The sequence below is a fragment of the Lathamus discolor genome, chromosome 6, assembly GCF_037157495.1.
Source record: "Lathamus discolor isolate bLatDis1 chromosome 6, bLatDis1.hap1, whole genome shotgun sequence".
NCBI classification, from domain to species: domain Eukaryota; kingdom Metazoa; phylum Chordata; class Aves; order Psittaciformes; family Psittacidae; genus Lathamus; species Lathamus discolor.
In genome coordinates, this window is record NC_088889.1 from 18,582,387 (window position 1) to 18,813,142 (window position 230,756).

Sequence of the window (230,756 nt, forward strand, 5' to 3'; positions counted from 1 at the left end):
AATTGGGAGCTAAACCCTCCTCTAAAAGTGATCTTGCAGAGATCTAATTTGACTTCTTAGTAGTATTTTATTTTACTAAGGTTGATTGGAGATATGATTCTAATATGCTAGTTTACCCCTTTGTTTTCTTACCTCATTCCATTTTTAAAGTAACCTTTTGGGGATAGGTAAATTAAGTGTCTTTTATTGACAGCGTCAGCTCTTCTGGAGGGTTCTGCTTGGCCTGTAGCAGTCACTGCTGGGTATTTTTAAATCACCAAGAAATCACAATTAAAGGTATGTTTAAGGCCAGATTCTGGTCTGTAAATGTCGAATTTGTGAACTCTGTAGAGAAAGGAACTTCAATGACAGGAGCTAACAGAACTGGGGTTTGGATAAGGAAACAATCAACCATGTCCTGAGTTTTGAAACTAGAATTTGGTTTTCTTCTCTTTAAAGAAGGATTTGCTGGAGGAAGGTGATTTCAACTTGGCATCAAGAGATACATATGGATAGTACTAATGTAATTGGATTAGATTTGCTTATTCTTTTGAAATATGCTTTTAATCTAAACTTAATGGAGTAATGAATAGACTTCTGTGTTCATACTAATTTTCTGATTTCAGTAGTGTTAGATAAGGGTTACCCACTTTGATCTGTGTTGTACTGCTGTCAGAATTAAGCATTGTACTTCTTACTGGTTTTGTTTTACAAGTCAGCATGAACGTACTTGAGAAATGCCTTAGAGCACATCTGGATGTTCATCAAATGTCATAGCTGCATATTTGATTGAATCAGTAGCTTGTTTAGCCATGCTCAACAATAAAATATTAATCACTGGTACAATAGCATATGCAAATGAAGGATGTCCTGCTACCATCTAGTTATTGACAGACTTATGCCCTGGGCACAAGCTTACCTGATACTGTTTGGTAATGAGCTGTGTGACAAATTCGCCAGTTTTTACCTATGATGAAGGAATTAATTCAGATGTAGATGCAACAGAATGCCTGCAGGTGTGAAGGGGGAGATTCGTAAGACCAAAACTGGCTGGTGTTTGGCAGTGTGGAACAGCTAGAGGACTGGATTTAGTCTCCAGAGAGCTCCATTTCAGTAAGAGGGTTGATTACTCTCTGGGGGCAAGGAACAAGCCCTGCCTTGGAGCAGGAGTGAGAACAGTGCCTTTCCTGGTGTCTGCAGTCAGCTCCTAGCAGTAATCACTTCTAAAGCTGTAATCACAGCCACATGGCAGCACTGTGCCTTTTTACAGCTTTCTATTCTTAGCGCTCGTAACAAGGGATTAAAGAGCATGATAAAAATATACGCTTGAAAAAAGAGACTGTTATAAAATATGATTTCCTTTTGAAGGACTGTATTTAGTACATGATGATTCCTGCAGGGGAGGCATGTATGCGTTTCCAGTCACTGCCAAGGTTTCAAAACTATTTTAAGAACAGCAGAATCTAGCTGTTGTCATAGTAGCAATAAACCTTTTAATCCCACTTCCTCTGGAGATGAAGCTGTTCTGTTCCTAATCTTCTTAAAGATCATGAAGGCTGTTTATGGGACAAGGAACTACGTATACAGCACAGAGAAAATGTTACTTGTTACCCCCAGAAAGTTTAGCACTTTATTTTGATTGTGTTTGACTGGGATTTGCTAAGAGACTGATCTTCTGACCAGCTAATAGGAGGGCAGTCACCTGGGAAGCTATCCTTTATTTATACCAGTGTTTTGGCATTGACAGCTTCTTGTTATGGTTAAATGAAACTGTTTATAGGTAGTTCTGGGCAGGAGCTTGCCACTATCATGGATATCCCAGAGTTTAAAATAATCCTTTTGGGGAAGTCTTTTCATCTTCAGTGCTTCCATTTGTTAGAGTCTTGAGGCTTCCCAAACAGCATTGGCTCATGTTTAAATATTGCTGTAAAGTCTGTAGTCCCTGAAAAGTTAATGCAATTGAAAATTCCTTGGAATATTTGGATAATGCAGGGATCACTTATTCTTAAATGTACAATAGGTAGTCAAGAAAAATCCACAGAAAACTGACAGCTTCTTCATCTGGCTTTTGGAGATCAGTTTAGCTAGGTAATGAGAATTTTAAAATGCCATGTCCAAATAATCCTTACAATAGGATTTGGCATCCTGAACCAAAAATGATGCGAGCATTTGTTTATGTGTATCTAGGACTAAAAGAGACCTTTCTCACCAGATGAAATTTCTCAGTAATTACTGACGTCTGTGCCATTGTCAGTTTATTTGGTGTAGTCTGGTTACAGGACTGGATCATGTAACCTCACATCCCACATAAAAGCAATACAAAACTTTTCTTTGAACCTGTATTTCAGTTTGTATGTACTGAATAACAGCAATAGTTTGGGGATTTTCATTTGTTTGTTTTCCTAAAGTCTGCATGTTCTGGCTAGGTGGGCGCTCAGTCTTTAGGACAAATCACGCAACAGAGTAAATGAGGGCTGGCAGCACCTCTCCTATGGAGACAAGCTGAGAGGGTTGGGGATTTTCAGCCTGGAGAAGAGAATGTTCAGGGGAGGTGTTAGAACAGTCTTCAAGTACCTAAGAGAGGTCTACAGGAGATCTGGAGAGGGACTTTTCACAAGAGCATGTAGTGATAGGACAAAGGGTTTAAGGTGACAGAGGGGAGATTTAGATTAGACATTAAAAAGAAATTCTTCACTATGAGGGTGCTGAGGACCTGGCAGAGGTTGCCCAGAGAAGCTGTGGCTGCCCCATCTCTGGCAGTGTTCAAGGCCAGGTTGGATGGGGCTTGGAGCAACCTGGTCCAGTGGAAGGTGTCCCTGCCCATGGCAGGGAGGTTGGAGCTGAATGATCTTTAAGGTTTCTTCCAACTCAAACGATTCTATGATTCTATGAATGCTTCCAAGATTAGTTACTTATTTGCATTTTTTTTTTTAATATACTCAATCGCCCCTCTATTGAAAGTTTTGATCACAGGTAATTGTTTTTTGCTTCTTCCTCTCCTTTCCAGCAGCCGTTAGTTCAACATGACGTGCAAAGATGTGTTAGATAAACCACTGACTATTTATTCCTGTCCCTCTGTCTGTGGAGAAGTTCCTGGTATTAGAGAGAAGCTAGTCAATTACTGCACAAATTCTGCGACACTCTTGATTGAAATGCCGTAGCAGTTTTAGCAGTTCTGAGTAACTAACCACCCCTTTGGTGACTTTTGTTTGACGCCTGGTACTACCACTATACCTTTTAATCAGATCTGATTACCCATCAGGGTGCCTTGCTCACTGGGTTACCTAGACCATCGTTTGAGTCCTGTGCACTTTATCTGCCTTGCAGGCTTTGGAGATGCTGGCTGGCCCACATATGCACTGGGAGATGGGGAAGGTGTTTCCTTCCTCTTTCCCCTTCCTTTTCAGTGTTGGCTTCAGGTACTCCCCCGGGGGGGGGTGGGGGGTGGGGGGTGGGGAAGAGGGGTAGGAAAGGCAGTAGACACCCTCCAGATAGGGCAAAGTCTAAGGATCCTGGTGTGGCATTTGTACTACCCAGATAATTCTTAAGTAGAAATCAATCTGATTCGGGGATAACTCTGTTAAAGTTACCATGTTTTCTTTGCTGAGCTGTATTATACTAAATTAATTCTGAAGTATTTTGATCTGGCTGGTGAGTAGATGGAAACAGAATGGAAAAAGGCTCCTCGATTCCTTAATACCTCTCTGGACACTAAGAATTGTAGAATCATAGACTAGTTAGGGTTGGAAAGGACCTTAAGATCATCAAGTTCAAGCCTTCCTGCCATGGGACATCTCACACTAAACCATCCCACCCAAGGCTTCGTCCAACCTGGCCTTGAACACTGCCAGGGATGGAGCACTCACAACCTCCCTGGGCAACCCATTCCAGTGCCTCACCACCCTAACAGGAAAGAATTTCCTCCTTAGATCCAATCTAAACTTCCCCTGTTTAAGTTTTAACCCGAAACCCCTTGTCCTGTCACTACAGTCCCTCATGAAGAGTCCCTCCCCAGCATTTCTATAACCCCCCTTCAGATACTGGAAGGCTGCTATTAGGTCCCCACTCAGCCTTCTCTTCTCCAGGCTGAACAGCCCCAACTTCCTCAGCCTGTCTTCATACGGGAGGTGCTCCAGTCCCCTGATCATCCTCGTGGCCCTCCTCTGGACTTGTTCCAACAGTTCCATGTCCTTTTTATGTTGAGGACACCAGAACTGCACACAATGCTCCAGGTGAGGTCTCACAAGAGCAGAGTAGAGGGGCAGGATCACCTCCTTCGACCTGCTGGTCACGCTCCTTTTGATGCAGCCCAGGATACGGTTGGCTTTCTGGCCTGCGAGCGCACCCTGAAGCCGGCTCATGTTCATTTTCTCATTGACCAGCGCCCCCAAGTCCTTCTCTGCAGGGCTGCTCTCAATCTCTTCTCTGCCCAACCTGTAGCTGTGCTTGGGATTGCTCCAACCCAGGTGTAGGACCTTGCACTTGGCATGGTTAAACTTCAATATTGAATATTGAAGCATATTATTCTATTTTGTGCAAGGATCATAATTTTAGGTGGGTATCCTTTTGATGCAGTTTTTTACATCGGAGCCTGTAAATCATGTAGCTTTATGCCCAGCTAAGTTCAAGTTCTGCCAAATTGCATGAGATATGATTAATACTTACAACAGTAGCTAAAATTAAGTCTCATGTTTTAGTAAGAAAGCGGATTTTATCAATACTCTCTAAGCTCTGCAGGATGAGATCATCATTATGTCAGTGTCTTAGTGTTGAGTATTTTGACACACATAGCAATGGTGTTTGTCTTTTATTGGAAACAAATTGAACAGCTGGGTACAAATGTCTCCCACTTTCTGTTACAGGAGTGTTCAGTGTCTCCACTGCTGCTTGCTCTTTAGTGGTTTGGGGTTTTTTTTCCTAATGGTTTTACTATAATTATAGAGATGAGTGCTCTTTATGCTTAAGCTTGTAATGACTTTGTTTGCATAATGCATTTACCCAAATGGACTTCCTAGATGGTGGAGCACAGAGCTTGTGCATGCTGCGCTGGCTGCTGGACATGCCACTGGGGATAAGCTAGGGATCTGTGAAAAGGCTGCATGAGGAAACAGTGTGGAGAGCTCCAACACTATCACTAGAGTTAGTGACACACTATGTATCTCAGTTGTTAAAATAGTGACCATTGCTAGCTGGGAATGATAAACTAGCTACTATGAGACTGTCAAGTGCTGTTTCTTACTACAGTTCTGCGTTGGACATTCATGTCTGTGGCTCATAAAACTAGAAATAGATACAGCAATGTAAGTGTGTGCCTGAGAAGACGAGGTATGTGGTTTGTAGCTTTTCTTTTTATTCCACAGGGTTTATACCAAGTGGTTTGCTTTGTCAGCCTGAGCAGTTATTTAAAGCCATTCTTGTTGGGGTTTGCAGTTTTTTTCTTCCCATTTAAAAATCTAGTTTAGTGAATTTTCCCCCTTGTGTTGCTGAGAAAACCCAGGAGAGTGATGTAGCTTACTGATGTATTCCACAAATGTTCCTAGGACCTCTTCGAAATAACCTAGAAACTGGAATGCCTGTGGTCTGCTTTCAGATTCATACTTAAAAGGTATGATTTTTGTGTCTCCTCCTCAGAGTCTGAGGTATGCACATAACATGAAACCTGCATTTCTGCCTTGTGTGTGCCTGTGGGTGAGAAGAATGGTTGATTCTCTTTGGCTCAGAGATCTGTGAAGAAGACACAAATATGTCTCACATGAACCATCCTCAGCTTGGCAACCCCATCCTGTCATTTGCTTCTAGTGCTAAAGCTAACATAGCTGAATGGTATTGCAGTCAGATGTGGTAGCTTCCAGCCATTATGGCAAGTTTCACTTCCACCTCTTCCACCTCTGCCACTTCCTACAATTTTCCTGCCATCCACAAAAGCAGGAGTGGGTGTTCCCAGTGGTTGCTTCCATTTTGTTCTTAGTTTGCTCTGCCTTCCCTGCTTTCATACATCTCAAATACGTGTGCATGAGGGAAAGGTAGAATAGAGGCTATGAAATCACCAGACAGGCACCATTTGGCTGAGTGCATAGCACTCACGAGTGTTTTCAAAATGACAGTTGCACAGTCAGGCCCTTAATAATTGTAGAAGCATTCTCACAGCTGAGCTGTCTTCCCTTGAATGTGAAGAGGAATGGGGATGACTTCAAAACAGCCCTAGAAATACCTTGCCATGCGGTGTTCAATCCTTCTTCCTAAACCTGGTTCCTAGAGTCTGCATGTTTTGAAATCAGCATCTTCTCTGGATGCTTGTCTAAGTTTCAAACATTTAATAACAAGATGTTCAGAATGAAACATTACATTTCTTCCCCAGTGGGGTGAAGGGAGGGAGAAGCTGAAGGTACTTCATCCCCCTATGGTGCAACGCCTCAGTGTAATGGAGCCTAACAGTGTTTTATTATTTTCCCCTGCTATGTTGTGCCACAGATGTCCTTCTAACATGCTACTTCGCCAACACTGCTGTTCCCTGTGTGTCCTTGTGCACTGAATTCTTGTGGTTTGAATTGTTTTTTTCAGGTATGCTGTTTTGCTTTTTCCCCAGATGAATTCACTGTTGTCAGTGTTTATCTCTGCCTCCAGTTCTTCTGTAAGAGTAGAGTCCAGTACTGACAAAAGGTAAGAAACTACAGCTCGTGCTAGACCCCTTGCTGTATTTCTCTAGCTCTAGTGATTTTTGCATCATTCTCTCACTGCAATTTTCATAAGCTTGTCTTCAATTCCTAATTCTTACTTCATCGAAGAATATTTTGAATTAAACCAAGCCTAGTAATGATTCCCATCTTTCTCATCTTTTATGAGATAAACTCCTCTCATGCTACTCCTTGTTTTCATTCTACATTATTTCAGTAGTCTCTTACCTAGTTTCTGTTACCAAGATTCTGTCTGTATCCAAGGCAACTTCAATAATTTTGAGAGTAAGTTAGTGAGATGTGATGTATCAATTACTAATATTCAAGTAAATGACCTCTGTGGCACTCCCTTTACACATCATTGTAATTCTGCTTGATTTAAAATGTTTGAGTGCGGTGTGTACAGTTGTGGAAACAGGGAAGATTCCTCACTAATGAAGACCTGCTGTTTTGTAATGCTGCAGTGTGTTCCAGCCTATTCCAGTGCCATGTGCATCACATGGGATCTGGGCTGACAGCCAGTGCAAATGTTTCTTCAAGGACTTTAGGACATATTCTAATTATGTTTAGATTCTCCCACTCCCTTTTCATCTAAAGGATGTCACTCTTTCTGCTCATTTCAAAGTGTGGTGCAAAGCACTCCATCTGCCAGCATGAGAGGGCTCTGCTGGTGCACTTGTGTGCGAGGCAGCAGGATGGCTGGCTTTGTGAGTGACTCTTTAGCCTCCAGCTGTGAGAAGTCCCAAGCCTTTGAACACTGTCAGAGCTTGGCCAGTGTCCAGCAGTGTTTTCATCCAGTGCTGGAGGAGATGTAAAATACCCTGGAAGAAAAAGCTTCGTTTTTCTGAGCCTAGCAGGGGAAAATGGGGAATGAGTTGTGGGATGAAGCTTCTGAAACTCTCTGCAACTGAAAAAGCAATGCTTTGTGGAGGAAAAGGGAGGAAACGTATTTGTGGGAGTCGTGCATGTGAACATGTGTATTCTCTCTCAACCTGGTATTGAATGTGTGTTATGGGGCTACAGGATCTTACTTAGAGGTTTTTTTTTAAGGGAACTGGAATTGCAAAACACCATACAAGAGTACAGGTCATTTTATAATGCTGTGCACTGGAACGTAATTCTGTGAGGTGAATACGGTGAGGTCTAGTGCGAGGCATCCCTGCCCATGGCAGGGGGGGTTTAACTAGATGATCTTAAGGTCCTTCCCAACCCTAACTATTCTACGATTCTCTGTCTGTCTGTGATACATGGTAAATGAGACTGTGCATTTCTGTGGGTGTGTACAACAGGCTGAGGGCTTTTAAAAAGGTGCATCCTCAGGCTGGGGGAAATGTTCTCGGTGTGAGGTTGGAAGGAGAGAGGCGCACTTTCTGTCGAGAGTCTGCAAGTTGTCTAAGGGCAAGCCTGTATTCTTGCATCTGCTGTGGTATGTGCCCTCTGACCAGACAACCAGTGCCAAACTGCATGTTTTTTTTCTTGGAGAGCCACATGCAACACCACCTTCTTTTCAGCCAGTTTCGCAGGGGTGATATTGTTACATCAGATCCCTGGCTAATTAATGTTTCTTATTGTCTTGGCAAATGCATTAGTTAACTGGATACGTAAGAAAGTCTGGGTCAAACTTCAGAAAGTCGGCCAGACTCTCTCAATCCCTTGGGGCTGCTGGGATCATCCTGCTGCCTGCTGTGACCCGAGTCATCAGTGTATGGTCAGCCTGGCATGTCTCAGCCCTGATCCTCACAGGTTCACAGCAGTGCTCAGCAGCAGTTCCAGACTCTGCTGCGGGTAGCACATGTGTTCAGGAAGAAGTTTTTGTGTTACTTCTGGGGCCAATGTTACTGATAGAGCTGAAGTGAGGGGAGGGGAATCAGGGACTAAAATCTTGAGCCTGTTTGTCCCTAACAGAACGTAAGCCACCTTCATGTGGTTCATAGCCCAGTAACTGTGGTTGCCACTGATTGTGGATTGTGATAATCATTGTGAACTCCTTCAGACGGGGTGCAGGCTATTGTGGAGTAAGTTGGATAGAGCTTGTTCCTTCCATCTTGCCCAACATTAGAAGAGAGGAAAAGAAACTGAAGCTCATCCTCTTCTTTGCCTATATTTGGCTTACATTGTTGTAAGCCTCTGTACCTCAATATACGTAAGATGAAACTCATGCTGTGCTCTTGGGACTGGGTATGCAAGACTGGAGTAGGCGTCTGGCTTGAAGAGGTTTCTTTGTACTTTAATGGGCTCTGCAAGAGGTTCCCAAGAGAATTCTTCTGAAGAAAGCTGTTTTTCTATGGGCAGGCTGCATAGAGTCTCATTATCACTCTGGCTTTTGCTGCACAGCACATATGTTACTGTGGGGTTGTCAGCCCTTCAGTAGATTTCTACAGCGCAATAAAAGTAAGTAGATTAACCAAGCAAAGAAGATTAGAGACACTTTGAGGAAGGAAAGAGAAGGGAGGAGGTTGAGAAGGAAGGAGTATAAAAAGAGACCACTACAGTGTGAGTGCCAGACTTCCTGGTGCATGTTACACAGGGTGGCTTTCTTTGTCCCTTTCGGGTTTGGGTTAGGCAGACTGAACAGAACCGATCCTGACACCATGTCAAAAGAGAAACTGGAGTCGCTGGTCAAGAACATGGAGATCATGCTTTCTGAGGTAGAGCAGCTGAAGATCCACTGCACCAAGCAGACGGAGGAGGTAAACCAGGTGGTGCAGGAACTGCGCCGAGAGAACAGGGAGCTGACGGAGAAATATGAGCACATCTGTCAGGACCTGAAGGAGGCCAAGGAGGCCATTGCCCAGCTGCAGGACACCAAGTTTGCCTTTGAGGCAAAGGAGCGGCAAGCACAGAAGCTCAACCGGCAGCTGTGAAGCACCAAGAAAGAGAAGCAAGAGATTTCTTAACCTGATCTAAGAGTAAACAGAAACCTTCCACCACTGCAACTGAAAATCCCTGGATTGGTATTTTAAAGCAACCCTTCCCCTTCCTCCTCAGACTAAACCTGTGTGCTGGAAAAAAAAACATCTCGTTGTGGAGGCAAGATCTCAGTCGCAGCTGGAATTCTGCCCTAGAAGGCTCCTTTGTTAATGACTAAATACCTCATTATGCTGGGAGGGAAATCTCATTCCACAATCCCTTGTCAGAGATCTGAGCCATAGGCGTACAGCAACGGCTGCCAGGATCTGGGCACCTTCTCATGCCCCATGGGGGTTGCACAAGGACAGAGCCTGGGAAAAGAACTGTCTCTGCCTTGAGCTGTGAGAGAGCTGTGCTGTGAGAGTCTGCCGAGATGGAGAGAAGGATCATCGTCTTGACAGCCCCTATTGCTCTGTTTTGTTGCTAACTTTCTCTGTTGCACAGTGAGGCTGTGATGCTGTCCTCAGTAGGGTGTCAGCTTCTTAGCTGCCTGACACTGGAAGACATCAGCAAGAGCTTATGACATGCCTCATGCTTCGAAGTACTTGCTATCAAGGGCATGTTGGTCCAGAGGATCTTTTAATTCTATTACAGTTGGTGTTGTCCTCTTCCAATTCTAAAGTGAAGTATAAGAACTGGAAAGGTTTCAGTCTCAATTTTCATTACAATAGTGTTAAATCCTAATGACTCCATGTTTAGTATGCTAGAGTTAAACCTCTGCTGAATATAACACTTTTTTTAACCAAAGAGCTGTGTTTTGGCACTGGATTTACTTTTCTGAAGCAGAAGTAATGTGTATAACTGGACCAGGAATTAGGAGGGATAAATGCATATGGGGCATCGGGGTGAGAATTGCATGTCAGAGGTTTTGCTTTCAACTTTTCTCCCGTCTCTCCTAAGCAGCATTTGGGGTAGTCAGTGCCAAGTTCAGTTTAGGGCAGGTGACTTTTGACTCCACAGTCAATAGCAGGAGATCTCAGCGGGGAGTGTGGAGGGAGTGCTGACAGAAAAATCCTGAACGTTTAAATGGAGAATAGCTGGAATAGTTCCAGCAGGATCTTTCTTCATGTTGTCTGTGATGTATCCAGCTTACTTCTTCCCTCCAAAGCTTTGCTGTATGGTTATCTCTGCCCAGCAAGATCCCCCTTCCCCATGAGGGCTGACATTTGGGACTTCTCCCAAACAGAGAAGCTGTTTTCATCCCTGGCGGGGCTCAGGCTCTGTGTGGCATCAGGAGCCCAGGCACACTGGGCTGCAGAGGGGACTAAACAACAGTGGGTGCAGTGTGGGTGCAGAGGGGACTAACCACACTGAGAGCAGGGACTCAGCCGAGGGGCAAAGAGGAACCTGGCTGCTTTGGTTTCCCCATGGAGATTCAGGCAGGGGCAGAACAGTTCAGCAAGACCTTCTCACAGTACTCGGTCCAGCACTGGTGAAAATAGTTGCAGTTTGGTAATAGCAATAGAAGTACTAAGATCAGGCACAGAAATAGCTAGTTATTGTTCCTTCTCTGCTTCCCCTCCCTCCCCCCCCACCCCTGCCACATTAGTCTAGGCCTGAACAAAACCCTTTGGAAATCAAAATCTTCCCATTAATTTGACCGAGCTCTAGGCCAGATCTTCTGAGCAGAGGGCTGCTGTTTGTGTGGCAAACAAAGCGCTGGGGTGTCCATGGGGAATAGCTTTTTCTGTGAATAGCTGTAAGTGGGAGCTGTGACAACATGTTTTTTTAATTCATGGCATCTAGACTTTCATTTTTTGCTATTTTGGGTGGAGCAGATTGGAATATCTGGAAAACATTTGGTAGATCAGACACTGTCCTTTATGCTTTCCTATGTAATCTGAATACAAATGACAAGCCTTGACCCTTTGCTCACCAGTGACAGCTTGGTGAGCACAAGAAATGAACATTAATCACTATATTTGTTTGTATAAGAACTGAAAATGTTTTCTCTTGAAATGAATTCTCCAGCTCAAATCTGCTTACCACCTGTGGTTACTCCTACTTTTTATATATCATTAAAATGTAAAACCAACAATAAAAGGAAAACAAACAGCTGAGGGAGCGTCTGTTGTGAATAAGGCATTGCCTCATGTAATGCATGTATATTTTATTTTCTGAGTATGTGTACGCTTGCTAAATATAATTATTCCTGCTTAAATCCTGTGCAGCAAAGAATGGACTAATGGAGACCCTCCAGATCTCTCTGTGCTCCCAGGTTAATCTCTCTAAATGAGATTCTCTTTGTGGCTGCCAAGTTCACCCTACGTAATATTTAAATCCATGATACAGGAAAAGAAAATGGGATTGCAGTGTCCTTATGATGAGTTTCTTAATTAGCAGGATTCAAAGCGTCTATTTTTAAAGAAAGCTGTGAGAATGATTTCATTCAAACATCCTAAGATTTGAGGTGGGACATTCAAAAACCTGCATGCATTATACAATGCTAGGAAAAATTAATATGACATTCCTTCCTTTCCAATAGACTCACTTGTGTCCTGGTTTTGCTTCCATGTGTTAAACTTGGGAGTAGTTTGGCTGGTTTAAAATAGATGTATGTTCCATTGCATGTGGGTCCTCTGTTTTTTATACACAAATCTTTGTGTATCCAAGTATAGTCTTAGCAATGGATTAGTGCTTTCACTTGTATCCTGAGGTGCAGTGTATTGCAGTGCCTCTCAGAACAAAGTTTGCATGGAATTAGTCACAGTACTTTGAAGTTGGTTTTGCTTTTTGAACACCAACATTATCAGCATGTGCTGCTTTTCTTCTTTAAATGCCGAAAGGATGAAGAGCTAAAACTTGTGTGTAGCATCATCAGCTTCTTCAGAAAGTTGGCCTGAATAAAAGTCTTGCCTGATTTGGGTGAGAATCAAAATAAATATGAAGTGACAGGCTTACTGTTTCCTTCATCTTGGAAAGAGATGAAGAGAGATGTCTAATTCTTTGAATACAAAAAGCCAATTTATTTGAAGGCTCTCTTGGAGAGAATTGGCTCAGTAGTCAAGAAGGGACTAAGAGAAAGAGGACTCAGCCAGACTGGGTACCTGTGATCTGGTCTGTTTCTGGAGCAGATTATAGCAAAGTACTAATGATTGCATTGGATTTCACTGTTCTGGGTTGCATTATATAGAAGGGAGACTGGATAGGAATTAAGCCAGTACTTCCCTTTCTGTGACCTTCAGCGAGAATGAAGGTCGATGAGAAAATGAACATGAGCCGGCTTCAGGGTGCGCTTGCAGCCCAGAAAGCAACCGTATCCTGGGCTGCATCAAAAGGAGTGTGACTGGCAGGCCGAAGGAGGTGATCCTGCCCCTCTACTCTGCTCTTGTGAGACCTCACCTGGAGTATTGTGTGCAGTTCTGGTGTCCTCAACATAAAAAGGACATGGAACTGCTGGAACAAGTCCAGAGGAGGGCCATGAGGATGATCAGGGGACTGGAGCACCTCCTGTATGAAGACAGGCTGAGGAAGTTGGGGCTGTTCAGCCTGGAGAAGAGAAGGCTGCGTGGGGACCTCATAGCAGCCTTCCAGTATCTGAAGGGGGCCTATAGGGATGGTGCGGAGGGACTCTTTATGAGGGACTGTAGTGACAGGACAAGGGGTAACGGGTTCAAACTTAAACAGGGGAAGTTTACATTGGATATAAGGAAGAAGTTCTTTCCTGTTAGGGTGGTGAGGCACTGGAATGGGTTGCCCAGGGAAGTTGTGAATGCTCCATCCCTGGCGGTGTTCAAGGCCAGGTTGGACCAAGCCTTGGGTGGTATGGTTTAGTGTGAGATGTCCCATGGCAGGAAGGCTGGAACTTGATGATCTTAAGGTCCTTACTAACTAGTCTATGATTCTAACTAGTCTATGATTCTAAGAATGTTTCTGGGAGAGGGGAAGGGCATTGAATTCTGCACATGAGCATATGAGTTGATGGGTGGGAATCCAGGGCTCACAATGGCCAAGAAACTATGCTGGCGAATCAAAAGTAGAAGGTGAGTGTAAGTAAGTGAAGAGAAGCATAAATTTGTCAGGGAGTACTCACTTACTGAACAAGCGAAAGTGAGCTGCTTCTGTGCAGCTAGGAAAACATGAGGAAAACCTCCCAAAAGTAGACCAGAAGTCCCCAAAACTTTAAGAAAGCATGGCTCTAAGGCCCCTGTATGAAAGAGGTGAATGAGCCCTACATGACACATTGCCTATCACTGCTCATGAAAACCTACCTTTGGAAAGATCTCCAGATTTTAAAAATACAGGGTCTCCAGGAGAACTTGTGAAGGTCAGCAGATGGAGTTTGATCCTCTAGACTAAAAATCATGGAAAATGTGAATACAGTGTAGAAAGTGATTGTTTCAGAAAGCTGGCCTAGGTCTGTATGTGTCTAGTTCTCTATAGTGACAATTTTGTAGAACCCGAGACCCTGTTTTAGGGTCTTTTGATTTATGTACTGATAATCCTGTCAGTACTGGAGTCTATTTTCCATACATCTTACTGCAGTTTGCACTCTTGCATTGCTGACTTCAGTGGCCGCGCCCTGTCAAATCACAATAAAATTGTCTCTGCTAGTAGTGGGGTCTGTGCTAAGGTTGCACAGGGATACAACTCCTGCAACAGTCCTCAGCACTTGAAAGAGTTCATGAGTAATGGCCAGGGCTCTGGAGCAGGTGTAGGCCAGTACAAGAGCTGCTGCAAGAGGATAACTGACTTTGATACATTTAAGTTGTTGAGCAGACCTCATTGGTGTGTAATATACTTTCCATCTTTCCTCTAAGGGCTTTGCAATGTCTCCTGAACATGAAATTGAGCTTTTTTTCCTGAAGGACTGGCAAGGGTTCATTCTGTATACTGAGATGCTGTGATTCAGAGGGCTAAATGATGTGCCTATCCTGTGATAGCGAGTGAGAACCTAGGAAGAATGGAGATACTGCTGCACTATTCATGTTTGGCAAAGCTCAGTTCAGATTGAATCAAATTATACTTTTCTGTGTTTTCTTTAAAAAATAATAAGAAAAAATCAGTATGTATAAAGATGCATTCTTTTCTGAAGAATGAAGCCTCCTGTTCTCAGACCCTGTGTAGTTGATGGAAGGAGAGGGTTAGAGGTTATGCTATAGTGTCCCCAGTAGCAGCGAACTTGGTTTGACATCCCAGAGACCTTTATTTCTTGATCTTGTTATTCAGTCACCCGCACACTTACTTGGAATGTCAGACTGCTGTTCAGTATTATCCTGCGCTCAGAATAATTTGAGCATATCCCCTGAATAAAATGCCCGAAGTAGCAGGTTCACCTGTTCATCAGTATGTGAATGGCTGTCCACTGCCCTTGGTTAGCCTATTGCACCTACCCAAGAAGCTGGATATTAATCTGAAAGCAAAACAAGGCAAACATCCCATTTTTAAGCATGTGACCCCGCCATAATCATAATGTTGCTGATCCTTGGTCTTTGGCTAAATGACTAAGGGAGTGATCAAGAATACCAGTTTGCAATGTGTTGCTATGCCATGGTTTCCTGATCACAGTAGTCTCCTGTGAGGTTCAGATCTCCTAAACAAACTGAGCACAGATCCTTCACTTCCTTGGGTGAATGCTCAAGCTACTGAGACCAGCTTCTCTTGTGGAGGATTTGTGAGTCTTGTCTGATTTTCTTGGATGCTGCTCAGGAGGAGGGGAGAGGAGGTAGAAGAGTTGAGTGATATTGCCCCCTGGGAAGAAGGAGAGGCTGGGAAAGAAGGTGTTTCTTGTTTTGTTCTTATTTCTCACAAATTAACTTCCCTGAAATCAAGTAGTTTTGCCCATGTCAGGAACTGGTGACTGATCTCCCTGTCTTTACTGTGATTGATAAGCTTTTCCATTGTACTTTCTTCCCTTGTCCTGTTGAGGATGAGGAGTGATAAGGCAGCTTGGTGGGCATCTGGTGACCAGCCAAGGTAAACCCACCGCTAAGTTATAACTGTTAGACAGCCATAACTAGTTAGACTGGAACTGTGTCCAGTAAAACATGTAGATCTTCAGATAATCTGAAACCCGTCTCTGATAGTAAGGAATCCTGGTTGGTTGTTTCCTTTAAAGGTACTTCTGGAAGAGAAAACATTAGTGTTATTACTGATCTCTGGCCATGTTTGTGTTGCAATCCCAGTATCACAGCTCCTGTAGAGGTTGCTTCTTGCCAAAAGCACTTCACTGATGGGATTAGAAGGGGTGTCTTGTTCAGCAGTATCCATCATCTCAGCTGTTTCTCCTTGATGATGTCGATGCCATTGCCTCCAGGCTAGCAACTGGATAGAATAGTGGCAAGAGGCAAATGCCTGTAGTCCTGACTGTTTTATCTTTGTAGTGGACTCTGAATGCTTTATCAAGAGATGAATCAGTCGGTTATCTTAGTTTCACTAAATGGTAGTGGTTCAAAACAATTTCAACACAGGGAACATGTCCTTTCTCCCAGAGAAAAGGTACACATGCAGTACACACGTAGTTTCTGGGGATCTACAGGGCAAAGTTTTACTTCATATTTGCATTGTCTTTTTCCTGGTAAGAACTGGCCTCAAGTTCAAATATCACACTATTAGCTTCTGATTTTGTCATGTTTCTACTAGAACCAGGAAGTGTAAGCAGATTTTAATTTCCTTTTGTTAGTAAAAATAGTGTCTTCAATGTCTCATGCTGCTTAGGTGTGGTAAAAATCTGGTTACTTCTTGTTTTATTTCATCTCCTTTCAGGAGGTTGGTTATTAAGTCTTTATGGGGTTAAAAATCAATCCAGATGTGTTTACACAGTATCTGCTTTAATGCAGTAGGCACAGCTGTTTTTTGGATGTATCTTGGCTAGATTCCAACATGAGCAGTCACATTTTCCCTGTCTGAACTCCCTTGTAGTTTTAACTACCAACAAGAACACAAGAACCACAAGAACATTACTAAGCTTGCTATTTCCAAAAAACATACATTGAGGGCCCTGCTGCTGTGAGAAGAAATTTTAAGAATCAGATACTTATAAATTCATCTGGAGTGCTCGTGGCGTTTTTGCCTACTAGCTTCTGAGCTGTTTGGGCTGGATTTTGAGCCTTTTCTTGCCAATGATACAGGCTCTAAAAGCTTCAAATTGATTTGAAAGTGTAATTTATTCACATAAGGTCAAAGGTGCAGGTTTTGATTTGTTCAAATGTCCTGAAGTTTAGGATATAACTGTGGCAGCTATCAGGACGGCAGTAGCCAATGGCCAGTTGAGAGTATGGGTGGATAAAGAAAAAACATGCATTGATCTAACTTCTTTCTGATGAAAAGAAGCACCCACAGCTTGGCCCAAGGCCTGAATTCATTTTTTTTTTTAAGGAAAATTTAAGTCTAAAGGGGCAAGACAATAATTTCTGTGTCCTTAATTAGCCATTAACAATGTTCAGTTGGTGTCTCTCCTGACATGGGCAGCATAGATAGCCATGCGTCAGCATCACCATTAAGCATTGTTCTGGGCTGTGTTGTATCTTTCAGCCTTTTGGGGTTCCCCTGCTTCTTGGTGGAGGTGCTGCCATTTTCCTGTTAGGGTTTATCCTTGTTTATTGTGTCTGAGTTAGCTTGGGCAGGAAAGTATGGGACTGCTTTTGCATGTGGAAAATATGTGACTTTTATTCAAACGCTGTCCCCTTTGGGATGTTTAGCAGTAGGATTTGAGTACTGTGTATCTTTAGTGGCTAGTTGCCAGACAGGGATTGACCAGCAGGGATGAAAAGAGCTGTAGCCCTAGAATAAAACTGCTTCTGTGTCACCTGGTGCATTTATGAGGCTGCTAGAAACTTTCTCTTCTGTTTGGAGCTGTGTGTGTCTAGGCTTGTCAACAGTTGCCAAGGATATTGTCTCTTCTTATCATCTAAGGTAATAGTGTGGCCAAGAGGAGAGTAGTGGAGACTTCATGGCACACCTTGATGTCTTTCTTGGAAGATCCAGCACATGGAGTTACCTGAAGGTAGAAGCTTCATCTTTCCATTTGAAAGCAAGGTTTTGTTTATAATGGCTTCAGATGAACTACTGATGGAAAAAGGACTCTGAAACTGGAAGGCAAACAAAAAGACCAACTCAAACTTAAGACTTTAAAACTATTCTCATAATCTTGGAAACCTCAGTCATAATATTAAATAGAGTTGAAATGCTGTTAGCTGTTATAATTGCTGGATCAGAATTATTTTTATAGATTAGTGGTCTCTGTATTTCAATATTTGTTTTATGCTAAGCAGAGGACAGAATCAGTAGGGTGGAATTATCTGTTTTCAAGATAAAACAACAGCAGTGACACATGTTGTTATGCAATGATTCCTCTAGTATCCACATGAATAACAGCACAAGTTTTTCCTTGTAATGCATCCAGCTAGATTCCTTTTCCTTTAACAGTTTTTCAATTGCTAAATTGCTCTTTCATGGGATTTTTCTGAATTGCAGGACATTTGTTAGAGGAAAAAATTGACAAAACTGAGCTGCTTTTGTCTTTGCTTACATTCAGATCTGTGCTGGTATTTTCAGACCTTGGGGATCTGCTTAGCCCTGCCTAAAGCCAGATCTAGCTGTGAATTGTATTTATGTTCAAACTTTCTTTGGTGAAAAACATGTCTGGGAACTGTGATTCAGGCTTTAATTTTTAACTTCAGTTAAATAATTTTTCTTCTAGAGCTGGGAACTCACTGAAGATGAATACCGAAGGGATCTGTGGATAACTGTCTCTCTTTTGATATGCTGCCTCCAGCTAAATTAAAACTATCTACAAAGGGCCCCACCCCTGCAGTAACTTAAGGCACAGTTTAGAGCTAGTGTGTGCACTCAGACTACAGGAGCTAGAAAGAATCCCAGAGCACGCATGTGTGCGCGCATGCTTTCAACTCTGGCTTTCCCAAGCAAAACCGAAAACTCTTGTGAAGAAACAGAGGCTGAAGGGGTTAAATGAAATATAATTCTCTTTTTCCTGTGCAGTAAGGATTAGTAACCAAACAGAAGCTGGAGAGAAGAGCGCTTAAGAGCCCCTGTTTGAACCAGAACATAAGAAAGTGGTTTTTCGAGATTTGCTGCAGAGTGGTGCAAATATCTCCAAGTTTTGCATTCCCCTTTTACAGGTTCACACAGAAGGTAAGAGTTGACTTTGTATTCTGGGCTGCCTCCTGATCCCTCTACTTGGATATCTATTTTTGATTAGTCTTTTCAGTGCTGTTTGTCATTTTTAAACCATTTTTAATTTCCCAGTCTCTCTCTCTCTTTTTTTTTTTTTCTTCAGTTAAAAGAGTGCAGGAAAGAGGAGAGAGACCAGAGTCCTTATGACAGCAAAACTGCATTCCCTAGAAGTGAGGGATGAAGACACTATGTATTTGGTGAACATTAATCCCTTTTACTTGCGGTTAATTACACTGAGACTTACTGTAATCAAAACTGCTCTTTACATTGTGTTTGTGGGGAGCAGGGCAGTGGAAGTAACATTGCCAGTTTGATAGGATGCTGGATGAGCCTGGGATAATCAGACATAGGTGCTTTGGAATAAAATCCTGCCTAGAATATAAGGGCACCAGGACTCTCATAGCCCCTAACTACCACCCCAAGAGCGAAGCCGCTTCTGTTCATGTGCTAGCAGGTGCTGAGGGGAGGGAGTGTCTCCTAATCAATCTTGCCTTGCTTTCAGCTGTGTGAGATGGGATCCTTTGGGAGGCCCAGCTAAATGATGCTGTCAGAGCCAACAGACCTGTTTGTGAGAGGGGAGGTTTGCAGGACCAGATCTCTCATCGCTGAGGAAGTCTGATGTGTGAAGCAGGCCAAGAAGGCAGCTTCAGGGACCTGTCCTGGCATGGAGATGGTAATGGGCTGGTAGCAATATAGAGAGGTGTAGATTTGCCTGATGCTCTGGTGTTCCTTGTGGGTGGTCAGGTGGAGATGTTGATTTAAAAACTGCATTTCAAAGCTTTGGTAAAGGTTTCCAATGTTGTTCCCAGGACTAGGAATAACCTGTGTTAGTACAGAAGCTTAGGGAGATGGTATGTTTCTTTAGGTCTGACTGTAGAGACCTTCAAAAGGGTTTGTAAACACCTTTGCTTATTACTTTTGGAAGCGTCTTCATAAGGCTTGGAGTTTCTTTTATTGTACTTGTGAGGGCCCTTCAACAGCTTCTCTGTAAGCTGGCTTGCAATTTAGATGTTTTTCTCCTGGCTTCTTACGAGATGTACCACCCTCTGCAATGGCAGAGCATTTCCCAGTGTCTTTAGATAGAGCAGCCATGAAAAAACATTCTTCCTGAGATGCAGCGTGTTGATGAGCCAATGTGCTGCACAGCTGTGTGTGTGTGTGTGGACGTTCAGGACAAACACTGCTGTTACAGGGAGCAAAAGGAGGTGTTTGTGATGTGGAACAAAGGTAGGTAGGACCGTATGTCTTTGGCATGGCACTAGCTTGAAGTAATATTTATGTTAGTAAATGAAATTAATAATAAAATGCAAAAAAAAAATAAAAACAGCAAATTTGGTATCTCTTGAAGTTTTGCTTTTAGCATATTTTCCTGTCCTGTGTGAGATAATTGAGACTTCTTTTTCAGGCGTATTCTCAGGTTCTTACACACTGAGGGGCATCCTGACACCTCAGGGGTGTTTGGTTTAAAATAGCTTGCTTCATGAGTGTAAATGCTTGCTGGCTTCACAGAAATTCTGGGATTGGGACAGTTCCTTTGTGGTATTTGCATATTCTGAATCCATTTGTTAGTTAACAGTCCACTCTAACCTTTGAGAAAAGGTGAGTGATGAATGACATGAGGTGATTTTCAAGCAATGATGTAGGTTTTTGTTTGCTGTTGTCTGTATGTATACATATTTAAAAGAATATGAAGTATAAAACTAAATTGTGTTAAGTTTAAGGGAAAGTAGCAATCATTATGCTAAAGAGGAGTTGGAGAATGGATGATCTCAGATCTTGCTGTTCAATAAACCTAACTTCTGATGTAGATATTCATGTATCTTTGTTTTGGGGATGGGCTTTCTGGGATCCAGCTGCTTACCAGCTTGGTAAAAGCAAATGCTGGTAGAGCTCATCTAATCTAGTTGCTTCAGGGCTTACTTGCCTCAAAAATTAGGCACCAAGATTCAGCTGGAGTCTATGTGAATGGCTGTGCCCTGACTTGCCAAAAGGGTTTAGGAAACAGGAAAGGAGTTATGTTGTTGCAACTGGTTTTCTTGGTAGTACTTGAGTTTGAGTTAAAAGAACAAATTTTATTTTCAAATAACACAGATGTTCTGTTAAAATATGGAACCTGGGGAAAAACCCCTCTGATCTTGGTTGAGGGCTCCTTCTTCTGTATGCAGTGTTAAGTAAGGCAAAATACTGTATTGTGCCTCAGAACAGGTAGGGCTTAGGCTGCCAGAAGGCTTTCTCTTTGTTCGGGGGGGGCTTTATATGTTAATAAAATGTTAACCAATGCATTAGTTCATGTATGTACCTTGTGACTCATCAATACGCAGCAAACAAATAGCTTTTTTTATACGAGGATGAGAGCTGCTGTTCTGTAGAAGAACAGCACCTAGAATACATAGGATGCAATTACAGTAGCCCTCATGATTCATGCTATGGGCTCATCATTAGCTGAGCAAATGGGGAAATATTCTCCTAGTGGCACATTGATGCTCAGTGAACTCCAGACGAAATAAGGTGCTTTGCTCTCAGGCCTGTGGAAAGTATTATACAAAACTGATGATAAACCCCTCAGTGTTCCCAGCATAGTCTCTGGGCCTAGACAGTGATGGATGATTGCTCTGATCCAGTGCAGTCATTTGCAGTTATGCCCATGGTATGATGGACTTGTCAAAAGAACTTATTTCACTGGAAATGATACTCTGCTGGATACAGCTTCACTATCTCATTTTTTAACCCTCTTGGATCTGAAACGTGACTTGGTTTGCTCTGGTCTTGTCTTAGACAACAAAAATTAATGGTTACTAGATGTTTGAGAAGGGACATTAATATAAAAGGATTTGAGTGGGTATCTGCTCACATGCACAGTCTTGTGAGCAAACCACTAGTATATGCTTTCTTGCACAGTAACAAGCTCACCTTCTTGACATGCAGAGATGACAGAGAAAACAAGTACCATCCATGGATTGTTTCTTTCTCTGCCTAGCCCTTAAAGCCGTAATTGGAAGCTCCCGTTCGGGCATCTGTGGGAGAAAACAGCTTCAGAGCAAAGAACCAATTTATTTATAGATTACACTGTTGTCATTTTGCTGTGATCACACAGTCGAGCATGTGCTTCTTTTGAGATCTCTCCAGGCACTGCAGTGTGATCACACTCTCTTAAGATAATTTTTTATGAAGTTAATTTTTAGTGACAGATGAAAGATGCTATGGCTGTATCCTTAGAGACTGCAGCACAGATTCCACTAGCACACATTCTGTTTCCTAAATTTGTTAGTCAGAAGTTCGGGTTGGTTTGTTTGTTTTTTTTCCTTTTCATTTCTTCTATCTCTCTTCATGTTCGTCATATTTCCCTTGCAGAGGAATGTAAGTAAACCCTCTGACTTCTCTGAGGGAATTCGTGCTTCGTACCACTGAAGGTCTGTCTGCATAGCAGTCAGTAAGGGTGATTCCTTAGGGAAGAGATGTACTCATACAAGTGTGGCATGCTTGGCATGTTTACTGAGATACGCGTGTGTATATATATGTATTTAAAGGTGAGTTAGCCTTAATAGAAAAGAGTACCTTGGATTCCAGAAACAATGTAGGGCCAGCAACAGTCAAAGCCCACATGAGGTTCAGGGTAAATACTCGCATGTTTTCCTGTCCATGTTATTAGTCACCTTTAAATAAATTTGCTTGGGAACACAGGTGTTCCCTATGTATACTCCAAGCCCACTGTTCAACATGGTGCTAACGTTTTTTTAAGTGAACAGAGATGTAGGTCTTGCAAAGAGAGGCAGAAAAGACCACATTGTTTTGAAGTTGTCTTAAGTCAAAAATTGTCAAAAGACAATTTTGTTTTCTTTTTTAACCCCTTGCACAGTGCAGAAGGTTGCCATGTTTGTATTTAGGATGGACTGACGGCAATAAAATTGGAAGCGATTTTCCAGCATTGAAATCCTTTCTTCTCCCAAAGAATTCTCTAAGATTTGAGCTGAAAGGGATTAGTCTCAGCTGGCTAATGTGTTTGTAAACAGCAGCAGTGCTCAGTGTTTCAGATCAAGCTAAATCACTTATATAAGCGAAGCTTGAGCTGTGATGGGATAGTAGTAAATTGCTGTTAGCCATTCCTCTTCAACTATGTTAGTGTTTGGACTATTATATCTTTGCCATTTATTTTCCATAGGCAATGTGTGGCTTCTTATTGCAATTAACTGTCTAAATGAATCTGTGTGCACTTGTCATTATCCCTACATGCTCCCAGATTTAATTAACAGCTAAGCACAGTGAGAGTACCAAAATAGAAGGCAGAATCCTATCTTTGCTCCTTATAGTAAATCTCTAGCTGCAAACCTAATAGTGGAAGGCTAGTTGCAGAAAATTGATTCTCAGCTGATATTAATCAGTAGAGAGAAAATTGTCCTCATCAAATACTGTATTAGCTCCTGCAAGGGACTGGCAAAGTGACCATGTTTACTTGGGAGATGCTGCTTTGCTGACCTAAACCTTAAATACTTCATTGCACATTTTGGAGAGTGGGAAAGAAGCAAGTCTGCCTCTTCCCCACCTCCCAACAGGCCATGGTGAGAGGCCTTACTAGAACTTCTGTGTGTTTCACGGTCTGCTCTTGCAGCTGATCATTTTCAACTGCAGTTCTGTGTGATTTCGGTATCCAGATTAAAACTCTATGGCAGAGGCTGCTATAGTTTTCCCAGGTGCTGCTGAAATTGGTATTGCTGTAGAATTCCTCTGCAAAAACATTATCAGTTTTGGTCAGCCACATTAAGCAATGGCCTGGTGCAGATTTATGTGCCTGCAATGAATCAGGCTGAAGGCTGAGATGAAAGCTTATTGATGGAGCAGTCTGGAAGATGCTTGTATGTTGCCACTACTCAGTTCTCCAGCCAGCTGGTGCTCTGCTGCTGTGCTTATTACTAACTTTTTGTAACTATTTTCTTTTTTCATTTAACAAGATGAATTTTAAAGTTATTCTAACTAAAGTTTATCTTTCAGAATATGCATAATATGGCTAAAAGTATACCTCAGCAGGAGTACTTTTTTTGATGAGGATTCTGCTACTACTAGCATGTATTTAAAATTAATAAATCTGGATACCAATGGTAAAACTATCTCCATAAAACTTGTACATAGGCAACTTGTGTCTTGGTTTTCTTTATTCTCTCTCCTGTCCTACTAAGCCCTTTCAGTCAGTCTTGTGTTTAAACACGTTATAAACATTTCTCCCTGCTTTTTATGTAGACAGCTCTTTATGAATGTGTCTCATTGCATGGTCAAGGCAAAGGAAATTCAGCATCCTCCCACTTCACAGGCACATGCACACTAGTTGGCTTATCTGCCCTAGCCCAAAGGACATCAGGCCCAGGATTTTCTTTGGAAAAACATCAAAGAAAAGGTTGTTACTGTAGCTGGGGAAGAAAACATACGTATTAAGAAGTATCTTGAATGTGATTTCCTCTGCCTGAAGGGGTGACTGGTTTCTTAGTTCCTCTGGGCTGTGTGATGTGGTTCTCATGCTCTCCTAACTCGTCTCCCAGCAAAGTAAAAGGAGGTTTTTCCCTATCCTTAATCTCTGCTCCATGGTGCTCTTTTCTCTCCCTGCCTTCATCTCATCTTTTTGCTGTGTGTACGTATTTTCCCTTTCTAACTTTTCCACCAAAAACTTAAAAGATGCTTCTTGGTAGACAAGGCAAGCAAAAGCAAGCTGGAACCAAGATACACTGGAGGTTTTGAGAGCAAAGCAAAAGTAATCATGTCTTTAGAAAATGAGACTGGAAGATAGAAAGCTTTGAGTCAGTGGCTAAAAAAAAATCCATACCAGTAAAAAACTGGGCAACATATCACCATCCTTTCTGACTTGCCACCTCCTTCAACCGAACTTCTGAAAATATAACTGGGTGAGATAGGATGTGTCAAAGAGGAGTGGAGGAAAGGGAAGGAAATTCTGGAAAGGTGTAAGTAGCAGGATCACAGTGACAACTTCTGCTTTAGTGCTGGATGTGCTAAACTTTACTATAGGCAATTTCTATCTTTGTTGCCACAGGCAAATATTGGAGTGTCCAATGGGCAAATGCTGGAGTGTGAAACTTGTCTGTGGCTTCTATGACAGCCTCTGTGTCAGAGCTAACTCAGGTGGGAATAATAGATTCACACTAGGTAATTCAAATCACCAGCTAGGAGACAAAATGAACCCAAGGATTTGCTGCAGCTAGTATTCTTGGGTGGCTTTGCTGCTTACTGCATGCTCAGCTAAACCTTGTCTGGCAATAGAAAAGTTTTAATCCTTTTTATCTTCTACCTGTGAACCATCCCTCGAACAGGCCCTGACTCCCCTACATGGTATGAGCCTTCGGCCAAAGGGTGATTTAGAAATGTGGCTCCCAGGCACAAGAAGACTAGTCTGTCCGATGTGCTGAACAGAGACGAGCCATGTAGCACTGGCTGTCTAATTATTTTAAAGAAAAATAGGGAAAAACGCAGACCGATAAATCTGTGAGCAATGGAACTCCTGGAACCTGTTTTATTCTGACTTTGTGATCTGATTCTGTAGTCTAAATGGCTTAAGCTCTTGTTTAAGCAAGGCTGAGTTATTTGTAATATTTCTTTCCAGTTTGGATTCCTTCCTCTTCAAAGGAAAAAGTCATCATATAAATGGGTTGAAAGTCCAATACGCCTCTTCATCCCAGCCCAGTATCTTTTCCCTCAAGCTTTTGAAACCCTGAAATTAGCCAGCTGATTCAAAGTTATTTTTACCTATACATACAGGCAGTGTAGGTCTTGTTTCCCTATGAGCATGGATGTTGAGAACTTATTTGGAAAAGAGGGCAAGTTGAAGTAAGCAATCTTTAACCTCCTTTGTGCATTGGAAGGCAGGATTTACACACTTAAAGTAAACATAGGAGTCATTAAAACTATCCTCGATTTCTGAAGCATACTCCTGGTCTTAGTGAAGACTTGACTGATCTTGCTAAGTCTGCCTGGCCCTGAATAAGAGTTTCTAACTAAATAAAATATTTTTACAGCTGTTACAGAGAAATTTCTAAGACTGCCCATCTGTCTTTTCTGCACCTTCTATTTGTTAAGGCAAAAGCTTCTTTCTTGAGTGGGTTCGGTGTTAAGCCCTGAGGGTTAATAAGGGTGCTTATCCCAGTTTTTAGTTGTACTGAAGCTCCTGCGTTCTGTCCAGAGTTATGAAATTCTAGCCATCTACTTTGTGGTGCCCTCTCCAAAGTGCCAGGGAGAAGTAGGCACTGTGGAGGCAGCTCAGAAAGGGCATCAGAACATTATAGAATTATAGAATAGTTAGGGTTGGAAAGGACCTAAATATCATCCTTTCAGAAGTTTCTGAAATTTCCACAAAATGTGGCTTGATCCATACTGCTTTGGAATAGAAGTAAGGGTCCAGAGCTGCTGGAGTCAGGTTCCAGTTTGAACTTCTCCAGTGTTTAGAGGAGCTTGGGTCAGCATCTCTTGGATAAAGCAGCTTCATAGTTCGGGTCTGAAAATCAGTCATTTTGACCAAGCTTACAGATAGCTGGAACCGGACATCACTTTGACCCCTTTTTTTCATCTAACCTGAGCAGTTAATGTGTGTATGGAATGGAGGTAAGGCATACCTCTAGCTCTGTTTGAAGGTTCTGGTTGTTCCTCACTTACTGTGATCTGATTCTCATAATCCCTCTTGCTGGGATAACGTCATATTTTAGCCCTGTGGCAGGGATTCCTCTATGTGAGCTTTCCAGCAGCTGTTCCATATCTTGAGCATAAAGTCACGATTTCCCCTCAGGCCCCACTGCTGTTTCTGGGTAGAGGGGAGTGGAGATGCTGTTCTAGCACACAGTGGGAAAAGGGAGCTGGGGAGGGTTGAAGAGAATTGAGGAAGGGCAGGAGGCACAGGGAGCAGCAGCTGCTGTTGTTACAAGTGAAAGCACTGCAAGACACTGTCCTTTTCATTCCTTCCCCCGCATACCCAGCCTTCAGTGAGGAGAAGTGGCAAACAAGCAGAATAAACATATGCTGCTGTATCCCAGGTGCTACAAGGAGTGAAAGCTGTTAAATCCGGAACAGAACTTGACCTTTTTTTGAAGGTTTCAGACAGATTCCCCAGTCCCATCTGTGTTGTTTGTGGCTGAAAGGAAAGCAAAAAGGATCAATGCTGAATGCCACAGTAGAGGAAGCTTTTAAAATAACAAGTTTGTTAGAGCTCAGAAAATCAGGCAGAAGGTTTGTTTTGCAGTGGAGGATTTAATAGGATACAGAAGGCTCTGTTCTTCCTTCTGACCATCCTTCCTGGAATCTGTTGACTAGTTTAATAGGGCTGGATGGTCTAAACATTTGAAAGCTCAATTTGGGACATATGACAGCAATTCCCATGCAAGTGCAGCAGCACAAAAATACAAGCAAGCACCAAAACTGTGACATCTTATGGCTTTGATACCGTCCCTCAGTATATAGGAGAGACAGTTATCAGTGCTTGTTTTCCCAATTACATTTTCCCTGTTCGTTGCTATTTTGCACGCAGAATTTGGTGTGACTGGATTTTCAGCACTCAGTAATTTTTACATCTGGAAGAAAAACGTTGAAGAACAAGCTTTTCATCTCCAGCGCTGTGAAAGTTCAGAGGGTTAAAACCCATGGTATATATGAACTTAGGGAATTGTAATGAGCTGTGATCCAGTGAGACCTAACACTATGAGAAAAATGGTTGCACATCATAAAGTAACCTGAAATATACAAACGTTTGATGAAGCAGGTTTCATTTTGGGTGTATTTTGTTTCTGATTTGGTATTCTCATGAAACAATGACTTTATACACATTCTATATTTTATCTGAATTTAATAGACCAGGAGCTGAAGGAGCTCACAGGCTTAAGGAGCTATATGAGAAGTTTTAATATTAAAACAGATGATACAATGACTGATCATATAAACATTTCTTCCTTGATGCGTTTATGCACCATGAAAGGAAGATTTCTCCATATTTCCCCTTCCCTTTCCTTTCCCGAGTTAGAAGGCATCTTAGACTAAGTTAAATAAGCTGGGAATGTCTAGTCCACCTCTGCTTTCTGGGCTCAATCAACTGGTCATGAGGTCATGAGAAAATGGTCTTGAAAAACAGGCAGTCTCTTGTCGCTGAAGTGTCCATGGTCACAGCTGTAAACGTTGGTGAGTGGTGGTTGGTATGGGCTTGGTTGGTGCAACTCAGGAAGGATAAAGTAACAACAGGCAATGCACCAGTGAAGTGTTGTGGCCCCAGATGTGCATAACGCCCTGGTTTTTAGTAACTATTGTATCCTGCTGTATGCTGCCAACTGGCCTGTGTGGCCTGATCTCCTTTCTAGCTCTGCGAAAAGGATACAGCTACTGCTGTTTGAATCTAGCTGCAGCTGCGTGTGATTAACTGTAGGATTTTAAACAAACAAGATCACACACAGACAGACACGAAGTTTCACCAAGTCACCCAGAATGAATATAGGGTACAGAAATCTTAACTGTGGAATTTCTTACCCTGGATAGGTTGAAGTCATTGCAATCTTCAAGTATTTTTTCATGTGTATAAGTAAAAGGGTGGGAGGGCAGACATGCAACAGCATGCCGCTTCCACTGTGCCTGGGGTTGGTGTTCTCATCATACCAGAGGAAAGTTCAGGGAAATATTTGCGCTCAGTAATCGCAGTCTGGCTTTCTCTGCAGGGTAATTTCATTGTTGCAGTTGCCTTCGTCTATCCAGGGAGTGGAGTGATAAAACTATTCTCCCTTCGCTTTTGCTGTATTGTATTGTCGCTTTTCTGCATGCCAGCAGCAAAGAAGCAAGCAACTCTGATCAATAATCTTTCTGTTCCCACAGGCAGAGATGAAGAGCTTGTTCCTTCTGCTCATGCTAACAATGATGCCACCTTCTGCATTTTCAGTAAGTAGAAGTTCTTCTGGTCACTGTCACAAAAATTACAGATACTTGTGTTAACAGTTGTCAGCATCTGTAACTCAAGCATTTTGTAGAAAGTATTCCTGAAAGAGCTGATACGTTCAAGTCATCAGGCCTACTGCAGTATGTTATGAAAAGTCTAACATGGCAATTAAACAACAAAACACTGGTAGTGCCTTTGGCTCAAGGGGTGTTATCTGCAAAGCTATGGAGAGCTGTCACTTGAAGTAAGAAGAATGAATCTTTGGTTATCTGATTTTCTCTTTTCTTTGGTCATAGTGGTGTAAGTCACGGTTTAGCTTTACTGGGGGAGGTAACCCTTATGTTAAGATAATTCGATACTGCCTGAAAAAGAACACAGCTATTAGGGAATGGGATCCTCTTCCTTTCTGAGAGAGAAGTTGGATCTTTCTCAGAGCAGCTTGAGAACAGTTTTTCTGAGTTTAACTTCAATTATATTAATGGGTTGGACATCTGAGGCAAAGGTGACCTGCTGAGTGGAAGTGTTAGTAAAGGAAGATGCAATATATGTGTTAGGTGTAAAGGAACAGAAAGGGGAGGAAAAAAGAGGTAATTATCACCTGGAGTAAGTGTTTTGTGGAAGTAGTGAGGAATTATAAATATGCCATTAAAATTAATGAGTCCAAAACTTTTAATCTCTAGTATGATTATGAATTTCTGTACCCAGATTCAGCATTTGCAAATGCTTTTTAGGCCTTCTTTGAAAAGCAGGGATGAGACGCCAGAAATCAAGCAGAGTTTGTTAGTTGTCACAGACATCCTATGTTACCGATGGAAATATGCTTTTAAATGAGATCTTGCTATCTCATACCTAATAGAAGGTGGTGCTGTATGCCAAAAGAACCAGAAATGGAGCACACTATATTGGGTCCACCTGTTCACCTACCTATTTCCAACCTGGTGATGTTTTGGAAGGGAAATGACTGAAACACCCTGCAACTGTAAAGGCTGACATTCCTCTCTAGCGTTAGACTCTGTCACTTGCATGCAGTCAGTAGCTCCTCTTGAAGCCAAGCTGAATGGAAGGAGAAGGTTTTGCTTGGCCACCACATAATTTCTGTTTCCCTGATATGTTGGATCTGTAAAGCCATGAGGAAGCAGGAAGATCCAGCAGCACTGAGACACTCTGCTGTGGTAATTCTCCTCTGTGAGGGAATAGAGTAATGGTTCTGGTCTCACATGGGCCATTCCTCACCAGATGCTAATGCAAGCAGGCTGAGCTATTGCAAGAGATGGTTAGGCTGTGAGAGCTGGAGCTGGCAGAACTGGTTGTAGTGATGGCACGCAAGTCTGTGCTAGGTCAGGCTATGCACCAGAAGAGCAGTGCAACTGCCTGAACTCTCAAAGGTGGGACAGTTCTGAAAAAGCAATGCCTGCCTGTCTCTGTTTCACTGCTGCAGAGGGGGACACACGCAAATATTGTACTTATGTGGTGGGTGAAAGGAAGGAAAGGAGAGGTGAGACTAAAAGCTGAGGCAGGGAATACTGCATGGTGGGAAAATAAGTTGGAGAATTGCTTGCTGGTTTACACCATTCTCTATTCCTTTAGGGCTTTACTGAGATGGCAGGCTTACTGAAAAATCACTTTAATCCATGTCGCACAGCACTGAAAAGGTCCCTTCCCTGTGCTGTTCTTTTGTAATTCCTGGTGGCAGAGGTATAAGCGATTGTCAGATGGCATGCCGCATGTCCCCTTGCTGAATGAGAAACACTTCCTTTAATTGTATAGTAGCATATCTCTAAGAAATTGAGGCTCTGTCACTTTAACTGTGCTAAAGTTACAGAGCAGCCTCGCAGCTGAGGCAGCAGCAATTGTTTTGATTTTGGTATCAAATGAGCTACCAGTTTAGAAGCACACAGGCAGAAAGCTGGGTCACCTCCAGTAATGAATAGCGTACAGCCCAGGAAGGAGAGGGTGGTGGTAAAACTAAAAACAGTGGAAAAGGCACTGTTTACTCCAGAATGAGCTGTTTACCTCTTAGATCCATCCTGTGCACCGATGCAGACAATGATTGCTACCTGGACAAATTCTGTCCCAGAAAAAAGAAAGCATGAACTTGTAAACATACAGACTGACAGTGCTAATGCGAGTACAGCTATAAACCTGTGAACTGTGGGCTTACACAAGGATGGAGAAGATGGGTCTTCAGGGATTCATGTCTGCTTGTAATTAAAGGGTGTAGGTTGATGCCTACTGTTTTTCATCACTTTTATGTTTGGAGTGGAGTAACTGAACTTGTTTCTGCTTTATTGATTGTTAGGCTAGGGAAAGCAGCAATCAGAATAAGGGCAGAAATGTTGACTTTAAGAGCAGCTGAGGTTATTACCCACATCTCTCCTCTCGCAGTCTGAGTGGCTGGTTTATCTGCCAGACATTGCAGGCACCATTAAGGAGCAAGAGAGGGATTCCTGCTTGTCAAAGCCATTGGCTGCTGAGAACTTCCTGCCGGGTGCTCCACCCTTGGTGAGACCCACTACACTCCTTTGCTGCTAGAACAGGAGAGGGCCCTTACCATACAGCACGTGCAGTGTCTGTCCCTTTTCACCAGGCTTTGAAGGAATTGGGAAAGATCACTCATTACTTGTAGCTAGCTCCCTTGCTGTTTGCGCTGTCATAGTACTAGAAGCTACAGCCTGATGGTTAGAAGGAGTTGTGTTTAGGGGCTATGCAAACAGAAAACAAAGATGTCTCTCCATCTTTTATACGAGACAGGAGAGTCTAGTGCAACTCCAGGCCATCCTGTCATTGCTTCTAGGAAGACTAACAGTGGCAATAATGGAAAACGCCTGGTTGAAGTGTTTTTCCTGTCCATTAGTGCTCCTGCTGATGGAACAGTGCTGCTAGTGATTAGAGAAAATAAATTCTGAAAGTTTTCCACATGAATAATTCTTCTATTATTGTGCATGTGTTTGGCATGATGGTGTGTATGTGTTGTACACTTTGGGGTTGCTTTATGTTTAGTAAATGTGACATCAGATTTCTCTCTCCTTCAACTTCTGTTTTACAAGTGTGATTTTATGTTGGCAAGTTTTTGCACCTGGAATTCCTTAGTTCCAGATTGGAAAGGTCTTATTTGCCCATATCATGAGACTATTTCAAGGAAAAGCTGTTGATCAGGGGAAGAGTTTCATGTAATCTTTTATTATCTGTAAGCATTAGCTAATAGTTAGATCATGTCCAGTACTTATATTTGCACCTAAATTGTACTGCAGGTGTGCTTAAAGTAAAGGCTGGTCTGAGGCTTGGCTGAAAATCATACTCAAATATGTTTAATCTGGGCAACATTGCTTCCTATGGGTCTGCATTTCTAGGTAAAAATGCTGGTTTTAATTTCTTTTAAAGAAATTAACATTGTTATTGTTTAAACACTGTTAATCTATTGCCTACGCTTCTAAACCTCTTAACCAGATCTGACAGAAAGGGTGGAAGGTGCAGAAAGCCCTAAGTTGAAGTCATACAGAAACAGTGAAAATTACTGTGAGGAGGGAGAAAGAGAAGGAGATTTTATTAATGTTCCTATTGAAGAAAAGGTAGAAAAATGCACAAGAATGATTGTACTGGGTAGTAATGTACTGTACAGTTCATTTTGCCCTCTGTCCTATCTCTGGCTATGTCACAAACGTGTGTCTAGAAAAAGCTCTAAAAGACTTGGTAGGTAAGTACAATTTTCCCCAATATGCTTCCAGTCTCCAGTCATTTGTAGTTTATGAACCCTTTGAGCTGAAACCCTCTGTTTCTCTTCCCTGAATTTGGTTAGTGTCTCAAAGCCATGTAGACTTCTATCATCACAGGATTTCTATCATAAGACCAAGATCCTGCACTTGAGTTATAAAGACCAGCTCATATGTAATAATTTTATTTGTGTTTTCTCCTGTGCATCACTTAAGTTACCTACATAAAATCATAACTGTCATTGTAGTGCCAAGTCACACTATACTGTCCTTCAATAGTTCTTGTCTCTGGCTCTCTGTTGTCCTTTATTACTTTGAATTACCCTTATCAGTTGCCTTTGTTAACTTCTGTGGTTTTGGCATAACTTTTAAGTGTGTTGAGCAGTTAAGGTTCCTTACAGAATTCTGCTGCTAAACATCAGTTCTTGCAGTGGATGGAGATTTCACTCCTACCTTTGTCTTTGGGCCACCTGCTCATCAGCCATGCAAGGACTTTTATTCTAGCTGCTTAGCTTCCTTCAGAGCTTTAGGTGAAGGATTTTGTTGGAAGTTTTTTGGCAGTCTGAGTCTATCTGACATGTTGCCCTTGCTGACATGTTTGTGAATCTTTCAAAGAACTGTAACAGTATTAGAAGGATTTCCCCTTAAAAAAGCCTTGTTGACTTTTTCCCAAATAGACTGTGTTTATGCAGGTGCCAGCTAATTCTGTTCTTAATTATCATTTCTATTAATTTATCAGTAGACATCAATTTTACAATATGTGGTATACGGTTCCTTGGTTTCCTCTGGGATCCTTTTGCAAACAGGTGTCAGATTTTCCTCTTTCTAATAATCAGATGCTAAAGTGCTTTTAGCTGAGCGTGTTGTCTGCCAGTATGAAAGTTTATCCATTTCACCCTCGAGTTCCTGTTAGGCCTCTTGGATAAACAGCTTCTGATGACTTCATACTGTGTGTTTTGTCCACTTTTCCAAATAAGTTTGGGGTCATAAGGTTTTCTCACAATCCTCCTCTTTGTGGAGTTTTTTGAATGTCCCCAATTCCTTCCACAAGGATTCCAAGAATTAATTTGACTTCTCTGCAATGGCTGTATCTTTTTAGACAGCTTTTTTTTATACCCTAGCCAGCTTCAGGCCACCCACATTTTCTGGAAGGCTTTCCGTTTCTGAAGAGTAGCTATCACCTGCTCTGCACACTAGCCAGCAATCCAGCGTGTACCTGGTTCTGCAGTGGGTGTGCACCATGTCCTGCGCAGCTGACAGGAGAGCAGGGGATGTGGAAGGAGCCATGCATCTGATGGGACAGTCCCATGAAGAGGTACAAGAGCGAGGAGCATTGGGGATGTGGACACAGGGAACATGGAAAAGAGTTGAGAACAATAAGGAGGAGGGTTAAATTGTCTAGGGAGACCCTGAAGCATTTTGAGAAGATGAAAATATAGGGGAGCTGATGGATTTTAGTGGGTTTGTTAGAATGGATGTGCTAAAAAGCCACGGCTAGGGTGGTAGAGGGGAATGAAAGGAGATATACACAGTGAGTATAAACCACAAGCCATTAAAACTTACAGAGCCTTGTATTTTTTCCTACTCTTTGTGAAGCAGTTTATCTTAATACAATACTCTCTTCTGCACCATTTTGTATTTTACTTCCTATTGTCACCATCTTGTTCACTTTCATTCTTGCTTTTCCTAGTTTTGCTTAAATGCAGTTCTTTGATTGCTTATTCATTATTCATAAAAATGGTACTTGGCATTCTTCACCCTCAAAGCTCTTTTCAGTCCCGCTGTGTCTGAGCCAAGATCAATGGGATTATTAAAAACATGCCTTGCTTGATGTGGTCCTGATTAATTTGCTTAATTTTTGTTGCATTTTTGGCTAATAGCATTGCCAGTTGCAGATGGATTTATCCTGAAAATACATCTATTGGAATAGTAGCATATATCTACGTTATAAACATCTGAGAGAAACTGAATTTTTTCAGCTCACTTTCAATTAAGTGTGAGTGTTGAATGCCACATGTCTTGCAGGGCTTAGCTATGTGGAAACATTATAGGTGGTCATCATAGTACTGGGTATAGAAAGAAGAAGGAAACGCTTTGCATCCTGAAAAGCAACATGGAGTAAGGATATATATATTACGTGTGTTGTTTTTGTCAGGGCCCTGAGGACACCACTGGGCTTTACTATCCCTGACTGGGCTCCCCACAGCCCAGAACTCGATTGCAGCCCCCCAGGGCTGTCAGCTCCTGCCCCAGCGGTGCTGCAGTGGGGCTCTGCATAGCCCTGCCCATCCTGACAATGAGCCCTGAGGAGCCAGGCCCACCTGCAGCCCACATCCCAGCCTGCCTTCGGTTGGAGATGCCCAATTCCCAAGGCTGGGGCCATACCCTGCCTTGTGCTGCCCCAGGAGAGCCCACTGCTACTGGTTCCCAGCCCACAGGGAGCAGCCCTCAGACGCATTAACAGTTTTCTTTTTGTCTTCCCTTATCAACTTTTCTCTAAGCAATTATTATCCAAACTTAGCAAAGCTGTATTTTTCACTGGACGCTTCTTGCCAAGACTTTGGCAATGAAATCATTATGGAATAAATGACTGTGGTGATAACACTCTTTTGTAAAGTGTTTGGTTTTCAGCCTTCTTTCATACGTGTTTCATCAGTTGGGCTACAGTTCAGGGGCCTGTCAAAATAAACATTATTTCAGAAGCTATACACTCCAGAAAGTAGATATTTATTTAAAAAGAGGATGTAGGGTCACTTCAGAAATACTAAGAAAGGTTAAAGAGAGAGAGGGTCTGATTTGTGACTGCATAAAGTAACAGTAATACCATGTCACTCATTTTATCATTGACAGCAATATTTGTGTTCAGCGGACAACAATTGTGCTGTGTGTTGTGGTCAACTTCCAGTGCTTCCCACCATATTCTCAGTGTTGGTGAAGAGATTTGATTCAGGTCTGGATGGAGTCTAGTAGCTGTGTGACACAGCCCAAGAAGCCACAGTAACAACTTTACCGTGTCCAAAAAGGTGCTTCAGTTGCAGCTCTATGGACCAAAGCTGTGTGACCTGGTGCAGTAAAAGCAAGTATTGGTCTTGTCCAAAACCTCTCTGGCATGGCATAGGTATTGGTAATCATGTGTTTTGGGCAGTGATGGAGTGATGTGATGTTTTGTTGGTGCTTGTCAGACTGGAAAGGCAGCACAAAGAATCACAGAATAATTCAGACTATCTCTAGGCCCTCAAAGGTGCCCAAAGAGTAAGAGAAACACTATGGGTAAGAAACCGGCTGGCATTTAGGTTGTTTGGACCTGTGACTACAGACCTGCACAGCTCACTTTGGACTGCATAGTATATTGATGTTTGCTTTGACAGCTTGCTAGTGTTTGAGTTGCCTTTGAGTTGCAGCAAGGCACTGGGAAATTATTCATGCTGAATTACTAGTCTACATTTTGGTTCTAGGAACTGTGTGGGTCACTGTGTGTCTGCAATGCATAGATCTGGGTAGCACAGTCCTCTTCCCATGCATAGTTTCCTATCCATTTCATCAGACTGGCTGAGAAGTCTTTCAAGGGCCCTTTCTATAGTTTCTACGTACTGCCAGCATTTTCTATCTGAGCCGAGTCCCATTCATAACTCTTCCTCCAGTGCATGTTTCATATACAGAAATAAATATTATATTGTATATATTATCCTTTTCCAGAATTCTTTTGTTTGTGTCTGATGCATACTGGAATTGCCCTTGAAGACAAAGTCTGGAGCTGTACTGACTCAGAGGCATAGCTTTCTTTACTTGCTGGTTTTATCAAATACAATTGGCTTGATAACAGCAGATGCTGCAACTATATCAGCAATGCATCTGTCTAGGGACTGACGAAAGCAATGCAGTGTTCATAAAAATGAAATCACTGCCTATCCTGGGGTTGGCTGTAACAGTTTTTTTTTCTCCTTCTCAATGCTTGTGCAGTGCTGTGTTTTTGATTTTAATCTGAGAACAAGGCTGATGTTTTCAGTTGTTGCTAAGTGTTGCTTACTAAGGACTTTTCAGTCTTGTGTCCTGTCAGTGACTAGACTAGACTAGACTAGAATAGTTGGGGTTGGAAAGGACCTTAAGATCATCTAGGTCCAACTTTCATGCCATGGGCAGGGACACCTCACACTAAACCATCCCACCCAAGGCTTCGTCCAACCTGGCCTTGAACACTGCCAGGGATGGAGCACTCACAACCTCCCTGGGCAACCCATTCCAGTGCCTCACCACCCTAACAGGAAAGAATTTCCTCCTTATATCCAATCTAAACTTCCCCTGTTTAAGTTTAAACCCATTACCCCTTGTCCTGTGACTACAGTCCCTCATGAAGAGTCCCTCCCCACCATCCCTATGGGCCCCCTTCAGATACTGGAAGGCTGCTATAAGGTCTCCATGCAGCCTTCTCTTCTCCAGGCTGAACAGCCCCAACTTCCTCAGCCTGTCTTCATACGGGAGGTGCTCCAGTCCCCTGATCATCCTCGTGGTCCTCCTCTGGACTTGTTCCATCAGTTCCATGTCCTTTTTATGTTGAGGACACCAGAACTGCACACAATACTCCAGGTGAGGTCTCACAAGAGCAGAGTAGAGGGGCAGGATCACCTCCTTCGACCTGCTGGTCACGCTCCTTTTGATGCAGCCCAGGATACGGTTGGCTTTCTGGGCTGTGAGCGCACACTGAAGCTGGCTCATGTTCATCTTCTCATCGACCAACAACCCCAAGTCCTCCCCCAGGGCTGCTCTGAATCTCTTCTCTGCCCAACCTGTAGCTGTGCCTGGGATTGCTCCAACCCAGGTGTAGGACCTTGCACTTGGCGTGGTTAAACTTCATAAGATTGATATCAGCCCACCTCACAAGCGTGTCAAGGTCCCTCTGGATGGCATCCCTTCCCTCCAGCGTATCAACCGAATCACACAGCTTGGTGTCATCGGCAAACTTGCTGAGGGCGCACTCAATCCCACTGTCCACGTCAGCGACAAAGATGTTGAACAAGACCGCTCCCAACACCGATCCCTGAGGGACACCACTTGTTACTGGTCTCCAGCTGGACATTGAGCCATTGACCACAAGTCTTTGCATGCGGCCACCCAGCCACTTCTTTATCCACTGAGTGGTTCATCCATTCAATTGGCATCTCTCCAATTTAGAGAGAAGGATGTCGTGTGGGACAGTGTCGAACGCTTTGCACAAGTCCAGGTGGATGACGTCAACGGCTCTACCCCTGTCCATCAGTTCCATAGCCCCATCATAGAAGGCCACCAAATTGGTCAGGCAGGATTTCCCCTTAGTGAAGCCATGCTGGCTCTCACCAAGCACCTTGTTGTTTTTCATGTGCCTTAGCATGCTGTCCAGGAGAACCTGCTCCAAGATTTTACCAGGCACAGAGGTGAGACTGTCTGGTCTGTAATTCCCTGGGTCTTCCATTTTCCCCTTCTTGAAAATGGGGGTTATATTTCCCTTTTTCCAGTCGTCGGGAACTTCACCTGACTGCCATGATTTTTCAAATATGATGGCCAGTGGCTTAGCAACTTCATTCGCCAGCTCCTTCAGGACCCACAGATGGATTTCATCAGGTCCCATGGGCTTGTGTACGTTCAGGTTCTTAAGATGGTCTCGAACCAGATCCTCTCCTACAGTGTGCCCAAGGTCTTCATTCTCACAGTCCCTGCATCTACCTTCTAAGAACTGGGTGGTGCAGTCAGAGCCTTTGCCAGTGAAGACTGAGGCAAAGAAGTCATTCAGAACCTCAGCCTTCTCCAAATCCAAATTCAGGGTACCCAGTTCTACTGAGAGCTTCTGGAGGGGGTCCTTCGTTTTCCCTAGTCTATTTTTTATTTGCTACGTACCTGTAGAATCCCTTCCTGTTATCCTTAACATCACTAGCCAAGTTTAATTGTAACTGGGCCTTAACCTTCCTAACCTGGTCCCTAACTTCCCGGACAACATCCCTGTATTCTTCCCAGGCCGCCTGTCCTTGCTTCCACCTTTTATAAGCCTCTTTTCTCCTTTGAGTTGTCCTTAGCAGCTCCTTATCCATCCAAGGAGGTCTCCTGGCCCTCCTGCTGCATTTCCTTCTAGCTGGGATGCAGCACTCCTGAGCTTGTAGCAGGTGATCCTTGAATATCAACCAGCAGTGTTGGGCCCCCCTGCCCTCCAGGGCTATATCCATGGAACCTTACTAAGCAGGTTCCTGAAGAGGCCAAAGTCTGCTCTTTTGAAGTCCAGAGCAGTGAGCTTGCTGCACGCTCTTCTCACTGTCCTGAGGATCTCAAACTCGACCATCTCATGATCGCTGCAACCAAGGCTGCCCTGGAGCTGCACATTTCCAGCCAGCCCTTCCCTGTTGGTGAGCACGAGGTCAAGCATGGCACCTCTCCTTGTCGGCTCCTCTATTACTTGCAGAAGGAAGTTGTCTTCCACACAATCGAGGAATCTCCTGGATTGCTTGTGCTGGGCTGTACCATCGCTCCAGCAGATGTCAGGGTGGGGAGGAGGGGCATGGGAAGCCAGGAAGAAGCAGAGACAGGACACCTGACCCAAACTAGCCAAAGGGGTATTCCATACCACAGCACGTCATGCCCAGTATAGAAACTGGGGGGAGTCACCCAGAAGGCCAAGGTCACTGCTCAGGTCGTGCTGGGTATCAGTCAGCAGGTGGTGAGCAATTGTATTGTGCATCACTTGTGTTTATTGTTTTATTTTCCCTTTCCCCTTTTAGTTTTATATTCTCTTCCCTTGTTATTTCCCTTATCGTTATTATTATTGGTGGTAGCAGCAGTGGTTTGTGCTATACCTTAGTTACTGGACTGCTCTTATCTCTACCCGTGGGAGTTACGTTCTTTTGATTCTCCTTCCCGTCCCTCCAGGAGCAGAGGGCGGGGAGGAGGAGGAAGAATAGGGGAGAGCAATGAACCCTGAGAGCATGTGGTGCCAGGTGTCACTTGCACCATCAATATGTGTGTGTTTCTGTTGTCTTAGCAGGCAATAAAACTAGACAGAGATGTTGGGCATTAGTGACAGTCCTTTCTGGAGTTTTTAGAAGTCAACTAAGATGGTTGCATGCATTTTCTGTCTTTTCCTGAAACATTAAAATATATACTTAATGCAGATAAAGGAATTGTGTTCTTGTATGCATGTTAGGCTGAAGTGAGGCAGGGATGGAAACCAGTGAATTGGTAACAGTGATGAAATTTGTAAAGTTTTAGTTCTGCAGTCCAGGAGGGACCAGGATTTAGTTGTCCTGGCTGACAACAGATGAAAGCATTCCAGAGTCTGAAGAGAGCAGAAAGAGGCTTTTGGAACAGAAACTAGCTGACAGCACCTAAAAGCATGCTGTTATCAGCCGATGTAAAAATAGATTTCTTATTTACTATAAATATGCAGCTTTGTATTTGCTCGTATACACATGCATGCGGCTCTGAATAATGAGGACACTGCACAGATTTCTGAATGTGGGAGTTGGGCCCCTATTAAAATGTTTCTCTAATATTATAAGGCCTTGGGAGGATTGTTCTGGCTGATGCTCCTTTTCGGGTATACACAAATGGAGTGATACTGAGAAAATGATTGTTCCTGCACTCTGCAGATGCATAAGCCTCACAACAGAGTCCCTGTAGATTTACTCTCTATGGGAGGAATAAAGAATGCTACTTCTGTAGTAGGGATATTGGAATATTTATCAGGTTGGTGTGTGTGTCAGGGAAGGGCTTTCTATCCTAATTGCCTTCCAGTAATCTGACTTTCAAATGCCCTTTCTTTGGATTTTTATCTACATGTTTTCTTCTTCCTTATGCTGACTGAAAGGTCCCTTGTTTCCAGGGTGAGCTAATACTGATCCTGAATCAGTCAGTTGATACAGAGGAATAAGACTGCAGGGAAACAGAGTGGTAGCATGTTTCATTCTTTAGAGAGTAAGGCAGGGGGGATTACAGGGGGAGGAATTAGGTGATTGAAATAAAAACTTGGGAAAATAAGATGCCTTGCTGAAAGCTGAAACACTGTTCATGGGATTACTTCCAGAAAGGCAAGTGAGAATGAGGCAAACAAACACTGAGCTCAATACCTGGAATGGAAGAATGGGAGAAGGGTTTGGCAAGGGGTCAGGGAGATGTTGACTTGGCAGAGGAAGGTATGTAGAAGTGGCTGTGACCTGGGTAGCGCCGTTGAGTGAGCAGGGGGAAGGCAGAGTTTGTCTGAACCAGAAAACTTGTCCTGAAGGATTTTGGTTGCAGAGGTATTAGAAAGAATTGCACAAAACTTTTGTGAAGCAAATTATACAGCATGGGCTAGGAAGAAAGTGTTTCACATTAGAGCAATATAGATAGTAGTCAGGAAGAATTTGGGATGACTCTGCTAAGTAGTTGTGGATAATTAGGTAATAAGTGCATAAACATGATCAGCTAGTATCTGTGCCTGGTGCTCTGCCAACAACAGGAAATTATTCTGTGAAAGAAACAAGACTGGAACTTGGGAGCGTACAATCAGGCAGGGACCATGTGTAGAAAATTACAAAACCTGTTTAAGTTACAAGGGAGGATTAACTCATGCATCTTGACTGAGTTGGATTCACTGGATAATGTATTAGGCTAGCTCCTATTTCTAGGAGAGACCTGGATGTCTTATGTAAAAGCAGTTACCAGTTAACTGAAGTGAAAATTAGTCTTTTAAAGTGAGGAGCTTGTCCCTTCTCTGTAGGCCTTGGAAAGTGACTGGAGTGGTTTAATATCCCTGCTATGGTGAAATTCTCCATTTCAAGGCTATTCCTCCACTCCAGCGGAAAACCCATTTACCAGCTGAGTGACAGTCAGGGAATAGTTTACATGAGGATGCATGAGGGACAACAGGAAAGAATGGAAACAGAGCACAGACTGGGAAACATAGAGGATGGGAACAAGGGATGCTGTGTGCAAGTCAAAAGGAGCTGTGTAAAACTAAAGGATGGATTGGCACTCAGACCCATGGTTTCGTTGTGTAGGTCTGGTGGGATACTGTGCACATGGAAGGGAATTAGACTACATATCAGTATTCTTTTGCTTTTTGTTTCTCTACCTGCCCACTCTTCAGTACCCCAAATGTTAAAGTGCCCAAGTGGTATGCATTATGTTCTCAGTTGTGTAATATATACGCAAACTGCCCTGCAGGTGCAGCTGCACAGCAAACCGTCTTTTCCCAGTATCACTCCCTGACCTGCATTTACCTTCTTTTCCTAGGCAACATTAATCCTATTGCTTCTTGGGATTATTCTTTTTCCTCAGAATATTGCTATTTTGTTTCTGCTAAACCCCCATGTCCTGCTGTAGGTGGATCTCATCAGCTGCAGTAGGCCTTTTTTTCCTGAAAATATGATATTTCACATGCTGCTGAAACAATGTTATTTTGGTTGATTCCATTGCATTTGTAACTTCTTGTCTGTACTATCATTTCTTCTAATGCCAGTATGCATGCATACTTTCTAAACACAAAATTAATTAAGGCTGTAGCTAATGATGGTGCAGACCTTGACCTCATCATTAGATACAGTTGGGTAGAGAGAAAAGAGTTCCATGTATAGCATTTTGTTGCAGTAAAAAGTGTGTTCCGGAGGGTTCTTTACTGATTTCTTTACTTCTCTTAAGTATCTGTCTTGGAGCCCAGCATTTGGGAGTAAGTGGCTCCATTGATCTGGTGTGGAGTGACAGTGTTCATAGTCCCTTTGCTGCCTTGCTGAGAGGGTGATGTTATCCTTGTTCAGGTGGTTATTCAGAGGAGTTGAGATTCTATGAATAGGCAAACGGTAACAGTTTAAGGAAGATTAAAAAGCTGGATGTGCTATATGGCTTCAGGAAGCCAATACTCTTGAAATATTTGAGGCTTGATTTTCTGATGTAGTATTCTCTGCCAGTTTTCATATGAGGAATACAGCCCAGCAAAAGAACACATTGGAGTTCTGCTTCATTTTCATGGCTTTTTTCCCATGTTGCCATCACTGTTTGCTATGTCTGTGGGGTTTTATTTACAGGGCCACTTGATGAAACGGCAGATTGATGTCTGGGGGAGCTGGGGTGAATGGGGCAAGTGCAGTCGGAGCTGTGGTGGTGGAGTTAGCTTCCGGCAACGGCGCTGCTACTCCCAAAGGTGAGGGCTAACTTCTTTTTGTTTTCTTTAAATGTGTTTTTTCTGAGCTCCTGCAATAACGTACCTATACATATGAATAACAAAAATGACCTAGTGTTTGATTCCAGGGGGGGATTCAGGGGAATAAGTCACCTGAGTACACTTGGAGATGATCCTCAGCTTCAGTCTCATCATAATTGTTTTGAGTAGTGCTCTCTTCAACACATCCTTGCTTCAGCTCCTTTGCTAGAGCAGAGTGGTCTCTCTGTGAGATCCGAGGCTGTGCAATCAGGGGATTTGTATGGCAGCAGCTGTTCAAGCAGGTCTAGTGTGGCAAGCCTGTGGGAGAGGAAGAACAGCCCAGAGTAGTAAGTTTCTCTCCCAAGATCCAGTGACTGTGCCAAGATTTTCTTAGGGTAATGATTCCCAGGAAACTAAATTGTCCCAGAAGAAATGTAAGAGTGGGGTTGACTCAAGCAACATTAACACTGTGCCGCCTCATTTGCAGCTGGGTTAGATGCAGTGAGGATGATTACTGGGACTGCACCTCTTGGGATTAATGGACCTTAGAGATCCTGTTATGGATAAAAACAAAGAAAATGGGGAGGGGGGAAGCCAGACTCTTAATAATATCCTGAAAAGAACAGCCTCTCTTTATGTTTAGAGAAATGAGAGCAGGATTTTCAGTAGAAGAATCCAGAAGAGCACTGCTTCTTCCCACACAGAATAAAGAAAGGTCTCTTGTGAAGGCTACTTGTTATGGTATACACCTGCCAGAATTCCTGCAGGCCTGCTCTCCATTTCGGGAGATATTAGACACTGGTTGATGTTTCAGATCAATTTCCTCTGTATCTGTAATTCTCTGTGATTCTCACCTGCAGTAATCATAGAATCATACAATAGTTTGGGTTGGAAAGGACCTTAAGATCATCTAGTTCAACTCCCCCGCCATGGGCAGGGACATCACACACTAAGCCGCAGCACCCAAGACTCTGTCCAACCTGGCCTTGAACGCCACCAGGGATGGAGCGTTCATTACTTCCCTGGGCAACCCATTCCAGTGCCTCACCACCCTTACAGTAAAGAACTTCTTCTTTAGATCTAAGTTTAAACCCATTGTAATTTGACTGGAATGACAGTGTTATACACTTTCCATAGGTATATTTACCTCTTTCTGTCAATCTTCATGTAAGCAGCACGTTAGGTGATGTGCATACCTATCCTGTATTGGCCACTAACCTCCTACTGCTCATGTTTCTGGCTTGGGTATTGGCACCTTGACTGCTTGCTGGTGGACAAAGGACTAAAAGCTCCATTTCCATTATTTAATCGAAACATTACCCTGAAGAGCTATATTGCAATTGTTCATGGTGTGTGTCTCATTCATGCCAAAACCCAAGCCATAGCAGAAAATGGCACTAGGAGATGCTGGCTTACTTTGGTGGAAAAGTAACGCATTGTAGTTGTTTTGCTGTTTCAGGAAACTGTGTGAGGGTGATATGTTTGGTGTGAAGGTGATATCTAATGTCTGCCATGAGGTGATTTTTAGTGTGTCTATTCTTCAGAGGGCTTCATGTTGGTTTTCTGTCTTTCAGGGCAGAAGTTTCTTCCAGTTGTGTTGGACCAGCTCGAAGTTACCGGTCATGCAACATTCAGGTAGTGTTCTGCTTGTCCTCTTCTTTGTTTTTGCTTGCCTGTTGCTCCTTCTCCCCAGACAAACATCACTCTTGCTCAGAAGTAATATGTCATTATTAGTTTCTCTTTCTCTGGCATCGCTGGTGAATGCAGTTCATCAACAGTACCCTTCAAAAGCATATTGAATTTATGCCGCTGATCTTATATGGGAGCAATGCAATAAGATACCTGTTTTTGTTGTGCATTTAACTTTTCTCCTTTTTATGATGGCCCAATATGAACTTTTTCTCTCGAAACAGAGCTGCCCAGAAGGCTCCCGGGATTTCCGGGCAGAGCAGTGCGCAGAGTTCGATGGGAAAGAATTCCAAGGAAAGAAATACAAGTGGCTTCCGTATTACGGAGGTAATGATAAAAGTGTAGGGTTACACTTTATCCTTAACTATCAGCAGTATGTTTTGAAGTGATTGTAATGTTTTTGATTGTAGTACTCTTACTGGGGGGGCAGAGGCTTGCATAGGAAAAATCTTGTTGCCAGCTACAAAACGTTCCTCTTGCAGACACTGGATGCACAGGCTGAGAGACAGCTCCCATTGCAGCGTTGCGTAGTTGTCTCTTCTAATAGCCATTCTTTCAGAAACTTAAGAAAGCTGTTGCAGATGAGTCCTAAAGTATCAGAGAAGCAGAAGCTATGCTATATTTTTCAATATTGGGAAAGAATATTAGCACGGCACAGGAGAATCAAATGCATATAGTTAATGAGTGCTTCAGGAAATATGACATCTCTTCCTGTTGGCTCATGCTTTCTTGAAGAATCTGCTCAGAGGGCAGGTGTAGGAACCAGAGGTCCTCGTTCTGAGCTTTGGTATGTTGTTATTCATAGTTGTTTAAGAAATCACGAGGGATTTCGAGATAGATTTTGTTTGTTAGCTGTAAAGGTAACGTGTAGAGTCTTGCATCTGGGGAAGAACAACCCCATGTACCAGTACAGGTTGGTGGTTGACCTGCTGGAAAGTAGTGAAGGGGAAAGGGACCTGGGGGTCCTGGTGGATAGGAGGATGACCATGAGCCAGCAATGTGCTCTTGTGGCCAAGAAGGCAAATGGCATCTTAGGGTGCATTAGAAAGGGAGTGGTTAGTAGGTCAAGAGAGGTTCTCCTCCCCCTCTACTCAGCCTTGGTGAGGCCGCATCTGGAATATTGCGTCCAGTTCTGGGCCCCTCTGTTCAAGAAGGACAGGGAATTGCTTGAAGGAGTCCAGCGCAGAGCCACAAAGATGATTAAGGGAGTGGAACATCTCCCTTATGAGGAGAGGCTGAGGGAGCTGGGTCTCTTTAGCTTGCAAAAGAGGAGACTGAGGGGTGACCTCATCAATGTTTACAAATATGTGAAGGGTAGGTGTCAGGATGATGGAGCTAGGCTTTTTTCAGTGATATCCAGTGATAGGACAAGGGGCAATGGGTGTAAACTGGAACATAGGAAGTTCCACGTTAACATCAGGAAGAACTTCTTTACTGTAAGAGTGACAGAGCACTGGAACAGGCTGCCCAGGGGGGTTGTGGAGTCTCCTACACTGGAGATATTCAAGGCCCGCCTGGACAAGTTCCTGTGTGATGTACTGTAGGTTACCCTGCTCTTGCAGGGGGGTTGGACTAGATGATCTTTTTAGGTCCCTTCCAACCCTTGGGATTCTGGGATTCTGTGATTCTGTGTGTTCTGTAACAGCACATGTTCTCATTCTTGAAAGCACTGTGCTTTAAAGGAGCTTAAGAACAGTCCTGCTAAGGAGTATAACAGAATATCCATCTGGCCCAACATCCCTCCTCCACCACTGGCTAGTCAAGATGAGCAAGGAAATGGCTCTATACACTGGGGCTCTACCAGGGCATTTTTCCAGCCCCAGCAGTCTGTGACCCAGAAATTTGTTCAAAATCTGCCACCTAATATGAGTTATGTTTCTGCTCCTGTGATCTAAAACCAAGCTCCTGATGCGTTAGCCATGCTACACAATGTTTGTTTTCTTCTCTCCTACTAGCACCTAATAAGTGTGAGTTAAACTGTATCCCCAAGGGAGAAAGCTTCTACTACAGGCACAAGGAAGCAGTGGTAGATGGGACTACCTGTGAACCTGGCAAGAGGGATATTTGTGTAGAAGGAGTTTGCCAGGTTAGTTATGTTGTTATTTCCTTCCTTTACCGTTGGGTCTGTCGATCTTTCTGTTGCTTCCCTTTGTTCTACTTGATCTTTCATAATAGCATCCGAAAAGGAGAATCATTCCATTACCAAGGTTCTGAGGAGCATGTGGACAGCATTTATCTATCTGTCTCTGAATGTGAAGTAGAAGATGCTAAGCCTATCCTTTCTCTGACAGCTCCTTCCTTGCCTTATCCTGACTTTCCCAGACTCCCTAGATTCAGGCTTTCTCATTAGATCAGTCCAGCATTTGGCCATTTTTTATTTCCTCTGTCTTTACTATTTATTCATATCAATGCTTCTGTGCTTGCAGGCTGTTGGCTGTGATAACATGCTGGAATCTGCCAAGAAGGAGGACAAGTGCCTTCAGTGTGGAGGAGATGGCAGCACTTGCTATGGTGTGAAGGGCACTTTTGATGTGCCCAGCCTTCCCAAAGGTACAGGTGCTCTAGGTGGTTTGGGCAGGTGAGGAGGAGAGAGATAAACCTAAAGGCAACTGCTACAAAAGCTGGTGGGGACACCTGATCACAGGATTGTTGTAGGCAGGCTTAGGTGTTCATTTGAAATGTCTGTATAGCATGTAGCTCTTTAGCTGCTTTAGCATCAGAATATGTACTGATGGCCTTATCCTGAGAATCACTTCCTTAGCCTCCGTACAGATTGAAGCACTTGCTGTGCTGCTGGTGTCTTTCCCTGGTCAGTCTTCAGCAGGTGCTATAAGTGTGCCATATCAACATAGCTATATACTGCCTTCATAAGGCTGCCTCCCTCTCCAGTCTTGATGGCCCCGCCAGGATTAGTGCAAGGCTAGAAAATGGACTGCATCTTTTGCATCTGACCAATTTTGGAAAGTGTCGAGATAAGAACTACAGTTGTGGTCAGATCTCTCTCTGTTTGAGCTCCAATATGATGCTCGCTGAAAGTCCAAAGATTATAAAACCTGAAAAATGGAGTTTGCACTGACCCCTGTGCTTACTTTTCTGAGGTGTAATTAGAACTTTTTACACATGGGCTGACCTGTGGACACTGTAGGGTGAAGCTAAGAGAATGCTGATAAACAGACAGCTGAAAAGCTTCAGGCCACCATCATAAAGCTCATTCAGCTGTTCAGGCACCAGTGAAACAGTGAGCATCTTTGGCACTGAAGAGTGACTGTGTGGCATCCACGGATACTGAATAATGCCCTTCTGGTCTTTTTCAGGTTACAATCAAATCTTCATAATCCCTGTGGGAGCCACAAGCATCCGAATTAAGGAGGTTAAGCCCAGCAGGAACTTCCTTGGTAAGACTGATGTCAGAACTTGTGTTTCAGCCCATTTGGATTCCAGCCATTGCATTAAAATTAGGAGTTTAGCTGATACAGCAAAATTTGACTATGAGTACTGCTCTTTGCTTGGTGATTGTAAATCCTAAGAACTGCTGCCACACATAAGTTTGGGATGGGCTTCTTTTCCCCATAGATACGTTTTGGCTATTTGTACAGTCTCAAATTCTGGTCATGCTGCAGAGTGCAAAAAGAAGGTAGAAATGTCCTCACCTAGCTTTCTGGGCAGGGCTGAGAAAATTCCAGTGAAGAAAGCAAATACTGTTCTGCTTTCTGACTTTTCCATTGCCCTGTGCTTTGGACAAATCTGGCTGGTGATGTTCGCCTTTGTACAAAACTCAATGCAGCACCAAAGGCTTTATTTTCTGAACAGAATATCTGATGAACAGGATAGAGGTGTCAAGGCAGTGTGCTGTGAATCCCTCACCTTAACAGCAAACAGGACAGAGGATGACATAGGCTGTGCCTCAATTACTATTGAGGCACAAGGAAACCAGAGACAGGGCTGGAATGTACTGGAGACATTTGGCTGTGCAGCGAAAAAAATGTGTTTGGTCTGCAGTAAAGCTGGCAAGAACCACTCTCTGAGTGTGGAGCAGCTTCTGGCACAAGAGCCTTACAGGGGATGCATGGTTGCAGGATGATGGTCACCTTATTGCTACACCTGTGACACAGGGTTCAGTGGAAACAGGAGCATCCCTGTGGAGTTCTTATGGTCCTCTTTCGATATGTGAACTTTTGCTGTGTTGGTAGATGCTGCCTCATTAGATGGTCACACTCTTAAAGGGTTGCAGTACTGGTGTGAAGGAGCTGGAGTTCAAATGGCAGAGCTGAGAGCTCTGGAGTGCCAGTACCCTGGAAGTCTAGAGCAGGCTCTGCCTCATGGCACCTGAAGCCAAGTTGCAGGTTATAGGGATGTTAATTTGCTGCCTTTTCTTCTCTGGCACATGGATTTGTGCAGCTGTCAAGAACGTGCAAGGGGAGTATTACCTGAATGGGCACTGGACAATCGACTTCAGCCGAGCTCTGCAGGTAGCTAGCACGGTTATGCACTATGACCGTGGCTCGGAGGGTGACCTGGCCCCAGAGCTCCTCCATGCACAAGGTCCCACCACAGAGCCCCTCATCATTGAGGTAAGCAGCTGTGCTTGCCCCCGCTGATACTTTTGCTCTCTGGTTGCATAGCAGCCCTTGCTTTGTGCAGTGGGAGTGCATTGGTGGGGACTACATAGGACTGGAGACTGGAGAAGTGATGGAGCCCCCAGGAGTCTTACAGAGCTGTATGCCCCCAAGATATAGACCAAGGTGGTCTTCTTACAGAAGCAGCAGTATTTTCTGCGCTGGTTCTGTTGCCCAGAAAGGAGAAGGGCGAAGCGTATTGGTGTCTTCCTGCCTATTCCCTTGGGTTCTGACTTCAAGGGAAGCGAGTCAGAACCAAATGGTACTGGGGCAGGGACAGGCTCTAGGGCACTGCTTGTTATGTTCTTTAGGCCAGGTAAGGACGCTTACTGTTACAGGCACGGCTGGATCTCCTGAAGCTGAGAGAATGGAATGCACCCTTCTCTGAAAAATAATGCTCTCTAGAGTATCCTAGAAGGCGAGGATTAAATACAGTGTAGAGAATAAGTGTTCCTGGAGTGGGAGGGGTGCAGGTCAGCTTGACCCCTCAGGCATATGTGAGAAGTGCTGTGAAGGGGAAAGTGCTGTTGCTGTTCCCTGACTTTCTCACATGCTCTTGCAGCTCATCAGCCAGGAGCCAAACCCGGGGGTACAGTATGAGTACTACCTGCCTGTGCAAGGACAGGCCTTGGGCTACAGCTGGAGCTACAGCTCCTGGAGTGAGTGCAGCTCTGAATGCGGAGGAGGTAAGGAGACAGGACGAGGTCTCTGGGGCTGGCTGCCGCACTGAAGACAGCGTGCTGCCCTCTGCAGCTGCTTCCCAGCAGTGTGTCTCCTGCTGGCAGACAGCGCAGGTATCTGCGGGTGGCAAATAAGATTTGGTCAAGGGAAGGTCACGCATGGAGTCACCACAGTACTGCCTCCCATGCCTTGTCTTGTCTTACTTTCATTGCCCTAATCCATAGACTTGTTACTAGGATCTGTTTTGGTTTGGTTCATTTTTCTTCAGTTCTTTATGTCCTTCTCAGGCTTTTTCAACCGCTTGAGGCGTCCTCTCCAAACTGACCTGGCCTACATAACTGAATCACGTCATCACCTTTTCCATTAATAAAGTTAAGGATTTTAATCTAAAAACAAACAAAAAACCCCACCAAAACCAACCAACCAAAAAAAAAAAACCCAAAGCAACAACAGAAAACCCCCCAAAAAAACCCCCAACAACAAAAATCCCACAACCAAAAAAACCCCACAAAAAACCATCCAAACAAGCAAACAAAACAACAAACAAACCCCAAACCAAAACCAAAACAAAAAAAAAACCCAGTAAAACAAATCTCTCCAGCTGACTCATAAATAGAGTCCCTATCAGCCTTTTCTGGTCTTACATGCTAATGGGCATTTCAATAGTTTTTGCCATGTTGTGGCTGTAGGTGCTGATATTGTCTTTGCCTGGGCACTCTTATCCTGTAGGAAGCATAAAGAGTTTTCTCCTGTATCCAGTCTTCACAAGACTGACCTGGGTCTAACATGGGGCCCCCAGCTCTGCTGCTATATGCTGCACACATCATGCAGGGTTTCTTGTTGAAATCCTGGATATGGTGCTTCCCTCGTGAGTATAAATCTATAAAATAACAGGAAAATGCTCCTCAGCTACGCAGAACTGTTCTGGCTCTCTTGCCCTTCCAGAGGACTCCTGCAAGGAGTTGGGGAGGCATCATTTGTACATATAGTGAAAAACCAAGATCTGCACGGACCTCTCTTTCCAGGATCGCTGGAGCAGGTGTGGTTTCTGCACTGCTTTAGAAACTTGTCTTGCCACACCAGCACATTGCAGACCTGGTTCTGGGTGGCCTATGTTGATCAGGGTACTCGTTTGCTTCTCCTTTAGGTTTCCAGTACCGCTTGGTGTTTTGTACCATAGACAATGAAATTTATCCAGACTATATGTGCAGGAATAAACCACAACCAGACAATAACCGGACATGTGGCCATCAGACTTGTCCCCAGACAAAACGGTAAGATTTTCTTTCTTCTTCCTGACTCTAACTTCTTCCTGAGGTGCTTTTGGTATCAGGAAATAGAATTACCCTCTCACTTCTCCACTTCTCCTGGCCTCCAGTGTGCTTCTCTCTAAGGAACTGTTTCACTTCTTAGAGAATCACAGAATCATAGAAAATATCATAGAATCAGAGAAAGCCTAAGACAAGGCTGGTGATGATAACACTGTGATGAGCGCTTAACACTTTCTTTCTGTGTGCACAAGGAAAGGGCTAAATACATCCTATGTTCATTTTATGGACCAGTTAAATTTGCTGTCCAGAGTAGGATTGTGGAGGACAGTCTTCTAGCCCACATAGGAGATAAGAAGCAGATTCTCTGGGTTTTGTCCTTGTCGTGGTTTAAGCCCAGCTGGCAACCCAGAGAACCACACAGCCACTCGCTCACTGCCCACTTTCTTCCTCCCCCTGCTCCCAGAGGGATGGGGAAGAGAATGAAAAGAACGTAACTCCCACGAGTTGAGATAAGAGCAGTCCAGTAACTAAGGTATAACACAAACCACTACTGCTACCACCAATGATAATAACGGTAAGGGAAATAACAAGGGAAGAGAATACAACCGCTCACCACCCGCTGACTGATACCCAGCCCAACCCGAGCAGTGACGAAGCCCTTCCAGGTAACTGCCTCCAGTTTATGTACTGGACATGACGTGCTGTGGTATGGAATACCTCTTTGGCTAGTTTGGGTCAGGTGTCCTGTCTCTGCTTCCTCCTGGCTTCCCCTCTTCCCTGGCAGAGCATGAGGCTCAGAAAGTCCTTGGTCAGAGTAAACATTACCGAGCAGCAACTAAAAACATTGGTGTTATCAGCGCTGTTCTCAGGCTGAAAGTCAAAACCACAGCACTGCACCAGCTACTGAGAAGGAGAAAAATGACTGCTGCTGCTGAACCCAGGATAGTTCTCTTCAACTGGAGCCTGCAAAAACAGTAGGAGGTCAGAGCTGGTGTCATTTTATGTCATTTCTGCATTTCCAGTGTCCTTGCTCTAAGAAAGGGATGAATCCTGGAATCTTTTCATTCACCAGCATTATCAAACCCCTTTACCCAACCTTTTCCACCCTTGCTGATACAGCTTTACAGTTGGCTTCACTTGCCTCTCACATGGGCATCCAGAGCTGCAACCAGCTGTATCTGGTGCGTGCAGTGGAAGCCTGTGAGTACTGTTGTGGGTGAGGGGGCACTTGGAAACCTGGGAGCATTTCTGAATACGTGGCAGTCTGTAGGTACTTGTTTTAAATTCTTTAAATCCTTTGTTCTGTGTATAAAGGACTTCTTACATCTATCTGCCGCAAGCCTGGAGTCACAGTGGAGCACGGAGCTCTCAGATAAAGAGGTAACAAGAAGGAGGCTACAGAGAGTACAAGAAGGCAGCTGCCCTCTTCTGCTCTCCACCTAGCTGCCCGGCAAAGATGGGGGAGCTTTCCTCTTTGGCACTGGTGGTAGCAGTGGGTGGTGCTTTGCTTTGGATTCTTGGCAGTGCAAATGACGGTGGAGGGTGCTGGATGGCAGCCTTGCTTAGGTGTTTGTGTGTGCTGCTGGTAACTTGATTCTTGTGGTTCTCAGAAGGGGACAGTTTCTTCACAGCTTTTGGACGCTTATCCTGATAACTGTTGGGTTGTGGGTTTTTTTCTGGAATCAAGGTAAAGAGGTGAAGGGGTGTTAATTTTTGAGTTGTCAAGATAAATTAAAGAATAGAAAGGAAGAGAGAGCATGATGGACTGGGCAACGTAAACATTGGCCAGGACGCCAGCATGCCATAGCAAAGACTTCAGGGTTTCTAAAAAGCTCTTCTTTCTTCGGCATGGGGCCTATAGCAAGCAGGAAAGTCCCTATAAACTGAGATGAGTATGAGGACGTGACAGATGCAATACTTATGTACCATGAGGTATGATAAGTAAAAAAGATCAAAAGAAAACAGTTATCCCCCAGTAAGATGCTAAATCGTGCAGGACTTGCAATTCTTTGCCCTCTGACAAGGGTCCCAGGCTTACAGCTGACCTTGTCTTGCAAAGGAAATGAAACAAGTGTCAAGAGAAGAAATTGAATGAAGCTGTAGATGAATGTTCCTAGTTAGTTTCTAAAACTGTACATTCACTTTACAAGAGGTAGAATTCAGTTTGGCAGGAGGGGGTTATTCCCTGTGGAGTTTCTGAAAAATCTTGATCAAAGCATTTGTTTTGAGCCCTGAAACCGTACTGCTCTGAGTGGCTTCTACTTGCTGTAGATGTTCCCATTCCAATGGGAACATCTTATTTTATAGCAAAGGCCATTCGTTTTTGTGCTGCTGTTGCATCTTTAGCAAGAAGGAAGTGTATCTTAAGGAGATGAACACGGCTGAGTTGTGAATTGTCTGGGTGAAACTCAGTGGACGGGTGGTGAGGGCAGAGCAGGTAAGCAGCTGGAAGGCTCAGGGAGAAAACATGAATTGCCATCACTCTGCGGCTGGGGCTCACCCAGCTGCAAGGGGAGATCGCAGCTGACAAGCACATCTCCATGATGCTCCCCCTCTGCCACCAGTGCTTTTTGACTGCACAGCGAGCTGGACCTGGAATTCAACAAAAAGTTGTCCCTGAATTCAGGCCATGTAAGGTGTGCTCCCAGCTACCTAGGCAGCACTGAGACATGGAAATGCACGAGGGCAGGGATTTTAGCATCCAAACAGATTTTGTGGACGTCTCTCCTTCCTTAGCAAGGGTGTATCATTTCTGTGGCAGCTTCAGCAACCAAACACGGGACAAAATCTGTAATGTTTTGGGAGTTTTTGAATGTGCTGCTGTTAGAGAATTTGGCTGATGGGAGGAATAAACCAGCTTTCTACTGGCTGTCAGGGAAAAGTTCACCAGCACTTCTGAGAGTGTCTGGCATGGCTTGCAGGCAGAGTGAGGTCTTGGCTTGATTTTACTGTTTCTGATAGTGGCAGGAGTGTCACGGGTGGTTAGCCTCATGTGTGTTGCTTTTCTTTTAACTGATCTGGATTGTTGCTGTGGTTTTTTCTTTCTTTTTCTTTGATGTTCCATTCCAGGCGTGATTTTTTTGCAGGCATCAGGATACCAAAAGCCAGGGAGAAATACCTTCCCCCTCTGGGAGAGCTCTGCGCTTCCAAAGAAGCAAGTGTTTTGTACTGGGGATTTGTCTCTGAAGCGGGACTCAGGCTCTGCATTGCCAATTAAGCTGGGTAGCACTCGGTCAAATGGGAACTCTCCTCTGACTCTGTTCTGCAAAGGGAATTTTTCCTTGTCTGATTACAACAGGGACATGGCACTGATCTCCCCTGTGTTTCCGAGGGGTTTAGCTGGGCTTATGTTTCTGTTTTGCTTGATTCTGTGACCTGCAGGTGGAAAACAGGGGAGTGGGGACCCTGCTCGGCTACCTGTGGTGGGGGCACCCAGACTCGCTCTGTCTACTGTGTGGCATTCGACGGTCAGAGCTCCCAAGGGGTGGTGGATAACGCCGAGTGCATGGCCTTCGCACAGCAGCCTCACAGCAGTCAGCCCTGCAACATGAGGCAATGTGCGACCTGGAGCACGGGGCCCTGGTCAGAGGTGAGTCTGTGTGTGTGTGTGTAGGTAACTGCCCTTGGCACTTTGGAAGACCTGCCAAAGCTTGGGCATAAACAGCCAGGCTCCTTTTCTGGGACTGTAAAAAGTGTGTGTCCCTGGATAAGTGGTGTGCAGGGGTATGGGACTTGTCCCTGCAATCCTCCAACAGACTTGCCTCTGGCTAGCAGCTATGTCCTCCTATAAACACATACGTGTTCCTCAAACCTGTGCATGCCCCTGCACCTCTGGTCATCTTATTGCATGTTCTCTCTTCTCTGGTCTGCCAGTCCTTTCCCCACTCCTGTATTTTTACCAGATCCACCAGACATGGCACTGGCTGAGCTTCTGAGTCAGGCCTGGTGAAGGCAGAGGGCAGGCATGAGAGCTGCTGTTCAGCAGCTGATGATGCACAGTGAACTCCCTCCTCCATAAAACAAGAGCTCATGGCTACTGTCTGTGCTGTTTATTTCCATGCATGTTGCAGCTTCAGCATTACTAGCCCTGGGCAGCAGTACTGCAATCACAACAGTTGGTAAGCAAGATACTCTTGAAACACTGGTGACCAGCTGTTTGCTGCGTGTCCATGCAGGGCTTCTCCAGACACAGCTGTGTCGTGCGTTTTTGATGCCTTTTGTGCTTTTATATCTCCAGGAGAGGAAACTGTTCAAACTGTGCGTGTGCAGTGCTGCCAGCCAGGCATTTAGGAGGCATCTTACATTCCAAGGGCTTAGAAAGTAAAGGTAGTCTCTACCCAATCCCTAAGGCACAAGAGAATTTTCCTCTTTAAAGGAAGGTGTGCATGCTTGCAACATTTGACTTAATGATCTCGTGGTGGTACCTTGGGTGGTGCAGCAGAATAAAATGCAGCTTTGGGGCTTGGTACAGACTGTATCGCATAGACTCATATATGTGTATATATATATATATACATAGACTGTAAATTCTTTTTTTACCTCCCCCCTCATTGTGGGATGTGAAGTGTGGATCCTGAGATGACTTCAGGGTTTTGTAGTAAGGGTGCTGTTCAGGGAAGGCACCATGTGTCCTGTTCTTATAAACTGATCTCTAAGTTATTCATGCCAGGGTTCTCAAAAGCAACTGTTTCATATACTTTCAGAGATAAAAGGTCACTCTAGTAAATGAGTGGCTGGAACTCAGCTGGGAAGCTCATCTAAAGTAATTCAGACTGTCCCCAAGTTAATGCAGTCTGTAAAAGACCTTGGTAATTCATGGAAAAGTAGGCTGGATTCCAAGAAACATCACTGTGAATTTAAGAGGGCATTGAAAAGGTCACAAGCCAGTTGCTAGTACAGAAGTTGTGTCACAGCTGCACACCATAAAAATGGAGCACAGGTCTTCAGGCAGAAGACATGAGCAATACAAAAACCTAATCTTTATATCTTCCCTTTAATTATTTACCTTGATCTGATTGTAACCAAAAGTAGATAACATGAGGTTCCAGGTATTTCCTGCCATTTATTATTCTTGGTGTATTCTGCAGTATTGATACTCTTTTTCTTTTCCAAAATCATTCTCCATGTCTTCTCTGGTACAGATCAAAGTAAATGATATGACTAGGCCAAAATCATTCAGTGAGCTCCAGATCCCCCCGACCCTATCCACCACGCCTTATTGTCTGTTCTATAGCATAAACCACTACTCTGCTAACTCCCGTCCTGAAGATGATTTTAATGATGGTTGACTGTTTCAGGCAATCTCAGAATGGTGCTCTGCCCTAATGTTAGGGAGCACAGCCTGGAAGTGCAAGTGGAAACCAGGTGCTTCCTTGTAATTGTTTGGCCCCTTTCTGCAGTGCTCAGCTAGCTGTGGGGAAGGGGTCCAGACCCGGACTGTCACCTGCAGAACACAGCAGGGCTCTCAGGCTCAGGACTTCGCTTGCCTAATGGAGCCAAAGCCATCGGCCACCCAGCCCTGCCTGAAGGAGAACTGCATCCAAGAAGTTGGCTGGCACGTTGGAGAGTGGGGTCTGGTGAGCATCACACTTCCACAGTTCAGAAATAACCGATTGTATTGCTGTCTCCTTGCAAACAGGCTTTGATCCGTGCAGTCTGCACACTGGCTGAGGCTGAGAGCATGTACTGCTTCCTCAGCTGTCCCTTGGCTCACATCTGCGTTGTAACTGGCACTAGTAATGCTCCAGTTAATCTGCCGCCTGCTTTGTGTGCAGCTGCTACAAAAATAAACCCTTCTGATGGGGGGGATTATAGTTTCAGTGACAGTGGCAAAATGCAGCCAATAAGTTGAAACAATAATCCACCCTTGCTGCTGATTCCCAATTCTTCACTCCATTGCTGTGAACAGCAGAACAGCTCTTTGCGTAACCATGACCAGGCTTCAGGACTGATCATTGAGCACGGTGATATGGCTCAAGGTACATTTTTGTAATAGTTCAGCTGAACGGTGCTTCAGCTGGATTACTCTTGTCTTTGTGGAGGAAGCCAGACTGTGTTCAACCTGGGCAAAGTGCTGCGGGAAGGAGATAGGGGTAGATCAAATGCATCAGGTGACTTTCAAACACACTTTTCCCCTTCTGTGCTAGCCAGACTCAGCTTGTTCTGAGTTAAAACATGTTACATCTCTTGGCCCATGAAATATAGGCCAAGTTTTAATAACAGCTAAAGAACTTGCATGACTTAATCCGATCTTTGTTGGACCCTGTCTTTCTGATATCGGAAGGGCTCCTATGTGCATCTGAATGAGAGAGAGGAATACTCTCCCATTGTTTGTAGAGCTTGCCATCAACAGTTGGCTTACACAGACACCTCATCCTCTCCCATTGCCTGAGGTGCTGCTCATTGCTCCCTCTTCATCTGCAGCTTTCACTGGGAGGAACTCTAGGTAGCTGCTTACAAGAAAGCCAGCAGTTTGCTTTCCCATAGTAAACTGTTGTTCTTGAAAGCATAGTTCAAAACTGACCTTCTCACAGCTGGCGGATCCCCATAGTATTCAGATGCCTTCAGGCCAGGCTGAAGGAGTTCACTCCAGCTCACTGCCACACTATTGTGTGCAACAGCAGCTCATCCGGATGTTACAGGCTGAGCACAGCTCAGAGCCTCATGCTTCGGGGCTGGGTGCAGCATTTGGTAAAATGGTTTAAAGTATGGTTTTCTAATTGTTCAGATGGATCCAGCTGAAATATTGTTTGCTGTGTGTTGGTGGAGGATGCTGTGCTCAGCCTGCAGCCAGTCATGCAGCTGTTCCACTGTTCTGGTCTGGGGGGGTTCTGCATTCAGCCTCTGCTGCCTGCTCACCTGCCTTGTCTCTGTGCCCAAGTGTTCCAAGAGCTGCAATTCAGGCATCCGGACACGCCAAGTGATCTGCGCTGACGGCGACTCCAAATTCTACAGTCCTGAGACATGCAAAGCCATCCAGCCACAGAAACCAGCCACCCTGGGTAGCTGCAACATGCAGCCCTGCTACCTGCCACAGCGTGAGTGGTACTGCTGCACACCTCGCTTTTCTTGAGATGCTTTTGTTTAGGAGTAGAAATACCCAGCTCTGCACCAACTCATGTTCTCAGCTTCTTGCCTGCCTGGGCATTTATATTTTGAGCACATAACCAGGGTCCCAGTACCTGTGCTGTTGAAATGTAAGACAACATTGATGCGTGTCCATTTCGAATTCAGTGTTCTCTGATGGCTCTGTCGCAGTGTGTGCTGCACACTGTCCCCAGGAGTCCCAGTCATGAAGGATGACAACCTGGGCAGGCTCAGTAACTAAAAACTATATCCAGGTCTCCTCCTTGTGTGGAGCAGCTATAAAGGACACAACTGCTTAGAAGATTTTGCTTGCCGTCTGCGTCTAGCCTTCATGCCAGAGCTGAAACGCTGACATTTGTCTGCCTGCCCATTGCAGGTCAATGTCCTGACAATCCAATTGAATCCAATTGCTGCTCAGCAGCTGTTCCAGAAGAAAGAAACATTTTCATCAACTTTAGTCTCCTGTTGATTCCTGAATGCATTTGCAATTATTAGAACATATGGCTGGACTACCTGCACTCATTTTGTGTACATCTCTCTTTGCAGAGGTCCCCAGTATGCAGGACACTATGGGATATGATGTCACTCGCCAGTCCTTGCTGACACGTTACAACCCAAACAGCCCTGCCACAGGTGTGGAAGAATTTTGTTAGTTTGAGTTTTTGATGATGGTGGACCTGAAATAGGCTGTGGTTGGGGAAGGTTCCTGCTTTTCTTCATTTCTCTTATTCTTTTCATGGACTTCTAGAAATTCAAGGAGTCAGGGACAATGTGTAGATTCTTTTGCACAGGTAGTGATCAGTATTTGAATCTGTCCGTGCAGAAGACTCTGTATAGTATATATAGATGCCAGGTTCTGGCAGCATGACTTCAGTGCTGGCTGAGAGAAATGCTGCCCAAAGCAGATCCTAGGAATAAGAAAGGATGATGTGATGGGACCACAGTAATGTGTTAGGTGGTTTCTCATGGGACAGCAGAAAGAATGCTCAGCGCAGTGAGCAAAGACTGGGGGAAGGGGGTGTGGCTGGCAGAAGGCACATTCAGGTGCATTCTGATGCAGAAAAGCCTGCCCTGTAGCCTTGGGCAAGTGAGAACTGAAGAAAACTGACAGGATTTTTATGCTCACCTGTATGCTGTAAGGAGTTCTCTCCCCAGATCCTGGTGATGAAAGGATGCTCCCTGGGAGCTCCATGAACCATGGTACTTCTGGAAATCACCACATCCCATCCCCCAAGGACCGTGGCATCAACTTGTTGCCTGTTCGCTGGGAATCCCAGTCGCACTCCTTGGGCTCCCATCAGCTCAGCTTCTCTCAGGGCCTCACTGCAGGGACTGGCTCTCAGCACTGTCATCAGAGCCCACATGGCTGCTGTCCAGATGGGCACACTCCAGCCTCAGGCCCTTTGGGGAGAGGTTGCCCCTTCAGCACCTGTCACCAGAACAGGTAACTGGAATAGATATGCGTGAGCAGGGAGGCATTGGCTTCCCTGGGGGCTTGCTGAAATTTTGCCTTTACTTGAGCTGGGCAAGTCGGGTACTGCTGCAGTCCGTCTGCCTTTTCCCATAGGTATGGATGCTGTCCTGATGGAGTATCAGCTGCCCAGGGTCCTAACAACATGGGATGCCCGCAATATTCCCATGATGTTCAAGGAAGCAGAAATCAGCCTACTGTGCCCACTCCAACAGTAAGTACAAAAACTCTTTGTGTTTTAGCCTATCAGATATGAAGATTCAGATTTTACTCCAGTGGCTCACACTGTGGGTTTCTGCTGTGCTTCATCTCTGCCAGTAGAGAACCAGTACTCCATGCATGGCATGTAGCCCTTTTACCAACTTTGCCCTTGTGCAGTCTGGGGCATCCACCTATGATCCTCTGTAAGCAGGGGACAGAGTGGGAGGTTGGGAGATGCCTGGGAAGTAGATGACCATCCTGTGTAAGACTGATTGGATAATCCTGAGCAATCAAATTTCTGTTGGACAGAATCTTGCCATCCAGTTTCTAGGAGGAAAAAATGGGAAGAACATGGCCGCTATTAATTCCTTTTGTCAACTCTACAGATTAATTGAGGGCAAAATTGTCAGGGAGGTGATTTCTCTTACAGCTTGGGGTGCTCGGTGGGGCCAGCTAAAATAACCTGGCCTGCAGCTGGGCTACTTAGGTCTGTCTCGCAGAGAAGTGCAGCCCTGGCTCCGTGGCTGACAGCCACGTTTCCCACCCCTTCCCAGCATGGAGGCCTCTAGGAGGCAAACAAGCAGATAGAGGTTCCTCTAACAGCTGGCCTTCTGCAGCCGACAGCTTGGACATGGTGCCTTGCATGTGCTACTGTCTTCATGTATGCATGATAACTTTTGGCTTTCAATTCCTATCTCTAAGGCAAGCCAAGCCTTGTCCCAGCAGCACCCCTCGGGTGAGTGCCGCGGTTCCATGTACGGCTGCTGTTTTGACAATATTGCTTCAGCTTCAGGTCCTCAAGGGGAAGGATGTCTCAATAGGCCCAGCTACCGTAAGTGATACTTTAGCTTCTTGGCTTAGAAACATGGGAAGAGTCCTACAGAATCCGTGGAAGCTCTGCTCTCTGTAAAATGTAGTAAACTATCTTTTCAAAAAGATACTCTGCCTGGTGCCTGGGGCAGGGGAAACTTGGGGGAAGTGTAGGAAAGCAGCCAGGTGGTTCAGTTCTGTCAGCCACTGCAGAAATTCTTGTTGTCCTCTGCTGGTAATTGGACAGAATTGTGTTTGTGTGATCTCAGTCAACCTGTGGGACTCCTGGGGAGCTGTTTGCCCTTGAAAAGACACACTGGTGCAGCCTGGAGTGCTCCACGTTGGTTACAGGGGTTTGAGAGAAGTAGGAATCTAAGGAATCAGAGCTGTGCCCAGCCTCCAGGCAGCCCATGGACAGGGCTGGAATGAGAAATACACCTAAGGATGGAGGTGTTGCTCAGGGCTATGTGGATGCTTTTAACCAGCAGAGTTCAATACAGCGCCTGCTGTACTACCAGGGCACTAAAGCTGCTGGGCAAGAGCATCTCTGCTCCTTTAGTTCCCAGCTGTATCCTCTGCAGGCACATTGCTGCTGCATCGCCTTGCTGTTTTGCTGCAGCACAGAGATTGCTTTGTGGCAAGCCCTGTGGGGCTGCCCTGGGGAAAGGGTAAGCTCTCTGGATCCTCCCTGCTCAGCCACAGCTTGGCAAAGGACCTCCCTGGGCCCTGCATTCAGTGTTTGTCAGCATGTGGCTGTAATACCTGTGACTCAAGAGCCCAGGGCTCTGTTTGTGGACTCTCTGGGCTGTGGTCCTTTTTATATCAATGTGTGGAGGGGTATTCTGTAATGCATGAGGCTTCATAACTGGGTTGAATCCATTTGCTTTGTGGGCTGGAAATGTGCAAACAGTAGCCACACGCCCCTTGCAGGACAGGAAGTCCCAGAGCCAACCTTGTAGCTGCAGGATTCCCCAAGAAAGACCATAAAGCATCCATCTAGTATCTAGATTTAGAAATGTCTCTGAGGCTGGTTTTCCTTCCACCAGTGGCAGAACTGGGGCAGAAGGAAACATGTGAGCAGCTGCCTAATTTCAAAACAGGGCTGGGTGCCAAACTTGGGTGTCTTATTTTCCCACCTGCCCTCTGCCCACAAGGCCCATCAGATCATCAGGATAGGTGGCTTGAAGCACCTGGACCTTTGTGCTTTGTGACCCTCACATCTCCCTCTGTTCTGCTGTTTTTGATAGCATATTCTGTAACATGCCTGCTGCCCAGTGCCCACGGCCCCTGCTCAAACTGGACCACGCGCTGGTACTTTGTGGCTGTTGTTGGCAAGTGCAACCGGTTTTGGTATGGAGGTTGTCATGGCAATAAAAACAGTTTTGCTTCAGAGGAGGAGTGCATGAGAGTGTGCCACAGCTCTGCGGGGGTCAGTCCTCTGGAGCACCAGTCCTCTTCTGGCACAGGAGCCCTGCAACACCAGCGCACCGGCTCCCGTTCTCGTACAGGGGATGCTCGGGGTCAGCAGCAGCCAACCCTGAGAGAGTCTGCAAGTCACAGCCAAGAAGGAAGAGCTTCACCCCCCATGCAAGACAGACGCAGACAGGACAGTCGGAGAACTGAGGTGCTGGCAGAGTCTTTGCCAAGGACCGGTGAGGTGGAGAGCCAGCGCTGGAGCACCCAGCAAAGCAGACTGGACAGCCTGAGCCTGCGGCACTTGTGGGAAACAGCAGTACCTGGGCCCTCAGAAAGGCAGAGGAGCAGGGGCCAGCAGGAGCTGCCCCAGGAAGGCAGGCAGTGGCAGAAGGCTTTTGGAGCAGATGTTTCCACCACAGAGGGATTTGGGTACCACGCGCCTGCAGACGCCTTCCCAGTGCGGGCTCTGCACAGGTGATGATGTGTTTATTATATTTCTTTTCCTGTTCTGCCAGCTCTTTATGAAGCACCAGTGCAGCTTCCTCTGGAGTGGAAGTGTTGCACCAGCTGGGACCAGCTCACTAGGAACACCGTGCAAGGAGCTGGCTATATGTAGAATCATAGAACTGGTTTTGTGCATTTGGCCCTTTGGTAAATCAGGTTATTCAGGCTGTGGAGATACCTGCTGTCCCTTTATTTGCACTGGAAGTATGGTGTGTGAAAAGACTGCAGGATCCTGGGGTCTTTGGGAAGCATTCTTACACTGTAAATGAGAATCCATAGGTTTCTCTTGTTCTGACCAACAAATTTAGCTGACTCTGACTTCAGAGCCTTTACCTCAGCACTGCATGGAGCAGCAGTAGGTTGTTCTAGGGAAGACTTTTCAAATGCAGAGTCTGGGTCAGGATCCAGACAACGTACCCTGAAAATCAGGAGTGTGTAAAGCAAGATCTGAATGTATCTGCACTGGATCTGTGTCTGTCTGCTGAGCTGAACCTGGTTTCTTCAGATCAGAGGGGTTGCAGGACTCTTCCCGCAGATATTGTAGCATTTGCTCTGTTCAGAGCAGCTTTTGCCATGTAGGGTAGGGCTTCTGTTGCACCTGCTCTGAGATGAATAACTAGCCAGTCCTGCTTTGCCGTGTGGTTGTGATTCATCCAGAGTTGCATTAGAGGACTCAGAGGAGAGGAGAGCAGCAGTGGTGCCAAAGGGATCTCTTTCTTTTTCAGAACCATCCTGGAAGAAGCCAGCCCCTCTCTTGTGACAGTAGCTGTGGGGCAAAACGTCCAGCTGATCTGCAAGGCAGGCATGTCCCCCTTCTCCAGAGTAGAGTGGATGAAGGACGGCCGACCGGTCTCCTCTGGCAGGTGAGCTCAGCTCACTTCGTTGGAGAGCAGATGGGCTCCAAGTAACTCAGAGTTCCTCTGGATGGAAGTTTCTGGCACTCCCATCTAAGATTTAATTTTTTTTAACTATTTTGAAAGCCTGTTTTTCCTGGGAAGTCTGTTTCCAGAAACGGGTTGGAGCCAGACAGTCACATTGTGTTAAGAAAGCCACAGTTAAGAAAAGCCCAGTTACTCTTTTTTATTTGCAGATGATTGCTGGGACTCAAGCTCCTGCCTGAAAGGGCAGTTTGCCTGCTCATGGAGAGGGGTTGCTGAAAGCAGTTCCCTGTTTTTCCATCTCAGTTTCCTTTCTATTCCTGACCTGCTTTCTGTTGCAGTTATTTCCCCTGACCCCTCGGTAGTCAACAAGGTTTTGTTTTTCTCTAACCTGGGGAGGGCACTACGCAGTGATGGCTTATGTACGATCAGCATGAAGAGCTGCTCTGTCTTAGGCTGATGCTGCCCTGGCCAGGCAGAGCCCGTTAATCCTTGCTCCTCTTGCAGGCACACCTACCAGTCTGACAGCTCCTTAGTGATCAGCCTTGTCAAGCCGGAGGATGCCGGGACTTACACATGCCTCATTTCTGACGGGAGGACGGAGACCCGACAGATTCAGTTACAGATCATAGGTGACTTATCTTCCACTTACAGCTACAGAGGTAGCTCAGGGCTCTCTGTTAATGGTTATTGACAACAGGAGCAATAAAGCCAGCTATAGGAGCAGACTTCCTCCACTGCCACACTGTTCTAGCAGTGTTGTTCCCTCCATGGCAGTGGTGTCCCATGAGCTGTCAAAGCAGTCGGTCTCCTCCACTGGAGGGGTGCCACAAGGGAGTGTAGAGGCAGCAGGGCTTCTTTTTGTGTTGTCTCTTGACAAAGCCATAAGCCTCAAGCCTCAAAGCACTTGCCCCCCAGCAGTGCCACCCAACAACTGCAGTTGTGACTTGCCTGTAAGCTGCCCATTTCCAGCACAGTGAGCATGTCTTCCTCCCTGAGAGCCATCAGCTGCATCCTGATCCCAGAAAGGAAACCCCAGAAGAAAGGCTTCCTGTATTTTCCTGGGCCCTCCATCTCACATTGCAATGTGACCGCTTTGCCATAGCTGCTTGTGCCAGTGCATTTCTGTTTTGTGTTTGGCCCAGACAGGTCCTGCTGGGTAACAAACAATTCCCTGTTCTGAAAAATGTGCCTTGTTTAAGAAAGAAAAACAGAAACAATATGAAAAAACAGTCTCAAAAGATGGGCCAGCAAAGCTTACTGTAGTTTTCAGTCTCTAAAGTATGCTTTGTCACAGCAGCGGCACATGGAGCAGAAAGCATTGTGGCCTAAGGGATGTTGCAACATGTTCGACAGAAGAGAGAAAGGAGTCTAAAACTGCTTGCCTGTAGGTCTGTGACTGTCATTAGCAGACAGTGCAGGTTTACTGCACTAGTCAGCCAGAAAACAGATGGCTGAAGGGCTCTTTGGCTTCAGTTCAGCAAGCTCTCCCAAGCTCATAGAAACCCTATGCAAGAGGTCACAGCAAGAAGTGTCATTTTAGTCACAGATGGCATTTTATTTTGAATAGAGTACCAGAGCGCTGCTATGGCAGAGGTTGAGAGAGGTCAGGTCCTTCACAAGGAAAATCATCAGCATCCAGAGCTATCCAGAGGCAGGAAGGTTGTACAGGCAGCCGGTTCCTCTGTGCATCAGCAATTCACATACAGGTAAGTGCACATACAGCAACAGTTTGTCCACCATGCCCAGCTGAGGAACCATATGGTGTCTCTTCATGTAGAAAAGCTGAAGATTGGAAAGGTCCTGGGTCAGCTCTTCTGGGGCACGGTTGGGAAGCAAGCAGTACTGAACTGCTGACAACAGGAAGGGGAGAAGATCCCAGCCGCAAGCTACCTTCTGTCCTCCCCAAGCGTCTCTTGAAAGAAGCATGTTCTGAGCAAAGATGTGCAGGGAGGCTGACAGCAAAGGACCTGGTTCAAGCAAAAGTAGAACTATCAGGGCCAGCATCCTTAGCTGGTCAAGTTGGTGTAGGCAGAACTAGAAACCTATTCTGGAAAACAAGCAAAGCAAATAAGAACTGCTTAACTAGCACAGAATAGGCAAGAAATGGATTAAAAAAGCTCATTACTTGAGTCCCCATCTGTTTATTTTACATATTTTGTGAACAAACCAGTTTGACTCAAAACTCTCTTCACATACTGGATGGTGTGTTTTATGGCTTCTTGCATGGTTTTTTGGTGTTTCTAGGCCCCACAGAAATAAAAGGGCACAAACTGGTTTTGCTCTAAATGCAGCATGTTGGGGCTCTGGGTTAATGGAACCATGATCTGATCCTTCCCTTCTTTTGAGTTTACAGCTTAAAACCCAGTCAATTTGTTGAACTCCCCAGCAGTCTCTTTAGCTGCTTCTGCCTAAAAGCAGAAAGAAGTGATTCATTCAATTAATGTTCTTTGTTTTTTGAGATCAAGAATTCAGGTCAGAGAAGGGGGTGCGGGAGATGATGTTTTATTTCACCCCGGGAACATCACGGTTTAGTTCCCTTCCAAGATGGTGTTTACCTGTAGCTGTAAGAGAACAAAGCTCACAAGGAGGTGGGTGGTGCCAGAGCCTGACCTCAGCCTTTCTGCTGCGTGAAGTGGATGTCCAGCTCCTGGGCTTTGTGTGCAGTCAGGTGATTGCAGTGGGCTCTTCACACTCCCCCAAAAATACCTGCTCAATTTTGTGTGCCATTTAAGCACCTTGGGGGAAGCTTGCTTGGTTCAGGACTTTGTGCCATTTGCCATGTGTTCGTGTTGCTAATGCTTCCTGGGCTATTATCCGGGGGGTGCTATAAAAAACAGGGCTGCTGTCTCTAAGGGTTAAGCTGGCTGACAGGAGTGCAGTACCAAGTTGTGCTGAACTGGAGCAGGGTTAGATGGAGACTGCTCTTTTCTGAATGTTGTGAGTGAATGCTAGCAATGGCAAGTACCAGAGCTCTGACAGGAGTACAGAGACTGCCCTTTCCCATTGGAGGCAAAACAGAAGGCTTGTGATTGAAAAAGCCTTGTGCTGAAGGTCAAATGCCAAACAAGGGAGTTTGTGCAGCTTCTGTTGTGCTGGTGGACTTTTCAGGTTGAGGATGAACAATAGCGAACCCTCAGTAGTGGAGGCCAACATCGGGGAGAGAGTCAGACTGCCCTGCACAGTGGAAGCATCACCGGCTCTTACCATTGAATGGCAGAAAGACGGGCAGCCCCTCTCCTCTCCCAGGTGAGCTCCCCAGCAGCTTCACCATTCCCACAGGCAGGTTCATGTGGAGGAAAGCCTCCTCCTACATTGCCTGCCCTGACTCCTCCCTGGCAGAATGGAGCTCCTGGCCATGCAGCTAGGGCCCATCCAGCTTTGTGCTGGCCAGCTTCCCCGCTAGAGCCAGACCATACTGCTTGACTGCCCTAGCCTCATTCACAGATCAAAGTCTGCATTGAACCCTTGAGTGAACAGCTGTGATACAGCATCTACAAGTGAGCCAAAGCTGAAATATGTTCATCTACAAGATGAGCAGGAATAGAACACACAGCAGGCAAATCTGCCAAAAACCAGCTGGCACATGAGCCAGGACAGAGGTCCACGGCGAAGAGAGAGATCAGGGTGCTTGCAGTGAGCTTCCACAGCTACTGGTGTTGCTGTCCTACAGCTCCCCTCACTCTCTGCTCCCAAAACCCCGCTCCAGCAGCAAACTTCCCCAGAGTCTAATCCCAACACTAGTGCTGGGATTTGAGAACTGAGCTGCTGCTAGACCTTCACTCTGTATTAGTACAAAGTTGTGGAAGCTGCTTAGCTTCAGCTCTGGTGTCTGGAGTCTCATCGTGACCCAAGCACAGGCTGAGGAGCTTTCTTATTTTGTTCCCCAGACACAGGCAGCAGTCAGATGGGGACCTGGTCATCAGCCGGGTCAGCTCTGAAGATGTCGGCTTCTTTACCTGCATTGCCTCAAATGGACGTGACCAGGAACAGCACCAGGTCCTGTTCAGACCTCTCGGTATGGGATGTGTGGAGGCATGCACGGCATGTTTGCACACACACGTGTATGCACACAAGTGGGAAACAGGGAGGGTAGGCGAAGATGGTTTTGTTTTCTGGCCATGCCTCTTGGCTTCTTACCTAATGGTTAACAGGCAGCTTGAGGTAAAGGGAAGAGTGAGTTGTGTTACCCAGTGGTAATCTGTGTGTGTCTAGTAGACCATGGTGCTCCAGGCAGCTGGGAAGAGGAACTAATAGTACAGTAAGAATGACTCTCAGGGTTTTGTTTCTAGGGCACGGGTCCCAAAATTACTTCTTCCTGCATACAGGAGCAAGAGGAACTATGGAGATGGTTCTTTTGTGCATGTGATGTGCTTGTATCCAGCTGGAGGGAAAAGCTCTTTGAGGCCACTGCTACGTGCGCTTGCTTGGGCCAAAGCCCTTAGGAAATCCACATTCCCTATAGCAACAGCATCATAGCTCCGAACCTGTTATTTTAAGGCCTAGGGGTTTGTAGCTTATCATAGCATATGTTGGACTTTTCCCATGAGGGAATGCTCCTACTGCCTGGCATTGTCTTTCTGTTAGCGATGATTTTTCCTTCTGGTCTAGGAGAGCTGAGGATCACTGGTCTTCTGCCGAGCATCACGGTACCTGAGGGAGGCACTGCTCAGCTCCACTGCACAGTGACTGGCAACAACGTGAATATAAGGTGGTCCAGGTGAGCAAAAATGAGACAGAACTTCTCCTTCCTTTTCTTCTGAAGCCTCATCACTTACTCTCCAAACAATAATACAAGATGTTGCTAGGCAAGGGAGAGACTCATGGTTCTCAGCCCTAACTTAGCATCACCTACGCTTTCCCAAACAACTTGGCTGTTACCCCCAAATCCTGGGAAAGATGCCTGTGGAGCCACCAGGCTCATGTTCCAGCCAAACGAGGAGAAAAGCAGATGCTAAGCTAAGCTTTCATGGAGTTTGGAAGGGCTCCGTGTTGGAAAGCTGGAGATATTACAATAGCAAATACTAAAATGAGTAATCAGAGGGAGACCTTTAGTTGATCTTTGTAAAACTCCCTCTGCCTAACCCGAGCAAACATTTTAGCCCCCACAGTAACAGTGACTCTTCTCCCAGTTCCCTGCTGCAATAGCTCTCTCTCTCTACTGTCAAGTGGGAGCAAAGGAGATTTTAAAGTGTTCTAACAAAGGCAAAGGCAAAGCTGTGTCCTCTTCTCTTGGTGGTTTACACGGAAACTGAATTTGTGCAAGTGTATGGTCAGGGGTTTCTTTCCCCTATTTGAAAATAACCAGCTTTGTTTTGGAGCCCTGTTGCAAAGGATCCAGAGAGATGGATTGGTAATTGTTTAAATCGCCATGGGATAGGACTGAAGTGGGCCATCTCACAAAGAGCTTTTCTTCCATATAGAAGTTTGGTATTTGAGTTAGCAAAATGATGCAAGTTTCAGAGCCTGAGTGAAACCCTTTTCAGTGAAACAAATTTCATTTCCTTGGTAACTAGGAGTCCATAATTCAGGCAGTTTTGCTGCTGGGCACGGAGTATTCCAGGAGGAACAGAACAGACATAATCGTGCTGGTATTTTAAATGTATTATTTTAAAAGCAAGCTTTTAAGGAAGAAGAAAGAGGGCACATTGCTCACTACCCCATATGTTCCTCAAGCAATACGAGCCGCTATCAATGCCAGCCAAATAAGCATTGCCAGACCACAACCTGGAGAGAGGAAAGGCACCCTGGATTTGCTCTTAGCTCCTCAAGCCTCAAAAATGTGTGATAGAGGAAAGGGCAATGTCTTTACACGGAGCACACAGCCAGCTGCCTCCCACACAGCCAGTGGCCAATGGACGCAGAGCCGCTTGGGCTCGTGTAAATATCCAACTGAATTGCCGCGTCACGGCAAAAGGATTTTTCTCCCTTCCTGCTGAATTTGTAAAAATTCCCTCCTTCCACAGAGCCTCAGCTCCCAAACTGCAGAGAGCTCCTCTGGCCACGTGGGTGCGAGTAGTGACACAAAACGGTTTTCACCACAGGAACGGGGTCCCCATGCGGGCAGATGGGCACCACATCCACCTGTCCCAGGATGGAAGCCTGATCATCAGCAATGTTCAAGAGGCTGATGAGGGATCCTACACATGCAGCGCCTATAGCAGCAGCAACTCTGCCAGTGCCAGCACAGAGGTGAAGGTGCTGAGGAGCCAGCCTAGCTGTGAGTACAACCTGCCCCCCCCCCTTCTCCTAGCATAGTGACTGCCTCTTGATGCTATTATAAGTCTGCCCATTGACGTGCCCATCCGCCACTGGCCTCGGGCTTTGGGGAGCAGCAGGAGCTGCTGGGCTGTGCTTCCCATGGAGCCCTGCTTTCCCTGGGCAGAAAAGCAGGACAGCAGAAACGCTTCACCCCAACACACATGCATGAGGGTGCTGGGAGCTTAATTAACTTCCCAAGGCCTAAATGTCATAGTTGGTTGACCAAGAAGTTGGCTGCAGGATTAGTATTTGGACTCTGGATGCCATCCAGCTGGCTTTATACAGGGTGTAGAGTGGTTTCTCCTCAGGAGATCAGCCCCAGAAACTGCGTTCTCCTCCTGTATCTCATCAGAGGTGTCAGTTTCTCTCAACATCCTTGATGTTGGACTAAATTTAAAACAACACCCTTAGAACTGGCAGGGTGGAGAAAGCAGGAGCATGCCATGGGAAATGAAACCTGAGGATAAGCTCTGGCGGTGTACGTACAGATTCTCCACCTTTTGCTTGGCTGCAGCTACTGTGAATCGCATTGTGGACCTGAGCAGTGAGTGCGTGGACCAGCCCCACCTTGCCAACTGTGACCTGATCCTGCAGGCCCAGCTCTGCAGCAACGAGTACTACTCCAGCTTCTGCTGCGCTAGCTGCTCTCGCTCCCAACCACGGGCCAGCCCTCCTCGTCACCACGGGTGATAGACACCCTGCGGCCATATCAAATACAGGTGACCGATTGCGAGGCTGCACATCTGAACTCTGTCCTCTTCCTGCATCAAACTGTTCTGGGAGCTCTGCCAGACTGGAAAAGCTCAAGAGGGTGAATTGAACAGCGGGCAGGGAGTGTGACTGTTCAAAGGTGGGAGAGCCACCACCCTCAAGTTTATTGTAAACTTCTCTTTTTCCTGCCATATGGCTTGCTGTAGCTAATCCATTTCTTCACTTAAGAGTAGTTGCTTTCATTCACAGAACAAGATGCTGTTGGGAACATAAGGATGCTGTGACTTTAGAAAAGGCCCATAACCAGCATAAAAGAGGGAGAGAACAATTCTTCATGCAAGCAATAGAGAAGTGCTCTTAAAGAAAATAAGCTCCGAAGTGTTTGAAGATGGGTCTGAACTGTTCTAACCAAATCACTAATGAGCAATGAGCATTTGTAATGCGGAGCACTTTCCATCTAAATGCAAAGGACTCTGCCCATGAGAAACAGCTTGATGCATAGCAAACTAGTGTTCAGGTCCTTTGAGATTACTGGCTCTAGGGATGCCATGTTACTGGAGTTGTTTTATGCCAGCAGACCTTAGACAAATTTCTAGTTGGGTCAGTTTGGCTTCTACTTGCCTGTAATCAGCTTTGGAGTGTAATGCAGGAGCAGTGCTTCACAAAAAGCCTTAAGACAAAATAGAAGTATATTTTTGAACCCTTCCTGAATGTTAGGGTTAATTCAGATGAATATACCAATATGGTTATATCTGTTTTGAGATGCTGCAGTTTAAATATCACTCGCCATAGGAAGGCTCAGCAGGTAAAAACTAGATGATCTTAAGGTCCTTTCTAACCCTAACTATTCTATGATTCTATAATTTTAGGGTTGATTTTACTTTCAGAACCAGAATTATGCTCTTGAATTTACTGCAAAGCTGGGCTCAGTGGTAGCGCTGCACTGAGTTTCAGCTTGGGGAGTTGAATAATATACGCATAGAAAGAAATATGTGTTAGGGGTATTTGGCGTGCCAGAATAAAGCTCCCAGTGATCCGTTCTAGTCTCAGGTAAGTCCAGGCAAGCCTGGCTCACGCATGGGGCCTGGGCTGATTGCTGCTGCTGTGGGCTAGCAAGTGAGGACTTCCAGATGCAGAGCAACTGTAGCTGAAAAGCATCCTTTGTTTCAAGACAAAGGCTGAGTGGCAGAGAGCATGCATATGAGGCACTGAAAGTGTGAGTGGGGAGGTGAGATTATATCATGATTTGGTAGAACAGGAAAGGCCGCTGGATGTGTTCAGTATCTTAAAATGGGATTGTTTTTGAGCAAAAGCCTTTTTTTACAGCTTGAAAATTGCCTTGCCAGGCTTGACCACCTAAAGCTGGTGTGAACTCTAAATCCAGTAAATCAGTTCAGATACACCTAAAAATAAGAATTACTAACCTCATGATTGCACTCTCTTCATTCAGCACAGGTGTGGCTTCAGGGCTGGACACACTGCTTTAAGATGTGAGCAAACTGCAAAGTCTAAAAGCAATCCAGTAAAGGAGCGAGGTGACGGTCATGCAGCTATTGGGGGTTGGGTGTTTCTGTGGCCTTGTAAGAGTCTGCTTGCTAAAAAAGACAAAAATACTGATTATACAGTTAAGACTCTCTAATTTGATTAGGGAAAACGTCCTCTGCTTTAATTCACAGGTGCTACAGTGTAAGTAAGGTTTGATGCTGACAATATCAGCTATAGAACAATAAGATGGTCCTGAGGATTTCCAGTTGTCTTTGTACATAATTTTGCATTTAATATCTCAGCCCAGCATCTTTTTGTGTGTATGTGATATTTTTGTGTATAGCATGACTTTGCCTTTTGAGACCAGAGACTAATCAATCACAGACTGTGTGAATTCCAGTCTTTGTGGAGCCCTCCCAGTTCACTTGTGGCAGGCACAGAGGGTGCTCAAGGTCTGGACCTGCTCAGGAGCATGGTTAGAAGTTAACTGCGGTTGTATCAGAACCCTTTCATTCCAAAATAAGCAGTCACATCTATAAAATCCCTTTCCACACCAGAGGCTCTATTTTTAGAATATTTAAATATCCTGTGTGGTCAGCTTCCCTTTAAGCAGTATGGTTACTCAGGATGTGTCCAGGGAATGCTTTCTCAAGGCTCACAAGGGCTTTAACAGTCCACTGTATGCTGATGGGCAGGACTTTGACATTGAAGATGCTTTGGTTAATGAGTGTTTACTTCGACCTCCTTCCAGCTGATAACTGTGCTATTAAGGATGTAGTGGAAGATATGCAACTCACCGCTTTATGTACATGCCATCGCTGTAATAGTTAACTAAAGGCTCTTTTTGCATTTCTTCTATTTGACTTTATGCTTTTCCCCTCTGTGTAACAGTCAGGCACTTAACTGCCTAACTGACTGTTTACTTTTTTTGAGAATCAAGATGTCCATCTTCTTCCCTAAACAATGGATTGTAGGAAGGTCCCATCCCCTTCGCTGTTATCTCCAGGACAGGGGAAGGGTGTAGTTATCCTGGGCTATTTTCAGCCCATCTTTGGGCATGGCTGTGAAAGATAGGGAACAAATAGAGTAAGCTATACAGTGTTTCTTTCCTAGTATAAATGTCTACAAATATTTGGTTGTGTGTTTTTTTTAAAAAGCACTGGTACTCTAACACCACAGGGAGTGTTGGTCATGACTATTCATATCGTACTGAAAACAGGTGAGAATCTGTAAAGAAAAGGAGTCTCAGTTTTCTAGACCACATTACACTGAGAATCACTGTACTGGCCTGGAAATGGAAACTACTGGCAAGCTCAAATGCTAGGGCCAAACAAAGGGAGCATTTCTTCTCCTTCAGGTTATCAGTCAAGTCTGAGTTTTCCTTGTGTCTAAACTGACATGGTGCACATAAGAATGCAGTAAGCACCAGTCCCACTATAGCAAGGTAGATACCAGCTCACTGGAAGAACAGGAAAGGAGTGTAAAATACATTGTCTTTGCATATGGCTCATAGGGTCTTCACTCATTTTAGTATCAGGGGAAAGAAAAAGTGAATTTTCCTTTCACCCCTTTTTGAATGTATCTTCGTATTTGTCTCTATAAATATTCAGTTAGAAAACACAGTGATGCAGACCCAGAATCTGATGTTTTCAGTAAAGCCCTCTCTTTCAGAGCTTTAAATAGTTCACCAGGTTATTTGCAAGTTCAGTCTTAAAGTTCAAGGTAACCTAACATGGTGTAAAAACAGAAGAGGTGTTAAGGTACAATGATTAAGCTTCTAGGTTGACAAGGAGAGCTTTGCCATTCACCTAGTAAACACAGAAAATACCCAGAAGGGCAAATGTGGACAACTGAGTGGGTCTGGGAAATAAAGCTTTCACAGACAGTGCTTCTACCACCAACATTTATTTCTGTTAAAGCAGATTATAAATCATCAGTACAAATATATATAACTTACATTTGCTTGTAAGGCCAAAGTTTAAAAGTAAAGTTAAAATGAGATGGTTTTCACAAGTCACCAGAGGCAGAACCTGGACCAGCTGCAGCCTTAACCACAAGGTTTCACAAATCAGTGGGGAAGAAAAAATAAAACCAAAGTTAAAAAACCCTAAGATCTATTGACAGACAAACATAAAATGGTTCCCAGGCAGCCCCAGGATGTAGATATGGTTACAGTAAGTTGTCACAGTAGTGTTAGAACCGATAGATTTAGACAAAGAAACTGCAGCAATACATGAAAGGAAAAAACCCATACTATATATAATATGTAGCCCGATTCAGATAAAAAACAGTAAATTTTCCCCATGGTTTTTGGTTTTCAAACCATGACAATACTGTTCTTTAATTTTCTTTCTTTAAAACTACGATATAATGACTTACTGGTCATGATTGTTGTTGCAATATGCTACTTACAATGAACAGATACAAGAACAAGCTAAAGCCCCTTTTTCCACCCCCCAATATTACTTACAATAAGAATCAGAGATAAATCAATCTTATATACAATTTCTTACATCCAACCCCCTTCTTTTTTAACCTTTGGCAAGATTACTTACAACTCATACAGCTTTTAATATCCAACTATTTAAAATATTCTAAATGCATAAAAATAAAGATTTTGGCTTTACTTTATTCTTTACATATAATATTCACTTTGTTACTCAAAATGGAAGCTCAACTTTTTCCACAAACCTGGCTTTTGTTAAGCAGGTGACAATCTCCCACCCACCCCCACCCCACCCTGTTGTTCCCTGAGGGGGAATGTCCAGGACTTGCAGGGCATCAGAAGGACCCCAGTACAAAAGGGGCCTTCCTTTCTGTGAGATGATGGATGTTTCTGCAGAGCAGGTGTTGGGGCTGGGTGCCTGCCTTTGCTCTGTTTGACTTCCAGCTTTCCAAGTGAGGAGGGAATGCAGACTGGGGTGGCTCCAGGATTCCTTTTAAAGAACTGCACATTAAATTCATGGTATGCTTAGATCCTCCTCATAACTGCTCCCTCTTTCTAACCCATTTTTGTTTGAAGGGACCTTTGGGATTATCAAAGCAAACTGATCATGAACAGGCCCCCTCTGCTCCCTTTATCCTTCTATCCTAATGTACAATTTATCCATCCCCCTCCCAAGGACTGCTTAAAGTTCAATCTCAAATGTCTTCTGTAAATCACTTGAGAAGGGGTTAGTTGGAGAGGGATTAGTGCGCTGCTTTGCCTTGCCCTCTAGTGCTGCCCACTGTGCTTCAAATGGGTCTACCTGCGGAGCAGCCGCAGGAGGCTGCGAATGCTTGTCCTCTGCAGCCCATTTGCCACCATCGACTCCATTGAAAGCGGCAGAGCCGTTGTGCTGTGCGGGTGGGTTGAAGAAAGGGCTGGCTGTAGCACTGGCTGTAGCACTGGCCGTAGCGCTGCTGCTTTCATACTGAGGGAATGTCTGCTGTTTGACAAGACTGGGGGACTGATGTGGATGGGCTGCTGGAGTGTGGCTTGCAGTACCAAAGACGTTGGCTACCATCTGCGAAGGTGTGATTCCGACCACAGGTACACTTGGGGCTGCATAGGTCATCCCATTTGCTACAGCATAGGGTTGAGCTGGAATAAACGCTGGCTGCATGGGTGGTACCACACCAACCGGCACAGGCTGAGGTGCAATGAAGGTGCTGACTGGGAAGGCTGGTGCTGGCTGGGAAGGTGCCGGAGGAGGCTGGAGTAGTGGCTGTGGAGCAGGGGCAGGGGCTGGGGCTGGCTGCTGTTGGGCTCTGACAGTCTTTGAGACCTCTTCCAACCAGCGGTCTGCCTCTGAGGGAGTACGTCTGTGATTTCCTTGGAAGAGACTTGGTGAGGCTGCACCTGAGGAGGTGCTGCTCCATTCAGCGCCTGGGAAGGAAAGCATGGGGAAAGTCACTAATATGTCCCCTCCTCATCCTTTTCTCAGTCAGAAAGGCTGGAGGATGTGTACAAGGACAGATAGGCTTCCTCCCTTCACACCTGAAAGACTGCTACCAACACTGGAAGCATCTTTATGTATCCACTGTACTCCTTTGTTACAAGAAGACTTTGGTCAAGAAGGGGTATACAGAAGAGCTGCTTCACTAAAATGAAGGCTTTTACTTTTTTTTCCTTCACAGCAGACATCTTGAGACTTTAGGGTATGCTGGAGAGCTTCTGCCTGCACTCCTGACTTTGTGGCAGTGATATGGGCCATAATGACTAACTCCTCTAACTGGGGAGTATCAGTTTCTGGATGTACAGCTCGGGACTGGGTGACTGTTAGAACACAAAACTAAGAGACTAAGGTTCATTTGCTCTGTTTCCTAAATTAAGGCTTTACCCTCTAAAGGACAGTAATGCGATGGTACAGGGAGTTAAAGACAGCATTTATTTGTCTGTCCTATACACTCTGAAGTCTGAGTACTCACTACAATATACACGAACACTGAAGGCAATACATCTAACCAAATGACTATATATATAAACTGTACTAACTGTGACTCCTTTATATTCTTCCTCCATCTCCACTCGCTCTTCCTTTACTCTCTTCATATATAACTCAGGCTGTTAATCTTTCAAACTCTTTTGCAATGTTCAACACTTAGCATTTTAGACTTCTCTTCTATAAAACCAGCCGATTTTAACCCACTTATCTTCAATGATTAAAAAAAAAATAATAAAAAAATAAAATCACCATCATTTCCATTCCTGCCAGTTTCAAAACTCTCCCACCAGGTGAATTCTGCCTTTCCTTCTCCTTGGAATTTCAACTGCTGTTTCCCTCCCATATGGCTTTGCTAGCTTTCCAATGTGCTGAGAAAAGCAATGCTAGAGACAGATCTGTAACTCGTGTTTTTTGGTGTTTGGGAGTAGAAACCTCTTACTCCTCAGTAATCTGCAGTCAGCCTCATCCAGTTAAACAGCACCTCAAGATCAGTTTACTTCTGTTTTTACAGTGGCAACTGTTGGAGGCAGAGCTCAGCAACTCTCTCTTATGGGGGAAGACTTACTGAAAATGGATCTGGTACTCTTGCAAGGCCAAGCAGAACCTACTACTTCACTTGCAAAGTTTCTCTTTCCGAGCTGAGCTTACACCAGAAAGGGATGCTGGTGTGACTGCAGCCTTCTAGCATGCGTGTCCACACAGTGACAACCATTTAAAGTGCTATCTATCTATCTATCTAAACTTACTCAGCAGAAGAAATGAACCTCTAAAGCCTTTAACCAACCAACTTAATCTCTCATTACATATGTCAGTGGGAAGAACACACACAAATTATTTTGGATGTGCACAGATTCTTTCCCCTTCCTCCCCAAACGCACACTATTTCATTACTTCCTTTTTAATCACTGGATTTTTCTAAAATGCTGCCACAGAAAGAATCAGTCCAGCTTACAGACCCAGAACCAGCGAGTTCATCGCTTCCCTCCATCCACTCGTGCAAAAGGCTACTACTTCCGGCTTTTGTTACTGTTCCTTCCACTTGCCATTAAGTGCCATTGACAATTGCCTCAAGGGCTCAATTATGCTTTTGATCCAAGTTCTCATAGCAATGCACCGGATCTAGTTCCAGTCTTACCAGTGACCATGGCTGCAGCTCCAGTATTAGCAGCAGGAGCATGAGCCCAAGGATTGGTTTCACGAACTGGCATAGCTGTGGACACTACAGCAGCTTGGGATGGTTTAGCAGCAAGCACACAGAAGGCAGAGGCAGTGCCATTAACTAAAATGGGAGCAGACAACATCAGTGCAATTAATTCATGCAAGGCATGCACGTGACTGGAATATTAGTGGCCATGTCATATGTATCAACATACAACAACTTTAGACACTTCCACATGACAGCAGTTTGTGTAAATTAGCCAAATTGGACTGACAGTTAATGAAGTCAGTAATTTCCATTTCACCAAGCCAAGGCTTGTAAACAGAACTGTGGGATGGTGGATTTTATGTATTTGGTGAGACCTTGAGTTCTGATGACCAAGTGAGGTTAAATTTGTTGTTTTTATAGAGAATAGATACAGCTCACCAGGAGTTACTGCATGATTAATTTTACATTCAAAAGAAGAGCAGATTGTAGATGCAAAGTAACAATAACTGCATTTAACAAGGACAGGTTCTTTTTTCACACAATTTGTATAAAAGCATATCAGTGAAATGAAGATTAGCGGCTGCTATAAGTTGTATAGTTGGCATTTCTCCACAACTTATCTAAGAGTTTGTGTGAAAAAGAGTAATCATGTGGTGGCACAAAATCTCTTCCCTTGTGGGATTTGGTTCCTGTGACACACAGTCAAGTAAGGTTTTTGCAGTTCAGGAGGAAGGATGTTAAAATAACCATTATATCAAAGCCAGTCCCTTTTACAGGTAACTATCGTGTGGTAGGTGCACAAACTTTTTGTTAAAAACAAAAACACAGGCAAACTAAACAGACAAGATGAATAAAGCACGATGCACTCCCCCAAAATACTGATAACAGGACTTGCACAAAAAATTAAGATCACATGTTACTGGAAAGCAATGTTATGTGCACTCAAGCCTCATCAAGCATGATCACGGCACACAAAGAAATCACAAACCTTGAAAGGCAGGAGACTGTGGTGCAACTACTGTCACTGGTTTTGTCATGGGGGCCGAAGAGAAAGGATCTTCTGATGGTGCGCTGAAAGCACTGGTGATCTGAGAGCACAGGGCACTGATGCTGTCTGTTTCCCCTTCTACCTCAGGGACTGAAATGTAAATAAAATTCATTCAACTGGAAGTTTAAAGGATACAGAAACAATTTACAACTACCAATGTGAAATTGAAATGTAATTAGCTCCCTCTGTCCTGGATGTTCCTGTTACTGATTTGCACAACAGCTTTTTTCAAAAATCAGTGTTGAACACCTGACCTGAACTAGAACATATCAGTGTATTTTGTAACTAAGTCAAGAGGGTAAGGAGATCAGCATTCCAGATTTAAAGTCAATTATTACTGCTTCTCTGTGCTAATGCAAGAGGATGTTAATTTCAGAAAATAAAGGGGTTTTCTATAGCTTCAGTAGAGATCTAAATCTTTCAGTCTTAAAGTGCTAAACATATCAAGGATTTGGCACTAAGATCTGGCACTTTTTTAAATGAAAATACTTATGATAGATTTAAGTGTTCCAACAACATACTTCCACAGTAACGAGATGAAGTTTAAATGTGCTGACAGCAATGCATAGCAGCAGGTTAAGTCTAGAGTAAGAATGTTGATTGCTTCAGTTCAGCAGCAGCCAAAACCCCTAGCTCTTGTGGTAGAATTACAAAAAGCAAAAGCTGAATGCTCAAATAAAATGGACTCTCAGTTATAAACCAAGTATCAGCATAACGTGGATAAAGTAACATCTGGAGTAAACCTGCTGACTTGCCAGATGTTCTCATTATTACTAATTATAATTACTATAATTACTATTACAGTACTGCTTTTCAGAAGTACTGAGCATCAGTCCTTCATAGCACAGAACTAACATGAGCAAGAAAATTAAGCGAAAGTAGTACAAAACCCATTAGATGTCTGGACACAACATGCACCATATCTAAAATCCAGGGTGAGGCACGCTCAAAACTTGATTCTTTGAGGGATATTCCAATACAGTGCATGTGGTACGACAGTAAGCAGCGCTGATAGCAGCATACACGGAACATGCATCAGGAATGTTCTGAATCATGAAAAACTCAGACTGCAGCATGCTCAGCAAGTATCACTAGCGAGCAGTGCACTATTAGTGTACAATTGATAAACTCTGAGCTGGTCTTAAAGCACAAGTCACCAAATAAGGATTATAAGAGAAGTCAGACTAGGTATTTTTGTTGGGTTTGCTGATTTTTACCACAATAGCTTTTACTTTAAAGCTTAGAACCCTAAAACTAGCTGTACTGCCAAGTGAGAGTACAGCTGGCCTGCAGGATAACCCAGCTAAGGGGATTCTAGGACATCTTGCAAGGTACTTAGCACCCAACGTGTTTCAGTTGGGATGACTCTAGAAACCCACTATCATCATGCGAAAATTGTGCCACCCATTACTGGTGCAGCCAGCTGTACCACCTAAACAGTACAGTTTCTTTAATGCACAGTGAAAAGCCATTTCATTGGTCTCAGAAAGAAGAATTCAGGCAGGCAGAAAGACAGACCACAGAAAATCATCACATGATCCCATGACAAATGCTTAAGGCCTTGAAGGGATTTGTTTCTCAAGATGCCCTGGCATTAAGTGGAAGAACTGGTTTAGTGACTCAGAGGGAAAAGGCAGCAACTACTAATTCACCAACACCCATTCCTAGAGCATTTTAAGCTGTGCTGTGACATTTCAGGTAGTTATTAGAACTGTTTGTTTTCTGCATGTGAATACTGCATTTGAAATCCTTGCCTATTCCCAAAGCAGAAGTTTTCTGACATGGTGATGTTTGTTCATGAGAAATGATCCACATGAGGCAGGAAGAAGGATTTACTAGAAAATAAGGAGTTATTTGAAGCCACAGAGAAGGAAACGAGACACAATTTAAGGTAATGTTTCATTGGAACTATTTGGTTTTACCTGAGTTTTTCATGGGGAAATCGGTCTTCCTTTGCACTGTTGAAGGCAGCTCATTTATTCGCAAAGACAACTGGCGTTTAAAAGGAGACATCTTTTGGCTAAGGGCAGGGAAGCCCCTGAAAGACCCTTGCCTGGCAAGCTGTTCTATAGGGGCATGCCTCCGTGGGATAGCGTGGGGATTGCTCATTTCTTTATCCAGAGAGGCAGCAACTTCAGCAGTAGGAGAGGTTGGTGAGCCAGAAGAGGGGGCAGTATTGTTTGGTGCAGCACCTGGTGCTACTGTTTTCACTTCTGTTTCAACTGCTGGAGGAAATAGGGTGAGGTTAGAAGAGTAAAGCAAAGTAGTGTTCAACTGCCTGCACTACTCCTATTTGTTTTGATAAGAAAAAATGTGGGAATTTGCATAACTAGTACTCTTCCAAATGAGTTCCTAATATCACAGCAGAAAAAACACTTCTGTATACTCTCATTGTCTTTACTATGTCACTTTACACACATCCAGTCCCCAAAGCAAAACTTCCTGGGGCTAGCTACTTCCTGGAAATGCTGGCCTTATGTACGTACTCTTTCTAGCTATTCCTGAGACCTCAGTTCTAGAAACACTTGAAATAAATTTATGACTAAGACTGAAAAGTGTATTGTGTGCTTGAGACCTTTACTATTGCCTCACACAGAACTATGGCCAAAATACTACTACAAACTGCATCAAGTGACTTAGGGTGACATAGCTCAGCAGCAGCAGGGAAAAGAACCCAGCTCTAGGACCTTCTTTTGAAGGTCACCCTCCTAGCCCTGCAGAATCAGCAGCAACAGCCAAACACACTACACAAGCTTCAGCAGGCCAAAGGCAGGGACAGCATTTAACATGTTAAGCTGTATTCAGCGCTCAGACTGCAGCTCCCCAGCACCTCCAGGAAACACGTTTATAGATAGACGGAAGTGGGCTGCAAGGCAGGTCCAGCCTCTGAGCTGACAGGCCTTGCTAACACCAGGCACATCTACAGTGAGCTCCTGTGTCGCTTCTTTAACCTGTATTTACATAAATGGTAAATGTATTTATAAATGATAGCACCACAGCTGAGCTTAGCTGCAATGTTACCACCCAATCACTAGTTGGTTGCACTGCAAACTTCTCCAGCTTAAAGTCAGCTGTTTCATTTTTCAGGGTTTTGCACAGCACCACGATGCTCCTGTCAGCCAAACCTAACGGCAGAAATGTAGGATTAAGCCTAGTTTAACTCATGACACTTATGACTGGAAGAATAATGGGGATTTTCCCAGCTCTAGGAAAACTCTCTCTCACCCATATTGTAATTGGATTGGCTTTGGGAGCAATAAACACAGCTCATCAACACAGCAGGAGAAATCTCACTATCCTGGTGAGAGCTCCTATTTTACTTACATCTCTTTCCAAACATTTCAGGAAAAAGAATGACTTTTTGTTGACACATCAACAGAATAACTGGAAGTCTGGTAAGGAGAAGAGTCACACTAGAGATTTCTGAGGAGCTGGAATGGTAGGAGGAACTAATTATGTTGTCTTGCAAGCTTCAGTACCCATGAGTTGCAGCTGCTCGTTCAAGTGAAACTTTTCTAATCAGTCTTTCTTGGAAAGGATTTCACACACCTTCATTGAGTCAAGACTTTGACTCATGCCCTCAAGTAACAAAGGCCTTGTGTTTAAGCTTCATTTAGCACATTCTAAAACTAATGTATGGGAACAAGCAGATGGATGATGAAAACGAAGATTAAAGTTTTGCAATCGACTGGCAGCATAAAACTTGCTGTGGAACCCGCTGAAACAGAAGTTCAACTCCACTGTAAAGAGGGCTGTGAACAATATTTATAATACTTAACTTTTTGTTAGCTGTAGAACTTCACTACTTGTAATAAAACTTGAGTAATAAGTTCTACTCTCACTTGAATTTTAGAACGCTAAATGGTTTTTTAAATGGCTAAGAAGTAAAACCGAACTCCTCTCAAAATAGTTAGTTACTAGTTTTGAGTGTAATTACCAGTGCATCAGTTATGTGTTTTATGGGGGGTGAGGGTGTTGCTTTAGCTTTTTTTTTTTTGAAAGCACATTGTGATTGATCTGTTCTTCCCTTATGCAATAGAGGTCTATGCATACACTCTGTAACGTGTCTTGAAAATAAAAATACATTATTTTCTAAGAAAATTCCATATAATTTTCTGTTTGTTTACCATAAGATTTAGACTACAATGTCTGGCTAACTTGCTTATACTTTTACAACATCTTTCTAGTACGGCTTTTTAGTATGTTCTACGGTGATGTCTGCCATAAAGCAGGCTGACAAAACAAAGCAGAAGCAGATTTAATATATGAAGTCACTTGTACTTTTTTCTATAGGAGATGTGGGAAAACGCACCACAAGTAAATCTGGGAGCATTTTCCATCCTGTGAAGTGACAAGCGTCTGGGCGTATGATTTGTACATAAGGAGGTTACAGTAGGGGAATGTTGCAAGGATGTTAAGCCTCAGTCCTTGCACAGGCTCCAGTTCACCTCAGTGCTGGTTTTGCTCTACGGAGGATTGTTTAAGTTGCACCCCGTACCTTTAGCATCCGGCATCTGTCTCATAATTTCCTCTCTCTCCGCTTGTTCAGTAGCTGTAGTGACCCTGAATGACCCCTCTCTAGTGAATGTGGTTCTGCTGGCATCAAAGGTGGCAGTCACTCCACACTCCTTCTCTCGCTTCTGCTTTCGCTCCAGGCATGCTGCAAATGCACAGCCCACGGCATGACTCAACCTTTCCCCCTGTACAAGATAACATTGCATCATACAGTAACTGGAAGAGAAACATACATGTGCTTCAAGCATTGCAATGTGATAACCTGCTTTTGCAAGAGGAATCTAATTAAGGCATTAGAGAACTACTGTAATTGGCCACCTTTTGTATGGCTCTAAAATTAAACCTGTAATATAAAGACTCTCGACTACTAAGGCACAAGCAGTGTTCAACAAGGCCACCCAGAAATGAAAGGGATTGTTGGATAATCTGTTTAGTTCTAGGGTGATAACCTGCCTGCACTGATCCCTTGCCTCTGGATACATTTGTTCAGAAACTAACTCTTATGAAGCCACATCTTAAGTGGGTGTTAAGTCCCGATGGACAGGTAAGTGCTACTCTCAGATGAAGGAAGTTTACAAAGGGCTCAGGGAGACACCATCCTGAGTGCAAGGGTGAAAACTAGAAGTACAGTGGTGACTTCTTACACCTTTTAATGACCATGACCAAATGCAGAAGTTAGTATTGAGAGTGCCTTCTGAAAAGCACTTCCATTATTAATCGTGAGGTCTAAAGGATCCACTACCCAATAGATGCAATAGGGAAAGGAAATTCAGATTGGAGGAAGTCCAGCAATTCAGCTGATACAGTGGCTATAGTTGAGTCAGAGGCGCTGTTACTACCAGTAGCTCAACTCATCTATTGTAATCACTGAATGAATTGACTTGTTATTCAGAGAGGAAAATAGAAAAGCTCCAGCTCTAACGTAAGTTTAGCTGGGAATTTCTAACTTCATTGTTTCTCTTTAAAGAACAATGATAAATTGTGAAGTACAATTGCTTTGAGCATGCAGCAATGTGGAGTTCATGCAAGAATTTTGCATGAGGTTTCAAGTGTTTTGTATAGCACAGGCAGGATTCAACAAAAAGCAGAATGAGGAAAAGGTCAGATCACAGAATCAAAGAACTGAAGTCTACACAGCAAGAGACTGATGGAGGTAACTTACTTTCAAACCTTCTACTGGAAAATCTCTATCACTTCAAAACAAACAGGATGCTAATTAAATGCAGTTTAGCCTCATCCCTTAATGTTCAGATGACTTTCCATTTAAGATAACATTCACATACAAGAGGCTGCATTCATAACCAGCCTGTATTTATACACTATGATTTTATCCTAGAAAAACTGACATTATGTTTCAGGTTTTTTCTGTATACATTTTCAAATGAGAGTATCTTCTGTCTATTTTTAAAAGAGTAGTTCCCTTCTGCTAGAGATGTTTGAGGCTGACTGCATTCCTGTTGTACACAGGCTAGGCACCACTTCTTTCCACAAGATGACACCACGAAGGGATATCAACTAATTCAGATATAAAGAATTAGTACTAAAATAATTTTCAAGGACTAAGTAGTATTTTATCTGACATCAAAACATATTGTAGTGTTCTAGGGACTTAATTTTTCTGAGCATAACTTCCAGCTAGTAGCTGGAACAGTTGGACACATACACATTAAACTTACCGTGTCCTTTACAGCCATAAAGCAGTGGCATATCCAGCGTCTCGTTGTGCCATCTCGACAGATGTATGAGAACGCCCGGTCGAAGTTCCTATCTGGTGCGCAGAAAGAAACCTTCTCTATTGTCTGATCAACTATAAGATCCTAAAGGGGAAAAAATCCCCCCACCCCCAATAAAAGAAATGTGAGGAAATATGGAGAAACACTTGAACAAATCATTTTCAGCGTTAAATGCAAGAAGATGAGTTATAGTACAAAGAGGGTAACCTGATGTGACTACGTCAGTGAATTCACCATTCAGAATCTATTCCTATTATGAAACAAAAAGACCAGATGACACTTTCCACCAGCTGCTTTTGTTAGAAGTGTGCCAAGGCACCACGTAAGAATTCAGGGAGCCAAACAATTCCTAAGGTCTCTCCTCTAGATTATGGAACTCATGGTTTTATTTTATTTTTAAAGCAGCTCCAGAAGTCTTGCGATCAATAAATATTTACTGTGGTTAATCACAATGCTGAAACTTATAGGAGAGGTCTTCCAAGTGTGACAAGGTCTAGCACATGCTACAGAAAGACTAAAAGCTGATCTGCCAATTAGCTAAGCAGGGATACAGGCAGAAAAGCACCAGCAGCACTGTTACGGAGTCTTGGGTGACATGGTCTAGTGCAAAGTGTCCCTGCCCATGGCAGAGGGGTTGGAACTAGATGATCTTAAGGTCCTTTCCAACCCTAACTATTCTATGATTCTATGATTTAGAATTCTATGATCTGTTCCCATAGACTGATGTGAGAAGCATTTCTAAAAAGGAAATAGTTAAGAACTATGCCATCTTTGTTAAAAATGGCATTTCAGTATTTTTTTGGTTCTTTTGGTTGGTGGTTAGTACTTGGCAGCTGTTCTAATGTATTCAACCACCAGGAGGCAATAGTATATTCTCTTTTTAAGTTCTATACTTTTAACAACCTTCAGGGTCTGCACAACTCATCAAAAGTCAATTTTAAAAGATAAGATATACACAGCAACATTTCTAAAAATAATACATGTATTATTATTTTTAAATGAGGCAATCAGTAGACTTAATGCACCCATCGGTATGCTTGTGTTAGAAACTGAATTCTTATGAGACGGTTAAGTTTAGTGCTGATGAAACCATAACACCATAACAGTGGTCACAGAGCAGGTATCCAACAGGCAGTCATACTGCAAAGGGATATGAATTATTCTCTATGTGCTTCACACTGTTGGCTTGCAGAAATCTTTTAGGTTGACAAAAGTAAGTGTTAAATGACATGAATATGAAGCTGAATTAATTTCAGATTACTGAGAGTTAAAACTGTTCCAACAGCCATGCCATCTTTTAAAATACTAGTACACTTACAGAGACACACCTAAAGCTTTTATTTCTAATTGTCTACATCAAGATAAAAGCAAGACTTCTTTGCTAATACTTGCACACAGGCACCCTGGTGGTACATAGTGTGCTATTTCACAATAATAAAGATAAATTATAAAACAGTCTAGAAGGGTGCTACAAATACATTAGTCTTCCACTTCAGACCAGCATCTTGGATATTCAAATTAGAAATCATAAACTTTATGCTCAGTTACTATTCATTTTGAGTCTGAAGTCACAACATGCCCTATTTCACTTCTGGAAGCTAGCTCTTGTTCACTCAGAACCATTCTAGGATTTGGCTGCCCTGAAAATTATATTGATTAAGAGTTTGTCCATGTATTACTACTGCAGCCTTCTGCAGTGGTGCAGAACAAAGTGAAGGGACTTTGAGAAGTACAATGTCAACAGAACATTACTGGGGAAAAAAACGCTTCTTCAAGTAAATGCAACAAAAAATAGTCCAAGCTTGTGCTACCTGTCACATTTTATGGAATGTTTTGAGAGTAGTGTGGAATTAAGCGGAGAAAAAAATTAGCAGGTATACATACGTTTACAAAGCAAGAAATGATTAAACTAATTATACACTTCAGTCTTCCTTTCAAATACAAACATTTGCATTAACATAAAGATTGGTGTCCCTTTAAAGTTATGGTACACATATTATTATAGAGGGATTTAAAACTTTTGTCAAGGGAAATCTAACCTTTGTTTTCTCATCTACGACTCTGAGTCCATCCGCCGAAACCCACAGGACTGCTTTAACAGCTTTCTTCCCAGACTTTCAAAAACAAAACAAAACAAAAGGAAAGAAAAAAAAAAAAAAAACCAAAAAAACAGTTTTAGCCCAACAGCATCAGATCTCCCCCCGCTTCCCCTTTGAAGAACCATAACATTAAGTGTAGATGAAGTCCACGGTCAGTAGGGTACCCAGAGCCAAATAGTCAATCCAAGTTGCAAAACATTCAGAGAACCAAGCCAAAGCCAGTAATTTCAGAAACAGCACATTGTGGGGATAGGGAGAGGGCACAGCACAGGTGGAGGCAAAAGCAAGGTGTACATCCACTGACAGTAAAGAATTCAAGACGGACCAAGTGGGTGAAGAATTCCACTAAAGAGTCAGAAGACACTAATTCATAAGGAGTTACACCACAGGTAGCTTCTTCAGCACAAGTTTAAACATAGGAAAATTCTTACCTGGTATTTCCACCAGCCCTACCCTCTACCCCAATAGATGCATGGCAGAATCATGGCATCACCTTAAATCAGTGTTGAAAGCACTCAAAAATCATCAGTTACTATGTTATAAGCTTAATGCCAAGATAAATCATCCAAACATGTTCCACTATTTATTAAGAGCTAAATGTCACATCTTGGAAGAGAAGCACAAAAGTCTTATTTCTTAGCCATTTGGTGTGTATCTGGAAAAAGCAATGGTGCGTGGCCGGCTGACGCAGCGAGGAGCGGTCTGGCCTTTACCCAAGATCTGACTGTGGGAACTTTCAGCTGCCACAAGCTGAGGCTAAGTAAAAGTGGGAAACACAGGAAGGCTTCAGGAGCCATTTAAACTACAGATTCTTCCTAGACCGTTTACTTTTTATGGGAAAGTTATAGAAAAAAGTATAAACACTTAACACAATATTCTTCTGAAATTAATTCATTGAATAGAAAATAGGTACAAGATGTCCACGTAATTTTACTAGTTATTAAAGAGAACTACTATTAGAAAAATTTTTAAAGCGTTACTTTAATTCACAAGCCCCATGCTTTAAGCCAGCTAATAAAATATTCTCATCATAATGTTTTTTTCAATCACTGGGTTTACGTAGTTTATGGCCAATAATGGAACCCACCACAGACCCCTGCAGGGAGTGGAGAGAGAAACAACAACAAAAAAGATGAGGGGATTACCTGCTAGTGGCTTCATGCAAGAACCACAATTATTTTGTTTTTATTTTTTAATAGTTCATTGCTGATGTACAAAATTCATACTCATATGGCAAGCAATGGAGCAAGGACATTCCAGCATAAGCTACCACATGTTCCAAGTCTGAAACACTCATTTTAACCCTGTAAGAATGAAATATCTTGGAGCAAAAGGTCTCCTGTTATATCACATTGGTTTCATTCTCAGAGAAAGCACTAAGTGTGAAGAAAATGGGCCTGGCAGAACTCGTGTTTAGTTTTGGGGAGGAACTATCTATCTGTCCGAATTTCAAAGCAGCAATGACACCCTGAGCATTTTCAAAAAGCTTGGTGAGAACAGATAATGGCACTGACTTCTATGGAAGAGTGATTAAAAGAGAAAAGGGAGCAAATAAGCACAGCATGAAAGCAAGCTATGGAGAAGTGCTTGCAGAAGCAAGTTTCTAAATGTCCATCCAGCCTGCTGGATACCCCAGAGAAGGTTTAAAGTAAAACTGACAGGTTCTGGAGCGCCCATAACTTTCACAAAGGAAGATGCTTCTAAATTTTGGTCTTAAAGGCAGTAAATATCAATACTCACAGAATATAATGTGTATTTTCAATGCTCAGCTAGCTTCTATAAGCCTAAAAGTCCCTATTAATCCCCAAAACAAATAATTTGTAGAAGTCTGTCTCCTTGAACTGTTTTAAAAAGGAGTACCAGTTTCTTATAAGATATTAATTGTCTTAAAGCCTTCATTCAAGAAAATACAATCAAGACAAGACAATGCCTGCAGGTAACTGGCTTAGATTACCACCATTAGGAAGAGAGATACATGTCCTTCCCCAGCAAACAATAAAAACTTGTTTCTGCGGAAATACAAACTGTTCCTCAAGTTTGTATTAAAGTCAAGTTTAATTGAGCTGGGTACTTCATAAAGCAGTACTTCAGCAGAGCTACTCCTCACCTGCTATTTCATCAAATGAGGATGTAGAAATAGGCAAGACATGGAATTTCATGTTCTCAGAATAAAATGAAAAGGCTGAAGGGCTAAGTCCTCCTCTCCCACTGAAAATGCAAGCTTCCTCAAACAAGACAATGAAACGTGGGTTTGCTACACCAAGAGAAAAACTAAACACGCTTTGCTCTCCCAGTTCCTTCTTCTAGATTTATGGTGGATACAGCACTTAGAAGGGGTAAATCCTTACAGTCTCTATCCCAAACCCACATCTTCTACTGTTGGGCAACGTGATTTTTCTGTCTACTCAATCCTCAGCTTATCTGTGCCTACATACTTCTTCAAATCAGTTTATATTGGATACATAAATCAGAGCACTGCTCCATTATGGGTGGGAAATTACTGGGAAATTAATCATGATTACAAAATAGATATGAGCACTTGTACTCCTGGCACACACTGGACAAAGATCAGACTGGATGCAAGATACTGCATGGGAAGTGAACCCCTATCACAGGCGTTCACAGCCTATCACAGCAAGATAATGCAGGATCACAGCCTATCTAAAAAATACTGCAAGGCAGGTGACTCCAAACAACAGTATTCAAAGCAAATAGCCAATATCCACTAGAACAGTGGGTCTTAAATGTTGCTACCAAGGGACTTGTCTAGACATCCATATCAGTAACTTGTCTTTATATTCAAGAGCTTTTGGATGACAGCACTGCTGGAGTAGAGCCATGTGTGGTACTGACTCCTGGGAGCCTGATCTGTCACTGCTGAGTCAGCCCCAGTAGAAATCTTGCTCAGCACTTAGGAGGCCAGTAATCTGTGCCATTATGAAATTCGTTATCTGGACTGATTTCAGAGTCCTCAGAGGTTTCCAGGAAGGCAGGGTAAGCATCAGTCCTGACAGACTGAAAATAAAGCAGGACCACTGCAGGATGGGCACAAAGGAAACCTCTCTGACAAGCTGGCAATCCCCTAGAGATGGGCAACCACAACAAAAAAAGAAAAAAAGATAAGTAGTACCTATAAGGTGGAAAACGAAGTTTTCCAGAGCAAAACTAAAGTTTCCCCAAAATGCATTTTGTAAATACTTCTAAATTGTTTCTAATCTTTTTGCCTATTTTATGCTATCCTTGGACTTCAAAACAGCTGTAAGATGCATCTGGAGTCTGTGGCATATATAAAGAAAATTCTTCATTTCAGATTGTATAAAACATTGTGCAACAAGAAATGCATGCATTCAGTGGAAACAAAACAGGAAAGATCATCAAATCTGTACTACTATTCATTACAACAGAAAAGTTTTAGCCTTAAAATACGAAGAGCTGCCTAAAAAGGCAGTTGATTTGGTTATGCTGCATATGCTATGCAAAATAAAGCTGCAGAGGCCTAACCTGGAGCGTTTAACAGACTTCTCGTTTTTATTTAAAGTATAACAGAAAGTATTTCCAATACTAAATACTTGAACATTTCTAAACAGAAATCTGTCAGATTTACCTTTTAGGGGGAGAAAAATATGGACAGAGAAAGCAGCAAACCTGTCTAGACTGACTCTTTGAAAGCTGCTAGCATGTTTGAAGCAGCTCTGCAGTTTGGAACATTAAATTAATCCCAATGCAAAGCATCCGCAGAGAAATTATAGATGAGAGCACCAAAAGATATTAGTTATCAGTATTTATCAATTATTAATAAGAGAACAGCTGTCCCTTTTTTTGCTGTTTTCCCCAAGACTTGGGTTAACATTGTAGGGCAAAGCTGTAATAAAGGCACTGCCATACTGATGCTGTGGGGATATCTAAATACTATCGATATAATTGGTTTCAGTGCTAATTAATGAAACTTCACAGGCTGAAGCAGTAGGTTGCTCTTTGGTGAAATATTATAATAAAAGACAAAGCAAATCTACAAGACTGTGGTAAAGTACCGGACTTCATAAAAGAACAACCAAGATATAATAGGGAAGTTGGAATGTTTAATAGATAAAAATCTGGTTTTGATTTTTTTAATTAAGTGCTCTGCAAATATCTGTCCTTTTACATCTTTGCTTTCTCATGTACCCTAACATAAGTTAATACCAACAGGCAGAAAGAGAACTAACGTATCTGATCAGGCTGAGGTACTGTTTTAAACAAACTAAGTAGTATTTAGCATTTTTGGTTGTGAAGCAAATGGCATGTTTTGACTCCAGTCTTTATAAACTCCTGCTCTGGAATTCCATTTGCACATACGAATGATCTAGTTAATCTGGCAGATCTCCAACATATGGTATTTTGGCCCTAAAAGAAAATAAATTAAAAAATAAGAGTTTCTTACTTTACCATCATGACACTTCAGTGCATACTTTCACAGATCATAGAAAAAAAACCTGAATCGGGGAAACAGCTGACCCTGTATGACATGCATCACTGAGTGAAAGAAGAAAAAAACCCCGAAACTTATTTACTCCCTAAGCAGAGCAAAAACAAATCTCTGACCAAAGAATAATATGCTCCAAAAGACTTTCATATGGATGGAAGTTACAAAGACAAGATTCATTTTATAAAAAGATACTTCAGAAGCCATACCTTAGATTAACTCTATATGAAAACGAAATGAAAACATTTTACAGGAATTTTAAATGCAGAGGTAGGGCACAGATGAGAGGTAAGAGAGAGAGAGCTCTTTAAGAGGTTTTACATGTACTGCCTACCGTATCTAAGACACTGTCCTCAATGACAGAACAGTGAATTTCTTGGTTATTAAGTTGAATTGCAATCAGAAAAACATAGTAGGTAAATGCCTGGCCTCATCTTCATATACCTTTGAATTAGGATTGTGCTCGAAAAAGAAAGGTTTAAGAGATAGCATGTGTAGGCACACTGCTTTCTCCCAACACTAACATTTGGAGGTCAACTCATGGGGCCAGGCAGTCAATCATGAAGCATGCATAGGGCACAGACCCCAGCTGCTCTGTACGTATTTGCCCAGGTGATGTAGGCTGGCACAAGTTTAAGGGTTTAAAAGGAAAAATCACATTTTTTCCAGGAAGACCAAATACCTTCAGAACACTGGATTTCCAATACAGCCCACATGGATTTAAGTTTCTGTTTCAGGTTGCTTTTTTAACCATATTCTTTGCTTGATCAATGTATTTCCAAGTTGGTTGTAGCAGCAAATATTCTGAAATGGATTAGGGGACTCTCAACACCCTGATTTTATGAGAGTGCTATACCAGGGATGTAACTCCTTATAGTGCAAGCACAAATGAGGCATTAAACTTACTTTTCCAAAGAAGCCTTTGAAGAACTTCCTTTCCTGGAGGAACAGGGGGGACAAGTCGAGTGCTATTACTGTAGGTAGCTAAAATGTCCCAGGGTTTCAAACCAACAAGCACACACAAGAATAGGGTTTGGAGGGAAAGGAAGGGGTTTTTAGAGTTATCCATGAGAAGGTGCGACAGGCAAATGTGAAAATAATCCCATGAAAATGCAGATCAAAGGGCACACACACAATTCTAATCAACTACTGCCCTGAAATTGGTGGAAAGAAGAGAACCTCAGCCCCAATTTCATGCAAAGTTGTTACTTTATTTTCACTCTTCCTTGTTTAGTTCCTTTTAGTTAGGTTATAAACCAAACTTGGCAGCAGATGTGGTGGTAAAACAATAAAAACACTGTATGTGCTCTTGTGAAATGCAAAGTTCTAACTCCAGAGTTACAGTCAAGTTTGCTCTATATTGATCACTTTTCCCCCCAGGCAAATGCTTTGTAAACTGGAGAAGCATGTACGGCTGGTATAAAGCAGGGTTAAACACTGCTTCATTTTATTCCTTTTATTTGTCGCTCTGGTTTACACGTTACTCCTACACTTCACATCTTATGAAGTCTTCTCTGTACAGCGAGGAATTTCATCTTACCTTGCAGTACAACTAAAACAGAAGTGAGATCCTTTTCTCTTTCACGCTCTCTAAACCTTGTCAGGCTTTGTACAATATTTATACACATACTAGATATTCATTCTACAACTCAACTGATAGGCTGAACAGACCCTTTAAAGTCAGCTTGGACAGGGACAGACAGCTAAGCGGGTGCAAAGATGCTAAGAGCTGAACTACAACTCCCTAAATTTCTTCAGCCTGGAAGCAATTATACCAATTGCCCAATTCACATTACAAAAAAGGCAGCACACAATCTTAGGCATATTTGCACGCAGTTCAGTTTACTGGCTTGAATTTGTTACCAGACAATGAAAAGAAAACTGCAAGATCTGAACCAATCTCTTGAGAGAACACTTCAGCAGGCCCTGGTGCTCTGCAAGCAGAACCACATGCTGCACTGTGTTGGAGGAAGCTGACAGGAAGCATATTGCTGTTCCTGCTATCTTTCCAAATTGTTTCACTTGTAAGAAATCTATGGCATAGTACTAATAGCAAGGAGGTGGAGAATTGCAGATGAGACTGTCTTTGTGACAGCCCCTTACCCCAAATTAACATGGCGCAATTCCAACCTGTTGAATGCTGGTAACAATACTACATTAAAAATATTGTTACAAGTATCTTGAGGCAGTGTCTCAAGAATTGATTGCTAAACAAGGTTATATTTAAAACAAAGCTATGGTTCTGACGCAAGCCAACAAAAGCCAGGAAACACGAAGTTAAGAAGGGAGTGTCAATCTCGACTTTGCATTTCCTGATTTCTGTTGCTGTGCACCTCTCTGCCTGATGTCCTTCCACGGAACTTCTTACCAGCCATCTGCAATATATTTATAGCAACTTAGATACTGTATAAAAAACATCTCTTTAGTTCAGTCAGCTTAAAGCTTAGTTTTTAGAGGCAGGAATGGTTATGTATTTGAACAGGATATTCTGAAAACTAGGAGGAAAAACTAATGGATTAATCAGTTTTGTGTACATAATGAGTAGGGGTTGGATGCTGCTGCCAAGTTGAGCAAATGAGTATTGCAGTAGACTAAATAACAGCCTTTAAAGACAGCAAAAGCTAAGAGATTCACCAGAAGCTACTTCATTTTTAGGTGATGGTTAATTTTGCTCTCAGCAAAATGCTTGTTAAACAAGATTATTATTTTTTTTTTAAAAACTAGACAAGGTTAATGGAAAAGGCATCATGCAAAATGGGTTTTAAACAACACTAAGTTAATGTAGTTTAGAGATAACTAATGCATGTTTTAAAATATTAAACTGTCTCTTTACCTGCTAAAACAAGAACATATATTAAAACAAATGCATCATTTAAAACAAAAAGTGGCAAGTTAGAAACCAATACTACAAGCTAAAGCTGATTTAAAATCAAAACATGACATGAGAGAGTATAATTTGTCTTTATATAATGTTCCCGTACCTGAGTCAAATACACTTACAGGGCCCTCACAAAGTTATTTTCCAGTTTGTGCTAAATATTTTAAATTCAGTGAAATGGTTCTGAAGAAACCAGAGCTCAGCATAAAAATACAAGGATCCTACCAGATAGCAAACATTCACAGTCAGCAATACATCCCTACTAAAGAAAAATGCAAGCTCCATTGGTAATATAAACCCATGCTAATAATAGACTGATGGCTGAATACATGGGTTTCTATCTATGAGACTGCAGTGGCAGTTCATTGGACAGAAGACACAGACATAACTCAGGTTTGTCTTCATTCATTCTAAACAGTATTGTAAACTGCACATTATAGTATTGTTGGTGTGCTATAAAACAACAATGTAATAGAGATGAGGGATTCTCTGGCTAAAAGTGGCTTCTTTTAGTCAGCTGTGAATTAAAGAATGCCTGACTAAAATGCTCACCATCATATGGTTTCAAGTTCTTTGAATTGCAATGCTCAAAACCAATTACAACACATTAAATGAGCAGGTGATAAAGAAAACCTGAAAGGTTATTTCCCCAAATAAAGAGACAAAGATTTGTTTGCATCTTTTCTTTCAAAAAGCAAAGAAGAAATTAAACTATTCCTAAACCCAAGATTACCACTGTTCTATATTCTTCTTGACAAATCCCATAAAATGTTTTAAAAATTCATTACTCAACCCTAAAAAAGAACAGATTTAAGTTCCCCAAATGAATTGCCAACTGTTGGAGAGGAAGAATTAAGAGAAAAAACCCGTATCTATTAAATTAAGACAGAACTTCATTTGCAGAAGCTACGAGATGGACATATTTGAAAAATTTTTATTTTTATTGACTGAATTTATAAAACCTGCATGCTTCTGGCAGAGGAAACAATAAAGATTAAACTACAATAAGATTAAATTACATTTTGATGTAATCATGTGAAAAGTGAAGTCCAATTTTCCTAAACTAGTCTTCCAGTTTGAGCTCTGCAGCTCAAAAGTGTAATTCTTTCAAGACCAAGGAAGCCCATCAAATAACCAGATACTGTGAATGCAAGAGACTACCAAAAGAACAAGTTGATTTCTTATCAAATTCCTTGCATGCTGAAACATCAGGTAGTCATTTGGCTTTTGCTAAGTAAGAGAGCATATTGTACAGAAAAGAGCTTTCAGTAATGGCAGAGTCCTAAAGAAATGCCCCCAGTTTAAAACCTACATGCTGGGGGTGGTAGGCAGGGGTTGAGCTGCAGTGAGCAGCTCCAAATGAACCTTGGATTTAACAGAGTTTAACAACTAGCTTGCACAAAGTAGTTTCAGTAATCTGAATCTTCCTCTTGGGGATAAATGAGAATTTCACCTCTGCTTCTGAACTTCCAACACTGACAAAGGAGGCAATGCACACAGCAAGAGATGAACACTTGTGTCCTATTTATATATAGACATCAAAAACTTCAAACAGCAGAAGAAATCAAAATTAGCTGAAGAAAAACATTGAATTTATGAGAATAGGTAAACCGATGCAATCACAATTTGGAATAATGACATAGCATAGAATAGGGAAATGAAATTATTTACTTCCAGAAAAAGCACTGTAGAAGTCAGATATCCAAGTCTGACATTTGTATCAATAATTCAAGTTATCAAGAATCACAATCCTGGAATTATCCAGGTTCCAGAAGAAACTGCGTGCTTCACCTTTACTGTGTCTTATTATTTATGTGCTCAGCTACACTTAACTGTCTCATAGGCTTAAAATTTATTAAAACAAAAAACAAACCAAAAAACAAACAGAAAAACCAATGAAGTAGAAAACTACTTCACCGCACAGCTCCCCAGGGAAGAGAATGAGAGAACCTGCATAAAGTAGATACTGCAGTGTTGTTTGGTGTGCCAATACAAAGTGTTCTAATAGAACAAAAACCAGAATGGGACAAAAACGGATGCAATTCATTATGTGGTCAGTACTTGTACTTTTAGCTACATAAACTAAATCCACAGAATAAAGAAACTCATTTATATTTTGTGTGGCCCTTTTTAATAAAAATCAATCACCAACCACTGCTGGACTGAATAGGAACAGATGGGATGCGGCTTTAACAGGTTGCTATACATTAGCTGAGAGAGAAAAGAGTGAAAAGACTTGATTTTAATCAGAGCACTAAACCAATTCAGAAACTTCACAGCACAACAGAAGGCAGAAAAGATGACCTATAATCCTCTGTTGTGTGCTAGGAAGAAGGGAGGAACAGGTTTAATTGGAAGCCATTTGAGCTCTCACATTTGGTGAGGATAAAGTGATGTCCAGTGGCAGATATCTCAAAGTTAGCAAAGGTGCAGTAGAAGTGTTTGATGTACTTCTACTTTTGAGTAATTTTGCTGAGCTGCAAGGATACAAGAGTTTCTTCCACTAAAGACATCCTACAGAATGTAGACACATCAGAAGTGATGCAAAGGATTGCAGATCTCTATCTCCACTCAAACTTCAAATTTTAATGTCCTTTCTTGTGTTCTCATCTATGCTGCTCTAGCCCTACTTTCTTGATATGCTGGTCACTGCCTTTCTGGAGTTTGCTGTTTCTGCAGGATTTGGTGATACTACTACTGCAGGAAAGAGATGACAAGACCTCTTCAAATGAGCCACAGAAATACAAAGAGCTTTGAACGAGTGCTATGTACAGGAGCAAACGTTCACAGAAGCCAAACTAAGAGCAGCCCATTTCATGACATTATCAGAATTAGGCAGCCTTCAGGCCACTTTGAGCAGATGCAAGCCAGATTATTGCATGCATGACTACAATGTTGCAGTGCATTAGAAAAAAAGCAGCCTAAATCAAGTAATATTTTGTATAATAATGGTGAATTAAGTCACTATTAAAGTGGCAGGCAACAGAGGGAGAGAGAGAGGGAGAGGAAAAGAGAGAGAGAGGGAGAAAGAACTGTTAAAAAACAATGACTGAAGTCCCATGTGGGTACCAACTTAGTCTGAAAGGTCACAGAGGATTTTTACACATTTGTTTTGCAAATAGTTTCTGCAAGTAGAAAGAACAGTTGTAACTCTCTCCCTCTCATCATCAGATTAGCACGTCCCCCTAACTGCAGCAGCGCTCTCAAACCGGCCAACTGTTCTCCTAACATGGGTCAAAAGTTCAGTCTTCAGCTGGGGCACTGCTGCCAAATGGACTTTTTCAATAACACTCACAACCCCAAAACCAACTTTTTCATGAAACAAATATACATACAGATTTCAGTCTCTTCACAGCATCTTCACAGATATGCATTCCTCTGGATTCATCCACTTCAACATGTCCCAAGTACTGCAGGAAAGAGAGGAGGAGGAGAAAAGCTTAATAGTAGGTCTTTAAACTCCCTGGGTTTAAAAATCCAATCTCTGAATTCATCTCAGTACAGCTGAAATGACAGACATTAACAGCACTTAGCTAGCCTTCTTTTGAGACCTGTCTTTGATTTTTTGACTTTGTATTTATGAGGCACCAGAATCAATAGAAAAGAATAATACATCTAGAAATTTTGAGGGAAAGACACACTTTTCCTTACTTGGGGAAAAAAATAAACTGACATGTAGAACTGTATGTTCCTGCTTATTCACAGAATGAGTTTTCTTAACTTTTTTTTTTACCAGCAGAGCATGAAAACCTCAAGTTAATATACAGATGAATGTGAATAAATTATTTTAAATAATAGTATATTTAGTATAAAAAAATTAATTATACTACATAGCAAGATAAACAATTTTGGTTTACAATTTTTAAAAAGGGGAAGTGGGGAGGAGAAGGATGCTTTGTTTCCAACATTGGAATTTATTATATTTGGACATGAACATTCAAATATATTTGGTTATCTTCATTACAACATCAGGCTCTTACGTGGTCACTGAAACATTCATCATTCTGATAATAAGTTTTAAAACCCATCACTTTTCTGCATATTCTTCTATATAGCAAGAGCTAGTTCAAATAAACTAGCAAAACAACAGTGAATAGAAACTGCACATTTCAAAGCTTTTAAATTGATAGCCCAGAATAATATTAGCCTACAGAGAAAGCAATCACTGTTGTGCTCAGGGTACTGTAGATAGTTTCATTCTACATTCTGCAGGGAAAAATGCCCTCTAAGTTGTCCAATCTCTCCCTACCTTTTCCAATCACAGTTCTTTTTGATAGGGGAAGGAAATGCTCTCTAAAGCATCTATATTCTTATTCAAAGTACTTAACTCTTGAAGAAAACTGTAACAACTACTAAACTTTCTGAATCTTTGTAAAAAGCAGTCTCACCCCAATTTATATGGCATTAAATGTTGAATTGCAAATTCTTACATATTCTAGACTAGCTACAGTGAAGAAATGGTTTTAAAACATCATAATCAATACTGGTGTCACTTAATGCAGTGGTAAACCTAGGTTCAATATCTACTGAGAAGTCCCACTCCATCACAGAATATTCTGTCATAAGTTATCTGAAATCTCCCAATATTTGTTTCATTCAATGGGATGCCATACTTAACTAGTGGACAAAAAAGGTTTCATGATCTAAGACCATATTGAAGCTCTCTATCTGAAGAACAAATGATTCAACTAAAAGGACAAACTAGGACTGTTTCAAAGATTTCTTAAAATTTCATAATCAATTTTTTTTCATGCAATGCAAGAAGCTCCAAAAAAGGAGACTACTTATCACCCTACATATCATTACACTATTGAAAGATTTAAAAGATCTTAAGTGAGAGAGGGCTTAAACATTAAATCTCCCTTTGTGGCATTTTTAAAACAAAGTAAATCTGGATGGAACAATTCTGCATGAATTTAATTTAAAACACTCCTCACAGCTGGAGAACGGCTTGAAAAACAAAATTGCATAGAAACTAGAAGGTAAATAAAAGAGATCTGACACTTTAGAGCTTTTCCAAAATGAGCTCTGTGAGGCTGAAGCCTTATAATTGAATGCTGGAGCTGCCAAAACAGCAACTGTACTCCCTCAGCTGAGCTTGCTAAACACTTGCCAAGATCTTCATTTCTCCAGAACATACACTAACTAGAAATTTTTAATCCTAAAAATATACAAATAGTAACAACTAAACATACATTTACTATGCATCTAAAAGTACGTATTTATATCAACAGCTACAGCAGATGTATCTTTAGTTCTGCTGTGACACCTCTGGAAATACCAGAGACACAGAAATTCTGTGGTTGTGCGTATTTGTCATGGGAAATTTTGGGGTTTAGTAACTTAGGAAATTTGTCAACTTCTTTTCATAAGGGGAAGGATATAGACAGGAACAAAGCTGAGTTTTATGAAGGACAGAGAGACATATGTATGGAATGAGCCACCTAGTTTGCATGACCATTAAGCATCATACAAGTACAAGGAAACTTTCAGAGCTATCTGCACATCTCATTTACTCCAGTGCATGCAAAACATTTCCAACTGAAGATCCAAACCATTCAGTCCCTGTACTTGGCAACCTGCCTTTTGCTTGGAAAAGGGAGAAGCAGAGCAGGGTAAATATTGCCGCATGTCACACTCCAAAACAGACAACCATTTTCCCCTGTGTTGCCAAACCTCTATTCAAGTCCCATGCTCCAACTTTCAGCAATCAGTCATGCCACTGCTGCTAGAGACAGCAAGTTCAGCCACAGTTTTCAATAGTGCTTCCACTCCAGTGAATGGGGACATTATTGCACATATCAAGTGCATCTACGCACCCCAAAGGGGTACAATCCACAGACCTCATTGAGCATCAATCAATTCTGAATTATAAAAGAAATTACACTGCCACACAATACTTCTTTACGATATAGAGGACAAATGGTGCTTTGTTTGCACTTTCACTTTACACTTTAAGCCCTTCATAAAAAAAAACCTTGTTCTTCCCATTGCACTATTTTTGCAATAGCCAGAAGCTCTTTGCTATCAGGATCAGTGGCCCTGTGCATTTTACAGGCAGCATCAAAAGTCTTTTCTTTTTTTCTAGGGTGTTAATTCCTTATAGGTACCAATGTACTTCTAAGTTTCTTTCTTGTAAAAATAACTTTCAACTGTATAATCAGAATACTGTAATCCTCTTTTTTTAGCCAAGTGTTCCTTGCTTAAGCCAAGCAGCAGGTCCCATTTCAAGACTTAAGGCTTATTTCTAAAAATGTTCCCCACCCCCACCCCCCCCCATCAGGCGGAGAGTAGGTATACATGGCTCCTTGTATTTAACCAGTGCCACAACAATTATCTGATTTTTAATGGGTAGCAAATAAAACACATAAATATTTCTTCAAGAAACCTGGCAAACAGCTCTGCTACAGACTGAGACCTTTTCTAGTACCCTTACATTTTAATCAGAAGTGTTAAACTGCAATTATATCACAAGCTAACCTTAAGTTTGAAATATTAGATCAACTTATTAGTGCATCAGCATTTTAAGGATAATGTTTCAAAATTTAATAGAGAAAGAAAATACAGCTGCTAGTTAGATTCAGACATGGTCTACTCCTCAGAGCCTGATACGGAAGTTAAACACCAGAAATCAGGACTTAACAAAAGCAAACCATCACCAAACTCTGTTGTCCCACCACAGGAAAGAGACTGCATGGAAATCACTTTAAAAAGCAGACAAGGGAATCACAACACTTCTATATAAAACCTGTCAGGATCTCTGAAAGGAACTTCCCTTTCTAACTGAAGGAGAAGAAATACCCTGTGAAACGCCTGGGCAGCAATAGGGCCTATATAAGTAATGCAAATCCATTCAAGGCCAGGCTGGATGGGGCTTTGAGAAACCATGGCAGGGGAGGTAAGGACACCTTCCACTTAATCATCTTTAAGGTCCTTTCTAACCCAAACCATTCTGTGATGATTCTATAGCACATTGCCACAAACACACTCAAGGACCAGGACACATAATTACTGAGTGCACAAAATCTTTGTGAACTGCTTAAGCCGTACAATGGTGGCTGATGAGTTTGCAGAACAGTAGGAAGAGGGCATCCCAGAAGAGAGCAGTCCTTGTCGCAAGGATCACTGCAGCTAGCATTCCTGAAGAAAGTGAGTACTTTTCCATCATGAAAGTGCACATAGTAGGAATGCAGTATTAATATTGAATGCACTCCTACTTAATTTCCATAGCAACCAACGAATGATAGTCATGACATCAGCAATTCTCAGCCTTAAGATGTTCTATAAGAGATTTAAGTGTTATACTAGAAATTAATCATCAGTGCTTTTTACAGAAAGCTAAAATCCTTGTGGGCAGAGTTCCACATACAAAGTAACATAAAATAAGACCTCTAATCCAAATAAAATACTTAAGGGGTTCTCCAACAGCCCCTAAACATAAACATTTTTAAACAGAAGTATTGCTTGTATTAACATTTCCAGGAAAAAAATAAAAAGAGGCGATGGTAGAGAAAGTAATCAAAAACTCGACTGCTCTTCTCCTCTGGGCTTTATATTCTCGTTCACAGATGGTGGTGCTCAGTATCATTTTCAAGTCAAACAGAAAGTGCTCAGCACAGGAACAAGTTAAACTGCCACATAGCAAAATGCCCTTAGAACTTGAAAAGTGCTTGGGAAAATTTAGTCTTTTCCAACATTTGAAACTTTTCCCGACTTCATCTAAAAATGAACAACTTGTATTACCATATCAAGTGGTTCTGGTGAAGCTGTCCTAGCTGCCTTACCCCAAATATATGCCACTGAAATTGCTCCTAAGAGAACATTAAGGGGTGACGTATCAGGTCAGAAACAAAACAGGACTACTATCCACGTCCTAGTATAAGAAATACTGCCCTGACATTTGTTCTTTGTTTTAATTTCTTTCACAAATACTCAGCTAACTCAGTTTTCAAAATTTCAAAGTTCAACAATAATAGCTGGCAAGGAGAAAGCTCCTTCACCAGAATTCCTTCCACCTGGACAACTCAGTAGAGCCAGTTTTGTTTGTTCAAGCCTGGTAATATGCTATTACAGTCTCTCTTCCAAACCGACACAGCTACACAAATCATTGAAGTTTCCTCTATATCAGCAGATGTTCACATACCCCGTTTTGTTTGCAGAAATGGATTAAATTCTTCAGATTATATTTGAAACTAGACAGATGCAGAAAAAGAGCTCACTAAGTCTTGGTCAAGGTGTCCCATTCTAGGGAACTAGCTGCCATAGACAGAAGCACACCACCCTTTCCCTGGTATTCCTTCTAAAGCCAAGCTACATTCTTCTTTCTTCCTCTGTGTAAGTACTATTTGTATTATTGGTATTATTGGTAACAGTATGACCAACTACTTGGCATCTGCATGTATACATTTACTTATGGAATTGGTACTCCTCAAGGATTAAAGCCTGAGCTCCATTTTCACAGTGAAATGCTGTCTTGAAACTAGACATAAGCTTAAATCCAGAAAGCCTGGATATGTCTTAAAGCTGAGCTACTTTTACACTGACTTCTGAAAGATTTACATTCCAATGTTCAATTACTTTATTCCTTTTCTCTCTCACACCCATGCTCCTGCTTTATAATTTATCAGTCTGAAACAGATGTTTGCTTAGACAGAGCTGTAGAAGCACAAACTCCATCATTAAGCATCAACAAACAAATTAAGCTTAATTCTGCTACAGGTTAGTTACGATGCTACCCATGTCCTTAGGGTCCAGCTTCTTCCACTTCCCTAAGTCACCAGAAATGAAAATGTCTCATCAACCTGTTAAACCCCCCAAACCAGGAGCTGTTAAAATCCTATGACTGCTAAATGTCCCTGAATAGTGTAGGTCAAAAGAATCCGACTCTAAAAACTAAGCAGTATCAATACCAGTAGTTCTCCATGTATGTTCACATCATACCCAGCTAAAAGTCACACTGTGCACTTCCCTCACTGGTTCTTGTATTACACGTATCAATGTGAACAAGCATTTCCAGTTAGGACTTCCGAATATGAAATAGCGAAGCTCAATCCCAGATACACAAATGCTATATTCTTCATATTCCCACAAACCCCCAAAACATAGCAGAGAGGCACTTGCGTCAAGGCAGGGTGTACTTTCATATCTACATAACAAAAGTCAGCCTTGAAGTATTATGACATCGCTGTAACTGGAGATCAATAGGGTAGACCTACTCTGTAGCTTAAATGCCTCACTGTTAGAAAGTGAGGTTGTTTTTCTGGGTTGTTGTTAATGTCTGTTCTAAATTTCCCTTGATGAGGCTTAAACCCACCACTTCATTTCTCCTGGCCGCTTTGCATGTATGTGCTGTTAGACTTAGGTTTTCATCATTTACTCCAATGTGCCATTCCTACTTTTCCAGGAATTCAGCATTAGTAAATAAATCAAAAGTTTTCTTTTTAAAAAAGTATTTAAAGAAAATCAAGTGTTGACAGCACAAAGTTTTAAACACAGTGCACAGGCACACATTGCACCTCTTCTTCATGTTCTGCAAAAAATACCATTTCTGCTTATGACACTGGAAATGCCCTAATTTAAAAAAACAAATCAACCAAAATTAAAAAGTATAACCCAATGAGAACTTTCTTATTTCCAACACCCAAATTACATTCCAAATAAATATTTCTGCAAGGACATCAAAATAATTTTTATGGCTTTAATCATTAATAGTCATATCTTTAAAACAACTTGAAGTTTAGTATGCAATTTAAGAATTTGACATTGGCCAAAGACAGGAGTTTTGAAAACTGAGTAAGCTTCATTTAACACTTCTTGTTTGCAAGGCTACTGAAACAAAGGACTTAACATAAGTGTGAAAAGTTTGAAGATTAGGAATTGCACTACATTACTTTTAATTGTGCACAGGAATATATTGGAGGCAAGTCTCACACCTATTATAATCACCATTCTTTTATAATTAGCTGTCTCCAAGCTTTTTTAGTGTGGTGTAAAATATTGCAGGGTTTAAAAAATACCTTTGCTTGCTGCTGGTTAGCATTCAACAGGAGTGGTTATCGTGCATTGCTAACATCAATTCATGCCTTAAGAGGTAGGTATGTAGGTGTGTAAGGTGTAAGGCTGTGCAACATTTCAGAAATCAGGAGCTTTGTCACATTAACTTCTTAAAAATACCTAACATCGTTTCCAAGACTATTCAAGCATCTCAAGCTTTCACAGTAAAAAATATCACATGGCTGACTTAAAGGCATTTCAGCATCAACATGCTGGTAAACTCCTTCACAGCTACTATTATTTCAAGTTTGAAGTGCATTTAACACTAAATAAAAGCCACAGTTACCTGTGATGTGTACCAATCTTTCTTATCTAGAGGAAGAAAATGGAATTCAAGCTGTATTTACGAACTGATTAAAAATAACTTATTTTTAATATGAGAATTATAAATTTGACATTAAGCAATGAAGTTCATTGTTAATTCTAAAACTAAAGAGGACAACTGGGCAGCTATGAGTGGGGCAGAGCACACAGCAAAGTGACAGAAATAGCCTATTTCCTGCTGATAGTGGTTTCAGCAGGGCCATGAATAGCCTAATGACATTACACACTGCTGGGTCACAGGGACCCCAGAGATGAGAACTGACATTTGCAAGGCCCAGTAAGGATACTCTACAGGGCTCAGCACAAGTTGTTCCTTTTCCTTCTGTCTGCCTTAATACAGGGCAATAGAGTGTCCTCCAAACATCCCCACCAAAGCAAGGACTGGGTAGGAAATGGTTAAAGAGTATTTACTCTGAAAAGTCAATTCTTTTAGGTGCGAATGTACAACTGTATATATGTGGTTTTTACTGGCCAACACTAACACAGAAATTAAAATTCAGAGGAAAGGCTAACTGACATGATAGCAGGCACTCAGCAGCAAATCCTGGACTTCAGATTCATAAACATAAATGTGGCTTGTTACTTTTCCACACGGACTTTTCTCACTGATATCTTAGTCTTCCAATTGGAATAAATGGAATAAAAATTGCAAGTAAGCTTTCAAGGCTACAGGCAACAGCAGCCTTATCATTAGTGTCAAAAGAGATTGACCATCAAAACCATGACAGAAAAAAACTAATTGAATTGATTCAAGATCTATACAACTGTGGCATCTTCTAGAACCACAGGCAGCAATCATCTGTTAATATTCTGTTTATCACAGCTGGTTCATTACAACTTGCAAATGTTTGGTTTGTTTAGTTAAGTAGTGGGAAATGACCTATTTTTTCTGATACCAATTCCATAGGCCAGTTACTCTAAAGTGCATTTGTATGAATAAAACCTACTTACCCAGAGGGACATTCAAAAAAGCATTTCAGACAAAAGAAGCCCTAGTGTCAAATATTTTAGTCATTAAAACACAGAACAGCTGTATGCTCTCAGTGAGGGAGCGTCTGGAGCAAGAAAACAAGTTTGAAAATGTGTATGTCAATGAACTCCATTTTTTGCAATTGTGATGTATAAAGACTATGTAGAAATAAATTACAGCACTGATAAGTACGGCTGTAATATCTGTTAGTATAACCTCCTTCCAAATAGTTTTAAACATAATGTCTCCATCTAAGTCCCTTGCACATTACATGTATCTTGCACAGTTTTCCTCTCAGAGGGAAGATTCACTACTGAAACACAGCGGTTAGTTTGTTACGAAAGTGGAAGAGAATTCACACCTGAAAATACACTTCTGCACAGATTTTTCAGCAGCTGTAACAGTGTCACATTTAACAACAGGGCAACTCAGAGTGCATTTATAAAAGCTGCAATGCCTCCATGCAATAAAAGTTAAGAAAGCAATACCACTTTGCTCCCAATGGAACAGCATAAGCCTGCAAGTGACACTTGTCCAAACACAAGTTTAACATCCTTTTCATACCTTTGCTGACAGACAGGCACCTGGCTCTCTGCTAATGCAAAGGAGTGCAAAAAAATAATAAAAATTCAGTCATATGCTCCAGCATCCTGGTTCTTCTTTCAATGTAACTTTAGTGGATTTAAAGCAGTTTATGCAGAAGAGCACTGTAGGCAAGCCAGAGCCATTTCAAGGCCTTATTTCAAATGTGTCAGATTAACAGCTCAAGTGTGGTTATATTTTCAGCACAGTGTATCTGTAAATACATCCTACACACACCAAGATGACTGAGGAAATAGGATCAGTAGTTGGTTATATACAGCACAGCCACTCCAACTAGTGGAAAACACACAAGGCTTAAACAAAGCAACAAAAAGAATACTATTGCCCAAAAGTAACAATATGCACCCAGGACTACCATCACCTCCAAATTTATGAGCACAGCACTGGAGAGAACCAACTGTGCATCAAATCCACTTCCCCGAATTTTAAAGCAACAGTGTAATGGGAATTTTGCCAATACTTTCTGCAGAGCATCTTCTCTACAGGAATAAAGACAATTCATAGAGGCATCAGATTTGCTCAAAACCCAACAGCACACTTACAGACTTTAATTAATAATTAGGATCAGCTGTGGATGTGGCACAGGAAGAACTTCAAGAACCATGCCAATGTATAAAACCTTTCAGAAACATTAAATCTGTTTGTAGTACAGCATCCTCAAAGCACAATGAAAGAGCAGCTACTGGAGTCGCTATCCAACACCAACAGAATGAAGCCTGGAGGCAGGATGAAATCCTATTTGCAACATAACTTTCAAAGTGCTTCCACATGTCCTATAATATCTAAAAAGAATAAATCTCTGCTAGCACTCTACGAACACTCCAATGCTGGGAAAAATATAAATGCCCAAGGCAAGAAGTTAAAAACCAAACTAACTTGACACTACTTTAAGAAACACCTTTCTCCCATCAAACTTTCATGATCATTCTGTTTTACAAGAGAAACCGAGAACAAACATTCCTTACTCTGCATTTGCACTAGCCTGCTCTTGCCAAAAAAAGATCAGTCTTAACCTAAATAAAATAGCAAGCATTAGAAGAAACAAAGCTCTCAACACGGCTGCTGCTATATTAATTTAATGTATTTTACTTTCAAACAGAAAACATTAAGGAAAGCTGTAGAGACACTTGTTAACAATTCTCAGGTCTTCACCAGCTATACAGGTAAAATATTCCTCATCCCTGGAAAAGTCAGACTTCAGTCTTGCCACTCAGCTATGTTCTGGCCTCCAAAAAACTACAGCTAATGATTTTTAGATGGTGGGCAAGGCAGACTTATAAAGCGTAAGGACAGACCAACCCTCCCAGAAACACATTAAACTGCGGTTAAGCAGCTATACCACAAGGAATGGACCATCGGAATTTTCATTTAGGTACTTTAAGAAAATGCGGATATTTTCACCATATATCAGATTTGAATGCATTCCTTTTAACCACTTTCCCCCAGATATCTCAGATTATTCTGCTCCATTGGGGAGCACCAGGAATAAAAGTCCTCCCATCAGATATTTAAAGACAGAGGAGACAGCATACTTTTCCTGGTGTGTATGAATTTCCAAACACCCAAGAACAGTGTGACAGGATACTCTCCTTCAATAGCACAAAGTTCTATTCTTTTTGCAAGCAAAATATAGTACCACCCACTAAACCAATGACTCTACATCTGGTTTATCTGGTTCACTCACAATGGCATACTTCCTGTCTGTATCTATTAAACACCAGTTAACACCCACTTTGCATCCCAAGCCTAATAAAAGTTTCCACTACTGCTCATTCTCAAGGCACAGAATTTTGGAAGATAAACTGTAATCAAATAAGCTAAAACCTCTTAATGTCAAATTGCTCCGATTTTAAATTTTCACCTAATTGCAAATTCTTTAAACAATAATAGTCTACCACTCTGACCAACTCAAAAAACGTATGTCAAGATGTGCTCACTTCAGATTATTTTTTCCAAAGAACAATTTAAATTAATTCAGCAAATTCAAATATTAAGCCGGCAAATAAGGGTAAGTAAGTCCCATTACGAAGACAGGATGCAAAGACTCATCCGTTTCTATACCTCCTCTGCACAAAATAGCCCAAAGCCTTTTTTGACTTTGGGTACACGTGCCCAGAATGAATGCTTCATTTAAATACAGGAACTATTTGTAGTTATAAGTTCAAGTCCTGACAGACTGAAAGAAAAGTCTTTTAACAGAAAGAAGTGGTTCACACCCTTTGTGTTCAGTAAAGGACTGAATAACTGAAACTGAATGTCTCAAAACTGAGCATTTTGTTCTTCAATCTGTCTAATTGCCAAATCATTTAAAAAAAAAAAAAAAACACCAATCAAAAACCCACCAAAAAACAACACACCACCAATCCTTAAGCTAACAACTTTTTCGCTCCTAGACAGTGTTAAACCTTAACCTAAGTTTGAGCTTCCACAGAGCAATACTCACTTTCAAAGCTCTGGCAAAACACCGTTTCTGTTTAGTACTGGATTACAGTTCCTTCCTTCTAGCAGAAAACTAATGCAAGACAAATAAGCAAGTAACCATAACAAATGAGAAATGTTATACATACTTTAGTGCATGTAAAGTGCACATAAGCAGTTATGGCAGGGTGAAGTTGGGCATGAACCTAGTGTGAAAGTTATCTCAAATTTATTGTACATCTGCACATACCCACAGCTTTACAAAGCTATGTAACAGTCCGTTTCAAGAGCTCCACCTACCAGCATCACCTGTTTAATTATCAGACAGAATTACTTTAAGTATAATACAGATAAAAACTATTAAAAGGTCCTTAGGTGGCAGGCTAAGGCCTGATTTCCTTGTGCACAGATATTTAATCCACTAGCTTTCCGTAACTGTCATGTTTACAATCTATTGTAGAGTTAATATTAGTGTGCCTTAAGGAAGAAAGCTTCTGATTATAAGGGGACCATATGCAACAAAACACCTTAAATTTAGTATTTATTTTTTCATTGTATTTCTTAAGTATTACTATTAAATATTGCTCTAAAATATTAAATAAAGAGGAAGGACATTGGTGAAACAAAAGAAAACACTTATTTATAATACTCTGATAATCTGGAATGAGTTCTCAGAATTCAAAAGTCATTTCAGTTTCACATGCATTAATAGTCTGTAATATACACACCCCCACCATCATAGCACAGAAAACACTCTCAAAATTTAACAAGTGCTTATAATCTCAAGCATTGGAAGGAAACCCAGCTGTCACCTGGGTAGACAGTTTTCAGTTATCAAAAAGGAGGACTCCTTTCCAAGCACAACCCACCACTTTACCGTACAAGTCAAACTGTAACCATAACTCCACTTTTAAGAGAGAGAACTGAGTACCTCTCCAGCCAATCCAGGAGGTCTATCATTTCTCCTCTTCCAGAAAAACTAAGCCGAATATTACATTACTCCTCTGCCTAGCTACACGATTTATTTGAACTGGATAATAATGTAGGATATCTCAGACAGTGATTTTCCAAGGCATTTGTTACATGAGTCATCTGGCTTTAAAAAAGAAAAGCCACATCCTCTGCAATGAGAGCTGACTGTAAAATAGGTCAGTGTGTAATGAAGCATATTGCTGGCTGATGCTTGCCAAAAAAAACCCCAAATAATAATTCATGGCTAGAGTACCTCATGGATATCCAAAAGAAAGTCAGAAACTCTTACCTTAACAGGAAAGCTACACTTGCCAGTACGAACACCTTCTTCATCAGTCTGCCACTGATGAGGCCTGCTGGCCTCTGGGACATAGACGTCTTTCTTTCTCCTAAAGCTCTGCCGTAATTTGTTCATTTCTCAGCTTTTCAGGTCCTAGAAGAAAAACAAAGAATACTGCCAATAGGCACCAAAACATGCATTTAGCCACTCTGGGTCAAGCACTATCATGACAAATGCTCCTGTGAAAAATCTGAGCTTTTGCAAATATGAACAGAGGTACCTGTGAAAGGAAAATATTTTGGACATGGATTCAGAGAAAGACAGATGTTCACTTCAACATGAGTATCTATCCTTGAAAACACAAATCCACATTACTTGTTTAATACTTCTGCAAAGCAACTGAAGTATCAGATCCAGGAATAACTATTACTCTGAGCATAAGTGATTTGGCTACCTAAAACAGCTGACGGAAGCTCTGAAAAGTGATGCACATGAAACCCTGCCTCCCCAAATTTAAACACCTACCTAGAGCAACCAAGCAGGACACCAGTAGCCCAAGCTTCCAAGGCACCCATGCGAGGCAAGGACTCATAGCCCTAAAAACTGCTCCTAAGATTATGTGCTTGGGCTGTATGAGTGATAGGTTCCTGTTTTTGCCGAGGGGCGCAGTCCAGCCCTTGCTTAGTCTACTGGTAAAAGTCCTTATATTTAAATGAGAAATGCACTGAATTGACTTACATGTCCCAGGTAAATCTCTAAACAATTACATAACCTGACCTCTTCAAATGGGGAAGACAGTTCTGTAATTACATTTCCAAAGCCTAGAATTATATGCTTTTTATCCGCTATACTCTTACGTATCAGTTTCTATATATACAAGCCAATCTATACATTGCTGCCATCTAAACAATGATCACAGCAGAGCAATCTTTCAGCATAAGGGATAATTCCTGAAGTATTTCTACATTAGCAGAACACCAGACCAAACTCCATTTTGGAGCAAACACCTGCACTCAAAGCTACTTGATGAACATTTGAAAGCAGTAAGGGTCGAGATGTATGGCAAAGGCTAAACCACCGTCCCTGGAAGAGGGCATGTACCTAGAATTGACACAAGCCTTAACAAACAATGTAAGAACAGGGATAGGAAGTTGCTTGGGGATTCTCAATTGCAATTATCTAGTTATACAGCAATGTTAGCTACATTCCTCTGTAGCTGCAAAAGGCCTTACATAACTAGTAAAAAAATATTTTCTTGAACTTCCTTGGTAGGATTTAGAGATGAGAACATGTGTGCAGAATAACATGCACACTTCTTACCACTAAACAAGCTGAAGCAGCTCCTGTCCTGGTTTCCTCTGGGATAACAGTTAATTTTCTTCCTAGCAGCTGGTATAGCGCTGTGTTTTGGGTTTAGGATGAGAATAATATTGATAATACACTGATGTTTTAGTTTTTGCTGAGCAATGCTTGGACTAAGTCAAAGACTTTTCAGCTTCTCATACCACCCCACCAACAAGGCTGGGGACGCACAAGAGGCTCGGAGGTGATACAGCCAGGAAAGCTGACCGCAGCTGACCCAAGGGATATCCCACACCATACGGTGTCATGCTCAGCATATAAAGCTGGGTGAAGAAAGTAAGGGGGGGACATTTAGAGTTATGTCACTGGTCTTCCCAAGTAACCATTACATGAGATGGAGCCCTGCTTTCCTGGAGATGGCTGAACACCTGCCTGCAATGGGAAGCAGTGAAAGAATTCCTTGTTTTGCTTTGTTTGTGTGTGTGGCTTCTGCTTTGCTGATTAAACTGTCTTTATCTCAACCCAAGAGGTTTCTTGCTTTTACTCTTCTGATTCTCTTCCGCAGCCCACTGGTGGGGAATGAGCAAGCAGCTCTGGGGAGCTTAGTTACCAGCTGGGGTTAAACTCTACAAACACAGTTTCTTTATTTTACAAGCTAAAAAACCTTTTAAAAATCTTTAAATGTGCAAAGGCAATTCTGGAAGTTTTAAGAGGAGGTGCCAGGTTTTTATCCTCCATTAAGGCTTATAGAGGCATTAAAGCAGTATTAGTTACGTATTTTTGCTTTACAAATTGCAGACAGAGGAGTCGGTGCAAACTCAAGTCTAAAAGAACCAGAATTTCAAGGGGGGCATTCATCACCTTTGGCAGGTGACATGTGCTGCAGCAAATCTCCACATGGCACCTCAGTTCATGAGGACAAACACCATTCTTCTCCTTGCTGAAGACAGGTAGTGCCACAACACTGGTCCAGTTGCTTTGGTGCAAAGCTCAGGAGTCTGGGTCAGCACATAGCTTAAAGCTCAGCTGCCTGACCTTGCACTCTGGTGACTGAGAAACAGGCATAGACACTCAGAGATACACAGACACACACATTGTGCCAAAAAGGGCAGCAGACTCTTACGCTGACACAAACAGATGCAGTAAGGCTCACAGAATCATAGGGACAACTTCCACTAGACCAGGTTGCACCAAGCCCCATCCAACTTGGCCTTGAACGCTGTCAGGGATGGAGCATTCACAACTTCCTTGGGCAGCCTGTTCCAGTGCCTCACCACCCTCACAGGGAAGAATTTCTTCCTAGTATCTTATCTTAAACTCCCCGTCTGTCAGTTTAAAGCCACCTCTCCCTGTCTTAACCCTACCTGTCCCTGTCAAAAGTCCTTCACAGCTTTCTTGTCAGCTCCTTTAGGCACTGGAAGCTGCTCTAAGGTCTCCATGGAGCTTTCTCTTCTCCAGGCTGAAGAAGGCCAGCTCTCTCAGCTTGTCTCCATAGGAGAGGTGCTCCAGCCCTCTGATCATATTCATGTCCTCCTCAAGCAGGTCCATCTGCTGGTATTCTGAGTATGACCAATTAGAAAGTACTTTGTAAAAAATTCAAACCTACAGATGTGTGGAAAAGTTTTCAAGGTAACTCTGAATCTCAAAAGCTTCAGTAACAAAACAAGGAACTGAGAATCGCATTCAGCCACTACTCCACTTGTGAAATCATAGTCTAATTGCCTTACAATGCCTGCTTACATGAGCATTTCCTTGGTCTTCTCCCAGGAAACTTTTGCCCCATGAGACTGGCACCTTATTGAAGGTTTATTCTGACCAGGAATCTCCATCCACAGAGAACGATGAGAATGCAAGTTCCTCAACTACATTTCCTATTAAAAGCTGAAGCGGTATTTTGCCCAAAGTATTTCTTTTTCACTGAAACCAAACCCATTTTCCTACATGTTCTAATTTTGAGGTCATGTTGGCAACAAGCTGTTTAAAAACAGCATATTTCATTTAATAGAAATGCTGACAAATAGCAAAATTATTTTCTGGCCAGGCAGCCACAGAGCTTTCTCCAACTGCCACACTTGGGTTCTCCGAGATCTCAGACTGTTTAGAGTATGTTGCAAAATAGTTTGCACTATAAACACATAATTTGCTCGTAACATGCATGTCAGCCTAATATAACTAGAATTGCCATCTGATGGGAAAGTGTGAAGTGAAACAATTCAAACAGGCCGCATATCTGAGGATTCAGGAGAGAAGCACATGCACTGCTCAAATTAGTGCTGAAATTTCTGCTAATTTTGTCTAGAGCTTAAGATCCCTGCTCGGGAGCTCTAGAGAAAAACAGAGCTTTTTCTATCTGAATTCTTTGCAGTGCTCTTCATATTTCCATACAAATGTAACATGTCTGCTGACACAACATGGGACACCAACCTAGGCTGCAACGAGATAGCAGGGTATTTTCTACTAAACTGACAGCATCATTGAAATTGTAAAAAGTTTTATACACTGCCTTGGGCTTATGCAGGCTGAAAGTTATCTTCCCATATTTAACAACTGATTATTAATTAAACACATTTCACCCTCACCCCCCAAGAAGAAAAAACCTAATCATCAAAGACACTCTTTCCTTTTCATTTTTACAACCCCAATTCCAGTTTGGGTCTAAGAGAGAACAATGGAGAAAATAAAAAATTGTTTGAAGATAAACCCACATGAAAAACCAAGATGGGAAACTCAGAAACTAAGTCACAAAACACTGTTATATCAGAGACAAAAGCTGGAAGCACTGGGATCCTCTGGAGAAAAGAGGACACGGAGCCACCGTGGGTTCTGTTGCATATCAAGGTTCTCTCTACCAGGTAGCTAACTGCCGACAGCTCAGCATCTGAATGGTCATGCCTATCGAGTAGGGGACAAAAAACCTAACAAAAACACACACTGAACAATAACCCAAAAACCCTACTAGGCACACAAGAAAACCTCCACCACTTTTGCCATCCAAGAGATTACAAAATTAGATAACACATTAGACCACTTCCTAAAGCACCATACAAGCATCTACAAAGGCACTGAAAAGACAGAAGTTATTCACATAATGAGTTCATAAATTTATGTTGCGATTTCTTCTTATGTAAATGGATTTATTTTGAGAACACAGCTCCAATACCAATCTAAGGAGACCTTTGGCATAATTCTTCTTCTGATCCTGTGAAAAGTTATCATTTTACCACCTACCAGTTCACTGACAACTCAGGGGCAGCACAGACACAGAAATGTCACAGAACCAATAAACTGAGGATAAATTAAATTTAATGTTCAATCTCAATTAAAGCTCCAGCAGCATCAACTACTGATTCAGGATGTTACATGGATTCATCACTACACTGTTGATTCTTAACGTCTATGGCCTATGATCCAAAATGCACAATCACTTGCCTAATAAAGGGAAGGTTCTCAGCCTCAAGGAGTTCCCTTAGTCAGCATCACAACTCAAGGGGAAAGTCCCCAACTGCAGGCCTGCTGCTCCGGGAAGAACTGATTTAAAATGCCTGCCCTGAAGGGTTCCATGTATACCCTAGTCAAATCTGATCTGCGGTCAGATACGATCATGTAGCCTCCATATTAGTTCAGGTCCCAACTTCCTCACCTTTGTGCCTGCTGATCACACCACCGGGAGTTTTACCAGGCTTTTTTCAGGGCGGGTGTACCTGCCACAATGAACAACACTGTCATGGATAAAAGTGCATGATGAAGCACTCTTAGTTTCATTGCCTTATGCACCATCAGGTTATGGCTGCAGAACAAATTGCTGTAAGATAAACTAGCATGTTAATTCATGTCTTGTTAGCTGCTCTGCTGTATGAATGTGTTCACTTTTACCCTTCAGTGAGCACAAGCCAGCAATTTTCCCTTTAGTGAGACATGGGTAAGCTTTCACATTAACTGAAGTTAGATCAGGTGGGAGCTGCTGACGATGCACATCTGGAACTTAGCTTGCCTTGCAGAAGCTTACACATGTACCCATACCTCCAAATAAGCAGTCAGTTTACATTTTGCATAAATGTTTCTTGCATAGAAGTTGTTGCTACAAGGTGACACAAACTACAGCATCTTCAGAGCAGAAGGACAGTAATGGTACCTGAACTGCATTCACCAATTTAAATGGTTAGATTTTAGGCTATAGGTACTACAAATCTCAGACTAAACAACAACATACAGTTTTAACACTGAGGACAAAAAAGCAGCACAAACTATAAACCCATTTTCACATTTCTTCTGAACTCTAGCCTTCCCAAAAGTTATTTAATCTGCATTCAATTATGTGGGTTCTCTTGTTTGCAATTGAAAAGGACAAAAATTGATTTTGAGTCTCCAGTTCGGCTAGTTTTTTAAAACCAGTCAGACGGTTTGGGATTACTTGTTTTCTCTCAGAACTGAGCCTTGTTCACTATTTACCATCATGGGTCAAATGAGGGCAAAGTACTCTGGAGCCTGCAACAAATACAGAGTAGCCAGGGCATGGGAGAGAACACCCTCTCCCTCAGTGCCATCCCACTGCTCTGTAACACAAGTCTTCCTGCAAGCCTGAGCAGCCAGGAGCAGACCAAATCCCTAGAAGTATGCATTTCAAACAGCAGGGGAAACCAGGTTTAACAACAATCTGTTACAGGGATCATTCTAAAATCTACCCACCTACACATAAAGCTAATTCAATTAACATATTATAATGAGACTATTAAAAAAAAAGTCTTATTCATCTCTCTTTTGCCTGCTGGCCACGCACCGGTAAGAGCAGCTGCACAACTGTCAGCTCCTATGTGCTCTTCACCAATGAAATGCAGCTAATATTGCTAATAAAAAAACGACCAAGCCAAGCAGAGCCTGAAACCCAGAGCAACAAGTTCATCCATCTCCAGTATGTTTTTTTGCTTAGAAATACCAAGCCTTGCTTGACATCAAAGCTTTCTCAATCAGGATGTGTTTTTCCTGCCAAAGTTACCTGATACTTCAGACCTAGGAGGACATGCAAATTATCTTAATATCACGGGGGGTGGGGAGGGGGTGGGGGCAGGAGGAAATGCTTGCCTAACCTACTTGAGAGGAAATCACTCCAGAAACATTCCTCAGCATGGTTGTGAAGATCTCTATCCTCAGAAAACTCAACAGTATCCTCGAAAAACTCCGTGGCTTTATGATCTTGCGCAAGTACAACCTCGTCATACTTGTCCAAACACTCATGTCTAGCAGCTGTTTTTTAGCATTATCCAGACTTGAATTTTACTATGAAATCCACAAGGGTCTGCACAAAGAAATGCAAACCACCCACACGTCCATATTTCAGAAGAGTATTCCACACTGCTTTTTTCCCGTAAAACTCAGTTCTCTGCAGACACTTCAGCATTATTGTAAATCTTGGCTATAACCAGGACATAAGGACATCAGTTAGGAAATATGCCTGTTTCAAGCCATTTTCTTGGGACAAGATTTCATTTGGCAGGTTTATCAGCACTACAAGAGCAAATATAAAGATGTGGTTCAAAACATTTTGCTTTCTAACGCACAGTGGGAATCTCTAAATTCAAGATGACAAGGTAAAAACTTCTAATTTATTAAGAAAGAAGCAGCTAGGAAAGAAAGCTGATTGCTGCCAAGGTAAATAGTCTGTCCCTGCCTATTATGAAGCTGCCAGAGTGGAGTTTTACTTCTCAGAAAAATCCTTATTAAGCATGGCTACTAAACAAACAGTCTCCCCTCCTCTCCCACTTACACAGTACAAAACCATGCAATGCCCTATCTTTCCAAGTCTACTGTAAAGGTTAGCCAAAACTTGCTGCAATTGCTCTGCAACAGCCTCTCTGCAATTATTCACCAGCAGAAGAACACAGAGTACCCTTATCTTCTAAGGAAGAAAAGGTCACCCCATGTGTCAGATTCTGAATGCTGAACTTTGAGCCTTTTTGTAAGTTTAGATCCCATAAAATCTAATTAAATCCAGCACTGTCACACTGAAGCAAACAAAGGCATGTAACCATACAAGCATGCTCGCTAACTGTCCTGCTTACGCAATACAGTATGACTAACCACATTATTCACCACATGGCTTTCCAACCCATTTACCCTTTCATTACCCAATTAAGACCTAACAACACAATACTACAAGTAAGCATACTAAGATACCAAAATACGCATAAGGATGAAGCATGAGTTCATCTGTTGAGCCAGTAAATACATTTTGTTGCTGTTGCCGCTGTTATTTAATGAGTTCAAATTAAGGGGATTTTCCCTGATGCAGAAAAATGAAATGCTGGATACAAAATGAAGACTACTGAAACATGCGTATCAGCAGTAAAAAAACTCACCTTCCAGCAGTGAAAGATCTAATATTTAGATCATACTTGGAAAATACAGCAGACACAGCAACTTTAAACTCTTTATGTAAGACTAAAGAGGTCAGAACTGTAACAGTAGTAGAAATTTCTTCAAAATTGCAATGCACTGTCATAACAAGATGTGAGGTACTAGCCACTCTCTCAAATCCATCAGATTTTCTTGCTGTCTCATACCTAAGCTGAAGTTATCACATGAGCATTCCACAGCTGTTTCCAGAGCACTTGACAATTCTGCTTGCAGCATGGATGAGGGTGGAAGAAGGAAAAAAAAAATAATGTTACAACACCAGCATCTTACTGGATAAAAACCACAATTAAGCAAAACTTGCAGATAGCTTGCAAAATACCAGGAAATGAAATCATGAACTGTACTCCAATACACCGTTAACAACTGAGTGGCTAAAATCAGCTACCAGAAGCCCTGTCCTAAAGCTCAGAATTCTGTACAATACGCCTGACTCTTCAAACATAAATATCTCCAGACTGCAGCAGTTAAATACACTATTCAGAATTCCACAACAGTATGTAACTGAAGTACCAGTACAACAGCCACACTCAGACTCTTAAACTGTCAGCAAAATACAAGTTTAATCATTGCAAGGCAGAAGTTAGTCCCAAAAATACGCAATGCTCTTTCTAGCAGTCATAAGAGAAGTCACTTGCCTCTCCCAAACCTGTGAAGTTCAGCAAATAAAAGCAAGCAAGACTCACTTTCTCCATCAATAACTGTTCTAAAGCAAATGTCCCAATTCAGACTCCACAGCTTCGCAAACTCTGACCAGGGTCCTATACAATATGCTAAAAGTTACAAGTGCAGAGATATAAGTCAGTAATCCCCCTGTTTTAAAGGCTCACTCTAAAAATACCCTGCAATGATTGTCAGTCACTAATGAAAAAGCAGGTCTCCTAAACACTATGCAATAAAAATTGAGTTGAATTACACCACCCATAATAACCGAAAATAAGCAAAAAGTTCTCTAAAGAAACACTAGCTGAGCCTTGTGGAAAACAGTTCAACCATTTCTGCTTTGCAGCTCATCTGCACACATGGGAAGAATTTTAACTAACCAAGTCACACCAGTTCGAAGTGAATCATTTACAGTTAGGGCAGCAAAGTCTCAGACAACTAAACGGTCTTCAAACTTGAATATCACAAGTTTAAAAGGCACCTTTACAAATACATGCTGATTTTAGGAAAGCACTTAGATATTGACAAAAGTACAAAAAGCGATGAAACAGTGGGAAAAGATTTCCTTTAATGCCCCGAATCGAAGAACCAAACCTTGAAGTGTGTCAAATCTCACAAAAATAAATATATTTTCAAAATGAAAATAAATTTTACAAAGAAAAGTAAGCATATTTTATTGGTAAATCAGTCACAAATACAAATAATCAGTGTTTGAATAGATAAGGAATTGTATCCAGTACAGCAAGCATCTGCTGTTTAGGAGTAGCAAAAGTCAAATATATATCAGTAAATCCTATCTTTGTGTTGCTGAGCTGATCATTACTTACTGTGAGTAGAAACATACGAACACACACTACATTTTTGTTTCTAGATCTTAAATGAGAGCAGAAGCCAATGACAAACAAGCTACAGATCCCAAGCAACTGTTTCAGGAACCAACATGCACTCTCAACCAGATTACGTGGAGGACTCATTTTAGCAAGATTTTAAAATGCATTCATACGGAAGCTTTACACAGTGTTACATATACAATGATCATGCTCAACATGAGTGTAAGGCACAGCATTTTAAACAACTGCTTCAGCAACTGCTCTCTGCACAGGCATACAAGAGACTTAAAAGTCCAGTCCACATAGCCCACATTCTGGAAGCATTTGGAACAACAAACTATAAATTAGTGTCAGCCTAATGAGAAGTCATAAGCGGGAATGGACAGTAGTGCTGCCAAGTCTGTTAGCAAGGAGGATTCAGACATAGAGAAACTAGGTAAATCATACAAGGTAAATCCACAAGAATAATAGAATGCTCAGACATGGAATGGGGAGTTACACAAAACTTGTTGCTGGGAACAGGTGATTTTATTAGAATCATAGAATAGTTCGGGTTGGAAAGGACCTCAAGATCATCTAGTTCCAACCTCCCTGCCATGGGCAGGGACACCTCACACTAAACCATGCCACCCAAGGTTTCATCCACTGTGGCCCTGAACACTGCCAGGGATGGAGCATTCGCAACTTCCCTGGGCAACCGATTCTAGTGCCTCACCACCCTAACAGGAAAGAATTTCTTCCTTATATCCAATCTAAATCTCCCCTGTTTAAGTTTGAACCCGTTACCCCTTGTCCTATCACTACAGTCCCTAATGAAGACTCCATCCCCAGCATCCCTACAGGCCCCCTTCAGGTACTGGAAGGCTGCTATGAAGTCTCCACGCAGCCTTCTCTTCTCCAGGCTGAACAGCCCCAACTTTCTCAGCCTCTCTTCATATGGGAGGTGCTCCAGTCCCCTGATCAACCTCATGGCCCTCCTCTGGACTTGTTCCAGCAGTTCCACGTCCTTTTTATGTTGAGGACACCAGAACTGCACACAATACTCCAGGTGAGGTCTCACGAGAGCAGAGTAGAGGGGCAGGATCACCTCCTTCGACCTGCTGGTCACGCTCCTTTAGATGCGGGCCAGGATACGGTTGGCTTTCTGGGCTGTGAGCACACACTGAAGCTGGCTCATGTTCATTTTCTCATCAACTAACACCCCTACGTCCTTCTCCACAGGGCTGCTCTGAATCTCTTCTTTGCCCAACCTGTAGCTGTGCCTGGGATTGCTCTGACCCAGGTGTAGGACCTTGCACTTGGCATGGTTGAACTTCATAAGGCTGGCATCAGCCCACCTCACAAGTGTGTCAAGGTCCCTCTGGATGGCATCCCTTCCCTCCAGCATATCAACTGAACCACACAGCTTGGTGTCATTGGCAAACTTGCTGAGGGCGCACTCAATCCCACTGTCCATGTCAGCGACAAAAATGTTAAACAAGACTGGTCCCAACACCGATCCCTGAGGGACACCACTCGTTACTGGTCTCCAGCTGGACATTGAGCCATTGACCACAACTTTTTGCACGTGGCCATCCAGCCAGTTCTTTATCCACCGAGCGGTCCACCTATCAAATTAATGTCCCTCCAATTTAGAGACAAGGACGTAATGTGGAACAGTGTCGAACGCTTTGCACAAGTCCAGGTAGATGACAGCAACTGCTCTACCCCTGTCCATCAGTTCTGTAGCCCCATCATAGAAGGCCACCAAATTGGTCAGGCAGGATTTCCCCTTAGTGAAGCCATGCTGGCTGTCACCAAGCACCTTGTTGTTTTCCACGTGCCTTAGCATGCCTTCCAGGAGAACGTGCTCCAAGATTTTGCCAGGCACAGAGGTGAGACTGACTGGTCTGTAATTCCATGGGTCATCCATTTTCCCCTTCTTGAAAATGAGGTTATATTTCCCTTTTTCCAGTCATTGGGAACTTCACCTGACTGCCATGATTTTTCAAATATGATGGCCAGTGGCTTAGCAACTTCATTTGCCAGCTCCTTCAGGACCTGCGGATGGATTTCATCAGGTCCCATGGGCTTGTGTACGTTCAGGTTCTTAAGATGGTCTCGAACCAGATCCTCTCCTACAGTGGGCCCAAGGTCTTCATTCTCACAGTCCCTGTGTCTGCCTTGCAAGACTTGGGTGGTGCGGTCAGAGCCTTTGCCAGTGAAGACCGAGGAAAGAAGTCATTCAGAACCTCAGCCTTCTCCAAATCCAGGGTAGCCAGTTCTCCCGAGAGCTTCCTCAGGGGGCCTACATTGTCCCTAGTCTGTTTTTTTGTTTGCTACGTACCTGTAGAATCCCTTCCTGTTATCCTTAACATTGCTAGCCAAGTTTAATTGTAACTGGGCCTTAGCTTTCCTAACCTGGTCCCTAGCTTCCTGGACAACATCCCTGTATTCTTCCCAGGCCGCCTGTCCTTGCTTCCACCTTTTATAAGCCTCTTTTCTCCTTTGAATTGCCCTCAGCAGCTCCTTATCCATCCAAGGAGGTCTCCTGGCCCTCCTGCTGCACTTCCTTCTAGTTGGGATGCAGCACTCCTGAGCTTGTAGCAGGTGATCCTTGAATATCAACCAACAGTCTTGGGCCCCCCTGCCCTCCAGGGCTATACCCATAGAACTTTACTAAGCAGGTTCCTGAAGAGGCCAAAGTCTGCTCTCTTGAAGTCCAGGGCAGTGAGCTTGCTGCAAGCTCTTCTCACTGTCCTGAGGATCTTGAATTCGACCATCTTGTGATTGCTGCATTCAAAGCTACCCTGGAGCATCACATTTCCAACGAGCCCTTCCCTGTGGGTGAGCACGAGGTCAAGCATGGCACCTCTCCTTGTTGGCTCCTCTATTACTTGCAGAAGGAAGTTGTTTTCCACACAATCGAGGGACCTCCTGGATTGCTTGTGCTGGGCTGTACCATCGCTCCAACAGATGTCAGGGTGGTTGAAGTCCCCGATGAGAAGAAAGGCCTGTGAGCGTGAGGCTTTTCCTATCTGTCTGTAATGTATTCATATGTGTTCTCAAAAGCAAATAGTTCAGTAACTGTTTACTGTTAATGCAAAATGTTCTGGAGCACACAAAAATAAACTGATTTTAATGATATAAGAGTATCTCACAAGAAGAAATTATTCTATATTAAAAACAGCAGAGAAAAACACATGGAAGAAGGGCAAGAGAAAGACCCAAACTATAAACAATGATGAATATGAATTCAGCTATTACCACTGTCTGGGAAAGATCATAATTAACATGCTCAGTCCTCTAAAAATGTAACTGTTGAATAAACTAACAGTAGTAAGAACTATTCTGAAAGGATCAGAGCAAAACCAGTGTAAGACAAGACTGCACTCAGTTTCAATAGTAGTTCTTGTAGTTAATATACCCTTTCCAAAATGAAATGAAAAGATGCAGGAAGGTAATAAGGATAATTAGGACTACATCAACTGCTTCTGTTCAAGGACAGATTAGATACATCAAAGGTCTTCAGCTCAGAAGACCAATTTGCTGTTGGGAAGGCCTACAAAATTTATAGTGCCACAAGTGTCAGAAAGTGAACAGGGAATTATGTCCAATTCTTACATTGTAGACATAGCAGAGAAATGATAGAATCCCCTAGCCATCCAGGTTTCAAAACAAAAGAGTATTTCTCTCATTATACAGAATTAACTTGCACAATTCCTTGCCCTGGGATGTTTTATAAACTAAAACTAGGAAAGGATTTAAGAAACCCCACCCAGTTTAATTATTTGATCAAAACTTCCAAAGGCTATTCAAGATCACAGTGGAGGTGCAGCCTCCAGTCAGGAAATCACCCATTTCAAGCTGAACAGCCAGGAAGGCTTATTTGATGCCTGCCTTAACCTTCTATTCTTCCTCAGGATCCAACACTGACTGTATCAGAGAGAATTACTGTGCTACAGAGCCGTTGGTGCAAACCAGCATAACTCCCAAGCTGGTCTCCCTTTACCCCTGTGTTACAGCTCTCACAGCATCACAGCAGAATTGTTGGCACTCAGCTACAACAGGAGCAGGAAGAGCTGGCCCACTACACGTGGTAAGGAAATTCCTTTCCCAAAGCCACAGAAGCAGAAGTTTCTATAGCTTGAGACATTTAAATGAGAAGAAGCGGGTGAATTTGTATATTCCAGATAGCTCACTAAATTTGAATTATGGTGGCAATGAGCCCTGTGCGCGCTAGCCAATCTCAATTAGCAACTGAAAGCTTAAATTGTCATGAAGTACGTGTGAGAAAAAATGAGCTCATACATTCACGGGATGACAGATGACTCCTCATTATACCATTACTGCAGTGAGCCCAAGCACTTCAGTCACTCACTGCTTGGCAGCTGTTATGTGGCAGTTCAAGACACTTGACTTGCTCCCATCCTCCAACAGCTAGATAAAAATGAAGGTCCTTTTATCTGTGCATTTTCTTCAGCTTCTTCAGGCTAAACCAGCCACACTTCTGATTGCAGCTAATGCAAAGGAGCATGAGTGTCACAAAAGGCATTTTTAATAGTAATTTACAACTTGAAATTGCAAAGGCTTTGCTTCAAGCTTTTTTTGTGAAAATGGCAGGTTTTGATAATAAAAATGAGCCTACAGAAAAGATACGGCTACTTTTTTCTGGCTGCCAGAATATCAGAAGAGAGTTTACTCACCCTTCAATAAGTCTAGCCACACAAAAAAGTTTACTTTCATATAAAACATGGGCAGAATCTTCTTAGAGAACTCACTGGTGTCCAGCATAGCAACTGTGGTTGACTTGTAAGAATGGAAGTTATTATTAACAAAAATATTTTATTAGGAATTAATATACACCTGTCCAGTGCAAGTTCTGAACTGTTCCATAACTCTCTTACCATGATAGCTCTTTGCAGAACATTACCAGGAACTAACAGGATTATTTCTCAAATCTGTTTGCTTTACATAAATGTAATCAAATCAGAAGCTAGCTTAGTGAAGCCAGATACAAGCTATAAATTCTTTTAAGCACACAGGATGTACTGTTTTCTGAATTCTCCCACCAGTTGAAGACCTTTAAAAATCTTCTGCATCCTCTTTAGAACCTAATACAAACCACATGTTTCATCAGCCACAGAAGAATTCACAAGATGTTTAAAGAATTTGTCACCATAGTCCCTATGAGACACGTCTAAGCAGGGTACTTTAACATAATTCCAGCTTTCTGGTACTATTTTGTATATACACAACTAACATTCCTTATGATTACACAGCATGTAAAACTTCATCTTGTGCCTAACATTTCCCGTGTCTGCTTACTGCAAAGCCGTAAGAAGATCCAAGCACAACTTCAGTGGCATGCTTACTTCAGGATTTTGTAAATTATATATAGCAACATAGCTAGAGAGATACCTCTTAGAAGAATTTAGCTTCATAAAGTCCTGATTCATGTAATTTGTAGCAAAAAAAAGATAAAAAAATCACCAACTCCAAGTGTCACAGAAGCAGTTACCAGAACATAATGTTCATATGACAATAGCAGGAACATGTTGACATAGTGACTTACAGTTTTTTCCTCAGGTTCTGCAATAGTACTTTTCTTAAAAATCCCTCTCTCAAAATCCCTCTCTTGAAGCTATAACCTTGACTCCATGGATATACAGAAAAACATGATCCTATCAGCTGAAAAAAACCCCTAGAGATGATAATGTCAAGTCCTATGTGGGCTATAAAAGGTTTCAGAGAACTTCTGTCCTTTCCTCACTGTACCTCAATGGATTTTTACATTATTTCAAGAGCTTCTTTTAAAGAACCACCCCACGATCTGAAATTGTTACGCTATTATATCAACTTGCCTCAACTCCAGTCAAGGCTGGATTTTCCTTTGTTCATGAAAACAGACCTGAAGCTTCTCAGACCTATGCCAAACCCTTTTATCTTACTAATTTCAATGTTTGCATATCATCAGTCGGGACAAACAAGGAGGGGGCATGGAACCTCAACAGAACTGGGGAGGATTTGGGGTGGGAGATTTTTCTGGTCCATAAAAAAAAAATAATAAAAAAATAAAAATGAAGGGATGAAAAGACAAGCCAAATCAGACTGCATCTAAGGTTTGAGTGTTTTTGGAACAACTCCAAGTCAAGTTTTTCAGAGCAGCTCATATAAACAGATGCATACTTCCCTCTCCACTCCCTCCTCCTATCACCTGATGTTTAAAGCCCTTTGCCTGTAAGGATAGCAACATTTGTCCTTATGGAGGCAGTAGATAGGAATTAAACTGCTATTGCTACAAAATCACTGGTGTTATTTTTTAAAATACTAATAGTAATCTCTCAGACATTTCCTTTCACAGAAGTGAGCAGGTTTCATTACGATCACTAAAATTAGTAACACATTATAGCTGATCTCCAATAATACGTTATGAATCCACAACTCCATGCTCAGTGAGAATTATCAGATACAGCTTGAGATGTCCATAAATCCAGTGGTCCACATACAAACTGGTTATTTATACTTCCACTTTACTCCAGTGGAAAGTAAAAACAGTTCAGTTATGCAAGCTTCCTTTAAGTATACCTAACAATGAAAATACGTTTCTCTTAATAAGTAATTCAGTACAGATCCAAACAGATGGTTTCCATCTTTTTTGCCTAATACCAAACTAATAATTACAAAATTCCTCTAGGATAATGAAGATGGGCTTGTTTTTGTTGGTTGGAGGGTTTTTTTGTGTGTTTTTTGTTTGTTTTTGTGGCTTTTTTCGGTTTGTGATATTTTTTTGGGGGGTTTTTTTTGTTTGTTTTGTTTTGTTAAAAATCTCATTTCACAGCCTGAGACAGACTGTTCCAAACTAGTAAAACTGCTTTACCTACTAACTGTACTGCAAGAACTCACATCAGCATTTCAGCTTCTGGTCAAAATGAAATGTAATTTAGCACACAAGGCAAGTCTCTGGCTTAGAATATAACAGATTCAGCCTTACTCTACCACCTTCCTGGCCATAAAATACTGGGACCTTAAGTCAACTTTTTTCTATTAGCTTCCCCATATTAATCTCAATTGTTAGCATACAGGTTTTATTATCTCTTTCAAGATCAGCACAGACTTTCTACCACAATACAGACAAGTACTACAAACAAGCATGCATTAAAAGGCAGAGTAAGTTTTCCTGAAAAGTTGTACTCAAGTCTCAAAATGGACTTTAAGGCCACAATGTGCATCCTAATACCAGTGGTTTTAAATAACTTTCATGTAATAATAACCTCCACTGAAATTGTCTGTAGAATCTAGAAATCAATATCAAAAGTATTCCCATACTCTTTTTGCAGGAAGACACAGAACACTTACTAGGTAAGACATATTTTAACCAAAAGAACTTTAGGAACTGATCAATCATACATTCCAAAAGCAAAGTTACAGTATTCATCTTAAAATTCTAGTACTGCTTTTCAGGGTCCCAGTTTATCTATATAAGGAGCTAAGACCTTCTTCCACAAATACTGAAATCCCATACATGTCCACATGCACAAAACTCCTGGTTTGCCATTACTCATGAACAGTTCTCCCACCTAAGAGATTCTAAATTATGCTTATTTTAGTACAGATCCATGAAAGTATAATTACAAGCAGTATCTGCTGAATTAAGTCAGAAATATCTCAAACTATCAGTAAAGCAGATTTTGCTGGGTAGGGCCAGGTGAAAGCTACAGAAATACTGCATACTGTACTGCAACTGAGCATCTGATAGCTTTATTTAAAATAAGCTGCCAGCTGAAACAGACAAAAAGACAAAGATGTTCATTATTTGAACAAACTGATCGCTTTCTTGTTACTGCTGTTCAAAACATGGAATCATAGAATAGTTAGGGTTGGAAAGGACCTTAAGATCATCTAGTTCCAACTTCCCTGCCATGGGCAGGGACATCTCACACTAAACCGTGTCATCCAAGGTTCTGTCCAGCCTGGCCTTGAAATACAGGAAGAAAGTCCAATATTGCCACCACACTTACCTACAACGATAAATTCTAAGAACACAGATCCCCTAAAGCTGTCCTCATATTGGTTATGTCACTGGTATAGAAACTACCTCCTTCACTCTTGCCGTGATCTTCAGCAAAATAGGATCACGTTTATCATACATGATATCACACTTCCATCTCTTTCAGATGGTTAAACGTGTCACAAGCCATATAGCAGGTGATCTTCTCTCAGAGGGAGGTGGGTTTCCCTCTGGAGATGGGTCACTGCCCATGAGCTGATCCCGGTGTACAGGCAAGGCTGCCAAGAACAGCAGCAACTCATCAGCTTTGCTGATGCCAACAGTCCTCACAAGCACATCAATCTGTCTGAATGACCTCAGCCAGGCTGGAACTGTGAAACCCACAGATGTCTCTCACCTTTCTAAATAAGATGTTGCTCACTACAGTAAAGCAGCTACAATGATCTGCAACACACAGAGCTTGGTGTCAGAGTGCCAAGAACTGCACTGCCCAGAAATAACACATGCTGCAAAAACCTGCGGCTGCAGTAGCCTCTTGAATCATACACTAGCTGTCATCTTCCCAACTTTAAACTGCTTGGTAATGAAACAAGAAAAGTCAAATAGGAAACAACCTGGAAAATTGTCTTCTCACTGGGCCTCATATTCATCAGAGCAATCAGTGAAGCTTCAAGCTCAGGACAGACAGAAATATGTCATCACTCTGAAATCCTGTGCTCATTGGCCGCCTTTCCATGGCCGCAGCACAACACACTGCTACCAGTCACTCCTCAACACCAGACACAGTGTGGAACAAGTGGCAGATCAAAGGAATCAAATGATCACTTGCAGGAATTTCCTCTGAATAACATTTATATTCTGTCATTACCATACCATGCATTGCATGCCAATGGATGGCTGCAGTGCCAAGCAACAAATTTCACTCCTGGTATGAATGGTTTGACATAGAAGCAGTGTGAGGTCTATCTACAGCCTGGGCAAGTAGGAAATTGTGGTGATGCTGCTGCTGCCACCACCCAGTCTGGTAGATGAAATGCACCTTGTGTTGCTGTCTTGGTATGGAGAACACCACCTTACTCCCACAAAAGACAACTGCTTCTTGGGGTGGCAACTGAGCTTGGAAGCAGAAGACAGGATAAAGAGGAAAGCACTGTAGAAATGACTGTGCTGTAACAGCTGGCACCCAGCAGCAGGGCAGGCACAACAGGGACTCACTGCAATGGATACTGGATATTGTACCACCTACCACCAGATTCATACAACCATAAAAGTCAGAACTGTGTTATCTTCACCAGTGACTAGTCACAGGGTCCACTGATTTGAACAGCACTTTGAATAAACTCCATTATTCTGTCAGGTAACTACTTCAGTCTCACCTCACCATTCTTATCACAGTGCCCTCTGCCTTCCTCTTCTAAGTCTATTCCTTACAGAATGAGTAGTTGTTCTTTATACGATAGACAGCATATTAGGACATTGATAATTCAGATACTACCATTTAGAATGTTATTACAATTATGTGGAAGACAACACCACCTTCCTTCACTGGGAATCAATTATTCATTCACAGTTCCTCCATGCACATTAAACTTCACCTTATTTACTGCCTTCACAGGAAGCTTGTGAGCAGGGGATACAAATCAGTGACATTAGGTACTGAACTGAGATAGAAAGCCAACATATTCCACTCTAGGAAAAAATCAGATCTCCTTAGAAGTTGTCATAATCTCTTCTTTCTGGTAAGTTCCACAAGATTGGATCTTGACCACAACCCCTGGGTACCAAGCATCATCTTGCGTCTCTTTGAGATTACCAAAACCACACGTTTCACTTGGCCAGAAAAAAAATTAATGCATATGGCAGAACTTAGCTTTAGCAATCGTCATCCCTAGTTAATTGCAGGCAACTAGGGTCTTGCAAACACACAAAGCACTAACAAACCAAAGGTTGTTTACACCAGAATGGGTAAGACCTCCCTATGTGCATTTTCTTGTACTTGCCGGGTGCAAATACATCACATTACTTCTAAAATGACGTATTTTACTTCAAAGGCTGATTTGTCCATCAGATGCCACTTGTCTATACTGCAGTGCTATCCTTCTGCTCTGTTTATGATTTATTCTTCATCTTTCCAGCTAAAACTTTACCTCCTGAGATTCATCTACACAGCAGCATCTTACCTGCAGCATTTTGGACCTGCACACACTGCACCAAACAAACAGCTACCACTATAAAAGGCAGCGGTTCATCCAGTAGTAGTATTTTCTGGAGAAGGAAAGGGTTCCTAGGCAAGAACTACAGAACTCCTCATCTCTCTGTAAGAGACTTCTTTTGACCTTTGTCACAGCCTATCTTACCAGTGTAGACAGAGATGCTGAACAATCATATAAAGCCTTCCCTTTAAATTCAAGCATTTTATCACAGAGTTTTCCCACAACTGAGACTTGAGAAGTTGTGATTCCTACTCAGAAAGAGCAGCACTGCAGAACTCATACAAACCAGGAGAAAAAGCCAAATAGCTATTACAAATGTTTCTCTGGCCAGTGTAGCCTCACAACAGTAAAATTAGGCAAGTGTTTACAGGCACTCGAATGACATGCCTCAAAAAGTACTGCTGGAAGCCACAAGCCACCTTTCCTCAAATTTTTCACTAAGCATATTTAAGAGTTATGCCAGATTGATTTTTTCCAGTGGTTAGGCAAAGTTGATAATCATGGAATTGTAGAATAGTTAGGGTTGGTGACAAACTCGTAAATATTACCAAAAAAAGATCAATCATCAATACAATAACATGTTCTTCAGTTATTTATACTCAACATTTTACATACATAAGGCTTCTTCAATGAAATTTATCAAGCTGCAAACATAGTAACACAAAGATTTGCAAGGGCAGCCTAGTTCAGTTACACCATCTTTCCTGTTAAGGAGAGCTGAAGTATCTAAACAACTTCAGAGCTCTTAATGAGCTTTCTATTCTTAGCATTCCCTCACTGTCTATAAGAAAATACTCTATAAAGAAAGAGGACACATTTTCAAAACTCAGGTTCTCCTTTTCCCTCCTCTCTCTATTGTGAAATATGACCCCTGGAAATTGACCTCCAGCACTGTTTACACAGGCATTATACAGAAACGTTTCTATGAAGTACAGTGTCTGACTATACAAACCAGCAGATCTTTCTTAGCCTTTCCAAACCTTGAATTTAAGCAATGCCAACACTGTTAAGTGACAACAGTTTCCAGTACACTCATATTCACATTGCCTGTTTGGAGTCCTTATCATAAGAAGGGGTTGTAGTCCATGCATCATGTCAGCTACTGTGGGTTTTCTTTTTCCATGCACAGGCCTTGCTTTCTTTCCCCTACTTAGTCCTTCTGTGTTTAATCCTAACTCATGGCTGAAGCTTGTCTTGGTCAGTCAACTTTCATTTTAGAAGCTTTTCAAGATTAAATATTACAGTCATGCTGGCTGCAGGTAGGCTTACAAGTGTTACAAGATGAAACCTCCTTAACACTGAATCTATAGCAAAAAAAAAAAAAAAAAAAAAAAAAAAAAAAGAAGATGAAATTCAGTGTACCCAGGGATTCTAAACCCCAAAGATGAAAAGCAGCCAGAACTATGGAAATCTTTATTCCCATGACTCACAATATTTTTAACATGCATTGAACTTGTGAACTACACCAGGCTTTCCTTATTACTCCTGTAACTTCTTTCTTCCTTAAGTCTTACAAAAAAAGAACTGAAGTTGAAGGTGACAAAAAAACTTCACAGTCTGGAACTAAATGAATGCTTTTCATAGCCTCTAATGTGAACCTCTAAACTGCGCCAGGCTGCTGTAACAAAGCCAAGATAACCAAGGCTATCTTGGATTGTCCTACAACCACACCCAGGAATGCAACGCATGCCAAAAACCCCACAGTTGGTCACTGACGTAGGTGCAGGAGGAATCACAATGTGCAGTGAATCAGTTTCTCACTGCTGGAATAATACACTTGGGCGGGTTGCTATAAATACCTAGTTCTGTAGATATAGCAGGAGATTGGAGCCATATGTAGGAGACTCAAATACTGATAACCCACTGAGTAAAGTTTCAGTGATACAAAATTAAGGAAGAAAAGGAGATTCACGAAGTGGCCTACTTAAGGTATACAGCCTATGCACTGTGGACTCTCATAGGTACAGAGGAATCGAGAGATAAGGCTGTGGAAGAAACTGGGGGCTTGGGTTACAGACCAATTCCCCTGAATGCACGCACTGACGCCATCCAATCCTATCACTGTGTTTAACTTTTCTAGGTAGAACATGTTAAATTCCTGGGAAAAAACACATTAACTGGTAGCAGACTGCCCTGTAACACCAGACATGAGGATGAAGACAAAACCCAAGTGTGTTTGACGTTCTGCATAAGGAGCAGCAGCAGCAGCCCTGGAGGTCCACGTTTTGTACTGCAAATCCAACTACACAGCAAGAGGTTTTTCCATGTTCTCTGTCTCAAAGAGGGGCTGTAAGACTTCTGATTGCTCCACCTCATTCCTATCCTGTTTCTGCAGTGAAAAATCATAATTTAGGTTTCTAACTTGAGAAAGCACTCAGACTGAACAGCTTATTGAAACGAACTTCAGCAATTCCCAGTCTAGTGGTAATTTCCAGAATAACAGAGGTTAATCTTTAAGATTTTCAGTATTTCAAATAGCACGAGTTAAAACTTGGACACCACTGCTGAGCAGATAAGCCAATTCCAACCCTGCTTATTATCTAATAAGTCAAAAGATCCAAAAGATTTGAATGAGCAGGTAAATTAACTTCACACAACATACCTAAAATCTGCCCACGCTGAATCATCCCATATTTATAGATGAACATATATATGATCTGCTCGTTTTTGCAGTTTAACTGTTTTTAATTCCAGGTGTTTGGGGTGTTTTGGTTTTGGGCTGGTTTTTTTTGGGGGGGTGGTGGGGTTGTTGTTTGGGCTTTTTGGGGGGTTTTGTGGGGTGGATGGGTTTATTTTTTGCTTGGTTGGTTTTTTTTGGGGGGGGTGTTTGGGTTTTTTTGAGGGGTATTTTGTTCTGCTAAGAATATTTCTGCTTTTCAAAATATTTTCTGTTGTTAAGTGACTTTTTTACTAAGAGAGATTGTTGTAAATTTTGCTACTGCTATGACTGTCTTCTGAAAGCCACCCTGGATTTATGAAACCAGAGCTGAATAGATTAAGGGAAGAAAAAAAAAATAAATAAAATCACAAGAGTCAGGACATCTAAAGCAACCTTGTGACTTTTTTCCTAAAGGAATACAGGGGTGGGGATTGGGCAGGACAGGGATATTTGACGTACTAATTTCCCTAATGTTTGAAAAAAGGTTAGAAAGCATTCCTGAAATATTGGATAATCTTGAGCTCACAGTAGGAGGCTGTATTTCCTGCTGGACAATAATATTACATTACACACAAAAACGATTATGTTGGTAAAATTAAAATAGCTGCAACATGAAGCTCTCGGAAGAGCTCCCCTTCTCTCTGAAGGGAGACTCTGGCAGGGACTATGGGAATTGCAATACACTAGCAACAGAGATGACTGAACATCTCTGTAAAACCTAAACACCACAGGTTGATGCACAATATGTCAAGTTAATCCATGTTCACCCCAGTACAAAATCAGAACTGAGTCCTGTGCCTCTAATTCTCCTTCATACAGTTATTTTCAGAATGTGGAAGAAAAGAAACTACGTGCTTTTTGAAGATACAGCTACCCATAGATTACGGGAGCAGGCAATGTGTGTCAGTATTACTGACAATGCATTATGTCCTCAGTTTGAGGAGGAAAAAATTAAAGAAATAAGGACTAAAACATGAGCAAAAGGAAACTACTTCATTGTAAACAAAGATATCTAAGTAGCACCTTATCTAGCTTTTAAGATGACTTATTACTGATAGGCATCACAGAAGAAATAGATTTTGAGTAGAAATGTCAATATTAATAGCATTTTGGATCATATTATGATGTTTAACAACAAATTCAAGCCAGACTCAAGTCTTCAAACTAGAGAAACATTCAAATTTATCTACTAGGAACAATGTAAAAAATCCAGTGTTTATTTACTACATTTCAAATGTTCAAACTGTTTCAACGTATCAGTAACTAATTTTCTGAATCTGTTTTAAGTGGTTAGATTCCCACTATGAGTACGATTGTATTATTTAAAGATCTCACTAAATCTGAAGTCTTTTGATAGAGATGAGTTCAAAGAACTTGAAAAACATTTCTACACGATGTTCTCAGCTATATTAAGACATTTATAAAAATAAACTTTCTGAGGATGCCTCAAATTCATTTACAATCTTTCATAGTATCTCTTAAATTTTAAAACTCACAAAATCTTAAGGCAAAAAGAAGTGGTATTCAGTGAAGGGGAAAGTCACAAGCATAGCTCAGGGAATAAACACATTGAGTCAACTGGTCAAAGCAAACAGAATTGACCGAGATCACACTGTCATAAGTAATTCAAACAGTGCTAAGAAGTACCTCCTTCAGTAACTTCAATCCACTCCACCCAGGATTTGAAGAGAAAAGCCTCCTATGAAACGCTTTTACACACTGAATTAAGTTATTGGTTTCCATAGTACTTAACTTACCATTTGAAAAAAAGTCCTTTAAGTCCTCCAATTACTACCCGCACAGACTTAACAGTGCAGGTACACTACACACTAACAAATCCAGATGGTATCATCTCAAAAATCCAGAGCGTGAAAAAGGTAAACCTCTGCAAGAGAGAGCGCGTTAGGCAAGAATGCGGCTGTGACATGGCTTTGTTGGGCAGACTGCCCCAGGACACACCCTGCGAATTCTCTTCACCACCCACAACCCCTCATGTTAGATACACAGGCGTGACACGCAACAGGAAGGGCCTGGACAGCCTTTGTTCTGGGTCAGGTACACTGAAATGCTTCTGGGAAACCTAACCAGTCATAGCCTTGAGTAAAAATTAAGGCTACACCTGAGGTGCCTGACTCGGATCTGTAAGACTGTGGTGCACACAAACTGAAGTCATCTCCAGCTGTGGTTTTGCACTGAGACACCTGACTCTCAAGCAATCACTCTGAGAGATACTACAATCATCGTACATCAGGACATCTCCAACAGAAACAGTAGCTATAACTAGCACATCTTACCATTTATTACATTCCACCAGAAGTAGCACTGACACTGTCCACATGAAATTAAAAATATAATCTACTGAACACCTTCCTTTGTTCTACAGTTGATGTGCTCATGAAGCGAATTCATTCCGTGACAGAGCACAGAAAAATGGTGGGGTTTAGCAGGCAATAACAGCTGTCTTCTTGGTTGCAACAAATGAAGCAAGACCTTCACTGACAGCATGCCTTTCCTGCAAAGCTGCAATTGCATCAGTGGGACAAGGCCACCACAGGCTCCTTGCTCTCTAAGCAGATGCCTATAGCCAGCTTAGCCAGCTCCAGCTGTGCTTGCTGGTAGCCTAAGAAAACTTGCAAAAACAACTGGCAAGGAGCAGGGCAAAGCCAAGACTGGAACATTTTAAATCAGCTCCCATGTGTGTAAACTATGTAATATGTTGAATCCTGCTTTCACTTGTGGTGTCCATGTTTGTCATATGACTGACAGAGCTACTTCACCTACGAAAATCACTGTGCAGAAGAAACACTCTAGTTACAAACCCAGACAGCAGGAAGTTTCAGCCTATTCCAAAGGAGTGTAATACTTCATGGAAGCACAGAAGCCTACAGTTAAGTACCAATATACATTTTTACAAGCACAGAGCTAGAAAAATACACCTGTCCTGAGAACAAAGCAAAAGGCAGAAGAGAGATTAAGAAAGACATTCCCAGAATTTCTCACTTCAGCCCTGACTTACAGAAGTCACTGGTTGTTTTTATCCTCTATCTCCCCCACCCCCAATTCCCTACAAATATTCAGTCAACATGAGCAAATATCTGGAATAAGCATCTCTGGAAAAGCGGTCTGCAAATACTTACACTTTCAGGTTTTTTCTATTCCAGAAACAAAAAGCAGTATTTGACTATAACTACCAGGGTTGTTTGATATTGGTATATATCAACTCTGTGTTTTTGTCCAGTTTTCTTAATTAAACTTACTCTATCATGCAAAGTACAAGCTAATGCTTGTACACTGGATTAAAAGCAGGGGTAGAATCCTGTGTAACTGTACGAACCCTGTATGAGCTATTACTGGGTTTAAAAAGATGAAGTGGTAAGATACACATGTCCTAGAAGAGTGATAATTATCCTTCTGAAAAATCAGAGCACATCCAGCTGCAGAGTTTGCTTCACCAAAGACTGCAGAAGAGTGAGACTTCCCAGACAGCAGCTCTGTTACCGTAGGAAGTTAACATACTGCTGCTATGCACTAAGATGCACTGCCCTGCCTAAACACACTGTTGCATGACAAAAAAGTTCACTGTAATATACGTACCTCCTCTTCTAGATAATTTATGTAAAATATCCCACCCCTTTTCAATAGCAATTAATTGATAAGAGCACTTCTCTGGATTACTACTCTTCTCACATTAAAGTGTTAAGCAGACTCAAATCAGAACTGCACAGCTATAATTGGAGAAGTGATTTTGCCTTGTCACTGTATCAAATCTAATCTTCTGTAAGAAGCTTTAAATTCAATACCTCAGTCTTACCTTAAGATTCAGAGCCCAATCTTAACATAGGACAATGAATTTTTGCAAGCATGTTTGTTGGGTTGGTTTTGTTTGTTTGTTTGGGTTTTAACTAGGAAAATAATTTTATAGGTTCCAAGTTCTGACTACCTAACCACAGAAGAGTAACATCATCAGGAATTCATACCCACACACAAAAACCCGAGGAAGTGCTTTCAAATAGTGTTACATAAGGTGATAAATTACATCTGGAATTTCAGGCTCTAGAGAGAGTTCTCAATATTGAAAAAATGGTGAAAAATGCACAAGCTATACAGGAACAAGATACAATCATTACATAGGAGACCATCAGGAATTTGGTGGTTGTTTTGTTTTTACATAACAAAAGCTATTAAGAGCATTATGCACCACCTACTATACACTCAACATCTAGCTTATTTGACCAGTTCAGTTTACTGCTAATACAAAAGGCTTTATCATTTATCACATCTGAACCTTTTCCTGCAAGGAGGAGATACATCTTTATCTAAACTGAGCTAAGCAGGATGAATGGGATTAAAAAGGAAACATTACTCAGCCTCGCTGGTATTTTGTCTCTCAAGATCTCTTAAATGGTCATCTAAAAGTTTGTTATGGCATCTGTTTAACCCTATCAAAAGACTGGTAATTGACCTTGAAAAAAAGTTTGATGAGCTTCTGTGAAAATCCAACACGAGCCCAGAATGCTTTTTGCTATTGTAGGGAAGAATAATAAGCAAAACAAGCCCTTCCTTCAATTTGTGTAAAGGAGGTGGAGAGAATGAAATACTACTTTTCTCTAATCCGAGTCCTTTAACCTTACATCAATGCCATGGAAAAAGCACATACATGCACCAAGTCAATCTGTAAAGTGAAGAACATATGTTGATGTAAACACTGGGGAACAAACAATTTGTAAGACTCCTGAGGGAAAAAAAACTCCTTCCTGAGGATTCACAAATCATCTTTCCCATTCAGAAAGTGGAACTGAACCTCATCAACCTGAAAAGATGAAATTTTAATCCCCAACTGAAGTGTAGTGTAAAATTGACACAAATGGCAACTGTGGTTGCCAGGCAGGCAGGAGGAAGAGCAGCAAGTATTCTTTAATTTGAGAATCCGAAAGCAATTCTTACAGTTGCAGAATTTGAGTTTTAGCAACATTGCCTGATCACTTTCCAAAACCAGTGGCAGGAGAGGCAGTGACTCCAACATGATGTATTTATAGCACACAGAACCCAAATACCGCTACTTATTCTATAATTAAACACCAAAACAAGATGCTATTATGAACACAATGTCTCTGACAATATGCCACATTCAGATAGACACTGAACTATCTTTAAGGTAACTTAACTTGATGTAGTTTGGAGTTGGTATTTCCTGCCCAATGATGACTAAGTTGGTTCTAAACCATTGTGAAGTATCAGGAAATACCCGCCCCCAACATCAATTACTGTTTAAACATATACCAAAGTGCTATGTTTTGAACACACATTCACAGCGAAATATCCTATAGGCAAATAAATGTGAGAGGGGAAAACAACACTACCACTAAACAAAAAACCAACCAACCCCAAAACAAGCAAAACCCCAAAACTCTTTCCACCAGACATCAGGTAACCAAAGTACAAAATAAAGTCCTTGTATTAATGGCAAAATGTAAGTCAGGGCCAGATATCCAGCTTGCTTAACTTGTAAAGTTTCATTGCAGAACACTGCACTCTTACGTGGTCTTATCTCACTCCCTTTGTCCGCACACAAAAATGCCTCCTGAAGCAAATTGATCCAAATCACTACTACACTTGGGATTATGTGCTGAAGAGCTTGGATTAGTACTGTACGTACTTTGTGCAGCGAGGACAAAGGTTTTTGGAGAGCCCAGTGCCGCTCTGCTGTGCCCTTCCACCGGTTTCCCAGGTGGATTGCCCCACTGTCCTGACTGACTTTCAGCCTCAGGAACCCACACAAAGGAGAGACAGACCAAAGTGCCTCTGCAAACCCCAGCCTCAATGAGAATTCATGCCTTTTTAATCTCTATTTTCTGTTCCATTAAAAACAGCAGAGGAAAGAAAGCACTTCTCAGCTACAAAAATCAAAAAACACCAAACAACCCATAGTATCAATCTGGTAAATGAAAGGCAAGATCACATTTATATTCAGGAAGGCTCAAGAGTGGACTATTGTCCTCTTCATTTCTGTAGAAATTGAAGCCTCTCAGTAGGAAAGTCACAGCTATAATCCCCTCTCCCCATCTCCCTGAAGGTACTGATAGAAAGTTTCCATCATTGTAGTCAACACAATATGGTGTTGTGAATATTAAATCTAAGCCAAATAGCCTACCCTCATATGATTTCCTCTCCTGTCCTTTTCCCATTTTTTTATTCCCTTTAAAGGGAAAAGATTTGCCTTAAAGCTGCCACAAATGCACTAAAATTATGCCTAGTATAGTTAAGGATTACAAAATAATGATAATCCCAGCTGAAATTATTAGATGCTATTAATTACTGCATGTTTTTTCTATTAGAAAAGCACATTTAGCTTAAACTGGCTTGTGGCTTTCTGCAAGTCAACCACTTCTTAATTAAATCTTCATTTCCTAGCACATATCAGTACATAAAACTTGTACCTTGAAGCACGTCTACAGCTTTGTATCAACAATGGTTTTGTTTCAAAGGACATTCTGGTCAGCAGAATGTACTGCCTGAAGAGAGCAGCTTCTTGTCCTCCTTCTCCCCCACGCCCCACCCCTCTTTTTTTTTTTGCCTTTAGAAACAGAAGAATCAAACCTCTTATGAAAATTGATATTTATTCTCAACCCTCCTCCCAAGAGAGCTAACCACTTATCAAACCATTGTGTTAGATCTTCTGGCAGCTCTTTCAGTTGTAATCAGAGATCAGATCTACATTCGGATCTTAGGTGAAAAAAAACACCTCCACCACACCACAACACATACATCCCCCTTCATAATTTCATTTTCATTTATGAAGACAGGTCCTTTGCACTCATCTGAAAGTGTGTTATGTGCCATCAGTAAAATCGGATTTGGCTTTTTTGGACAACACTTTCAGGACAGATTTTCTAGACCAGCACCCCATAAGCACAGTGCTCATGCAGGAAAACACATTAAACTGCTGGTTCAGAATTTAGTGTGGAGGCCACTGAGCAAATAAAGCCCAATCTTCATTAGCTGGCACGATACCTCCCGCAATCCTTGTGTCAAATAGTTCTTGAAAGGTTACATCCATGACACTGAAACTAAACTAGTGACACTCCTTCAACTTGGGAAACCTATGTAATGAGCAGCAATAATCCAAATAATCCAGAAGCAGCACTCACCTAACATCAACTCACAGCCCCATAAGGAGAGAAAGGAGTTGCTCCACAGAAGAAAGTTCACAAAGAGTCTTCCAGCAGAAAACACAGCCTTAAAAACAATTAAGAAAAAAAATCCCACCAACTCAGCCTTCTAATTCTACTATAGAGTTGTTTATTAATCAATCTATATAGTTTTGAAGGATATAAATTAAGAGTAACGATTTTGGGGGATGGGGAACCAGAAAAAAAAAAAATCCCCCTCAAAATTTTTCTTGCTACACTTAAAACAGCCGTGTCGCATGCAGTAAAACAACCTCCTAAACTATACCTGCAGAGCAAGGGTAGAATTTTAAACTCATTAGTACAAAGGTCTTTGAGAAATTGGGCTTTCATAAATAACAGCTTTGCACACACTTCAGTTTACAACATGGACTTTGTAAAGATTTGAGACTTCAGCAGTGACATGTTTCTGAACACATAACAATATGAGGAAGTGTTGTAGCTGATACCCCTCTTCTCTGCAGACAATCACATATCAAAGGTGCATCATTGTTTAAAATGGCTCTAGTTCTTGAGTATGAAGATCTATTCCCTGTCCTGGCTTGACCTCAAGGGAGGGACACACTGTCCTCCAAAACATCCTGTCAGGAAAGCAGGAACAAATGTGCAAATTTGGAGATTAGGATAATAAATATAGTTTTGCTAGTTACTTATTTTGGCTTCCAAAATAATTATTGCCTAAGAACATTGAGGCTTTTCTAACCCAGTCTTGTCCACTTCAGAAATCCTGGTGAACTTGTCAACTTCTGCAGCTGCAGGGAACTGGAAACAATGGATTTGCTAAGCTCACTATGTGGTGGTCTTGTGTGAAAGCTTTCATGTTTTACATCCATTCTGTTTTGAAGTTATATGTTTGCTGAAAATGGTTTAGCAGAACAATGTATTTATTTGCTATTTCTTCCAATATAGGGATTTGAATTTATCAGAATATAGTCCAGTTCTGTTCACGAAAGAATGTGTATTCACCCATTTAAAAAAAAAAAAAAAATAAAAAAAAAATCTGATGTTTACTGCTTTTGTGGCTTTTTCTGTGTTTCCCTTTTTAGGGCTGTACCCCCAAACCTGTGAGGAGGGAACAAGGCATGTCCCATGACATAGGGAATAAGTTCAACAAGTATTTTGGTCAGGCTCATTTTCCCTATTTCTTAGTACTGGCACCAAGTCCTTATAGAACAAGTTGTTCAGGTCAACAATAAATTGCAAGCCTTCTAAATGAACTGGCAGTATTTTACCAATTTCCCTTCTAAGTAAAATTACTGCTTTACTGGTCAGCAAATCATATCTTCTCAAGATTAAAATTTCTGCTAAGAATTTCTGAGGGACAGAATGTCATTTTATCAAATAGCAAAGAGAATTGTGTGAGTGGCACACAGCAAAACGCAATCAGAGAGTCAAATTTGAGCTTGCGTATATTAAAACCTAGTTCAAACACTGAAGCACACTTCCATACTGTACTTTTTACACAATGACAAAGCAAATCACATAATCCAGACTGAATAAACCACATGTCAAGATTTACAGATTCTGGTTACGTTCCTTATAATATGTACACACCCTTTCATAGCATCATAGAATCATAGAATAGTTAGGGTTGGAAAGGACCTCAAGATCATCTAGTTCCAACCCCCCTGCCATGGACAGGGACACCTCTCACTAAACCATCCAACACAAGGCTTCATCCAACCTGGCCTTGAACACTGCCAGTGATGGAGCACTCACAACCTCCCTGGGCAACCGATTCCAGCGCCTCGCCACCCTAACAGGAAAGAATTTTTTTCTTTCCTATAAAGCAAAAAAAGATTGAGATCCCTATTTTTCAGGAACTGAAAGTACTGCTAAACTCATAAATGCTATTTTAAATAGCGATAAAATATGTTAGTAAATGGAAAGTATTTATAAGCCTGAGTCGTTACTTGGGCTTTGTACAAGATAGCAGCAAAAAAGAAAATCACTTCCTCTAAGAGGTGTTACAAAGCTGTTTTGCTTTCATCGTATTTTTAGGCTTCATCTTTAATTGTATTGAGCAAGATCTAAGTGTAAAAGTTCTTGAGGTCCAATTTCAGACTGAGCAAAGTTTATCAAAAACCCTTGGCTGAATTTTTATAACCTTCTGGACTGCTTACCTGCTTGTAATGCTATGGTTCACATGTTACACTGTGCCATGATCACCCCTATTTGAAATGAGAAACTCCCTCTGCTGAAACACTTAACTGTATTGCCACTTCAGAATCTTCAGCAAACTACACAGCAGTCACTTGACTGCCCGTATCAGGGAGCTAACTGCCATCCCTTTAAAAAGAAAATCAACCTCATTATATTCCTGATTGAATCTAGACATCTGGAATCAAGTATATACATGAGGAAGAACCACACAGCTGCAACTGTATAAATATTTTTCTTATTAATTTCCTGTCAAGGGCATCTTAAAATTGTAAGATCAATTTCATAGACAAGAAATAAAACTAAGGTCAGGCAGACAGACTTCGAGAATTTGGTACCCAGATTTGGGGTGAGAAGTATTCCAGGGCCAACATACAGTCTCATCTTGGATAAGATTTTCCAGACTTTGTTTCCTATGAACTTCTGGGGTGGAGCTGGTATCTCCTGAAATTGACATAATGAATATCACTGATTTTATCATAAGAATTACTGGCATTCACTTCAAATAACATCCAGCAGACAACACACATTCCAGCTTGCATTATTAGGATTAAAACAGGAACCTCTTTCCATTGACATATTCCTTCCAACAAAGATTATCTAAGCAATTGCTGAGCTGATTGCAATTGATTGCAGTATGATGATGCATAGGCACTTAGGTATATTTGTCAACAGAAAATGCCGTAGCAAATTTAAGTCTTTAGAAATATGGTTTATAAATAAGCCTGAGAATGTCCCTTTAAAAGTGGTTATAAAACAGTACCTTGTAATCCATAGATCATATGGAGCAATATTTCTAGATTCTGTGCACTGAGATTTTTTTTTGTTAAATCTCCAACCAACCAGCTTGCCTTCTGCTTTCTCATACAAACTTGTGATACTTGTGCAATTTCATTACCTAAATGAATACATGTGAACATCTATCACTGATGTACTAATAAAATCCAAATCTGCCAAGCAATCGTAAGTAAGAAGATAAGTAACTAAAAGTGAAAAGAAGCCTGTGTAGGTGTTGTGTGTATAGATGAACATCTGTGTCAAGCATTAGTGGCACCAAGTTAAAATTTTTCTTTGCATAATCACATTAATCAAGCTACATTTTTTATTTGGGCTTAACTATATTGATGAGTGCCTCCATTCCACAGACCTATGATTGACAAGCTTGTGATGGCTTTTTCAGTCATACACCACTGTTCACGAAAGAACAAAGCCACGAAAAGATGTCATAGCCTCAAACCATGATCAAGAGGTACTACAACATACAAGCACAAAACTCTAAATAAGATAAATTGACACACTGGGCTTTTTAGCAGAAAAGAGCATCACTTGTAGCATACAGCTATTACAGGTTTTCATCTTGGAGTCTGTGAACTATTACCCACTTCTAAGGTCATACACTGTGCAAGTTTGGGCATGACAATCCAGGTCATCTTCAAGTCCTCCTTTTGGACTCCAATTACTTGTATCAAATTATTTATATGGCTACACAGAAGATCCTTAACATACACCCCAACAGTTCTATTAAAGCTATTTTGCTTATCCATAAACACAGACAACTTGAGTCTGCTCCTAACACTCCTCTTAGCCTTCATACTCAAAGGCTTTGTCTCTTCACAATCCACTTTTTGTGCAACCATTAACTACAGCTAAAACATTTCTACAGATAAGAACTGCAAACCAGGACATATGAAATCTTTAGAAAGATATGCTTAAGCAAACAATAACAAAGTGGCAACGCTAGTTCTTAAGACATGCGGACAAGATGTTCCATTTTCACAAAGAAATAACTTAAAAACTGCATGCAACTTCTGGCAGCATGGCTGACTGTACTAAATATAATACACCATCGATTCAGCAACACACAACTATACAGCAGCGACCCTCTAAGTTTACAAGGGGCAAAACATTACATAAGTTGTGATTAAAACCACTTTCACATTCCTTGCTTCATTGAACTCTGACATCAAATAACATTTCGGTAATGGTCCAAAGATGCGAAAATCACCTCCTTGACACTTCAAGAACCCTTAAAAATAAATGTTTTAGTTTTGTTATCACATTCTTCTCCAGGATTTTGATAGTTCTCTCCAAACAGTTCTGCATATTTTCAGTCTAATCACACTTACACACCAGTATGCAGTATGTGGCCCAAGCCCTAGTACAAGAAGTCTGCCGACAGCCAGCAACGGTACAAACAATGAAGTATGGGGATGGTAGTGCTGGAATGCAGACACCCTTCTAGCAGATCTGCTTGTTGAACCTTCTTGAACATGAGACTGCTGTCAGCTCATTTCTTCAGTCTGTCAAAGATGCCTCTGCATGGCACCACAACTGTCTTTTGTGGCACCCACTTGTCTCTCCCAATTTTCTATCATCTGTAAACTTGCTGAGGGTGCACTCTGTCCCATCATTCAGGACATCAGTGAAGATGTTAAACAGCCCAGGCCCTACTCTCAACCCCCAGGGCAGACCACTAGTAATTGGCCTCCAGCTGGACTTTGTACCACCTCTCACAACTCTTTGAGCCCAGCATTTCAGCAAATTTGTACAGGCTCAGTGAAGTAGACTGCATCATCAGCTAGATTGTCAGTGATGGTGTTAAGGGAGAAAATGTCAAAAGCACTGTCAAAGTCAAACATCAAAAAAGTTATCATCTGCTCTTCCCTCATCCACCAATCTAATCATTTCATCACAGAGGGCTCACAGGTTGCTCAAAGCACATGATGACTATGGCTAATCACTTTCTTGTCCTCTGTTTGGAAATAGCTTCATAGGAGAATCTGCTCCATTACCTGCTCAGAGATAAAGGCGAGGCTGATCACTCCTTAATCCTCAGACCCTCTAGCTGTTCCTGGAAGCAAGAGTGACATTTACTTTCTTCCAGTCATCAGGAACCATCTTCTATTCTCAGTCTTCCCAGAATAATTGAGAGTGGCTTTGCTATGACACCAGCTCACTCAACACTCATAGGTGCATTCTGGCAGGTCCCACTACTTCCTCAAAGCAAATTTGTTTAAACGTTCCTTCAATTGGTTTTCAACTGGGGCTAAGTCTTCACTGCTCCAGAACTTCCCACTAGTCTCCAAGGCCTGGAACTCCAGCAGGGAAATCTTATCAATAAAGACCAAGGCAAAAGAGAAAACCTGAGATCCAAAGTCACTCCCAATCAGATCTCCTCTGCTTTCCATTACTGTCATTCCTCACACACACAAGCAGGAGGTGCAGTTAAGTTCAGATTCTCAAAAAAAAAAAAAAAAAAAAAAAGACAAAACAAGGCAAAAGGTACTTTCTGAAAAATTGTATTCTAACATATTCTAACTTCACCATTCTAATACAACACAAATCAAAGAAGCTTTAACCAGCTGGTTAGAATTAGCTCCAAACTGCCTCTCTACTCTGTTTAACCTTACAATACAAGCATTATGCTAACGATGGCTAAAAAGGTTTGCTCCCCCAGTCAAAAATAAAGAGCCTGATTGACAGATATGATATGCACTGGAATGATTAGGCAGCAAGAAAGCTGTCTCCTCAACAGTAACTAACTTCCCTGTTTATAACTGATGAAAGAGAATTGCTACTTTCAGGAAACTGAAATGATGCATCCCTGTAGTTATGCACTCTGTTGCTTAGAACATACAGTTCTTTCATTTTATGTATCAATCCATATCTTACAGCCTACCCTGCATTTCCAGGGCATGGCACTGTCATCCAGAGGGACCTTGACATGCTTGTGAGGTGGGCTGATGCCAGCCTTATGAAGTTTAACTATGACAAGTGCAAGGTCCTACATCTGGGTCAGAGCAATCCCAGGCACAGCTACAGGTTGGGCAAGAAGAGATTCAGAGTAGCCCTGTGGAGAAGGACTTGGGGGTGTTGGTCGATGAGAAAATGAACATGAGCCGGCTGCAGTGTGCGCTCGCAGCCCAGAAAGCCAACCGTATCCTGGGCTGCATCAAAAGGAGTGTGACCAGCAGGTCGAAGGAGGTGATCCTGCCCCTCTACTCTGCTCTTGTGAGACCTCACCTGGAGTATTGTGTGCAGTTCTGGTGTCCTCAACATAAAAAAGACATGGAACTGTTGGAACAAGTCCAGAGGAGGGCCATGAGGATGATCAGGGACTGGAGCACCTCATGTATGAAGATAGGCTGAGAAAGTTGGGGCTGTTCAGCCTGCAGAAGAAAAGTCTGCGTGGAGACCTCATAGCAGCCTTCCAGTACCTGAAGGGGGCCTATAGGGATGCTGGGGAGGGACTCTTCATTAGGGACTGTAGTGACAGGACAAGGGGTAATGGGTTAAAACTTAAACAGGGGAAGTTTAGATTGGATATAAGGAGGAAATTCTTTCCTGTTAGGGTGGTGAGGCACTGGAATGGGTTGCCCAGGGAAGTTGTGAATGCGCCACCCCTGGCAGTGCTCAAGGCCAGAGAATTGGGTGGGATGGTTTAGTGTGAGGGGTCCCTGCCCATGGCAGGGGCGTTAGAACTTGATGATCTTAAGGTCCTTTCCAACCCTAACTATTCCATGATTCTGTGATTTTACATGTATGAAGAGGTGAAGTGTTAGAACAACACTTCCAATTTAAACAACTCAGCAGGTCTGGACAGCACGCATTAAAGAGCTCTGACTGTACACAGCAAATGACTGAGCTACTAATATGTACATACTGAAGCCAGCTTTTATGCCAGAGGATAGTACATGTTGCACTTGCATTTAAAGGGTGCTGGGAGCAATTCTGAGAATTTGTTACAAACTGTACTTTAGAGTGAGAAACTGTTTTAAACACTGTCCCAAACAAAAAGCAGCAGGGAAAGCTCCAGAGAAACAACAGAACTGCTGATACTAACAGCCTGACATCTGTCAAGACAAATGAAAATGAGATCATCTTTACACTTAAAAAAACCCCCAAAAACTCAACCCCCCCACCCCAAAAAAAAAAAACCCACAAAAAAAAAAATGCACAACCCAAGCAAACAATGCATTCGCAAACATTAGCTTGTCTCAAAATAAATTATTCCAAACCTCATGAGAGGGGCAAGCAAAACCCAGTTTGGCAGAAATCCAGATATACTTTAGTTGCCCATGAGAATTCTTGTCAACCACATTTAACCAAGTTGTTTAATGATGAAAACACATATTTGGATTTTTCAGAAAGCATCCGACAGAGGCCGATACAAGTGCCACATATCAGAAACTAACAAAAAGTGGCTACAGGACTCCACACCAGGAACCTTCTCTCCCTCAAGCTCACAACTGACCAGTCTTCTCGCAAGTGTGTAAGTGGTTTCCACTAGTTAGTGTAACTTGAATGTCCTTTTCCTACCACTCCTATTCCTCTTATAGGTAGGTATACATTGTGCCAGTGTTGCTGTTCTCGCAGTCATCTCCAGTTGCAAGCATACCAGCCACTAGGCCACCTTGTGACTGGAAAACTGCAGAAGGCACAAGTCTGCACAACCTTTGAAAGAGCAACTAAAAAGAGAGAGAAAAGCAGCAGAACATCCTTAACCAGTTTTCTACAAATCAGTGGCTCCCAAACTGATTTAACAGGTTTACCAAAAAAAGCCTTTGAAGAGAACTTTAATTAAGTCTATTCCAAAACAAGCACCCATTTCGGCTCAGTGCTCTAGGTGAAACTCCAGCACATTTACAAGTATAATCAGTTCAGTGCAGTCCTCTCCCTTCCAACGTACATACTGCTATTTTTGTTTGACCCCCAAAACACACTCAGACTGAAACAGCCATCACACAGCCTTTTCATCTACTTCCTCTGATTTCCACAACCAGATCAACAAAAAATAGAATGGCAGATGAAGAAATACTGGGAGTGGTACCTTCAGAAACAAGTCAGTGAGGTTTTCTCATGTCTGTAAGTGTCACAGTGAATACAAAGATCTGTCTGAGCAAGTAGTTTTGATAGTGAAAATGCATCATACCTGTACAAATAATTTCTTTTTTAACCCATCAGATTCAAAACTCCACAGAATAGGTAACAAAACAGATCAGTAAAGAAGAAAAATAAGGTTCTACAAAAATCAGTATTTTTTATTTTAACTGCATTCATGTACTAGTCACCATTAACTCCCAGACATTCAAAAAGCAAAGCTGTATTAATTCTCAATATAAGAAGTGAAAATCTGCATATTAATGTGAGACCCATAACATCTCAAGCCTCCTAAAGGCCAGCACACCCAAAGCTGTGCCCACATCAACACAATTCTGACCAAGTATTTGAAAACCCAACTTGAACCACAGTATGGGTCACACCATTCAGCATTTCTTCTGTCTAAAGTGGCATCTCAGCATGGAAAGCAGACGCTGCTTTGTACCTCTCCAAGTTCTTTCTGCACACATCCCAGGAAAAAGTGTGATTGACTGACAAGATGCATTTTTATTAAAAGATTTTAAAATAACTTATTTTTGTCCAGAAATTGATAGCATTCAGTAATTAGCAGATGCATAGCTCTATTAGAGTCACAATATTTTGTTTCTTAGCAAAACATGCATTCAGGAAAAAGCTGCAGCATAGCAAATCAGAAAGTTCCTCCTGGTGATCTAGAGGTCAGACATGATTCATCATACAACTCCACCCAGCTCTTTACTACTTTAACTTCTAAAGAAGTGGAATTTAGTTTACAAAACTGAGAAACTTAGATTAACTGGTACAGATGATCTTTCCATGCTGTGGACCATTTCATAGCGTTACTTCTCTTTCCCAAAGAAAAGTACTGTGCTACCAGATCTCACATGGCTAGCAATCATCAACCAAAACATCAAATTTGTTGTAAAAAGTATTTGTTCAAGGTACACAAGTCTGGAAGAAAAAAAAATAATAACAAAAAGTACCTTTAGTATGAGGAACGTTTTTCCTGCTACTCATTTTTAATTACAGTATGCCCAAAATGCCAAACTGTACTCAGCTGAAGGCCCTAGCAATAACTGCTTATCTTATAGATTGCACTACATATGAGGAGAGGAAACATATCCTTAATAAGAAGTTTCTCTCTAGTACTAGAAATATCACAGGTCAGCCTTCAATATGAAAGTCAGCAACAAGTACATCACAACTTCCCTGAGCGCTGACTGGAAGCACTAATAGTGAGCCCTACTAGGGCAAATTTCTCAAAGGACTTGCTTAAGGACATTCTGTTTCCAGAAATATCAATACAACCAGGACAGTATTACAATTTATGTCACCACCAGGTCACCCGCCTGTATATAAAACTGCACACAAGCTTGCACGTCAGCAATGCGACTTCTGTGCACAACTGATGAGAAAGCAACTAGCTGTACACATCCATAAAGAAGAAAAACCAACACAGGCTATATTATTCAGGTGCCGAATAATGGCGTTTTCTGCTAACTTTCCTGAAGCATATTGCTCATTTTATTACAATTTTCCAGTCTGAAATGTCAAGATATATATAAGTAGCATAGGAAACCTTAAAACAATCCCCCCAAAAAATGAAACAAAGAAACTACAACCAAAATATATGTATTTCTTATTACGCTGGTTACCACTGAACGAGAAAAACTGGTTTGCCCACATGGACAAAAGGAAAGTATTACTCGCCCAAGCAATGTTTCCCTAACTCAACTTTACTAAAATGAACAAGTAGTCTATTCCTGAGGAAAACCCAATTTGCTGTACAAACTGAAGTATTTCAGATGGTCTATAGTTTCCCTTTCTAAATATGCAAAGGGCAGAAAACGGCAAAAGTAGTCAGCCAGAGTACACTAAGATGACAGACGAGACAGAAAAGTCAGAACATCAGTGTGTCGCTAAGGATTTGAATTTAACACGGCTGAAAGATTTGTGTGGTACTTGAATATTTGAAAGCCTTTGACCTCACCAACAGTTTTGAGAATAACAAAAGCTGTCAAGATGCAATACTTCACCAGTAAAGCTGAGCCCCACCTTCTTAAGCATCTCTGAGTCTCCGTGACAATCTCCTAGAAAAGATTTTAACAGACTTCCCTCCCTCATTTGTTTGTTTGGGTTTTTTTTTGTTTTGTTTTTTGTTTTGTTTTTTAATATTTGCCATCACTTGAAAACCTTCATCTGGAAGTAGCCAGATGTCTTCCATTATCAAATTATTGGCTATTCTGCTTTTTCAGAAGTTTCGTAACTCAGGGTAAGTTATAACTGTAAAGGCATCTCATTACAGATGAGAAATTCCTGTGACTAACAGCAGTGACAGCCAGCAACCTTGCTCCAAGGAGATCTATACCATCTATGGAAATAGAGATCTTTTTAAGACAACTCTTCTGAAAAACAAGCATCTAGTTTCCTTGTGTGAAATGGTTTCTAAGAGTCAGTGCTACTGTGTACACACAAACCCCTACTTTAGCATGCGTCTGCCTGTAACACCACCTCCAAGACCGAACCTGCAGGATGTTGTTACAGAACATTTTTCTTTCCCCCCTTAAGATCACAGCACCTTATAAAACTTGAGAAAGTGCAGCATTCAGAAAAGGACAGGCCACCTCTCCATGCTTCATACAGAATATTTTGTTTTCTCCTAACAGGAGAAAATGTCTTCTCCTAGCCAAAGCTGCTCTATCACTCACCTCCTCAGCTGGTCAGTGGAAAGGAAATATCCTGACTCACAAGACTTTTGTTATGAGAAGAGGGAAAGACCACTAACCAGTTACCATCACAGGCAAAGCAGACTTGACTTGGAGAAATTAAGTTTATTACCAGTGTAGGTTAATGAGAAATAAAAACTAAATCTTAAACCCACCTTCTCCTCACCCCTCCCTTTTACGAGGGCTTAACATTACTCCTGAATTCTCTACCTTTCACCCCCAGCAGTGCAGAGGGATGGGGAATGAGGATTACAGTCAGTTCACCACAACTCTGCTCCTGCTGCTCCTTCCTCCTCAGGGGAGGACTTCTCACATTGTTCCCCTGCTTCAGAGTGGGGTCCCTCCAACAGCGGAGCGTCCCCCATGATCTTTTCCACCAACAATCCTTCCCATGGGCTGCAGTTCTTCATGAACTGCTCCAGCACAGGTCCCTTCAGGAACAGACTGCCTCAGCATGGGCTCCTCTCTCCACGCGGCCGCAGGTCCTGCCAGGAGCCCGCTCCAGCGCGGGCTTCCCACAGGGTCACAGCCTCCTTTGGGCACCCCTCTGCTCTGCTATAGGTTCTCCCTGGGCTGCAGGTGGAATCTGCTGCACCATGGACCTCCATGGGCTACAAGGGGTCAGCCTGCCTCACCATGGCCTGCACAGGAATCTCTGCTCCAGCTCCTGGAGCACCTTCTCCCCTCCTTCTGCACTAACCTGGGTGTCTGCAGAGCTGTTCCTCCAACATGTTCTCATGCCTTTCTTTGGCTGCAGTTGCACAGGTTTGGTTCCCCTCCTCCCCCCTTCTTAAATATGTTGCCACAGAAGCACTACCACCATTGGTGATGACAGTGGCCTTGGCACCGGCTGGCATTTGCTCTATTGGACATAGGGGAAGCTTCTAGCAGCTTCTCAAAGTCTTGCAAACCCAATACAGTATTGGATAAAATTTGAAGAAGACATAAAAAAGGAAAATTGGTATTACTATTTATGCCCCTTTTTTAGATAGCCTTGGCTATGAAAAGTCAGCTTTTTGCTACTTCCCCCCCCAATTTCTCTCAGTGTTACATAATTCTTCAGGCTTGGGTGTAAATCATCATAGGGAAATATCTTTAAAGTAAAATATTACTAGCTTTATAAAAAACATTTGCTTGCTTTAGTCCTAACTACTCCAATATCCATTTAAAATGAAACTTACTTTTACAGACTTTTTCCCCAATAAATTAAATAAATAAAAAGCAGTCCGAAGGTGAATCAAGCTTTTTAATTCATCTGTGTCCACATATAAACAGAGGCAAAGGGGAAGAGTTACTATCTGTTTGCTTTAGAACCTACCACACATGTAGCATTCCAAAGCTGTTTATAAAATATCTTCTGTGTGCGGAGCCACCTTTGAACCTTGCTAATGGGGTTTTACACATGACAGGCTTAAAAGAATCCTCCAAAGTATCAGCTCATGGCACTTAACTGTTTTCAGCCACATTACATGGGACATCCAATATATTTGACAATGAAAATTTAAGTTCTTACCATGCTAACGAACAAGTTGTAGGTTCCACTGCTCTTACACACAAACTCATTCAATAGAGACTAAGATTTCTGAGTAAAACCAAGTTTCTATGTTCTAAAATTAGAGCATAACAGTAGTTTGCTCATACTACCATATACCTCTTGTGCTGATATGACAAATGGGTTTTTTTCTTGTATTTAACTCACTCATCTTTCATAATAGGCTTCTCTCAATGGAGAAAAGATGATACACAAGCACACATGGAGCAGGCACGACTGACTTGTACAGCAGACATTTCTCAGCTCTGCTCAGGTATTAGCTACAAAAGTCTGGGCGGTTAATTTCTTACTGCCTGATTCTATAACTATATTTGGTTTTATTTAGTGAGAAAATGGAGCTTTCTAATTTGTGTATTTCTGTAGTCTGAATTTATGGTAACAATTTGGCTTTACATCAAATCCAAACTCAAGTTACAGTTTCAGAGGTCTTTATGCGTACCACATTTCCCTCTTCAAAAAGCAGATGGAGAAAGACAAAAGCTCTTGAGTGGGAGGAAGCAATAGAGAAAGAGAGGAATGTACTAGCTTGCCAAAAATGTGCCACAGCCTGTACAATACAGTATTAATAATTCTGCCTAATGCAAATGCAATAAAGATCAGCATTATATATCCAGAGTCAACCCCTTTTCCTATTACTGGACAAAAGACTTTTTTTTCTTTTAAAAGAATGACTCATTTCACTATTCCTTTAAACTGAAAGGTGCCATCTGAGGTTTCTAACAACATTTTTTCATAAACTGCTTTCAGATGTATGGAACAAAATATTTTAAAGACTCTGGTTTGCTGGTTTTGGCTTTATTTCCAGAAGTTTGGACAGCATTTTGCAGTAAGAAAAAAGCAGTGAAGTTCAATAGGTTTTTCAACTTATTTGGAAAAATGAGCATAACACAATACTAAACTCCACCTTCCTGAGAGCCACTTTAAGAGAAGTTCATCTAAACAACTTAAAATAGGCTAATTTGAAGCATATCCTATGGACTATTTGGAGTACATATAAATCAACTCATATTTGGTAGGGAGGAAAGAACAGGTTTTGACTTGTACAATTCAGCCATAACCACACTGTAGAAATATTTGATTTCACATCCTGCTTTTTCTACAGTAAGTCCTACTACGTTCAGAAAATAAAATACTTTCAGAAGTAATACTCTACATATTCTAGCGCTTGCTTCGCATCTTGGGAACTCTTGCAACAGCCATACAGGCTATTTAGCAAATAAAGGAAGCGATTCTAAGATCATTTGTAATGCATGGTTTCTTACATTACCAATTTGAGAATTAACCAGATATTACAGTAATACAGTAACAAAATCTTTTTCTCTCTACTTGGAAGTCTCCAGACCTCCATAATACAAATATTTAACATACTGAAGCGCAATCTCACTATTTCTCTTATAAGCTTTGCGCTTCTGTCACAAGAATCACCATGGTTGCAAACTAACCTCTATGATCATGTTTTCACAGTTAAATAAAAGGCATGTAAATCCCATAAAATCTAGCTGCATAATCTTAAATTCAAGTGGGTTAAATGTTTACCTTTGTAATCAATTAATTGGATTAACAGGTACACAGGAGCCCACCAGGGAAAGGAAAAGAAGGTGCTTCTATTTGTGTCCAGCACAGATTAGCATTAGGCTTAATACTACTTGTATTGTACTTATGCCTGAGAAGAAGAATGTTTAAGGGTAAAACTTGCCAGTATCAGAAACTGACAAGTTCAAGGGAAACAGCTAAGGACCAGTTATGGTGACAGATTCCTTCTCCCAGTGACTTTATTTCAATATGGATTATGACTAGTCAAGTGTAAGATCGTGTATACACAAAAAGGATTATATAATAAATAAATATTTCCATCACAGGGAGTATCTTGGATCCTAGTTATGCCAGTAAGAAAGTGAGAGCTAGGTGAATACTTAATGCTGCAAGAGACAGCAGAAATTACCTCAGAACATGTAGGCAGAGGAAGCACCATCAGCAGTCCACTCACGATGACTCCTTCACATTTAGCACTGAAGTACTACCTACAGTTTGGGTGCCAACATTTTAAGGGAAGCTTTATAATATCAGATCTTCACATGCCACTCCTACACATATATGAAAACTGAGTTCTTAATGCTCAGGTTAATTGACTTCTGAAACACGCAATAGAAAATTAAGCAACAACTAGATCATAATCTAAATGACAACGACTTCAAACTTCTTTTCATCTTTTGCTTTTTTCCTGCTAGATCAAGTAGCTGGCATTTGATAGTGGACTAATATTTGTAGCTTACTTTTAGCCACTGGAATAATCCACAAAGGCATATGAGGAGAACCCAACATCTGAAGTTGAATAAAAAATATGAAGAGTGTGATTTACAGAGCAAGTTATAGTTCAAACAAAACATGGCTTAGCTGCTTTAGGTCTACTTTGTGTAAGTTTCCACCACAGATGGTCACCAAAAGAAACTGTATGAAATTGTATTGTGTTTTATTCTGAATTGTAAAAACACTGACCTAGTCAAAGATTTGCCATTAGACTACATTTGTTTAGTTCAAGATGGCGCCTCTAGGAAAGAAAATGAGGAAGACAGAGACTCAATGTAAGCCTTATCTAAACATCGAGAAGCTAAATATGGTGACGCTAGTGGATGTCTGCATACCAGAGATGAAACTGGTTGCATTTGCCACCTTTCTCCCTTGAAAAGGAGCTGCTGCGGTAGTGAACGCAGAGACCCAGGCTGAGACACTAGGTGCTGAGTTGCTAATGCCTCTAGGCTCACCGTTCACCATTTGTTATGGGTCCCTCACTACAAGAGATACTGAGGTGCTGAAGCAGGCCCAGAGAAGGGCAAACTAAGCTGGTGAACGGCCTGGAGTACAAGTCTGATGAGGATTGGCTGAGGGAACTGGGGGTGTTTAGTCTGGAGAAGAGAAGGCTCAGGGGGTACCTTATCATGGTCTACAACTACCTTAAAGAATGGAGCCAGGAGGTGGCTAGTCTTTTTTCCCGGAGTAAAAAGGGATAGAACAAGAAGTAATGGCCTCAAGCTGCTCCAGGGGAGGTTTAGACTGGATATTAGGAAAAATTTCTTCATAGAAAGGGTGATCAGGCATTGAAACAGGCTGCCCAGGGAAATGGTGGAATCACCATCCCTGGAAGTGTTCAAAAACTGTGTAGACATTAGTGACATGGATCAGTGGTGGACTTGGCATGCCTGGAGATGTGCTAAAATGCATATTCCACACCATGGAGCTTTATAGAGCTATGGAATGAATGCTATGCTTTGCTGTTAAAGAAGTAATAGTCCTTCTAACTCTGTCTATCAAGACGAAGAAGGGATACCACAAGGCAAAGTTTTTCTTTTTTTTTCCTGCAGAGGGGAGGGGAAGTTATAGCAGCTGCATTATCCAAGAATAGACAACACTAAACATGGGACTTGCTTTTGCACAGTCCACTGTTTGCACTCTGAATCAATACACGGAGACAGACTCTCATAACCTAGGATAAAGGCAGGCTGAGCTACAGGGTACATATTGCCCCCTGCAACAAAGCCAGGGTCCCACCCAAGTAGTCAGCCCAAGTCCACTGCTCATAAAGTCAAGGAACTACAGAGCTGTCTCACAACCTCCATCTTTTTCAGGGGAGCCAGCCCAAGCACAGAAACAGCCCCACATGAATCCCTGGCAATGGAACCACACTGGGAAATGGGGGTCCACAGGGTCCCAGCCTGGCTCTTCTCCAAGCAGCCCCTCTCACTTCCACTCACCTCTGCAAAAAAAGCAAAACCAGACTAGGAAACACAGTGAAAACACACAGCCAGAGCAGCTCTACAAAAGGCAGTATTGCCAGGAGAAACCCAGCACTGAGAGGCCACAGAGGACCAGAGCAGTACTATAGCACAGAGGGTCTCCCCGGTACAGAGCCAGCTGTTGGTGGGAACTGTAATTCTACACAGAACTTGAGAGCAGCAGCTGTACTGCTTCCTCAGGCCAGCTGTGACTTCACAACACTGCTGGTTTGGATGCATAGTAATAAGCATCAGCCAACAGACAGACCTTGCAGGATCCAAGCTGACTTTGCACCTATTACTCAGCAATCCAGAGAAAAATCCCAAAACAAAAGCAGGTATTATGTACTTACAATAAGGCCTTATACTTAGACATTACAAAGGGTCAGAAACAAAACAAAAAAATCATGTCTTAAAGGCTGGATCTGGACCCTAAGCTGACACAGGCTCTCCCCGATATAATCAGCAGACTTCAAAGTATGACAGCTACTCATAGCTCAACATAGCAGGATTGAGTTAACAGCAACCTGTAGTTGATCTTTTCAGGAAGTACAGAGGATAACCTACAACCTGCAGGTTTGGGCTTTTACTTCACCTGTACCAACAACATCCCTGGTAGGGTATCTAAAAAAAAACACCACAAAAAAAGTAAGAAAAACAAAAAAAAAAAACCACCACAACCCCCCTCCCCCACAAAATAAAAACACAAACAAAAAAAAAAAAACAAAAAACAACCAATCACACAACACACACAAAAAATCCCACACCAACCGCCTAAGTTTTTACAATTTTTCAGTATTGACAAAATCTGTTCCACTTGAAACTTCCCAGTCAACTATAATAAAGGCACTGTAACACAAAGAATTGAGAAGAGGTGAAACACAATTTTACCAATGCTAGGAATTGTTTCAGTAGACCTATATAAGCTATTGGAAGTCAAATGGTAAATGCTAAATTAAGTCCATCTTCACTTCTCTAGTTTGTGGCTGTACTAACACCAGTAGTTTTTCCTAATACTGATAGTTTTTCTACTAGGTAGACTACACAAACTAAATTTAAAACACATTACACAGATTACTATAAACTGCATTTCACACTTTCATCTGGATTTGGGCAACATTCTCCCCCAGTTATTAGAGCAAACCTTTGAAAGACTTGAACCATCATACTGACAGTTTCAAAGTGGCTGATGTTTGCCTTCATTAAAATAATTGAAGAAGAAAAGCAGAAAAAAATTGCTTTAATACAGATTTAAGTGAACACTTATATGCAGTTGGAACTTGGTACTTTTTACTGTTATTAACAATTACTAGACCCTTATCTTAGTCTGGCTTCATTAGAATACACATTTGCAAGAACACCCAGCTTAACAAAGCAAAAGAAACCTGTGAGAAATTTAGTCTATTCTGTTCTTGACACCTAAATTACCTCCAAGTTTAAGAGCACAATAGGAGACATAATGAATGAATACAACCAGGTTTGCACCTTCCCTGTTTAGTATGTCTCAGTTACCTTTTATAAATTAGCCTTGTGAAAAACAATCTGCCTCCACAACCACATAACAAGCAAGGAGATCCTCCACTGCAAGTCTACAAGTTCTTTGAGCAACAGTGCTAGATGTAAGGATGTCAAATATCGAACTCCTTCAGTATCACCACATTACCTAATTTCCAAACATATACGTCCTTTTCACTACTGCTATTATCTTTAAGTTCTGTTTTGTGACCAAAAGCTGTATGAAGCATAGCACAAAAGACTAATATAAAGCTTATGCAGAGATGGAGACTTCATGCTTGGTAGCAGTATTAAGACAAATAATGACCTCTAAAATCGTCTTACTCATCCAAAAAGCATTCTTAGACTATAAACAACTGGTATCAACCTCTAACGTTCTCAGTGCTTCCAATATTCTTTTTTGGGGGGTGTATCAGCTTGCATTCAGCCTTCTGTAGTTGGAATTTAAAAATTACCCCTTGAGAACTGTCAGTTAGCACTTGTGGTTAACACTGCCACAATGCCAGTAGAGTTGAGGCTCAGGAGAGAAACTGGAAATGGCCATTTTCCATCTCTGTTGTTAACTGACCCAAGATTCCCTTGGCAACCTGGCTGAAATTGCTAGGCGAAGGATTCCTACAGACAAGGCTCCATATTTTAAATCCTCTCAGTTGAAAAACAGTACCCAATTTCAGTCATCATTATTTTCCAGCTTACTCAGCATTTAAGTGTCATGTTGTCTGCTTCAGTGGATATTCCTTCACTCTCAGCAAAGCCAGTCACAGAATTTCTGGGTATTCTGCATTTTAACACAAATTCTAATTGTTAGATTAATCATGAATCCTGCTACATTTATGAGCCGAAATGCTTCAGTTGGCATGACTAAACTAACTGCAAAATGAAATCACAGACTTGTGACTTATCGCAACTGAGATGCTTCCCTCACTTTCATATCCAGAATTGATTTTGAAAGAATCACAGTAGACCTTGTGGCTCCAGCATCAGTAAAGGAAGAAAAAAAAAAAAAAAAAAGAAGTAAATATATATATAAAATAAAATCAGCTTTGCAAGTCTCCTCTTTTTAAATCGATAGTCCTCACTGTGCACTTGCAAGCTCTAATTACTTAATTTCTTGGGTTTAGATTTTTTTTTTTCCTCCTTGCAGTATCTTCTGAACACACCCTTTTGTCTTCAGGAACTAACGTATTTTTTAAAACCTGAAAACAAAAAGAGATCAAACTTAAAATAAGAGTGTGGGAGGAAGAAAAAGCTTGTCTTACACCTGCCACCCCAGGATAATGGCTTCTGTTAACCTAGTTCAGGACCTAAGAGCCACAAGACACAACATACCTTGAATAGCAAGAGATTTAAAGCAACACATTCCTCCACTCACATTGCTAGTACTTCTTTGGCGCAAACACTATTATCTTTGTGCTAATAAAACAAACAATTCCACTGGAAGATAACTGTGCAGAGTCATCCAGTGCTTCTGCAGGAAGATCCTCACTGGCACAACTTGGCCAGAGGCCTCTACAGCCTGTAGGTTAGCAACTGCTCTCAAAGCAGCACCTGATCTTTGACCCATGGCAGCAGCAGTCAGCAAGTCCTCCTGAGTGCACTCCTGGGATCAAGAGGAAGGTTGCTGATGAAAACAGCAAAAGACAAGAGCTGGAAACCATATCCAGGTAAAAGCTTCCTCTTAAGTTTTGCCTGTTCTGAGCAAGCATGCCTCACTAAGAAAGAAGCAAGAAATGTTTCATCTACTCAGCATGAAAACGTGCCTTTCAAGGATAAGACCTGCCCTTTTAAGTTTTCTCTAAATTTTAAGCTTTTAAGCTTTCCCACTTGAAGAATAATGGGAAACTGGGTTTGACAAGAAGAAAATTAATTTTATTCATGTTAAGTTTTATGAAACAAGCAGAAGAGAAAAAAAAATATCTTTCAATATCAACTTTTAAAAGGTGGACTTCTTCCAGACCATTTCAGAATCAAACAAAAACTGCTCTCCAAAAGCCTCACATAGTATTTCCACCAATACGCATTCTCACTTTGAAGATTCTCAGCCTTTTTCCTAGATCAATTTGTTAAACGCTTCGCTTTGAAACAAACCTGTTCATATTCATAGCAAAACGCTTGTTCTGAGAGAAGTCACATCAGAAGAGGTGCAAAGTCAGAATTTGAAATAACTGCTATCAGAATTAAAACAAGTTAAATAACCCTAGCTGGACTGAAGACAACTCACCGAAGGCAATTCATTCTCACTATAATTTAAGAAAATTACATGAATTACATAAGTAATCATTTCAGAAGGAAGGATACATCAGCAAATAACTTGGATTATCAATAGCTTTCATTACCCTAATACCTCCTTTGTATTAAACAGTACTCCAAGGCATCCATTACTTATATTTTTCCTCAGGCAGCTTCTTAAGGTAGGACTATCTCCACCCCTAAGCACTTCCTTCACACTTCACTTTCAGGCAGCCCACTCTGACACCTACCAGAAGAACCCCTGTGCCCATGTATAAGCTGTTTCACAAAAATGAAGGTACCAAGGAATTGAAAATAGTTTCACAAAACAATGCAGGAGTTGCTTGCCAAATTCAGAAAGAATGAAAATCTTAACTTAGTCTCCAGCAAAACAAGGAAGAGATACCGGATTCTGCTTTGCTTGGAACAGATAAAGCCTCCTGACTATAAAAATCTGAATGCCTGTGCATACACAGAGATTTACAAATTGACTAGAACTGGTAGAGCTTTTCTAGAAACAACAGAACACCCAGTTTCGAAGACACTATCATACAAATATCCCCTCTTTACTTTAGGCATAAAAATAAGATTTATCCAATACACACATACAGCTTATTGGACTACCTTTACAACATTAACACACAGGAGACCCAACAACTCCACTCTGCAAAAAAACAACTCAAGCCCAGATAACATCAGCGAATTACTAATACTAACAAATTCGGCTGCATTTAAAGCAAAGACTAGGAATAGATTAGAGTGTTCAAATGGCAAAAGCATCTGGACTTTATAATGGCACACAGAGTTCTGCATCCACCATAAAACTGAACCTATAACAGTTATGTTGGGAAGTTTGGGGTAAAACCAGACACCTTTTAATAAAATCAAAGGACACATAATCCCATTAGGAACGTTCTAGATCAGCTGTCCTCATCACAGAACTAACCAAACTCGGAAATGACATATACTAAACTCTGGTGTTTACTGCCTATTTAAAGTCAGACTCGCACACAGCAGTGCGCAGTCACCCCTCTCCTTTAAAGAAAAGGAGAATGCAAACTGTCAAAGTGGGAAAATGCCATAGAAATGTTAATGATAACGTATTAAGGTATAGCTGAATAAACACTGCAGGCATTTTTACTAGGAAAATGACACTTAATAGTCAGTTTCTTCTCCAAAGTTTTATGCAACATGCAAGTTTACTTCAAAATAACTTTTAAATACAGTGATTACCTGCCATTTAGCATTAGAAAAGTTGGCTGAAGCAGACTGAAATTAAACACTTCCTCCTACCCAAATAAATTTTACTGAGTCTATAATCATACAGCATTTCTTTCATGGCTAAAATTCTTTAGCACTTCCATAAATACAAGGTGTTTACCCCACTAATAACTGGTCCATGTGATGAACTTTCAAATTTACTTGGGCTCAGCTATAGTTTAGGTTTTCTTGCACAAGTTATTTTAACCATTTATTCACCTCACCCCCTGAAATTCTGTACTCTTGGCAGACCTTGTCTGGGCATTAACAGCCCAATAATCAGCAACAACACTACCAGTCCAGACATGGGTACCTGGTACCGCCACATCCTTTTGCTAGAAAGGTAAGTGGTAATTAAGATTAAAGGTCCTGAATTGATGCTTCAGTAACACAGAACACAGTAACAGGGTGACCACGTCACAGCTCTAGCCTGTAGCACGTTAGATACAGTGAATCAATGGTTCCACATCTTTAAAAAGTGAAATACAGACTTTTACAGATCGTACTGAACAGTTAGAGCAAACAGCTGCACCTGTGCTCCCTAGCGCCTGAGGGTTTCAAGCATAGAAATACAAATTCCCATGTGTTTGATGCAGCCTTTCTGAAAGCAAGAGCTGATTAAGTGAAGACATTTCAGAAACATATAAATGCTTATCTCCATAGAGCATCTGTCTCCAAAAAACAGTGCTCACAGATCTGTATTCCAAGAGGTGGATCCTGAAATAAAGTTTCCTAGGCAGACTATGCAGACAAAAGGTTCTTCTTCCTTCCCCTGAGAAGCAGAGACAAGAGTGGGCAGCAACGGGGTGACAGGAAAACAGATATTAAGGACCCAAAAGCAGTAACACCCTCTCACAGCTTGAACCTTGCCATTGCTCAAGCTTTTGTGCAAGTGAAGTTCTCATGCAAGCACAGCACTTGCTCCTTCTAGTCACAGCTACACAGCTCAGGCACTTGACAAACCTCCTCAAAGCTGGTAGTTCCCCATTGCTACTTTAAGGTCCCTTCCAACACAAACCATTCTATGATTTGACCAAGTAGCTCTCATTCAAAGAAAAAACCCACACATACAAAGTAAGAGTATTGCATCCATACACTAAAGAGGCACAAAAGCCCCCTACAGTACCCATCAGTCCTTGAGAAGGGGGGCCTGACAACGGGGCTTGACGGGCATGCTTGTCCTTGGCTCACCTCCACCTCTCTCGCCCAGAACATCTTTTATTACTCTGGGGAATGTGTGTTCTGGGGTTTTTTTTGTTTGTTTTGGGGGGGTGTGTTCTGGGTTTTATTTGTTTGTTTGCTTGTTTTGAGTGGGGAACATCTTCGAAGTGATGAAATAAAACACTTCCCACTCCAAAAGCAGAAACACTGCAATTTTTCACAGGCAACTCCTTTTTTACTACTGGGGCAACTTCCCCCCACAAACCACACAATTTATTTTACTCTCCTACCACCTCAAAAATCATTAGCATGCCACTTCCACATGGCAATCCAAGCTAGGTTTAACTAGCTGCAAATTATCTTCTGTTCCTTGCACTGGAGAACCTGAAGTGATGTAAACTACAATCCCATCATATATAAGGTCAGGTTGCAGGAGGTGGTTGTACTAATCCAACTGACCATTGGTCCCTCTAGTTCCCTTTCCCCCTTACACCATCATTTGCCACACCACTCAGATACAATCCAGCTCATCACAGCATTAGAAAATGGTCACTTTTTGCTGGTTTCACTTAACGATTATGGCTTACAAAAAAGTCAAACACAAAAGATACAGCAGAAGCACACAGTGGGCAACAAGACCAGCTCTTCTGGTGGCAGCAGTCAGGTTAAAAATTCACAAGATATCCAGGGCCACCCTTAGACATCCTCAGTAGTGCCACTGACAAGATCAAAAATACTTGTCAGTGAACAGGACTTTGGAAAAACATTTTTGAGCTTACAGCTCATACACTCATCTGTTTCTCTGAATATTGTAACACTGCCTAGAGGCACATCTACCACCTCCTCCAGTGGTATTTTAGAAAGAATGGCCCATGAACCACAGAAATGATTTAAACTTCAAAAGAGGCTTACAATCATAAATCCCAAGGGTTATAAGCATCTTGCAGCTTAGAGTGTGGTACCTTAACCCTAGAAAGTAAGAGGATTCAAGTCCCATCTCTGTGTTTTATTTGCTACCCTTAGGAATAAATACCCTTTCTTTGCAATGAGATTCCTGCATTCCTAACCTTCCACCACACTCCACACAGGAGAACCAAAACACAATTCATAACCCAGAGTCTGCCATGCCAAGAACCTAAATGTTACTGTTGCAAAATTTAAGCCTTCTGGATTTAACCCCATATAACCTAACAGCAAATAGATCTGTAGAACAAAATAAAAATTAAGCCAGATCTGACACATTTACCTTTCACTAAAAGAAGCTGCACCTTGTGCCTTGAAATTTATATGGGAGAAGGTTAGGGAAAATAACAGGGTGGGGAGGATCCATCAACCAGCTTACTCTTCAACAAACCTGTGCTGCATCATGGATATTTTAGTTTGCAAAATCAGCAAAGAATTTGCAATTTTCTTCAACATCCGTTACTTTCTGTATACCACAAGAATTCTATTTTGAACGAGTCTTACACATTGCATCTATTTCACTGACTGAGCATAGAATGCTACACTCTGCTACTGTCCTGCCTTTCCCCTGTCCTGTTAACCTGAATTTCTGCTAACTGCTTAAAGACCAATTGCATAGTCTTACTACAAAATAAACAAGAACTTTAAGCACATGAAACTATTCTCATCACCTTTCAGACAAACTCAGTGTGGTATTTCTATCCCAAAAAGAAGAGTCATAAAATAAAAAAAAATAAAAATAAAATAAAAATCTTATATGTATGTGAAAAACATCCCTAATTTTGCTCTGGACAAGACTGAGTAATATGTTACAATCTAAGCAGTAACCACCTCACACATTTTCCAGCTATCTGACCTTAAATGTTCCCAAATACATTAGAATTATAAGAAAATGCATATTAATGACAGTGTTCTTGGTTAGGTCCTTTATAAATGTTACTGGGACTAAGTCTTGTGCGGGGGGTATGGGAACATGAACTCCTATCTTCAGGAAAGTAAAAACAACTTCTAAATTGCATTAAAGGAAAGAATTGGCTTTAAAACCCAGAACTTCTGTAACCCAGTTCCAGATTTAAAACAGCAGATAATGAAGTCCCCAAAGAAAACACAGAATTATGCAGTATCTAATTTAATACAGTAATGCAGCTTGCCTTAACACTTAAATGAGACTGATATCCATACATTCTGTACCAACATTACTAGGGGAACTTCACTTAGGGTTTTTTTTTAACAGCCTATTGAAGCTAAGTAAGTACTCATTAATAACACCTGACATGGCAACTGATGGTTTGTATTTAAAAGATGAAAACAAGACCATCCTTGCTCCTTCCCTAAATTAGTAATTGTCTTCAATCATTCGGAGATGCCTAAAAGAAACAAGCACTAAGAATTACAGAGAATTTAACAAACTATTTTGCTTAGATCTTAAGAGCTATTAAGTCCAGAGTGGAAAGCTTATTCCCAGTTTCACATAAACAGCTGTTAAGAGAAGCAATTCCCAATGTATTTTGAACTAGCACCATTACCCACTTTCTGAAAACAGCATGTCCCAAGAATTAGGCCTGCAGCTTTAAACCAGTGCTGTTTACTGGCCCTGCCAGCTATACATGCCTTAGAAATGCTGCACCACATGGTAATCCAAGGAAACATCAGTTAAAAACAATTTTCAGCCATGAACTGCTGGTGGTATCCACAAATGCCACAAAGCCTATCTGGCAGCAATTCCTCTAAGATGGAATTAATCCTGATTTTCAAAATACTACAGCTATAGCCGTTTCACACCTACCACAGAATAGCAGTCCTCAGACTCTGTGGTGATATGACGCAAGACTGGCAGATGCCAGTCTCTTTCCACTGAAGAAACTAGGACAGCAATTCACAGTAGACTGATCTAGTATCTCTGCACAGAATTAGACCAGATGCAATGCCATCTCAAATAGATGACTCAACAAATCGGTACCTATTTCATAGACAGAAAAGCAAACGTAGTTGCAGCCACTCAGTTTTTATACATATGATAAGTCTCACAGCAGAAAGATGCACAGCAGAAAATCAAAAGACTACCTTTGAAATAGGAAAGGAAGCTTAAACAGAATTTACCTAGGCCAAAACCTAAAGCAGTAAACTGAACAATAAGCCATTGTTTATGTAAAAGCCACATTAAGAGGACTGAAGTAAGCATGTTTGTACTTTTTTAGATATAATTGGAGCCAGAGACAACGCGTGAAAACGAACAAAAAAGCCAACCCCATAGCCTAGCTCCATGGAAGAAATGAAATTTTCCATTCTTTGTAGAAAATGTGAAGGAAGGAAAATTTTAGGACTACTTCCCCCTGCCTCCCCCCCCCCCCGGTAACGTCATCGTTAGCAAGACAAACTGTACCTTCAGAATCACATCATTAATAATTTTAGCCCTTGCTGACATTTTGCCTTCACCAATTGGTTCAGTTTTCCACTGGATCTAACACTATAAAAAGCAAGACATTCACTCAATTACTACCACTTATGATTAGAGGGCTGCACAGCTTTTACTTGCAGAAACCCCTACTTCTAGGGCTATTACGTGAGGGGACAGAACAGATATAGATACACCATATCAAGAGGAAAGGCTAAGGCAACAAGCAGAACCCAGTCTGTTCAATAACATCTTGGCATCTACTAGAAGCAGACAGCAAGACAATGTGGTAGTAGTCAGGAGACCTACCATCGCTGATGGACTCGAGATGTGTTCTCACCTCTGAAACCTACGTCCTACCACAAGACAATCAGCAGTTAGCTGCTCACATAAACAGAGCTACAGATGCCTGTCTACTAAAGAGGCACAGAGCCATAATTACCTATGCCATGCTACTGGCAGTCTCTCCCCAATGCCGAGATCACTCCTGCATCTAGAAGAAACTCCAGGGAAAGAGCTCCTGAATGCATAATCTTCAGCTCTGGTGGCACCTTCTGAGGGTGAGGGAGGCAGGCACACAGGACTATTTCTGAATTGTACTAGCTCATAGTTTCATTAGCCATATGTACCAGATCCATGTCACTTCCTTTCAGCAACAACACAGCCCCTCTGTTCTTTCTCCCCCACCCAAAGCTCCAGTGCTAGCACTTACAGAAGTGGAAACAGGGAACCAATCCTGTTAAAAACAAACCTGGAAAAAAGAAAGCACTTTTATCATTTATTCAGTTCAAGAAAGGTATATACAAACAGTCCCAGGATGCTAAACTGCAATTTAGTGCAAGAAGCTTAGCCATTATCAGACACAACTGGAGACAAGTCACAGTCCAGCATCTCAAACAATTCCAGGATACATCCCACTTCCAAAAAGTTCTGAATAGCTAATTTTTTTTCTTTTCTGAAATACAGAAGATTAAAGAGAGTGATAAACTATCAAAGCAACTAAATTTCTGCAGGTGAGAGAAAACATCCAACAGAAGAAGGCAAGCCATTTTGTAGAAAACTTCCTTTTCAAGCCAAGCGACCACTCATTCACAGCAAAACACTGCAGTACATTATCAGAAATTAAGACAGGAAATTGAGGAATAAGGAACTTAAGACAGACTCAGATGCTCAGAAGGATTTTCATCCTGGATTTCCTCAAAAATAATTATTTTGATTGACTTGTTTGTCACCCTTCAGATTTTCAAAACCACAGTAACACTTTCACAGTTCACAGCACCTCACTGTATTTGGTGTATCTGCGTTTCTACCTCAGCACCGAGTGTCTCAGATGAAAGGAAGAACTAAATCTACAGTACTAGAATAGCAATTTAACAGTTGTTAAATTGGTATGTATTAAGACAATTCTTTTTACTTGAATGATAAATATTTTTTACTCTGTTAAGATTTGCAGAATTGGGTCCTTAGCTTAAAGTCAACAGATACTCTAGGCAGACAAACCATGTTGACTTTTTCTAGTCTCAGTTATGCTCCATGCACGGGCAAAATACTAAACACTATGTGGATATGACTGCCTTGAGAACAAACTCGTGCATGCAATGTAAACAATGTCCAAAGCAAGAGTTAATTACACAGAGAATAATCAATTACAACTGAAAATAAAACTGAAATACAGGACCATGTGAGGTAATGGACATGAAACTGTATTATATCATATGCAAATATAGGTCATTTCTGAGGTGCAGACCCAGTACTCCCAAGGATGATGAAAACTTTTAGATAGTACTACACACACACCTCCTTAAAAGGGTGTACCGTACCTGAACAGACCGTAAAGAAATATTTATATATTTTGGCTGTTCACGTGTGTGCCAAGCCAATCTTACAAGCTCTCCTTGAATGCTTTTGAACAATTATAAGCATTCATATTGCAGTATTTAGGAAAAAACTGCAATGACCCTATTTGGAAGATAACACTAACAGTGTTGAGTACTCTTTACGAAAACCCAAGACACAAAGGATTCAGGTTGGTAAAAAGGCCATGAGAAAACCTGAAAATTATCTTGATGTACCACTGTGCTATTCCTGGGGGCAGTACAAAACTGAATGAACTTAAGTTACCACCACATTCATTACAGACTGGTGGAGGAGTCTCCAGGCCATCTAAGCTAGCAGGTCAGAATTTGCCTAGACAAAATAAAACCTGAAAGAGGGAAAAAAAACGAAACAAGGAAAGGCACCACATAATGCTATTACAGACATTTAAATGAAATTATAAATACTCCATATTCAATATTAGCATGATGCACATATCCAAAACACACCAGAAGTGCTCAACAAGCATTCAGTGATTCTTCTATTTGCCAGCTGCATAGTATGAATCCAAACATAACTAATATATGTAATAGACTATATAAAGTCTGATACAAAAACAACTACTTTATAGAAACTTCCAGTAAATATCCTAGCAAGAAGACACAGGCCAACTGAATCACAGTCCCTCATTCCCCTGCACAAGACTGGCTTTCTGCTACCAAGCTAAGAGAAATACACAGGGCTGCCCAGTTCCTCAAAGACTGAGGGGCTTTTTACAGACTGTATTCTTTACATAGGAAAACACAGGCATGTCACAGTTGAGAGGTGCTTTAAAACAACAAATTGCCTCTGAGAAACAAACTCATGTCATTAAAATAAATAAATAAGTGAAGTAATCTTCATGTGTAAATAAATATGCACACAAATGTCATGACACTCTTTCAAAGCCACCCCATGCAAATCCAGTTAAAGAAAGATCACATTTCACAAGAGATGCTTTTCACATAGGCACTGTAACCTATACAAAAATAAGAAAATTTATAGACACAAGCAAAACAGAACATCAATATTAAATTAACCTCTGACAATGTTCAAGGCCTGTTAATACAAGAGAATATGTAATTAATTCTAACCATTAACTAGACTACTGATAATTCACTGAGTGAAGAGAAGAAGGAAAGAAACCCCCAAAAGCCACTATATCAGTAAACAACTGTTAAAACATGAAATGCAAAACCAGCATCACAATTGATGTGATACACCTGGTGTATGTAAGACCTTAAACCAAACACACTCATTCTCGTATATGGTATTTTCAGGGTGGGTTAGGAAATTTGATGCACAGGTGACATACATTTCCACCTGAAAAGCGATGACTCGACATAAATGCAGACCCTGCATTGATCAGGACTAAGAAGAAGAATCTGAGCAGAAACCCTGGCCCAGCAAAAAGCACTAAACCTTCATTAGTACTACCTTAGTGACAGCTAAATTCTTTCTCTGGCTTTTTATATCAGATTAAGTCTCCCAGGCTTTTTGGAAACAACATCACATCTCATTTCTGTAAATAAACGATAGTCAGCAGAAGTATCACATTAAACAGACTTTGACAAGAAAAGAGCCAGCCTTAAAAAAAAAAAAATATATATATACTTTACAAAGGCCTATTAGAAACCAGGGGAAAAAGCTGCAAAATTCATCTATCCTACTGCTGCAGCATAAGCCAGACACAGCTGCCAGAGCACAGCCTTTCCGGCTCTTTAGCCCTGCAGTTACAGCAACCTGTACAAATCAAATGAGTATCAACTGTCTTTTTGTAAGGAAAAATATCCGCCGATTATTTTCCGCAGAATTTAGGTTATTACCTGAATAAGAAACAAATATTACAGCAAGCTTTTAGACAAGCCAGCAATTAAGTTTCATGGCTATTCAATTCACATAAACTGGTCTAGTGCTACTGAGTTCCAGAACAACACACCCAAGAACAAAATTAGAAGATTACAGTTAAACACATTTGGAAGGAAGGAACATACTTGCTTTTCCCTCATACTGTGCAAACAAAGTGAAAACACAGCCCCAATTCTTTTACTGTTAGTTACTAAACAGAAGTTAGACCTGGCTTATATAATCTGTGAACCAAGTTTCTACTAGTGTCATTCCCAGTATGGGGGACAAATTCCCGTGTCTCCACAGATTTTTACTTCAGCAGTTGATGAATTAATGCCTTTGAAAGCAGACTATCCTCACTCAAAATCTTAAGTCAACACACAAAGATATCAGCTAACTAAAGACCCAAGCATTTAACAATCACTAAGAATTCACTTGCAAGGCAAACTGAGTAACTAGGGGAGGCTGGCAGTTACACACAGTGTGCCCATCAACAAACTGCAAAGCCTTGGAAAAGCCAAGGTACCTTTAGTCCTAATGGATTATGGAAACAAGTTTAACAGTCTAAAATCAGTCCACTGCTGAAAGTGGAGCCTCAACACATATTCAGACTGCACTAATCAAGTTTAAACAATAAAAGTAGAAGGAAAGAGGAACCCTTAAGGTTTAGGTTTTTTCCCCCCTAGAAAATTAACAGACTCAAAGTGGTCACATCTAGACTAAGAACAGTCAGCATACAGCAAGAGTGGTTCTGTCCAAGTGTACCAGTGTGGGGTTTTTTTATAGCTTCAATATTACTTGTAGCTTCTAGAACTGTGCCCTGTGAAGAAGCCCAGGACAATGACCAAGACAACTTCTATCTATAGAAAGAAGTTCTGGTTAAGAAACTCTCTGGGTATACCCAAAGATTAAAGAATATAGATTACAATCCAATTCAACAGGAAGTTTCAGATTGCTGTTTCCTAGAAGAGGAAAGGTAACCAGAAAAACATTATTAACTGTGTGATCCAACTGGTGTTTTAGTCCACTGCAACTGAAAACACTATTTCACTTGTAAGACTAATAACTTTGGTAAAACCCACCAGCTAAATCTCAAAAATCCTACAGATTCAGCACTCAAACTCTGAAGTGTAAAGGTGCTCTTGAGGAAAACGTGAAGCTGCTCATTTTGGCATCTATAGTCTTCTTTCAGCCAGTTTCTCACACACAAATCACTTGTCCTGACACACTTTCAGTCACAGTTCTGCAGAAACAGAAGACACATAAATTACTACCCAGAAACACCTTTAAGCCATCACATCTGGTAACTACAGAACACCAGGACCCTACAAAGAATTACTCTGTAATGACAAATACTGAACAAAACAATTCAAGTTTTCACAGAGATACCTCCTACAACACACTTAAAAGGATTCTGGATGAATATGTAACTGCAGTTACACATGACACGATGCCATTAAAACTTCTAGACTGATCGCAACCTATTAATGTTTGCAAGTCTCGGTCAGTAAAAAAGAAAAACAGTCTTCCTGATCTTGCTTGTCATGAAGGTTTTCCTCTCTCTGATGCAAGATCTGTTTTAACTATACGTCATATCAGTTCAAAATTGGTATTTGATGGATCCCAAAATTAAGATGAGAACAAACCCTCTTCCAGACACAGCTATGTCAGTCTGAGGTTACTCCACTTAGCCCATCCCTAGCTCTTCATCCTTCACTTTCTGCTGTTACCACCCACATCAACATGCCAGCTGAGAAAAGCAGAAAAGTCTCCAATTTATTTGAGGTTTTATTAGCCAGGCCAGCTTAAAACAGTTTGCTATAGGTCTTTGTTAACCCAGGTCATGTTGATGGAAACATACAGTCACATAAAAGCTCAAGGAAATTTAAATCACAGCTACTACAGCCCCATCTCCCACCCCCTATCTCATTCACTTCAACAGGAAACCCCATTCCTACTCCCTGAGCTGGATGGTCAGCCAGTTCAGAAAAATGATCCAGACAAAATGCAACAAAACATGAAAGCAATTCATTACCAGCCTGATTAACTCCTTGACTTTGCCTAACTCACAGCCACAAAGGCTTCCTCACCAACAGGGGAAGTTGCACAGACAAGAAGAAGGCAGGACCACCACAGTCCCAGTTTAAGCTGCCAAGTTTCTTGACAAGCTTAGGCAAAACTAAAACAGAGCTGCTTCAGAAAAGCATGGTCATAGACATCTCCTTTTCCTCCTCTGCGAGCAATAACATTTGCATAGCCATGAAGTCAGCCAGTTGATTCAACTGAAGCTCAAAATTTTTCTGCACTACCGTTTTCAGCTGGATCAGCAAAGAATGTCTATTAGGGAACAGCAGCTCCTTTTGGTGAAAGCATCACCAGAGAAACCAAAGCTGCTCTGGTGGTCATGCAGTGATGTGACTGTAGAGGATGTATTAAATCTTAGCTTGATCGAGCTTATGCTTGGAATTCTGCAGAAAAAGAAAGACAATACACTTTAATGTGTCACTTATTAAAATTGAGATCCCTGGGCTGAAAAAGTAACCTATAATTTTAATATATCTGATCAACATAAATTCCAAAAGCAAGGCTAAGTCCATGATTTCTCAACAGTTTAAACCTAGCATACCTGATAAGCTAGCAAAATGAAGAATATAAATAACCTTTGATACCTCCCCCACAAAAAAAGAACGATCAGCAGAGTGCCAGATGAGAGCAGGGCCCTAAAGTCCAACCAGCTTAGACTGCCAAGAGAATCTCTTACCTGACAGATTCCGTAAAACATCTTTTCTAGAGTGAAAGAGATTTAATTTCTATAAGTATTGGAGCGATTTCTCCCCCCCCCCCCCCCCCAATGTTATGCAGCTTCACCAACATTACTAGTGGAATAAAATCAGCTATAGGTGGAATCCAAGAATCCTGAATGGTGCTCTAACGAGCTCAGACGAGCATGTGATACAAAAAACTGCTATGATATGTTTTCCTGATAACCCCTATTCCTGGGGAGGCAAGCACTTCTGCAAGGATTTTCACTGTCAATTTAGAAAGTTTTTATCCCACCATGCTCATTATGGTAGGGAAAAAAGTACTTGCAGATCATTCCAACACCAAGCAAATTACAAAGTGTAATACTTAGATGCCTTGCAAGTCTCAGGATCCCAGCATGGCTTCTTGGTTTGGACTTTTTTCTTCCTAAATGCATAATGCTCTCAGCTACTACTACAAACTCGGAAGGTTGGACAACACTAGGGTGAGAAGACAAACTTTTCTACTCTGTCTAGTTTACATGGACCTTCAGTTTCCACACATTTAAGAGAAGTAATAAATGTTGGAAAGCAATTCCCAGGCTGAAAAATAATTTTTCTGCTAATAAGGATTTAAATGGCTAATTTGAATTGCATTTCATATGTATACTTTAGGAAAGCATTTCTTTGATGTGTTATGTTTAGAGTTCTGTAAATCTGAGTTTTCACTGAGGCTTAAAACCAACACCTTATTCAATTACAGATCAAAAAGAGCTTACTGTAGGGTAACTCAGGCTAACAAAGGAGTTTAAGAACACATCTCATTCTTCTTTTTCTTTTGTTTGTTTGTTTGTTTTTTACTTTGTTCACTTTTTTTATTTCAGTTGTAAGATTTTTGCTAAGGAGAAAAAAAAAAAAAAAGCAGCATTTCCACAGAGAATTGCCAAGAGATGAAGAAATGGAAAACACGCACTGATGAGCAGAAAAACAATACTGTTTCTCTATGGTAACTATTAACTTCTGCATAATTATAAAGACCGTTTTAGATGTAACCATAGATCAATAAGTCAAACAGAACTGATGAGTCAGAAATCCACTTAAATATTTACACTTTTTGCTACAAGCCTTACCTAGAGTAATAATGTAGCCAAACATAATGACCGTGCCTTCCATTTTACCCACTCTCCTCATTCAGGAGCCTATCTGGAGGGGCAGGAAGGTAAAAAAATACAACAACAAAGCCAAACAAAGCCCCTCAAATGGTACAGGTCGGACACTGTTAACTGCTGTAAGTATTTCCTACTCCGGACAGCTGAATTAAGAAACATTGATATCAACATTGAAAATAGCGTAGCACAGAGAAACCAACCCAAAAGCTCCCTTCTTATTTCATAAACCATTAATGAATAGGTTACATAAATCTACTGGACCGAAGGAGTTGTAGACCCGAGCTGCTGCAAGACATTAACTCTGCTCAGAGAGACGCATCCTTTCATTCTTCAAGACTGTTCATCTCCCTCAACGCAGTAAGTGTGTAAGTAATAAAAGGAGTTAGGCGCATTCGAAATAGAAGCTGCGTTTTAACCCCTCGTTATCTACTGGAAGCAGAGCGGAGTGCTCATCATCGGTGAGCCCTCTCCAGGCACATAGCAGCCCACCCCCCGCTCGACTCCCTGTTGCTCACCAGTCCCCCCGGCACGCCGCAGGACAAGCCGAACCCGGCCGCCTGTTCCTTTGTGCAGCCTGGCGGGCTGCTGCACAGGCTGAAAGGGACCGGCGGAGCCACGAACTGGGTGAAAAGAGATGAGTTTCGCTGCTTACGGGGCCCTTTTCCCTACAACTCCCGCTGCCAGACCGGGTCATCAGCGCCCCCGCCTCAGAGCCTCGTCCCAGCGCCTCCCAAACTTCACAGCGCTCCAACCCCGGCTCAGACGAGGCGGAGGATTTCAGGGAAGCCCGAGCTTCGCGGAGCACCGACGCCCGCAGCTCGCCTCTGCGGCCGCACGCAAAGCCGGGAGGCGATACAAAGCGCCGCGCACGGCTAGACCCAGCCCGGGAGCGGCCGCGCCAGAGGGACCCTCTGTCTGAACCCTGGTCGCGATTCAAGGCCTAGGAGAAACCGAAGGCACAGGCAGCTCCAGGAGAAGGAGACCAGGAAGCGGCAGCGTCCCGGGGGTCGCTCCCCCGGGCTGGCGGCTCGGTCTTCCCCCCACGGCCTTCGCCCAGCGGCCGCCCCCCGCGGGCTCCACCTGCGCCAGGCCCCCGCCCCACGCCACCCCACCGCAGGGATCGCGCCGGGGCCCACCTCACTGCCCTCCCCGGGGCGAGTACCGGAGCTCGCGGCCGCTTCTCGCCGGGCCTCGCATCCCCTTCCCGGGGAGCCGCCGCGCCCCCTCCCCGGCCCCCTCAGGCTTTCCCCGCGCCGCCAGCCCCCACCCCCACCCGGCGGGGCTCGCACGCCACAGCCACACCCGGCCGCGGCTCCAGCCCCTCCCTGCCTCGGCCAAGGCCATACCCCGCGGCCCAGCCAGGCTCACCTTCTGCCCGCAGCTTCCTCCCTCCAACACCGCCTCAGCCGCCCGTCGCCACCGAGCAGCACCACCGCCGCTTCCCCCCCGCCAGCGCCGATTGCCCCCGCCGCCCGCCACGCCCATTCCGGCAGCCCATTGGCCACCCACCCACCGTCCGGGCTTTGGATTGGTAAGAGGAGATGCTCGTCACGACTCCGACCCCGCCCCTCTCCGCCCACGGGTCCCGGGTGTTTTATTCACGCCGGGGCTTTGGTGCCCCCACTCTTTTGCTGCCGCTTCTGATTGGCTAAGGCGGTTAGAGCAGTGCTCCAGGATAGGCTAGCGGAAGTGTCAGCTGCGGCAGTGGGCCCGTCTCTCCCCTCGATGGTAGGGTGCGCTGGCGAGGAGGAGAGTTGGGGTGCGCGGCGGTCCCTCTGAGGGGTCAGGGCAGAGTCCGCTCCGCCCGGCTGCCGGAGACCTTCCGGCCGGCGTCCCGCTGGTCCTCTCTGTGGGGATGCGCCTTCTTCCACAGAGCGCCTCTCTGCCTGTCTCCGGTGCGTATGTGGCATGAGTCTTGGGTCTCGTCCCCTCACAACAGTGAGGCGGCTGCCGGGCGGGCAGGGCCTCAGGGCAGAGCCCCCCTCCGGTGGGGTTCCGCTCTCAGAAGCTTCAGCTCGGTGGCGCCGCGAGCTGAAGGCAGCCCCGCCCCACAGTCCCCCGCGGGGCTCGGGGCAGGCGCCCGCCCGGAGCCTGTCAGCGGCGCTGCCGCAGTGGGGACTTTTCCCCGCAGCTCTCGTAGAGCCCCTCGCAGGAGAGCTTGTTTGCCACTGGCCCGGCCGCAGGGCCCCGTGCCACGCCGGTTTCCCCCAGTAAACCCCGCGTGGTCACTGGCGCCTTCCCCCGGGGCTGCAGTGAAACGTGCTGGTAATGCCAGCTCTCCAGGAATCGCGCACATAATGTCCTCCAGCAGCTAGAGGCCGGGTTTACAGGGAAAACGCGAGCAGGGTCCTCTCTGCTGTGCGTTAACTTCCATGGCTGGGGCTTTCTGAGATCCGAAATGTTCTGGGTTTCCTTCATCCCAAGAAACGCAGCCGTGCCTCCATTTTCAAAGCGGAGGCAGTTCCAGGTGCTGGGTTCAGCAGGGAGGCTGCGCTTCAAAGGGAAGCCACCCAGGGGAATCCTGCGCATGCAGCACCCGTGTGACGGTGCTTTGCCCTGAACAGTCTCCAGCATGCGTATTTCCAACAGCTGCCTGCCCTCACCAGACTTTCAAGCAGCTCCTTCAGCCAAAGTGCAAGCCGGAACAGTTCCCGCAGCATTGAACAAAAAAAAAAAAAAAACAACCGACCACCCCACCACCCCCCCAAAAAAAAAAAACAAAAAAAAAACCCAACAACAAAATCCGAAAAAAAACCCACCAAAAAACAAACCCCAAAATCCTCAGGAAACTGAAATGCAAAGATTACATGAGGTTTCTCTGCATCATTATCTTTTCTCTGCATGCACCATCCCCCTTATTACTCTTTGTTTCCGAACCAAGCAAAGAGAGCAACAAAAATGGACTTAATGTTAACTGGCAAACATCCAGAAAATAAAGCAACCGAAATCAGTGGGAATTTCAGACCATTATATGCAAAAATCTTTTACCAAGCTCATATAGGAGGTGCTGGATCAGGATGAACATGACACTGACTCTTAAGTTTCAGACTGATGTGCTCTGACTCCTGAATCATCCCTTGTTCACTAATGGATGAACTAAGATACCATTTTTTCATTATTATTTTTTTTCCTTTCATCTGTATGCATGTTCCTCTGCTTGGAAAGCAAAACCGAAGCAGAGAGCTGCCTTCCCTCTCACAGTTGTTACTCAATTACTTTCAGACTGCTGCTCTCAGCCAGCAGCAGTACAACACAGCTATGTTTGAGCCAAACGTTCCAAAATGACTAGACAGACATTTCTACCAGTCCTGAGCTTTCTTCTGATTTTGTGAAAACATTCCTGACCTGGCATAGCTCTTAAAATACCGCATCCCCAGTAGCTTCAGTGTAACTCTTCATCTTACTCAGTCTTTGGATTTCTGACGAAAATTTTATAAAACATGATGTCTTAAACCTCAATTTCTAAGAACAATTCCTGTATTATGAAGATGTTCTACTTCTAAATTAAATGTATTTGAGGGCTGGCAAAGAAAAGGCTAGGACATGCTACTGTAAATAAAGTTCTAATGTATGCTTCAGCTATATATGGCTTTTACAGATATTTTTTAGATAGCTAAATTGACTTGTTGCCGTTACCACTTCTCTGCTCGGCTATTAATTTGACTTTCCTGTATAGTCACTGGTGACCAAAGGGAAAGGGAGCTGTGGTGGGAAAGGAAAGGAAGATGACCCTAGAGGTCACTAAGTTGGACAAGCTGAGCATCTCACACAGCAAACTGCACATTCGCAATGCTGCGCTGCGGGTCCGAGTCTGTTCTGTGCAGTCAGTCTTCCCACAGAGTTTATATGTGATGGGGTAAATTAATTCTCCAAGGCCTGATACTGGAAGCAAGACTTCAAGGTGCTTTAATCCTTTGGGATAACAAAGAAATGGGAGAAACTTCACAGCATTCCCAAAAAAAAAACCAACCCAATTTCCCCATTTCCACCTTTTCTTCAAGCCTGAGAACAGGGCTCTGTGGGCAATATGCAGGATTAATGGACTTGGCTGTTTCCTGTCATGCCCACTTACTTCAGTGAGCAGTGCCTTTCTAGCAGAGATCCTTCTTGGTCTGAGTGGGACAGCAGGATAGCATGCTATCCCCTAAGGACCTGAGAGTATATTACATATTCATTCATGATAATGCAAACTCTTTATCCTCGTTGCAGATACCCAGAGGCTTAACATCATTCTCCCCTATTGGCTATCTAAAACAATGTCAGTGATTAAATCTCCCTTCTCTAATCACACCGTAATATTAACCCTTCTAGGAACAAGCCATACCAGTATAAATACTAAAACATAAGCATGTTTATGCTGATGTAAGTGTGCTTACCCAAAAGGAATTCCATTTTTTGACAATACTGGTAAAATGAGCACTGAAAATGATCAAAAATCCTTCTAGAAGGTTCCATGTTGTCTAGTAGCAACACAAATTTGCTACGGGAATCAAATAAGCAAGTGCCACTTGGGCTTTCTCGTGTCATGCTCTGGGCAGATCTGAATAATGTGGTTGCTAAACCAAGACATCCTGTTTGCACAATGTTTCCGTCTTGGTAGTGCTGCGTCAGAGGTGAGCAAGCAGTTTCAGAGTACTTTAGAAATACTTCAACATAGGCAGTTTTTATAGGAAAAAAAAAAAAAAAGAAAAAGAAAAAGGTAAAGTCTTTAGCAAGGCTTTTGAAATGGAGAATCTTGCAGAAGAAGCAAATGTTGCACGGTGCTGCTGGATATTAGCATGGCTATATGTTAATTTTGAAATAGCGGGCATAAATGTGTTTCATGAGCAAAGCTACACAGTTGCCATCATTAATACAGAAATAATGTGAATAATACGTGAATTAATACAGAAAGAATCCTTTAAAATCTTTCTTCCATGGAAAAGCATGACCCAAACAGCTTGTCAAGAGCCATGGTCTGTCCATATCAAAATAACATTCTCTAGCACAGGATATGTGATGCACGCAGGAACAGCTTGATTATGCCTGCTAACTTGGTTGTCTACATGTCATTAATCCTACAAGGTATTTCATTTTAGGATGGGGATTTTCCCCTCAAGGCCATTTACTTCTGTCCTTACACAGAAAAGCAATAAGACTGGAGTCCTGGAATCTGTAGCTGCCTACGGAGTCACTGCAGATGGTATCTGCTCAATGCTACCAAATGCTAGATGGTGTCTACTAAGAGCACAGAAATGCCATAAAATTACTTCTAAATGCTTCCAAAGTACACATGCCTCATCAACGTAGTGAGTAAGCTCAGTTGAAGGTCCTACTCAAATACATTTTGTAAATTCAACTTTAACTTACAAGTCTATTAGTGTCACATGGGACACGTGGCTGAACAGCCGCATGCAAAAAGTTGTGGTCAATGGCTCAATGTGCGGCTGGAGACCAGTAACGAGTGGTGTCCCTCAGGGATCGGTGTTGGTACCGGTCTTGTTCAACATCTTTGTCACTGACATGGACAGTGGGATTGAGTGTGCCCTCAGCAAGTTTGCCGATGACACCAAGCTGTGTGGTTTGGTTGATACGCTGGAGGGAAGGGATGCCATCCAGAGGGACCTTGACATGCTTGTGAGGTGGGCTGATGCCAAGCTCATGAAGTTTAACTATGACAAGTGCAAGGTCCTACATCTGGGTCAGAGCAATCCCAGGCACAGCTACAGGTTGGGCAAAGAAGAGATTCGGAGCAGCCCAGCACAGAAGGACCTGGGGGTGTTGGTCGATGAGAAAATGAACATGAGCCGGCTGCGGTGTGCACTCGCAGCCCAGAAAGCCAACCGTATCCTGGCCCGCATCTAAAGGAGTGTGACCAGCAGGTCGAAGGAGGTGATCCTGCCCCTCTACTCTGCTCTTGTGAGACCTCACCTGGAGTATTGTGTGCAGTTCTGGTGTCCTCAACATGAAAAGGACATGGAACTGCTGGAACAAGTCCAGAGGAGGGCCACGAGGATGATCAGGGGACTGGAGCACCTCCCGTATGAAGACAGGCTGAGGAAGTCGAGGCTGTTCAGCCTGGAGAAGAGAAGGCTGCGTGGAGACCTCATAGCAGCCTTCTAGTATCTGAAGGGGGCCTGTAGGGATGGTGGGGAGGGACTCTTCATTAGGGACTGTAGTGACAGGACAAGGGGTAATGGGTTAAAACTTAAACAGGGGAGATTTAGATTGGATATAAGGAAGAAATTCTTTCCTGTTAGGGTGGTGAGGCACTGGAATCGGTTGCCCAGTGAGGTTGTGAATGCTCCATCCCTGGTAGCGTTCAAGTCCAGGTTGGATCAAGCCTTGGGTGGTATGGTTTAGTGTGAGGTGTCCCTGCCCATGGCAGGGGATTTGGAACTAGACGATCTTGAGGTCCTTTCCAACCCTAACTATTCTGTGGTTCTAAGAGAAAACGTCTGTGCTTCCAAATCCCTCTAAAGAGATAATTTCATAGGGAGGACTGGACCTTGTAATTATTATTTTTATAAATTCGTTTTAAGTGGACTGTTTCGTGGCAGGGAAGACTTCTTTTCTCAGTGGGGCTCTGTGTACAAGATAACCAGGATTAAAGACCACAACCAGCCATTGAATAAGAAAATCCCTGAGAAGAGGAAAACAGCTGGAGAGAGGCCAAAATCTCTGCCAAGAGATGCTTCAGTGAGTAAGTGCATTCACTCTGATGAGGGGGCCAGAGGATAGCTCTTGAGAAACAGTTCCTGAATTAGCTTTCAGTCTTGTTATCTGGCAGTGAACTTTATAGCTTTCCAATGAGGAGCGGGCTTCACAATCCAGCCCAGTGTCCTCCCAGTGATGACATACTGGATATCACTAGGCCATGTGAGAAAGACTGTCAGCTAAGGAAACCCATTAGTGAAGGCTTGAAATCTTCTTTTTCCTCACTGGATATTGCTTTTGGCGTGAGAACAAAAGCGATTGTGCAAAAGCAAGACTGACAGCAAAGTAATAATGAGAAAAAGGATTAAACTGAGTTTAAGTTTCTAAAAGTGACTAGTTTACATTAATGGTTTGCTGGGAACACAGAGAAAGTACTGGGCAGTTCACATGGTGGTGAACAACCAAGTATCTAATAGCAGAGAACTGCAAAGGATTTTGCCCTTTCCACTCATTAGTGAAGACTGTTCATGTCTTTGCAGGATAAGGTCTAGCCTAATTTGCTCTTTAAAATCAAGATATCCATTATTTGAGCAGAGAAAGGCATAAGGTTAAAATATCAAATGAACCCAACATTTCTTTGAGGTGCCATTTGCTTATTTCTTTTGAAGTCACTTGTGCCTCTTTAGTAAGTTGTACTCCCCACATTTTTATGTCCTTTTAAATAAAGCACATGTGGCTCTTGGCAATGCAGCTTATATGGTCATAAAATATGAATAACTTTGTGCTAAATTCTAATTAAGAAATTTAATTGAGCCTCTAGTTGCTACTCTATGTGAGCAGCAGCTGGGGACCACCTGATCATTCAGAGATGTGGGCTACTTTCCTTTTGTTTATTTGAAGAGCTGTACATGACACTGTTCTTTCTTTATGACAAACTCCCTTGAAATATTGGATAATGAATGAAAACAGCATGTAGACCTTGTTGCTATTCCTAGACAACCATCTGAGTACTATGTAAATGATACTGAAGCTCTCTCTTTTTGCCTTAGGTCAAAATCTTTTCTTGTGTCACGCAGAAAAATAGCAACATTCTTTATTCTTGAAAGGCTTTACTGTTAGAAAAGCTGAATTGTCAAAAGAAACATTTTATTGTTATAGAGATTTCACCACTGTTACTTTCCACCCTGTTCTTTACTCCGAGACTTTGTTATACATCAAAACCAAATCCAGTGTCAATCATCTGTCTCTCAGCAGCAGCAAGTGACATCCATATGAAGATTAGAGCCTTTGAATGAGACTTTGAACTTGCTGTACTGGTAAACATCCAGAGCAGCTTTGCTGCAGTCATTACATATATTCTGGTGTAACTCAGGTCAGGCTCTCTGGACAGTGCCCAGCTTCTTCTAAGAATCAGTTGCACTCCAGTAAATTAAACAGTAACACCAGTAATAACCCAGGTGCCCAGATTTTTCAGTGGTCTTCCCCCTGCCAAGCCTATTTAGCCAGGCTTATTTATAATTACAGCATACAACAGCCTGACATCTACCATATTTCATAGCTTCTGCATCACAGGTTTGTTAATGGCCCTGTTCTGTTGGAATGGTTTCATCTGATAAGATTATTCTGGTAAAATGGGCTTAACCTTGGGAAAACAAAGAATAGATTGAAACAGAGTTCACCCTTCCTTCCTCTTCCAGTCTACAAATGCAGGCACGGGCAGCACTTCCCTCCCATTTTAAACCACATCATCCTGCCAGGAAAATGCCATCTCCCGTTCCACGAGTATTTCCCACCGTGCGGGTGCGGAGAGCTGGTCGGCCTCTGCCACCTGCTGGCAAAGCCTAAAATCTTCAAGACCTTAAATCGGAGGCTGAAGTCGTGTCTCACACACGTCTAAACCCCGGTGCCTTCAGCTAAAACCATCATGGAACAAAGAGGACAATTTCCTGCTTCTTTTGCTTCTCCCACATTTTCGTCTGCAAAGACTGTGCCGGCAGAACTCTGTCAGAAAAATACCTCCAAAATGAAAACAGTTGTCATTTTATATGTACAGTGCTTTTGCAGCACGGTGATGGGGAGGAGGGATGGCACATCAGAATTGGCTCCATCCAACTTGAATTTCTACTCCTCGTGCCGCAGAACCTTATGAAATGGGTTTCACCTCCTCTCGTCTCATTGGGCTACAAAGTAACTGCGCGCTGTCCGGAAGCGCAGCCTGGCGGCGCGCCTGCGGAGCAAGCTTTTCCTGCAAGCGCTTAGAGCGTACGTCCAGAACAGTTTTCCAAGCAGGGAGCGGGTCTGTGTGGGGTCGGCCCCTTTTCGTTTAGCGGGACGGGGGAAGGGAAGGAGCCTGGCATGTTTTCGGTGGGATGACGGTAAAACCTGCCACCTTTCGTTCTACGCGAGCCCACAGCTCCGCCGGGCGGACGTTTCCTTCTCCCCGCGATTCTATTCCCAGACGCTCCGGGGCACCCACACGCACAGGCCCCGGCGGAAGCGGCCCGATGGGGTGGGGCGGTGCAGCGCAGGCGGCCATGGCGGCGGGCAGCGCGGCGGAGCGGCGGCGGCAGTTGGGCCGCCTGTCGGCGTTGGCCGTGTACCGGCGGGCGGCCGGGGCCGGGCAGCCCGAGCGTCCCCAGCGTCTCCGTGCAGGCGGCAAGTGGGCCAAGGCGCGGCCGAGGCGCGGCGGGGCGGGAGGCGGCGGTTCGGAGCGCAAGGCCCCCGCTGAACCGAGTGCCTCCGCTCCCGTCAGCCGCGTGGAGCGGGCCGCGGCGCCGGCCCCGCCTGAACCGAGTGCCTCCGCTCCCGTCAGCCGCGTGGAGCGGGCCGCGGCGCCGGCCCGCAGCCCTGAAGCGAAGCGGCGGCGCGGTACAGCGGAGGGCTCGGGAGAAGGCGGCGGCGTGGCGGGGCTGCTGCGGCGGCTGGGGCAGGTGGACGACAGCCGCCAGCGGGCGGCGGAGCTGTTCCGGTGGCTCCTGGCCCCGGTATCGCCGGCGGAGTTCGTGAGGCGGCACTGGGAGCGGGCGCCGCTGCTCTTGCGGCGGGGCGACCCCGGCTACTACGCGGGGCTCTTCTCCACGGCCGAGTTCGACGCGGCCCTGCGGGGCGGCGGGGTGCACTTCGGGACCCACCTGGACGTGACCAGCTACGCCGAGGGGGTGCGGGAGACTCACAACCCATCTGGCCGGGCCCTGCCCGCAGTCGTGTGGGACTTCTACCAGAACGGCTGCTCCCTGCGGCTCCTCAGCCCCCAGACGTTTTCCGACACCGTCTGGCACTTCCTCTCCATCCTGCAGGAGCACTTCGGCAGCATGGTGGGGGCCAACACATACCTCACACCGCCGGGGACACAAGGCTTCGCCCCCCACTACGATGACATCGAGGCCTTCGTGCTGCAGCTGGAGGGCAAGAAACACTGGCGTGTCTACAGCCCTCGGGTGGATGCTGAAGTGCTGCCCCAGTTCTCCAGCGCGAACCTCACACAGGCTGAGCTTGGTGAGCCTATGCTGGAGACAGTGCTGGAGGCCGGGGACCTGCTGTACTTCCCCCGTGGCTTTATCCACCAGGGCGACTGCCTTCCTGATGCACACTCCCTCCACATCACTGTGTCTTCCTACCAGAGGAACTCCTGGGGGGACCTTCTGGAGAAGCTCCTGCCAGCTGCCCTGCACATGGCCCTGGAGGAGGACGTGGAGTTCCGGCAAGGGCTTCCCATGGACTACCTGGGATACATGGGGGTTGCCAACTCAGACAAAGTTGATGCTCGCCGAACAGCCTTCATGGAGAAGGTGCAGAGCCTGATAAAGAAAATTGTTGACTATGCACCCATTGATGCTGCCGTGGATCAGAGAGCCAAGTCGTTTCTTCATGACTGTCTCCCCCCAGTGCTTACACAAAGTGAAAAGCTGCAGAGTGTGTATGGCTTCCCAGCCAGGTGGCAAGATGGAGGGCCCTGCAATGTCGATATTCTGATAACAAAAGACACAGAAGTCCGTCTCCTCCACCATGGCATCATTAGATTGTGTAATGAAGAAGCAGGGGTGATGCTGTATTACACAACGGAAAACTCAAGAGTGTATCACAAGGAAGAACCCAAGTTTCTTGAGCTAGGTCCTGAGTATATAGACAGCATTGAATTTCTCCTGTCTTCCTATCCAAACCACATCAGTGTGGATGCCCTTCCATGTGAAACCTTGGAGGACAAGATAGCTCTAGCCACACTCCTGTTTGAGAAGGGCATTCTGACTACAAAGAAGCCTCTGGTACAAATATAACTTTTTTTAGCAAAATAAATATACATTTGTTTAGAAAGTGTTCTGTCTCATTCTTGCCTTATGCCTGCTAGGTGTGAAGCAGCAGTTCAGATCGCAGTATCTCATCTGGGGGCAGAAGGGCTTTGCCATCGGTAGAGAAATCAGATGTTCTCATTAAAATGGGAGTGATTCTGCATGGCTGAGTGACTAGAGAAGGGAAGTGCTTAAATTTTATTTTTTTTCCTTTCAGTAGCCGTATTACTACACACTCTAGGTAATTTCAGGAAGCTAGTGAACTTTCTTGCAGTCATCTGTGTTTACACAGTGGTGTAATGTAGCCTGCCCTACTGCAGGAAGTACTTGTATTACTTGCAGGCAAATGTGGTGATGATCACTGTTCTGTGTGCCTGTGCTGTACTGCATGACATGCAGCGTGCCCTTCAGGCCCGTGCTGTGCTGCAAACACCTGTTGGCCTCGGGAAAAACTCAGCCAACTCTTCTAAAAGTGGAGGTGGAAGGAAGCTCCTGCTCCGTGACAGTGATTACACTACCTGCATAGCCGTGTCCTTGCTGAACAGTGCAGCAAGATGTTCTCTTGTGAACGTGAGCTGCTGCCTTTGAAATGCTTCAGGATCTGCCTCTTCATTTTCAGTCTGATAATTCCAAGTGATAGAATAACCTCTCCCACTGGTTTTCCCACAGCAGCCCCTAGTAAGGAAATTATTAGTCCTTTCAAGTTAAATGGTTGTCGTGTTTAAGCCTAACTGGTAACTCAGAACCACACAGCCACTTGCTCACTCCCCCCTTTTTCTCCCCACTCTGGGCTGGATGGGTAGGAGAATCAAAAGAATGTAAATCCCATGGGTTGAGATAAGAACAGTCCAATAACTAGCTAATAATAGGGGAAGTAACAGTGGGAGAGAATATAAAACCTAAAAAGGGAAGCCGAAAAAAGCTCCCGAACAATAAACACAAGTGACGCACAACATGATTGCCCACCACCTGCAGACCAATACCCAGTGCAACCTGAGCAGTGATCTGGCCGTTGCAGGTAACTCCCCCCAGTTTATATAGTGGGTATGATATGCTGCTGTATAGAATACCCCTTTGGCTAGTTCAGGTCAGGTGTCCGTCTCTGCTCCCTCCTGACTTGTGCCCCTCATCACTGGCAAAGCAGGAGAGACTGAAAAGTCCCTGATGGAGGTAAGTATTACTTAGTAACAACTAAAACTGTCCCTGTGTTATCAGCATTTTTCTCAGACTAACACCAAAACACAGCAGTGCACCAGCTACTAAGAAGGAGAAAAGTAACTGTTACAGCTGAACCCAGGACAATGATGTACCCTCCAGTAAGGAGGTTTTCCTGCTGTGTGGAAAAAGTTTCATATCAGGTTCTAAGAAGTTAGATGTATACACACCTGGCAGTGTGGCCAGTTCCCATACTGACAAGCCTCAGCTATACTTTTCCAAAGTGCTGTTTTGTCATTGCAGTCATCAGGTGATGGATATTCTGTCTTCAAAGTCTCCCAAAGCCATGCTCACAAGGAGCAGGCTGCATTACCCTGTGCTCTTCTGAGCCGCTGGGTCATCAGGGGTTTGTGAGATGGCACCCATGCACTCTAATTCTTTAGGATTTAAGTGTACACTATTTCCTCCAAAGACCCATACTTGCAACAACCAGTGCGCTAGCCTTTACCCCCTCTTTCACCTATATGCTTTTGCTAAATCTTGAAGCACACCGCCAGAGCCCCTGGGGACCCCTTTGCTTTCTGAATCATAGAATTTATTCCAATTGCAAGAATGTTTAATAGAATCATAGGTTTGTGTTGGAAGGGACCTTAAAGCTCATCTAGATCCAACCTCCCTGCCATGGGCAGGGACACCTTCTACTAGACCAGGTTGCTCAAAGCCCCATTCAGCCTGGCCTTGAACACTGCCAGGGATGCAGCAGGCACAGCTTTTCTGGGCAACCTGTGCCAGGGCCTCACCACCCTCACAGGGAAGAATTTTTCCTAATATCTAAATTAAATCTACCCTTTTTCAGTTTAAAACCATTCCCCCTTGTTCTGTCACTACATGCCCTTATGAAACATCCCTCTCCAGATTTCTTGTAGGTCCCTTTGATGGGCAGATTAACTCCACAACTCGTTAAAGTTGTAAAGTAGGTATGTATTTATTCGGCTGAGGCGCATGGGGGATAGCTTCTCCAAAGGCATGCGCACCTCAGCAGCGTCTTCCCTTTACATTAATCCTCTAAAGTTATTCATATGCATTAGGTTACTCAATACGCCTATACATATTTATGACCTATTCCCGCTTCGTAGTATAATGAGCAAAAAGTCCTTTGCGCGTGCGCAGTGCCTCCTGGTGGCCGTTGGGCAGGGGTCTCAGGATGCAGCGAGTCTTTCTCAGTGTAAACTTTCCACCTTTAGTTGCTGCGCATGCTCTCTAGGAGTCTTCAGGAGTCTGGTTAATATCCAAGTTGCAAAAGCTGTTTTTTTACGAGAATTAAGCAACTGTCTTTCCTTATCAGTAGCTGATGCTCTGGGACTGCACGGTAAGCACGATAGGTATTTGCTGAGCGATATAAATGTTAAGCAATCAAGCAGTTTAACTTGGTATCTCCTTGTACAACCCACCCATACGGTTTATATTCCCCTGTATGGACATTTCTACATTTCTATACGGTTTATTTACCCCCCTGTACATATATCCCCTTGTACAATAGTGTATCACCTTTAGGCATTGGAAGGCTGTTATAAGCTCTCCCTGGAACCTTCTTTTCTCCAGGCTGAACAAGCCCAACTCTCTCAGCTTGTCTTCATATGAGAAGTGCTCCAGCTATCACCAGTGGCTGGACAGAAATGCTATTGCCACATTCATCCTCTCATCCCTCTGTCTACTCATTATCACCAGACGATCAGCAGTCCTCATTGCACCATTAATTCCCCTTGTGGAAAAATCACTGTTGGTGGTGGAGGGACAGTAAATTGGAGGTAACTGAGGCGAGCAGCTTGAGAGGGCGCCTTCAAGTGGTGCGGGGAGATCGGCGTCCAGGAGCCTCACCTCAGGGCGCCAAAAGCCGTTCTGGGAGCCTCAAGCCCTCGACAGGCCCTGCCCAGGAGCCGGCAGCTCCGCGGACGCGAGCAGGGACTCACAGGGGGCGGAGCCAGGAGCAGCGGCACCAGCCCTGAGTGGGTAAAACCTGCCCCGGGAGCGCGGCGAGCAGGGTGGGTCGGGGCAGTTCGTGGGGAGGGCAGTGTGATGGCGGGCACTCGCCTTACGGCCAGGGCCCGCTCTGGGAGCTCTGCTCTGGCTGCCCCGGCGGTGCCAGCGTAGGCACCCAGACAGAGCCGGTGAGAGGGGAGGCTGCAGGGCAGAGCTCGGGGTGCAGAGAGTGCCTGCAGTGGGCTTGTGAGGGGAGGGTGCACGATGGGCAGGGCTGCACCCGGTGCTCCCTGGTGGAGGCCCTCCTGCAGCAGGGGCTGAGCTGCGGGACGCTGTCAATGGGCTGCAAGATGTCAGGGTAGCTGAGAGGGAGCAGGACAAAAAAACAGAACAAAAAAAAAACCAACAAAGAAAAAAAAAAAAGGAGGAAGAGGACAATTAAAAGCCAGGGGCTTCCTCCTAAATCTGATGTGCCCACCCAGAACCACTTTGCAGTTCTACAGGGGGCTAACGAGGAAACGCACTTGCAACATGAACAACCAGCTGATGCACTGGGAAAGAAGATCACTATTGGTGCTGCCAGGAAAAAGCAACAGGTCATAGTTGTCCTGGGTTCAGCAGTAGCAGTCGTTTTTTTTCCTTCTCAGTAGCTGGTGCAGTGCTGTGGGTTTGACTTTCAGCCTGGGAACAGCGCTGATAACACCGATGGCTTTAGTTGCTGCTCGGTAATGTTTACTCTGACCAAGGACTTTCTCAGTCTCATGCTTTGCCAGGGAGGAGGGGAAGCCAGGAGGAAGCAAAGACAGGACACCTGACCCAAACTACCCAGAGGGGCATTCCATACATTCCATACCACAGCACATCATGCCCACTATATAAACTGGGGGCAGTTAGCCGGAAGGGCTAGATCACTGCTTATGTCAGGCTGGGTATTGGTCAGCGGGTGGTGAGCGGTTGTATTCTCTTCCCTTGTTATTTCCCTTATCATTATTATTATTGGTGGTAGCAGTAGTGGTTTGTGTTATACCTTAGTTACTGGATTGTTCTTATCTCAGCTGTGGGAGTTACATTCTTTCGATTCTTCTCCCCATCCCTCCAGGAGCAAGGGGAGGAAGTGGGGGGAGTGAGCGAGTGGCTGCGTGGTTATGGGTTGCAGGCTGGGCTTAAACCACGACAATAGTGATAGGGGACTCTACTTTGAAAGGAACAGAGGTACCCATCTGTCGGCCTGACCCAGTCTCAGGGGAGGTGTGTGGTCTACAAGGGACACAGATCAGGGATGTTGCAGAGAGGCTGCCTGGTCTAGTAAGTCCCACTGACTATTACCCACTTCTACTAATCCATGTGGGTGTTAGTGATATAGATAGCAGTAGCCCGGAGAACATGAAGAAGGACTACAGAGCCCTGGGAGAGGTGGTTAGGGGCTCTGGATCTCAGATTGTCTTTTCGTTAATTCTCCAGGATACAGCGGAGGACCTTAAAAAGGCTAGGAGGATTGGCCAGGTTAATAAATGGTTAGAACAGTGGTGCCATAGTCAGGGGTTTGGGTATCTAGAACATGGGACTCAATTTAAGAGGCCAGGTCAGTTGCCAGCACCTATAATAAATGCTTGGAGCAATGTAGAGATATTCCAGCCACTCCAGCCGATGAGCCGGATTCGTTTGGAGCTCAGCTCAGATGCCTCTATACAAACGCCCGTAGCGTGGGGGACAAACAAGAGGAATTAGAGATGTGTGCATGTCTACGGGGGTATGATATAATAGGCATCACAGAAACATGGTGGGATGGCTCCTATGACTGGAGTGTTGGAATGGAAGGTTACAGGCTCTTTAGAAAGGACAGGCCCGTCGGACAGAGAGAGGGACTTGCTATTTATGTTAGGGATAGGCTGGAGAGCATGGAACTCTGTCTGGGGACAGGTGAGCAGTCAACAGTTTGTGGGTCAGGGTTAAAGGGAGAACAGATATGGGAAACATTACTGTGGGGATCTGTTACAGGCTGCCTGATCAAGAGGAATCTGTGGATGAAGCGCTCTACAGATAGGAACAGCCTCACGCTCTCAGGCCCTTCTTCTCATTGGGGACTTCAACCACCCTGACATCTGTTGGAGGGACGGTACGGCCCAGCACAAGCAATCCAGGAGGTTCCTCAATTGTGTGGAAAACAACTTCCTTCTGCAAGTAATAGAGGAGCTGACAAGGAGAGGTGCCATGCTTGACCTCGTGCTCACCAACAGGGAAGGGCTCATTGGAAATGTGACGCTCCAGAGCAGCCTTGGTTGCAGCGATCATGAGATGGTCGAGTTTGAGATCCCCAGGACAGTGAGAAGAGCGTGCAGCAAGCTCACTGGCCTGGACTTCAAAAGAGCAGACTTTGGCCTCTTCAGGAGCCTGCTTAGTAAGGTTCCATGGGATATAGCCCTGGAGGGCAGGGGGGCCCAAGACTATTGGTTGATATTCAAGGATCACCTGCTACAAGCTCAGGAGTGCTGCATCCCAACTAGAAGGAAGTGCAGCAGGAGGGCCAGGAGACCTCCTTGGATGGATAAGGAGCTGCTGAGGGCAATTCAAAGGAGAAAACAGGCTTATAAAAGGTGGAAGCAAGGGCAGGCGGCCTGGGAAGAATACAGGGATGTTGTCTGGAAAGCTAGGGACCAGGTTAGGAAAGCTAAAGCTCGGTTACAATTAAACTTGGCTGGGGATGTGTCCTGGGTTCAGCAGTAGCAGTTATTTTTCTCCTTAGTAGCTAGTGCAGTGCTGTGTTTTGGTTTTTTGGCCTGGGAACAGTGCTGATAACGCCGATGTTTTTAGTTGCTGCTCAAAGGTTTGGTCTGGCCAAGGACTTTCTGAGCCTCATGCTCTGCCAGGGAGGAGGGAAAGCTGGGAGGAAGCAGAGACAGGACACCTGACCCAAGCTAGCCAAAGAGGTATTCCATACCACAGCACGTCATGCCCAGGATGTAAGGGGGAGTTACCCAGAAGGGCTAGGGATTGCAGGGTTGGACGAGGTATTGGTCGGTGCTCAGCTGGGGGGAGTGGGGCGAGTTATTGGTCGGCTGGTGTTGAGGTGTTGTATTCTTTCCTCTTGTTAATTCCTTCATCATTATTATTATTGGTGGTAGCAGTAGTGATTTGTGTTATACCTTAGTTACTAAACTGTTCTTCTCTCAACCCGTGGGAGTTGCATTCTTTTCGATTCTCTGTCCCTCCAGGAGCAGGGGTAGGGCAAGAAGTGGGGGGAGTGAGTGAATGAGCTTTGTGGTTGGGTTTAAACCACGACAGGATGTTAAGGATAACAGGAAGGGATTCTACAGGTACGTAGCAAACAAAAAACAGACTAGCGACAATGTAGGCCCCCTGAGGAAGCTATCAGAAGAACTGGCTACCCTGGATTTGGAGAAGGCTGAGGATCTCAATGACTTCTTTGCCTCAGTCTTCACTGGCAAAGGCTCTGACTGCACCACCCAAGTCTTGCAGGGCAGACACAGGGACTGTGAGAATGAAGACCTTGGGCGCACTGTAGGAGAGGATCTGGTTCGAGACCATCTTAAGAACCTGAACGTACACAAGTCCATGGGACCTGATGAAATCCATCCGCGGGTCCTGAAGGAGCTGGCGAATGAAGTTGCTAAGCCACTGGCCATGGTATTTGAAAAATCATGGCAGTCAGGTGAAGTTCCCGACGACTGGAAAAAGGGAAATATAACCCCATTTTCAAGAAGGGGAAAATGGATGACCCATGGAATTACAGACCAGTCAGTCTCACCTCTGTGCCTGGCAAAAGCTTGGAGCAGATTCTCTTGGAAGGCATGCTAAGGCACATGAAAAACAACAAGGTGCTTGGTGACAGCCAGCATGGCTTCACTAAGGGGAAATCCTGCCTGACCAATTTGGTGGCCTTCTGTGATGGGGCTACAGAACTGATGGACAGGGGTACAACAGTTGATGTCATTTACCTGGACTTGTGCAAAGCGTTCAACACTGTCCCACATGACACCCTTGTCTCTAGAGAGACATCAGTTTGATAGGTGGACCACTCAGTGGATAAAGAAGTGGCTGGATGGCCGCATGCAAACAGTTGTGGTCAATGGCTCAATGTGCGGCTGGAGACCAGTAACGAGTGGTGTCCCTCAGGGATCGGTGTTGGGACCGGTCTCGTTTAACATCTTTGTCACTGACATGGAGAATGGGATTGAGTGCACCCTCAGCAAGTCTGCTGATGACACCAAGCTGTGTGGTTTGGTTGATACGCTGGAGGGAAGGAATGGGTGGGAGCAATGACAGGCACAGCTACAGACTGGGCAAAGAAGAGATTCAGAGCAGCCCTGCAGAGAAGGACTTGGGGGTGTTGGTCGATGAGAAAATGAACATGAGCCAGCTTCAGTGTGCGCTTGCAGCCCAGAAAGCAACCGTATCCTGGGCTGCATCAAAAGGAGTGTGACCAGCAGGTCAAAGGAGGTGATCCTGCCCCTCTGCTCTCGTGAGACCTCACCTGGAGTATTGTGTGCAGTTCTGGTGTCCTCAACATAAAAAGGACATGGAACTGTTGGAACAAGTCCAGAGGAGGGCCACGAGGATGATCAGGGGACTGGAGCACCTCCCGTATGAAGACAGGCTGAGAAAGTTGGGGCTGTTCAGCCTGGAGAAGAAAAGGCTGCGTGGGGACCTTATAGCAGCCTTCCAGTATCTGAAGGGGGCCTATAGGGATGCTGGGGAGGGACTCTTCATTAGGGACTGTAGTGACAGGACAAGGGGTAACAGGTTCAAACTTAAACAGGGGAGGTTTAGATTGGATATAAGGAAGAAATTCTTTCCTGTTAGGGTGGTGAGGCACTGGAATCGGTTGCCCAGGGAGGCTGTGAATGCTCCATCCCTGGTAGTGTTCAAGGCCAGGTTGGATGAAGCCTTGGGTGGGATGGTTTAGTGTGAGGTGTCCCTGCCCATGGCAGGGGATTTGGAACTAGATGATCTTGAGGTCCTTTCCATGGAATCTACTCCACCATGTTCTCTAGGCAACACAACCTGCTATCCTAGAGGAGCAATGGAGGGTGGAGTGGAGTGGAGACAGCGCAGCCAGGTTCTGTTGTACTCCCTGCAGGCCTGGGAACTTGATGGTACCATGCAACTGATAAGCCACACAGCAGCTGTCAAATGGGAAATACAAGAGAATACGTCTGTTGCAGGGCCAACAACTGTGACAAAATAATTTTCCTTAGGAGAACCTTGCTCATTATAATCTCCTAATAGTAACACACACCTCCATCCCAAAGTTACCCAACTCCAAGGTAAGAACACTCCTCACTGAGCATGTGCTTTATATATTTATTGGATATAACTCGAGACAACTTTACACCAATCCATAATAAAAGAATGTAGGACTAGAGTCACTCAAGATTCTCCTGAGAGTAACGAAAAGTATAAAAGTGAATGGGGGGGGATGGACATAAGGAAAACTTCATCGTGACTTCTGGTATTGGTCAGGCTGAACCTGTCTTCTACCCCATAGGGACTCCTATAGGTCAAGAACTTTATATCATACACATTAGATAACTAGCTAATGTAAGCTGTTATTAGTGCTTACAGTCTGGTTGTCTATCAATTCAAGCTGTTTTTTCCAGACAGGCCCTGTCACTGCCAATCGTGAATGTTAACGTCACAATTTTGTATTAATAGAGAGTATTGTTCTGTAAACTCTTAATATTACTCCTTTGTGAAACAGGTTGGACCGGTGGGATGAGGCCAACTGTAGGAGATTCAACAAGGCTCAGTACTGATGACGCTGTCTACAGCCTGCTTGTGCTTGTAGAGTCTGATTCTACTGGTGGCTCAGGAAAACGAAACATAAGGAGAAAAAAGACTGAGAGTCAGAGAGCTTTTTGGATGTATTTTTTAAGGAGCATACAGTATTCAGGGCAGAAACTGCACTATGAGAGCAAGTTGGTGTTGTGGCTGGTGGACAAGCTCCTCCAGGCTTGCCGAGAGCAATTGTCAAAGAGTTTCTTCCTGGTACTGGACCAAGCTATCGGGGTGGGCAGGGCCTTTGAAGGCCAGAGTCCCCACGAGGATGATGCTGTCTGCAGCCTGCTTGAGCCTCTGAAGCCCTGCCATGGGCATACCTTCCACCTGGAGGTGGACATCGCGGGACAGATACTGGTGACGGACTCCTGCGTCTGTGTGGAGCAGGTGTGCACATGTACAATAGACCAAGTAGTGCAGTCAAGTAGTTTCTTCCCCGTGCTAGAAGCAGCCATTGGGGTAGGCAGTGCCTTTGAATGTGGAGTCCCCGTGAAGATGACGCTGTCTACCGCCTGCTTGTGCCCCTGAAGGCCCCCCATAGGAATGCCTTCGTGAGGAGGTCTCTGATACACAGATGAGATCAAACCGGAGCTCAAGATGTGCTGGAAGTTTAGTATATTTGAAGTGTCAGTTCTGATTGCTTTCTGGGATAGGGTGATTTTATTTGAGGGAATGGCTAATTCTGTGCACCTGGCTTTGAATTCTGATCAGAAGAGGTGAGTTCTGTGTGACATAGGAGAGTAGGTTCCTGTATTTCATAGTTGTGTTCTTCCTTGCAAGCAGTCCTGGAAAAGCATACGGAGCAGAGTAAAATAAGAAAGTGTTCGTAACTCGTAATGAAAAACTACTCCTACCCCAAAAGAGAGAACAGTAACTTTTCCCAGAGTTTGAGGTGCAGGCGTTTGACAGAGCAGGTCCTGCTACGTCTTGGATGGCACCCAGCCCATGTGTCACTGCTGTTTAGCCTGTAAATACTGATTTCCCAGTGGCAACAACTGCTGTACAGTCCAGCCACAGTTAAAGAACTGCTCTGGAAAAAAACACCAAAACCAAAAAACACAACCCAAAACCACACGCATGCCTCACTTCTGCAGCATTCCTGAGACAAGGCTGTATTTCTACCATCTGCAAAACCAGCTACCTCTGCTGTTCTGAGCTATAACTGGAATCCCGACTCCCTCATTACAACCTCCATCAGAGAAGCAAGGCAACTTCTCTGGGGTATAATTTAAATTCTACCCACTTTCATGGCTTTCCCAAGAAAAAGATAACACCCTGGTGCATGAAGTCGGATGAGAGTCCAGCCTGTCTCAGCTGCTACAAGAGGGCCCGCTGCATGCATAACTTCATCCTTCCTAAAGGTCTCTCTGGGCCACAGGCATCCACTGCTGCCATGGATGACCCCTGTTAAAAACCATCTCCCTCACTTCAGACTCTTCCAGCACACAGGCGATTTGAAATAATGAGCTTTCTCCCTGCACCTTTCTCCTGTGGCCTGGGCCGCTGAGCAAAAGCTGTCCTCCTGCAGCGCTCTGGCCTCCAAGGGGGGGGAATCTCATGCACAGCTCCCAGCAAGTCTGCCAGAAATGCCTTTCTTTCTTCACCCCATCCGCCAGATCTACTGTGTTGCAAAGCTGCACCCAAAACACCTTGCGGGCCAGGGCTGGATACCACTGCTGTCTCACTTAGCTGGGGTTTTGTTCAACTGGTGAGAAAAGCTCCAAAATCCCCAAGAGGAGGGCAAAGCTCCGAGTCAGACTTAAGACCAAGTCCTCTGCATGCTGAATGAGGGACACATCAGTTCACACTGGAAAGCTGCAACAGCTCTCCATGGGTCCCCTCTTACCACTCACGGGAGCTTGCTCTCCTGCCAAGGTGTCCTAACATCAAATATGTAATGAAGCATACGCTACAAATATGTTTTGTATTGAGTTTTTTTCAGGAAGATAATTTCTGCACCCTCTGACTTCAAAGGAAAATACCTGAAATCAGGGAAATAAGGCCAATGCTGTGCTTTGCTGGTCCAATGAGAGCAGGAGAAATGTTTCTCCGTCCTGTTGCATTAATTCGGCTTCCCTCAGGGCACCATTCTACCTGGTAGGCCCAGGTATTGCTGGTACGCAAGAAAGGAGTATTTGGGGGCACACCAATTACGTCTGCTTTGACCAAATAAAAATTATTAAAAAAATAAAATAATAATAATACAAAAGTTTCCTTCTGAAACGGATTGAAGGTTGCAAGTGGGAGGCTGGCTGGAAATCAAAGTTTCCATTCCTGTGAAAACGTCAGGTTCTTTAAACGCTTGGTTTGATACCCAGTCAGGGCAAGAAAAGTGAAAATACGCCCATTTTCAACAGAGCAGTATTGTCACAAAGTTCTGGGGACATTTAAGCCTTCCAGCCCTGCTCAGTTTGCAGCATATAGGTTGTTCATTGCAGCACTGGTCCCAAGGGGCTTTTGCCCCTGTTTTTTGCCCAGGCTTAGGCAGTATCTCATACAACGTACCCAAATAAAAGGCAACTCAGATGGAGACTGATTAGCATCCAACTCGCAGCAGCTAAAAGCAACTGGCCAAACTGAAATGGTGAAGCCTGAAATGACCCAATGGCGATAAAAAGTTTTATTTTCAGGTTAAGACAAGGCATGGGAAAATGTCAGCAAAAATGGCACCATTCCATAGGATGTATCTGTTTGCAGCAACAGGCATTGCATGGAATCACAGAAAGGTTGGGGTTTGAAGGGAGCACCAAGGGTCCTCTAGTCCAACCTTCCTGCTCAAGCAGGGTCACCTAGAGCACATGACTCATGGTTGTGTCCAGACGGCTCCTGAATATCTCCAGGGAAGGACACTCCACAACCTCTCTGGGCAACCTTATTCCAATGCTCAGTCACCCGCACAGTAAAGAAGCTCATCCTCATGTTCACATGTTTTACTTTATGCCCATTGCCCCTCCTCCTGTCACCTGGTACCACAGAGAAGAGTCTAGCCCCATCCTCCTGACACCCTCTCTTCAGATATTATACACATTGATCAGTTTCCCCCCTGAGCTTTCTCTTCTGTAGGATGAACAGACCCAGCTCCCTCAGCCCTTCCTTATATGAGAGATGCTCCAGAGCCTTAACAACTCTAGTAGCCCTTCACTGGACTTGCTCCAGCAGCTCCGTGTCTCTCTTGTACTGGGGGGCCCAGAACTGGACACAGTACTTCAGCTGAGGCCTCACTACGTCTGAGTAGACAGGGAGAATTACCTCCCTTAACCTGCTGATAACGCTCAGCCTAATGCACCCCAGGACAGTGTTGGCCTTCTTAGCCCAAAGGGCATGTTGCTGGCTCACGGACAACTTGCTGTCCACCAGGACCCTCAGGTCCCTCACTCCAGAGCTGCAGGACAGCCCACAGCCTGTACTGGTGCGGGAGGTTATTCCTCCCCAGATGGAGGACCCTGCACTGGCCTTTGTTGAGTTTTAAAAGGTTCTTTGCCCAGTACTGTGAGCGGCTTTGGGCTCCACAAGGGGAGAAGGACATAAGGATGTTACTGAGTACCGGGTCCTGCACTTGGGTAACGACAACCCCATGCGGCGGGCCAGGCGTGGGGAAGGTTGGCTGGAAGGGGCCACAGAAGGATAAAGGCTGGGCCTGCGCAGGGCCTGCGCTGCGGCGCCTGTGACTTCACAGGGGACGGGTCACAATGGGGGATGGATATGAGGGTGCCAGCGGGCAGCACTGGCCCAGAACGGCCTGGGGCAGCAGTGAGTGCGCAGGCAGGGGGGAGGCTGGGCTGGACAAGGGCCGGGGCAGAAACGCAGGCCCCTGGGGGTGGGTGCTCACGCTGCATCGAAGCCCTGGCTGCGAGCACCTTGGGCAGGGCACGCTGGTGCTGGCACCGCGCCTGGGCACAGGCCTTGCTGCCTCCCAGCTGCCTCGCTCCCCTCCTGCCTGTCCCCAGCTCTCTGCGGCTCCCGTCCCCACTCCCCACGCTGCCGCCTCCCTTCCTGCCGCCCTCCTTCCCTCCCAGCCCCACTGAAAGCCTTCTCTCTCGTGCAGGCCATGGCTGTCACAAAGCTCTTTGTGTGGGTACTGCACGTTGTCATCCTGAAGGGCGCTTCATCCGTGGTCGCTCGTGAGCCAAATGAAACCGCACGTGACCGCATGCAGCAGCCTTTGGGGCTGCTGAACCAGGAGAGGGTTTGGCTGCTGGAGGAGGTGGAGCGGCCGAGCCAAGAGAAGAGCAAGGGGCGGAGTTATGTGGTCTGGAGAACCCTGCTCTTTGCCTTGCAGCACTGGCAATCGGGTCTAATTGCTGGCGTCCTGCTCCTCCTGAGTGTCGGACTGTACTGGTGGCTCAGGAAAAGGAGCCACGAGGAGGACAGCAGCAGTGATGAGGAGAGCTCTAGCTCTGAGGAGGAAGCGCAGCAGGAGGCAGAGGAGGAGGCAGAGGAGGAGGAGGAGGAGAGTGAAGGAGAGGATGCTGACGGTGAGAGAGATGTGGGCAGTTATTTTGCAAGGCGCATCAGGTGGTCAGTGCGGAAACTGCACTATGAGAGCGATTTGGTGTTCCTGCTGGTGGGTAGCCTCCTCCATGCTTGTCGACAGCGGTTGTCAAGTAGTTTCTTCCCGGTGCTAGAAGCAGCCATCGGGGTGGGCAGTGCCTTTGAATGCTGGAGTCCCTGTGAAGATGACGCTGTCTACCGCCTGCTTGTGCCCCTGAAGGCCCCCCGTGGGCATGCCTTCCACCTGGAGGCGGGCACCGTGGGCCAGATGCTGGCAGACTCCTGCATCCGTGTGGAACAGGTGTGCACATGCATGACTGAGGAGACAGTGGGGGACATGCTGTGCTTCCTTCACCACCCCGAGGAGGTGCTGAGGAAGAATCAGAAGCCCAGCCTCCTACACACCCTCTGCACCGGCCCCCACCTAGATGTGCAGAAGACTGCCCTGTGGTTCCAGGACTTACTGAGGTCAGCCTGGGAGTTCGTGCCTCAGTCACGTCGCTACAGGATGAAGGTGCTGCCCTCCATCCGCTCCTGCAAGCTGCAGCTGACACATGTCTCTGGGAGAACCTTGCTCGTGGAGATTGTGTTTGGCGTGCAGCAAGGCGACTCAGACATCTTCCTGAGCAGCCAGGTTATAGAGGCTGTCTGCACCCCAAGCACAACGTGGTCACTGAGCTTCAGCGTGGCAGAGGCAAAGTTCTTCTGGTTGATGGCCAGGGAGGTCCCACATGACAGCTTCCACCTCAACTGCCTCCAACTCTGCACCCGTATGCTGATGGGCACAGGATTTTCCAGCTATGCCTTTAAGACAGTGGTGATGCACCTCCTGACTACCATGCCCCTGGCAGGCTGGCGCAGGACAGATTTCCTTCTGCGGCTGGAAGACATCATGCGGTACCTGCGTTACTGCCTGGAGGAAAAACGACTCAACCACTTCTTCTTTGATAATGAGACCATTCCCGAAGAGATCATCTTGCCCCCAGCCTTGCAAAGAGCTGAGCCACTCAACCTCTTGCAGAACTTGGCACAGGATCCGGCTGCTCATGAGCAGGCAATGAGTGAGTTCAGGGAGCTGCAGTTTCGCCTTAGAAGAGAGCTCTTCAACTGGCACTGAAAGTGGTTGTCATGCTGAAAGCTGTTATTCGCAGAGTTCACAGCCGAGGACAGATGACCACCTCATATAGGAGGCAAATAAAGGACAGAATGTAGGACACTGCAAAGAAAAGAACAATCCCCTGCAACTGACCTCTGCCAAGAGCCTTTTCCCCTCGTTTTTTCGGGTAGCGGCAAAGATGATTTTCTCCCTGCTTTCTCCTCTCACTGGCCGCAGCCAAAATGGCATTTCCCATAGGCCCAGATACTATTGCTGGCAGCTGCGGCTGTGCAAGAACCTAGCGAGAGGCACCGCTGACCGCTATCCTCTGGATGCAACCGTCCAGCCAATTCCTCACCCACCGAACAGTCCGCCCATCACATCTGTATCTCTCCAGTTTAGAGAAGGATTTTGTAGAGGATTGTGCCGAAGGCTTTACAGAAGTCCACAGAGGCAACATCCGTAGCCCTTCCTTTGTCCAGCGATGTAGCAACTCCATCATAGAAGGCCACTAGGTTGGTCAAGCAGGACTTGCCCTTGGTGAAACTGTGCTGGCTGTCTTGAATCATCTCCCTGTGCTCCATGTGTCTTAGCATAGCTCCTAGAAGGATCTGTTTCATGCTCTTCCCAGGCACAGAGGTGAGGCTGACAGGTTCATAGTTCCCAGGATCCTCCTTTCTACCTTTTTTAAAAGTGGCTGTGATGTTGCCCTTTCTCCAGTCACCAGGGACTTACCTGACAGCCGTGACTTCTCAAATATCACGGAGAGTGGTTGGCAACTACATCGGCCAATTCCCTCGGGACTCTGGGATGGATCTCATCAGGTCCTATAGACATACGTATGTTCAGGTTCCTCAAAAGGTCACAAACCTGATCTTCACTTACGGTGAAAGGGATCTTGCTCTCCAAGTTCATGCCTTGCAGTTCATCCACTCTGAAGGTGTGGGGAGAGGGCCTGCCGTTGAAGACTGAGGCAAAAACATTGTTGAATACCTCAGCTTTCTGCTTGTCCACTGTTACCACTTCACCAGTCTTCCTCATCGGGGGGCTAGGGGGGGCGGGGTGCTCCCTTTCTTTGACCTTCCTGTTCTGGTTGACATACTTGTAGAAGCCCTTATTGCTATTCTTTGTATCCTTTGCCAAGTTCAACTCCAGCTGTGTCTTGGCCTTCCTCTGCACAAGCGGGCAGTGTCCCTATACTCTTTCCAGTGTACCTGTCCCTGCTTCTACTGCCTGAGCATTTCCATCTTGCCCTTTAGTTTGACCAGCAGGTCTTGACTCAGGCATGCTGGCTTCTTGCCTTCCTTACTCGATTTCTTACACCCAGGGATCATGAGCTCTTGTTCTTTATGGAAAACATCCTTCAATATCTGCTAGCCCTATTCTGCTCCCTTGTCCCTGAGGGTGGTTTCCCAGTTAGTCCTATTGACTAAGTAATTCAAGAACTGGAAGCTGGAAGCTTCAGACATCAGCATCAAGTCCTTAGAGACCCTTGAGAGAGTTTCCTGTTTTTCCAGTCCTTTAGGGCCAGGCAGTGAGCTCATGCAGAGCTTGCTCGGACCTTATTTACCTGAGTAGCTTGCAGTGGGGACAACATGTATGCTATCAGCACCTAGCTGCTGCAAATTGCCAGCAGAATCTTACAGCAGAAACCCACGCAAAAGCAGGCTTTTTGTTTCAAATTATGTGCCCCAAAAAGGCACATGTCAGCTTCTTTAGCTTTCAGAAGACAGCGCTCGCCATCCTCTGAGCATCATCCTTCCTCTTTTGGTGGACATCTGCAGTGCACAAGGCTGCTCGCTCATCACGCTCAGTAAGACTTTGATACAGAGCTTGTTTTCATGTGATGGTCATTCCCTACTCCACAAACCACTGCTGCTGTCTTTGCATGTGTTGCTGCTTTGGAGCTGCGCTGAGCAAAGATGGTGCTGTCAGCCCAAAGAGAGATTAAGTGATTTTTGAGGAATTTCTTTACCACCATCCTGTGTAAATAGAGATTACAGGCAGAATGTTTTTCTTATAGCTGGGAGCTGCTTCTGCAAACAGAAGGGAATACAGTGTTAGGCAGTATTACAGTGCCAGCTTCAAGAACACTACTGCAAGACGTGGGGAAATGGACCCAGCGTTGCATGCAGGTAAAGCGAGAAGGGTACTGCTGCTCTGTCTGCAGTGCATTCTCCCGGTGGCAATGCCTTGTGGACCAGCAAGGCACCAAGCCCACATAGTTGAGCCTCTCGCCATCGACGATGTGCTCCTTGCAGGGCATTGTTTGTCCCCCAGGTGAAGGTGTCTGTAGGCAGTGGAGTTCAGGAGCCCTGAGGAGGTCCCTGATATACAGATGAGATCAAACCGGAGCTCAAGATGTGCTGGAAGTTTAGTATATTTGAAGTGTCAGTTCTGATTGCTTTCTGGGATAGGGTGATTTTATTTGAGGGAATGGCTAATTCTGTGCACCTGGCTTTGAATTCTGATCAGAAGAGGTGAGTTCTGTGTGACATAGGAGAGTAGGTTCCTGTATTTCATAGTTGTGTTCTTCCTTGCAAGCAGTCCTGGAAAAGCATACGGAGCAGAGTAAAATAAGAAAGTGTTCGTAACTCGCAATGAAAAACTACTCCTACCCCAAAAGAGAGAACAGTAACTTTTTCCAGAGTTTGAGGTGCAGGCGTTTGACAGAGCAGGTCCTGCTACGTCTTGGATGGCACCCAGCCCATGTGCCACTGCTGTTTAGCCTGTAAATACTGATTTCCCAGTGGCAACAACTGCTGTACAGTCCAGCCACAGTTAAAGAACTGCTCTGGAAAAAAACACCAAAACCAAAAAACACAACCCAAAACCACACGCATGCCTCACTTCTGCAGCATTCCTGAGACAAGGCTGTATTTTTACCATCTGCAAAACCAGCTACCTCTGCTGTTCTGAGCTATAACTGGAATCCCGACTCGCTCATTACAACCTCCATCAGAGAAGCAAGGCAACTTCTCTGGGGTATAATTTAAATTCTACCCACTTTCATGGCTTTCCCAAGAAAAAGATAACACCCTGGTGCATGAAGTCGGATGAGAGTCTACCCTGTCTCAGCTGCTACAAGAGGGCCCACTGCATGCATAACTTCATCCTTCCTAAAGGTCTCTCTGGGCCACAGGCATCCACTGCTGCCATGGATGACCCCTGTTAAAAACCATCTCCCTCACTTCAGACTCTTCCAGCACACAGGCGATTTGAAATAATGAGCTTTCTCCCTGCACCTGTTGCCTTCGTCGGCGTAGCGACCTATCTCAGGAACGGCACGGCGACCAACCCCAAGCCGCTCGGGCCATTGGCTCGCAGACACCAATGTGGTGGACGGCAAATGGCGTTTATTGACGGTAACAACGGCGTTATATACCCCGAGTTTACAATGTCACTTCCGTCTGCTTGTGTCACAAACCAAGCGTTACTGGCTCTAAGGAGAGGGGCCTTATCTTCTTCTCTTTCCGTGCAGCGCGACATCTTCCGACCGCCAAACCCTAACTACCACATTTTCCCCCTCCCTATGCCTAACTAAATAGGCCAAAATATAAAAGTATAAAAGCATATATCATAATCTCATACTAACAAACATAAGGCGCACTGAGGAGATGGCAACTGGGGGGGGTAATTGAAGGTAACGGGGTGTAACTTGGGGCAATTAGGGATAACTGGGGACAACACTGAGTCAGTATATTCTTAAAGCAGTTGAGGATGGTAAGCTGAACTTGCCTGACTCACAGTGACAAGCCCTAAAATCAAGATTACACAGAAGCATCGCAGCCCCCCCCCTCCCAGGGGTTAGGTCGCTGTTGGTTAGATTCAGCCAGTGTGGAGCTCCCAGGTGCGGACTGGATGCTTGTCGACTCGGTTCTCTCTGTCCGTCACCAGGATGTATGGGTTACAGGGACATCTGATGAGCTGGTCCTGTGGGCAAAAACTCGCAGCAAAAACTTGCAGTTTTCGTTAGTTTCACTGTTTTTATCAATTTTGTCCCTTAGGGTTTCTTGGTGAGTGGACCCTCTGTCCCCCATCTGTCATCCAGTACTTCACTCTGCTGACTTTCCATGATCAACCTCACGTTCACACACACATGCACGGGATCCCACAGACACACTTCGCACAGTTACAACACTGGAGACAGAGACTAAAATTCTATCAAACAAACAACAGTTAATAACACAGTTATAGCATCCTGCCACCAATACCAAATCACAGGACCAAAACCCTTAATGTAGTAGGCCACAAAATAGATCAAATACCAACAACATCCAAAACCATTTCCGCAAGACATCCCCTGCGTCTTGTAGGACCCAAAGCACAAATTGTTGCGAACCACCCGTCCCAGCCGGCGCCCGCCTCAGAGCCAGAGCTCGACTGACCGCTTACTTCCGGTTTCCTGCGCGCGTTTGTCGGGCTCCGGCCCCGCCCTCTACTCGGCGGGCTTGGTTCGCCCCGCCTTCTACTTGGCGGGCTTTTCCCGCGGGCGGGCCGTGTCGGCCGCGTCTCCCGGCGGCCGCTCCGAGCGCCTTTCCGCCCCTCGCTCGCGCTCTCCCGCCTTTCCCGGGGCCCCCCCCGTTCTCTCCTCCCCGTTCCTTCTCTCCTCCCCCTCCTCGCTGCGCGCCCATGATAATACCGGCGCTTCCTCCCTTTTCCCGCCACGGGCGTCTTCGCCCCGCGCTCCGCCTTTCTGCTCGGCGCCATCTTGGGGCGCGTATGGCGGCGGTCTAGCCCAGGCTGCCTCAGACTCCGCTTTCTCCGCGGCGCCCCTGGCCTCCTCGGCTCGCCTGCCCCAGAGGGATTTATCTCGATTCTGTCCCTCCGTTAGCGTATCGGGGCCCGTGTCCGGACCCGCTCGATGGGACGAGTCGCCCTCTGGCTGATCTTTGGGCTCGATACAATCAGCATCATCTGGGGGGTGCAAAGTCTGCGTGGCCGCCCCGACTCCCAATTTCGGGGCGGCCAACAAACAGTTCTCTGCCGCCTTCCAGGTCTCCTCTCTTGTATGGCCTCTTTCAGAGCCTGTACGACTTTCCCCCATGACTTCAGATTTTTCCCACAACCCGAAGACATCGTTTCTTCGGCTGACGCTTTAGTACATTTATCCCACACTTCAGGGTGGAGAATACCCACCGGCTGGGAATAACCCCCGTTTGCAAAAGCCTCGCAACTGAGAGAGTAAAATCTTCGGGTTTACAATCAATACCCCACTGACTGTGTGACTGGGATACTGACACAGGGTTAATGAAATGTACAATGTATATCAAAATCATTTTGTAAATCGATAGGACATGGATAGCTCTGTCATAAATAATATAGTAAAAGAATTTACTTATAGAAAAGGGGGGATTGATACAGGGTTAATGAAATGTACAAAAGAAAATACAGGGGATTGTATAAGAGAGTTAGAAGAATCCCTTGCTTAAACAAAAGTATTGTCTGCTGTAAACACCTGTCATGCTTACTAAGCAGAACGAGGCACAGACTACTGATAAGGGGAGGAGACAGAGGCCTGATTCTACTGATAAGCAACTATTGACAAGGAAATGCAAATGTCTGGGTCTATTGATAAGGGGGAGAAGCTGATGATTTATGGATGAGGTACCGACTAAACCCTAAAGCCATACGCAAAGATTAAAAGGTGAAAAGTTTAAGAAGAGGAAGACTCATTTACCTCATCTTGAGGACCCCTGCCCACAGGAGGAAGACTCATTTACTTCATCTTGAGACCCCTGCCCATGACCAGAGGGGGCACTGCGCAGGCGCAAAGGACCTTCTAGCTCATTATAATACGAAGCGGGGATAGATACGAAATATGTGTAGGCGTATCAGTAATCTAATGCATATGTATGCCTTAAGGGAATAAATGTAAAGGAAAAACGACACTGGGTGTGCATGCTTTGGAGGAAAAATCCCCATGCACCTCAGCGCTGAATAAAGCATACCTACTTTACAACTTTAACGAGTTGTGGAGTCAATCCGCGTATAAATGCGACCTTCACAAGGGCTTCCATCCTCCTTGCGGGTCCTGGGATCGTCCTCCCCGCCGGGCTGGTCCTGCCGCTCCGGCCACCGTTCACCCGTCCAGGCGACTCCCGAAACCCCGTTCCCGGGTTTCGGCACCACTTGTTGCCTTCGTCGGCGTAGCGACCTATCTCAGGAACGGCACGGCGACCAACCCCAAGCCGCTCGGGCCATCAGCTCGCAGACGCCAATGTGGTGGACGGCAAATGGCCTTTATTGACGGGTAACACGGCGTTATATACCCCGAGTTTACAACGTCACTTCCAACTGCTTACGTCACAAACCAAGCATTACTGGCTCTAGGGAGAGGGGCCTTATCTTCTTCTCCTTCCGTACAGCGCGACATCTTCCGACCACCGAACCCTAACTACCACATGCACCTTTCTCCTGTGGCCTGGGCCGCTGAGCAAAAGCTGTCCTCCTGCAGCGCTCTGGCCACCAAGGGAGGGGAATCTCATGCACAGCTCCCAGCAAGTCTGCCAGAAATGCCTTTCTTTCTTCACCCCATCCGCCAGATCTACTGTGTTGCAAAGCTGCACCCAAAACACCTTGCGGGCCAGGGCTGGATACCACTGCTGTCTCACTTAGCTGGGGTTTTGTTCAACTGGTGAGAAAAGCTTCAAAATCCCCAAGAGGAGGGCAAAGCTCCGAGTCAGACTTAAGACCAAGTCCTCTGCATGCTGAATGAGGGACACATCAATTCACGGTGGAAAGCTGCAACAGCTCTCCATGGGTCCCCTCTTACCACTCACGGGAGCTTGCTCTCCTGCCAAGGTGTCCTAACATCAAATATGTAATGAAGCATACGCTACAAATATGTTTTGTAGTGCATTTTTTTCAGGAAGATAATTTCTGCACCCTCTGACTTCAAAGGAAAATACCTGAAATCAGGGAAATAAGGCCAATGCTGTGCTCTGCTGGTCCAATGAGAGCAGGAGAAATGTTTCTCTGTTCTGTTGCATCTGTTAATGGAATTCAATTAAGCTGCCAGAAATTACAAGCATTTAGAGGCACATAAGCCATCACTCCTCACTACCAGACAAAATCTTTGTCATGTCAGCCGTCATAAATCACAGTGATTGTATTTTGGAAGCGTTACGCACTGCAACTCATCACCAGGGCTTAATTCGGCTTCCCTCAGGGCACCATTCTACCTGGTAGGCCCAGGTATTGCTGGTACACAAGAAAGGAGTATCTGGGGGCACACCAATTAAGTCTGCTTTGACCAAATAAAAATAATTAAAAAAATAAAATAGTAATAATACAAAAGTTTCCTTCTGAAACGGATTGAAGGTTGCAAGTGGGAGGCTGGCTGGAAATCAAAGTTTCCATTCCTGTGAAAACGTCAGGTTCTTTAAACGCTTGGTTTGATACCCAATCAGGGCAAGAAAAGTGAAAATACGCCCATTTTCAACAGAGCAGTATTGTCACAAAGTTCTGGGCACATTTAAGCCTTCCAGCCCTGCTCAGTTTGCAGCATATAGGTTGTTCATTGCAGCATTGGTCCCAGGGGGCTTTTGCCCCTGTTTTTTGCCCAGGCTTAGGCAGTATCTCGTACAACGTACCCAAATAAAGGGCAACTCATATGGAGACTGATTAACATCCAACTCGCAGCAGCTAAAAGCAACTGGCCAAACTGAAATGGTGAAGCCTGAAATGACCCAATGACGATAAAAAGTTTTATTTTCAGGTTAAGACAAGGCATGGGAAAATGTCAGCAAAAATGGCACCATCCCATAGGATGTATCTGTTTGCAGCAACAGGCATTGCATGGAATCACAGAAAGGTTGGGGTTTGAAGGGAGCACCAAGGGTCCTCTAGTCCAACCTTCCCGCTCAAGCAGGGTCACCTAGAGCACATGACTCATGGTTGTGTCCAGACGGCTCCTGAATATCTCCAGGGAAGGACACTCCACAACCTCTCTGGGCAACCTTATTCCAATGCTCTGTCACCCGCACAGTAAAGAAGCTCATCCTCATGTTCCTGTGTTTTACTTTATGCCCGTTGCCCCTCCTCCTGTCACCTGGTACCACAGAGAAGAGTCTAGCCCCATCCTCCTGACACCCTCTCTTCAGATATTATACACATTGATCAGTTTCCCCCCTGAGCTTTCTCTTCTGTAGGATGAACAGACCCAGCTCCCTCAGCCCTTCCTTATATGAGAGATGCTCCAGAGCCTTAACAACTCTAGTAGCCCTTCACTGGACTTGCTCCAGCAGCTCCGTGTCTCTCTTGTACTGGGGGGCCCAGAACTGGACACAGTACTTCAGCTGAGGCCTCACTACGTCTGAGTAGACAGGGAGAATTACCTCCCTTAACCTGCTGATAACGCTCAGCCTAATGCACCCCAGGACAGTGTTGGCCTTCTTAGCCCAAAGGGCATGTTGCTGGCTCACGGACAACTTGCTGTCCACCAGGACCCTCAGGTCCCTCACTCCAGAGCTGCAGGACAGCCCACAGCCTGTACTGGTGCGGGAGGTTATTCCTCCCCAGATGGAGGACCCTGCACTGGCCTTTGTTGAGTTTTAAAAGGTTCTTTGCCCACTACTGTGAGCGGCTTTGGGCTCCACAAGGGGAGAAGGACCTAAGGATGTTACTGAGTACCGGGTCCTGCACTTGGGTAACGACAACCCCATGCGGCGGGCCAGGCGTGGGGAAGGTTGGCTGGAAGGGGCCACAGAAGGATAAAGGCTGGGCCTGCGCTGCGCCGCGGCGCCTGTGACTTCACAGGGGACGGGTCACAATGGGGGATGGATATGAGGGTGCCAGCGGGCAGCACTGGCCCAGAACGGCCTGGGGCAGCAGTGAGTGCGCAGGCAGGGGGGAGGCTGGGCTGGACAAGGGCCGGGGCAGAAACGTGGGCCCCTGGGGGTGGGTGCTCACGCTGCATCGAAGCCCTGTCTGCGAGCGCCTTGGGCAGGGCACGCTGGTGCTGGCACCGCGCCTGGGCGCAGGCCTTGCTGCCTCCCAGCTGCCTCGCTCCCCTCCTGCCTGTCCCCAGCTCCCTGCGGCTCCCGTCCCCGCTCCCCACGCTGCCGCCTCCCTTCCTGCCGCCCTCCTTCCCTCCCAGCCCCACTGAAAGCCTTCTCTCTCCTGCAGGCCATGGCTGTCACAAAGCTCTTTGTGTGGGTACTGCACGTTGTCATCCTGAAGGGCGCTTCATCCGTGGTCGCTCGTGAGCCAGATGAAACCGCACCTGACCGCATGCAGCAGCCTTTGGGGCTGCTGAACCAGGAGAGGGTTTGGTTACTGGAGGAGGTGGAGCGGCCGAGCCAAGAGAAGAGCAAGGGGCGGAGTTATGTGGTCTGGAGAACCCTGCTCTTTGCCTTGCAGCACTGGCAATCGGGTCTAATTGCTGGCGTCCTGCTCCTCCTGAGTGTCGGACTGTACTGGTGGCTCAGGAAAAGGAGCCACGAGGAGGACAGCAGCAGTGATGAGGAGAGCTCTAGCTCTGAGGAGGAAGCGCAGCAGGAGGCAGAGGAGGAGGCAGAGGAGGAGGAGGAGGAGAGTGAAGGAGAGGATGCTGACGGTGAGAGAGATGTGGGCAGTTATTTTGCAAGGCGCATTAGGTGGTCAGTGCGGAAACTGCACTATGAGAGCGATTTGGTGTTCCTGCTGGTGGGTAGCCTCCTCCATGCTTGTCGACAGCGGTTGTCAAGTAGTTTCTTCCCGGTGCTAGAAGCAGCCATCGGGGTGGGCAGTGCCTTTGAATGCTGGAGTCCCCGTGAAGATGACGCTGTCTACCGCCTGCTTGTGCCCCTGAAGGCCCCCCGTGGGCACGCCTTCCACCTGGAGGCGGGCACCGTGGGCCAGATGCTGGCAGACTCCTGCATCCGTGTGGAACAGGTGTGCACATGCATGACTGAGGAGACAGTGGGGGACATGCTGTGCTTCCTTCACCACCCCGAGGAGGTGCTGAGGAAGAATCAGAAGCCCAGCCTCCTACACACCCTCTGCACCGGCCCCCACCTAGATGTGCAGAAGACTGCCCTGTGGTTCCAGGACTTACTGAGGTCAGCCTGGGAGTTCGTGCCTCAGTCACGTCGCTACAGGATGAAGGTGCTGCCCTCCATCCGCTCCTGCAAGCTGCAGCTGACACATGTCTCTGGGAGAACCTTGCTCGTGGAGATTGTGTTTGGCGTGCAGCAAGGCGACTCAGACATCTTCCTGAGCAGCCAGGTTATAGAGGCTGTCTGCACCCCAAGCACAACGTGGTCACTGAGCTTCAGCGTGGCAGAGGCAAAGTTCTTCTGGTTGATGGCCAGGGAGGTCCCACATGACAGCTTCCACCTCAACTGCCTCCAACTCTGCACCCGTATGCTGATGGGCACAGGATTTTCCAGCTATGCCTTTAAGACAGTGGTGATGCACCTCCTGACTACCATGCCCCTGGCAGGCTGGCGCAGGACGGATTTCCTTCTGCGGCTGGAAGACATCATGCGGTACCTGCGTTACTGCCTGGAGGAAAAACGACTCAACCACTTCTTCTTTGATAATGAGACCATTCCCGAAGAGATCATCTTGCCCCCAGCCTTGCAAAGAGCTGAGCCACTCAACCTCTTGCAGAACTTGGCACAGGATCCGGCTGCTCATGAGCAGGCAATGAGTGAGTTCAGGGAGCTGCAGTTTCGCCTTAGAAGAGAGCTCTTCAACTGGCACTGAAAGTGGTTGTCATGCTGAAAGCTGTTATTCGCAGAGTTCACAGCCGAGGACAGATGACCACCTCATATAGGAGGCAAATAAAGGACAGAATGTAGGACACTGCAAAGAAAAGAACAATCCCCTGCAACTGACCTCTGCCAAGAGCCTTTTCCCCTCGTTTTTTCGGGTAGCGGCAAAGATGATTTTCTCCCTGCTTTCTCCTCTCACTGGCCGCAGCCAAAATGGCATTTCCCATAGGCCCAGATACTATTGCTGGCAGCTGCGGCTGTGCAAGGACCTAGCGAGAGGCACCGCTGACCGCTATCCTCTGGATGCAACCGTCCAGCCAATTCCTCACCCACCGAACAGTCCGCCCATCACATCTGTATCTCTCCAGTTTAGAGAAGGATTTTGTAGAGGATTGTGCCGAAGGCTTTACAGAAGTCCACAGAGGCAACATCCGTAGCCCTTCCTTTGTCCAGCGATGTAGCAACTCCATCATAGAAGGCCACTAGGTTGGTCACGCAGGACTTGCCCTTGGTGAAACTGTGCTGGCTGTCTTGAATCACCTCCCTGTGCTCCATGTGTCTTAGCATAGCTCCTAGAAGGATCTGTTTCATGCTCTTCCCAGGCACAGAGGTGAGGCTGACAGGTTCATAGTTCCCAGGATCCTCCTTTCTACCTTTTTCAAAAGTGGCTGTGATGTTGCCCTTTCTCCAGTCACCAGGGACTTACCTGACAGCCGTGACTTCTCAAATATCACGGAGAGTGGTTGGCAACTACATCGGCCAATTCCCTCGGGACTCTGGGATGGATCTCATCAGGTCCTATAGACATACGTATGTTCAGGTTCCTCAAAAGGTCACAAACCTGATCTTCGCTTACGGTGAAAGGGATCTTGCTCTGCAAGTTCATGCCTTGCAGTTCATCCACTCTGAAGGTGTGGGGAGAGGGCCTGCCGTTGAAGACTGAGGCAAAAACATTGTTGAATACCTCAGCTTTCTCCTTGTCCACTGTTACCACTTCACCAGTCTTCCTCATCGGGGGGCTAGGGGGGGTGGGGTGCTCCCTTTCTTTGACCTTCTTGTTCTGGTTGACATACTTGTAGAAGCCCTTATTGCTATTCTTTGTATCCTTTGCCAAGTTCAACTCCAGCTGTGTCTTGGCCTTCCTCTGCACAAGCGGGCAGTGTCCCTATACTCTTCCCAGTGTACCTGTCCCTGCTTCTACTGCCTGAGCATTTCCATCTTGCCCTTTAGTTTGACCAGCAGGTCTTGACTCAGGCATGCTGGCCTCTTGCCTTCCTTACTCGATTTCTTACACCCAGGGATCATGAGCTCTTGTTCTTTATGGAAAGCATCCTTCAATATCTGCTAGCCCTGTTCTACTCCCTTGTCCCTGAAGGTGGTTTCCCAGTTAGTCCTATTGACTAAGTAATTCAAGAACTGGAAGCTGTCAAGTTCGTGGTAGCGAACTCCAGAAGTGCAGGATCCCTGCAGCCGAGGCTGCAGGTGAGCTCACCTGTACTGGTGACCATCAGGTCCAGTATCACATTCCCCCTGGTAGGACTCTCTGTAACCTGTCTGAAGAACTTCTCCTGAGTGCACTCCAGGAGTCTCCTGGATTGCCTGCAGCTCATCGTGCCGCTTTTCCAGCAAATGTCTTTGTTCATGAGCTAGCGGGGCACACTGATAGAGCGTCATGTTTACATGATGGGGGAAGTGAGCAAGAGCAAGCTATGGGAGAAGATGCCAAGGTTAGAGGGGCAGCGTGCTAGTGAAAGCCTTCAGCTGGTGGCTCCAAGACATGTTGGTCACGCTGGAGCACGCTTGAAATCTCATAGATTCTTAGAATCATAGAATAGTTAGTGTTGGAAAGGACCTTAAGATCATCTAGTTCCAACCCCCCTGCCATGGGCAGGGAAACCTCACGCTAAACCATGCCACCCAAGGCTTTGTCCAGCCTGGCCTTGAACACTGCCAGGGATGCAGCATTCACAGCTTCCCTGGGCAACCCATTCCAGTGCCTCACCACCCTTACAGTAAAGAACTTCTTCCTTATATCCAATCTAAACTTCCCCTGTTGAAGTTTGAACCTGTTACCCCTTGTCCTGTCACTACAGTCCCTAATGAATAGTCCATCCCCACCATCCCTATAGGCCCCCTTCAGGTACTGGAAGGCTGCTATTAGGTCTCCACGCAGCCTTCTCCTCTCCAGGCTGAACAGCCCCAACTTTCTCAGCCTCTCTTCATACAGGAGGTGCTCCAGTCCCTTGATCATCCTCCTGGCCCTCCTCTGGACTTGTTCCAACAGTTCCATGTCCTTTTTATGTTGAGGACACCAGAACTGCACACAATGCTCCAGGTGAGGCCTCACAAGAGCAGAGTAGAGGGGCAGGATCACCTCCTTCGACCAGCTGGTCACGCTCGTTTTGATGCAGCCCAGGATACGGTTGGCTTTCTGGGCTGCGAGCTCGCACTGAAGCCGGCTCATGTTCATTTTCTCATCGACCAACACCCCCAAGTCCTTCTCCACAGGGCTGCTCTGAATCTCTTCTCTGCCCAACCTGTAGCTGTGCCTGTCATTGCTCCGACCCAGGTGTAGGACCCTGCACTTGGCATTGTTAGACTTCATAAGGCTGGCATCAGCCCACCTCACAAGGATGGCATTCCTTCCCTCCAGTGTATCAACCGGAGCACACAGCTTGGTGTCATCGGCAAACTTGCTGAGGGCGCACTCAATCCACTGTCCATGTCAGTGACAAAGATGTTGAACAAGACCAGTCCCAACACCAGTCTCTGAGGGACACCACTCGTTACTGGTCTCCAGCCGCACATTGAGCCATTGACCACAACTGTTTGCATGTGGCCATCCAGCCAGTTCTTTATCCACTGAGTGGTCCACCTATCAAAATGATGTCTCTCCAATTTAGAGACAAGGATGTCGTGTGGGACAGTGTCGAATGCTTTGCACAAGTCCAGGTAGATGACATCAACTGCTCTACCCCTGTCCATCAGTTCTGTAGCCTCATCATAGAAGGCCACCAAATCGGTCAGGCAGGATTTCCCCTTAGTGAAGCCATGCTGGCTGTCATGAAGAAGGGGCACCTGATGTAATACTGATACGCGGATTGACTCCACAACTCGTTAAAGTTGTAAAGTAGGTATGCTTTATTCAGCGCTGAGGTGCATGGGGATCGTTCCTCCAAAGTATGCACACCCAGTGTCGTTTTTCCTTTACATTTATTCCCTTAAGGCATACATATGCATTAGATTACTGATACGCCTATACATATTTAGTATCTGTCCCCGCTTCGTATTATAATGAGCTAGAAGGTCCTTTGCGCCTGCGCAGTGCCCCCTCTGGTCATGGGCAAGGATCTCAAGATGAAGTAAATGAGTCTTCCTCCTGTGGGCAGGGGTCCTCAAGATGAAGTAAATGAGTCTTCCTCTTCTTAAACTTTTCACCTTTTAATCTTTGCGCATGGCTTTAGGGTTTAGTCGGTACCTCATCCATAAATCATCAGCTTCTCCCCCTTATCAATAGACCCAGACATTTGCATTTCCTTGTCAATAGTTGCTTATCAGTAGAATCAGGCCTCTATCTCCTCCCCTTATCAGTAGTCTGTGCCTCGTTCTGCTTAGTAAGCATGACAGGTGTTTACAACAGACAATACTTTTGTTTAAGCAAGGGATTCTTCTAACTCTCTTATACAATCCCCTGTATTGCTCCTTTGTACATTTCATTAACCCTGTATCAATGCAAGCCAACAGGGAACACACCGGTGAAACACTCTGAAGGAATTAAGAACCATTCCTCTAAGAAAGTGATGAGACTGACAGCCCAGCTGAAGTGCCTCTACACCAGTGCAAGCAGCATGGGCAACAAACAGGAGGAATTGGAAGACACCATGTGGCTAGAAAGCTATGACCTGGTGGCCATTACTGAAACATGACAGCTTCGTGGAGCTGGAATAAGCACCTGGACAAAAATGTTGCAGTGGTATGAAAGGGAGATTCAGACATCAGCATCAAGTCCTTAGAGACCCTTGAGAGAGTTTCCTGTTTTTCCAGTCCTTTAGGGCCAGGCAGTGAGCTCACGCAGAGCTTGCTCAGACCTTATTTACCTGAGTAGCTTGCAGTGGGGACAACATGTATGCTATCAGCACCTAGCTGCTGCAAATTGCCAGCAGAATCTTACAGCAGAAACCCACGCAAAAGCAGGCTTTTTGTTTCAAATTATGTGCCAAAAAAAGGCACGTCAGCCTCTTTAGCTTCCAGAAGATGGCGCTCGCCATCCTCTGAGCATCATCCTTCCTCTTTTGGTGGACATCTGCAGTGCACAAGGCTGCTCGCTCATCACGCTCAGTAAGACTTTGATACAGAGCTTGTTTTCAAGATGGTCATTCCCTACTCCACAAACCACTGCTGCTGTCTTTGCATGTGTTGTTGCTTTGGAGCTGCGCTGAGCAAAGATGGTGCTGTCAGCCCAAAGAGAGATTAAGTGATTTTTGAGGAATTTCTTTACCACCATCCTGTGTAAATAGAGATTACAGGCAGAATGTTTTTCTTATAGCTGGGAGCTGCTTCTGCAAACAGAAGGGAATACAGTGCTCTCCACTAGCACCCTCAGGTCCCTCACTACAGAGCTGCTTTCCAGCAGGACAGCCCACAGCTTGTACTTTTGCATGGGGTTATTCCTCCCCAGATGGAGGACCTTGCAGTGGCCTTTGTTGAGTTTTAAAAGTTTCTTTGCCCATATCTCCAGCCTGTCCAGGTCCTATGAATACAGCACATGTTCTGGGGTGTCAGCCACTCCTCCCAGTTCTGTACTGTCAGCAAACTTACTGAGGAGGCACTCTATACCTTCATCCAAGTCACTGATGTATAGGTTAAATAATACTGGACCCAGTTCTGACCCTTGAGCTATGCTGCTAGTTATAGGTCTCTAACTAGACTCTGTGCCACTGACCACAATCCTCTGAGACCTGCCATTCGGCCCATTCTCAATCACTGTCACCATCCACTCATCCAGCTAGCACATCCTGAGCTTGCCAATGAGGATGTCATGGGAAACACTGTTGAAAGCCTTGCTGTCCTGGGTTCTGCAGTAGCAGTCACTTTTTCTCCTTAGTAGCTGGTGCAGCACTGTGTTTTTGACTGTCAGTCTGGGAACAGAGCTGACCTTGTTATTTCCTTATTATTGGTGGCAGCAGTAGTGATTTGTGTTATACCTTAGTTACTGGACTGTTCTTATCTCAACCCGTGGGAGTTACATTCTTTCAGTTCTCCTCCCCATCCCTCTGGGAGAGAGGGAAGGAAAAGGGGGGAGGGAGAAATCAACTGAGTGATTTACAGCTGAGCTTAAACCAGGACACTAAAGTCCAGGTAGACAACATGCACCGCTCCTCCCTCATCTATCCAGCCAGGTGTCCCACTGTAGAAGGCAATCACATTGGTTAAGCCTAACTTCCCTTTTGGTGAATTTCCCTCACAGATGGCTTTCAGCATGAAGTCCTTGATCAGCTTTAGAAAGCAAGTTTCAGCTAATGCCCAGCACACGTGTGAGCCTTGTGCTCCACCATTTCAAGTCAGCCTTGAGGTCTACATTGCACAGAGCCCAGTGGGCTCCACAAGGGACACTGGACAGCCTCATAAGCAATGATAGATGCATACAGACCAAAGAGGCATCTCGTTCTACCCTGCGTGCCTAGAGATTTAAGAGCAGAGACAAATGGTGGATGGAATTGCACAAGCAGAAACGCACAAGGACACAGAAGAGACTACCCAAAGCCTGTGGTGCCACTCCAGTGCAGTCATCACAGCAGAGGGGATCTCCGTGTGCAGGTCTCAAAGAAGGTGATTAGATGTTAATGGGAAGTATAAAGGGCAGCACAGGAGAAAACACGAAGGTGGTCAGATGAAAGTGGAGTAAGATAGTTATCACTGATCAAACTCACGCTTGGCCAGGAGAGCACCTACTGGGCTGTGGAGATGTGAAGCAAGAAGCTGTGATGTGCTGGAGAGAGTGAAGCCAGCAGCAGAGAGATGAAGCAGGTGGGTAAAGCGGTAGGGTGGGAAACATCATCTCTTTATGCAGCATTTAAGAAGATGCTCTTGTGCTGAAGATGACACAGACTTTGCTGCACGGATGGACTAGCAAACAGATGCTGCAAGGAAGGAAGGCGGTGACTTGGGGAAGTCTCACCAAGGGCTCTCCAGCGTTGCGATTTCCTCAGATTTCCTCCGCATGTCCCTGGTGAGGGTTGCACACCACCTCTTGCATTTCCCAAATTGCCAGACACTTTTCAAACCTCTGTCTAGGGAGGCCAAACTATGACCTACTCACAGGTGCTTTTTTTCCCCCACACCTAGCCTCCTAAGAACCTGGTTGCAAATTGCTTCCTGAAGCAATTCCTGAATTGCTCCTTCCTTGCACACTGGCAAGCAAAAACAGTCACCCCAAGCTGACAGAGGCTCTGGAAAATGTTGATTCACACTTGGCTCTTTCAGTGCCCTGCACCAAGCGCAGGAGGCATTTCAGTCCTTGTGCTTCATTTCAACACCACCAATATTACCTTTTTTTTTCCTTAATGAGAAAAGATTTGGGGAGGTAGGGGGGACAGGAGAGGAGGCTTGTTCCTTTCTCTTGGTTTGTAAGCTGAGCAAAGGAGAGAGACAGCTGAGGTTCAGCCAGCTGGTGATTATTTGCTCCTTTGTCCCTCTGCCAAGGCATTTTGCTCACCTTGGTGCTCCCATTCCAGCAACCAGTTTGGGGAACGCAGCTCTGGCTTTTCCTTGCCAGCAGGCAAGCACATGAAAAACTGGGTGGCCAAAGTGCAAACCACATTACCTTGGGGAACAGTTCACCTTGATGTTGCCTGAAAGTAGAAGTGTCAGGTCAGGAGGGTTTTGCTGCTTTCTGCACTGTGGGGAGGGTCTTTGCCACAAGGTAGAAGAGAGACCATGTTGAAAAATCAACTGCTCTTTGGGGTTTTTCCCTCCTCAATCTGTGTATCAAGTAATGGGTGCCCAGTAATGGCAGTCTCAAAAGAGTCTTCTGCTAAGAACGGTAAGCTCAGGGTAGAAAGAGCTTGGCCCCTGGACCAAAATGACAGCTTCTACCTGTACTTCCCATGTCCAGAGTTTTAATTTGGGTCTTTAGGAAGTGGGTGCTTTTCTGAATAGCTGTTTCTGGAGCAAGGCAATTGTGCTACAGGTTTTAACTTTTGCAGAAGGGGTTGTTTCTGCTGCTACGTGTGTGCAGGAAAAAAACCCCAAGACATGTGCTGAAAACACAAAACGCCAATGAAGAAAGCCAACTTCTGTTATTTAAATAAAAAAAAAGATCTCATGATTTGAGGAAGCTTAATTTACAGTTGTGCAGTCTGAGATAAACAATACTGCACATCCATGAGACTTGAACAGCAAGTTCACCTGCTTGATTCAGTACAAAAAAGTAACAAGATCTGAAAAAAAAACCCAACCCCACAAACAAAAAAATTCAGCCTCCAGCCCACACAAGCTTCATCGGAAGTGCAGCTCTCAGTGAGGTAGATGGGAAAGCTGAAGCACGCATGTAGCCTTGAGCCAGCGATTTCCAACCTGTCTCACCAGTCGTGCGTGCTACAGCCAGTGCAGGATCAGGGCTTTCAGCAGTTGCTGGTGGCTTCCCACAGCCCCATGACAGCAAGTGGCTCTGATGCATGCTCAGCCTTTCTGCATGTTTCTTCAATCCTGCTCCTAATGGAAATGATGACTCAGGCTTAATGAAGGAGCACACCTTCATCTGTGTATGAGCAAGAACTGCGTCATCTTTGTTCTGCTGCTGCCAGCAGTGCATCGCGCCTCAAAGCCTAACCAATAATCACATTCTCTTATTTTGTAAACAGAAGATAAAAATCATTTGCTTGAAAGTCACCCATAGATGAACAACCTGCAGCTGTAACTCTGAATGACTACTTCAGCCTACTCTAACCCAGCTGTACCAAATTTCTCATTTGTATAATTTGACATCTTCCTACAGGCTCTCCATGAGGAGGATTAAGAGAAAATGGATTTTCAGAGGGAGCTGAGGTTTGTGAGAAGTTTGTTTTGAAACTGTGCACTCAACAGGGTGTAAAGATTGCACAGATCATGTTAGGATAAACTCCTACACACCTGTCTGAAACACAAAGAAGAAAGGGCTGATAAAGACATTGAAGAGACTGTTTTTTCAAAGCTGGAGGTCTGGTTTCGAGAAGCACTCAATTCAGTTCCATGCTCACAAAAAAGTCTCTAAGTTAAATACTTCTAAAATCTTAAGTTCATTCCAGCCTGTTTTCAGCATAAGAGCATGTAAAAAGCTCTTGTATCAGAGAAAGCAGGGGGTAAAAAAGAAAAGAAATACAGAGCTATGTTTCTCATGCCCCTTTGTTTCTCTTCCAACTATGTTATAGTGGATTTATTGACACAAAAAGGGTCAACACTTCAGGGGGAACAGACAGATCAGCCAAAATGCCCAATCCAATGGGCATTTTCAGCTCTAGTTCAGAGCAGCTTGCACTAGTGAATAGATCCTGGTTGAAGTTAAATTCAGCTAATCCACTGTGTGAGCTCAAGGTATCCTTCACCACACTCCTCTCTGGATCACAGAAAAAAATGAAATATTCAGGAAAATATGCCCTCTGCCTTTTCCAGGCTCAGCTTATATTTGAGATCAAGCTTAAAAGACACTTTTTGACCACACAAAGTATATCTTTCTGCAGGAAGGGAGAGAGGAGGCTGAGGAACAGCCCAGATGCAGGAACAAAGGGAACAGTAGGAGCTATTCTACAGGCATAGGCTACTGCAGTTCTTGGACACATTCACATGGATAAAGAAGATCAAATAAGAGCCTCCAAAGCTGCACAGTGATAAGAGGAAAATAATACAATGTTGTTCTGCAGGGTGGATTGTGCAGTGCTTATACAGCAGTTTGTCCAACACAGCTCCCCAGGGCCAAAATGAAATCAGTAACCCTTGCCTTAGACTCCCAGGTTCTCTGCAGAGCCACAAGAGCATCTGATAATTCCCTGGTAGTCCCAGCCATGGACAGCCTTGTGCAAAGATGTGGTAAACTGAATGTCCAGTTTGTGAGTTTTTCATATAGAATGAGGCCAGGTTGAAGGCACAGCACAGGGAGGAAGGCCCACATACCTCCTCTGACACTGATCCACTCATTGCTCCTTGCAAGTCATCTAGTTGCAGTCTGAGTCTCAGGAGCTGTAGCTGCAGGAGGCATAAAAGGGGACCAGGACTCTCTTCATGCTGCTGTGCAGCCTTCCTGGACATCTGTGCCCAGGGAAGGTGCGTCCTAATGGCAAATAGAGGTCCAGGAGAGAGGAGCAGATGGAGCTGGGCTGGATGGTGGCAGCCAGCTGTTGGGTAATAGAGTCCAAGGTCTGATACAGGCAGGTGGACCAGAGGTGGGGAGAGGGACGGACACTCCCCTCCTGTGGTTCACAAAGAGGTACTAGCCAAGTCATCCCTGACTACAGCTTCAGTTAGAGGCAGTGTTGGGGCAGTAGGTTGCTGGCATGTCCAGAAAACTAGAGCTGAGCTTTTGAAGAGGAACCACCATCCAGGAAATATTGTCTAGAGCTTGCTTCCAGACAGCTTTGGTTGATATACAGACAACAAGCAAAGACAAATGAGCACAGTCCCTTTTGTAGCTCCATTAGAGCTTCATCCCTGTGCTCCCAGAGTAGTGGGCAGCATTGTGGCACCAGCTCTGGGGTTGGCAGGTTACCTCTGGGCTGGACCGAGAATGGAGAGATGCATCTCCCACATTCTCTGTTTCTCTGCTGGGGTGTTTCCAGGCAGCTACAAATTGCATCACTTCTGATGCAGGATATCTCATAACTGCACTGCTTGCCCTGCTCTCTCTCACCACCTCTGAAGCTGAGTGTTCATACCAAACCCCAGAGACATAGCAATGCTTTGAGAGGCTTGAAAAATGAATGATGTTAAACATCTCTGAAAGGAGTCTTGTATACAGAGACGATTTCTGAGCATAATCAAAGGAGCATTTTCACCTCTGCTTCTCACCAGCAGAATTGCTCAGTCCATCTGTGTTTTAAACAGATGGATGGTAGCCCAATAAAAACAACAGCAGGTTTTATATACCGCTTCCAGTCCAAGCCCTTCCAGGAGAAATTGTTTCAGATAGCAAAGAAATGCACATCAAAGCTAGCCCTGGCACATCTGGCACATGTGCTGGGGGAGCTGCAGTGCCATAGGTACATCAGAAGCCTTCACTCCCTGAGTGAGAATCCCTCTTCCAGGAGTGAACTGAGGAGAACAGGGTCATTTGAAGCTGTCAAGAACATGCGTGAGGTGCCTGTCTCCAGCTCTGCTTTTGCAGTTACTGAACTCAAGTGAGTGGTAGGATATTCCTGGAGCATTCTCCCCAGGCACCATGTCGGGTGGCATACAGGGCACTGCTCAGCACCAGGAGCAATGGGTACCAAGACCCAAGAGGGATAGTATGAGCAAAAAAACCAGCCACCCTTGTGTTGGTCCCTTTAATCCAGACTTGGAGGTGTGCTTACAGCATGGTTGGCACCTTGGATTGTAAAGAGAGTCACTTAGGAAAGAATGGAGAGGGTCAAGTACCCTGTGCCAGAAAACGACCCTTGCATCCCAGAGAGGAGATGACTGTCCGAAGGGTCAGGCTGTCAGCTTCCGGTTTTCATGCTGAGGTTGTCAAAGACAGGCAAAGGATGAATGGAGACTCATCTGCTGTCATCTCCTACCGTCACCCTCTGAAGTGACACCAAGTCAAAGGGCAATATGAGCTGGGTAATTTTGCCAGCATATACAGCAGGACCTCCCAGGCAACCCTTCCTGAGGCCTACTCAAACCAGTCTGCATACCCACTGGTACATTGGGCTGCTCTGGGTTTACAGTGGCCCATATGCTGCCCTTGCTGATGAGCAATGCCAAAGCCAGGAATCCATGAGATTATCACTAAATCAGTAATTATTAGTGCCTTATTTCTTTTCAGGTCCTTCTTCAGGAGAGGTGGAGGAGAGTGCAAGCTTGTTCCAGCCAAAAGAGTGTTGGTGCCAGTCTGCGTCAGAGCAGGTTGGATGGCTGGAGGCAGACAGTCATGGGAGCCCAAGGAAGAGCCCCCAGTGTGCTGTAGTGTGTTGGTTGTCCCTTGTCCAGGAGCAGTCCTGGCAGAGGCATCTTCCCTAGCAGCAGGACAAGGGACACAACAGCCCATTGCCTGTTCTGAAGACCTAAGAAATTACCTTCCCCCACTATTAGCATGTGGCAGGGCATGCATAACATGTGCAGCTTCCTTGAGTCAAAGATACCTCATCAGTAGGAGCATGTCTGGCCTGGGATAGCTCCTTCTACACAGAATGTTTGCCAGTGTAAAAGACACAGCATAGAATGTTGTCCACTGAACTGATCTTACTGTCCTAGTGAAAGCTTTAAGTGTTCCAGACTTAGCGTAAATAAATAATGTGGAAAGAATAATACAGAGCTAATAAAGCTATTATCTGGAAAGATTGCAGCCTAACTCCAGCTCAATGAAGATAATGAGTGTTGACTCATGCCTGGAGCATCCTAAGTAAGGGACAGTGGTTTTGATAAGGGACAGGAGTGGATTTTTGTTTTCAGCCTGTTGCTTGCCTACAGATCTCTGGGATGAGCTGTGTTGGTCCCTATGCTGTGGGCCCACATTTCTCCTGGTGGCAGACCCGGCTCAGTGTCCTGCGCTCCCATAGCCGTGCTGGCCATACCAGCATGACCAAGTGAGTGGCACATGGCTGGGGTGAGCACATGGAGACAGGACAAGGATGGGGAGGAGAAGGGGACACCAAGTCATTTCAGTCCCCTTTTCAGCCTCTGCTGGGCCTGCATGGCAATAGCTATGTGTCACCAAATGAGACCAGCCTTTCCCATATAAAATCCATGAGGAAGAAACTCCATCTGTGTCCTGGGGCCATGAGGGCTTTGACTGCAGTTTGGGAAGGACACTGGGCTTGGCTGCTTAGCCAGAGTGAAGCATACCTTTCCCTGGGGCTCCTGTGATGGCAAAGGGAGGGTGATCCTGTGGCCAGAGCAAATCCCTGGGCCAAACCCCTTTGGCCTTGCAGGAAGATAGGCACAGTGCAATGGAGTTGCAGGGTCTGGATTCAGCAGCACTGCAAGCTCGCACTGTCACTGGCGAGCGTGAGAATCTGGCAGGAGGGGGCTGCTAAATACACAGTTTTGCACCAAGCCCCAGGAGCAAGCAGCCATCCCAGAATAAAACAAAACACCCCCAAACAAGTTGAGAATGCACAAAGGAACTGACAGCCTCTGAATCTGGCCTCACATCAATGAGTCGTAACTTGAAAGCTTTATTTAGACTACTAAGAAAGACAGCTGCAGAAAAATACTGATGACCTACTTTAAAGGGGGATTTCAACAAGGAGGGAAGAGCTGGGCTCCTGCTGGAAGTGAACCTGACCCCCCTAAATCCCCTTCAAAAGTCCCAGCTTCAGACTGGGCAGCACTGCAGAAGGGCAGGATTTGTATAATCTGAAGAAAACAAATACTTCTGGAAAAAGAAAAAAAACAAACCAAAGAGGCAGCAATTTCAGAGCCATCATCTACCTTGAGGAGACGGGGAGAGCTTAAAGGAGTCATTACTAAGGGACAGGAGTCAGGGAGTGGGTGCTGTTCTTGACACACTTTCAGTTTTGGGCTCCCCTGGGCCAAGCTGAGCTTCTGAGTGCTGGGTGGCAGTGATGCTGGCAAGAGCAGATTGTACACATGGACCTGTGCAATGCTGAAGAAAAATATTTGCCAGTGTCAAACAGACCAAGCTTGCTACGGTATCCAGAAGAACTGTATCACTGAATCCCCATCTGCACAGCAATCAGAAGTGGGAGGGAGAAGATAATCCCCTAGCAAGATTCTTGCAAACTCGTAAATCACTGCAAGCCTGGGTCTTGGGACTGACGAAATCACCAGGAACCAAGGTGGCCTGGTTTCCGCAGCACCGCCTGCCCTGACTCCACTGGCGACAGTACCGTTGGAAGAAAAACGGAGCCAAACCGTTGGGAGATGGGTGGCTTTTTCTGAGCAAACAGGGAAGCTGTTACAGCCCAAGGCTTTCTTAGGATGAAATGATTTAAGCATCTATCCAGCATCCTGCTGCTCTTTTGGGGGTGGGGAGCCTGATAGCTGAGACTCCTTGGGATTGTGATGTATTTGCAGAATCAAAGGTTTCCCCTTGGAGTGGAGCCAGCAAGCTTTGGGAAGAAGAATGGATCGGATACAAAGGGGTTTTTTTAAAGCCCATTAAGTTGCCTAGGGGCTGAGTTCCCACCGTCTCAGCAGTTGGGTGCCAGGGGAGCCAGGGTTTGTTCCCATCGTCTCAGCCCAAGTAGGAAAGTTCTTCTCCCTTCCTCCCCTTCCCAGGTCTGCATGGGAAGAGGAATCACCTGGGATCTGGGGGGCTGCCACTTCCCACCTCATGCACTGCAAACGCCTGGCCAGCTGTGAGAAGGCTGGAGCCAGGAACCTGGGACTTCTGTGATACCCACACTGGGAGCTGTGGGAGATGTGCAAGACTTGGCATGTATTTGAGCCCTCAAACCTGTAACCTATGCTCATCATTTGTGTTGTCCCTTATATATAAGCCAGGCAGGTTCAGAAATGCTCCCAAGACCTGGTCTCACCCCCAGCTGTCTCTGGGTCAAGATGGAGAGATTCATGAACACACCAAGCTTGCTGCAGGAGCTGGGGGCTCTTCTCCAAGACAAGTCCATGCCCCGAATATAATCTCTGGAGGGACTAAGGTACTGCAGAGAGAGTGGAAAAAGCTGAGCTATGCATGCCCATCCCTTCCTAGTGACACTGCCTTGGAGGATGCATGGGGAAGTCCTCTCCATCCCAGCCCCCCTGGCCTGGATCTGTCCTGTACTTGAGTCAGCATCCCACTCCTAGCACAACTGTTCAGCTTCCCTACTTTGGCCTGAAACTTAAGCAGCCTGATGGTATCATTAGCATTTCTCTCCTTAAGGGTTTCTGGAGGCAACAACCAGCCCTAGGAGTCAGCTCTTACTCATGCTGCCTCCTTGGAAAATATAAGAATTGGGTTAGTAATCCAGCTGTGACTAAGGACTGGGGAGGTCCCCCTTGCTGTTGGTGTGACTGTGACTTCCCTCTCTGCCAGACTGGCAATATCCTTGTGTTACCAGCAATTCTGGTCAGGGATGGCATGGCTGGGGTCTATCCAGCTCACCAGAGCAGCAGGTACAGGGAGGCTGCTATCACCACAGCATCTCCTACTGCCCCCAGCCATCCACTGCACGGCAGAGCCACTCACCCCTGCTCTTCCAGGGACTCCTTCTTTGCTAGGGAGGTGGTGCTCTCCCAAGGCTTCAATCTGAGTTTGAGACTTCCAAGCAGCAAAAGCCATGGCCAGATTTTAGATACTGAGGACATCAGTCCTGCCAGGAAGGATATCTTCCCCTAAAATTATTGCAAGATGGACAGAAGAAGAGGAGATGGTTATGTGCTTGGGCAATCAGGAATAAGCCTGAGCAGAGGAAAGAGCAAAGCCTTCCTGCAGTGTCCAACCCCCTGTCCAGTCAGGAAAACTTTCCAGTAAGGCTATTCCTGCATGTGCAGCCTGGAGCAGAAGGGGCTACAATACCTCTCTTTCCTCATCTGGAACACTGCTCCCAGCACAGTGGCTCTCATAAGCTGATGAAGCCACAGCAGCACAGAGACCCTTGGGTGGAATGGCATCTGAGTACCATGGAAAGGGCATGTGAAAATCCTCACAGCAGAGAAACTGCAACCAGAGAGCAACAAGAAACCCTCCAGGAAAACCTGTAAGCCCATAAGCAAATATACCCAAGCCAGGTATACCAAGCAGAGATGATCTCAGGGTGCTGATGTCACCTCAGGAGTGCCCAGTGATGGTGTATGGAGACTGTGCTTGCTCCATCTATACGGCATTCCTGCTCTGTGATCGTTCAACAGGGATGTCACAGGACCCACTCCTTTGCTGACTGTAACACAATTGTTCAAGTCTTGTATTAGATCTGTCCCATATTCTGCTTATTAGAAATGAATGCAGTGCCAGCACCTGCAAAAGCCACACTGATGCTTTAAAAGATACTGGGAGCATGTCTGTCCCGTTACATAGCCATCTGGGATGAGAGAAACCTTCCTGCCTTTGTTGGTCACTGAGCCTTCACATTCCAGCCCTTGTACTGGGAGGAACAAACCCCTTAGCTCTGCACTTACTGGAGACAGGAAGCACAAACTTGAAGTTATCTGGAGTCAGGAGCTGTAAAAATTTAATGATGCAGGACGAATCAGTGTGACCAAAATAACGAGCAAGACAGAGACGGTCTTGTGATTTAATGTGCTCGGCCAGGATTTGGGGTATCTGGGAGCTGTTCCCAGGTCGACCACAGGCTCCATGTGTGACCCTGGCTGAGTCACTAGGGACAAACACTGCCACTAAGTGCCTTAGGCATCTTGCAAATTTAAGATAGGTACTTAGAAGACTGAACTGTATAAAAAAGAAAATTAAGCTACTTCAAGTGCTACTAGGCCCTTGATGAGGGTTCCTAATTCCCGTCGGACAAGCTTCACTCCCTAATGGATGGCAGAGTTGGGCTGGGACCCAACTGGTGACCTGGGGGTTAACTGTTCTACGCTCCATTAAGAGGATGTAGGCTCAGCATGAGCCTAAGGTGACTTGGCATTTCCTCACTATGTCATTGCTACAGCTCTGGAGCAAAGGACGCTCTGCTGATAATGCAACAGCCTCACATGTCTCTCTGGCCACCATAGTGAGATAGGCTTGTAGCTCACTCCTCCAAACAACAGAGGCAGAATCTTCCACCTCCCCATTTGTACCTCCTGCAAAGCCTTAATCTGGGGTTTTAAATGGCATTTAAGTGATGCCCTGACTTTTTGCTGGCCCCTCTGCAAAGGCAATAAATTCAACCCCTGCTAGATGTGAAGAAATAAAAGCAGCTCTCCCTGTAGGCTGTGTATCCATGCATCCCTGTTAAACCCTTCTCTGACAGCCCAAGCAACAGCTGGTGTAAATCTGTAGCAGTCTCTGGGCTTGAGAGGAAGGCACTGATTTACACTCATGTCCCATCCCTTCTATCCTCTTCCTCCTGCTTCACTTCTTCCCTGGCCACTAACCCTTACCTTACCTTTTTCCCTGCTCTTGTAAGATGAATAACCACGGGTGTGAAGAAGACAGTAATGGGACACTAAACTTCCATCCCTTTGAGAATTTGCTCCATCTGCTTTGAAATGGGTGGGAGGGGAAGGTGTTTGTCTGATACCTTTGATAGCAATTCAGTGCAAGAGAAGTCATCTCCAGGAATAGCGGGAGAAAAAAGACGTGGGCAAAGTTACAGATCCCTAATCAGGAATTCCTTGTTTTCTAGCAGGTGGAAAAGAGATAATGCCCTGGGCCCAGCTGAGCAGCACAGTTTCCCCCTCCCCACACACCCACCCAGATTCTGGCACAAAGCCGTGAGTGAAGCCTGGCACTGTCAGGAGGATCTGGGAATGAGGATTCAGCCTTGGCTTCACAAGCAGTCAGGAGCTGTGAGGCAGGAGCCTGCTGAAGACAGGCCAGCCACAAACAAGATGATCCAAACCAAGGCACGGCCACACGCGCAGCATCTTGCAGAAGGCAGTCTGGAGGACGGATGGTGAGGGAAGCATGAGGTGCTTCTGGCAGCTGCAGAAAGCAGACGAGAGGAAGGCAACCACAGAATCTGCAGAGAGGCATGGGGTGACGGACCCTGGCCAAGGCACTAAGATTATTAATGGCTTTCTACACTCCCAGCATGCCTGCAAGTGCTTGATATCTTGCTGCCCCTCACCTGAGTAATCTGTTCACCACAGAGCATGGTGGTTTGCTCAGGGCAAGAGGCCAGCAGAGGCTGCACTCTCCTGGCATCTCCCAGCAGAGAGTGGGCTTGGGCAGAACAGGTCTGGAAGAAGATCTCAAGAGCCAGCAGCTGTTTGCAGGAAGTTTCACAATGTGCTTTCTCATTATTTCTTGCCTTTTCCTCTTCTCTGAACATGCTGGAAAAGAAGTTGGTTGCTTGGGCAAAATACTCCCACCAAAGTACAACTTCCTTGTAAAACATGAAGCATTTATGTGCATGTGATTAAATACCAATGAAGTGAACGGGAATTTGCTTACAAGCAAATCACAAATTCCTTACAAGCTTAAGGACTTTGCAGAACCAGGGCCTAAATCCACCAAGTCTCTGCTGACGCTCCCAGCCAACCCAGGCACTGCTGAGTCCTGCCTTGGGAATGCATTTATTTTCCCTTTTGAGGCTATGAAACACTACATTGAAGCTTCACCTCCCCCTGCCAGCTGCCAGGAGCTGATGTGAATCCTGAGGCGAGATTGGGCTCGGGGCTGTTAAGAGAGAAAACCAGCTTAGGGTGTGCTTTGTTTTCAAGGAGAACCTCCCAGCTCACAGAGCTGCAAAAGGTCCTCCATATACTCTAAAAGCCTCATATCAAAGAAAGAGCAAAAAGCAAAATGCTGTCTCCTGCCTTTGAGCTAAAGCCAGCCCTGACTGCAGTTGATGGAAATCTTCCTGTAAGCTTCAGCAGAGCAGGATGGTAGTAGCAGCTCAGAGTGTGGTTTTGCCCATTTAGTGCAAGTCTTTGATTTAGACCGAAACAACAGTTAACTAGAAGCTTATTCCATTTTTCTGCTGAGCAGATCATCTGTGCTACATGAAAGATTGTAACCTCACAAAGAGAGGGCTTTCTTCTTCCAAAATCAATTTTATTTTATTTTTGTAAGGGGATAGGTTCCATATTGCATTACTTTTCTCTGAATCAGAAGTGTCCTTTTAAGTTTCAATGGAGCAGACACAGAAGAACTCTCCCCCAGGGATAAGACAGTATTGATCTCACTCAGATTGAGCTCAGAGAATATTTAGAAGGTCTCGTAAGCAGCTAATGATTAACAATACCAAGTATATTCTTACAGATTTAGAACAAGAAACCCATTTTTTACCTCAGCTAAGAGAAAGTCCTGGTTTAGTTCTGCACCCAATGAACAAACCCTATCAAATCCCTCCTGTTACAAGGCATTATAGGGATTATTCTCCAGGCAGGCGTGGTACCCATGTTCTCCCCTTCTCAGGGCTGGATGCTCATCTGCCATAGGGAATGACTATTGCATGTGTCCTAGTTAGCCAGAGAGGCTCTGGGCAGCTGGTTATTGGGCTTTCCTTCTGAATATAGGAGCTTAATTTAATAAACAGCTGTTGGAAAAACAAGCAGGAAAGCAGCACAATGGGACTTGATAAGCAGCTTCCAAACAAGCTCCAAGGAGGCAATTACAAGAAAATAGCTGAGCCGTTTCGATGAGGAAGATGCATTTCCAGGTGCCAACCATAATGCAGCTGCTTGCCCACGCTGGGAGCTTCTAGATCAAAACATTGCCACCTGATGTCCTTGATAAAGGAAGTGGGAATGGGAATCCTGGGAAGACATTCTGTGGAATAAAAAAGATAAATGCAGGAATGTAAGAAAGCTGTGCTAGGTTGGACACAGGGACCATCCCACCCAGCATCCTCTTTCTCTCACAGATAATGGTGCCTGATAAGCCAAGGGTATGAGAAGTGTACAGGGATATTTTCCCATAAGCTTTTATCTTTGATCATCAGTGTTTTGGTGAGAACAGAGACCAGAACTGCTGACAGTATTAAAGAGGAGAGCAAACCACGAACTTGTACAGTAGTTTTTCCTTTTTCCTCATTAACTCTTACCCACCTATTTGCTTTCTTTACTGCTGCTCAGCAGTGACTTGAAGATTTCATCAAATTCCTTGTTATAACCCAGATCCTTTTCCTGTGGGTTGACAGTCAGTTCAGAGCCCGTCGCTGTGTGTATTACGCGTGCTTCCTCTGAGGCTCATCACTTACATTTATCTTCACTGAATTTCGTCTGTCATTTTATCACTGAGTGTCCTGAGGTCCTTTTGCAGTTTGCTGCCACTGGCTTTTCCAAGCAGCTCAGTGTCACTAGCAACCATCGTTGCTTTCCCACCAGCCCCCACTTCCACATCATTGGTGAAGATGCTGAGCAACGTATCTCCACGATACTCCCCTGAGCATTCTGCTGTGGAGACTGACTATCCCTCTCTGGCCTTTGTGGTTTCTGTCCTCAAACCACTTAATTTTTCACGTCTCTTCATTCTCCTCAGGAGCCTTTGATGAAGGATTTTGTCAGAGCCTTTAGAAAATCCGTATCTGTTATATCCATTAGGTCTCTGTTGTCCACCAGATCTTTGGCTCTGTCCAAGGACTGCGGTAGATTTTGTAAGTTACAGTTTCTCTCACCAAAAGCTGTGCTGGCTCTTCCCCAGCACAGACATGCTTATCCTTGTTTCACTGGTTTCACAGCACCATCATTAGGCTTACTGCTCCAAATAACCTGCCCTTGCCAGCTTTACCCCAAAACTGCCTCCATGATTGCCACCTCCCATTGCTCCAACACCACGGAAATGTTAAGAGAGACCTGAGAGCACCTGTACACTGCAGTGAGTATGTTGCCATTTGCATCTTGGGTTCCTGCAATACTCCTGTGCAAAACCAGCTGGTTGTGGCCATTTGCAATTATTCCTTTTGCCACTATGATCCATGACCCGTTTTCCCAGTACTTCATCTTGAGATGCAGCCTCCATTGTGTCCCCCTGCAAAGAAGATATCCCAGCATTAGGAGCCTCCCAAGCTGCACCATGACCCGATGGAAAACCTCATGTATCACATCATATTAGAACATGAATTACAGTGATGTATCTGTTGCTGTGGGTTGGCACAGACACAGAGACAGGTTCTGGGAACCTTTGGCAGTTTGCAGCTTCTCGTGCTTCTGGGGAACGGCAAGTCCTTGGCAAGACAAGTGACTACAGAAAGGTGTCAGTGGTTTCAGAAGGGGTTATTTCAGTTGTCAGACCACTGACTTGTTTCTAGGAAGATGCAGGCTGGATTCCTTGCTGAAAGAGTCATTCTCAGGACGACAGCTCAAGGGCTGGTGGTTGGTTGCCAAAGGTTAGGCTGTGAAGAGTGATTTATAAAAGTTCAGATATGAAGCTAGCCTGGTAACAGAGGATTGGGATGACTTTAAAATACACAACCAATAAAGTGAAACAGGTTTATTCTCTGGCAAGCCACACTTACCCTGTGGAGTTTATTGCTGCAGGAGACCAGGAGAGGCTAGGAAAGAACTGGGAACAGTGAGAAGGAGGAAATCCACTTTACGAAATTGTGGCTTTGTTGAGATAAAACATACTTTCTTGCCTTAAAATCAAAAAAGTTCAGATTATGTTTTAACAGATTCCTCTAACGGACATAAAATCATAGAATAGTTCGGGTTGGAAAGGACCTCAAGATCATCTAGTTCCAACCCCCCTGCCATGGGCAGGGACACCTCACACTAAACCATCCCACCCACGGCTTCATCCAACCTGGCCTTGAACACTGCCAGGGATGGAGCACTCACAACCTCCCTGGGCAACCGATTCCAGTGCCTCACCACCCTAATAGGAAAGAATTTCCTCCTTAAATCCAATCTAAACTTCCCCTGTTTAAGTTTTAACCCGTTACCCCTTGTCCTGTCACTACAGTCCCTGACGAAGAGTCCCTCTGCAACATCCCTACAGGCTCCCTTCAGGTACTGGAAGGCTGCTATGAGGTCTCCATGCAGCCTTCTCTTCTCCAGGCTGAACAGCCCCAACTTTCTCAGCCTGTCTTCATATGGGAGGTGCTCCAGTCCCCTGATCATCCTCCTGGCCCTCCTCTGGACTTGTTCCAACAGTTCCATGTCCTTTTTATGTTGAGGACACCAGAACTGCACACAATGCTCCAGGTGAGGTCTCACAAGAGCAGAGTAGAGGGGCAGGATCACCTCCTTCGACCTGCTGGCCATGCTCCTTTTGATGCAGCCCGGGATACGGTTGGCTTTCTGGGCTGCGAGCGCACACTGAAGCTGGCTCATGTTCATTTTCTCATCACCCAACACCCCCAAGTCCTTCTCCGCAGGGCTGCTCTGAATCTCTTCCTTGCCCGATCTGTAGCTGTGCCTGGGATTGCTCCGACCCAGGTGTAGGACCTTGCACTTGTCATGGTTGAACTTCATAAGGTTGACATCAGCCCACCTCACAAGCGTGTCAAGGTCCCTCTGGATGGCATCCCTTCCCTCCAGCGTATCAACTGAACCACACAGCTTGGTGTCATCAGCAAACTTGCTGAGGGCACACTCAATCCCACTGTCCATGTCAGCGACAAAGATGTTGAACAAGATCAGTCCCAACACCAATCCCTGAGGGACACCACTTGTTACTGGTCTCCAGCCGCACACTGAGCCATTGACCACAAGTCTTTGCATGTGGCCATCCAGCCACTTCTTTATCCACCGAGTGGTCCATCCATCAAATTGATATCTCTCTAATTTAGAGACAAGGATGTAATGTGGGACAGTGTTGAACGCTTTGCACAAGTCCAGGTAGATGACATCAACAGTTTTACCCCTGTCCATCAGTTCCGTAGCCCCATCATAGAAGGCCACCAAATTGGTCAGGCAGGATTTCCCCTTAGTGAAGCCATGCTGGCTGTCACCAAGCACCTTGTTGTTTTTCATGTGTCTCAGCATGCCTTCCAAGAGAATCTGCTCCAAGATTTTGCCAGGCACAGAGGTGAGACTGACTGCTCTGTAATTCCCCGGGTCTTCCATTTTCCCCTTCTTGAAAATGGGGGTTATATTTCCTTTTTTCCAGTCATCGGGAACTTCACCTGACTGCCATGATTTTTCAAATACGATGGCCAGTGCCTTAGCAACTTCATTCGCCAGCTCCTTCAGGACCCGCGGATGGATTCCATCAGGTCCCACGGACTTGTGCGTGTTCAGATTTTTAAGATGGTCTCGAACCAGATCCTCTCCTACAGTGGGCCCAAGGTCTTCATTCTCACAGTCCCTGCGTCTGCCTTGCAAGACTTGGGTGGTGCAGTCAGAGCCTTTGCCAGTGAAGACCGAGGCAAAGAAGTCATTCAGAACCTCAGCCTTCTCCAAATCCTGTGTAGCCAGTTCTCCCGAGAGCTTCCACAGGGGGCCTATGTTGTCCCTAGTCTGTTTTTTGTTTGCTACATACCTGTAGAATCCCTTCCTGTTATCCTTAACATCGCTAGCCAAGTTTAATTGTAACTGGGCCTTAGCTTTCCTAACCTGGTCCCTAGCTTCCTGGACAACATCCCTGTACTCTTCCCAGGCCACCTGTCCTTGCTTCCACTTTTTATAAGCCTCTTTTTTCATAGGATTCCTGAGACTCTTGTACATTTTCCTCCCGGGATGGCAGAGACTGCTTGTTTGGAATCTGGATTCCAAATGAGTATATGGATTCCAAATCAATGTATGAAGCTGGAGGGTTGGGACTGAAACCATACAGGGTATGTTACAACTCTGTGGGTCCAATCCTGGTTTTATTTTGCAGATCAGAGCCTGTGGTGGAGCTTAGGTGGGCAGAAAAAGGCAGTGTCAGGCCTGTGAGTGTTTAACCTGACTTACACTTGCACGGATTCTATACAAACATACATTTCTGTCTCCCTCATACAGAAGGTCACCTAGGAGTCTGGATGGCTGTGTATAACCTGTCCCAGTTCTCATGTTACGTTTTGTTCCATGCTTTGGTATCAACACCA

At 43.9% G+C, this 230,756-nt stretch overlaps 5 protein-coding genes across 28 annotated transcripts; 4 read left to right on the top strand and 1 right to left on the bottom strand.

The window, feature by feature from the left end:
- Positions 1 to 6,566: 6,566 nt before the first annotated feature.
- Positions 6,567 to 79,730, top strand: PAPLN (papilin, proteoglycan like sulfated glycoprotein). Of its 8 annotated transcripts, XR_010614074.1 has the most exons (31): positions 6,625 to 6,639; positions 17,358 to 17,508; positions 18,504 to 18,656; positions 28,536 to 28,598; positions 42,326 to 42,441; positions 44,016 to 44,076; positions 44,355 to 44,457; positions 46,086 to 46,216; positions 46,557 to 46,680; positions 47,445 to 47,525; positions 48,529 to 48,701; positions 49,309 to 49,432; positions 50,575 to 50,701; positions 52,013 to 52,078; positions 54,080 to 54,287; positions 56,098 to 56,274; positions 57,579 to 57,735; positions 58,331 to 58,417; positions 58,925 to 59,228; positions 59,352 to 59,469; positions 60,159 to 60,288; positions 61,514 to 62,156; positions 62,912 to 63,049; positions 63,572 to 63,696; positions 64,635 to 64,773; positions 66,176 to 66,313; positions 66,955 to 67,082; positions 67,676 to 67,784; positions 69,109 to 69,284; positions 69,840 to 70,175; positions 70,286 to 79,730. XR_010614074.1 is itself a non-coding variant. In XM_065686348.1 (30 exons), the coding sequence occupies exons 4-30, from the start codon at positions 28,542 to 28,544 to the stop codon at positions 70,013 to 70,015; spliced, it is 4,116 nt and encodes a 1,371-aa protein (XP_065542420.1). In that variant the 5' UTR covers positions 6,567 to 6,639; positions 17,418 to 17,508; positions 18,504 to 18,656; positions 28,536 to 28,541; the 3' UTR covers positions 70,016 to 79,730. The 8 variants fall into 8 exon arrangements, 7 of the variants coding, with proteins under 7 accessions (XP_065542420.1, XP_065542426.1, XP_065542419.1 ...); XM_065686348.1 differs by having other exon boundaries at positions 6,567 to 6,639; positions 17,418 to 17,508; positions 69,840 to 79,730; XM_065686347.1 differs by having other exon boundaries at positions 69,840 to 79,730.
- Positions 73,411 to 173,373, bottom strand: NUMB (NUMB endocytic adaptor protein). 17 transcript variants are annotated; one of them, XM_065686356.1, is made up of 12 exons: positions 173,273 to 173,354; positions 138,664 to 138,751; positions 109,460 to 109,603; positions 97,166 to 97,240; positions 91,859 to 91,936; positions 86,431 to 86,505; positions 84,335 to 84,475; positions 82,642 to 82,843; positions 80,066 to 80,368; positions 78,084 to 78,233; positions 77,084 to 77,227; positions 73,411 to 75,389 (listed from the first exon to the last, which is right to left on the bottom strand). In XM_065686356.1, the coding sequence occupies exons 3-12, from the start codon at positions 109,583 to 109,585 to the stop codon at positions 74,650 to 74,652; spliced, it is 2,034 nt and encodes a 677-aa protein (XP_065542428.1). In that variant the 5' UTR covers positions 109,586 to 109,603; positions 138,664 to 138,751; positions 173,273 to 173,354; the 3' UTR covers positions 73,411 to 74,649. The 17 variants fall into 17 exon arrangements, with proteins under 17 accessions (XP_065542428.1, XP_065542436.1, XP_065542435.1 ...); XM_065686364.1 differs by lacking the exon at positions 138,664 to 138,751 and having other exon boundaries at positions 91,859 to 91,891; positions 173,273 to 173,373; XM_065686363.1 differs by lacking the exon at positions 138,664 to 138,751 and having other exon boundaries at positions 80,066 to 80,365; positions 173,273 to 173,373.
- Positions 173,374 to 180,801: 7,428 nt separating this feature from the next.
- Positions 180,802 to 182,851, top strand: RIOX1 (ribosomal oxygenase 1). Its single transcript, XM_065685707.1, has one exon. It carries the CDS (start codon positions 180,910 to 180,912, stop codon positions 182,812 to 182,814), a length of 1,905 nt encoding a protein of 634 aa, XP_065541779.1. The 5' UTR covers positions 180,802 to 180,909; the 3' UTR covers positions 182,815 to 182,851.
- Positions 182,852 to 195,805: 12,954 nt separating this feature from the next.
- LOC136017290 (inositol 1,4,5-trisphosphate receptor-interacting protein-like 1) lies at positions 195,806 to 197,365 on the top strand. The gene has a single exon (XM_065685473.1). It carries the CDS (start codon positions 195,806 to 195,808, stop codon positions 197,363 to 197,365), a length of 1,560 nt encoding a protein of 519 aa, XP_065541545.1.
- A 9,111-nt stretch (positions 197,366 to 206,476) lies between these two features.
- On the top strand, positions 206,477 to 208,036 carry LOC136017298 (inositol 1,4,5-trisphosphate receptor-interacting protein-like 1). Its single transcript, XM_065685486.1, has one exon. The coding sequence runs from the start codon at positions 206,477 to 206,479 to the stop codon at positions 208,034 to 208,036; it is 1,560 nt and encodes a 519-aa protein (XP_065541558.1).
- The last annotated feature ends 22,720 nt before the right edge of the window (positions 208,037 to 230,756 follow it).

Coding starts and splice junctions, on each gene's coding strand:
- PAPLN (XM_065686348.1), top strand. CDS start 28,542: ATGAAGAGCTTGTTCCTTCTGCTCATGCTAACAATGATGCCACCTTCT. Junction 28,599..42,325: donor TGCCACCTTCTGCATTTTCA/GTAAGTAGAAGT, acceptor TTTTATTTACAG/GGCCACTTGATGAAACGGCA. Junction 42,442..44,015: donor CGGCGCTGCTACTCCCAAAG/GTGAGGGCTAAC, acceptor TCTGTCTTTCAG/GGCAGAAGTTTCTTCCAGTT.
- NUMB (XM_065686355.1), bottom strand. CDS start 109,585: ATGAACAAATTACGGCAGAGCTTTAGGAGAAAGAAAGACGTCTATGTC. Junction 80,369..82,641: donor ACAGATGCCGGATGCTAAAG/GTACGGGGTGCA, acceptor TATTTCCTCCAG/CAGTTGAAACAGAAGTGAAA. Junction 75,390..77,083: donor AGCTGCAGCCATGGTCACTG/GTAAGACTGGAA, acceptor TTTCCTTCCCAG/GCGCTGAATGGAGCAGCACC.
- RIOX1 (XM_065685707.1), top strand. CDS start 180,910: ATGACGGTAAAACCTGCCACCTTTCGTTCTACGCGAGCCCACAGCTCC.
- LOC136017290 (XM_065685473.1), top strand. CDS start 195,806: ATGGCTGTCACAAAGCTCTTTGTGTGGGTACTGCACGTTGTCATCCTG.
- LOC136017298 (XM_065685486.1), top strand. CDS start 206,477: ATGGCTGTCACAAAGCTCTTTGTGTGGGTACTGCACGTTGTCATCCTG.